The sequence below is a fragment of the Calidris pugnax genome, unplaced genomic scaffold, assembly GCF_001431845.1.
Source record: "Calidris pugnax isolate Ruff unplaced genomic scaffold, ASM143184v1 scaffold225, whole genome shotgun sequence".
Taxonomy (NCBI): domain Eukaryota; kingdom Metazoa; phylum Chordata; class Aves; order Charadriiformes; family Scolopacidae; genus Calidris; species Calidris pugnax.
The window spans coordinates 1,013,740-1,302,097 of record NW_015091072.1 but is presented as its reverse complement, the minus strand read 5'-3'; the positions used below and the strand labels follow the sequence as shown (position 1 = coordinate 1,302,097).

Here is a 288,358-nt window from a genome sequence, read left to right as displayed (position 1 = left end):
TACAGCCAGGGGCACAAAGGTCAGGCCAGTGTGCCAATAACCCCAAGAACAGCTCTGAATGCTCACAGACTGGAAGCAGGGAGGTTGTGCCGACACAGCCTTCCTAGCAATTAACTGGCTGTGGACTACCAGCCCCAGCGTTTCTCTTCAGACCCAGTCTGCTTTTGCATCCTGTGGTTTCACCGTGCCCTGTTGACACGGGTTTAGCACGTCTTTGCTTTGCTGGGTGCTCCCCAGAGCATCCTACTTAAACCTCATCTGCTTCAGACCCTCTCTCTCTGATGCTGATGCAGATGTCAAAGTGAGATGCAGCTCCCTTATGGGAAAACTCATAGCTAGGTGACGTAGGAGGACATTAGGTAAGCCAGAAAGAAAGGCCCAGAAATGGCATTTTACCACATGTGACTGTACAGGGGAGACGTGGGACTTTATGTGGTTGGACCTCCAGACACACAGCACAGAGCCCTGCCACATGAGCTAATGGCGTCATCTGCTAGCGGGAAACACTTTTCCTTTTTGAGAATCTAGCACTGGGGGTAGATGAGACGCATTTTCCCAAAGGGATCTGTAGCTATTTGTTGTTCTACAGAGCAATGCTAAGAATAAATCAAGCTCTCTTTTGGGTTTTGGAGACAGAGGTGGTTACAGAAAGAACAGCCAAATATTTGGTAGTCTCCTAGAACTCTTTCTGCCTGGTGTGTCCCAGACTGTCCTCTTCTGCCTCTTCCCCAGATTTGTCCCATTCTCTTGATTCTTCTGTCCCCCTGAAGTCGTGTCATCCTGGCATGTCCCTGTTCTGTTTTAGTCCCATCTGCTCTGCCTCTGACCTTGTTGTCTCTGCCCCTTCCCACCCTGCCTGTCCCTAGGTACTGTCCTGCAGCTCCTCTTTTGAGCCATTATTTCACTCTTTCCTTTCCCCTCCAGGCCTGTTTAAGGCTGAATCAAGCACGGGTGGCAGGGGGGCAGGAGAGTGAGGGGTAGCCAGCTCTCTGCCCTCTGCTCATATTTGGGGCTTTCTGAGTTCCTTTGGCTGTGGGCAGAAGCATGCTCTGCGCTAGGCAGGTCTTTAGTAAAGCTAACATCTGGAATTCAGACAAGCTCTGCTGAGCATGTGCAAGTACAGAGCAGTGATTTACAGCTAGGTCAGATCTGGATGGATTTTCATATGGCCAGCAAGTACAGGCTGATGCCCCCAGGGATCAGCCCCTGCTAATTTCAAGCCCCTTCATGAAGCACTGAACTGCAGTGAAACCACTGTAAGACATTTTCAGCATGGGCCAACCACCATAGTTTTCACTAACCTCATTCTTGGAAGTCGCTGACCGGCTTTCAGTGAAATGTTCCCAAAAAAATTCAGCCCTACACAGAGACCAAGGATGGAAAATTTCAGCCTAGAATGATTAAAATATGACAAAATTAAAAGCAACGGAAAACTGGATCTTATAATTGAGAGTGTTAGGCAATGTTAAATATAAGATTTGTTGCCATCTCCACCTATAATAGAGGGATGGCTACTTAAATATTTAATTTTGGGAAAACTTTCTTGCATGACTGACATGCAAGGAAAAAGCGTTTTCCTTCCAAACATAGGGCCTATGCCCAAGAAAGACATCTGATAAGGAAAAGCAGTGGTGACTGTACGCAAACTGTTATGTGATCTGAGTTATTTACATTGCTTGGAGTTCACCAGATTCTTCACTGGAGTGTTGTAAAGTCCGAAGGCTGAACCCACCACTGGTGGATGCAGCAAGTGAGATAGATGTCAACTTGACCCATGGCGATTTGCCATCTGTGAAAAGCAAACAAATATAACCCAACTGGAGTAACGAGCATCATGATTGTGATAGGAATTTGAGCACAGATTTACACAGGATCTTTGTGTTTGGACTCACGAGCCTTTGACTATGTTACTATTGAAAAGTAATCAACTGCAAAACCCCAGCTGTGCAGATCTGTACAAAAATCAGGCTTTGTGTGTTGACTGCTTGACACTTTACCTGCAAGGCTGGACCAGATGTGTGAGTATTTCCTATATTATTTTCTTCCAGTAAAGTTTTTAGAGAGTCTTTTTAAGTCTTTTATTGTACTCCAGTGAAAGAGCTCCAGAACTTTAAAACTTGGGTTCCTTTGGTTCCTTAGAACTTCCCAGCTAAATCAGAAGTCTAACTAGGATTAGAAAAAATATAGCTTATGGGATAAGAAATCATTGCTGCTTCGAATTGAGTCCATTGCTGAGGGAAGACAATCTAGATGCAGAGTACAGTCTCTTAAAAGCCACAGCACAAAAGCAGAGATTTTTCCTCTCTCCTGATCCAAAATACAGTAGTCACAGAGTATTTCTAATTCATGTAAAATTATGATAACCATGAAACCATAAACTTTATGGTTTGGTGAGTTGGCTGCGATGTGCATCCCTGAAGTCGGGGAGTACTGAGATCAGCATAATGAGGAATATGACAGACGACCCTGCAGATAAGTTGGAGCCTGAAACGAAGATCGGGCCAGACCAGATGTAGCTACATTTATTGCTATGCTGTGCACCAGAAAATGTTAAGAATAAAAGACAGGGAATGAAGATTTCCAAACATATTAGCAGGCGCTCTTGTGATCATATCAGTTTTAAGGCCATAGTGCCTGGCAGTCCATCAAGGACTGATTATTTTTTTTGGGTGTTGCTATTACTACCATAGATCAATATATATGACCCAAAGCTGACATCTAGCGGAGGGATAACGAGCACAGGATTTTCCTTCCCTTCCCAGAGATGCACTCCCTTCTCTGCAGACAGAGATGGCACTTTAAGCTTCTCTTCAAGAAGTGATCTGAAGGCTGGTTGCTGCGTGGCTTGTTCCTGGGCAGGAAAGCAAAGCAAGGAGCCCACGGGCACACTTGCTAAGCGTACACACCTTGTCCCACTCGTGACACGTGTATCCATAGCCAGATGCCAGAAGCTTCCCAGTGCTATCGGCAGATAACAAGCTCTGAAGGCTGAATTTAAAAAAGTTTGAAAAGGTGTTGCTAGAGGTGATCATTCCTGGTAGAGTTTGGGCAGGGTCTCATGAATACATGTAAGAGAAGATGTTCACTACAGCTGAAAAGAAGTTGTCAGTGGCCTCAGATTTCTGCTGTCAGAAATTTCAGATCTGCAGTCCTGGATCAGACCAGACTCTTGGACACCAGGTCCTGAGGCTGCAGCTCTGTTCAGCTTCCAACTCTTCCCCGGTCCTTCAGCTCACTCCCTGCCCCAGCTGCACGTTTCTGCCTCACCCTCTGCACCTGGTACCACATGTTTGTGAGAAAAATAGCTCAATTTTTAGTTGGTAAAAATCAAAGTTTCAATCTCTCTTGCTTGCATGGACAAATTGAAAACATGAACCCTAAAGGCTTAAAAAAACCAAAGGACAAATTAAACTGTCCAGTGTTTACTTTTCATATCTCACAAATTTAAGTCAATATCATAAATCTGTTGGCACCTCAGTCCTGGTTTGTAATGCTTAGCAGGGGAAAGAGAGGGAAGCATAGAGAAGTTTCACCAGCTCTAGGCACAGGAAAAGGAGAGGAACCATGGTCCATCTGGGACAAGGATGGGTGGGGAGACAGAGGAGGGAATCTGCAAGCCCAGTGGGAGAGCAACCAGATCATGAGAGCACTCATAGCCCTCCAAAAATGGCAGAAGACACAAAGTCCTTTGCTTGTTCATACATGATAGGAAGCAAAAAAATAATTTCCCATGTGTGGTGGTAAAGATTTAAGGCTCTGTAGCTTTGTGACAAATCACCCTGTCTGTGGATCATCATTTTGGTGGAATTCGTAGCACATTCAGCAGCAAGTTACCAAAGTTTAGAGATTCAGTCAAACCCCCCGAAATACTGTTGCTTCCCTAAATGAATGCACAGCCTTCAGCCACCGCTGAAGAGCACAGCTCCCATGCTGTGTCCCAGGCAATCGTGCTGCTGACGAAGTGACGCTTGCTTTTGGAAGGAACTTCTAATCACCTGATAGCAAAACAAAGTTACTGTTATACAAACAGTACAAAGTTTACTGCAGGATTGAGCTTTAATCGCTGGTAGTTGCTTATTGACTCCAGAAAAAACAGCAGCTACTCAGTGAAAAGACCACCTCTACATCCTGTTTGCAGGTGATCTTAAAGGAGAGGATCTCACCTCCTGCCGCTCTCCCTGAAACTCCAAGTAAGTCTGAACTGAGGTCTGAATTGGGAGACAATGAGGACCTGGCCTGGATTGTTTAAAATTCCCATTTATTTTGTCAAGAGAGGACTTGGTTTATGTTTTAGTTCTTGCTTTGGCCTTTCTAACAGTTGGAGAAGCAGAAGTCATGATAAGCAGTTTGCGGTTTATCACAATGTACAATGTATGAAGGCTTGTGCTAGCAGCAGCATTTGGTGTCTTGAAGGCACAGAGAGAGAGCATAGAGAGAACGCCTGTCAGAGGAGACAAAACAATACCGAAGAAATCAGTCACATTTCTTCTTTATCCTCCAGTGAGTCCCTCGTCTTGGGCTCTTTCCTAGCAGAGAACTGTGAGTCCTAATTTTCAAGTGCATACACAGGCCCCTCAGTCAGTGAGACATGTCCAGGTCTGCAGTTTGATAGCTTGGGTCTGTGTCCATAACCTGGGTGTTTATCTCTGTCAGAAACCTACAACATGGGACGCACAGGACTGGTTTTAGTGAAGCTTACAACCTCTGCTGATCTGCTGTGGGAGGCTAATCCTGAAACATCCTAGGATATTTGCTTCTTCCTGTACGTTTTTAGAAAAATTAGACCCCAAACCATAGCTGGTTGAAAAGTTCATGTTTTCATATACCTTGGAAAATGCCTATTATAATCAGAGCTGTGGAAGTAATTGTAACAAACGATTTAGCAAATTGATTTTGTCTGTGTTTTCTACATGTTTCCTCGTGCAAGATGTTAGGTCCTGGTCCCGTTATTGGTCCAGGAGGGGTTTAACTTCGCACACACATGGTTTGCTAAAACATTAATTTGCATAGTTTTTAGCCCTGGCTGGTTCAAAAGCATGTAAGTGCAGACATTTGCTAGGCAGCATTTATGTTGGTTTGATTAGACATCTGGGTCACACAACGTCACTTCTGTTCCCTGAAAGATCGAGGGTAGTTCTTAGAATCATGTTTCACTTGGTGGAATTTGCTTTTTGCCAGTGTTTTCTCGTAGTTTGTCCAAATTTTGTATCCTCTTTTTTTTTTAGCATGTATCGGTGCTGCAGTAACAGCAAATGCACAGAAGATATTTGTTACAAAATGGAAATGAAGATCTGTAGAATATACTTTGTTTTTCTGCAGTGCTGGCCTTGACAGTGGCTTGCACTCAGAGTCTGGACATAGTTTTACGATGCGTTCATGCTGGAGCAGGTTAGATGTAGGCTCCGTGTTTACTTGCTTCCAGATTTTATGAGCTTGTATTTAGTCACTGCACTCCGTAACTAATTGTTCAGTCAGGGAGCCATCCTAAGGGGTAATCCAGCAAATGATGTTTTGGGAGAAACTTTGAGGAGAATTACTGGAACAAAAAACCCCAGCTAGTTTTAAGATGGAATTTATGACAGAATTACACAATTGCTCTGTCTTAAAATAGCAGGGGACCTAAAATGTCCTCTTCAGGCTTCTGTTTAAGACAGAATAAAGAGAGGCACAGAGGTGCAAGCTTCTTCCTATTCTTATGGCTGCAAGTTTTCCTCATACAAGGAGAGAGGATAAATGGCAAGATAGGCTGGGACAACCTCTCAGCAACTCTTTACAAGACAGATGGGTCCAAGGTTTGCCTTAAGTGACTTTAGAACCCCTGGAAGAGAGAATGACAGTTCAGGGATTTAATTTCTTCTCCCTGTTATTCTTTTCTTCAAGGTTCCCAGGGCCTCTCTCAGCAATGGCTATGGTGTGTCTTTCAGACTTCGAAGCTTATGCTAAAAAGTATTTACCCAAGATTGCTTGGGATTTTTTTGCAGCTGGAGCAGATGACTGTAACACTCGAGATGAAAACATCCTGGCATATAAAAGGTAATGCAAGGAGGAAATGAGGGTTGTTGTACTGGAAGATTTTAAACTATGTTTTTGTGCAAGTGTTTGGACTTCACAAGCAAATGCTCCTTCCACCTTGCCCTTTTTAGGTGGTCCCCAAGCAAAATGCACTTACATGAATGACATATGCTGTGTGCTCTGATGCTGGCCTAACATGACACAGATTTTATGAGGCATAAGGGGTGCTGGGGGTCCAGGCAAGTGGAGTGGTATGGTATGGTATGGTGTGGTGTGATATGGTATGGTATGACAGGAAAAGGGATGAGCAGCTATAACAGAATGAGATGTGAAGGGGAGCATGTGGTGACCAGCAGGAAGCCTATGTGTAAGTAGTGTGGGATTTGGGGAACATGCTGCAGACAGCCAGGGCAGGCACGATGTACAGTGAGGACAGACTCATGAATGGTGGAGAGGAAGGCAGCAACCTGGGACTGGGCTGCGAGTAGAAGGAATCTGTGGGATCAACAGAGGGGAGAACAAGAGATGGTGAGATGAAGTGGGGAATGCAGAAATGATGTACTGTGGCCAGTGAGCAGGAGTATGAGATTAATGAAAAGTGGAAGTGGCTGAACTGCTGGCTGGATTGACCTCTAAAAGTGAAAAGAAAGGACAAAAATGCTATTATGTGCTGGTTTACTTATTGGCTCAGGTTCCTGCATTGCAATAGGCAAGTGAAGACCTAGTTTCCATGAAACTTCAGAAAAAGCCACCGGGCAGCTACAATCCTGAGGGGGTTTTATTGCCTTACAGAATTCGTTTCCGGCCACGTATGTTGCGGGATGTGTCTGTGATGGACATTAGGACTAAGCTCCTGGGGACTGAAATCAGCTTTCCTGTAGGAATTGCCCCTACTGGCTTCCACCAGCTAGCATGGCCTGACGGAGAGAAAAGCACAGCCAGAGGTACTCTTCTACTCTGTTGCTCTGTAGCAAAAAGAGGCTTGTGGGAAAACCTCAAGAAACTGTTAGGATGACTTGAAGTGTGACTGAGCAAAATCTTCAGGCTTGAAGAGGAAAACTCCTTTCCCACTTTCTGACAACCCCTTTTTGTGGATCACCCACTTGGGTCTGGTGATACAGAGTGTGTGGGGAGCTTTATAGACATTGCTGTGTTTCTCCAGCTACCACTATTATGAGATCAGCCCTGGGAGGGCTGCTGCAAACTTCAGATAGATGCATTTCTGGGGTACACCAAGGACCACATAGGTCATCAGTGCTGTTGGCTCTAGATAGGACAGAAAAGTGGTGGATGGGACTCAGCCTGTAAATTCCTTGTTACTGGGAAGAACTCCGTCTCCCTTGGAGAAAAGCATAACCTCTCCTCCCAAATTTTGTGGTGGGTTTGGAGAGCTGACCTTTGTGTGTGTTTCTGTGTACACTGAGTGCATTTGACAGTGTATTCCTGTAAGGACATAGTCATAAATTTCACGCTTTTTAAAAAAAATAGTAGCAAAATGAAAGCACCAGTTGGTTAATTGCCTCTCTTTTTGCTGCTTTCTTAGCCATGATGCTACAACAGTGCAAGGTAAATAAAGCCACTTTTAACCCTGAGGGTGTATTTGTCATTTGATGGAGCGCTGTTTTTGGTAGGATAGAAGTAAAACAAGAGTTCAGGTGTTCTCTGCAAACTGTATGTAAAAAAAAACCACTTTTGTACCCGGTGTCTGGCAGGGACCGTTGAAATGACCTTGATTCTGATTATTTTCCAATACCTTCCGAAGCGGCCAAAGCAATGAACACCTGCTACATCGCCAGCACGTACTCCACTTGCTCGCTGGAGGAGATCTCCGTGGCAGCCCCCGGCGGCCTCCGGTGGTTCCAGCTCTACATCCACCGCAACAGGGCGGTTTCCCAGCAGCTGGTCCAACGGGCGGAGGCCTTGGGTTTCCAGGCCCTCGTCCTCACCGCGGATCTGCCCTACACGGGCAAAAGACGCGACGATGTCCGCAATGGTTTCCGCCTTCCTCCCCACATGAAACTGAAGAACTTGGAAGGAGCCTTTGAGGTTTGTAAAATGAGCCTGTCCTTTCATTCACGGCGCTGGTGTGTACCACATGAGACAAAACCACCGGGTAACTGCTGCTTTGGCATCTGCTGTACCCAGGGCGTATCTTCTCCCTTTCTGGTTCTGCAGCGTCCTGGCTTGACCTCCTGCCAGCCTGGGTTCTGGCTTCAAACTGCCAGTCCAGCTTCCTTAGAGACAGTGATCTCCATCCCCATTGTAATTATTCTCCTCCAGAGACAGATGGTTTCCAGAGCTGATGAACATATCTGTTGGCAAGTTTAATTAATCTGTTCTAGAGCAGGGAAAGACCTCAAGGAGCCTTTGTATTGTTACAACTCAGATGAGGTCTCCTTCTGTCCTATGGCTGTAGGGAGATGACTGTTCTGAGTACGGACTGCCACCCAACAGCTTGGATCCTTCAGTCACCTGGAATGATATCTACTGGCTGCGGAGCCTGACCCACCTGCCCATCGTCGTCAAAGGCATCTTGACGAAAGAAGATGCAGAGCTGGCAGTGAGACATGGAGTTCAGGGAATTATTGTGTCCAATCACGGTGGAAGGCAACTGGATGGAGGACCTGCTACTGTAAGTGGGAAAACGGGTGTCCCACGAGTGTTTATTGTATGCAAATTTTGCCTGGGTATCTCTAAGCTCGTCTTTGTCTATATGCTTCCTGTGGACTAGTGAGTTTGTGGCGTGGCTGTGGATGTGTGTAGCTGCCCTTTAGCTTTTAACTGATAAGATGCATGCCTTGGCATGGGCTACCCACTGACGTATTTTCTCAGCTTCTCGGGAGGTTTTCTGTAAGCAGTGCTGAACCCACAGAACTGCAAATAAACTACTGGCCTAAGCGAGTAGAAGTTTTCTGCCAGTGTTTTCGTTAGCTGATGCAGTGCACACGTACTCTTTGCGCACTGCAGCAAAAATAAAATGAAGCTCTGGAACCAAAAATGTACAAATGAGAGCATAATGTATTCTCATTGTTCACATCTGCCAAAGCATGCACAAACAATGCAGCTAGATTTAGTGTGAAGTCTGCTTGCGTATTTACAGACACAAAGCTAAATGGGAATTTATTGACTTTCATGAGCCAGAAAAAGGATAATTTATCTGGAGAAAAATTCTCTCGCTTTTTAATCTGTACAAAGAAATTGTGGGTTGTTTGGGCGTATGTGTATTTCACTGGTTTAATTTGGCTTCTGTCAGTTTTTCAAACTGTTCTTCTTTTACACTTCTGCATTGCATAGTATCTTATGGACTTTCTTTTCTCTGTCTTCCTCTGTAAAATGCAAATAGGCACCAGGGAATCCTCTTCTATTGTATGTCAAGGCTGACAATAATGATTAAAAAAGTATATCTAAATGCTAAATAACACAATAATGGAAATGGCATCCATGTTAAACTGCTCTTCTACCTTAAAAGAATCTTTACGTGCACAGACAAACCAGTAGATACGTAGTTCAGCTCTGTTAGCTGTCTGGTACCAAGCCTGGCAGCAGAAGCTATTGTCCCTGCTCTTGTTGGGCTACTCCTGGAAAATTTCAGCCTGAATGTTTTCAGGCTGAAATTTTGAAAAAAATTATGACCAATTGGAAAAATCTACTTAGTAATCTTAGTTATAGCTGCTCTACTTAAAAAAAAAAAGATGAAGAGAAGGCAAAAGAGTATCAGAGACTGTAGAAAAAGAGACCTTTGGGTTTGCTGTGAAGGAGAGTTAATTAGGTCTAGTGCAATGTCCTGCCACTGGATATACTCCCTTTGAAACCAGAGGCAGCATCTCTGCGTGGTACTGCCCTGCATTGCCAGCCTGGCACTGCACTGTGCTCTACAGAAAAGACCTTAGTGAGTCAGGAGATTTATCCTGGAGAAGATGATACATTGCCTGAGAAAGCTTTCGACAGGTGGTCACCAGGATTAGGTTGAAATGTAAGGCTAGGCAAATTGGACAGTAGCAGGGAAAAGTTTAACATCAGCCTTTTTTACAAACATTTATAACATTGATCATTGTCTCAAATGAAAGTAGGATATTAACAATAATTATTTCCATTGAAATTTATTTTTAAAACCTTTCAGAAAGCAAGTGAAAGTGTTACTTTCTCACTTATCAGAAGTGCTAGCAAAGGACGTCAGTATAAGCAAAGCACCAGAAAACAGAATTAACTCCCTAGCAAAGAGGAAAGGGAGCTGCACTTTATTCTGCAGCTTTTTGTGCTGAGCTATTTGTGATGCATTGTCCTGTTTCATTTCAAGAAGGTATGCTGTTAAAGCATCGCATCCCTTCCTGTCTCTTTGGAATATCTTCTCTCTCTCTGGGACTCAAAAGTTGACCTCAAGGTGTGCTTCAAGAGTGGCTGCTTCTTTGCAGATTGATGCTCTGGTTGAGGTTGTGGAAGCAGTACAAGGCAGAGTCGAAGTGTATTTAGACGGTGGAATACGAAAAGGAAGCGATGTGTTAAAGGCACTGGCACTAGGAGCAAAATGCGTCTTTATTGGAAGACCAGCTTTATGGGGTCTGGCTTACAAGGTGAGTAAGGAGCTCTGAGTTTGTGTTTTTACTTCTCATACTCTCCAACACTCTGTTGTTGTTATTTAAAAGTCATAGAGACAGTTTTCAGCAGTGAAGAATCTTACCGTATTTTTTTTGTTGTTGTTTTTTTGCTGAATTTTAAGTGGAAAAACCCCAAACTGAATCAAAACCAGACTTTTTCTGTGATGTAAAAATACTACTGAATTTTACAATTTCAAATATGGCTTTGTAGCCGATAAAACTGTATTGTGGGACCTGATTTCTTGGTGTTGCAGTTTGGTGCTAAAATACCATAGGACTCAGGACCATCGGTGCTTCTGAAAACTGAAGGCAGGCTTATTTGCTACAAAGATGAACCCGACAATTTTATTTACTGTCAGCTTACTTGGCAAAAATACACGGGTTTGGTACATCAGTTTCATAGTGATGTTATAAATTCTTCGGAAATACGAATAGAACTCTAGCCCACTGGTGTTTGTAACATTTTGGACAAGACTGAGCACAACCATGTCCTGTAGGAGCCTGAGTGTGCCACTGCTATCTCAGTTCCAGCTTTGTTGCTTCTTAATGACTAGAATATTTCTATGAGCCAGTCATGAATGAGGTCTCTGAGGCAGAAGGTTAACATAATATAATTAAAATTACAATGTAATTATACCAGTTGTTTGCTTTGCTAGATTTTTGCTTTTTAGCCTCTGGGTTGGAGCTTTCAAGCTTTTCTCTAGAACAAAAAATATATTTTTTTTATGATCTACAAACATTTCCTATCTTTTGAATGAGACTGCTATCCAGTGGTGTTATTGCTGTGGATTCCAGTAGCTAGACTTTCAGCAAGAAAACACCTGAATCTTCTGAGAAACCTGGAAGAGGTGGCAGCACTGTTTCTGCTGCCAGTAAAGAGAGAAAAAGGGTCTAACATGAAAAGAGTGTTGCTGTGAGTTGCCTGCATTTTTATTCTGCAATGCAATCAGAAAGGAGATGATTGGATTTTTTGAGTTCAACTGTGCTTTGGTATTATATCCCATAGAGTATTCCTAAAGCTGTATCTCAATCCTTACCCTAGCATACAAGAGAGGAAGGGCATGAACAAACACTGACATTGTCTGCACTCAAAGCATTCTTTATTGCAAGAAATAAAAATAAAATTTAAGAGAAAAAAAAAAAAGAAAAATCATCTAAAAATCATCTACTACTTTACAATAAGATCAAAATCATATGTACATTTTATTGGATTTTGAACTTCTTGGTGTTACTTGCTCCGAGGAAAACACAGAGGGTACTATTTTTAAAGATTCAGTCTGGTATCTCAGTAAACAAAAGTTTTTAAAGCTGTACCATATATAAAACTCTCATTACTTCATAAAATACTGTCAGCATTGTAAAGCTTGACATTTTAAAACAAGCCCATTGGTTGAGGTTAACTGAAAGCTAAGAAAAAAAAAAAAACAGCTAGAAAATGTCAGAAGTGAAAAACAGCTTTGTTTTCTTTCCCTGTTCAGATGTATCACAAAAGGAAAAGCATCTAAATTAATCTGTGATGAACTGAGCACATCCATCATATCGTTTTAATCATTCATCCGTATGAGGGACTGGAATTGGCACGGAGTTAAGGGACTGTCCCAGCTCTCACAGCGCAAGCATCCTGCAGCCTCGCTCCGTGCCAGTGCTCCTTTTACCCTGACTGCTTTCTTTGTTGGAGCAGGGTGAAGAAGGTCTTCAGGACGTTTTGAGAATTCTGCAGGATGAGTTTCGCTTGTCGATGGCCTTAGCTGGTAAGCATTTTTCAGGTTGTTTCCAATTGGTGTTACAGAGGTTTCTGCGTGCAAGCCATCTAATGTCAGAAGTCTGATGGACGGGTCACAAAAAGGGAATCCGTGTGGGCTCTGCTGGTTCTAGGTACTATATTTAAGGTGATCCTTTGCTTCCTGTGAAATCACTTGGCATTTCAGGTGCCATAGCAATGAAGCCTGCAAGGAAGAAGTAGGTTAAAGTGGTTTTCTGACCCAATTAAAGAGATACAAACCTGCTAAGTAGACCTGAGCAAAACTTGGAATTTCTGTTCTTCTGGGAATTGCAGCATATGTTTTTCAGTATCTAATTTAATGCTTACCAGGGTAAAATGCAACCAATTTTTTTGCTGCATGCAAAGTTTGGATGCAGAATTTTTCTCTTTGTATTGCAGAATACACTCTGTTGGTGCAGGTTCCAATCTCCACATCGGACGTGCTTTAAGAGCCTCCATGTCTCCTCCAAGCTTTTACTCTTGTTCCTCATTCTGTGTTTCTCACTTTAGCTCCCACTTGTAGCTGCCACGTTTGACCCCCCCCCTGACGGAACAGCAAATTTGCGCAGCCCAAGTGCAAACTCCAGTTTCACACATGAACGAGTACGACGTGCAGATCTAGCGCAGAAGTATTCACACATCAGTAAAAGGTCTTATCCCACTTCAAATCACGTTTTAAAGATTTTCATGCTCCAGCAACTGTGAACTCAATTGGACAGCAATGCTGACTGGGAAACTGGAACTGAAATCCCGTTGGGCATTGCCTAACAGGCTGGCTTTTTGGATTACTTTTTCAAATAGTAAGGATTCCTACAAGTTTGGGTTTTTTTTTTTCCAGGAGGCTCTCACTCTTCGCTACATGCAAAAGGGCACTGAACTCAGCAAGAGTAGCAACTTGCAACCTTTTCGGCAGGGCTGTGAAATGCCACCCAGATTTGACCAAACAAAATGGCAATGCAAATCTCCACCTCCAGTCACTTGACACATGGCAATTACTGTGTCTTTTCTGTCCACCTTTCACTTCTGGCTGGGTCAGATGCCTCCCTGCTCAGCTTGTTATAAGAATCCTTTTCTTTTTTTTCATGTTTCTGTGTCTTCTTGTGCAGGAAGCCCAGAGCCTAACCTCAAGGCTGAAGATGCCATTGAGGAGTAGGGCTCCTATGAATGAGCTGTTGAAGTACCATCTCCACATGGCTCATACAAGACTAGACTGTGATTCAGAGAGGGAGCCTTCCAGTTTTCATCCACAAACAGAATCACAGAATCATCATGGTTGGAAAGGATCTCTAGATCACCAAGTCCAACTACATGCACACAAAAACCCCCTACAATCTCCGCCACTAGAGCATGCCCTGAAGTGCACATCTACACATTTCTTAAGTACTTCCAGGGGTGGTGACTCAACCACCTCCCTAGGCAGGCTGTTCCAGTGCCTGACCACTCTTTCAGTAAAGTAATTCTTCCTCTCTCTCTTACCAACCTGTTTCATTTCTCTATTTATTTCAGGCTGTGCCAGTGTCTCAGAGATTGGCCAACACCTCGTTCAGTTCTCCAAGCTGTGAACAACCTCCTGCAACGCCCACCAAACAGAGGCAGCTCACACTGAGGTCCCAACCGGACTGAAGAGAGAAAAAGGGGTGCAAATGTTGAAAGTGCAATAAGCAGTTGATAAGGCCTTCAGGAAACTTCAGAGGAGATGAGGAAAAGCTCCATTTTAGCAAAGGCCGTTCTCTGCTTTTATTGAGACCAGTTAGTTCTTTAACACTTTGGGTAATTGTGACTTGCTAAAATACATTTACTTTAAACTGGCTGTTCTGTGGTATTACCTGTGTTGAGCCTTACTCCCAAGCTCTGTTTCATCAGGCAGGCAGATATAGAAAACTACGTCCCTTGTTTCTTCCACTTGGTTGTCTTACAAAGTCTGGCTGCAACTCAAGCTACACACCTTTCTTGCTCTGGGTCAGTAAGTGTTGTGGCTGATATCTTCCATAGCTTGGGCTTTCCTGGATGTGTATTCACAGCAGATACAGAAACAAGATGCATCAGCTAACAGGCACCCCAGCTACCTTTTGGAGGTGGAGGCAGTTTTTGCCTACCCTTTCTAAATTCAGAGCAATGAAATCACTAGTAACCAAAGCATCACCCCGTGCTCACTGCCGAGAAAGGCTCTTCCTTCACTACATAGTTAATTTGCACAGCAAATTCATCCAAGCAGCCAACAGGACCTATGCATGCTCAGAGCACAGCACAAGTCTATTACAATGCATATATAAGTCACCCAGTGCCCTGGTCTCTGCCATCAGATGAGTGTGGCCAGCACAGGCTGGCAGAAAGGAAAGGAACTGCTGCCACCACCCAAGCAGCACATGGCCTTTGATTTCAGAAGATGGTGCAGAGGCAGTGGTGAGCCTGCTGACAGCATAGAGTAGCATAAACCCTTGCTCAATCCTTCCTAAGGGTCTTCCTAAATTGTTTCGTGAGATGTGGGTCTTGCCTTCTCACGATGAAGCACAACCTTGGCCATGCCACCCACCTGCCATCACCCACCGGTGACGGGTACTTAGTAAAAACTAGGAGCTCGCCCTCCCTTCCTCCCTTCCTCCCTTCCTCCCTTCCTCCCTTCCTTCCTTCCTCTCTCTCTTTCTTTCTTTCTTCCTCATTCCATCTCCTTGCATCATCTCTCTGTTCCACACCAGCCCCCTTTCCCCATTGTTTTTTTCTTCAGAAAAATTTTGGTCCTCATCTAGGCTATAATTTATATATATTGCTGACTAACATGAGCCTCCTGGTGTCATGGACCATTGGTGGGAATGCCAGAGATGCCATCTTGCTACCTGGAGAGGAAGCCTTCTGCTGCCCAGAGCTGAGGGAGCTACTGAGGAGCAGAAGTGAGGCAGGGTGGGGGCATATAAGGTCCTGCAGGCAGGGCAGATATCTGTTAATGTTGTATTATTTGGAGCTGATGGGGTTTTTCTCTATCAATAGGCTGCAGCATGAGTATTTACTCTGAACTATTCTCCCTAGGAGGAGTTTAACAATACTTTGTTTTTAATCTTTACATAATGCCATTCAAGTAAAGGTGTAAAGAGAATTCATCTATTTGAAATGGTTAAAACTCCTGTGTGCACCTTTGGTCTTTGTTATAAATGTGGTGTGTGAACCAGTGGGGAATTGGGCCAGTGTGACTGGAAATAAGCTGAATCTCCATAAAGAGTTTAACTGATTTAACTACTCAGGCTTAATAAGGCCTTTCAAATGAAGCTAGGTAAGCTAGGACTGTACACACATGAAAACTGCTAACGTACCTATTTTTTAAAAATGTAATGTGATTTCAAAAATATCTAGTAAGACACCTAACCTCATTTCCTTATAAATAGCTTTTAAGGTCAGACTCACTGGCGCAGCCACTGCTTTTATGGCACTTTAGGGCAGCACAAATGGCTGAGGGATGCTGGGCAGCAATGAGATGCCAAATGTCATTTTCTGCCAAAGAAGTTCCAGCTCGCTGGGCATTTCTCAGTCTTCCCATGCACACAAGGCTCCCTTTCTTGTACACTCACAGCTATTTTCTTCTTTCTCCTTTCTGCTAATCCCCTGGTTCTGCAAAAATGGGAAGCACCAAGTCATGCAAAGCAGCGCTGAGCTGGAGTGAAGACACCCAAATCCAGAACTGTTGTCCTCGGCTGGCTCCTCACCCTGCAGGATCCAAAAAAACCAGACATGGGTCTCCCCCTACCCTGTTCTTTGACATAAATAGAAGTACTAGAGGTGGTTCGACTGCACCTTCTCCGATCAGCTCATGTCCTTCTGTGTAAGTAAATTACGCTCAAGAAGCCAGGTATTCTGCCTGGGTGGAGTACCTTGAATACCTGGCAGAAGGCAACCTTGGATGGTGGGCTCCTGCAAACCACACTGCTCCGGGCACCAGGCATGGGCATCCCTAAGTGGGACCTCTCTATCTCCCCCTTGAAGCTCTGGCACTGTTCAGTAAAAGCACCAAGAGGAAGGGGCTGCAGGCAGGGAAGAGTGACACTTTGTAGGCTAATGATTGAGATTGTCCTGTGTATGAGGGCAACGGTGTGAATGTGAGGTCATTACTTCACCCAATAATTACTTGTAGGAAAATGCTATAGGAGTTGCTGCTCTGCGGGGCCGCATGGTTACCTGACCCTGGTTTGGTGGATCTGGAGTACTATGTGACCAAGTTTCAACACGAAAGTGCCAGCTTTCCTCCCATGAAACCAGGGTTTCTGGTCAAGGCTCTCTCTTGGCCAACAAGAGGTGCTGCTTTTTCTGAGGAGGAGAAGACGTGTCCACTGAGCATGTTGCCCACTGGCTCCTGGTGTACAAAGGAAAAGGGGGCAGCAGCAGCACCTCTTTTGCACGTATCTTAGAAGAACCAAATGATGCTCATTAGGTCCTAACTTGCTAGAAGAGAGGCTTCCAGCTTATGCAAATGGCAGTGGCTGAAGGTGCCTGCTGGCAGACCTGAGTCATCTGGCTAAGCTCTGCAGAGGAGCAGGATTTCCAGCATGCTGCTTCTGTTACCTCTCAGCAGCTTTCCCACTGAGCATTTAGGTTTTTTTAGATCTGTTTCTGGATACTGTGGAAGACCTGGATGTCAGGTTTTAGGAGCTGTGGGGGAGGGAAGAGGAAAAAAAAGTCACCAAAAAAATGAATCATTGCCAGTGACCAGCTTGAGGCAGTGAAGCATTTTCATGACTCAGGACATTCATCCTTTTCCATGGGGCAGCCAGCAGCTTCTGTTGCCACCAGCAGGCAGTGGGAGGGAGCAGGTGCCTGAATGCACCTGTGCGTGAGGGTGCCTGAATGTCTTCTGGAGCTGATGCTGTGAAATGGGAAAGTAGATGCTGAGAGGCTGGTACAACTGAAAAATTATCCATTTCTCACCTGCATTTTGCTTCAATACTTTTCACTTGCAGACAGATTCTCTCAGTGCTCCATGCATGGCATGGCTGGCCTGCTCCTGCCCCTCTTCACAGCACTCTGCGCTCCTTGGAGCAGAGGTACTGCTCAAAGCTGCTCTGCTGAAGCAGAAAAACCTCTCATTTCAGACTCCAGGGTCTCACCTTTCATATAAAGCCAGCAAAAAAAGTTGCTGGAAAGAATGTGATTGTTAAAATTGTAAAGGAAATCTTTCAAGAAGGAAAGCCATCTTAAGAAACTCAGAGATATCTGCTGGACCTGAAACAATCATGATGGAAATTATCTCCAGAGCTGAGCTGGCTTGTGGTGGCTTCATTAACGCCATTGTTGAGTACCATGAGATTGAATCTGTTTTGAAGGAGAGGTAATGCCACATCAATGGCACATCAAGTTGCGCCAGGGTAGGTTTAGACTGGACATTAGGAAACAATTCTTCACAGAGAGAGTGGTCGGGCATTGGAACAGGCTGCCCAGGGAGGTGGTTGAGTCACCATCCCTGGCTGTGTTTAAGAACCGTTTAGATGTGGTGTTGGGGGATATGGTGTAGGGGAGAACTTTAGAGTAGGGTAGATGGTTGGACTTGATGATCCTGAGGGTCTCTTCCAGCCTAGATGATTCTGTGATTCTATGATTCTGTGATCATGAAAATAAGCAGAATCGTTTATTTTACGATTTGGGAAAAAAGAGCTTGTACCTCACCTTCTCTTTTTTTCCCATGGCCCTGTAGCTGGGGAATGGAGGGTAGGAGGGCAAGTAGAGCTGAAGGACATGTGAACCCTTCTAAAAGTAGCCAAACCAATTGCAGCCTTAGATCAAGCTGTTCTATAGGTTTGTTGTACAAGATAGCATCAACGTCTTAAACCAGAAATATTTGCAGAGGCCACTAATTTGCACTCTCCATGATCTGGAGGTCTACTGCAGTGCACCTGCAGCCAGATTTGAAGAGGCATGGAGCCCTTACAAGTGAAATGAAGGTCAATAGGAGTCTGGGACTGCAGGCATTGGAAATAAGGAGCAACACAGAGCTGAAATATCTCATTCTCCAATCCTGTCTCTTGCTGTTGGTCCTTTCAGCCATACATTTTCCTGCCTGATTTTTCAAACTACACAATGGTATAGAATATCCTCCTGGCCCTTTCTCCCCTTTCAGATCAGCGTGTATTCCAAATGGAGGCAATGCCTGTACTCTTGGCTAGTTCTGCATGCCCCCTGGCAGTAAGGGGAAGGGAAGATTCTGCTGGTCAGGTTTCTGCAGGTATCATGCCACAGGGATCAGTACCAAAAGGGAACTGCTACAGAATTGGGCATCTGCATCTTGGGGGCAAACAATAAAGCCACTCTTCACATGAGGCTTCAAGAGCCACTACCTGTGACAGAATACCACCTCTGGGGAAAAGAGCCAGCTCACAGAGCAGACCCCCTTTGACAGCCTGCTTGGCAACTGGCAGATGCCCTGGTGCCCACTTCCCTGGTGTGCATGGGAGGAGTCACGCTATCAAGAAGTGACCTTCTGCATAAGCCCTACTTTAAATCAGCCTTAAGGAGGCAGAAGAGAGAAGCTAGCCCTGTTCGCTCGCTCTGTTTAGACCTGAATTTCTCGCAGAGATAACAGTGTCTGCAGTGATCTTCCAGAGGCCTTCACATGGAGGCCTTCCTCTCTGTTCCAGTAATAATAAACCTTGCCAGGAGACTGACAGCTCGGCAGATAAGGCTGAGGAATACCACTACATTGCACAGTTTGATGGAGTTCAAGGATGTACAAGAAGCAGCTGAGACAACTGGGTGTGCTTGGTTCTGAGAAGTCTAAAGCTAGGAGGAAGGTGGATCTTATTGTTACTTTTTTCTACTTAGTTGGAGGGAAGAGAGAAGATGCAGCCCAACTTCTCTGATGTGCACAGTACAGGGTGAAAGGCAATGGGCACAAGTTGCAATGAGGAAAGCTCCAGCTAAAGATTAGTGGAAAAAAAAAATCACCAGGAGGGTGGTCAGACACTGCAAACAGAGGGTTTGCAAAATCTCCATCCTTAGATATGGAGACAGTCCTGAGCAACCTTGTCTAGTCTGATGCTGCTTTGAGAAGAGGTGGATCAGAGACCTCCAGAGGCTCCTTTCAATCTAAATTGTTGAGGTACATCACAGAATCATAAAGTAAGAGCCACACATCAGATCTGTACCCTGCTGAACTGGTGCGTTGCCATGATGGAGCCACCATGGAGCTGCAGAGGCAGCACCTATATCTCTGAAAGAGGCTTCAGAAAGCATTTTCTGCTGGAAGAAGAAGGTTATTTGGTGAGTGAGCTTAAAAGAGGAGCTCACAGGGTTTGAACAGACTGACAGTCTATTGAACAAGCCCATCCTATAACTTTTCCAAGACTTTTTCAAGTATTTTTACGATCTGGATTAAGCTTTTGTCCATGTGTACCAAAGTCTCATGCCACCTTGTCTACACACTGTCCCGCTTTCTGTATTTGATTCTTGTGAATATCTCCAATCCAAATTCAAGTAAGGTCAAATCTTTCAAAAGAACTGCTCAAAGAGATTGTAAACATGTGGGTTAAGGACTAATCAAACCCTGCTGCCTCCCAACATCCCTGGGGGATGTAGCAGGGACAGGGAATCAGACTATTTACAAAGGTAGTTTATCTACAAAATCGATCCAAATATAAACATTTTCCTTTGGCATATGGTGCAAATTTCTATGGCCTTTAAATATATAATTTACTCATCAATTTCGGTTTAGGAAACATAGTTCTGCTGAACTACAGGGAAAATGAAACTAAGCGTTTGTTTCTAGCTAATTGCCTGACTGGTACTGTCTAATATAGCAAAGAATACTACAACTAAGCCTTGAAGATCATGTAATGAACGTTCACAATCGCTTTCTCCCTTCTACCAAAAGAATTTTGATACTACTGACATGGAATATATTTTCTTTTTCAGGTTCGAATACACAGAAACATTGAGGCCTCTTGAGGTGGTTATCTTCATACTGTGGTTAAAGTGTCTTAAAACTGTTCCCCACTGTGAGAAATTGTATTTATTCAGAGTTTGATTCAGCACAGCTGTCCAAAAGTTAATTATTTAAGTTTTGTTGCCTCTTCTCAATGTGTAACCAGAAGAAAGAGGAAAATGTTTCAAGGAGGGAACAGTGCCTCCCACCCTGAAGGGGAGAAGCTTTCCTGGAGTAAATCTACATCTCAAAGTACACCCTCTTTCCCAGAGCTGCCAGCACGTAGGCATTTTGAGCTTATGGCTATATGATGGTAAGAGAAACATGTGAGAACACATGAGAAGCACATGAATTTTTTATCGCTTTTTGGTCACAATTGCTCTATGTTTAGACAGCAAAAGGTCCAGTTAAATAACGAGCCTGCCTTCGCTTTTCACTACTTCAGCTCTCATCAGTCTGGACAGAAATTGCTTTCCTAAACCAGATTTCTTTTCTGGATAAAAGGATCTGTCCTTCTTTCTTAATCTTGCATCGTTTCTATTGCCTGATTGCACAGCTAAACAGCATTGCCCTCTGTAAAAGCATAATATTTTATCCTACCTAAAACTTCTGTGCTTTGCAATGTTATTGCATTTATTCACTCCAGTACTATGATCCAGTTTGTTCTCAATGTTACTGGGAATTTTCCCTTCACTGTTTCTCTCTTGCAGTCTTTTCAGCCCAAACCCTTTTTCTCATTGTGCCAAGGCTAAGAAAACATGTTCTTTTAGCAGCAGCTCACCATTGCCCCAAAGTAACTCTGTCACAGTAACCACCAGTAAAGCTGGAGGATCAACATTGTTCCTGGACCAGTGGATTAGGGGCATGGATGTGATGGGACATAATGGATTGCATACCTACTAAGCTATGCACTTTGTCCACGTATAGCAATTCTACAACACAAGCCAAAATCTGCAAGCTCTGATTTTCTAAAATGGTACTCTCAGACATGCAACCCATTCTGCCGTCCACCTCTGTGTACATCAGCAAAATATCGTGAAGGCCTTGTTTTACGTTAAACTCAAGGAGGAGAAGACAACATTGTTAAAAAAATGGCTAAGCCTTGACATAGAATGCAGAGCTGGCAAACTTTTTAGATGTTGCTGAATTGTGTTTTAGTCTGCAAATCCCAGACCCGTGTAACAGCTCTGAATTTCACAGAATCACAGAATCACAGAATTATCTAGGCTGGAAGAGACCCTCGGGATCATCGAGTCCAACCATCTACCCTACTCTAAAGTTCTCCCCTACACCATATCCCCCAACACCACATCTAAACGGTTCTTAAACACAGCCAGGGATGGTGACTCAACCACCTCCCTGGGCAGCCTATTCCAATGCCCTACCACTCTCTCTGTGAAGAATTGTTTCCTAATTTCTTCAAGTTGTTCCTGTTGGTCAGGGCTCTGGTGGGCTCTGACCTCATTGCTCATTGATACCGTTCTGGGGCGTACAGTGCATTCCAGCATCTGCCTCTGGGTCCTTCTGGGAACAGCAGAGCCAGCCTTGCTTGCAGCACAGAGAGGCTGTTGTGCCACCCAGCACTTCCCAGAAGAAAGAGTGGATGAAGACGTTGTCTCCAGGTGAGATTGCAGGAAGCACCGGCAGGTCCGTGCTTGAACGGAGCAAACTGCTGCCGACTGATCCCTGCCATTCACAAGTGGCAGTTGAAATGAAGGCTGCTATGTAGCAATGTAGAAAATTCCCTCAAACTATGCCAAGCATTTGGCCCAGCAGTAGCTAAGAGGACAAAAGCACCGCAGCAATAAATCTCCCTGCGGTCAGTCCCCTGTGCAGCGCACATATTCTCATATAAAGCACTATCCCTGCTAAACATGGTTTAGGAGGCTGTGTGTTGTGTCACCTTTTTTTGTAATGCCTCTTCAAAGCATTTTATTTCCATTTTAAAAGTAAAAAGGAATGACTCTTTCAGAGAACGCTGGTTGCAGCAGCAGGCTTCGGTCAGTTATTTTTCCTTGCAAAACGCATGCACTGCACAAAAATAATTTGCAGCAGCTTCTGATAAGAACATACAATGTCAAGGTCCTGATTGAGAGAAGCCAAGGAAAGAAGCACTGATAATTTTTTAAAAGCTTTGCTGGGGTAAGGGAAGGATTTTCAAGGACGCTGTGATCGAAACAGTTGCCAAAACTTTCTCATCTGTGTCAGCTAGAAACTGTTTTCTCCTCCAACACAAAGGCTTTTGCTTTCCTGCTGCCACTTGCAGGCCCAGTTTTGCTCTAAAAAAGCAACAGTGTGGGGGTGCTGCTTCTTCTATAGGTTTTCTCCAGGGCTGTATTTAATGGGTGAACAAAATTCATGACCACAAAGTAAAAAAGGGAGTTCAGGAGTTAGTCGCACAAACGCAAGTGAAGCATTTTTAGAGATTCATTCCAACTGCCCCTGAAATCAGTGATCCCCTTTCCAGTGATAGCTGCGTTGCTGGGCTTCTCTGTAACATCCTGTAGCAGGACTCCTTGCTTAAGCTTTTCTCTTAAGCTGTAAGAGAAATACAGCCCCAGTCAGTGTGTCCTGACTCCACAACAAGAGTTGGTGGTATAACATAATACCATACCAGTGCAGGTACTATGAGCTAAAGACCTAAGCCCGGTCCTGGCCTCACACTGGAAAAGAGTTTTGCTCAAACTGGAATGAAACCCTGGGGAGAAATACCTGGGCATTTTCCCTGTATTTTGGAGATGTATAAAGTAATGACACAGTTCACTGCAAAGGCACAAACAGACAGATACACCCTTATTTTAACTAGGTGCTCTCACACTAGACATTTCAGAGGTGAAACTATTTCTCTGGCAGCTTTAATTTAAGCAGTCTGTACATTAGATCATCACTTCAAATGCCTCGAGGATACTGAGCAAATACAAAATCCCAGAAGTTATTTTTCTGCCTTGCACAGAGAGAGAAACCCACGCTATAATGGGGAGCCCAGTATGCAAAAAAACCTATAGCAGTAAAGTCTACCTCTCAAACAGTTATAAACAGCTACTCCTGTTATTTCAATTTAATTTTAATGCTCTGTCCCTTCATATCAACACTGTATTACACAAGCAAGCACAGCTACAGAGAATTATCAGTATGAGGGATTACACTCCGAGGTTTTCTGTGTGCAGGACCACGTCTAGGCAGGCGCTCAGACCTTGCCACATCCAGAGCCTTCCTCTTTGAGAGGGGGAGGAGGGGTGGGAGCACCCCATTCGTTTGCAGCAGAGGAGGCATGTGAGAGGGAGGGAAAGCAAAATGACCGAGGTGATGCTCTGGGGTATATAAATACAGGCAGATCTCCCCCACAGTCTTTTGAGTCCTAGAGAGGTAGAACCAAGGATCGAGGCAGGCTTTTGTGGGGTTGGTTTGGCATTGCAGTTGATTTTAAGCATTTTCAGGTTTCTTAATTTCTTTAGTTTGTAGTAGTTTACAAATAGCCTTTTTCTTCAGGTGGAAAAAACGTGTAGGCTACTTCTGAATAGGAATAGCTAGCAAAAGTAAGACATGCTTTAAAAAATGTTGCTTAAAGTAAGGCTTAGAGTTTGTTTTCCAGTAGTCTCTCTCTCTGTAACAACCTTTGAATTGTAAAGACTCCAGAGGTTGATGTCGTATGTTCTTTTCCTCAGGCAGGAGGTGAACCAGCTGGTCTAAGCTCAAGAGATAGCCCGTTCACCACCACAGAGCAGCACAAAGCAATGTCCCTGGCTGGTGTAAGCTGTCTGGTGACAGGAGCAGGAGGGTTTCTTGGCCAGAGGATTGTCCGCTTGCTGTTGGAGGAAGAGGAGCCGCTGGCTGAGATCCGACTGCTGGACAAAGCCTTTAGCAATGAAGCCCTCGGGAGATTTGGAAGTAAGTACCGCCTCGCGAGGTCTATGTGTTGTGGGCATATCTGCTGTTGTCTCAGGTGGATAGCATGGAAGTCTTCACCTCCCACCCAAACCCAGATTTGCAAATAGAGGTTTTATTTCAAGGAAGCCTTGCTTTATCCCTCCCTCTCCCTCTAGCACAGAAATCAGATGTAAAATGTAAGGACAAGAGTTTTCTTTGCCATACCTGAGACTTCCCTAGATCGGAAGAGACACCGATGTACTGTTAATGCAGTAAAGAGGTTGCCTTCAACCTGACTATTACATTAAAGCCCACTGAGCAAAATTAGTGCAAAAATCTCACACTTCTGCTGTGAGGAAGGGAAATGTAAGCATTGCTATACCTGGGGGGGACGAAGGGAGCTGTGTAACCCAGAGCATACTGTCCTGGGCTCTGACGTGCTAGGCTAGAAGGCGGTGGCAAAGTCGTGGGCACAAGTGCTAATGGTTTTCTTCAACCTGTGATTAGTTTGGTTAATAGTGACCTGCTGACTGAGAGTTGTGATGAGGTGTCTTAAAAACTTGTTGTTATTATCGTTATCAAACCCTTTTATGCTATGCACAGAACATACAGGACCCATTTGCAAAGGGCAAGTCAGGACTGTGGCTTCTTGAATGGACTGGAGACAGCACAAATGAGTGATATCCCCAGTGTCAGAAACAACCTGTGGCGGGGAAATCAGCTCAGAGTATTATATTTTAAATGTCCCTTTTCCTGGGATATTGAGCACATCTATAAAAAGGCATGTAGGAACATAAGTTCAATCATGTTCTTAAGTGCCAACAACACAGATATTTACTTGGCAATACTTTGCTCTGTCACATCTTAACCTCAAGATGATTCTTCCTCTATACAGGTTACTATATGGGAATTCCCATGGAATATCCCCATACAATTTGCTAAAGACCCACAATCTCTCTAGGCGTTTAATTTTCATCAAAGAAGAGTAACAGTGCACCATAAATCTCATTCAGTGTTTCAATGAGGATTTGCTGTATGTCCTTGAGCCTTGCAGCAGACCTTCCTGCTCTCATTTCCAGGCAGTTCCCACAGTAACAAAACCTGGGGCTGCAGTAGAGGCTGAAGCTCTTGCAGCAGCAGGAGCCTGTGTGGTTTAGCACTGGTCCAGCAGGGTTAACCGAAGCATCTGTGCTGCTTCAGGCCAGGAGAGCTCTGGGGGGATAATGGAGCTTCCTGGGGAGTGAAAATGACTGTGAGCACAATCTTGGTTGGGCTGCAGTAAAGGTTTTGCTGTTCCTTTTTTTTTTTAATAGGAAAGCTCTATGCCCTCTTTCCTTATCCTCCCCCCTTCCTCCACTGAATGCTGCCCAGACTCTCCCTCTCCAATTCTTGAAACATTCCCTTTCAAGCTCTTCTCTAGCACAGTGACTTCTATTCCAAACACAGGTCTACTGTAAAAACCTGGGGGCTGGAGCCTTCTGACTTGCATTATTTTTACTGCAGGGACTTTTACTTGCTGGCACATGTTGCTTGTACATTTTGAATAGCCAGGAGCAGAGCTCAGTGGTTTTTTTACTCACTAAGCTCTTGAGCACCTTTTGCTTGCAATGTCTTTGCAGAGTCAGGGCTGCGGGTAGTAAGACACAAGAGTATGTTCAAGTTACAGCTCTTTGTGCCAGGAGACACTCAGGGACACTTCTCTCTTGTCCAAGCAAGTTTCCTGCTGAGACCTTGACCGTTGCACTCAGACTGCAAAAAAACAGTGGCATTTGTGGTGTTCCACAGCCCTAGGGAGTCCAGGATGACCCAATCAATGTCAAGTGCTGTGAGCTGGAGTCTACCCAGTTACACTGTGTGGTCGAGAATGAATGTCAGGTTCAACATGGTAGTTTGGTGCCTTGGGTTTCCTACATCCCATCTCCATTTTTCTCCACAAACTTATCTTTCTGCCTTTTTTGTGCTTTCACTTACGCAATTCCTTTTTTTTGCTCGCTTTTGCACTGGCACTTCTGGAAAAGCTGGAAACTCCCACATTGTTCTTAAGAGGATTTCTCACTATTTCAAATCCTTGACTCTCTTTTGTCTCATCCCTCTCCCCCTGAACCCTCATTTCATGTCATTCTTCACAGACAGACTTTTATAGATTGTGTGATGCTTGAGCATTGAGTGGTTTCGCACGGCTCCAAAATAGAAGGAAAGTAGAGGCAGGAGGAATGAGTGTTTTTCCAGGACTTTTGCTAAAGGGAAGTTCCTGCTCTGGGAAACTTCCTCACGGCTTTTTGCAGACATTCATTTGCCTTTATGACTCCATTCAAGGGCAGAACAGCAACAGGACATCCCAGCAGTTGAAATGGGAACGGAATAAACATTGCAAATTCCCTAGGTAAAGAAGCGAACAAATTGCTTTACCCTTTACCAATGAAAATAAGGTGTATTTTTTAATTTTATCCTATGAATACACAAAGTAGGCCATTTTAACAAACCATCTAGTTAACCAGGGAAGTAGAGATCTCTCATGAGGAGTACCTTTCCCCATCATCCACCCCACAGCCTTTAGGACCTCTATAAAAGAGCATTAAGTAATTCAATATACTAAAGTCTTACAGACATTACAGTTTATTTGAATTTCAAACAACACATAGGAAAGGAACAGGCAGTTTAGGGCAAATAGTCCAACTGTATAGCTGAGTCAGACACTGCTCACAGCAGTAGATTCAATTTTATCAAGTTATCGTTGCATTTCCAAGCAAAAACTACCCGAAGCAAGCAGGGAGCACTACTTGCAGATCAGAGGACACAGAAACCATTGGTGAAGTAGAAAAAGGTTTCCCAGTGGTTAGATACTTTCTCATAACCACTGTATGCAAAAACAGTGAGCAGGGTTAAATTTATTCTCTCCTCCCCCTGCCCCACACCCCTCCCCACGATACGCACATGCTTTTTTGACACCAGGACAATTATTTGTCCAGATGCAAACCAGGTTTTTTCTCTGCTGTCCATCTCAGAGTGAAACCACTGTCTGTCAGTCATTCCTTCTTTCCTCTCTGTGCTTCCAAGCTCACCTGTAGTTCTCCTCTTCCGCCAGAGCAACACAAGATCAATCTGCTGATTCCTGACATCTAGCTAGTGCTGGTAAAGTGAACAAGGCTGATACTGTACTTACCAGGGCAACTTCTGCTGGGTAAAGTGGAATGGAGGAGCAGCTTTCCTGCCTTATATCAAACACACAACTTAAATTGCAAGCCCAAACAAGGCACAAAGCAGTCAGTCAGCAGCTTTCCAGTGACTGATACCAACTTTCCCTGTCATCAGCTGTAAAAGGGACAGGTTTCTTTTGTATTTTTCCTGAAAGCTTTGATTTGCATGTGTGAAAACTTCCATTTTCCGAGCTCCTGCCCAGGCACAGCAACCACTCCGAAGGGGCCACATATTAGAATTTACATTGTGAAAACCATGTATTTCAACCCTTTAGATTACTGCAACCCCATAAAGCATAACTCGTGGAGAACATCAGCTGTACAAAGACTAATATTTTTTAGGGCAAACCTAACTACCAGGTGCTTAATAAGAGGCCTAGTCCCATAGTCTGACACTTTTGCATCCATACAAGTAGAGGTCAGTGTAAACCTTCTGGAAAGGGAGCCCTAGGAAATGAACACACTCTGTAAAATAAAAAAGCATAAGAGAGCATGTGGCAGTGACTGTGCTGGGAGGGCAGTAACTCCAGATTTAGCAACAGTTCTGTAAATGTTGAGCATATGGGCTCCCATTTCACATCTCCGACCAACTGATGAAAAAAAAAGACCCTCAAGCCTGTTGCATCTGAATAATCATTAAATTAATACAGGATTACATTCTAGCGTGCTACAGAGATAATGAGATAAAACCATTTTAAAAGATAGTCCCTCTCTGTTCCAGACCTCAGCAGCTGTCTCTCCCAGTGTTTCTCCATTAAAGACAGGGGATGAAATACTGCCTGCTTTGGAGCCGGTGACAAATCACTAGGATACAGGGGATTTCACTCAGGGCTGAGGCTAAAAGCTGTATAAATTAATCAGATTCTTCTCTTATCTAAAATGGGCATTTGATTATGCTGGAAGAAGACAGAGCATCTGCCTGTGCTGCAGAGTCCCTTCCCAGTAGCTGTGCTTGGGGAGCCCTCTAGCGCAGCCACAGCAGAGGCTCATGAGAGGACTTGCTGTAATGACATGGCATCCTAAAAAGCTGTAAATCATGATAAGAAAGTCCCCTCCCACGGCATAACTGCAGCCAGGCCAGCAGACTTCCCAGGACAGCAGCATGGCCTCGAACTATAAATTTCTCCAGGTGACCAGCCTGCGCTGGTACAATTTGGTTAGTGCAGTTCTGGGCTGTATATAAGGGTGCTTCTGCCCAGCAAAACTTAGAAGAAGGATGGCTCTGAGACCTAGGTTTGCACCAGGGTCACAGGCATTAGCTGCTGAAGAGGGAAGGGGCTTATAAAGCAGGAGTTAAAGCAAATCAGGGCTGAGGTAGCTCAGGAGAGCAGCCTTGAGAGCTCAGATTTGGACCAGAAAGATGTACATGCTAAAAATGACCCCACAGCACAGATGCTGAAATGGAGCCAGAGCTGGAGGTAGAAGAGGCATAGTAAGTCCTGGATGAGGTGCATAAAAAGGATGAGTCAGAACAGTAAGTAATGTATTAGAAGAGATGCAATATGGGCAAGGTCAAGGCGCAGAAAATAGGTGTGAACACAGGTCTGTGCACACACGCTGTGGGTGGAGAGAGATCATCCATCACCTTGAAGGCAGGAGCATGTAGTGCCTGGCTGTTCAGTATATTTAGGTTAACACTTTTATAAATAGCTGGTCACCAAAAAAAAAAACGTAGCTAAAGCTCCCCCTGTGAACTTGAAAACAGTCACACCTGAAGGAAGCTTCAGACCACAGCTAGCACTGGGAAATATTTCTCTTTAAATAAAAAAAAAGAAAGAACCATGTTGAATAGTGGGTCCAAAAATACTGTCAGTAATGCAAGATACACCTCCATAGCACTGTAATCAGCACCTGACAGCACAGCCATTGGAAGACACTTTCTGGTGGTGGAGAGCATCTGTCATTTTTTGCAGTGGCCAGTCTGGCCCAAACCACAACAGCCAGGAGCAGTGTCAGCATTCACACCCTCCTTTCAGTGCTCTTAGGATGTCCATAAGGTCTTCTGCTTTGTTTTCTGCTGCCCTTGCAGAGTTCCAGGGTAAGACTGAGGTGAAAATCCTGGAAGGGGACATCCGAGATGTGACGTTCCTGCACCATGCCTGTCAGGGGGTCTCCCTCGTCATCCACACGGCTTCCATCATTGACACCATTGGCCTCATAGAGAAGCAGCTGCTCTGGGAAGTGAATGTGACAGGTGAGTGGGTCAAGCACCTGTCTCAAACCCATGTCTATTATGCGCTAATCATCATCTGTCCAGGAAAGGGAACACCTGACCTGTTTTTTTGAGCCAGATTAACTGGGTTTTCTGCATCTTGTACAGACATACGAGTGAGTGCAATGCATGTATATGTGCAGCCCTATGCAGCTACATTGCTCTCTGCACCCAGAGTGGACTGATCTTCTACTGCAGGGCACTGCAGGATCACTCAGTCTTGTCAGCAGTCACACATGCCCATCCTGACATCTGCAAAGGCTTTGCCTTCAGTGGGGATAGCCATGATCCCATCGTCAGTGGAGCTTTTTGGAGGCAATTCACCTCTGAAATCCTAATATGCATCTGAGAAAAACTTGTTCTTATTCTCCCTCCCCATTTTTGAATGACATTTTTGAATTTTTACAAACACTTGCAGGCTTTGGCTGCAGTTGCCAGCAAACTTGCACTGCTGATACCCCAGACCCTGTGGCTTTCTGCTTCCTAGTCTTTTTCTTCCTCCTTTTCTGCTTTTCCTCCCATTTGCCATTACATCTGTATGTGCATGGATGTAGTTTAGAGGAGCAGGTGCTCTCACACCAGGAGCTTATAATTAAAAATCCCCAACAAACTCAAGGCTATGGGAGGGAGGGGTTTCGGTCACTTCTCACTCAGGGGTAGGATCTCCCTTTCTCCTAAGAAGCCCCTGTTCTTCATGAAAAGATCAGATGAAAGGGGAAGTTTTTTGTCTTAGGAATGGCCTGTGTGGCATCAGTTGTCAGGAAATTTAAATATATTTCCTTAAAGAACAACAAAACCCTCTATGCTTTTCACGCTGATCTCCATGGCTGTGTTATTTCAGCTCCCAGGTGAAGATTTGGGGAAGATGTTCTTATTTACATGGATAGTTTTCCTGGTTCTTTGGCTTCTCTGCCACAAATACAGGGCTGCTTCACAGAAAAATAAGGAACACATTTCTACAGGCACCACTCTTACAAATATTGGCCACTCATCAGTGTTCAGAGCAAGAGAGCGTGCTTTGTAGTCAAGTTGTCTCTTACATGCACCTTAAAACCAGTGCATTTTGCCTGTTTTTGCCTGGCTCATTGCCTGTACATTCAGCTTCCAGACCCTTTCATTTCTGCTCAGTCAAAGCCACAAATTGCCAGTGATGACAAATTTGAGGCCAGCGGGCAGCTTCTTAGGTCTCTGCCAGGAGGGAAGAGCAGAAAGGCAAGTTCCTGTAAGCCTGTGCATTGGGTAGTATGAAAAATAAATATACAGGAGTGATAGTTCAGAAACAGGATTTGTAAATCTCTCTCTTTATGATCATACTCCTGCTACAATCTGTTTTTCACAGCAGAATGTGTTGCCATGGGGGGAAAAGCAACAAAACCCCTAACAAATATTAAAATGTCCCAGAAGCAGAAAGCTCTCAAGCTGTGAGCTGGAGTCAGAGCTAGAAAGTTTATTAAGTCTGCCCCATCGTTCCTTTTGGTGGGTTTAGACGTCAGCACAAAGTATCTAGGCTTTCATAAATCTTTCAGATGCCCCCTCAGCAGAGTCTGCCCATGTGTAAAATAAGCCCACTGGGCCAGTGAGGGTTCACTGATAACATTTGGTGTAATAAAAGCACACACCAGACCTGCTCCCAGAGCAAACTGACCCTGAGGTCAGTCAGCAAATACTGCAGTCCTGTTTACCTCCATTTCCATTCTGATGCTCTTCTGCCTTTCTGACCAGCAAAGACGTTGCTACATAGTTAGATTTGCAGGATAAAAGTTTTGTTTCTCCTAGAAAACAGAACTTTTATAATACAAACATGTCAAGGTATCAGATGTGGATGTTCACAAACCAGAACAGAAGAAAACACGTTAAACTTGCCATGATGCAGGGTTTTCCTCTGTGTCACATGCCACACAATGTCAGAGGGAAAATATCTTTTTAGGAAGGGGAGCAAATTTTTAGAAGGAAGGGAATTAAGAAAATAGTTAAATATAATCCAAACAAAAGTACTCACTGTGAATCAGCCAGAAGGGCTTTGTGTGCAAGCAAAACTTACAGACCAGCTCCACAGAAGATTTACTTTATTTAAATGCTATGTGAAATTCCCATTACTGTAAGACCCTTTTCATGTTTTACTATGAAAGGGATGGCTTCTGAAGGTTCTCTGCCTTAAGCCAAGTCAATCCAACCAACAGGCACAAGACCCTGAATCTGTGGTCAGTATCCATGCTAATCTAAGCAAGAGCAAAATTTGACTCTTGACATCAAAAAACCCCACAACATGCAATTAAGACCAAGTGTATATCCTTGTCTAACTCCAACTGACACCACTTCAATACAGATGCAGAACAGGTTCAGTTTCATTGAACGCTCTGCCCAGTTCAGGACAGGATCCTTCCAGCTGCTGAGAGGGGACACCTGGCCAAGCTCAAGACAGAGATTCTGTTTCTGATCTAAAAAGCTCACTTTTCACTGCTTGGTGAGATCTAGACTGACTTGCATGTTTCTCTTTTGAAGGTACTAAGCTACTGCTGGAGGCATGTGTCCACTGTAACGTCCAGCACTTCATATATACCAGTACCTTAGAAGTGGCAGGCCCAAACTGCAAAGGTGACCCGATTTTCAATGGTGATGAAGATACAGCTTATGATGGTGAATCAAAATCTCCTTACGCCCAGAGCAAGAGACTGGCAGAGGATTCTGTGCTGAAAGCAGATGGCCAGGTGTTAAAGGATGGTGGCACGCTGATGACTTGTGCCTTGAGACCCATGTACATCTTTGGAGAAGGATGCCAATTTCTTCAAGGTCACCTGGACAAGTGTCTTTTGAACAAAAATATCTACCTGCGCTTCTCCAGGAAGGAGGCTTTGGTGAACCCCGTGTATGTGGGGAACATTGCCTGGGCACACGTGCAGGCAGCCAAAGCCCTGAGGGTCCCACAGAAAGCTAAGCACATCAGGGGGCAGTTCTACTACATCTCAGATGACACTCCTCATGTGAGCTATGCAGATCTAAATTACGAGCTGACCAAGGACCTGGGGTTTGGAATCGAGCCCCGGCTCCCCATGCCTCTGACAATGCTGTATTACTTCTCGCTGTTGCTGGAGATCATGAGCTTCTTGCTCAGGCCCTTTATCAGATACATCCCCTCCACCAACCGTCACCTGGTCACTCTCCTGAACACCCCGTTCTCTTTCTCTTATAGAAAGGCCCAGAAGGATTTTGGCTACATGCCCCGCTACACATGGGAAGAGGCCAAGCAGTGCACCGCACAGTGGATTGCCTCCATAGTTCCACAGAGAAGGCTCTACTTGAAAAGCAAGGCTGCCTAAGTCTTAAGATGAGCTGAGACCTGGCTAAACAAGTAGGGCCAGGAGCCAGAGGAGAGCGGGGTGGACAGCAGCAGCAGGCAACTACAACACATTTAAATGAAGACTTCATGTAACAGCCCCCTCACCTCCCCATCCCCCCAGCCATCACCACTACCCAGAATAAATAAAAGAGAAATGTTCATTTGTTTGCTGAGTACAGTATGATCAGGGTAGCTTGACTGTGTACTCCACATCCACTTCTACATCGTGTGCAGCATGAAGACACTATTCTACTAAGACTCCACACAGTCCCTGGTGTGAACACATCAGCCTTTCTTTTCACTCCATGCCATCTTTAGGGCTTTTGTCAAACACAGTTTGTCCTAGAACTATGATTATACTTTACAAATACATACTACTGAGCCATACCCTACTCACTCAGCTCTTGCCAGACTTAGGAAACACACAGCAAGTAGAAGCCATCTGATTGCAAAAGCCAAATCTTGTTCACTTTTTCAAGAGTGTTGCCCAGTTTCGCATGCCATTCACCTGACAGTCAACCTGGAGAGCAAATTTGGACACTGTAAGCATTGTGAGGCCAAAAGCACAATGTAAGTGCAACATAGTTTTATTTAGGACGGTTTGTGAGAGAAGGGGGAGATTTGGTCAGGTGAATTCCTCATCCATTCCCATTTTCCTAGTTACCAACTTTGCGACAAATCTGATGGCTGCCCAGCAGAACAACAGCTTCAACAAGATAAAACGGAGAAAAATATTGCAGGAGAGCCTTGGTCACTGAAGGGTTTCCATTGCAAAGGCAAGACATTTGTGAATACAGAGGAAAAATAAACAGTGCTAAAAAAAATCATGCTATTTCCAGGTTTCAGCTGGGAACAAAGGGAACTTTAGCTGATAGATGTACATGTGTTGTCCCTGTGCTTTTCTGATGGCCATACAAGTTTATGCAGAATGTGTAACTTGACTTTTGGGCCAAAAATGTAGAACTTGTCTGAACAAATAGATGTCATCCAGTGTTTGCTTCTTAAACATACAGCTCACTTGCTGAAAACAGCTTTAAAAGATGGGAATTTCTCTCTTCTGTTCAGGATGATGTGAACAGACACATATTACCTAACTCAGTACTAATGTAAATAAATCACATTTCCAGAGATGCTGGCAGCTTGAAGTCTGTGTTGAGTTTAATTATTCAGTGCCCTAGACATTTCATACTCCTAGTGCAAATATTATCATTTTCTTCATGTAAATATTATCATGTTCCTTCAGTAACATCTTAGGTTAAGTATGTAAGATCCAAAGCAGCCAAATCCCAGCCACCAGAACTTCCAGTCATATTCTGGGGATGGAGAAATAAGGTTTCCAGGCTCCCACTGAAGGCTTTGTAAACACTCAGCAAACTAGTACTGTGGAAGTTATTTGAATGCTATCACTTCACAGATAATGATGTCAATGCCTCCACTCTTCTCCACTTCGCAAGCAATACTCTTAACACCTCCATCAGAGTTCCTCCTTTATTAGTGAACACACAGATCTAGCCCATCTAGCTGTGTCCTAGCACACAGCACATCAGCATGAGGACTGCTAACCAGCTGTATAATCCCTACAAGGAGACTCTCATGCCTTACCATCACATTAAAAAAATAAACATAGTTTTAATAAATAGATTAACTCCCCAGAGAGGCCATGATTTGGAAGCAAGCTGCTAACAGTGACCAAAGGACCATGGAACCTCGGTGGCATGGAACCACTTGAGGCACAAATCTTGCATGCATCACACACAAATGGAGGGTAATTTGGGGAGCCCTCTCAACATGTCTTTAGTAGTTGCTGTGGTCTGGACACAATTTGGCCAACCTTGTTTTTAAACAAAATATTTTATAAGGTGGGTGATTGTCCTATCCAGTAAGGGAGCCATGCATCTTTCACCACCTCACAAGCTAAGGAACCAACCCAATGTCTTGCTGTCCAAAAAATGTGGGCCAGCTCAGGGACAGAGGGAAACCAGGAACATAGAAGTGTGGGGTTTGCTCTATCCCTAAGGCCCAACTGCCTTCCCTGGACACACGGGTGTACATCCCCCTCATTTTCTCTCATCTTCTTTCTTACCCTAACACCACCAGAACTCAAAATTCCAGGATATTGCACCCCTGCTCTAGCTTCTGTACTGCCCTTCTTGGGCTTCAGGAACGCAGGTGTCCAGGATCTCCCCACTCTTTGAACAAGGTGAGGAGGGAGGGAGCAGGCAGGGAGATGGGTGACTCAGTGTGATCCACCCCAAAAAGCTTTGTTATCCCAGTTAGCCTGGGCTCTGGGGCCACAGATGGGCCAATGGAGAGAGCAAAAGCCCTCTAGATGTCTAGAGGGCAGGCAGAGCAGTGGACAGCTAGGACCTCAGAAGCTCAGGTGTGCCATTTGTCTGGTTGTGGAGAACTGAGGAGTTTGCAGCCAGTGAACTGCTGTGGAAAGTTAGGTATGAGGATCTGCAAAACTGTCCGAGGACAGACAAGACCTCTTGTGGTTAGAGACACGATGCACAGGAAAGGGCTTGGGTTTTCATGTTGTCATTCTGTCTAGGCCTCTCTGGTGAAAATACATTTAACTACAGCCCCTCTGTTCACGCCTTCTTCCCCTTTAGCCTCACCATTCATGGTCTTTTCTCCTCCACTCTCCTGTATGTTGGCTTCTTTCTCACCAGATGGCTCCTTTCCACTCCCTTCTGTATGTACTCTGTTGCCTTCCAGTTCCTTGCAGTTCTGTTTCCACTTCCATTCTCCTCCGGGCCCCGTTTGCAGACTGGGGCTCTCCAGTCACCACCATTTATAGTCTACTCCCAGTTGCCCACTTGCACTCTCCTCCTTGGCAGAAGGCACTGACTTGGTTATCAAACCCTGCTGAGAAAAGCAAAAAGGTGTTCAACAGACAGTAACATCCATTATTTTTCTAGGCTAGTGAGATTTCATCCTAATGTCTAATGAGGCTGATGATGGGAGCAGTCATGGCTGCTCTGTCACTGAAGTAGTAGAAAGAACAATCCAGGCACACGGAAATAGAACAGGAAAGGAAGGCGGAGAAAACAGAAGCAGAGCTGCTACTTAAATAGGGGAAGACATTAACAGATCAAAGAGCTAGAATATCACAACATGTACCAGAAAACCAGGACATCTTTATCCAGGTTTAACACAGCTCCTAAAATACCTACAGACGCTGCCAGAGAGAATAAAGAACAACTTTTCTTCCACAGTTCAATAAGTGACTCATTTTCCGAATGCAGGCTCCCATCGCCAGAGCCTGCTTTATAATTTTTGCTTTCTCAGTAAGACAGTGGGATCTTTTCATCTCTCCAAGGGCGGTGCTCCTGACAATCAGATTTCTAAGCACCAAATTCCCCCTTTGCTGAACTTCCTCTCTCTTTCTTGTTACCACATCCCTTCCTTCAAATCCCCAGGACAAGCTGCTCTGGCTGACAGGAAGCTAATTCCCACTTCTACTTTCTATCGTGCCACCCAGCTCCCACCTCATCAGCAACCAACTTGTACTGTGACAGAGACCCCTTCCTCCCTTTGTTGATTTCTTCCTTCTTTCAATCACACCATAAAATTTATAATTGAATCTATTTTTTTTAAAGGCAAGGCACCGACGCTCATAGACCCAAAGGAAATGCTGTCCTGCTGTCTATTTCAGATGAAATTTATAGTGCTGCTTGAGATGAGTCTTGTTTTGGAAGCAGTTCCCACGCTCAGCACTCATAAAGGGCGTTTTTCTTGTGTGGACTCACTGGTGTCTGTTGGTGTGAGCACTCTGTTTGAAGCACTTCTCACATCAGGAACACACATAGGGCTTCTCACCCGTGTGGGTTCGCTGGTGCTGGATGAGTGTTGAGAAATCACTAAAGCCTTTTCCACACTGCATACATTTGAAGGGCCTCTTGCCAGTGTAGACTCTCTGGTGATCTCGAAGGTGAGAGTTTTGGCTGAAGCTTTTCCTATAGAGACAAGGGTAGGGCTTTTCTCCTGTGTGCATTCTTCTGTGAGAGATAAGGTGGGACCTCACCCTGAAGTTTTCCCACACTCACTGCACATGAAGGGCTTCTCACTTGTCTGGGTTCTCTGGTGTTTAATTAAATTAAAGCACCACCTGAAGCCCGTGTAACATTTGGGACATTTGTGGGCTTTCTCGTTCTGGGATGCCTCATGTTGCTGAAGATTTGATGTCTCACTGACATCTTCTTCACATTCACTGCATCCACACTGATTGTCACCCACAGCATCTAGGTGGAGAAGATTGCTGTGGCCCTCAACGGCCTTTTCTAGATTAATGCCATCATCCTGTATCTCCTCAAGGAGGTCCCTCTGATGCATTTCTGAGTATTCGCTCTCATTCTGTCTTGCTACATCTCTGGAAAGCATTATCTTCAAATGCCTCCAGTAATGTCTCACACTGTTTTACATTCTTGGGATCCTCTGCCAGGGAACTGTCATCTTCATTCCCACTGTCAGCCTCATAATCTTAATGAAAGACAATGAACGCTGAGCAAGAAAGCAAGATAAGGAGAGGGACTTAGAGACTGTAAGCCTTTACTAAACCCTAATTTAAGCTTGGACTTGGAGGGCAACACCCCCTTCTTTACTCACGGATTCAGGATTATTCCTATCCTCAATCCCTGATGACTAATGATGATCTCAACACTTGGTTGTAAACTCAACACAGAATTGACTTTATTGGCTTTACGTTATAGAGGTATTAAATTTATTTGGTGTATTCTTCACCTTTGGTGATGTCTGTGGGGAGATCCCATCCTGCGATCTCCTTGAAAATGGCCACGCACACCTCCATCTCTCCTTCCATCTGGAGACCATTCGTGAATGGACTCTGAACGAGACTGCAGAGCAAAGTAACTACCACGTGGGCTGTCACTCTGTAGTGATTCTCTTGGCCCTACAAGCTATCCCAGAGGATCGCTTTTTAGCACAAATGCTACCCCATCCCTCATTCTGCCACCTTGTAAATTTGAGCTGAGAGTCTCCCCTCCACGGCACACACAGCCCCCGTGCTCCCCAGGGGTTGGAGGGCAGGGAAGGGGGGAAACTTTGCCCCAGCACCTGAGCAGGGAAAAACCTGCCCCATGGCAGCAGGGTGGGAGAACGTCCTGAGAACATCCTCCTGGGCCGACAGGGTGGGGAAGGTATTTAGGAGAAGGCCCAGCCTCAGGCCCAGGCAGGGAGAGGGTGGCTGCTGCCTCCCTGACAGGAGCTGGGCTGGAGAGGCCCCAGCTGGGCCCGCTCACCACCTCCTCCTCATGGCTGCCCACCAGAGGAAGGCCAAGTGGGAAAGAAGGTGCGAGGCAGGAAGCCCTTCCCGCCACTGCCTGGCCTGGTCCTGGGCCTTGGTGACGGCCTGAGGGAGTACGGGTGGGCCTGGGGCCGGGGGTCACCCTTGTCCCGGCGGTGGGGTTGAGGGGGGCCCAGCGCCGCCAGCAGCCGCCCGCTTTGGCCTGCTGAGCCAGACAGTGACTCTTCATCCCTCATGAGTAAAGATGTGGGGGTGAAGGTGAAACCTAAAATGTGGCAAAGATCCTTAAATTTGCAGAAAGGGTCCCCTGCGCTGAGCTTCTCACAGCCCCCTGCCCTGTGGAGCTGCACCCGTCTCCCTGGAGCGACTGTTGGTGGAAAAACTGCCCGGCAGCAGAAAAGGCGGTAAAAAATCAGGCCTACGTTATTTATTTTTAGTCATTTTTTTCACAGCATGGTGGGGATTTTTACACCTCTTATTCTTTCTTTGTCTCTGTTGGTGCCAGGGCACAGGGAGGGCTGGCAGAGAGAAGGTGAGGAGAAGAGATGGACCCAGGCAGCCATTGTCCCCACAGACCCTCCGGTTTGCATCTGTGTTGTCTCCCACTTCAGGTATCTGCCCAAAATACCTGAAAGCCCAAGGGGATGGGTACCCAAACATAGAATCATAGAATTGTCTAGGTTGGAAGGGACCTTTAAGATCATCTAGTCTAACCATCAACATAACTCTGATAAAAAAAAAAACAAACCACCAACAAAACCCCCCACGTGTTCCTAAACCATGTCTCTAAGCACTATATCAAGCCGTCTTTTGAATACTTCCAGGGATGGTGCCTCAACCACCTCTCTGGGCAGCCCATTCCAATGCTTAATAATCATCTAGTCCAACTCCCCTGCTAAAGCAGGATTGCCTAGAGCACATCACTCAGGACTGCATCCAGTGTAAATATTTTTCCTAATATCCAATCTGAACCTCCCCTCACACAACTCGAGGCATTTCCTCTTGTCCTATCACCTGTGAGTTGGAAGAAGAGACCAATCCCAGTTAACGAGTGAGTCTGTGCAAGTTGTTACCCATTAACAAAGGTGCTAATTAAGCTATTTCAAGGGATACCAAGTGGAAGAACAAGCACACACTGCAAAGCAGCTGAATTGCTGCAAGTCTACTTCACAGTAACTTTTTTATAACACTTTTATGCTTGGTAGGCTAGCAAAGTGGCTACAAAATGTACTTGATCAACAAAAGCCTTATTATTTTTTAAGATAGCTGAGCAGTACAATTCATCTAATTTAATTAGTTTGTTGGCAATCAGTAAAGCAAACTATTGGTTACCAATGAAACTCCACTGACAACAAGATCACATCAGCAAGAAGAATTTTACTTCTGTATACACACTGGAAAAGAGAAAAATGTTAAGGCTGTTTTGCTGGAAAGGTGTTTGTTTACCTTTCAGGCATGCAGCAAACGGGTAAGTAGCAAAGACATGTCAGCAATACATGCATGCTAGAGGCAAATTAATTACTTCTGGTTCCAGCAGGTGTAGACCACCTTTTATTATTAAATATTTTGTTGCCAGAGAGGAACAGATTTTTGCTTGCCAAAATGGACTGGAAATCTAAGCTATTAATTTACATTTTTAATAAATTCAAGAATACTGAAGAAGCTCCAGAGGAACAGAAGCAAAAGTGCCTGTTGTGTCAACACTGGATATACATGTCTGGCACTGGTATCATTAATATAGGATACCATCAATGGAGGACAGTTGGATAGTAAATGCCAATGAGCATGATTTTATGAAGAATCCATATTGTCAGACAAGTGTGACGTTGGTATTTTGAGTGCATTGCAGATTTCCTATTACGCTAGAAATTTTGATTTATTATCGAAGTTTGATTTACAAGTTGTCATTTTACACTGACGTTAAAGAAATTAATACAGACTAAGTGATAAAAATCACAAAATAAATGTTAACTTTCTCAATTACAATCTTTAAGTCAAAACTGCATTTTAAAAAAAAAGAAAAAGCTTTGGCTCAGTTCATAGGGTTGGTGCAGAATCAAAATGTGAAACTTTATGTCTGCTATGTGGGAAACCAGAGTAACAATGGTCTCTTAACCTGAAAAATCTGTCACTTATACAGTTTCAATATAATAGATTATAGCCACTGTAAAGCTAATTTGGGAAGTGGGAGTACAGTCAGATGCATTTCAAAAGACATCTTCATTTCACCAGTTCTCGTCATGACCCCTGTAGTCCCATGTAATGCTTTGCTCCCTCTCTATAGCTCTCCATCTGAATCTCCATCTAAGTTCAAAAACCACTGGATAGATGGAATTCATGTCTGGCTGTGCCATGGATTTCTTTCTCATACCAATGCTTGTCATTTTTAGAGGTTCCTCGTTCACATAACTTAACTTCTCACATTTCTTAAAGTGTGCCTTTCCAGTGCTAGCAGCAAGCAATTGAAGATCAGTTTTAGAAAGCAAGAAGAACAGTAACCAAAAATAAAGAATCATAGAATACCAGATTGGAAGGGACCTCAGGGATCATCTGGTCTAACCTTTCTTGGCAAAAGCATGGTCTAGACAAGATGGCCCAGCACCTTGTCCAGCTGAATCTTAAAAGTGTCCAATGTTGGGGAATCCACCACGTCCCTGGGGAGATTATTGCAATGGCTGATTGTTCTCATTGTGAAAAATTTTCCTCTTGTGTCCAGTCAGAGTCTCCCCAGGAGTAACTTGTATCCATTACCCTTCCTCTTTTCCATGTGACTCCTTGTAAAAAGGGAGTCTCCATCTTCTCTGTAGCCACCCTTTAAATACTAGAACGTGCTGATAAGCTCTCTCCTAAACCTTCTTTCTCAAGGCCGAATAAACCCTATTCTCTCAGCCTTGCCTCATATGATGGGCTTCCCAGTCCTTGGATCACCTTGGTGGCCCTCCTCTGGACCCTCTCTAGCCTGTCCACATCTTTTTTGTATAGTGGGGACCAAAATTGAACACAGTATTCCAGGTGTGGCCTGACAAAGGCTGAGTAGAGTGGGATAATAATTTCTTTGTGCTGGTGATGCCCTTGTTGATCCAGCCCAGCATCCTGCTGGCTTCCTTAGCCACAGCAGCACACTGTTCAGTCATATTGAGCTGTTTGCCCACCAGGACCCACAGGTCCCTTTCCAGAGAGCTGCTCCCCAGCCAGGTAGATCCTAGTTTGTGCTGCACTCCTGGATTATGTTCTCCCAGGTGCAAGACTTTGCCCACTCTTCAAGCCTATCCAGGTCTTGCTGCAGGGTGGCTCTCCCTTCTGAAGTACCACTTCCTCACTCAGTCTGGTGTCATCAGCAAACTTTGTCAAGGTACAGTTGATCCCACCATCCAGATCACTTATAAAAGTATTAAGCAGCGTTGGGCCCAGTATTGATCCCATTGCACAGACCACTTGTCTAGACCATAGACAAAATTGGTGCTGAGAGGCATTTCTTCATCAAGTTCTTTCAGTCCAAAAGAGTCTTTACTATCTAATAGAGAACAGCTATAATATATCTGCCTTTATGAGTCTTTGTAGGTATTTCCTTTGTAAAAGATAACATGATTAAAGAGCTTTAAGGTGTGAGTACACAGGAGAGTTTACCTGCCTTGTTAACCAGCTATTAAATTCCAAACTCAGTGTCTCACCCATATCCCTTCTCAAGGACTTTCTCCTTCAGTAAGGCTCAGCCTGGTTTGAAGATCCTTTCTTCAAAGTGATGCTGTAACACTCTCCTCAGCTTAATTACCAAGTGATACTCTTCAGAAAGTCATCCAAGCCTTTTTAAGATTATTGCAACAGTTCTCAAGGCTAAAAGGGACAATTGCACGATCTGTTCTTACTGCCTGAATAATGTAGTCCATAGACTTACAGCCCCTTATGTCCACTGAGCCTAATAACTTGGGCCTGACTGAAACGTGTAATACAGAAAAGCATCCAGACCTCATCCATAGGTGTCAAGGGAAGAAGAATGTATCACTTGGTAATTAAGCCTTTTCACTGTTAAAAATGTAGACCTTATTTTTCAGTCCGGATTTGTCAAGTTCAGTTTCTGGTTTCCGGATTTGTTGAGTTTCTGGCTTTTGATTTCTCGTTATGCTTTCTCTACTCGAATAAAAAGCTTTTGAGAATTCTGAAGTTCCTCCTAGTGAAGGTACTTATATACTCTGCAATCCTTTCATCCCTTCCTATGTTTTTGTAAAATATTAAATGAATGGAGCTTCTTCAGTTTCTTTTTACATGCCATTCCAACTATTCTTCCTTCTCAATTTTTTTCAACGCCGTGATTTCATCAAGAGCTAGATATACATTTTTCTGATAATCCCACATGCAGCTTTAGATATGTAAGCTTTTTAATTAATGTAGACCAAAAGCACACCAGATTTTTATATGTACTTGGGCTTTCTACACAATTGACTTCTAAATGCTGGTAAGATAAAGAAGAGTGCACACTCACCGCTAAGTTCAGGACAGTCACTCTCACGGCAGGCTTCTTTTGGTCTGTCTTGCAATTGATGTCTCTTGTCTATGAGAGTCTTGAAATAAACTCTGGCACAGAGGTATTGCTAGAGCATCATCATTATCTTTCTGTCCAGCCACAAGGAACAATCAAGACATGAAAACTGTTCAATGCTGAGCACAGCACGGTAGGTTGTGCCTGTAAGAAGTGGTCAAGGCAGCTGTTTTTCAGTGGCCAAGTCTTCTTACTTCTAGGGACTTTTCCTCAGCCCTCTTGAATTTACTAGTTATATATTGACAGCGAGAAAGTAGTTCCTTTTACAAGAATTTACTCATTTATCTTGTACTCTCTGTGCACAGCGTTCCTATAAATGAGGGATGGAAGTAAGAAAATGTCACACCGGGTTAGATCTTGTAACATGCACTGCAATAGATTGCAAACTGACCAGGTGCCACCCCAGGGCATAGACCCCAGCTGGGATCTCCTCCACCCTGTTGTGCTATTGGTGTCTCTGGGCTGGGGCTTAGGCTGTGGGAACAGCAGGGAGCGGGCAGATGCTCAGTGCTCTGAAACGTGTCATGGACACCAGGGCCCAGGCTGCTGCTGGCAGAGGTGCCGAAGGCAAAGCTGTAGTGGAAAGGCAGCTGGAAAGTGGCCACCGGGCAGATCCGGGTGACATCCCACTGTAAGGGCCAGGTCGGCATTCTGATTTCATCTTCTTTTCACAGGGGAAGGTGTTTTGGGCAAGGAACATCACAGACTGACCGCTGGGTGGGGTGAGTGCCGTATAAACCTGTGCTTTTTCTTGTGTCCCCTCCCTGCAGCTCCTGGAATAGGACACGTCGGGCAGAGTGAGATATGAGCTTAGTACTTACCCCTCGGTGGCATCCTTTGCTTGGAAAGGAAGTAGTTTACGATCAGCTGTTCGATAGGATTGATGCTTGTTTCACATTGTTTAAACCTGCTGCCTCTGTTAGCCTGTGCCTCTTACTACCACAAGATGGTATCTTTAGTGATCGTTTCCCCTCACTTGCTCTGTGAAGTCCAATGTACTATTCTCACTGATGAGTTTCTGTAATCACAAAGCCTGCAGTTTTATCACAAATAACAGTGTACAAGGTTGCTGGTGGAGGCTGCCTACCACTGGGTACGGTAGATTCAGAAAAACAGAGCAAAGGATTAAGTCTGATATATCTTGTCAGGTATTCATCCAATTATTCGTCTCACCTCCTGCCCTGCTAACATGCTTGGGTGCTTTGCAACCTCTCCAACAAGTCAAAATTTCACAACGTAGCTTTAGGGGAATGGCTTGATGCATCTATTTAAAGACTCTGCAAGGCCTCTGGTTCATTCTCTAAAGATTGCTCAAGTGGGAGCGATGCCATCTTCAGCTGCGATAGCAGAACAACCAAAACGCAACCTAGGTAGTGTCTGAAAGAACCTCCCAAACCCAGAGTCCCACTGTTAATCTTTGAATTCCTGTCTAAGGACAAATTGGTTAATACACTAGAAGTCTGCACAGGCCTTTCTGTGCAGACAGATATGAAATACAGTGTTTAAAAAACCCCCAAGTTTCTCCCTTCCCTTCTCTCTCCAGCACTCCTGCAGCAAGTGGTAGAACTACACGTGACAGACTTAAGTCTGAGTGTATGAATCCTGTTCATTATACCCTTTGGAGAGGAAAAATAAACCCACCTGTATAAAGACCAGTGCAAGAACCCAGAAGTGATTGTGGGACTCAAATTTATATCACAGAACATTTTACTTGGATGTTGCATTATTCCGCGTTGTGTTTTGTACTTGGTTACTGTGAGCTGTCTCGCTAACTGCAGGATGTTGTTAATTGTATGTGTTTGAACCAGAGCAGTCAACAGGAGAAATTGCCTGGTATGTGTGGGGAATTAAGATCCTTGTCTGTATCAGATGTAAGTTTAAAAAGATTTGCTTTCCAAAAAGCAAGTCACCCTTACTTTAGCATTTGTAGCAGTTCTCAGGGTAAGCTTAATGCTGCAGGGCCTACTCTTGATTTTTTTCATGGTGCTGGTATACAGTGCTGGAACCTCTGCCAGGTTGGGAGATATGCCAAAGGTTCTTTTTCTTTTCTTTTTAAGGGTGTTTTTCATCATTCTGAAAGAAAAGGGAAGGGAAGTGCTTGGAAGTACTAAAATATGAGTGACCCAAAGGCTCAAGATAAAAAAAACCACCCTGAAGTCATAGAAAAAGATCCACAAACGTATTATTTAGTAGCAATCTCATCATTCCTGCAGCCTGACTCAGAGCTTTTGAAAAATTGGGGTTGTCAGGAAGGTTAAAACTAAGATATTGTCTTTTCTCAACAGGAGTCAGTTGAAATCCCACAGTGTCCACAGAGGTTACTGTGGGCAGCCTCCTGTGGCAGGAGGAGGTGTGTTTGCTCCTCTCCAGGGAGAAGGTTCCTCACAGCCATGATTCACGTTCTAGACCACAAACTTACCACCATCCTTTGTGCTGATTTCCTGACCCGTTCAGGGCAGATGGCTGTCCCCCCTGCACTTGGCCAGGTCTGCTGAGCCTTCCTGGCTGCTGAAGCAGGGGACTTCTCACACCCTGGTGAGTCAGCTGCATCTGGCGTTGTTACACACACAGAGGTGGGCAAAGGATATTCAGCATTTGGAAGACAGACAACAAGCATCTGACATTTGAACCTAATGTTCAAATGTCACCATTTTGGAAGTTAGTCTCATACTATTGAAACTGAATCATAACTTTCAAATGCGGGGCTGACTAGCCAGGATATGCCTTGAACACAGAACACAGCAGCAAGCAGAGAGGTGAGCAAGGTGATACCAGCACCAGAGTACAGCCAGCAACATCAGAGCCCTTTTCCGACAGCTCAAGCTGACACAAAAATTTCTGCTGCAAGAATAAAATATGGATGCAGGCAGAGCATCTTTCTGATACAGCTAACAAGCATCTGGCACTGAACATAACCTGCTCAGAGGGAACATCTCCAGGGCTACACACTGTGCTCTGTGAAGGGGTTGATGTGTTTTCCCCACAGACTTCTGCTCTATTAAGAAAAAGCATGAGCAGGAACTGGAGGAACTCAGGGGCAGTATATAGAAAGATTTACTTAGACTACACACCTGGAGAAGCAGCATTTGTGGATTATTTAAGCTAATTAAAAAAAATAAAAATCAATGTAATGATGTTTCCTGGATGTGGCAGTAAATTTTTCCCTTTTGTCACTGAACTCCTCAAAGTCTGCTTCACAGGAAAGCAATACCCCAAGTTGATGGCTGGTGGGTATGCAAAGATTTTGGGGATTCTTTTCCTGGGGGAAATTTCTACTTCAGCTGAAAAAAATCTAATGAGAACCTGAAGACCTAACCTTGCTGTGACACAAGTAGGAATACAGTGTCTGAGTTTACAGAAGCTTGGCATAAGATTTTAGCAGGCTATAGATTTTAGTTTGATATACATGGTTGCCCAAGTAACAGTTGTTCTAAGATTTGAGCATACTAACAGCAATAACGTATGGATTCTTTGAAATTATTTGCCTCGCTAAAGTGTATAAAATGCATAACTATGTATCAGTGCAAATCTGAGAGTATACTGGCAAAAATGCCAGAGAAGTGTCAGGGAAATCCCTTGATACAAACATTAATTAGTATAGGAATAACCCACCGACATAAAGTACCTCAAGTAATAATGGGAAATGTACCCAAATAAAGGATAAGATGAGCTTATGGCAGAAATCTGCATATACAAAGATGGGCAAAACAGAATGTAAGTCCATGCAACAGATGGTATCTTCAGAGATTCTCTCTCTGAGGGTACCAATGATCTTTATGTATTTTGCTGTGTAAGAATCATTGCACAAAGGACTTTATTTGTGGACTGTACAACTCTTTTCTATTTTAGTATCATATTCCTTGTTCCTTGGTCAATAACGGATCTTTTACATAGAAGAAATTGGTGTCCTATGCTGATAGCACTGTGCTTCAACACATCGTAGTGTGTTTCTGATTCAGCCATAGCAAATCCAACGGTGAAAGCTAAACAGATAACCATGTTAGAAAACTTAATAGCAAGTACTTTGATATTTTCTATTCATAACTCAACCACATGGCAAACATGAACCAAGTGCACCCGTCCATGTAGACAAGAAAAGGTTTTTTTCTGATCTAATGGCATTTTACTCTTGCCCTGCACCAGAAACAGGTAACAGCACAAAGGAAAATGTAAATTCAGCCCTAGATATAGAGCTCCCATAGGAGTTCTGGAATGTAGGACAGGAAGATACCTCTTATATCCTTGATTCATGCACCTGAAATTGCAGGCAAGCACACATCATCATCCTTTTCTTCAGTAGATCAACATATTTTCAACTTCTAGCACCTCATTGTCAGAAATTATTCAGATACTGCATGTATCAATTTGTGTGGGCTTTCCAACCCGCCCCTCTCCAGGTTTGTCCTCCAGGAAGAACAGCTCTTTTTCTCTCCCAGGATGATCAACCACTTGATGTGTTGTGGACAGCAGTTATCCTCTCTGTCAGTCTTCCATTTTGCCCGGCTAAAACTCCTCTTCTCACCTCTCTTGGCACAAAGGCTCCATTCCCTGATAAGCCTGTCTTGTACCTGTTCCACTGAGACAAGCCCTCCTAAGTATGGGTGACGAGAACCACACACTGTATCTCAGAAGTGCTCGTCCCACTTTGTACAACACTGACACTTTAGTTTCATCAGAAACACCTTTTCAATGCGTGCACGCTTTGCCAACACCGTGAGGCTCTTTGGCAGCGCTTGCTCTGCACACTGACAGTCTCTATTGACTCGGGAAGCGACTGGGCTAATTCCTAAGAACATCCCTCCCTCCCTGTATGTCAAGAGCTATTCAATACAAAGATACCACCTATAGCTCAGGAACCTGCAGATCATTTCAGGGCGCATTTGTGAAGTATTTATTCATACTTATTTTTCTACTCTTCTGTGGGAATCTGGTCACTGTTGAGCCAAGATGCGAGGTTAGACCAACCCTAGTTTTGACCCAGCACAGCCATTCTTTTATTTTCACTGAATTTCACTGAATTTCACTGAATTTTAGAGTTGGAAGGGACCATAGGGATCATCTAGTCCAACTCCCCTCCTGAAGCAGGATTGCCCAGAGCTAGAGCATGTTACTCAGGACGGCATCCAGGCGGGTCTTGAAAATCTCCAAGGAAGGGGACTCCACACCCTCCCTGGGCAGCCTGTTCCAGGGCTCTGTCACCCTCACCGTGAAGAAATTTCTCCTCATATTTGAGTGGAACCTCTTATGTTCCAACTTGTGGCTGTTGCCCGTTTTCACTTGCTTTTTTTCACGTTGCATTGGTGATCTGCGTCATTATGGCTGACTATACATGCAGGTCTTTCTTAATGCTAACGAATTCAGACTGACAACATCCCAAACAATTATAGCAAACAGTTTTGCTTCTAGGTCCTGGAGGAACAAGTTTGACTTTTTACATTTCTTCTGTTGTTTCAGGCCTCAGGGTTATCTGATCCTTCATTCTCTTTATTGACAATTCTTTCCAGCTTTCTTCTGCTGCAAACAAATTCCTCTTGCTGTTACAGAAGATTTGTCCTAGTACCAAGATTTCATTCACTAGTACCGGTGATTTGACATTCACTAAAACACCTAGAAGTTTCCTTCTCCATTTTATACTTTGTTGTTTCTTTATCTGCTATGCAGCTCTTGTGTTCAACTTCATATTTCCCAGATAAATTAATCAAGACGCAGTATTGCATACGCTACTGAAGTTCAGTTTCATGAGATGTACCATCTACTGTTCCTCTGTAGAATGATATACCTCATAAAAAGTAGTATCTGTTACCCCGAAAGATTTTGTCTTGGTATCCCAAGTAATTCTGCATCTTCAGTGACTCTTCAAAACACATTCTGTGGCCTCACAGGTGGTTAAAATTAGCCAGAAGCTCTGTGGAGGGACTCAAAGGAATGCTGGGCATGACCTGGATACCAGTCATGATCCAGTCTACCTGTCCACGTGAGTAAATCCACATGGGAATTCTTCCTGCACCTCACCTCCTGGAACCTGTGCACAGGCCTCTGTTGCAGGTGGTGTAGCAGACTGCTGGCATCCACTCCTATGCTTTGGGGCTTCCTCCAGGGATTTCCTTGCTGAAGCTTCAGCATGGATTGGTGAAGAGATGGGTACACAGACATACGCACCACCAGCTTGCGGAAGAAATGCCTGAGGGACAGTCTTCCTTTTTGTAGCTCTACCAGTAATGCAGCTCACCTGGGACTTCTCTGTGATCCCAGCCCAACACATGGTGATGTTGTTTTCTCAGTCACGTAGCAGCTCATCCTGTCTGGTTTATACGGTAACAGACATCATACCTGTTGCCTAGAACTACTTGTACAATGGAAATCACATAAGAAAGAAAACAGCAAAACTGTTGGTACACATGGTACACATGGATACACAGTGCTTTTTTCTTCCTCCCCAAATCCTTGCCTGAATTTTCACCTGGAAGCAGTTTGGCTGTATGAGTGACTGCTCTTCTCAACCCTTCACATGGGAGTTTGCTCAGCCTGAAATATTGCTGTCAAAAAGACACTTGCTCTTCACGTTTAAAAAAAAAATAGCACATCACCACCAACCTTCACACATCCCACATGTGAACTGGCACAAATAGAGTAATGTTTCCTTTCCACAGCCTACAGGATGCCTATGGTTTTGCAGTGAGAGAAGCCAACTCCCAGAGCTACAAGATGAGGGTTAAAAATAGCCCATTAAGGATTAATTTCAGGATTTTTAAACATAGCTAATTAATATGCATAGGAAAGCCACATGGTCTCCGGGAAGGAGCACACACAATCACAGAGCCTACAAGGGAAGGGGGGGGTGTGTGTGTGACATGCAGGCAGAGTGTCAGAAGAAAAATAAAAGAGGATATTGGCTATATATCCTCAGAGAGAGGACATGCAAAGAGTGCTTCAGAAGAGGTAAAAGCAGAGGTGTGAAACTGTTTCTGTTGAAGAGGCAGAGACAACGCAGGGCAACCACAAAGGACAGGATCCTGTTTGAAGAGCAGGGAGGACAGGAATGAAGCCTTTGGTATTGACCAAAATGGACAATGGACAAAGAGCTTGATGGTACTACAGCAGGAGGCAAGGTCTGGTGCGTGAGGGCTCAGCGGCTGAGGTGGTGTGACACATGGACAGCCACGACAAACATGCTTTGAGGCAAGCAGTGAATTTCAATGAGGTGGCCTAAGGGCTGAGCACACCACAGGAAGATCAAGTGGTGCAAAAGACAGCTTTGGCAGTGGCACTGCAGTAGGAAGATGGGTGCATCATAGAATGGTTAGAGTTGGAAGGCACCTTGAAGATCGCCGAGTTCCAACCTCCACCTCCCACGAGACCAGGTGAATACGCAGCACTTCTGGGGAACACCAGGGAGCAACAGCTGAATGCTTAACTGGATCTCAAGATGGATGGCACATCAGGACAGCAGGCGTGTACCTGATGTCATGTGTTGCACTGAATTAAGGCACTTTGGAAGCAATTTTCTCTTATGAAGCAATATTGAAGGAGGTCACCGGGTCTTGAGGCAGAAGCACCCCTAGGTGCACTGAAACAGGACGCACAGGATGGCAGTCATGGCACACCATGAAAACAAGGTACCACGTATGAGCAATATGGGTGATGTCAGACAGCAAGGATTATCTACAGTTAATTACCAGAAAGCAAATCTGGTTATTCACCTGCTGTCCTGCAAAAAAGAGAGCTATAGCAGCAATTCCAGTAAATTCAAAGGTGCAGGGAGAAAACAGGCTCACTCGAAGCAATTTCCTCATACCAATTTTCCTGTGAACAACATTTAAGCAATTACAAACGTCTTCCTTTTCACTGAGGACAGAGCAATGGGTGGACAGACTTAATTGCCCAATTCACCAGCTATTTGGCATCAAGAAAACCTGGGGTTTTAACCTGGTCTTTTAAGAAAATTAAGTTTATTTAGTAGCACTGCTTGTCTGCCTGCCCCCTTTAGCCTCATCACTAGGAATCTTTGACCATTTTAGCCACTTTCACACAAAGTTAACAAAAGGGTAGAAATTTTAAAATTCTGTGAGGTTTGGTGGCTTTCACAACGGCAGATAGAAACAGCCTCAAACTGCTGTACATTTAGCTGCATCTTGAGAAAAATTTGAGCGCTACATCGACCTGTTAAATCAAGCAAGGGATTTAATTTTACAATAGGGGGTCTTGATACATGTTTAAGTTGACAAAATCCCTTGTAAAGGTGCAGGGGAAAGAAAAGCTGCAGCACCACCAAACCTAAGAAACATGATCAGCGTCACAGACCAATCCTACAGGAGGTTCCTACTGGAGGCAAAGGACACAAAATACACCTTTTTCACTTAAAGACATTCTTTATTCAATCTTTTTTATATACAATATTATTTTTTAATCTGTAAAAAGTACATATGCAGGATTCCAGGTCAGAGGCAGAAGGTTTCCACATCAGAAGATAAGACTTTTGCCCTTTTATTATTTTGGAGGAAAAATAATCTGTGAATTTTAGACAAAGCAAGAATAAAGGCAGAATGCAAATCCAACTCCCACCAAGCGATTAGGATTAAAAAGGCAACAATTCACCGTAACAAGTCAGGCTGTCTCCTTCCACTTCGGTGGTTCCCCACTTTTCTGGGCAGTTACAGAAGGAGCTGTAGTAGTTTGTTAGAAGGAGCTGACAGCCGGAGCAGGTAGTGCTTATCATCTCTGCTACAGTTGTATGCACATAACTTGCAATAGAGCTTGGGTTTCCTCTTTGTATGGCAACCCAAACTCTTGAGTCAAAGACTGTTTCTCAAAATTCAAGGAGCGAAAGAGGGATGTCTTATCAGGGTGAACAGATCTCCAAAATACGGTGCGGATCAAGAGCTTGCTTTCGCTTTTCTCTATTAACAAGAAGTCTCTTTCTTATTTGTCCCCTTAAAAACCTGAACTAGACTTATTAATGTATGTAACAGGCTCAATTTGCTAAAAGCCTGTTACTACAGCCCTGAGATGTAAATTGTCTCACCATTTTCTGTGGGTGCCAGGTTACTTTGTTGATCCTTTCAATGTTAGTGCTATTAACCACTTCTCCATTCAAACTAGGGAGAGTGATACGATGAAGGTTTGTAATATCATTTCCTGAGGGACAGGAAGAGGGGATCATAAAAGACAGCATGATAGGGCTTTGCTTAGCTGTAAACCAGCACAGAGCAGACCTTTAACCTTAAAGGATGGTATTATAGGGAATATGTAATTATTTTCACTTTTTAGAACCTGGACACTCAACATTCAGATCTTGTAAAATACTGAGTGGGAATATGTCGGTGATTGGGAGGTAGAAGACAGGGATGCACAAATTTGAGCAGGGAGCTAAAGAAGCCTCAGAGTTGTGACTGGCACAGGGAACTACCTGCTTTTCCCTTTACTCAGCATACTTACTATTTTCCATACTTTCCTTAAGCATATAGTTTTAAGGACCATATTATGCAGAAAAATGAATACCCAAAGTATCACTCAGGATTTGTTTTTCTTTAGAGGACAAAGCTAAGAAGTTGACTTCTTGACTGCAGGACACACAGAGCTGCAGAATGGTCAACGGATGCTACAGAAATCTGGCTTCTTTGAAAAGTCAGGCTGTTAAGTTAGGAAAAAAAAAAAAGTCCTGCTAGCAGATCCGGACCAACAGGCAAGCTTGAGGCTTGGATTAGGAAAAGAACTGAATATCCTTGTTTTGACTTCATGCAAACAGGAAATAGACAATTCTGAGATTTCCAGGCTCTTGCCCAAATCCAATGCACCAAAAAACCATGATTTTCTGTTCATTTCATCCTGTAAGAGGAGAGGGTATTGTAGAAATTGATAAAATCGGACACCTACCTAAAGAAAACGGGGATAGTTTTGTTAGAGAATACAGTGCAAGACTCGGAAACAACTAGGACTAAAAAGTCATTTTGTGCTTTAAATTTACACTCTATCTTCATGAAAGTATGTCAGACAGCAGCAACAGAATGAAAATGGAAATATTCTACTGTACCTTAGGGAAAAGAGTCTGAACTTTGGGTTGCACGTAACGTCATTCTGCAGACCAGAACCTACTTCTCTGCGAAGTGCTCAGAATGAGGGCACATTATTTCAGTCAGAAGTTTCAATACCCATGGTGCTTGGTTATTAAGCACCTACCTTTCTCAGAACCCATTACCTCCAAACTCAGCTTGCTCTAAGAAATCTCAGGATGGAGAGATTCATGAGTGACACAGCAATTAGTCCATAAAATGCATTCTTTTTGATAGACTATGCACATCGGTAGCTTCTGGAGGAAAAGGAGTTTGCATTTTTAAGAGTGATAGTGTAGAAACTGACAGCCAGTGGGGTAACTGGAAAACAAGAAACAAGTGTCCTTTATTTGGTACCTGCTGCTTGTCTACACAAAGAAGAAACAGCAATACTGTACATCTGCTTTGAGAAAAATACCATCCCCTAACACGAAATGGCGTAGGTCCTCAATTCAAGCATTCTCGTGGCAGTGAGTTAACCCATTGGGATTCGTGGAGGAATTAATCTGAAGGGCTGCTCGTTAATTCACAAGAGGGGGGTGGAAGAGCAGCAAACAATGGTAAGAAGTTTGCCGTTTCTGAGACTCCAGAATTCTGTCCTTGACCGTTCTCTGAACAGACTGGCAGCCATTCTACATCTGCATTTATCAGGAGGTGTATGGGGATGAGTGTATGGGGCCGAAAATGTCTTTTTTCCCCTTTTCTTTTTCCTTTTTTAAATTTATTTTTTATAAGCAGAAGGGTCTGCTTTTCCTCTTTCTCCTTTGTACCCAGAGAGATTTAGGAGAACAAGGCAATCAAGTACAGTCTTAAACTAATAACAGTTCTCATAGGATGGAAAAAACTCAATCTGAAAACACAAGATATCTGAACTTTGGAAAATGAAAAATGACTAGCTCTTCAGTAAGTCACTGAATACTAATTAGAAAAATAAATTAATGTGGGATCGGTAAGAAGAATACATTTATTAAGGTACTTTTCGTTTTAAATAAACAATTACTTGAATTAGTATTATTTACTATACCAATTACTTTATCAGTTCTCAAATTATATTTAAGATACTGCTGCAAATTACAGTAACTAGGCAACTGCTATTAAGGTAAAAACATTGAGATTGGAGATTTTTCCAAGCTCTATGTCTTTCTTCCCTTGAACTGAAGTAACTGTCTTTTTTCTGACATCACATGATGATGATTTCTGTGTCTAAGTGTCAAGGATGAGTGAAGAAAAATTCTATGGGGGAAATTCTACTATAATGTACATTCAGATAAATTATAATATGATGAAGACATAAGCTTTTATATATAAAACTTCTTATATATAAAACTTCATATATAAATATTTTTGAGGGGGAGAAATAGCACTCCCTCCCTTTAGATCTGATGCTGTACTGCTGTAGCTCACTGACGAGTTCATCCACTCACTTTAGTATGAAAACACAATCAAGATTATTTTTTTTTTGAAGACTCAACCTGTGCACTAATTAGGAGGAAAAGGAGCTCCTCACAGCTCTTTTTCTGCAAAGGGGCCAGTCACCATGGCAAAAGGACTTGAGAGCTATAAAGGGGGCTACAAAGAACAATTGGAGCTTTAAGGATTCTGGAACAACAGTTTAAAAAAAAAGATTTAAATACACTTGAAAAGACAAAACTCTTTAGTAAGTAAGTGAAGACTGAGACTCCATTTAAGTGATGCTGTCCTGCCCAGCCCAGGAGTACTCATGGGAAAAAAACCATCCAGGTACCAGCATCTCATTTCTCATAAACTGATGGAAAAAGGTACTCTTCAGTTTCTTTTTCCACTCAGTGTATGTAAGAAATGTTACGTTGTTTCCAAAGAAAATCACGTTGGCTTTGTACTGGAGCACCAAGAAGAAAAGGAGTTTTGTAAACTAAATCAAAGGCAGTTTGGGGCTTCTCATACACATACCTGCAAAGAAGGGCCCATGAATAGTATCCAAACAATGAAATTTAACTTTTAGGAAAAAATTTAATTGTGTGGAAAAATACAAAGCAACAAACTCTGCTTAGCTCCAGGGGAGCATTTTTAAGTGCCATATACTCTATCCTGCTACATAAATCATGAGAGACTGTCTTTCTCATGTTGTCATCTCTGTTTATTTAGCTAAAAGAACCAGGACTAATAAGAGAATTTTTTTTCCACGTGACAGGATTTGTGAGGAAGGGAAACTTAGGCTTCTTCCTACCCCTGCGATATGCTCCACGCTCTGTGACTGCAGCTTGCCAAATGAACTAAGCCCACGTTGCTGACAGTGAACTACAAACCAAATGCTTACTAAATGTTTTTTTCTGGATGTAAGCGTACAGCACAGATCTTTCAGAATTCTTTTGAAAAGAGGAACTGAGGAGGCGATATTTTTTTATAGTTTGGAGTTGAGTTTTAATGGCTTAGAGGCCCCTGAGAATGGCTGCCAGTCTGGACAAACAGATGCTCCTTAGAAAACTCAGACAGGTACAGAAAAAAATCCAAATCCTGATGCTGCTGGTGCAGTGATGTTGCTTTTTTTTGTCGCTTTGTTCATGCCATCATCAAACACAAAAAAAAAGAAAAATAAAATCTAGGTATTTGGAACCCACCCGATCTGAAGAGGTGACTGGTCTGCTGTTCTTCGCAACAGCCAACAGCAGCAAGGTCCTCTCCCTGGATGGGAAAGCCTCTTCTTCCTCACGCTGCTGTGTTCATATTAAACAGTAGATTCCATGTCTTGCTAGGGTTCAAAGCGCATGAAGTCTCTGTCCTGCAAATACCACACTAATGTGTTTTGGTCATGTATAAAACAGAACTTCTTTCAGTTTTAACTTATCTATATGTTGAAGAGCTTTGTTTCTCACGCCAGTATTTGCTTGACTCAGAAGTCTAGTTTTATCAAGTGTCCGTCTCCTCTCCTGCTTAAAAGTCTCAAGTGGTCCATGTAAACAAATCAGAGCTGAAAACAGTCTCTTTTCCTCTTCATAGAGCTGTTTTTATCGATATGCAGGATTTCCTGACAGTGTGGTGTTGGCTAAATGTAAAACAGGCAGAGGATGAGCTTCTGTGTTAAAAACCCAGTTGTCTAATGGTAGAAGGTCATCATTGGAGAAAAGCAGATACAAATACCTGGATATCAAGACAGAGAGGAAAAATGGTGGGTATTAAAACAGAGCAACAGAGAGGAAGGGGCAACACAGCAGCTTCAGGCCCCCCAGTCAGCAGCTAAAGTTATAAACAAATTACTTGCTTTCAGTCTTTATATAGCATCCACACATCCTGCCCTATTATGATGATCTGAAAAGTCATTTTTATCATATCAAGCCCTTCAATGAAATATTGTTATAAAGACAGCATTTTAATCTCTCCAAGTAACGTTTTTCAAGACTCCTTTCAAAGACCAGCAACATAAAACAAACATCCAGACACCGAGCACAAGGATTTTGGGGACAGGGGAGCAGAGAAGTTGGAAAAAAAATCTTCTTATCAGACTAAACCTGCTTGGAAATGACTAATCCTCTTTAATCCAAATGAAAGATTTTGAGGAAGCACAAGAGAAGCTACTAAGCCATGCCAGATACCTGACTAGTCATCACCATGTTGGAAGGTGTTTCGGCTTCTTGAGGGAAGAAATATATTGTGCAGAAGGGATTCATAAACGTTGTATATTGTAAAGCAATGCAGAGCAAATGAAGCATGTAACGAAGTTAAGGTTTCTGGACATACATGGAAGAAGAGCATTACTTGGTTCTTTTTTCTTACTACACACTTTTGAACATGGCTGTGCTATACTCTGTAGGAGATATTGGTGGTAGGGATCATTGTCAAGGCTTCCAAACTCCATTGCTAAAATTCAAAAGGCATTTCCCTTCTTCCAGAAAGCCTGACTGTGCAAGTGCAAGCATAAAGGACAGGACAAGGGGTAACAGTTACAAACTGGAATACTGGAAATTCCACCTCAACATGAGGAAAAACTTCTTTACTTTGAGAGTGCCAGAGCACTGGAACAAGCTGTGCAGAGAGGTTGTGGAGTCTCCTTCTCTGGAGATATTCAAACCCCACCTAGATGTGTTCCTGTCCAGCCTGTTTCAGGCACTACATAAATCATGAGAGACTGTCTTTCTCATGTTGTCATCTCTGTTTATTTAGCTAAAAGAACCAGGACTAATAAGAGAATTTTTTTTCCACGTGACAGGATTTGTGAGGAAGGGAAACTTAGGCTTCTTCCTACCCCTGCGATATGCTCCACGCTCTGTGACTGCAGCTTGCCAAATGAACTAAGCCCACGTTGCTGACAGTGAACTACAAACCAAATGCTTACTAAATGTTTTTTTCTGGATGTAAGCGTACAGCACAGATCTTTCAGAATTCTTTTGAAAAGAGGAACTGAGGAGGCGATATTTTTTTATAGTTTGGAGTTGAGTTTTAATGGCTTAGAGGCCCCTGAGAATGGCTGCCAGTCTGGACAAACAGATGCTCCTTAGAAAACTCAGACAGGTACAGAAAAAAATCCAAATCCTGATGCTGCTGGTGCAGTGATGTTGCTTTTTTTTGTCGCTTTGTTCATGCCATCATCAAACACAAAAAAAAAGAAAAATAAAATCTAGGTATTTGGAACCCACCCGATCTGAAGAGGTGACTGGTCTGCTGTTCTTCGCAACAGCCAACAGCAGCAAGGTCCTCTCCCTGGATGGGAAAGCCTCTTCTTCCTCACGCTGCTGTGTTCATATTAAACAGTAGATTCCATGTCTTGCTAGGGTTCAAAGCGCATGAAGTCTCTGTCCTGCAAATACCACACTAATGTGTTTTGGTCATGTATAAAACAGAACTTCTTTCAGTTTTAACTTATCTATATGTTGAAGAGCTTTGTTTCTCACGCCAGTATTTGCTTGACTCAGAAGTCTAGTTTTATCAAGTGTCCGTCTCCTCTCCTGCTTAAAAGTCTCAAGTGGTCCATGTAAACAAATCAGAGCTGAAAACAGTCTCTTTTCCTCTTCATAGAGCTGTTTTTATCGATATGCAGGATTTCCTGACAGTGTGGTGTTGGCTAAATGTAAAACAGGCAGAGGATGAGCTTCTGTGTTAAAAACCCAGTTGTCTAATGGTAGAAGGTCATCATTGGAGAAAAGCAGATACAAATACCTGGATATCAAGACAGAGAGGAAAAATGGTGGGTATTAAAACAGAGCAACAGAGAGGAAGGGGCAACACAGCAGCTTCAGGCCCCCCAGTCAGCAGCTAAAGTTATAAACAAATTACTTGCTTTCAGTCTTTATATAGCATCCACACATCCTGCCCTATTATGATGATCTGAAAAGTCATTTTTATCATATCAAGCCCTTCAATGAAATATTGTTATAAAGACAGCATTTTAATCTCTCCAAGTAACGTTTTTCAAGACTCCTTTCAAAGACCAGCAACATAAAACAAACATCCAGACACCGAGCACAAGGATTTTGGGGACAGGGGAGCAGAGAAGTTGGAAAAAAAATCTTCTTATCAGACTAAACCTGCTTGGAAATGACTAATCCTCTTTAATCCAAATGAAAGATTTTGAGGAAGCACAAGAGAAGCTACTAAGCCATGCCAGATACCTGACTAGTCATCACCATGTTGGAAGGTGTTTCGGCTTCTTGAGGGAAGAAATATATTGTGCAGAAGGGATTCATAAACGTTGTATATTGTAAAGCAATGCAGAGCAAATGAAGCATGTAACGAAGTTAAGGTTTCTGGACATACATGGAAGAAGAGCATTACTTGGTTCTTTTTTCTTACTACACACTTTTGAACATGGCTGTGCTATACTCTGTAGGAGATATTGGTGGTAGGGATCATTGTCAAGGCTTCCAAACTCCATTGCTAAAATTCAAAAGGCATTTCCCTTCTTCCAGAAAGCCTGACTGTGCAAGTGCAAGCATAAAGGACAGGACAAGGGGTAACAGTTACAAACTGGAATACTGGAAATTCCACCTCAACATGAGGAAAAACTTCTTTACTTTGAGAGTGCCAGAGCACTGGAACAAGCTGTGCAGAGAGGTTGTGGAGTCTCCTTCTCTGGAGATATTCAAACCCCACCTAGATGTGTTCCTGTCCAGCCTGTTTCAGGCAAACCTGCTTTGGCAGGGTGGTTGGACTAGAAGATCTCCAGAGGTCCCTTCCAACCCCCACCATTCTGTGATTCTGTGATAACATCATGGGTGTACAGGACCTCTCAGCTTCTCCTTCAGCCTGGTTTCTTGTCATCCAGAAAATGACAGGTCTTGCAGCACGTGACAAGGAAGGGGCATCATTCCTGGTGTTGGTCTCTGTCACATCCAGACTGCAGACACACATTGTTCTGCTGAGGCTGCTGTTACTTTGCTCTCTCTCAGACTACTGTCTACAGCTGTGTGCCATGGCCTGATCATCCCATTGCCTTTATTTGCTGGTTGTATCCACAGCACAAACCAGTCAGTGAAACTCTGCTTTTTCTTCACTACCTCACCAATTAACTGTTTAAAGACATAAAATCATTGCTGAGATGATTCAGTTTTGTCCTGCAAGTTTAGTCTCTTCCTCTACATTTTTATCTTTAAAGCATCATGTCTTTCCTCCTTAATCCTTCCTTGCTTTCTCTCTCTGCAGCTCTCCAAACTTTTTCACCACCGCAGCAATGTTTCATAGAATCACAGAATCACAGAATCTTCTAGGTTGGAAGGGACCTTAAAGATCATCTTGTCCAACCGTGAACCTAACTGACAAAAATAGACACCCACACAACAAACAAGGAGCATCATCACTAAACCATACCTCCCAGCACTACATCAACCCGTCTTTTGAACACCTCCAGGGATGGTGCCTCAACCACCTCCCTGGGCAGCCCATTCCAATGCCTGATAACCCTTTCAGTGAAAAAATTTTTCCTAATATCCAGCCTGAACCTCCCCTGGCGCAACTTGAGGCCATTTCCTCTTGTCCTTCATCTTACTCAAATTCACCTTCCTCATTTGATTCAAGCTTTTCCTTTGGATAACTTAAGCTACCTATTTCTACGTCTTGGTCCTTCCCACTCAACAACTATCTCCATAGTGCCCAAAAACTCACAATTTGGCAAGGATCTTTGATGCGCCAAAGTATCTGAGCAGCAACAACGCATGTTTGGGAGATGTATACATTTTGAATTTGAGGGGAATAAAGTTGCAGAAGTTATCATCAATAGCAGAGAAGATCACAGCAGGCATTCCATTACACACATTTTACGTCTCTCTTCTGAGGGACATCTTCATTTTTCTCATGGCATAACACCCAACTATTCTGTCTTTATTTTTATAGCTATTTGAGCTATCCTGATCTTATGTTGTTTTATTTCAAGGTGATCCCAGTTCCTGGTTTGGCTATGCTGATAGCATCTAAGTCAAATATCTAATATCCAGCTTTCCAGTAAAACTCCGTTTTGTCTCAAAAGTGGGAAATGATCCAAACCAAAAGCCAATAAGCCTTTCTCAGTTCCTCCCCAGAAGTGCCTTCTTTTGCAATGCTTGCACTATAGTACATCCAGTTATTGAGTGATACATCAGTGAATTTTTGGATCTCTTTGTGATTATTTAAGATGCAGACAGGATTCTGGCAATACTTCAAAGGTCAGCCTTGTCACCACAGAAGTCCCTTAGGAACAGATTTCATTCTCTGATTTGGCTTTTATAGGCAGATCAATCATCCTAAGATCACCTCCAGGGGAGGTATTGCTTCTCTGACCGGACCTGCTTGAAACTGCACCCTCTCTCTTTGGTATTATAGCTTTTAGGCTCCAGAAAATGAACTCAAAGGAGTGAAATAAAACAGAGGAGGTAGCAGTGGCTGACTTTATTTTTATAATCATAACATGGGGAAACAAAGCATTGTGGCTATGTAGAGGAAGATGGTAAGGAGCCAGCAGAAAGACAGAATAGCCAGATTCCCTTTATATGTGATGAACTCAGAGCCCCTTCTTGCCAATGAAACACTTTGTGGTGCCTGAAGTAGGCACCAGTACTGCCACTTTGAGGACCTGCTTTCTCTCTGCTGCATTTTGAGCTCCCAATACCCAAAATCAATTTTCACATACATCAGCTGCAGCTAAAGCCTGAAAATCTGATACTGTCAATACTGTAAACTCTGCTGCTGTATAGAAACCCTGTTTATTCTGCAAAGACTGCATGCCATGCTAGACTGCCAAATGATTACAATTGTTTTCTCATCAAATCACTGGGTTGTAAAGACAGAAAGGGCACCTTAATGAGTCTTCGTTGCTGACAGGTTTGTGCAACAACATATGTATCATCCCTTCCATCACATGTTGGCAGAAAGTGGCTATATAACCAGAGACAACAACTAAGTCTCCTAACAGCAGCTCTGGTCTCATTCACATTACCATAAGTGGCTTCTGTCTATGAATTTAACCAAGTAAAACATTCTCCAAACTGCTAGACAGGAGGGAAGAAAACAGGGGTAAGGAATATAGCCAACTTGGACACTTTTTTCTTCCAAAAGTATACAATACAGAAGATTTCAGGGAGATAACCCATGCAGGAATCTTGGCAGATTTCAATGCCAGAACTGTATTACCAAATTTGCTGCTGTAACTTGAGTATCAAGAAAACCACCACACAACAGAAGACACTGCTTCACAGGCATAACCCCAGAGCGATCACAACCGTGTGGTAAGAGTGCTCTTGATACCTGGTTTGTGCCGATGATGAAGGAGATAAGTAACCATGACACTAGCTCAGTTTTAAAAATGGATGTCTTAATAAAATCTCCATAACATATTCCAATCTTTATACTAGTTTTTCATATTGTTATGGCATATTTCAGTATAGCACTTTTTGTTATTAATTTAAAAGAAACATGGGGGAAGACCAGTGACTTTGAGCATTTTACCTTGAACCAAACAGGCAACAGAGTGCATTAGCTTCTGCAGGATGGACTACAGGTGTCCTACTGATTTCACTGAACACATATCTAAGTATGTAAGAGATTATAAAATACGCCTGATATTCTTGCTCACAACAAAAAGCATTCTAGAAAAATATGCTGTGGGATAAATACAGAAAAATCATCCAAGGCCATGAAGGACTTTTGTTCCAAGCGTTTACTCCCTTCCAGTAACATACACAGGAGAAACAAGTTCTACAATATCACAGCATCACACATAGAATCATAGAATCATAGAATGGTTTGGGTTGGAAGGGACCTCAAAGATCATCTAGTTCCAACCCCCCTGCCCTGGGCAGGGACACCTCCCACCAGACCAGGTTGCTCAAGGCCACATCCAGCCTGGCCTTGAACACCTCCAGGGATGGTGCAGCCACAACTTCCCTGGGCAACCTGTTCCAGTGTCTCACCACCCTCATAGTAAAAAATTTCTTCCTGAGATCTAATCTGAATCTTTTTTCTTCCAATTTAAAACCGTTTCCCCTTGTCCTATCATTACCTTAAGACATGTCAAGTCAGTATACCTTAAAAAAAAAGTCTTTTGCAAAGGGAATTTCTTAAAAAGAGATAACCCCTCCTCTGCTATGATGCCAGAAATCAATTAGAAGTCTTAAAACCTAAAGCTCTCTAAGCATAAGCTTCTTGTATGGGAAATTCCACTTGTCTTTTCTGCTGGTAAAACGGGCTCATCTGAGACCTTAAGGCTGGGAAAAAAGAAACTCCAAACCATAAAACCACCCTGACAAGACAACAGATTATTTGCTGTGTTGTTCTAGAATGTAGATGCTAGCTTTTACAGGAAGATGCAAGAGTGAAGAGAACTTACTTCAAAGTTTCAGCAAGGAAAAAGCTCTGCTGTACGTCATCGTAAGTAGGAGACGAGGAATAGACATCCTTGACACCAGAAAAGCCACCGCTGACTCGGCAATACTTGTCAATTGCCTGCAAAGAGGAAGGGAAAAGAAAAGGAGAATTTAATTGTAGAGCAATATTTGGAAACATTAAAGGATCAGGCTTCATCAACAAAGGAGGTAGCTCTTTTCATGCTGCATTACTCTGTTGCGAATCTCCTTGTCAGAGGATGCTGTGAATGTTAACAGTTGATGCTGACCAACAAAAATGAAAAGGTACTGCACACATAGAGAAGTAAAATCCCTCCAGGGCTACAACACCACATTTGGAAAACTGCTAGATACTAACGAAGTATTCTGGGGAAGAATACTTTCTTTCCTGGGTATTTACTATTGACTGATACTGATGATGGGACATGGGCTCAGCAGACTTTTGCTCTGAGCTGGTGTGGCTCCTCATAGATAACACTTAGCAGAACACCCATCAGCCAATCAACGCAAAATGTGCTATGAAGTGCATAGGAAGATGACAAATGTCCTGGATTTTGCAGCTGGAAGAGTCTGAAGATTTACAGGAGCTCTATGACTATTAGCTAAGTCACAGAATCATAGAATCGTCTAGGTTGGAAGGGACCTTTAAGATCATCTAGTCCAACCATCAGCCTAAATCTGATAAAAAACCCAAAAGAAAACCATACAAAAAAACCCCCCACATCACTAAACCATGTCTCTAAGCACTATGTCAACTCATTTTTTGAAAACCTCCAGGGATAGTGCCTCAACCACCTCCCTGGGCAGCCCGTTCCAATGCTTAATAACTTACTGAAAATAGGAATAAAATACTGTACTCATCTCTAGGGACTGTTGATTTAATCTTATAAATTCTTCCAGCTACTGCTTTCTCTCCTCACATTTCCACCTGCTACATGTGCTCTTTTCTGTCTCCCCTTTACACAGTTGAAACTCAAGTCAACTCATGCGCTGGACTGCAAAAAAGCTCTTAATCTTTAAAGCATGAAGTTTAAATCCTGGGCCAATGGACCCAGGATTCCCAAATCACCCAGCTAGTCAGCTCCAACACAGTACTGCAAAAAACACAATGGAAGAGGAGGAGACTGGAAAGAACGAGTTAGTAGCTCAGAGCACCTCTCGCCTACACTTTCATTATTCCACTCACATGCACGACCTCGCAGCACACAAGGATATCAGCCATTAAAACCGGCCTCAAAGAAACGACTCTGAAATGATTCACAGGTTATTTGTGCTTCCCCGCTGCTTCGGCACTGCTTCCTCAGCAGACACCAACTCTTTTAATAGATTCATGCAGGGACAGAAAAGGCACAGTGATGAAGGAAAATGTTTGGCTCAGGGTGTCTGTCATTACCAGCTCCTGAACGTAGCTACCTGTCGTTCAGCAATCTATGATTCAGCCCGTTAGCCTGTGCGGAGTTTCTCTCCCCAGGGTGCTTTAGACCCAGATTTTTGTTAATTCTGATTTTTGCTAGTTATACTCAACAGAAGCTGAGGGGAGTCAAGGCAGGGGAGCAAACAAATTTTGAATGATGTCCCTTTTTATGCAGAGAAAACAAATTCAATGCAAATTAACTCTTCAAGGTCTTTACTACAGCCTTTACACACTAGAAATACTGGGGAACAAAGGAGAGTTCTCCATTGGACATGAAGTGCGCTGGCAGATGCCATCACTGAAATCAGGAAGAAAAGTCAAAAGTCAAATGAGCAAGGTACCTAGGACATTAAGTCATAGCACATCAGGTGCTACAGCTAACCTCCTCCCAGCATACACTCTTACCCTGTGGAAATGTGAGGCTGTTCATGGATCAAAGAATAATCCAGACTGTACTAAGTCCTTTCAAATTTCTGAAGACCAAGATTTTTAAAGAAGCAAGAGGAGAGACTGGCAAAAGGATGTTACAGGAATGGCTGTGGATCTGGAGACTGAGCTTATGTCAAGAAGGGTACTATCTTTCCTGGGAAAATTTAATTCCTTCTGTAATTCCTTATCTCAAGCGGAGCCTTCTCCAAGTTTGGATGGAAACGCTCCCTTTTTTGTTGGGACTTGAGCACATAAGGAGCAAGTTCAGATCTGGTTACTGGCACAGGCTAGGGCTACACTGAGACTATTCATACGTTGGGATTTGGGTTGACCAGGTTTTCTCTACAGTCTGGAGAGAAAGATGCCTGTGACGCATCTAGCCCAACAGCATCACACCATGACAATCTCTTTGTTTGCATGCTCTTGCACACCACAAGTGATGCTAGCTATCACATGGCAGCCAAATAGGAAAAAAAGGAAAAGGAAAAAAAAATTATTTGCTTGGCCAACTTCTGAAGAAATAATACATCCACTGTTTATGGAACCATTTGCACGTTTGTCCCCACAAGTCTGACAGCTGCCAGGCAGGTGTGATGTGAATAAGCAAGAGCCAAAGCACTTTTGCTCTCTAGGCAGGAAATGAAGTGCCTCCTCTTGCCACTATCCCCTTTTTTATGATACTGCAGAACATGACCCTGTCTCTGCTCTGGAGAATGGCAAAACTTGGAGGAGGGGAAGCTCCAATAGTTACCATCCTGCCAGAATTTCTACCATGTGGAGTCTGACCTTGCAGGTGTTCCTCTGGTCAACGATTCAGCAACCCTGTGTTCCACAGCTCAGACAGGAGAAACTTGCTAGTGATTGTAGCAAAATGAAAAGGAGGAACCAAAAATACCACTGTTAGGACATTGTATCCTTCCTCCTCCAGAATTAAATCCCCAAGCCAGCCTAAGAGTCACAACTCATTTATTCTGGAGACTGCAGATGATAGATAGCACTGAGATCCTGCTCTGTGCTGCAGAGGTCTCATGCTTGGATAACCAAGTGCAACACTGGTGAAGCTGGCAGGCCTAGAAGTCTGAAGAATGAAAATGTGTGATTTATATTAATACCAAGTAGTCTTGTATCTTCAGAAACTTCTCCTTGGGGAGACAGACTCTGGCTAGACTGGAGTTCAGGATAGGCAGAGGATTTATCCTAGTTCATCAGCGATCTGGACGCTGCAGGTAGTAATGAACTGGAGAGGAAAAATTCCTCTGAAAGACTGCTATGCACCTATTCCTCCAAATATGGATAAACACATTGTCCTTGATTCAGAGGTGTACAGAATTTCATGAACTAGCTGAAAAGTTTGGTGCTGTAGACAAGCTGCTTAAAATGCACTTGAAATTTGCAGTGATCTGCCTTCAGACAGATCTCAGAGTACTCGGTGTAGAGGCAGCTGATTCGCCACCTGGATGCTCTTGCTCAAGAGCTGAAGAACAGTTTCCTCAATAAAATTATGTTAAATTTATCGCACTCTAGAATACAGGGAAGTCCTAGATGACTGGAAGGATATCAAGGCAATGCTACTATTACGAGGTATTGGCAGGCTGACAACAATTTTAGGACGGCATACCTGATGTTAGACCCAAATACTTATGGGAACACATGAAAAAAATTTAGAAGAACAAGTGTCATAATTGACACTGATCAGCATGGTTTTATAAAAATCTACCTTGCTCACACGCTTGATGTCATTCTTTGATGTCTATAAATTGGCAAAGAAAGGTAACTGCAGAGGTGTAATAAACTTAAAAGTTTCTGAAGCAACTGACACGATACCATGCCAATATAAAACAAAACAGTGCTATATCACATCAACATTATGGTCTTAATTTAAAACCAACTGACAGTGCTCTAAGAACAAACTAGCAATGTACAATCATCGCCAAATAGAGTTGCTTCTAACAGAGATCCACAAGGAATGGTCTGAAGTTTTATCAATCACTGCAACAGATACTTACACAAGTAAATAACTGCAGACAGTATAATCTGGCAGTAACTGGGGCCCAAACAAAATGAGTTTCATATAACCAGGTACATAATCCTAAATCTAGACATAAAGGCTGTGTAAGTGCAGAACCGGATTATGCTGAAAAGTAGAGACACTTAAAAGAATTCAGTGGCCATATGAGACAATCCAGTATGGGTTCTGCTAGGATGTTGTGGCAGGTGCACACACAGGGATAGTAAACAGTAGCAGGGATATAATTTTACCATTGCACAGGGCTGTGGGTAAACCTGAAACTGGAACATGCAATTCTAGAATTCATTTTTAAAAAAGGATGATGAACTGATGTTCACTGATGGCGCAGACATTTGGAGAAAATGCTTTACAATGGGAAATGAAACAATTTGTTTAGCATGACTTTGTAGAGTAGGGTAGATGGTTGGACTCGATGATCCCAAGGGTCTCTTCCAACCTAGACAATTCTATGATTCTATGATCTTAAGTATACAGTAGTGAGCTTATTACAATCTATAAAAACTCTTTGGAAAGAAAACGTGGGGGAATGGAAGACATTTTAATTGTATAGGAAGTCATAGGAAAATCCAGTGATTAGCAGTTGAAACTAGACAAACTTAAATAGGAAACAAAGCATATCTTTTTAACAGCACAAGTAATTAAATAATGGAACAGAAGAATATGCAATAACGTACTCTTGCCAAGAACATGTAACCCGCCTCAAAAATGACGCAAAGCAAAATTTCAGGGCCTGTGATACACAGGGAGGTCAGAGTTCCTCTAAGTTCTTTGGAACTAAAATCAGAGGTGCCTCTAGATTTGATCCCAGCTCCCTTAGTTCCTTTGAGAGTGTTTTTGTGGTTGCATGTGTGACTCTTGTTGACTATGCCAACAATATGCTCTTAAAAACCGTGCCAGTTTCTTTACCCGCTTACCTCCCAAAACATCTCTCTTTGGTACTCACGGCTTCCAACCTGTGAACTCCGAACCCTTGTTTCTTTCACCCCCAACCTATGCCTGGCTCTTTTCTTTCCACTCCATCTGAGTGTCAATCCTCAATTTGCCTGAAGTTAGCCTGAACTTGAAGTCTCATATATTACTTTCACTGTAAGTAGAAACTCTGAGTGAACTCTGCAGCTTCCCTGGTGCAATCCTGCTTGATCAGACATACAAGTCCCCAACAAACAGTTGAACCCTTCATTCAAACAGCTTAGATCAGTAATTGGCTTTACATTCTTATTGTGAGGTGGTGGCTCTTATTGCTTTCAAATAATTAGCCTAAAAAGGATTTTAGTAATTTTCTGTATTTACCCTGACATATCTTGCATGTATATTTCTGGAATACTTCAGCCAGCCCCCCAGAGTACCATCATCCAGTTTGGCTGGCCCAGTACAATTGAGATTGATGCTGTCTCTATTGCTAAGTATAGTCTTAGGGAGAATTAGCCTTTTTTTTATTAGGAAAGAGATAAAGACCCTGTCACAGGGATTTATGATCACTGAGGAAATATAAGATTCAGCTTCCTGGTTTTTCCCCACACACAGCGGATTTGGAGAGATGTGACAAAGCAGGCTTTAGTCGAAGCACAACATCTGCACTCAAATGCCCAAGTTTTATCCAAAAATCTAGATAATAAGGCCCAAAAAGCAGCTGCTAATGGCAAAAAAAGATAAAGAAACTACAGTACAAAGATCTGCATGCACACACAATCTAGCCCACTGTGCAAATTCCCATTGATAAAAGGCAGAGAGAGATCTCAGCTTGGAGTGCTAAAGAAATGTAAGTAATGTGATGTAACTAAAAGCCACGTGGTTCTGCAATGTATCCCAGATCATCCCTGAAGAGTTCTTAAAATGACAGAAGCAGACTTCTGAAATATCAGTGAACTAGCCCAACCCGTTTGGGTAGGGATGTATTTGTGCACTCAAAGAAGCAAACAAGTGAGAGCACTAAGAACTCAGTCATCAAACACCAGGTAACACCAGGTTCAGTGTAGAAAAATAAGACCACTTAGAACTCAGAAACAAAACTCAGCTTCCCCAAAACTTTAAAAGAACTACTAGACTTCTGAGGAAGAAAATATCATTCACCACAAGAAGTCTGTAATACAGATTAAAAAGTATATGCTTCAGTTGAAAGGCAAATGGAAAGCGAATACAGACAGTGGTGTACACGAGCAGCCAGCCAACTGCTCTGTGTGCCATACCAGCTTCTTCTTCATTTATAAATGGAAGAACAAACACAACCAGAGCTGCGTCAGGTAGAAGAAGGGAAAGTAGTGAGTAGGTGTGAGAAGTAAACACAAGAACTTATTATCTGTATGCAGGGAACAGAAAACAATGGGGAACAAAAAGCTTCCTGAGCTTCTGTGTTAGTATGACAGTAGAGGAAAGAAACTCTGGATTTGTGGGAGGGGTATGCAAAACCATTTATGAGGAGTTAAGAAGTATTTTAAGGCTACATTGGATAAAGCAACTCTTTATTGAGAAATCAAGCGAAAAAAGGCACTCTGTAAGGACAGAGGCAGTTAAACATGTGGGCTGCTTGATTTACACAACTTCCGTGCAGGTTGACAGAAGGATAAAATAAAATCCTACCCTGCACACAGAGAAAACTGGAGGCAGGGGAGGAGGAAGGGAGGGTTTGGGTTTGAAAGCATTCATGGGGAGCAAGATATGAAGGCAAATGGAGAAAATGAAACAAAATGCAATTCAAAAGACACGCTTTGCAGTGTGCTCAAGAGACAGAACTTGGTCTGAAAAATTTACGTTTATAAATTTTTTAACCTAGTATAAAGGACCCAATCTCAGCTTGGATCAGCCAGCCATAGCTTCTGACAGAAGCGGGGCTTGGATCAGCCAGCCATAGCTTCTGACAGGAACTATGTTAGATCAGCAAGCATTTGTAGCACACACAGTGGCAAGGAGCAGCTTACTAAATCCGTTTCTTTGTCACATTAGAAACATGCATAGTTTGGGCAGGAGGGATGGTGTGACGCAGTGTTTGATGTTTGGGAGAGCGTAGCAATGCATTCTAGAATAAAAATGTGACAAAGGTAGAACCTCTCTCCAGAGTAACATAATGTTGGTTATAACAAAACTGTCTACAAGGCAAAACCTAACGAAGACCAAGACACAATCTTAAAATACTTGGACTTTTCTACATGACTGCAACTGCACTGGGGGAAGCGTAAGGATGAGCTCAGCTAAATATTCTGAACCTGCCTTAACTATCTTCCACCTGATGAATACAGACTTCTTAACAGATCTCTTGCTTCAAGTACTGTTTCTGGGTCTCTTGCCTGGGGAGCAAAACTGGCTTTCACCCGCAGAATAAAGTTTCTCCAGGCTCTTGGTTCATCTCTTCCTTTGCTCTTCCCTGATCTCCCTTGGCTGTACTCAAAATATTTCATTAGTGTCTTGTTATCCTTAATGTTTGTTCACCTGTCTGAAACTGGCTTTGAGCTGTGTTTCCAAAGACTGCAGGAGCTGTAGCAGGGAAGCGGAGGAGCTGTAATAATCCACAGATCTTGAAAACAACCAGAAAACTGCTTGGCCAGCAAATTAGCTTTGCACAACCTCAGTAGAGACTATTAGGTGGAAGCAGGGAGAAACAGGAGACCAAAAAAAGTCTCACAAGTTCAGCCCCAGGAGGCATGTAAAAGGAGAACTCTTTTGGGGGATTACAAATAATTATTACAACTAGAATATTATACTGTCATGTGAAAATGAAACCTAGTTGTTCATATAGCCCATAATCTATGACTATTAGACAAAGGAATTATCCATCTATCTACAAAGGATGAATGAGGGAAGGGCTATGCGAAACAGACCTTCTGTAGAACATCACAAGCATTTCCAATGAGAAAGGCTCAGATGCATTTTCACACTTGGAAGTTTGATTAAAACAAGCAACAACTAGATTTAAACCCAGGAAAGCAGCTATTCAAAAAAAGCAACAATCTCTAAAATATCTTAGCAACAATTTTTAAGTTCTGCCTTATGTGCCATTACTTATTCACTTCCCCTTCTGGTCTACTTCTAGTGATGTAATTTTTTGTTATAATTGAGTAAATTTAAACTGTCTGGCAAATTTCCTTCCTTCCAGTCAGACAACTAAGAAAAGAAAGAGCCATGATACCAACCCACATACACGTTATGCTCTCTAGTCTGCACACTGTCTGAGAACAGTTGTCCTACCACTTGTGTTTTAATAGCTGACCAAGAAGAAACCCTAAGAATAGCTTTGTCTTTTAATCTAATCGAGTGCTAACACATGCTTAACAAAGTTATTTATAATGCCCTTTCATTTCCCAGCATAAATTACTTCTCTTGGGGGCTGTGGACTACTGATAACAGTAGAAGTCCTGACCAGTGGAATCTGTTTCCATCCCTAAAACTCATCAGCTGTATAATGCTGAACACGTCTCTCATGGGTGCATCTGTTCTAGCAGTTGCAAAACAGGAATAACTGCACACACACCCCTAAGTTTACAGGGACCTAAAAAAATCAATTACCATTTGAAGTGTTTCAGTACCTCGGGATGCAAGTGGCTACCAAAGGAAAATTACGTAGAATTAATTTACTGACAGATAATTAATACATTTACCTGTGTTGCCTCCCAGCCCCACTGCCTGTACTTGGGATCGTGGGTGAATCTCCACATATACCAGTAGGTCTCAATCACCTCTGGTCTTAGGATGTAATACTTCTCATTCTGCCGTACTGCCACCGCCTCTACACCACCATCAAATTTGAATGCTTCTGGACCCAGCTTTAATGCTGCAGAGGAAAAAAAAAAAAAAAGAGAGAGAGAAAAAAATAATTTATTCCTTACCAATCTTTGCAGGAAGGGTGGCTAGAAGATGGCCATATCCCAAGTATGTGAGAAAAGCAGAAACTAGCTCATCTTTAAGCAGTCTCATAAATATTTCCTATTGTTGAGGCCTATAATTTTTCTTATGAATAATTTATTCAATTCCTGTGAGAAAACTACCTATCTTGACAAGAATACAGTAATCCTCTTGAAAATTAATGAAACACTAAGAATATAAACACATTAACACATTCAATCATAGTATAAAATTAAAGTGACCGCCATCAGTTCTTTACAAGCAAAAGAAAAGAAGTAGGGTCAGTAAATGTCTGGATGCCCTTTGATCCCACCCAACACAGTAGCAAAATATCTTTTTTTGTATTTATAAAATATCTATTTTTGTTTTTTGAGGCGGTATCACCGCCTCAAATAACCTGCATCTTCATCCAAACTCTCTTGGTTTAGGGAAGTGCTGTCAGGCCACCATAACTGATGCGCTTTATAATGTACCTGAAGAAAAACTCTCTATATTATGAAAATGCAATTACATGTACTTTTTTATTATACAGCTACACATTATTCCTCAAATTTGACACAAATAATGCGCTCTTATCTGCAGCTGCCCCCCGCCCTTTGCTTTGGCAGAGAATTTTTGAGGCACTGAACTCTGAAGCTGCACTTGAGCTCTAAAAATTATCAAAGAGATTAATCACGTAATTCCTAAGGGCTAGAGGCTCAAATTAACCAGTCTCATGAGTTTGAAAGGGGAACCTTAGAATACTACATATGAACACCTCCCCGTGTGTGCCCCAGCGGAAAAACTCCAAAAAATGTTCCTTAATATTTTTGTTTCAAGGGAGTATGGCTCTGGATGCAAACACAAAAAAGCACCATGCTTTTGTTCAGCCACACACATGATAAGGAAAATGCCATCAAGAAATATTTAGGATAGCTCTTTCAAAATGGTCATTTTACCTGTTTCAGTAAAAAAAACCCCAATAATTTCTACTCCAAAATAAATGAGATTAGATACAGACTTCTACCTATCCAAAATTAAGCAGGATGGCCATACTGCACCAGATGAAAGTTCGTCTGGTCCAGTATCACCTCTGCAACAGAGGTCAAAATCAGACAAATATGGGGAAGTGGAAGAACTGCCCAAGTATATATGATACCTTTTCCAGCTTCTCTGCCAGTCTCCAATTTTTTTTGAGCTCAAGGCTTCTCCCAAACTAGACATACTTTTTTATGTTGTCAAGTAATTCTTCATAGATTTATTTCTCAAGTACTTATCTGGTGTTTCCTTAAACCTATGTACGCCTTAAGCATCCAAAACAACCTCTAGTGAAGAGTTCCACATCGCCACTCTCCTGTGTAGAACCACTTTTTTTGTTCTTTTCCATTTTCAGCTTGGTTCCTACTAGACTCATTCGATAGTCCCTAGGTCTTCTCTTGCTGAGGAGAGTGAACAACTGATTCCTAGTTACTCCCTCCAGTGCCCTGATGATTTTTGGATTTGTGTTGTATCCTACCTAAACCATCCTTCTTCCACACTGAAGAATACATCTGATTCAGTCATTCCTTGAATGAAAACTATTCCCTACCTTTAGTTTTCCTTTTAGCAACTCTGCAACTCTTTCAGCTCCACTAAATCCTTTGTGAAATGCAAGGGCCGGCCTGAATACAGCACGAAAAGTGTGGACAAGATTAATATGGTGACATAATGACATCTTCTATTTTGTTCTTTCTCACTTTGTTTTTCCTAACTGCTACTGAGCTGACATTTTCATAATCTCAAGAGCAATTTCCTGAGTTGTAATGGTCAGTTAAGAGCTCATAATTTTATGTGTGAGGTTAGGAATAATTTTTTCATAGGTGCTTCACTTTACATTTAACTACACTGAATTTAATTTTGTAATTTATTATGCAATTACTCAACCTCATAGGGTCCTTGTGCAATTTTTCAGCTTTCTTTCATCCTTGCTGAGTAGCTTTTTTAAAAAAAGTTATTATTAGCAGCACACTCACCTTACTTTTCTACCCTTTTCCTGATATATATCTATGTATGTATAGATAAATTTATGGTAGATATATTTTATTTGTATATACATAGATACACATGTTAAAATATAAAATGTAAATAGAATATACATTTATACATATAGATACACATATGTGCATAAATACATATCAAATATATCAGAGTACCACTGAGTAACCACTATTTGTCCACTGCAAGAACTGACTATTTATCTCTGCTCTATTTGTTACACTACTAACATTTTTTTTTTTTTTTCTCAATGCAGGTACTTACTACTTATGCTGTAGCTCCTTAAAAGGCCTTAGTAGAAAACTTTTGAAAAAGCCTTTTGGAAATCAGGTAAACCATGTCAGCTGTATTACTTTGATCCACCAAAGAAGCTAGATTTCAGGCAGTTCTGGTGATGCATCACCTACAGAAACTGTGACACCTTCTCTTGCTTTGTACCCTGCTGGTGCATTAAATCTTTAATAATTTACTCATATCTACTTCTAATGTTGTTGGGCACTCCAAGAAATGATACCACCCAGAGGATGGGTGACCTTGCAGATTGTGACAATCTCACTGAATTTTTATCTTAACCCAAGGATGCAAAATTAATCACTTTAGTAGTTGGCTAAAGAAGCTACTATGAACATAGTACCTTTCGGGGGAACATTCTTCTAAGAAAAGGACCATCTAAGGCCATTTTACAATGCTAGGTCACTGTTTAATGCAGTTATTTTATCATTAATGGGGCTGATAGCCTGTATTTCTAGTCAGGCAGAGCAGATGAGAAACAATTTCATACCATAGTGCAAAATTTCAGACCTAAACCAGTACCATTTTAAAAAGAGATTTTAAATGATTTAAAGTTGACTTCAAAGAGAGCTGTATTTAGCACTGCTGAAAATAAGGGCAAATCCTCAGATTTCTAGATAAACATCTATATATCTGGTTTTAGAAATAATTTTGAAAACATCAATTCATTTTTTTGTGGGTTCCTTTAAGACTTCAGTCAATCTAGCAACAAATTTCCTGAAGGTAAGAAAGGATTCGTAATTATAATAATACTTTCTAGGTTCTAACTGTCATAAAATTTGAGGAAGACACCCTCCAAGATACTTTTGTTTGAGACTCTCTGAACCGTTCCATCAGCGCGCATTGTTATTTTACACTTCTCGCAAACACAAGTAATTATTCTTATCATCTTTGCTTGTTTAGCTGAGTCTTGGGACAGAGATAGCACCTACTCATACCCTGACAATGTCTCAGCTGAAATCTTAGTCATCTGGCATATTCTGCATTGGAATTGTCACATGTGAAAACAAGCAAATGCTGTACCCAGATTCTGAGGACAGTTCCTGTCAGAAACTTTAAAGAAATGCAAAAAACTTTATCCTAAAATGATCTGCCTGTAGTCAGTCAATACTTTACATATTACCAGCTAATGTCTGGGAAAATTCTTATGTATAAGGAATAATATTTTACTAAAAATACTTTGTGCTGTAAATCAGCACATGCTGCCAACCTGTATAAGAAATAGTGTGAGCAGCAGGACTAGGGAAGCCATCATCCCCCTGTACTGGGCACTGATGAGGCTGTACCTCGAGTGTTGTGTCCAGTTTTGGGCCCCCTACCATAAAAAAGACATTGAGGTGCTGGAATGTGTCCAGAGAAGGGCAGTGAAGCTGGGAGGGGTCTGGAGCACAAGTCTTGTGAGGAGCAGCTGAGGGAGCTGGGGTTGTTCAGCCTGGAGAAAAGGAGGCTGAGGGGAGACCTTATTGCTCTCTGCAACTACCTGCAAGGAGGCTGTAATGAGGTCAGGATCAATCTCTTCTCCCAAGTGATAGGATGAGAGGAAACAGCCTCAAGGTGTGCCAGAGGAGGTTTTGACTGGATTTTAAGAAAAAATTTCTTCACTAAAAGGGTGAAAGAAGTAGTGCATTTCTTCTGTGAAATTCTGTTTTGATTTTGCTGAGACCGGTCCCTGAAATAGCTTTTTATTGTGTCATTCTCAGCCATTATGGAAATTTAGGTCGCTTAATAAAGTAGTATTTTTACACTAATATATTATAAAACCAGGCATATACTGCAGTTTATTATGAGCAATAGTGGGAAGACATAGGAATGGACAGTTCTGGATGGTTTATATGAAGAAAAGAGCTCTCCGTCCTCAGTGCCTTGCTGTCTCCTCTGGGGACACCAAATTGGACAAGAATTCTCCCAACTCTACAGAAGAGAGAGATCAGGCTCTTCCCTTCGCTGACTGAAACACAAATCTATCAGCTATCCAACTATCTGGCTGCTCTCTGAAAGACAGTCTTTCTGCAAATAGCTAGTCCTGTTATTAAAGTGTACAATTATTTCTCTAATATTGCTGTTAAAGCATAATTAAGAAGTTGCAATTGTGCACATAATGGATCTTTGTTTTCTTTGAAAAATTATTTCAGGCAAAAAAAACAACTAATGAAACAAACAAATACACATTACTTAGATTGCAAGACTGAACAAAGGAAAACTAGGACATTGCAAATTCATAGCTGTCTGTACAACTTTCAGTCTGTTTCCTTCATATGTATGTTCTTATATAGTCATTAAATATGTAACCAAAACTTTTATCCCCCTGTCTTTTGACTTATTTAGGGTACAGAATAAACATCTGAAGGAATAAAATTAGGACTGCTGCACAAACAACTGTAAATTCAGTATTGTTTGTTTTTAAGTGTCAAACATTCAAATGTTTAATTTCAATGTTCAATTTTTCAGAATGCAATAATAGTTATTATGTCCTACCTTTTTCCTTAATCATCCTCTTTTTTTTTTCTTTCCTTTTCTTGTTTTTTAAATGTTGTTGCTACCCAGGAAAAGTATCGCTCACAACTATCAAATCAAATTCTTTAAAATTACAGGCAACTATACAATACTATGTAGTCCTGTGAATAAATAAGTGAATTCTTATCTTAAAACTGCTTTTGAGTTTTAGTTACCATTACTTCCACTAGGAAGTTATTTCAGAAGCTCACTTCTCTGATGGCTACACAAAACCATTTCCAGTTTCCAACCCACATTTATTCACCGTGCGCTTACAAATCTTGCTCTTGGTACAACTGTGTTGTTTATATATTAAAATAACTCTATTTCTTTTCAGTGTTTACCCCTTGAGATGACAATAAAATTAATTCACTTCTTTGACATTATTTTACTAGTCTGAGCAGGCCAACCTCTCTTACTTTCCCACTGTAAGATAGAAGCTCTGTTGCTCTAATCATTCTGTTGGCCCTTCTCTGCATTTACTCTGCTTGAAATTCAGATTTGCAAAGTGTATTCTGGATGACAAATTATACGTGTCTTCTAAGGCAGCATTAATATTCTCTAATCTTTGCTGAAAATTCTTCACCTAATACAGACTAGGACTGCACTGGCATTTCTCAACTCCCCATTTGGAAGAAAGAGCTCCGGCCTTTTTTCTGGTGAACTTTTTGTTTCTGACAGTCCAGTCCTCAAGATCTCCCTGTTTACTGTTCTGAGACTCTTCTGTTTTAATTGTGTCTTATGACCTCATGACCCCTGTAAGTGTAACCAGCACACTCTGACTTCATGCATCAACATCACTATTAAAGATGTAAAATAAACCTGGTCCAAAAGACTGAACTTGAGAAACTTCCTGTCCAACAGTGAAGTCTGATATTGCCTCTTCACCGTTCAGGTCTTTGGCCATCGCACAGTTTGCATACAAAGCTTCATCCTCTCTAGTTTAATTGTACTTACCCAGAATGTACTAGTACTAAAAACAGTGAAAGGTGCATTTACAAATTTTTCACTTTACATATCTGTAAGAACAGTATACATGAAATGAAAAACTGCCCTATCTATCTGGGAGGACAAGAGTTCACACGCACTCCCTCCTCCCTGCGCCCGTATAACCTATCTTAGCTGACTGATCCAAAAATAGGGATAAACATGCAGCAAGGAACCATATAAAGTCTGGTATTACATTTACTCACTGGGATGCAGATCAGAAGCAAATACATGGATGTTAAAAAAGTTACACTGGTATAAAACCAATGCACGTTAGAGAAAGCATACAACCATAACAAATCTTAAAAATAGTTATGACAACTTCTGTATTTTGACTACTGAAATGCTTAGATTAGCAATGTATCTTACTTGTCCTGTCATATGACTCATGACACGTATGTGCAATTTCAGCTCCAAGCTGCAAATAATGTCCAGCTTTATCATCTCTGGAACCATCCGCTCCAAGGGCAAACATTCCCCCCGCAAAACAGGTCAAATGGCCCATCTTTCTTTCAAGGTGCCCATTCTTCCACTCCCCGATGAAGGTCAGTCCTCCATTGGACTTTCTGATGAGATGTTTTTCTATGGCCTACAAAAAGATTAAAAGAACTTTCAAATACTGTTTCACGAGCAAGTTTTACAAACTAATCTTTTTCAAATAATAGAATGCTGTTTTCAAAACAAAAAGAATTTTCTTCTTCTGCCAAATTCACTTCTGAGCACTACAGGAATGAGCAGCTATAAGAATATGCTTTCAATGGATGCAAAAAGATACCCTAATTGCTAAATGATGCTAATGAGATCAATCATAGGAAAATAATATTGCACTTTTAGCTGAGAATTCAACATATATTTTATGGCTCAAACAATGTTTGGCTACCTGTTAACTCTAAGAAAGGTCTATTTGTTCTGCTGTACAGTCTGTGTGTATGCAGAAAATAGATCCGTTTTGCATACTTTTGGTCAGCAACATATGTAAAGACAGCACCTGTACTGTCAGTCAACCTTTAATAGAAAGACACAAAAATGCTCCAGCCACCTTCTAGTTACTTCTCCATAGCAACTTTCTGATTGCACATTGTCAAAGGATGGGTGAGGGTTAGAACAGCTGTTCAGAAAAAACATTATTATTTTATAGGCGAGGTAACTGCTGCTTTTTGTTTGCACATTTGTACCAATATGTCTTTTTGCTGGTGATTTACAAATGGTATTCCTCTGGTAATAGGAAGGAGAATAGCTGACCTAACTTTCCAAAGTTTGCAAACTACAGGGAACAGCACACTTACTCATTTCTCTTTCAGAGAGGTTCAGAATCCCCACCAATCTACTGCAGTACCTACTATCTTTAGCGTTAGACAGTTTTTCTTGTAACTAGAATCTTGTTACAATTTGAGTCTTATAATTATAAAGACAATTATCTTCTTCGCCATGTAGACGTTATGCCTATCTTCTTTTCAGAAATGTCTCTTGTATTTCCACCCGTAACACTCTGATGGGTTTACAACTTCCTACAAAGTGCATGACCTGTGATTGGTCAGAGTACTGCAAGTCTGATCAGAACTGAAGGATTAAAGTGCCATTAAAAAGGTATTTACTACTCTCCTTGCCATCCACAAGATCTATTACAGAAATGAATTGCTTCATTACTCCATTACCTTTCTGGTACCTACAACAAATTACACCCCAAATGTCCATAACTGTGTTTATGGCAGAGGATCCCATATATAACTAAACCTGTTATGGAAGTCGAGGTCACATCTGCTGCACGCAGTTGTCTCTCTGCTATCTACACGGTGCAAACTGTGCAGTTCACTACAATACAGATTCAAGCAATAAACACATAATCAGCTTGCAACTGGTAATTCAGGTTTGAAAGTGGCCACTGAAATAGCTTTTCCCTCTAAATAAAAAGCGAGGCTGCCTTTTGTTTTCAACAAATGGACAAACAAAAAGCTTCAAGCTCTTCCGTGACTGTAGTAGGTATTTCAAGTTAACTTTCTTATTTTAAGCTTGACGCTTAAATGGCTAAGGATTGTTAAAGCAGCTGCACTGAATCCAGCAGTATTTGATAACATGCAAGTCCTCCATTCAGGTACTGAAATAACCCCTGACAGCCTTCCAAAGTTTTCTTCAACAAAAAGCTTTTCTAAAATTAAAATTATTGAAATTACAATTAGACAAGGCAGTTTTTTAGGATTAGGAGCCTCATGTGGGGAAGACGGCAGTTTTTTAGGATTAGGAGCCTCATGTGAGGAAGACAATAGAATCATAGAATCGTCTAGGTTGGAAGAGACCCTTGGGATCATCGAGTCCAACCATCTACCCTACTCTACAAAGTCCTCCCCTACACCATGTCCCTTAGCACTGCATCTAAACGGCCCTTAAACACAGCCAGGGATGGTGACTCCACCCCCTCCCTGGGCAGCCTGTTCCAATGCCCGACCACTCTTTCAGTGAAAAATTCTTTCCTAATGTTCAGTCTAAACCTACCCTGTTGGAGCTTGAAGCCGTTCCCTCTCGTTCTGTCACTAATTACCTGTGAGAAGAGACCAGCACCAACCTCTCTACAGTGTCCTTTCACGCAATTGTAGAGAGTGATGAGGTCTCCCCTCAGCCTCCTCTTCCTCATACTAAACAGTCTGTTTCTGAATATGTACGGGTTTCTGTGCAGTTTTCTGAGATGCTGCAGTGCTTGCAGCAGCTTTTCTAGACGGTTACAGTCATGTGAACCTACATCTCAGCCATGTAGTTAGTGAAGACCTGGCAGTCCCCATATGGCCAAGGTGGATGTACTAGCTAAAAGCCAGTGCGGTGGATTACAGGGAGAAGACTGCATTAGTGTCAGCAGGGCCCTGCTCCTTACTCGCACTGTGGACTGAGCTGTCATCTGGATGCTGGAATTTCTCCACCGTCCTCTCCTGAGCCTGTGTGTTCTGAAGGGGGTGAGAGAGAAGCACTGGTCTGCACTCCTGCTGGGCTAGTTTCTTCACTAATACCACTGACAGATCTGAAGTTTCTGCTTACAGCAGGATGTAGTGAGAAGAACGCTGAAATAACTGACAGAGCAGAAACTAGGAAGTCTCTGACAGCTGCCAGACTGGTTGTCTAACCATCATGCAAATTGGCACTGAGGATTGGTATGATACCGGGGCTTCTGGCCTGGACCATTCTACGATTCTGCTGCTGGGGAGCCTGATGTGGTTAACCACCCACACCTCATTTCACAACAAAAGTGTTCTGAAAGTACCTGTACAGGAAAGGTTAGATCTGCTGAAAATTCTGCACCTGAAGATAATACTAAGATTTCTAGCACTAGCTCTGTTGATTCAATTATCCTAGACTGTGACAAAACTGACATTATGATTCATCATTTCATTTATTTATGACCATAGGATTTTTTGGACCATATGGTACATAAAAGTTGAAGAGTCCTTTTTAGAGGAAAGCCACTTTTACTACGTGGAGCAAGAAGACTTAAAAGTGTTTGGACTGTTTATTTCCTGGAGGAAAACTTTTTTTTTTCCCCCAAATGTTCTGTGGAATTCCCTTCTGAATTGTATCTTTTTGTAATTTCATAACTGTTGCTTTTTTTTTTTTCCCCCAAATGTTGTGTAATTCCCTTCTGAATTGTATCATTTTGTAATTTCATAACTGTCGAGGAGTAAATGTTTCAGAAGCATTTCCAAGGGGACAAAAAGTGCTGCGGTTGGCATCAGGAGAGCTAGCAAAGGCCAAATTTATACACTTCTCCACGAGATACTCCTTCACGCTGGACTTGCTTTCAGAGTTTGTCTGAAGAACATCATCTAGATGCAATGTATTCTCTGTTCACAAGAGGGGCACATCTTCTGAACTTGAACATCACTGTCCTGTATATAGTTTTTGAAATCTGAAAATCAAGTTCTGTCAGCAACTTAATTATTAAGTTCCATCTTAACAGCTGCAAAGGAAGCATCCCCCAAAAGAAAATAAATGCAACCTTCTCAACATACTTTATCGTTCAACAACCCAGTGCTTGCTAACTGTATAAGAAGGACAATTAATATTTACAGTAATTAACAAGGAACAGCTGGGCATTGAAATGAAGTGTCCTGTACAGTGGAAGACTACAGTAATGTTATATAGCATGTAGAGGTCATGGATACAGATTTCATACTCTTATCATGAATGTATGTGGTAACCTGGGTAAGGCTTCATATGCCACAGACTGGAACTCATGACATCTGAAGAACAGATGCTGTCATCTTTCTTTCTCTTAATACCTCCGAGCATGGGGGTAACACTGCCTACTGCAAGACTTGAGAGTGAGGGTATGATTGTCTATCTTCCACTCTCCCCCCTGCAGCAAGCTAAGGGAGTGAATTGTGGCTGGACACATATCTTCTTTTAGACTGGTGGGTGCTGAGAACATTTCTAACTCTGTGCCGTGAGTGGGAAGAATGTATTTTACACTTTTCCCCTTCTGTTTGCATAAATGACACAAAGAGGTTTTGCTCCAAGTTTTGAAAAGCAGAGAGAAAGTAGTGTCAGCTATGGAGGAAGACCTACGTTATGGGCAACAGCAAAAGAATGGTAAAGCTCTTAAAAATATTTTGAGATTTCAAATAAAAACTCAAAATGCAATTATATATTGCAAATCCTACCCATTAACTTTTTGCCCATGTCTTTCAATGTTAAGTAGGATCTGGGCTAAACACAAACCCTGAAGCAGAAGGATGTTCCCCAATGCATAAACCACTATGGTTCATGCAGATTCAAATGTACACGGGTGAGGAAACCATCTGATGCTTACAATGGAGGTCATAGCACACATGAAGCAGGAGCAGCTCAGCTCTTTGTCCTTCCTAGCCACAGTGTGTTTTCATCTGGTCCCAAATTTGCTTTGCTTGTCTCCATTCAGAGACAGAGAATTGCCCATACAAAATGTTTGCAAGACTGGGCTCACAGTGAAGAGAATGAAAGGGAAAGTTAATTTCCTCTAATTTTAATGCGCTCACAGTTTAGGAATCAAAATAAAATATTTCAACAGTAACCACAATGGATGTTAAACATCAACTGCTAAACATTTTTAAACCATGGGACCCAATAAACTGTATTTTAAACTATTAAAGGTACTCAACTAACATTTTCAACTACTAATGTTGACTTTTAACAAAGCCTGGATAGTTAAGGAAGTTTGAAAGGACTGAGAAATAGCTGAAGCTTTACCCATATTTCAAAAGGATAATAGAACAATCATATAAAATTAATTATGTGGTTTCAAAAGTAAACGTCTGACTGACAAGGGCATGATGATATTATGAATATTAGGAATTTCAGGAATTTTTGTGGTATTGTACAAAATATTAGTCCTAAACAAATTCAAGACAGCACGTGTGGAGTAGATTAAAAATTGGTTTGCTAGAACAGTTCAAACTGAAATAAAAAATTGTGAAAAATCCTCCTCCCATGAAGATTCTGCAAAGATATTTTTATTCAATGTTAGGCAGCATTTCTACCAATAATCTGCAAGAAATAAATGCTAAAAAAAAAATTTGCAGATGACACAAAAATTGATGGAGCTATAGATAGTGATAAAGGAAAAAGTCAGTCCTGTAAAATCTTTCAGAACAGGTGACAAAATGGGTTTTGCCTGAACAATTGTGTTTTAATAGAGTTAAGCATAAGGTCACACATCGAGGAATTTGGAATGTAAATCACAGTAGCAGGAAAGCAGTAAATCAAAAGGATTATAACCAACTTCAGAGTAAAACCAACTGGGAAGTGGATGACAGCGCAAGGCAAAGGTACAAACCCAGGTCTTGGCTAGATGAAGAGGAGAATACTGATAAGAAATCAGGCAATGACATATTAGAAGAAACATTACATTCTTGTCTCCATACTGAAGACACTGGAAAACACTTAGAAAAAAGCTTATGAAAGAATTCAAAGCCTAGAAACATTACATTCTTGTCTCCATACTGAAGACACTGGAAAACACTTAGAAAAAAGCTTATGAAAGAATTTTATATTGTGAAAGAAAGAAAGAAAGTTTTATATTGTGAGACTGAAGAAAAATCATGCATTTCTCCTTCAAGAGAAGTACCTTTGTTAGTAACCAGCTACATGATGCAAATAACCCCTTAAAACAATGTAGGGAAGGAAAAAGTTCAAGTAGCTGAAAGCCAAAGGTAACCAAATTCAGGGCAGGAATAAGACATATTACAGTTTCAAAGCAGTTTCAGACTAGAACTTTCATTATATATCTCTTAAAATGTGAATTTTGAGAACTCTAAGAACAGGCGCTTTGCTTTAGGAGACTGCACTAAAACTAAGCTTTAAAAGCCTGTGTTGAAAGAAACACAGCATGCACAGAGCATGGAACAACTTCGGCACCAAGTACCTAAGACTTAGAAATAACAACACAGTCCCTGCTGCTGTTGGCACCACGGCTGACTTGACTAAAACTAGCTTGGTTACTAGTCTCTACAGGTCTTAACCGTAGCACAGGCATGTTGGCATATATGAGCACAAGTGAGCCTGATGAAATAAAGATGCCTGTATATGGGGAAACTTAAAAAGTAAGACCTGGGCAGCATAAAGCTCAGAGCCACCACAAAAAGCCCCCCAACCCCAAATCTCACTGAACCACCCTGCAGCATTGCTCTGTTTGGTCAAGCACTATTTGATCTGTGAGAGGGAGCAAGATCATATCACAAAATAACTGTAGCATAAGGAAGAGGCATGAACTACATTTTACAAGATAAATATGGAATATAACATTTAAATGTTTTAGGAAATAATTTTAAGAATAAAACAATTCAGGACTTCATATCCTTGAACAATTCCGAACACTGGATAAAAAAGACTTGGTAGTTCTGCACACATCTTAGAGGTTTTAGATCTCTTTCTAATAAACTATAGCTTGGGCTTTTACATCATACCATTTCGGACAAGCTGATTATTTTTAGCACAATAATCTGCATCAGATGTATTCCACAATAATACTTTTTAAACTACTCAGAGTGAAAGCTAGTATTATTCATCACTTGATTTCTTAAAACTTACATAATCAAAAGCTGGCCTGTGATTTGGTGTCTTTGTTTTTTTTTTTAATTATTAAAGATAGTTTTTAAGTTCCATTCTATTGGAAAACTCAATGAATTATAATCACCTCAATTGCATCGTCGTACATTTTCCTTGCTTCCGTGTCCGTCTTGTCTGACATAAGCCAGGCTTTCAATAAATATTCATAAAAACTGTCTCCCAGCCCGCCCACGGATGTGTGATCTGTAGGAGGGAAAGAGGAAAAAAAAAAAAAAAAGTTGAAGTTGTTACATAATAGCACCTTAAATTTATTCAAAACATAAACTTAAGTTTTTAAGGTCTACTGTCATAGAATTATGAATATTTTAAGCCTGTTTAGCAGAACAAACTGCACTGTATCCCCTGTCCCCTCTGAACTTAAACTCATAGGTGTGGAACCCGCTGTATGTGTTCACTATTTGTGACCCCACATAGGCTATCCCTCATATCAAAAATGTAGTTTAACCTCTTCCACAGAACCTAATTGTTTTGCTGCTAGGGTTTGGGATTTTTAATTTTTTTTTTTTTAATATATCTATAAAAAGTATATATAAAAAACCTGTAAGATCTCTGTATCTAGGATGTAATCAGGTCACGTGTGCAGCTCTAAACTGCCATGAACTACACAGGATCCAATCAATGGAAGTAGTTACTGAACAGACTAATGAATTCCTCAAAGTAAATGTCCTTATTTAAATTCTTTCAGTCAAAAAGGAGGCAAATTGCCTTTGTCATGTTATAACACAAGCCCGGAATTATTCCACCCTGCCTGAGCAGCCATGCAGAGCCTGGCCACGTGCTGGCTACAGGGTAAGGCTGCTTGACTATTAGAATCCACAACCACATAAACTGGACCTTCTAACATGCAGATTTCTTTTTTGATGCCTTTTTTTTCCTTGCAGAGGTTGCCTTTCACAAGCAGCATCATTGCCATTCTGTGCTGATAGGCCACATGAGAACTACCTACAATTTCTCTTTGGTGGAGCTATCATACATCCCCGCAAAAAGCCTACTGGTCTGACTCGGTCTTGAAGCTCCTGTTGCAACCGTGGTAAGAACTCCCTCAGCACACCCTTCATTCAAAAAGCAGTACGGTCTAGGAGATTTCATAAGAACCACAACAGCATATAACCTTTTCTTTCCCAACGTTACAGCCCCCAAAACGCCAGCACCAGAACAGTCCTTTTCTGCCGAAGGTAGGTGAAGGAAATGTTTAAGATCAACCTTGTCACCATGCCAGAAATTCACTGCCTGAAGCATGGCTGTTATAGTCATGCAAGTTCCCTTTCACCGAGTGGAAGAAAGAAAAGATATACTTCCTTTCCCAAAGTACCTCAAAAAAGCGGTATTATTCACGGTCTTTCTAGGGTAAAGGTGCAAAAGAGAGGTTGGGGCTCTCCTTCTGTTCCTTTTTCCTCCAAGCACCGTCCTGACCCAGCATGTCTGCTTGTCTCTGAAGATGTGACCAGGGGGTTGGAGCTGGTAGGTGCTTCCATCCTAATTCTTCTAGCTGCCTCTTGACTCCTCTGCTACTGACCAATGGATTTCTAGGCAAAGGAAGGAGCAAGTGGAAAGCCTGTAGCGTTCCCATTTGGTTTCAAGTTGTGAATTTGGAGCAAATTACTTCAAGCCCCTCTCTGATATCTCAGTATCTCCTAGACAGCCTTTTCACACCCAGCTACTCAAGGATTTAACTACAAACAATGAGTTTTCCTAAGTTTTCTAGCTCTGAGTTGTAAGAAGGCATGTGGGTCACGAGTCACTTTCCTCCACAAATGCAAGGGCTAGAAATTACTCCTTCAACGCACAACTACACTCTCAAGTAGACACGAGCACTGAGGGCCAATGGTTTTCAGAAAAAAAACCAAACCATCCCAAGACTTCAAAGTGACAACAACTCATGTCAGCATTACTCAGGGGCTGTCTTCACAAGAAATACAGTTTAAAACTACTCCTGTTAAGCTGCTGCCTCCTCCCCAGCCGAGCTGTGTCACTTGGGTCAACGCTGCTCCTCTGCTCGCTTTCTATCACAGGTCTGCTCAGTCCCCAGCCAGGACAGGATTGCTGAGTGTCCCTCAGCAGCCTTCATCTCGTAGCAGTTCAGTTCGGGGGAAGAAAAAGCAGGAAGATAAGTGGAAAATGTTTATTTCCTAAACAGAGAAATCCACCTTCCAGGTGAGTTTCCAAAGTCAATTATCAGAAAACACACCCCGTTTCACATCTACTCCTTCAAGCAGTCATTGGAGAACTGTCTTTCTCTCCTGCCAGCAGCTCTTCTCCTCCTCCACATTGCTTCTCATCTTAGATGAAAGTGCAGGGAACGCAGGAACCAGTAGCACTGGGACACACAGGACTCGGTGCCATCCCCCAAGGCAGCCTTTACTGCACCTTCTTCATATGTTCAGAGAACAGAGCTGCACAAGATACAGATCCTCCTCCCACTCAGCAAGTAAGAAGCAAACTTGATAAGGGTAAGGGCTTCTGAGGGCCTCACAGCCAGCAGCAGCAATGTTTTCTCTATTCCCATTTTGCATACCTCACTCAAACTCTGAACTACTAGGAGTTTTCAAGGCTCCTCTCTCATTAAACACTGGGGTCCACCACTTCCCAGTGAATGCCCTTCACAGATGGACCAGAGGGTGGACCTGTCCGAAAGGGCAAACTGGTTCTGTTCCTTCTTTTCAGCAGCAGGAGAAGGAGAGATGAAATATTTTTGGTGGTCACACATGATAAGACATCACGGACAGAGATGCTTCACCCAGGAGGGAGCAGTATTTCAAGGGAGCTGACTGCACTGAGATAACAGCCATCTTTATTTTCCTGACCCTTCCCCATCTGTAAAAAATACCAGAGAGAGGGTGGGATGAAAGGAAGTCATCACAGCACCTGAGCTGATTGTTTTCCAACTTCCACAGCTGCACTAACTGCACTCCCTGGCAAGATCTTCAGGTCTTCTGCTAGTGTCAGAAGGTGTTGCTAAAGCAGAATTTGCTGCGTTTTGTGTAAGGACTGTAACTAGAAATAGTTAGAAATAACTAGACTGAAAATTAAAACACTTCCTGTGATGCCTGCAGGACTTTTGACAACTCACTCTCACCTTTTGGAAATGCAAAAGAAATATTTTTCAAGATTCCTTAGCAAATATATAGCTTGTGAAAACTGCAGATTTGAGTCATCACACACCATTCTTCTCCTACAAACAAAGCTCCTGACACAAACTTATCATCAGAAGATTCACGGTGGTTTTCACCACCCTCTCCTGCTGTTTGAGCTACAGATCAGATGGATTCAGAGATTTCATTCCGCTCAACTCAAAATGTTTTGCTCATCAAAATGTTTTGCACGTAAAATATTTTGAAGTTTTTCAATCAGCCCTAACTTTGCATGTCAATCCAGAGTACCTAAAAGAACAACTCATGATTTGAATAATTGAGTTTACAATAGTGTCTGGGCACTGGGTACTCTTCAGTAGACAGATGCAAAGGTAAGTATTGTGTTTAAAGTGTTTGTAAGTATTCTGAAAATTTAAAAATTGATTTAATTTTTCACATATTTGATCTACAGGTACCATTTAATTAGCTCTATGTCATTTAAAGGTTTTTACTGTGAAGATGTATTTCACAGCGAATTCCTGAAGTAAAATTCTTTCCAGATAGAGACAAATATAGCAAAGAGAACAGAAGTATGAGGGCATATCAAATATGGCAGAAGGCACATATTTTGTTCATTGACATGTATACATTTTTAGAACAGTCATTTCTTCCAATTGAGACAAATTAAGACATTTTTCATTCCCCATTTTTTCAAATGTAGGCACCAGATGACCGGGCAAACATGAAAGGATTACAGTCAAGGATTCCTAGGGAGTCTTATTTTCAATTAAAAGGCACGGTAGCTACAGTTGCAAAGAATACCTTCAGCTATTGCAACCAAAAGCAATTAGAAAAAGCACTGCATTTTTTCTGGTTTGTCACACAGTTGGAAGCATGTTGTGTGCAAACCTGTGCAGTTCTGTTTGTAGGCTTCCTCCTTGCCAGAAAGAGACAAAATCTCAATAGAAAGACAAAGATATTTACAGTTTATAGCAACATTTTTGCTGAGAGGCTTCAAGAGATTTACATCTTGGGAAATACTGGCATTTTTCTTCTTAATAAGCAGCAGGCAACTGAAAAAAACCCAATCCATTTCATAGCAATATTTTAATGAGTTTTTAATTTATTGATAAAAGAAGATCTATATTTAGCCAAATATTATGTCTCTGCTAATATTAAAAAAATCCCATCAATCTTTCCCACAGACTGAGTGGAAGGGCCTTCTTTTAAATTCTCACACCACCATTACCTAAAATTTCTAAAGCTAGTTTGACTCCAAATTAATTTATTCGTATCAGCAATCCCCTAGCTGCTGAAACAGCCTCCCCTGACAAGAACCAGAACAATTATTTCACAGCAAACTGCAGGAACACACAGGAGGTCAGAAAGGAGCCTCCGTGCTATCTCTAACTGAAATGACAATGAATCTCAGCTTGAGATAAGAGGGAGAGCCTGTGGCGCTCCGGCGATTTGTTCTCTGCGAGTGAAATTGCTTCTTTACAAATGTGGGGAGACAAATAAACTTGTTTTTCCTCCGCTAGCTCTTCAGGGCGTAGGCAGCAGGGTTCCCCCTCCTCAATTACAGCTGAGGCACTGTGATGGGTCTGACTGTTCGTCCTCTCCAGGACTAATTTTTCGAGCGATGGTAGTAGGTAATACAGATACTAGGCATTCACATAGTTCATTCTCCATTCTCATACCCAGATCTACCTAACGGCTGTAAATAACTTCCTCCACAGCAAGCCAGTTTCTAAATGAATGGCAGTGGTTCCCAAGAATGCAGTTATGGCAGCAGACTGCACGTTACAAACACGTGCCACCCCTTTTGTTTACAGGGAAAGTTTGGTTCAGTGAGCGGGAACATATTTTCCACAACAACTGAAAGCCCCATAAAGATAACATTAATAACAAAACCTGCTCTAATGAAGGTCTACCTGCTCTCCAGGGCGAACTTAAGATGCGTAAATTATTTTTAAGCAGATGGCTTTAAGTAGTTAACAGCAACTTAACGAGGCAAATTAAAAACAGTTCATGATTTGCTAAACCCTCTCTGCTTTGTGCCTTAATTGTTCAATTGTCATTTCTTGGAAATGAGCAGGAGTCAAGAAGCCAGGCGTTGTTTTAAATCCAGCAGGTTATGCCAGAACTGATGCAGCAGATGCAACACCTGGGGGTGAGGCTTGATGTTCCCCAAGAGCGGGTGGGCAGTGACCCACTGCCCCTTCCTGACCACAGGGCATGTCCTCCTGTCCTTCCTTTGTGTCCATCGAGCTTCTGCGTCATTTACTGCACACGGAATGAAAAAGATGAAATAAAACGAGGACATTCATCATGCACAGGCTGCTGTGCTGAAGAGCAGTGTGGTGAGACAACGTTCTAGCAGTACCTAAGCACCAGCAGGAGATGAGAATCAGCTGTGCTGATAGTAGTTTTCATTCACGAATTTGCAACTATAACACTGATTAAATATTTTGAAGTACAGACAGCTAGATAACAACCAAGCAAAGAATTTGGAGCTGGACTCTTTTCAGTTGTTCGCAGTGACAGGATGAGGGGCAACAGGCACAAGCTGGAACATGGGAAGTTCCACTCAAATATGACGAAAAACTTCTTTACAGTGAGGGTGCCAGAGCCCTGGAACAGGCTGCCCAGGGAGGTCGTGGAGTCCTCTTCTCTGGAGATCTTCAAGACCCACCTGGATGCAGTCCTGAGTGATGTGCTCTGGGCAACCCTGCTTTAGCAGGGGAGTTGGACCAGATGATCTCCAGAGGTCCACTCCAACTGACAAATTCCGTGATGAGAAATCTGGCGAGATGTAAAAAAACCTCAAGTCTTAGAACTGGAATTGTAAACTGTGACTCTGAAGTAAAGGGAAACTGAATTAAACCTGCCTACAGTGCTATATCCAATAAACTGGAAACAGCCAGATGAACAAACCACCGACTCATCTCAACCAAAAGAAGAGTAGCACACAACTACTTTGCAACAAAAGGACAATGTAGTAAAAGGGGAGACTGATTGTCCTTAAGGATCACAAACACTGTACCTTAGACAAAGTGCTGTTGTAATATGCCAGGAAAGGAGTTCAAGAGTGGAAAAGACAAGTGAGTGGAAGGGAGTGGTGAAGTGATTAAGCCAATATTAAATTTCATTAAGAAATCCACACACCCCATCACCACTAGTTGTTCTGGGTACCAACTGGACTTACACTGCAGAAGCCCTCTTCCCTTGCATAGGAAACTTTTAAAGAATTGCTTTTCTGTTTGTCTTCCGAATAGCTCTGATTAAATTTCAGTTCAATCTTTACTTCATGTAGTTGGGCTTAGTGCCCCTCAGCTGCTCTAAATAGGTGCAAGCTCCCTTTCTAATCCTTTAATCCAGAAAGCTGAGGCCCTGGAAATTGCAGCTGCTGCAATTCGCAGTGGAAATTCAACCTAAGGATGCCATAAGCCATAGTGGATAGCTTAAAAGTGCAAACACTTGTAAATTAACTGCAGCAGAGGCAGCCCTGATAAAAGGAGGTGGAGGTGCAATTTTTTAGTCAGCCATGAATCATTTATCACTAAGGAACACGTTACCAGCATGAGAATTTTTCTGAAAACATGCAGGTTGTCACACACCAGAACTATGTACAAAGAACAGTTATGGTTGCAAAGCCAAGCATTTCTAAGTTAGGAGATAGCTGAACAGACATTGCTTTCTCCTTCTACTGTCTGGTGCCACAACAGCTTCAAGCAACAAGAGAAAACTAGCTCAGCTCCTCCCAACCTGGGGATGTGTGATCACGCCTGCTCGGCGCACACAACTCCGGAGAACGCAGCAGCTCAATACTCCACATGGAGAAAGCAGACATGACTATTTCCCAAAGGCCTAAAATAATATGGATGGTTTTCTTCTTAAGCAGTCTTGAAACAATATTTCAGATCCAAATATATATCCAGAATATTTCCCACAATATTTCCGATCCAAAACATAATGGTTCTTGAGCTTCTTAACTGTACGCTTAGAAAAAAACAGACTTTAATCTGGGTAGAATCACATTCCACCTCTAGCTTCATTTAGAAATGGCTGAGGCATATTTGTCAAAGCTGTTTAAAAAAACAAAACAGCTTGAGGAAGACGGAATATTTCAGTTGGAAGAGTTGAGGTTTTGCAGCTATAAGAAACTGAAAACACAATCACTTAATGGAAAGTGTTGAGCAATCTTAACTGTAAGTTATACCACTTTCTTGTACAATAAAATTAAGCAAAATTACTTCCTAGAACTGTAGTGATTATCAAACTACAGATTAAAATTCTTATATTTGCACAATTCAAGTGTGTGCAAAGACAACACAAATAATTTGAATCAGAACAGCAAGTACAACTAGCCCAACATTTAGGTAACTCATGTTGTTAGAACCAAAATGCATTCAAATTGAATGTAGTTTATGATTCTGTAATGTCCAAAGGAGTATCCTAATTTGATATCTTACAATAGGCTCTCCTTTCACACTCAGGAATTCACAGCTGGAAGAAATATTTTCCTTTTTGTATTCAAACTTCCCTAAAACTTCAAAACATTCCAGCTATTATTTATAATTCTGGAAAGATTTAAGTCATCTCTCCAAAGACACATTCACAAATTAAAGATCCATCAACTAAAAATACATCAAGTCCACGTGCGAAAATTAAAAACACATTAGACCATTACATCGGTGCTTTTACTGAAAATTCAAGTTGCCTTTTATGACCTGAAGTTGTCTTTTCCAGATTATTACGCTCGCCAATAGAGCCACCCAAATGAAGCACATCTGCCTCTCTGCCAAGCTTGGAGTCAGCGCGAATCCCACCTCCACTGGAAGCTTTAAGCAAACTGCTGGAATTTGCAATGGGTTGATGGGAACTCAGGTACGTGTTTACCTTTGATAACTTTTTTTAACCTGACAAGGTGGTTGTGAAAAAACAGTTGAGAGGTGGTAACACCTTCTGCTACAACCAATACTGCTGTAGATATATGTCCAGAATCCAGACAGTCCCTTTTGAATAAGAGTTTCTACACAGAGGGAGTGACAAGCTCTTAATGTCATTTCAACCTTTACTTTATTCACCTTAGTCTTCCCATAAGATCTCAACTCCCTTATTACAGATTAAAGACAAGAAAATGGGAGAGAGAAAGCCTTTTGTTAGATTAAATCTAGCCCAACATCCATTTATGCAAAATTAGCTGGCAAAACCACTGTCAACAACTTCGCCCTCTCCCTTCAAGCTGTATCAAGACCAGAGCAGTTTATATATGTATATATGCCGTGTATATCTGTCTGTAACACATGAATGCTGACAGCCAAAAGAGATTCAAAGCAGCAATGAAAGGCACTCCCTGTTTTTGATGTTCTTATGGATTATACCACATGCAATATAAATCCAGGCTACTCTGCATGTTTCTTTCTCCTAGACTTGTAGCTATGGATCTCTTATTTTTCTTCTTATGACATATGCCTGAAGTTGTGCACACAGGGAGGTGAAGTTTTGGTCACTCTGTAGGTGCTAGGAAATTGTGCTGATTTGTAAGACTTACTCAGTCTGTGCTCTATGACTGAGACCGAGTTACCACACCCTACATTTGGGCTGCATTCAGCACCATCCCTCTCTTATTTTTGACCACATAGGCCAAAAAATGCTACAGTGTGATCTGCAATCAAAGATCAGCTCTGTCTTCACGTAGATCTCCAAAACAAGATGGTATTTTACCTTGCTGCTACAGGACAGTCCAGCTCCCACTGGAACTTCATGATTAAATCACCCCATCAGGAAAATACATTCAACATCTGCTGAACAAAACTATCAACCCTCTCCCCTCCATGTCACCAAACTGGAAATCTTTCTCACGTGACCACCAAAGGGTACATCTCCACACATAGTGCAGAGTATGAAGTCCCACATACTGAAGACAGAATGGAAATTAAATAGGCTATTATATGTCACCTGAAATCTACTAGTGGTCTAAAGAATGTCAATATAAACAGCTTGGTGCACAGCCTCCAACAAATAAGTGATATAGAAGGAATAAAATAAAAACAAGTAATGTAATAAGGCTGTAAAAGGTTTGTAATTGGACTTTGATAGGAAATAAGTCAAGAACAGTTAAAAAATACAGTTTAGGTATATAAAGACCTTAATACAAAGATCAATTATTAATAAAATAACAAGATTCCACAGGAGCTCAAACTATAGAAGCTCACAGAGCATGTGTCAAAGGATATCTTTTTAGTCCCCAATCATTTTAAGTTAGCTATCTTCAAAGCCAACAATTTAAACTTTCAGGATTATCAGATGGTACCCTAAGACCTGTTGGGCTCTGTTAATACAGATTAATTTACTGAATTTACAGTGAGGAAAATAACCGTTAAAGCTGTTGTGGGACAGATTTCAAATTCTAGATATTGACACATTCCCCACTAAGATCATGCCCTAAAAGTACAGTTTGGTGGTACAGCAAAATAGAATTTCCATTTCTTTCTACAACAAAGCATGCAAGCACTTTCAAAACCCAGCTACACCATATCCAAATCCTGTCTTTAGGAATTATTTATAGACATTCCCTTTCAAATGAATAATTCATATACGTGTTTAACCTTCAATAAACCAGAATCTTTAACACACTTAACAAAGCTTTTGTTTGCTTAGCTTTTTCAGCATCCTGCTCAACAGACCAGCAAAACATCTTAACCTTATAGACTTATAAAAGTGTATTTCCTGTAACGCACAGCTTTGCTGCATTTCATGAAAACAAAGTTTTAACAGATTAACTTGCTCTTCGTTTCTAATGAATATCAAATTTGAATGCAGCCTTTTCTTGGAACACAGATAATTACATTTGTACACGGTTACAAAGCAAAAGGGCAAGGGGAATTCCCCATCAGAGATTACATAGATCATTTTATATTCAAAACACATGCATGCTCCTAAATACAGAACAAGACAGAATATTTTGGAAAGAAAAATTAAGGGCATCTGCCAAGATAGCAAAGAAAATTAAACAGCAGAGAACCACCCCCACCTCCTCCATCTGCATCTGATACACGCATGCCTACTGCTGGAAGTCTAGAAATCATGTTGTATTTTTATTTGTTCATAACGTACTCAACTGAAAGCAGATTTGAAATAATAAAAAAAACCCACCTCTACCACAATAAATGTTTGCATTAATCTCCAAACTAACCAGCACATAGATCGCATATCTAAAGTTCTATAACTGATGTTCCTACCACAAATCAAGAAAGAAATTTAGTTCCTAAATCAAATAAATGTGCAAAGATGAAGTCAGGCAGGGAACTACTTCTACGAGAGATAAAATTAATTATTTTAATCCTGCACTATTTCTATTTAAGAGAGAGAAAAATCTTTTCCTTATGCCAAAGGGGAAAAAAATCACTCAAGAATTAAAGCATTAGAAACTCTTATCCACAAGTCCAAATTGAAGGCAATTATCTTAAAAGTTTTGTAAAAGACTTTTTGGAAAAATACAGGCTTACTTGCCACAATTCCCTTCACTTTCTTTTAGGTTATGGATGTTTTGCCACAACTTGACATTACATTTCACAATTTGATTTTTAATGACCCTTGGCGTTTCTGGTTTCTTGGTGTTGTCTAGAGCATGTAGGGCATGATAACAGATATCATTTAAGGGACTATTTCTGCTAAACATGGCATCTAGTAAATAAACAATGTAGGGGAGAGGGAGGGGATGCTAATTACCTTCACAGCTAAAGGAGAACACTGGCAGCTTCAGCTGGCAAAGAGGAATTTTCCAACACTAGCATCTTTCTCACTACCTGTAACCAGACTAGCAACCTGTTAAATTATGCTACATTTATATTTTAATCTGAAATATTTATCTGCAATATTTCTTTAATCTTTTGAAAGACCACTTCATTCCTCAGCATTATTCCCTTCACCTTGCAGCGCGCAAGGGTTTTAATCTCCCAGAGGTAGATGTAAAAACTGAGAGAAAGGGTTTGTTGCTTAATTTTAACAATGAAAGTCCCGATAATAGAAATCCCTATAGTGATTTATTTATCAATCACTGCGGCACCTTTGAAAGTTTGCATTCAAGAGAGCTCCTCTTCCTATATATTATATAGATCTCACACTGCCAGGGCAGTATCCTTCAGCTGACACGATGATTATTCTCAGTATTAGCACTCCAACACATTGGGGTACGCAGAACGTGAGAGCACCTTCATCAAGCTATCTGGTTAAGGACTATTCAGTAGAAAAGAAATAACAAATGACAAAGAAATCAGTAAATTAAACACACAGACACTAATGAACAGGTGGCAACAGACAATAACACAGACCAGAACTCTTCAGCTACTGATTGATGGGCCATTACTACTTGGGTACCTGAACTCTGTCACTGATAAGAAGAGCCGTCATGAGCACTACAAAATATTTGAGGGAACTTGCAGGTCTGTGGAAGTTGTATTTATGGAAGAGCAGAAGAGGCTTCGCCTGTGGCTTCAGATAAAACTTACTATGGGTTGTTTAGGGGAAGGGCAAAAGGGAAGGATCAGCGTGGACTGAGGAGGAAGGAGCAAGAGAAAAATGGAGAGGAGGTGGGTTTAAAAGGGCCTGGTTGCAGGTAAACAGGCTGCTGACCAACACGATTGTCTGGGTCCCACACCCCACCAGCAGAGTCTGCCTTATCTTCATATTACATCCTGTATGTGTTTGCACATCATCCCACTCACTATCCTTTGTGTTTAAACAAGGTGTAAACATCAGCAGGTGGAGAAGAGGCCATGGGTCAAAGAGCCTGCAGGTCTTGGTGCCAGAACCTGGAGAGACTGGCATGGAAGAGAGGTCTGGGTGCCACTAACTGGAGGGACTGGGGATGCGTGTGGCAAGGTCAGAGTGCCAGCAGCTGGAGAGAGGGGCTGCAGGTCACAGGGCCCCAGGTCTGTGTGACAGCAACTAGAAAGACCCACGTGTGTTTGTTTTTTCCCAGTGCTTGTGTGTATGTAGAATTCATTAGCGAACTTCAAGCTGGATGGGCTGGTGAGTAGGAGGAGACCTGCATCTGAAAAGACCCAGGCTCTGAGCTGATGGCTGCAGAAGGTGTCCAGGGTCTGAGCACGGGTATTAGGCAGACTGGGAGCCTTTGCTAATACTTGAAGGATCCCTGAGTGTGAGGGTGCTTGTGAAGAGCGTGTGAGCGCCTGCATCTATTTGACAGTGAACATCAGGAGGAGGAGCAAGACCTGGCTACCTGTACATATATTTTATGTAAGTTGCGACAGCAGAGGCTGTTGGTGACAGTCTGTGTGGTCACCCGCGTCACTGTCCTTTTAGTGTATCTATGCACTTCTCTAGGATATGTCCTCGCTTTTCAGTGGTTTCCAGCAATAGTACAAGGGGCAACGGGCACAAGCTGGAACATGGGAAGTTCCATTCAAATATGAGAAAAAACTTCTTTCCAGTGAGGGTGCCAGAGCCCTGGAACAGGCTGCCCAGGGAGGTCGTGGAGTCCCCTTCTCTGGAGATCTTCAAGACCCCCCGGCTGCCGTCCTGAGTGATGTGCTCTGGGCAACCCTGCTTTGGCAGGGGAGTTGGACCAGATGATCTCTAGAGGTCCCTTCCAACTCTGACAATTCTGTGATTCCTCAGCCTCACTACTGCCCAAAGCCGCAAATGGGAACAGCAGCAATGACACCCATCAGACTGGAGACACCTCTACCTGGTTGGGCTTTAATAGCTGGGAAGGAGGATTTCCCAGGGCTCAGAATCTGCTGGATGCAGTGGCTTTCTTAACATCTTTAACAAAGTGCCTTACAAACATTTAGATCAAATTTATTTTCCATGTTCCTTTAGATACTGACAAATAAATACAGACAGATGGTGTTATGTACTTAATGAAATGTCATATCACAAATGAAAATAGATAGGGTGTATTACTCATGGTTTATCTATTACCTGCAAAAGTTAAAACGAAGCAGTTCGGTTAATTACCTAGCTCAGCCCAAGAGCATTAGACTAAAACCAGCTGTACAGGCAGGCATAAAAATTTAGGAGTATTCACCCAATATTTGCGCTGATTTAATGACAGTAATTTAAAATTGTTTTTATTGCTTTTCCTACCTGTGAAAATTGCACCATTTTAACGGAAGTGTAATCAAATTAAATTAAATCCACGGAAGCCTTCTCTAAATAGTATTTTAAAATTAAAAGTGCTTGGTTTGGTTTAATTTAAGCATTTAGTGTTGAAAATGAAAGACCACCTGAAGAAACTTGAAATATGCATATCCACAAGAAAATATGCTTTGGTTTACTTAAAGGCTAGTCTACAGTACAAACAATCAGGAAAAAGAAGATATAAATTTCTCCCATTCAGCCACCTTGGTTGCACCTCTACTTACTCTGTAGTAACAGGTGCAGGGAATTGCAAAAAAGTGAGAACATCACCTTAAGGTCCTAAGGCAGCGTGTGTAACAAGGCAGGCTAAATACCTGTGTGAGTTCTTTTATTTGTCTTTAGAGGATAGTCCTCACTTTGTACAAAACGGACATAATTTCAATTTAGGGCATTAAATACACATATGTGACCGATGTCACATTGCTGGTGAGTCCTTGTAAAGGTGCTGACAGACTAACCCTCATGGGGCTTTTAACTTAGTCCACTTGCCAATCTGAGTAAAGAGGCTTGCTTTTGGTAAGGAGACACAAACAAAGCACTGTAGAACAGACTGCAGCCTGAACGTTCATCACATCAGCATTAAGCGATGGTAATTGCAGTATCTGCTATTACATTGCTAATAGTAATGCTCAGCTCATGCACCATAAATTCACAGAGTAGCTTACTTTACAGTAACTTGTTAATGTGCTCACATATCGCTAAGCATATAGCATATCACTGTAATAAACACAGGAGGCTAGCACAGAATAGACACCTCTGCTTATTTTCTTGCATATAGAAGCCATATATAGACTAAAACACAATTTCAGTTAAACTGACACAACTTTCTTATGTACCCACCCAGGTAATTCCATAGGTAACCCAACTGCGGGAAGCGAGAAGTGAAACCAGAGCGGTTTGAGTTCCCCTTCAGTAATATTATTACTTGCAGGAGATGTTGGAACCAGACAAAATGCAGTAATTTGTTCTTGGTATTGAAAAGCAGAAGGGAAGAACGTGCAATTTACAGAAATGTGCAGTATGTCCTGACTTGGCAACAACATGCAGATTAGCATTTTCTTTGTTACTGCGTTCTAGCTGGTACTCTCACCTAACCCGTTTGCAAAGGTGAATTGCAATTCAATTTTCTCACCATATTTTCATTTTTTTAAAAACAACTTTTCTTCAGTACAACTTAATTTCCATCATTCTGAAATCTCTTGCTTTTAATCAAAATTCCAGATGTTACATCTCTTAGCAGGCTTCTCTAGAAAGCACAGTGACTGGTTTTGAAAATAATCTAAATTGAACGTTCTGATGCGAACATCAAACCAACTACTCACCAAGTGAAATGAAAAGCTAACAAAGTTAACTGTAGGTTCATGTAAGAGGTCAGAATATGGTTCTTGCCAGCTGTTTTCCTTTCAGTCTTAGAGAAACTGAAACCCCAAGGCAGAGGTATTGTAAATCACTTGTTCCTACTGGACCGTCACCTTAGTCCATAAATAAAAATTGAATCTGTCAAGATTCCTATGGGCATTATAGCTCTGCCTTCCAGCAAAAGCCTCAGTGAGATGACAAATCCTGAGCTCAACCCATTAAAAAGCTGTCTGTCATGCCACTCATGCTGTAAGAATACCTGCACATTACAAGCTTAAACACAAATATTTAGCCTACAGATGACATCATTTTCCTCCTCCTGGGTATAACAAACTCAATTCTTGCTACACAGCAGCAGGGGCACAGTCATGTACAGCTGTATTATGAAGCATTTCCACTGGAAAGCACAGAGATTTAGCAGTGACTAGTAAGCCATTCACCCGGCAGTTTTTAGGACTGGGTTTTATGGCAGTCAAATGGAAAAAAAATCGATGGGATGGAACAGGAGTCCCTGTGCAGCCCTGCCCGCTGCGGCTCCTGACCCTGGTTGCTGCTGCTTCATGAGGCAGGAAGGAAAAAAAAAAGAAAGTGATCTGTCACCAGAACATTTCAAGTGCTACATCAAACGCATGGACATTTATATTCATAAAAGTGTAAACAATACAAAGACTTGGCTACAGATTAGATTTATGTGACGCTATATGACTACTCATCTCTCCATCTTGTTAATAACCTGAAAGGCACTGTCACGTCCTCCTTGATGAAACCATAATTACCAATCGCCTGGTAAGTTACTTTATTGATATTCTTAACAGAAACATTGTCTTGTTTGAATGAAAACATTCTTTGTAAGCACCAGCAGAACAATGAGCGAAAAGGAGGGTCTGTATGTCATGGGACGCTGTCCCCAGAACATCATTTCCCAGCAGTGAAATTGCAGAACACGCTGTTGATACCAAGACCCAAAGGCCTGCACTCTGATAAACCAAACCACAGCAGAAATGACTCATCAGCAGAAGACCCTGCAGCCTAACATCAGAAGAATGGCACCAAGATTGCAGCATATCACATACCCCATTCTCCTTACTCCAACCCAAGACGCAAATCAATGATGGGCATGTATTTTAAACATATATTAAAATGAGGAAAAACAGTCAAGACACAGCAACATGGCCTAAGATCTATGGAGGTTTAAGACAGAAGTATTCTGAGGCATAGAAAAACCCTAGAACAATTGCTGATCTAGGATCAGCCTAAAAGATCTGCCCAAAAACTAGAACATTTTAGTCACTCCTTAGATACATGAAGAAGACTGGGTAGCCAGTGTCCCCTTTTCCATACAACTTGGATGTATTTTGGTACCTGTGAGTATGAGTAAATTAAACTTACGAGAAAATGAGAGTAGGTAAAAATCCTCTGGCCTGATCACTCTGTAAACAAATAAGTATCACCTTCCACTTCCATAAGACGTAGCACTGAATTCTATTACTCTAATTTTCCAATTTCCAACACCAGCAGATGAAATATAAACTTCATATTTGTGAGTTATATCCACTTCATACAAAGTTCTGACAGACAACCTGACATTTAGATTGTGCAAAATCCGAGATTCGAAAAAAAGAGAAAGAAAGGCAACATGTTGTGAGACCTTACATGTGCTAAGAGGTTACTTATATGGCAGCATAAATTACTGAACAGATCTCTGGAGCAAAGAGGAAAAAGTAAGGAAAGATTTCTAAATGGAGTATTTCAAAGGCACATGTAATATTTGGGATTGCAAGTCAAAGTAGATGCAATACTTGTGGATTTTTTTTTTTTTTTTGCTAAAAAGACAAAATGAGAACATGCCTAGGTTCCTTGTGCAAATACCTCTAACAAGGTATCAAAATAGTGGATCAAGTATCAAAATACAAGGTATCAAGAATTTTCCATAGAGTTCTTGTTGCAAGTAGAGATAAGTCGTATGAGGAGAGGCTGAGGGAGCTGGGGTTGTTCAGTCTGGAGAAGAGGAGGCTGAGGGGAGACCTTATTGCTCTCTACAACTCCCTGAAAGGAGGGTGTAGAGAGGCGGGGGTTGGTCTCTTCTCCCAAGTCACAGGCGACAGGACAAGAGGAAATGGCTTCAAGTGGTGCCCGAGGAGGTTCAGGTTGGATATTAGGAAAAAGTTCTTCACTGAAAGGGTTAGCAAGTGTTGGAATGGGCTGCCCAGGGAGGGGGTTGAGGCACCATCCCTGGAGATATTCAAAAGATGAGTTGACATGGTCCTCGGGAATATGGTTCAGTGTTGGGGTTTTTTGGGGTATTTTTACGGTTGGACTAGATGATCTTAAAGGTCCTTTCTAACCTAGGCAATTCTGTGATTCTGTGATATATCCAGCTTACAGTCCTATGGGGCCACACCAAAGCCACAGAAAATGTTTAAGACCTCTCTTTTCCTTCACAAATCTGTCTTCCAATAGGAATTGTCTTTAAGTATTTGAGTTATCAACGGGTTAAACCAAAATTAAACAGAAAAACCAACACAGAAGTGTATTTTTTTCCTTATTCTATTCAAATCATAGAACTTTCTTCTTTTAATAAAATTGAATTAAAAAGTAAAAAAGCCCCGTAACTGCTAAGAAAACTTGACCTAAATGGACTCTTCCATTATATATTTTAATACTCTCTAGATAATCAACTGGTAGTAACAACATTAATTAGTCTGACTGCTACGTGCACATCACTGATATTTTTATTACTTTGAATAAATGTACCCAACACTAGAATATATACACGGCGAGAATGATGGGTATAGAAACAGAAAATAAAGCCACCATTAGAATGATGTTATGTTGCAGCTAAAGCCCATATTTCTTCAACAGTGTACTTATGTAAGTATTTTTGTAGATTTATTTTACCCATTTCCCACCCTTCATGATTTAGTTGGAACACTGCACAGATTAACAGAAAACCTAACTAGAACTGAGCCAAAAAAAGTCTGAGGAGGAGAAAAAAAATTTTTAAAGGAAGAAAAAAAAAAAAGAAAGAAAACCCAGAAAGGTCAGATTCAAGAGTTACAGGTATCTAGGCAAATAGAGTTCTGAAATAATTCTCAGAAACTATCTGGAGAAAGTACTTCGTACAAGATAAGATGCATCAAACTAAAGGTCACAGCAAAGACGAAAAGGGCAGCTTTCCCAGAAGCTGAAAGAAGAAAAGTTATGCTTTGGTGCTCTTTCCAGTGTCTCAGTTTTTTCAGCACTAAAGTATATAACAAGCCAAACACAATGCTCTTTGAAATTACCTTCCGAGGAGGACATAAAAGCCTTACCTTAATACCAACAATGCCCTTAACACCAACAATGCAACTCAAGTCAGTAACGGTATTGTGGGCTCTGACATGAGTGAACTGAGATGTAGTGTGTGAAGGCATCACCCTCACTTAACTGACTTTCACGATGCAGGATACAATCTCTGCAGGAAAATCAGAAGAAAAATTCCTGTCTAAGCCTCAGCTTTTCCAGCTCATAAATCCAGTGTTTCGGTACCTGTGTACCTTCACTGTAACTTCTTAAATTTCTGCAAACAGATTCACTGAATAGTGATCTATCAGGGATACAGCACAGACAGTCTCTCATCATTCCACCCTGCTTTGTGGCAGAAAAAATGGAATTAGGGATTCTTACTCCCTTGCTCCCACAAAACTTTTCAAGATATGTTTACAAATGCCTGTTGCATTGGAGATATCTTAGAAACACTACCGGAATACCTGTATCTGCTCTTGGAAACTTATTTGCTCTAAACATCAAACAAAACAACCATCAAATTCCACGAAATAAGTTTGTGGCTAATAAACAGCACGGAAATATTAAAGGCTCTATAAAGTTGCATTTACTTTTATCCTAAGATCTTAAATCTCAGCCTGTAATCCTTAACTTTAGTCCCAAATGTATTATCTTTCAAAATTCATTTAAATAGTATGTTTGACCTCTATCACACTTCTGCAAAGTTAAAATTTTCACTGTATGTTTATTCTCAGTGACCAGGATTCTTCCCAAGAACTGCTAATTCTGAGCATTATTTTTACAAGCGACAAAAAGCCCCTAAGGAATCATGGTGATACGGCACATTTGACGGCTGCTGACAAAAGTACCAGGAGCAATTGGTTAGGAATACAAAAAAAGCAATAGAAAAAAAATAGTTCAGATCAACAATGTAAAATTATCTTTTGAATAAACAACAGGTGAATATTTGTATTTGCTCACTTTCTTTTTTCTGAATGCATCGTTAAACCTAAATTTGTCTCTAATGTGAGACACGTGTTTGTCTCAGAAGGTATCACTATTCGCTCCAAGATATTAGACTCTGGAGAGAATTTTGGCCTGAATGATCAGATTTAGCCAACTCTCTTCACAGCCCCTGCGATGACAGCTGCATTCATTTCCCTCATATACCAGTCTTAAAGTCGGAAGGAAATTCTCAGTTTGCAAGCCAGAACACGTTCTGCTGGATATTTACAGCCAACTGTTGAAATCCCCGAAACCTGTCAATGATGTCAAAGAGGACAGAAATAGATAATCTCGCTTGTTTTTCCTAAAGAAGCTTGCATTCATAAAAGAAACAGGAACAGAAACCTTGAAGAAAAAGAATTCTCTTATTGCACTCACTATGAAAGCACTCAACTTTTCTTGGAAGAACCACTTGAAGAAAAGGAATCGTGTTTGCGTCTTACTTCATGTTTTAATCTCTAAAAATGTTTTATCTCTCCACTTACATTGTCAGCAACAAAATGATTTTTTTTTCCATTCCAAAGCCTTTATTTATTTATTTTCAAATGAGAGACACATTGATAACAGCAGGATCTATTGGGAGGCTCATCAAGCCATTTCAAATGCCACTAAGTAGAAGAATGATGTTTGTAAATGTCAGTCCCTAATACCAGCTCAAATTTAACCCCCACATTACTTATACATTACCTTACAGTAACCCACTAACCAGGTGATTGGCAGAACAAAACCAGGAACAAAATCAAAACGAGGAAACCATTTGCAGCCTCATTCTGTATTACTGAAGATTTTATTGACCGATAAAAGTTCGGATAGGAATCAGATTTAGTAGGATGCTGCTTCAGAAAGTACCATAAAAATCGAGCTGTGTAACTTCAGAGAGAGCCAGGCAAAAAATTGGTTTCAGGAGATCTCAACTCTAAGTAATCCTTCTACATTGCTGTTCTCAAGGAATGCTGTTAATGTTCTGCAGAATAATTTTTCTGATCTCCAACTCAGCAACAAAACAGGAGTAGAGCTTTAATTAGGAATGAATAAAATAAAAATACTTACGCTGACCCCACCGGCCTGTTCTTGGATTCAAATAATTTGGATAAAGTCCATTAGGACGATCCATTTTTTGAAGTAACTTCCGAATGTGCATGACCTAAATTAAATCAAGAATCAGGATCACCACTAATAACATTCATTTAATATTTTTTTTTTAAAATAGTAAATTTTCTTAGTCTGAACCCAGAAGCTTTCTTGAGGGCTTCCTGAGGATTAGGACATTTTTGTCATAAAGGACTGCTCACACAAATATGTTTAAAATTTTAAGTTTTAGATGTATGCTGAAACAAATAAGAAAACTTGTGTTGTTGTAAATTTCTACTTGAAAAAGTCACCTATTTGGTGACAGAAATACAAGTATTAAAAAATTTACCTGCTACCAAGAATGCAATATAGAACGCAGTATGGAAAGTACTTTCCCTTTTATGCAATTTATGATGAAACAGTGTAAAAGATACTTGTACGATTAAAAACTGAATCTGAGACTCACCTTGTTGTAGTATACGGGGTCCCCTGTCAAATAGCTGAGGTGGACAAATTCCATGTGCAAAGTACCAAACTCAGCGAGGATGCTGCTGCCCGCAGAAGCCCAGCCCCAGTTTCGACCCACACCACTGAATCCAATCAAGTATGCAGAAAAAAGGGAGAAAACAACAAGAAATTCAGAATTACTGTGCACAGCACTAGTAACAATCACTGCATGAAATTAAGCAAGTAACAGCAAAATACTGACCCATATTTAAGATCACAGGAGTTGTGGTTTGATTGATCTGTTGGTTCATTGGTTGGGTCTTTTTGGAAAAAAGAGACCCTAAGCTCATCAACAAAAAGTCCTGTGATTAAAATACATAATATCTTGATGTCCCAGAAATATCATGACTTAGCACTGGCCCAGTCTCGATTGTTGTTTATTCACTCTATGTTCCCAAGAGTAAGAATCAAAAGCAACCATCAGAGGAGGCGCGTGCACTTCTCAAGGTGGCAGCATTCGCTGCCTTGTTCTGCCAAACATCTGCCACGTTCCCTTTACTCGTGTGGGATGTGTTTCAGGTCAGTGTTAGATACTCCAGCACGATGGGACTGGGCCCTATTTGTATCTACATAGGAAAACTCTATGTTTACTGTAGGCAGAATATTATGAATTCCTCAGACTCACAAAGAATCAACAGAGAACAGAATCACAGAATCTTCTAGGTTGGAAGGGACCTTAAAGATCATCTTGTCCAACCGTCAACCTAACTGACAAAAATAGACACCCGCACAACAAACAAAACAAACATCATATACCTTGCATCTTTTGTGCTTTATCTTGCTAACTCATAACTCCTGAACAACCTCTGGTTTAACCTAATTTGAGAGTTTTCACCTTTCAGAATTGAGTCTTTTAATTTCTGAAGTTAACTTCATTTTTCTAGAGATCACTTCTAATTCCTTTCATAAAACATTTTAGTTATCAGTAAGACGAGAATCAGTTAGGAATGCCTTCTTACTTTTTTAAATTATAAATTAGAAAGAGAAAATGTAAAGGAAAAACATTGGCAACAGAGCAGTATTTGTAGCTCTGACAAGACAGAACAACACCTTTTAAAAAACAGTAACCACTGTTTACAGAGTGTAGAGAGACAGAATCAGAGCTTGTCTCAGGGTTATTTTAGTACAGGTCTCATAGAAAGAGAAATTAAGTGTTAAATTATGAATGCAAAAGCTAATAAAACACAAGTTGAAAAATCTTCTGAATCTTTCTTTCAGGGCTTGTCTTTTACTGCAGGTCAGCCTCATGGTAAGTGTTCTTCTGCACCCCTGCTACGGTCACTGCCCCCCGGCCTGCCAGCCACTATTTTCTGTCACCACTGTGATGCTGGCATGTCCTGTACATTACCAAGAGGCTGACACAGCAAATGCATAAACAATACCAGCACACAGGAAATTTCTGGCACTCCAATCCTTTCCCCTCCGCCTACTGCAAACCCTCCTCCCCGGTCCTGCCTTCCTGACTGCGCTCTGACGCCCAACCTACGTGTTTTACTGATAAGTATCCATGTATCTACTGCCTACAGTTTCTTAAACCATCTCTGTTACTCTAGCCAGTGAACCAGCCACCTGTGCTGCCCGAGAAGTACACACAATCTGGACATGCAGCTCAATTCAGCCACTATTTAAGAACATAATAAAAATTTTAAAAGCGGCTCGCGTCAAAAACATTCTCGCAAACTCTGAGGGAAATCCCAGCATTGAATAAGAAATACAAGGTAAATGAGACAAGGCAAATCTCTTCCACGAGGCAATACAAACAATCTAATTTAGTGTCTGACCTGAATATCTAAATTAGCCTCTCCATCTCCGTGGACCATAGCAGACTTCAGCACACTAGCCCTTATACCTAAGCCGAACTGTAAAATGAACTAAAATCTTCAGAGTCCCATAATTTTCTCAAACATTGTGAGTCTTCTAAAGGTAACAATCAGCTCACACAGCACATAAACCCCAGCACATTCAACCAAGGCCTGCAAACAATTTTGGTTTTTAATGGGTCTTTAATGACTAAAGAACCAATAATTAAGCTCTAGGGCAACACATGGCATAATAGAGTGGGTATGTTCCAAATGTCATGTCGAATCAGCAGAAAAAAAATCATGGTCACAATTTATTGCAGTTAATGATGTAGAATGCTCTGAACTCTATTAAACTTATACTGAAGTGCCAGGAATGCCAATTTGTCTGCATTTTCTACAGTTCCACTATGAAAAAAACCTGACATACACCTTTACTAATTTTAAGTTGGAGGGAGGGGGAGTAACATGCTTCCCCACAAAAAATAATTCATTACCTTTTCAGATTCACCATTGCCCATGGTATACCCGTAGGTGTGTTGAAGGCTGGAAGAAGTTTTCCTGCCAGTTGCACAGCTTTGATCTTGAAAACCTAAGATAGTAGGATCAATTGCAAATAGTTACAAATTCTGATTTATCTCCAAGAACTATAAAGACTGAAATTTCCTTGCCCCACCCACCTCTTTTGTATTAGAAAAGCTTTACATTGTAAAAAATATATTAACTTATCATGTATTTTTTACTTGTTCACTTTATAAATTTCATTAAGATTTGAACATAATAAGAAAACTTGTAATTTTCCTTTCTTTCCTTCCATGCTCTCCAGCAGTAGTGCTTAGGTTCCTATGAAAGGAGAATATCAATTCTCCTCCCACCTCCCTCCACCAATATTAGGAATTTCAAGTGCTTTCTAAAGAAGACTTTAAAGCATACTTGATATTTTGTAGCTGAAAATCAAGAGATAACTCCCCCACACAAGTGTACTTTTACAAACTTCCAATATCTTTTTAATGATATATGTTTATAGTGCAGATAGAGTTCCTATTCTTTTACGAACATTTTCTATGCAAAACTATATATACACAGTATCCTGTAGCTTTTCCTTCATTGATAATGCATAAAAAAAATAATTATAGGCATAATCTTCCCTCTCAAGTCTGATTACTCGTAGAAATTACTGACAGGACAAAATCTCTTTCATTTCTACTGTTGTTCCTACTTATTTTTGGAATATAAATGTGTTCAGAGCCCGATGTTTATTAGTTAAATGAGCAACTGGGAAAAAAAGCCTTCTAAGACTATAGAAACCATCTTTTCCAAGAAGGCATATTCTGTAGATCCCCAGGCCATAAAACCGTTTCTATAGTTGCTGGAATACATTTTAATTAACTCATTGTCAGTATTCACCACGTCTGCAAAAGTGTCTTCTTAATTTGGAGATAACATTATTCATCAGTTTGAAGCACTGCACAAACATGTACCAAAAAGAGCTACCATGCCCCAAAATAACTTATGCAACATGGACATGCTACACAAACATTATCAACTACCTGACCAATACGCTGTAATTGAGAAAGAGTTTTAAGAAGGACGACAAGACAGCTCTGGTAGCTTTACAAAAAGGATTTTTCCCTTTTGTGAAGGTTATGAGAGGAAAACGGAAGAGATGCTCACTGGAGAAGCAAACTGAAAAGTAGCTGAAAAATCAGCAATAAAGAACATCCTTATTTTTCACATGAAGGTGGAAAAAGATCGATATCTTAATATTTGAGGAGATGACTAGTGAGACATGAAATAAACCAGAAAAGAATATTAAAGATGACATCTAATTGTATTTGATGCAGTGGAGTATGGAGAGACGGAGGTGGATCTGGGAGCAATGAGCCAGGAAAAAGAACTTTTACAGAGGTACTCTAAATGAATTTTAAGATGGGATAAGTCTAAACTGAAAAAGAGGATATGTCAGAATATGATTTGATAGAATTGTGAAGTAACAGAGGCGATATGGCTTGAATAATTTTTAGTAAAGGTACCGACAAGAAACAGTCTTTGAGAAAATGTGCAGAAAATTAGCAGTAAAATTCAGGTAACACACTGACCTTGAATAAAGGGGCAAGTCAAAATAAGAAGGTATAGTATAAGTAAGAGGTATAACACAGGTGAAGTCTATGGTAACTGGGGAAAAAGAAAGTCTGAAGAGAACTAAAAGCTCTATCTTGGCCCAGTTACATATATGCTACCTGATTTGCATCTATAAATACATGTCAAAAATTCATGCTGAACTTTAAGATTTTAAAGTAGTCGATGGGTCAAGACCAAAGAGAAGTATCTATAGAGAGTCATCTAATGGGAGTTCCTCTGCAGTACAGACAAGCTTCATCACCTAATCCAGAACAGAATGATGACATCCAGTTAAATGGTATATAGTTTGGAAAGACATTTATAGCATGAATTTGTTTCGATTCAGCTTTTGGATCCTGCACATCCCTCTGAAAGTGCTATGCATTATTATCTTATTCATTAATAAAAGATATTGAAACATTAGAGTAGGAATATTCAATGGGAGAACATCCCTAGAAACATCCTCAACTAGATGAATATTCTTAATGGTTAACTACTTGTGTACCACTATCCGGCTTTTAATAAGTTTGAAATGTACTACGATGATTTGGGGAACAAACCATACTATTTGGATGCAGTTCTTAGAGTGTATAAAGTAAAGATTAAGCTGATCTAAACGTGCAGGAATCTAAACAAGGGAGGTTACAGCAAGGCAATCGCTGTGCCAGCCATTTCAGCAGGTGAGCAAAGCAGAGCATCAGGGCAGCAGCAATAACTGGTAGACCAGACCACTGTGTTTGCAGGTTTGTCACCTCTGTTGGGTTGAGGACTCTACATACCACCAATTCAGCATCAGAAGGTAAAACTCCAGCTCTATTTAACCCTCTCATCCAAGACTGAATCCAAGGAAACACTTAAAAAGTTGGCCGAAGACATGCCTTTACTTCCCATTACTGCCATCTCCGTCCCATCACGCTGCTGCTTCTGGATAACAAAACCACCTAGTGCTTGATACAGCGTTTAGCTCTGCAAACCAGAGTGAGAACTGACAGACAACTGCATAGCTTTTTATCAAAGTGATCAGAAGAGCATGTTTGGAGAGATGCAGGGAAAAGAAAGAAACGTAGCAAGCAGTGGTGAATGAGATGCCTTTTATCGGAGCCTGCAGATGTGACCGGAGCGCTCTGCTGAGCTCATTGAAGTGACTTCTTTTACTAAGTTTCAGACTTACCATAACAGCAACAGTAAATGCATCAGCCTCTAGCTTTTAAATAACGTGCTGGCATCAGACAACAATGTTATTTATCACGAAGTTTTGTTTGTTTTTTTTTTTAAATAGGTCGACCTGATTGATACTATTTCAACCTTGGCAGCTCCCTGTTGACAGACAACGCGTTTCAAGAAACACGTAGGCAAGAACAGAGAAGAACAAAAGAAAAATGAATGGATGCCTTGAAAATAAAGCTCATTAGGAAACAGTACAAGAGTGAGGGTTGTTTAGTCCAGAGAAAAGATGTTCAAGAGGGACAAGATAATGACTTTTCAGTATATAAAAAGAAAAGTAAATAATAATTTTTTTCTGTGGACATGGAAAATGCAAAATAACACCAAAATGGAGCAAGGAAAAAGCTGGTGATAACTAATAATGAAACACGACTGTGACTGCTGTAGAGTCATCACTGTACGACATCTGCAACTATGAAGACTGACATGATTTGACTCTGCCAGGGAACAGAAGAATAACTGAGAACTATGCAGCTTCCTTACCACTCCTTCCAGCTATATTCCCAATTAATCAAACAGCTTGTGCACGTGCCATACATGTAAGAGGAAAGCTTTTTGTCTCAGGGCCTCGTACCTACTCTGTGGACCCACTAGCACCTTTGCAACTGGTGCACAAATCATGGAGACCATCCCCCCCCCAAGTTTCTTTTCTAGCACAAGTTCCAAAGTATAGGACCCTATAACAGAGGGGGAGTCACAGAAACCACAAAGACAACAGGTCTCAAAGAAGTGCTGTTCCTGCAGGATAACTGTCAGGGTTTAAGCCCAGCTGGCAGTCAGGACCATGCAGCCACTTGCTCACTCCCCCTGGCTGGGATGTGGGAGAGAATCAGAAGAGCAAAAGTGAGGAAAAACTCATGGGTTGAGATAAAGACAGTTTAATAAGTAAAGCAAAAACCACGTATGTAAGTAAAGTGAACCAAGGAATTCAGTCACCACTCCCCACTGGCAGGCTGATGTTCAGCCATCTCCAGGAAAGCAGGGCTCCATCACGTAACGGTTACTTGGGATGACAAATGCCATCACTTTGAAAATTCCCCCCCTTCCTCCTTCTTCCTCCAGCTTTATATGCTGAGCATGTTGTCACACGGCATGGAATATCCCTTTGGCCAGTTGGGATCAGCTGTCCTGGCCATGTCTCTGCCCAACTTTTTGTGCACTCCCAGCCGACTCGCTGGCGGGGTGGTGTGCGAGCAAAAAAGGCCCTGAGAGCTTGGCAACATCCAAAACCACCAGTATGCTATCAACACCGTGTCTCATCCCAAATCCAAAATACAGCACTGCACCATCTGCTAGAAAAAAGAGTTAAGCCCATCCCAGCTGAAACAATGACAATAACTCAATCTTTTCTCAAATGTGCATTCACAATTGCATTAATTACAGAACTTGGCATGTAGCGGCCTTAAGATGTGAAGGTAACTGATCAGAGTCTTCTTAAAGACCCCGTAACAGCTCTAGCAAGACACCCTGTTTTGAAGACACAAAAATACTGTTCTAGGTAAACGTGTGTATTAATCCCAGGGTAGCTGTTGTGTCCACTCACAAAATACAGACATTTTTTCAGAAAAATTTCAGAAGCTGCCATAGACTTAGAGAAGTATTTCCACTCTACAGGGCAAAACCTAATACTTTAAATCCATCAGTTCATATGGCCTTTAATAGGCTAATGCTTCTTTCTGCAAATGCTGTAAAGCAACAGAAGGATTTTTTTCCCCCTCTATTAAATACAAATCAAGCTGTTTACAACTAGAAGGAGAGGGAGTGAAAACTAGCAGAAAAAGCAAAACTTAAACCCCAAATCAGATAAGCGGATCCTTCATTAAGATAAAAATCAATCAGTATCTACAAACTAGTGTGTAGAGCAGACCAGCTGTTAGGGCCTGAATCATTTTCATCCACTGAATTGATGCTTAACATATCGAACCTGCCACCCACCCCACAAAATGAAAGCTTACTCGTGAGCCTGTAAGGTCAACACATTCAGCAGAAAAGGCCTTAAAGATTTAGATGATTCTTCAAAAGCTTTATTGATGTATCCAGCGACTGCCAAGACGCATGCCTGCAACTCTTAGGAGACTATATTATGCTAATACTGTTGTGAGGTGTTCCCTTCCAGCGCTATAGCCTCAAATGGCTTCTGTTCCTAATTCTGAGGAGGATTATTAGATGTTTTATGCAAATAAAGCATCTCTTTCATTTACACACATAGATCAGTCTTTGAGTCATTCCTCTTAAACAGTAATAAATGCCAGACTTCTACTTATTCTAATAGTTATTAACCAGTGAGTATCCATGGTCATGCAATGTGGCTGGTTCTGGAGGTTTGACAACCTTTGATCTCAAAAAAACATCAGACAAAAAAGATATACTGCACAAGTTCACAAAAATGTATTCTCTCAACGTCAGTACTACTATTATTACCAAATCCTCCGCACGTTTCATTTGAGCACTAAGCATGAAGGTGATGAAGCAGACTTAATTACTAAATGCAGATTAAAAAACCCCAGAGTATCTGACAGCAATACAAGACTCAGACCCTTCAGGTAAATATTTAGCATTTTTTGGCCCAGTCTAGAATAGTTATTTTTCTGCCTTCAGAATTCAGTGCGCAGTAGTGAACTCTTCGCCACCCTTTTGTGGCTAACCACCCATTTAAAGCTCAACTTGTCAGCTGGGACTTTCTGCATGAGCAGAGATAGAAGCTCGTGGTATGTTTTACCACTGGAAATCAAGATAAGCAGCATTGTCACACCCCCCCCCAAAAAAAAAAAAAAAGAAAAAAAGGATAACTAGCTGAACAAGCATTGCTGTTTTGTTGCCTATGTATATATATAATTTACTGCATATAATAATAAGATGTCTGTATGCCAGATAAACAACTCTTCAAGTTTCAACACACTTTCCTACTTCAAGATTAGGAACTCCTGGGTTTTACAGTGTTCCTAGGGCATTCCCCATTGCAAGTGGGGGCCATCCTGCTACCAAGAAATGAAGAAATGAGTCCCTCTTTACATATTTGCTTCTAATAGATTCCACAGATTTAATTACAGAGGCATCTTGTGACATGAGGGAGATGCAATAAGATTCTGGTAACATTTCAGCTATCACAGCATGAACTGAGAGTGGGAGAACACTTCAGCTATGCTTTAAAGATGTCTGTGAGTGATGACTGAAGAGGTATGTCACATCTAGAATTTGTCCTGGAGAATGTAAATCCATGTTCATGTGAGATTTAGCAAGGCAGCTACAAACTACAACCCCTGTAGCGATGAGATGATGTATAATTACATAATTCCAACAGCACCTCTTCAGCACTGTAGGTCTATTGAGTCAGAGCAGATGTACAAGGAAAGAATATTTGCAGATTCAGTAAAGACAGTGCCATAGCTAAGGTATTTTTGCTGTCTTTGGTGAACTTTAATGATTACCAAAGTACCTGATGAACAAGACTTCGCATTTCTAAAAAACTGAAAGTCTTTAAGCAAGAGAAGACTTATCATAGAATGGCTTGGGCTGGAAAGGAGCTTGAAGATCACCTAGTTCCCACTCCTCTGCCATGCACAGAGACACCTTCCACTAGAGCAGGTTGCTCAAAGCCCCATCTGGCCTAGCCTTGAACACTTCCAGGCAAGAGGCATCCACAACTTCTCTAGCAACCTGTTCCAGTGTCTCAACACTCTCACCTTCTTAATATCTGATCTAAACCTCCCCTCTTTCAAGTTTAAAACCGTTACCCCTCATCCTGTCGCTACACTCCCTGATAACGAGTCCCTCCCCATCTCTCCTGTAGGCCCCCTTTAGGTACTGAGAGGCTGCTATACAGTCTCCCTGGAGCCTTCTCTTCTCCAGGCTGAACAACCACAGCTCTCAACTTGCCTTCACAGGGAGACATGCTCCAGCCTTCTGATCATCTTCATGGCCTATAGAGCTTGGTGACATGGTTTTGTGATTTTTTTTATCAGGGTTAGGTTGACGGTTGGACTAGATAATCTTAAAGGTCCCCTCCAACCCAGACAATGCTATGATTCTATGACCCTGCTCTGGACCTATTCCAACAGGTCCATGTCCTTCCTGCAAAGGGATGCTCTATGAATTTATATTATCTTCTCTATAACAGAAAAAAAATGTAATATGGAAGTGAAAAATCTAAATCCATCTCAGCAGTCTAAGATCAGGGGCAAAAAAACAGGAAACAACCTGAAGCTGAACCATGGTGCCAACTTAAAATGGTAATGGCGTCAGTTTGCTCTGCTTTCTTTACTTCCTCCTTTCAGATATTCGTACACATTGATGAGATTCCCCCAAGCTTTCTCTTCTCCAGGGTGAACAGTCCCAGCTCTTTAAGCCTTTCCTCAGATGAGAGATGCTCCCTTAACTGTCCCTGCGGTCCTTTGCAGGACTCTCTCCAGTATGTCCACGTGTCTTGTACTGGGGATCCCAGAACTGGACACAGCACTCCATGCATGGCCACGTGAGGACTAAATAAAAGGGAAGGGTCACCTCCCTCATCCTGCTGACAATATTCCACCTAAAGCAGCCCAGGATACCATTCAGTTCCTTTGCAGCAAGGGCAGGTTACTGGCTCACGGTCAACTTGGTGTCCACCAGTTTTCTGCAAAGCTGCTTTCCAGTTGGTTGGCCTCCAGCATATATTGGTGCATGGGGTTGTTCCTCCTCAGGTGCAGGACTTTGCACTTGCCCTCATTGAACTGCATGAGGTTCATGTCAGCCCATTTCTCCAGCCTCTGGGTAGCAGCACCATGCTCTGGCATATCAACCACTCTCCTCTCCCCCCGCCATTTTGTGTCATCAGCAAACTTGCTGAGGGTATACTCTGTTCCATCATCCAGATTATTAATGATGATATTGAACAGGATTGACTCCTGGGGTACACCCTAGTTACTGGCCTCCCACTACATTTTGCACCATTGATCATCACCACCTTCTGGGCCAAGCCATCCAGCCAGTTTTCAGACCACCTCACTATCTGCTCATCCAGCCCATTCTTTACCACATTCTTTGTGAGGATCTTATGGGAGACAGTGCCAAAAGCACTACTAGGTTAGTAGTGTTGGTTGAGCCCTTTGTGAATCCATGCTGCCTCCCCGCAATGACCTTACGGTTCATAGGCCAGAGAATAGTTTCCAGGATTAGTTGCTCCATCCCTGGGTCCTCCTTCTTGCCCTTTTTGAAGGTAAGAGTGATCTAAGAGTGATGCCATTCATCTCATGCATTAGCTTTAGTGTCCAACGATACTCATTTAAACCGTAACCTTTTAGGCTACTCCACTTCTGTAAGGCATGCAGCTCTTTCACACAGAAGATTTATACAGGCAGAGAGAAAGAAACAGGACTTAGTTCCTTAATTCTAGCAGTCTCCAAAATTTTAAAATGCTGCCAAATTCCCCGTGAGGGAAGTGCAGGACCAGTTCATGCAACTGTTGCCGGAGAACCCTCCTGTACTATGAGAATTCTGGTCTCTCAAGAACAACAGGATAAAGTAGATAGTCCTTCATCCATAAATGTTACATAATTTACTGATTTACACGTTTCATGGCCCAATAAATGCTTCCTTCTTTCAAAAAAACAAAACCTAACCCCAAAACCAAAACCACAAACTCCATACCAAAACAAAAAAACCCCCCACTTATAAGCAATACAGCAAACTCAGAAAATCAACATTTATGATTCCTCCTCCTGCACCCATTCTGATACAGGCCTCTCTCTTCCCTTTAAAGTTTCTAAAGTCTTTTTTTTGCACTAAAAGAAAAATGCCTTTGTAAAGAGATTTTCTGAAACTCCCTTAGTTTTCAAAACATGCAGACTAGGCTGACATTTTCTTTGGCCAGTAACACTGCACATGAGACTTCTACAAATACTTTTATAAAAAGAAAATCAAACTGGATACCTCCCCGAAAGATATGCCTTTGTTGACAATTTGAAAGAATGGTAGGAAGGCAAGAAAGGCTGTCCAGTTTCAGATGATGCATGAAATTAGGTGATATAGCAGTTGCTTCTGATCTAAATATCATTGCTACACAAGCCTAGCTACCCTTAGTATCTCCGTCTAAAGATTCAGAGATTCAGCTTGTAAGAAAATTTTAATGCAGTGTATCAGAATGATCCTAACTTCAAGGAAAAAGCTGTAACTGCTCTCTGCATTCTACTTCTGAAACCAAAAGCTCAGTAAAGCCCACAGGGCTGCACAGATCCATTAACATACTTAAGTCTCCTCTTTCCTTGAGGCTCTGGACTGTTCTGAGATAAAAATAAAGGTGAGGTTTTTTTGAATATTGAATACAGGGACAGATAAAGCACTGGCAAAAGAGATGGCAAGAAATTACCCCATCCTATCAACTGATCTGGATGGACTAGACAACCTAAGAAAACTACCCTAGTGGAAGTTCCTCAGCTAAGAGTTTTACTGAAAAGCATTGATCCCTATCTGATCATACTGTTCAACTACAATCTCCAGTCTACAAATGAGCAGAAAAATAAACACAGAAAAATAATTAAATTGCATCAGTTAAATGCAGATAAAACAGATATTACCTGGTTGGCTACAACTTTCCCTATTTACATTTTATAAATTAGCAATTATATGTTCAAATGCTGCTTCTTAGATATAGGATAACAAATACTATGATGGTTTTCTACCATCAGCAGGGAAAGATTTGCAAGCAGAATTCTTAAGTGATACTATCTTTATCTGTTACTAAAGTTTTCCAAAGCTGCTTTCCTGGACAACAGACGTGAGGAATCTAGTTACTGTTGATTGAGGCATCTTAGGATCTAATGAAATATTCATTGGTTTCGCACTACCGGTATTTTTGAAAAATCCACATGAGAAAGTTTGTGCATATATTAGCTTATTAAAAATATTTAAATTTTTTGTTGTAGAAGATCTAAACATAGTCATTTGGCATGCACTGGACAACCAGCTAATCGCATTTAAACTACCTGGCACTGGTTAATAACACCTCAATTAAACTGCATAATTTCCATTCACTTCAATAGTCGTATCAGCTTCCTTGGCATGGGTTTCGTGCACGTCTGAGTAGAAAAGTTACACATTCTCCATTTTTAAAGGGCCTTCAAATCTGAGGCACTTTTCACCAGTCAGCCAACATCACAGATCACTTACAATTCAGAATAAATGCGATGAAAATCTGGCATATAAATGCCTCCTTGATCTGATCATTCCAGGGAGATAAAACGCACTGTTTCTCATCCTCACTGAGCCAAAACCCATGACAGTTTTGAGTTCATTTTCTCTTCTATTATTATTAGAAAGTTGCTTTCAGCCCAGATAATTTTTGTGCTTTATCCTTCCTTCTTTTCGTGTCTCTGATCCTACACTGTAGGTTTCCCTGCACGAGCAGTATTAACCTGCCAGATTAGTTACCTTTGTAAATAAACTGTCACAGGACTAGACACGACAACCTTGAATTTGCACAACACACTAAACACAATCACTCATGCCTAAGCATGCTCCAAGGGTGTAAGTGGGCTTTTAAAAGACTCTGCTTTCATGGGATTTCTTCTTTCTGCAGGAGCTACAGCAGCACAGGGATCCAGATGGGAGAGCACAGACAATGTCTGGCATCCGGCTTAAACGTTCTCCCACTAACAGCTGGCAGCAAGGAACACTGATTTAAAGAGTGTGGAAAAAGGGAGTGGAGAAAGATGGATCTGAATGGCCATCATGAAAACAGATTAAAGTGCCATTGAGGGTATGGAGTTGGGCCAATAAAAGATAGGGCTTCCAGTCCCCCACCTCATAGAAGGTAAAGCGCCAAGGAGAAGTTGTTAAATGAAGAGAGCACCAATAGGAGCTGAAGGCAAGAAACAGAATCACAGAATCTTCTAGGTTGGAAGGGACCTTAAAGATCATCTTGTCCAACCATCAACCTAACTGACAAAAATAGACACCCACACAACAAACAAGGAGCATCATCACTAAACCATACCTCCCAGCACTACATCAACCTGTCTTTTGAACACCTCCAGGGATGGTGCCTCAAACAAACAGTATCAGCAGAAGGAAGGACAGGGAATGAATGGAAAGCTAAAGATGTCAAGACATAACCAGGGACCATGGATGGAGTACCAAGAGTGTAGTTGTAAGGAACAAGAATATGAGGAACATCTTGGGTAACCTGACAAGGGAAGAACGCCTTCTCATCTCCAGAAAATATTCTTCAGTCCTAGAATTGACCCTAATACATCAGCCTCTTAACATGCCTTTGCAGTCAAACACACTCAGGCAAAGCAAATAGTAAAAAAAAATATTTTATTTTATTAATCACTGATTCTTAGCATTTTGCCAGTACCAGTTGTTCTACTGAGTTGAGTAAGACTGTGTTATGTTGTTGAAGGTCCCAACCCAACTGATGATCCAGTCTTTCTGTGGTTTTTACGAGGAAAAATGTGCATTAGGAACCCTAAGAAATGGTTCTGAAGTCAAGTAATTAAGCTGTTTGTGCAATACTTACAAGTCTTAGGAGAATCCTTTTCATGCAATATGAATTACCTACCCTCTCTGATTATTAATCTCTCAACACTGGCTTTTTTGGTTAACACCTGCTCCTGCATTCTCCACTCATGTCAAATGTCTCCTTAAGTCCCCATATATTTTTCCCTGCCATGTCATCTTTTTTGTCCTTCAGCTCTGTGCTTACACTGTATCAATTCCTACTTTCTTTCTCAGTTATTTCTCTGTCTTGTGTTTCTCTTGAATATGCTGCCAAGTTTTCCATTTTAAATTAATCTTGATTTCCCCCTTTAGACTTTGCCAGAAATTACTCAGTCCCCTTTAGAGTGTATTTGCCTTTACAAAAAAAAGTTAAACAGAGATGAAATTACATATTGTTTCACACTATGTGCACTCATTACACACACAGCCTCCCTCCTCCCATTGGTATGATGTAACAGATTACAATGCAAAAATCAGAGAGTCTAGAAAAAATAATTTTTAAAAAATCACAGAGCTTTTACATCTTCAAAAATGTATGTTTTACACAATGTCAGACGCAAAGTATGTTTTGTTACGTTGTACCTGATGAAAGTTACTAATGTTTTGTGGGTTTTTTTTGTTTCGGTTTTTGGTGGTTTTTTTTTTTTTTAAATGGACGAACTGGCTTATTTTCACAGATTTACAGACACATTCAGCTTATCTACAGCTAAAATATATTAGGACCAAGTTCTGACAGAAAATGACTTGGCAAACAAAAGCTATGAGCAATAAATTAGTAAGCACCAAATCTTCATAGTTGCATAAATTCTGCAAGGCACTTGAAAAACCAGACATTTATTCCTGAAAAATGGTAAGATAAATACCCTAAACTCCTGCAGCGTAATTTATAGATCCTAGGGCCAGAAATAAGACAAAATTTCCTTATTTTATGCCATACAAACAAAAAATCTAAAAGGCACAGACAACCATTTGAGCTTCTGTATAAAATAAAGCAAAATTACCAAGCCACCTTTGTGTTTCTGTTAATAAGTAGTATTTAAGCAAAACGTTTCTTCCAGAGACATATCTGGACTGAGTCACATACAACATACCGACTATTCACGTGTCCAGGCAGCATAACTATCAGTTCTCTGACTTTTTTTGTGATTCTTCTACATTTCTGCTGGTTTTATCCATACTTTTAAGCACATAATTACCAAGATGTTTACAGCATACCAACAGTGACCCTTTATTAATGACTTAAACAGAAATACATTCCTCCCCATATTCAAAACTCCTATTTATAAATCCAAATGTTCATAGGTCTTTCACCACAGGATTTCATACCAAAAGTTCAATCTGAGCTGCTTGCCTTTTGTTCCACGTACTCTTGAAGCCACAGCTACTCAAAACATATTCCCTTGTTCCATTCCCTTGTTGGTCTGGCCAAAAGGGGTTGTTGGCTTTTTCTTGTAACTTAAAGCCTGCACCTCTGAGAACATTAAAATGAACTTCATTTATACAGGCCACGTTGACCAATTGATTTAATTTCCCCAGAGTTTCCTATTCACTTGTCATTTCAACATGAGCAAATCTAGAGTCAGCTATAAATTCTTACAAAAACTCTTTTATTGTCAAATCCCTACTCTACTGATGATCTCTTACTTTCCATTAACTGAATTAATTTCTGGGATGGGGAGGAGAAGTGAAATCAGACTAACTGGCTCACAGACACCTAGGTCACCTTACACGACCTTTTCTGAACATGGACATAGTTGTGTTCTTTTGGTTTAGGCACTTCTCTGCAATTTTATATTTTTAATTAAAAAATTAGTGTTAATAGGCTAGACAGCTTCTTGGTCATTTCTTCAAAGATTTGTCAGCTGATTATCCAATTCATAAATGTTAATACATTACTACTGCAGACATCTTAGCATCCTCTTGATTCCTTACAGGCTAGAAGAGTTCACCATCTTTATCATGGGATAGATGAACGTATCATTAGAGGGTGTCTTTTGCTAGTATTTTTGCATTTATTTCATTTTTCTCTCACAGTACCTGTTCTTGTCTAAACAGTTTGTAATATTCAAACTCCTTTTTAAGAGCATAATAGCACTGAATGAAAACATTTGCCCTCTAAAAGGCAAAACCAGCCAAAGATGCCTGGTTTTAAAGTGCTATCATGGCTGGAGTTATATTTTTATTTTGGTTTAAAATGAAAAAAAAAATCCTACTGGAAGAACTGTGTTTTCATCTGATGAAAAAAGAATGCTATACTTCCTCTCTGGATCAGATCAAGCATGAAAACCCTCGGTGCAGACACTAATGTAGGAGGAAAGAACATAGGAAAACTCAGTGGGTAGAAATTAGTATGTTACTGTGTCAACAGTAATAGCAATAAATGAATGTCTGGAAAAATAACAGGTAAGATACTGTGCTTGCTGTCATTGCTGCCCATCAGCATCAGTATGACTGTTACGCTACTCAAGAGGGAGCCAAAAAACTAATAGACATGGCATGCGAGTAGTTACAAATGATGTATTCTTTCTTAGCTTTTATAGCCCTCTACACAAACACAACCGAAGAGTGAGTTTTAAGAGTGGCTATTACTGCATAGCTATTGTACTTTCTGTTGCTGAAACAGCTTGTCCTTTATTTCCACCAGTTTAAAACACGTTATACCAACAGGCAAACATTCCCCATCTGGCCTAGAGGAAACAGAATTGCAATGAAGTCTGTTTTCCCCTCCTTTCTTCCTCTTCAGGTGCTGTGGGGTACAAATATGCAGCAATAAATTGGGCTAAGTGTCATTTGCCACTCAAGAAAACATTTAGTACAAGCCCAGTAAACAGTAAAATTACAATCTGCACTGCAGCAAGCAGTGGCAATGCCCGCTACATGACAGTGCTTTACAACTCAAGAAAAAAAATATAAAAATTTCAGGCTGTGTCCTGTTAAGGGACCAGTGAGCTGTCATGACCACTTATGAATAAGCAGCTCATCTCCTGGCAACAAACTGAAATCTCATCTTTATTGGATAAGACCTACACAATGCTGTTATCTCTTCCAAGATTTTAAAGCCTTGGAAACTTAATTTAGATAAGCCCCTTTGGAGGTACAGCCAAGACTTCTGCAAAACCAGTTCACAAAATATGTTGTCTTGCTTACTGAAGACCTATATTTTATATACTTAGGTCAGTTATTGGGGATATCCATTGGCATATATAACATAGTTTTGTTAAGGAGTCTTCCTGAACAGAAAAGATGCTGCTTGTCAGTTTCCTGGAAAGGATTAGTTTGATTATCTGTTAATGGAGTATCAAGTACTTAACACCCCTCGCTATTTCAAATGACAGATTTCAGGTTGGATTTACCCATGCGAATTATATTATTATCTTGCCCAGAAAGATATGTCATGTTGATGGTGTTTATAAAGATGAGAAACACAATCATGTAAAGGAACTGCTTTATATCTAAGGCTGACAAAGGCAAACAGTGAATCATTAGTCTTTTTTTATATTGCAAATACCATAAATAGCTTTGTTCAACAAAAATAAAACTATCCTTTTTATTAATAAATCAGCAGCAGACAAGAACACTTTGTCATAATGGTGTAAGTGTCCTCCTGCCACTATCACACAACAGTGAATAATATTCACTTTGTTTTCCTTACTTAATGTTGTTTCTCAAGCACAGCCATGTACTCCAGACAACTGACCCTCTATCCATCTCTGGGCTTCTATCATCCCACCCATTACTGCTAGAAGGAATATTTTATTTGCCACTACCAGTCATACTGGGAGTTTCAATGATTTGTGAAGCTGTAGTTCATGAAAAAAAGCAAGCGGTCAATGGGTACCTTGTGCACTCTCTCCACAGACAAATGCTCTTCACACCAGATAAGGTGCTTAGTTACCCTAAAGGCAAAATGGGGTTACTCCTACACACCTTACAAATCTCTTTATGGACTGCTAGCAAATGAGCTCTACACAAAGCATTTAAGTATCACTTGCTAATCCTAATTCTCAGTCACTTGGCTTTCTTTACAACCCAGAACATACTCAAGAACTGGGTCCTGCAAAATGCTCTAGGAACCTCCACCTGCTTTTATGAGCCCAAAGAAGTTCACATAGCCAATATGAAGCACCACAGCTTGTTTCTGCTGACATAGAATCATAGAATGCTTCGGGTTGGAAGGGACCTCAAAGATCATCTAGTTCCAACCCCCCGGCCATGGGCAGGGACACCTCCCACTAGACCAGGTTGCTCAAAGCCCCATCCAGCCTGGCCTTGAACACCTCCAGGGATGGGGCATCCACAACTTCCCTGGGCAACCTGTTCCAGTGTCTCACCACCCTCATAGTAAAAAATTTCTTCCTAAGATCTAATCTGAATCTTTTTTCTTCCAATTTAAAACCGTTTCCCCTTGTCCTATCATTACCCTTCCTGGCAAAGAGTCCCTCCCCAGCTCTTCTATAGGCACCCTTGAGGTATTGAAAGGCCACTATAAGGTCTCCCCGGAGCCTTCTCTTATCCAGGTTAAACAATCCCAGCTCCTTCAGCCTGTCTTCATAGGAGAGGTGCTCCATCCCTCTGATCATCTTCATGGCCCTCCGCTGCACCTGTTCCAGCCGGTCCATGTCCTTTCTGTATTGAGGACTCCAAAGCTGGACACAGTATTCCAGGTGGGGTCTCACAAGTGCAGAGTAGATATTTGGTCTACGATGCCCTCCTTGTACTTATTGCCCTTGGTCTACGATGCCCTCCTTGTACTTATTGCCCTTGGTCTACGATGCCCTCCTTGTACTTATTACTTCTTCACTAACCGGGTGCGGGGGCAGCATAACAGAAAATTTAGCCAGCACACCACAAGAAAATCCCATTTCTGTTGAAGATTCCGGTGTGGTACCCTACATCAGATTCTGACAGACCTAGGCCTTGAGGACATTGTAATTCCTGGTCTCCTGGTAGCCTGGTTTGACATTCATGCACACTCATTACGCATCTATTTTGTAACTCCTACTGCAGCTTATAGCTGCGATCTGTTGGCAAGCTTTGCTGTTCCAGCATTAGCGCAGAAAGATCAGCCAGCTCTTTTCTACTTGATGCCATCCATTCTTACTGCTTGCCCGGTTGTTGGGTTTTTTTTGCTCCAGGAGTTGAAAATGTTTTGGACAAGCAGTGATTTTACAGAGCAGCCCTCCTGTCTTCCCTCAGAAATCAGTATCAGCTACCTTGATACCCAAAAACACCCACATCCATAAATGTGACTGAAAGGAAGTGACCATATAATCAAACATATACCAAATAAAGGTAAATTAAATAATTTGTTTTGACAAAAAGAATTTACCAATACCAACATACATAGCAAAGAGAAAACCACGTTAACCAGAGAAAAAGCAAGCACCAAACATGACTGATCTTGAACAAACTCTTAAAATCAGAGAACTGGATAGATACCATGCAAGATGAAAGAATTCCAGATCCCCATCCTGAGAAACCAGCTATACAAAATGTTTCCTGATTTCCAGGAAACAGAGGAACCTCCCTGGAAAGAGACTTTAAAAGCCTGTACGAACAGACAGCTCCAATCTCATAATAAAAGTGTAACTTGGAATAGAATCCTTTTTTTGTGAAATACAAATGCTTTATCTTGTTCTGATCTCTGTGTATACATTATACTCTTTCATTAAGCATTTCTATTCTGATGCTATTACATACAAGAGCCATATTTTACTTTATTAGTGTTCGATAAGAAGTTAAAGATAACCATAAAGAGCACAAAACATTCTTATACAGTAAGTCTGCGGAATTAACTTGCATAAACATAAAGGAACCTACTGTTCTATGGAAAATGCTAAATAATGCCTTAATAGGCATCATTGAAAACTATAAGAAACAGGGATTCATAACTAAAACAAAATTTACATTTGCACCAGGATGATGCATTAGAGAAAACAAATCCCTTGATGCAGCCCACACACAAAAAATTGTTGCTTTGGGGGGGGACATTTTTTTGGTTTGGATTTTTTTGTTGTTTGTTTTTGTTTGGGCTTTTAGGGGTTTTTTTGTTTGTTTGTTGGGGTTTTCTTAATTCATAAATCATTTGTTTGTTTGTTGGGGTTTTCTTAATTCATGTAAGGCTGATTTTCATCCTAACTTACCATACTCAATGTTTACTCCAAAGAAGGCATATGGAACATTTCATTTCTGCTATATTACCAATTGTATCACAGTGTCCCCCCCAAGCATAATGACCACCATGTCTAGTTCCTACAGAAGTTAAAGGATTGTTGCAGGGATTACTGAGAAAGTCTGGTTCAATTTAGATAAGAAGTCATTATATATTTTATCGTCAGTATGTTAATTTGGCCTGTTAAATCCATCCAACAGATGGAAAAGGGGGAGCACAGTGGTGCCTGTGACCTCAGAAGGTGGAAAACTTGTAGTTCACACACCGTAACTACAAGATCATGCTTCCTTTTTGATCTAAATGCAAAATATTTTATCCATTCTATCATAACCTGGGGTGAAGAAAAGAAGTGCCTAATTCTCACAGAACGGCCCCCAGCCATTTTCTAATAAGGAACTCTCCTAAACCCTGTACCTCCAAAAATGTTTAATTAGCGGCTCCTGACCGAGTGCAGGCACAATGCCTGCACTTTCTATTTAGAGATTTAGGTACTTAGAGATCATGCCTATAAATGTACAGCTTAATAAGGAATAACTAGGAGCGCACACTTTGTATTGGTTGCTTGGTGGAAGCTGGGAAGAAACCTCTGGCATACAGCAAAATACAGGAGAGCCTGCCCAGACATACTGCACCCCCAGGAGAGATCTCATGCCTTTCCCCCCCCCCTCCTGCTTTTTATCAAGTCTCTTTTCCTTTGGTTTGACAGCATAATTTCAACAAAAACCAGGAAACAGTATACCCATTTATACTGGGGTCCCCAGTATGAAACAGAAATGAACCCATTGGAGTAGGTCCAGAAGAGAGCCAGAAAAATGATGAGAAGGCTGCGAAGGCTGAGAGAGTTGGGGTTGTTCAGCCTGGAGAAGAGAAGGCTCTGGGGAAACCTTATACAGAGGGCTTATAAGAAAGATGGAGAGAGACTTTTTACCATGGTCTGTAGTGACAGGAGAAGAGGAAACGGTTTTGAAACTGAAAGAGGCTAGGTTTAGACTGGATATAAGGGAGAAATTTTTTTTTATGAGGATGGTGAGACACTGGAGCAGGTTGCCCAGAGAAGTTGTGGATGCCCCATCCTTGGAAGTGTTCGAAGTCGGGTTGGATGCAGCTTTGAGCAATCTGATCTATTGAAAAATGCCCCTGCCCATGGCAGGGGGGTTGGAACTAGATGATCTTTAAAGGTCCTTCCAACTCGAACCATTCTATGATTCTATATTCCACTATTTTTGCATTTATTAATTATATATTTCATTAAAGTACTTTGGAAAAAAGCCACAGGCTCAAAGCTTCAAAGAAAACCCCAAGAATCTCAAAAGCAACGACAGATTGGGACCTCATTCCTACATAAGAGCTGAGACACAGAAGGCACACTCTTAGATCTGATAATATACACCTAGTCAGACACCAGATGGCCTGTCCAAAATCAGCCAGAAAAAACTTATGGTGCAGAGGATTTAAACACGGGCCTCCCAGATTGCAGTCCTACTATCCCTGCCTCCAGATAAACCCTCAGTGCTGTTCCAAGGTGAGAAGGTTGAAACAGAATGCATGGGTAGATTTTTCACTGTATCAACCTTCACAGGCATATCTTGATTTCCCTCTATTCAAATTGACATGGAAAAATGGAGAAAGATGGTGATTCTCCCCAAATCAGAACTGTTAGAGAAACATTTTTTTTCTCTCTACAACAACAGAAAGGTATAGGGAGGCAAGACAACCACAACATTTGGCCAGAGGGACATGGAATACATCTTCCTCAAACTTCACGTGCTCATCAGCCAAGGAAGTCCAGCAGAAATTTCCACATATAAAAGGTTGAGCTATTAAAAAATTCACAAGTGTCATGTTTCACAAAGAAAGCCTTGTGACTCAACACCGGACAGGAAAAGCCTATAGCATTTTAAGCCAAGTTGTCAGTTGCTAAAAAGAGCAGCTTTTTTTTTTAGTTGTAAAGGAGATATGTTACTCCTCCACCCACACCAGTGAACAAGAGGGAATTGTCACTGAAAAAAGGGACAGCAATACACCCAATCTTAATATGAAAAGTTTAGAATTTTACCATCAGCTGTAAGCAGCCTCATTAAAACCATGACCACAGTTGATGCTCCTTCTAAGCAATACCAGTAACATGACAGCTAAAATGGAGACCACAGTCATGCCACTAGTCACGCTAAATAATTTTTTTAAATTAGCACGTTTGTAATAAAAACTGTGAGCAGAACAATTCTATCTAAATTAACAGCCATACTTACTTAAAAACTATGATCAGTATCTAGCATTATGACTCATAATCAGATAAAATCCTATCAAGCACAATTACTTTCTCCATACAAAAGGGCAAAAGCATATAGATAAACCATGCTGACTATTAAATTCTCCAAATTCCGCCACTTAAAAATGACTGAACCTCCACAGCTGATGCTGACTCTTGGGTACTTTCTATTACAGTGCTGTTAAAGATGCTCTAGTGACAGCTAAGTGATAGGAGTCAAAACGAAGTAAGAATAATTTATGTAACTTTCACCAAACAGCAGTAACTTGTGTTGCTGACCTAAGCAGAATTTATATAAAAGGGAAAAAACTGAATTAATTCCAAGCAGCCCCGTTCCTTGTATTGGACCTATTTTTCAATACATCAAACAAGACATGCAAAACTATGGAAATTAGTATGATAACCTTCTAAACCAGTATTTAGCAACAGCCTTACAGAAGTGGAGGCTGGGAGGAAGGGAGATAGGGAATGGATTATCAAGAAGGTGTGGGAAAGCAATATAAGCAAGTAAATGATAGCATGAAAGGAAGGATACCCACCAGTAGATAGAGACTCCCTTAGAGGCATAAACCCACGTGCACATTCACTACCTGATCAGGCAAAACATCTAAACACTCGGGATCTGCCTTGCCTGCCTAAGCAGTGGCTAAGAAGTGTCTCACATGTCTGAATGCAGTAAAAAAACCAAAAAGGCAATTAAGCATGCCCCAATCCTGAGCCAAGTAATACCTTCCCTTCTTGGGAACAGAAGAGATTGGAAATCACATCTCAAAACAAACCTGTTTCCAATTCCAAGGAGTTCTCATACGAGGCAGGGGTGTTTCTCCTGGGCTCAATAACTGAAAAGCCTCAAGTTCCCTTGCTTGTCTTACCCACACTGACAAATTGCAGAGAAACCAACCTAGCAAATGAAGTAGTCTCTCAGGTAGCAGAAGCAGTCCTATCTGTCACAGTACTTTGAAAGAAATGCAGTCTGAATGCTTTTAGGCATTCTCCTTTTGGAAAATAAAGATAATACATATGAACACGTAACAGGAATAAACTTCTGCCACAAGTTATGAAGTGTTTAAAATCCATTGGAGAGTCCAACGCCACAAAAATATTTTTAGAACAAAAGAGTCAGCCCAATGACCAAAATTCAGGAAACACAGAGGGTAAAAAGCTTTCTAAGAAGGAAAGAAATAAAACGTGTTGATGAAAACTCTTTAAGCAAAGGAGCTTGTTCTGACTCTACCAAATTGTTAGAAGCATCTGAAAGGAAAAGGAATACTCAACTCTACAAACGCAGGCATAGCATGTGTGTTGGCAGCATTCAGCGGCATCTGTCTGCATATTGAGGCAAAAAAGTTCCTGTAAGGCACTTGTGCACAGTTGTGGTATTGATTTATACAAACAATCCAGCCACCAATGAATGATCGTTGCTCTTTCTCTTTTTCATATTCACAATAGATGACTCCTCGAAGCACGCTCCAGTTTCAGTTATCCAGAGAAAGGATCAACATTCCTAGCTGAAAAGATGATGTGGGACTGCTCTACTCAATGCTTGAAGGCTTCAGTGATCACATAGTACTTAATGTGATCTGAGCTCCAAGCAACAGAACTACAGATTTCTGGAAAGGAAGCATCCTTCAACGTGCTGCTGAGGTCTCTTGCACTACAGCAGGAACTACTGTGACTACTGCTAATGGTTCCAGCTTAGCTACTGCACCTGCTCCTTGGCACAAGTCAAAAAGCACACACGGCTCAGACTGCTCTCCATGAAACCCCGTTTCTGCAGAAATAAAAACATAAGCAGTTTTCCTTGCTTATGTTTGACAGCAGAAGAAAGCTTCTGTTCTGGGGGGCTTCAAAGAGAACTGGTAGATTAACAATGCTGACCTAGATGAAATCCAGAAGTTGCCTCAAATTAGTATCTGGGCTCATCATTCAGGGATTTTTATGCCATCTTTTGTTACACAAAAGTGTAAACTAACAGGGCTTGAATTTCAGCACTACTCTAAGACAAGTGATAGCTGCTACAAAGGCTGTCTTCCTGAAGAGGTACCATGGCATAGGGTCACTCCCTGAGGGTAAAATCCTTACTGAGCCGTGAGGAAACTCTGATGGAAGACCTAAGCCAGACAAAGGCTCCCTGCCACGAAAGCAAGCTCAGCTCTTCAGTTGCTACAAGGGAAAGAGGGGCAAAATTCTGTGATTCTCCTTTCCTTTGGCCTCCTATAACAGACCACGTAAATCAGTGCAGCAGGAAGGGCTGCTTGCAGCTGAACCCTCCACAGACAGGGCGCTTGGAGAGTATGGACAGTAAAGAAGGTGAAGCAGTAGTACTTGATGAAAAATAAAACTAGCAATTTCTTTCAAGATATACACTAAACTTGTGCTTTGCCACTAAGCTCTTCTTCCAAAGAGAAGACACAACTAAAAGAGAAAATTCACAGATCCCAGGTCAAAGACCTAAAGAGCCAATAAATACAGGGTTTCTCCTGGCTAATTTTAGGGCTGAGGGCTTAAAATCCCTGATAACTCATTGATACCTATGTGGTGCTCCCCTAAACAGGAATAAGATATATATGAACACCTATCAAACCTTAAGCCATGAAATATGGCTGGAAGTCTAATGTTTGTGGTAGCAGACTACAGAAGGGCCATTTAAAAAATAAAAATAAAGGATAAAAGCAAACAAATCAAAGACACAGGCAACAGATCAAAAGATAGCTAGCTGGTAAGACATGAAAAGAGCTATGACTTAATCTGTAGGTTGGGTCAGGCTCCAGTCTTGCTAAATTACGTGAAGTAAGAGGTCACAGAACTGTTACTGCTAGACGAAAGAAGTCCATGGTCACGAGTCTTTGGGTATATGCATCCTTTCAATCTAAGCACGCCTTCAGATAAGTGCTCAGAAGTATAAGTCTCATATTATTTTTTTTTAATAGAAGTTTCAGAAGTGGGATGAAATTGGCTTGGTATTTCTCAGCTTGTAACTGAGAAAATCGTTAGAAGATTGCATAGTGCTTTTGCAAAGCAAACCTACAGCCTTGTAGGACAAGTGACAAAACCATTACTTCTGCCTTCATGGAGTTACAGAATATCAAAGACAGTTATTGTTGGCATGAGAAGCTAGTGACTTGACATTTCAGGCTGATGTTTACTTGAATGGGTATCTACTGAAAACATCTTGATAAAAGCAGCACTTCAAAGCTCTAACAAAGGGTCCTAAATTGACTGAGACCTGCACAGAAACAAGCTTTAAAGACTCCATACTCTAAGAATTTGGTTACTTTGTACAACTTACCGCTGTAAAATTAGTTTGCAAACGACTGAGAAACCAAGTTTCTAGAAAATTCTTTAAGTGCAGTATTTGATAGAATACATTAAATTTCACAGACACCTTCCAATCTCCTTACCTCTTGTCCTGAAAGGTAGTATGCTGCTAGAAGACCACCAATGAAGCGAATATTGACCTCAAAAACAGACACCTCGGAATTCTAGAACAGGAAGAAAAGAGTAAATGATTAACCAAGTCTGTGATCAAAGAAGAAAAACAATCATCCAAGCAGGGGCAAGTACATATTCTAAACCAATATGCATGTAAGGGTTTGTACTCCTTCAGTATCTAGATCAATACCGAAATTCCTGTGCACATCTTCACGACACCAAGTGATAATTCAAGTTACAGCTTCAACTGATTTTTAAAAATTAAATTAGCTTTTCTCCTACTGTCTATTCATATTACCACCACAAAGTGCAATTAAAGTTGTCTGTGGATGGTGGGAATGAAGACAAAGACTGTACATTTCCATGATTTTCCATTTTTTCCTCTTACATTTAAGTATCACTCTGAATCTCCTGGGTTTACAGGATAAAGTGGAATAATAATTAGAGAATTCCTGTAATTGGAATTCAGGTTAAGAAAGCCTAAGTGCAATCTCAAATTCAGAGCTCCATTTTCACACAGTGTCTGTCTAGCAATAGCCTTTATGTATTTAATGTTATGACAACGAGTACTACAAGACCACTGAGAAACTCAAGATAATAAACCATTTTAATGCCTTCCTCCACCTTAATATCCTTGGCCTAAATTCACCAGTACGTTTTGACTCATTTAACCCACCAGAAAATTAAGAGGAACTAGCTAGTTTTAGCATCTTTCTGCCTCCCTTTGTGCCCCATTCACTCCTTTGCCTGCATGCACCCCCTTTTGTCTCCCCCACAAGCTTCTATCCATTCAGTCCATTAGAAACAGAAAATAAGTTTTATTAAAACATTTTGAGATAAGGCAGCCTTTCCTTTTATCCTGAAAAGTCAGCAGAATGTACACTATACAAGTTGACCCACTAATTAGCGCACAGTTGAAATTATATTTATAGGTATATCTTTCCTTTCATACCATTTCTATGGCACCTGAGGTTCTACCATGCATTTTGTTTGTATCCAAAATAAATGCATTTTGCACGTATTAGGTATTTCAGAAAGATTACATGAATACTTTAATGATTTCCTCAAATAGCACTGATGACTAAAAGGCTAAAGTTTGAGATACTCCCAATTACAAGTTTTTAGTAAAAGATGTATTTTTATTCACAGAGAGGTGACATAAGAAAGATAACACCACCACAGTGTACGATTCCACTCAATTCCTGGGAGAGTAATGAATCACACACGCAATGGCACAGTGTAGAGTGAAGCCAAGGACTTCTATTTCCCAGTAAAAGAATCCAAGAGGAACATATTTATGTGTTTCTTTATTTATTAACTTCAAACTACATAAGGAAATCACTCAAGTCTGGTAGATTTAAGAAAACTCATTAATGTTCAGAAGTGTTTTTTGATACACAGGAAGCTGTAATTGAACCTCTGTGGGTTGTGTAAATGTCTTCCACCCAAACTCCAGATTAAATCTGCAAATTTGTATTGAGAATGCCTCAGATCAGACAAAAGTTATGGAAGTAATTTAGTTCAACCTCATGATGGTACCATTACGTTTATACTGTCTCTGAAATATTTAGGGTCTTTTAGGGACAGAATAATTATCTTGCACTAACTGTAAAAAGGAAAGTAGAATTTCTTTAATGTTTGCCAGTATAAAATGAGAGGAAAAAAACTCAGTTTCTGAAATGTAGGATATAATATATATAATACACATTATATATAAAATAAAAACAACAATAAGCATCTGCTCAATTCTGACTGTATAATTACATTTTATTTTGTGCATTACTGAATGAAGTTTTTGTTTTTGAACCACAGGGCAAGTCCAGGGATTGAAATACAAATTCTGCCACAGCCTGTGACAGTTGCAAAATTAGTAATAAGAACACTAATCAAGGAGGATAAAATAGAGCCCTTTCTTCCATTTAACGCTTCCAAACTCTAAGCACACAAAAAAGGCCTAGATGTCATACTGTATAGGAAGCTGGGACATTCTTCTGATAGATGTAGAACCTGTAGGCAAACTAAGATGTTTTAACACAAGGAATGCCACTTGAATCATCTTAAGGACACAGGAGAAGAAGAGATTGTATTGTTAAGTAATTTATACACCATGGTTTTGGGGGAAAATTGTCTTTCACAGCTCAGTTATTTCCAGCTACTATTAGACAGTAAAGCCTCTTTTTTCTGCATTCATTCATTTCTGAGGCCCTGTTGGGTCTCACTGACCGCTTTCCCTTTCTTCCATTATCCCATTACAATTTGTACTTTGAAAACACCATATATATAGATGTATCTTTACTTGCAATTAAAGTGCAAAGGGGTTGGAGTGGGTTTTTTTTCAAAATACATAGCGTTACAGACACAGAAAAGTGCACTAAAGCTTACATCTGAACTTCTGAAAATTTGAATCGTAAGCTTTTTAAGTTCCAGCTGAAAGACCTTCTTCTGTCTGACCCCAAGAGGAACACTGTGAAAAGGACTAGAGAAATATTAGGGCAAGCTCTACTCACCACACTGAAATCAAGATTTTTGTCAATCCATTCTTGTCCTTCTCTGAATTCATCGTGAAGCCCCATGATATAAAGAGTATCCAATGCATCTACTATGGTAGCACCCATTTGTGAGTTTCCTGCACATAAAAAGAAAGATTTCTATTACAGGTGATTATTTCATTACTTTTCTTAAACATCACAAGTATGAAAAAATAACTCAAGCAGTAGCAAAGCAAAGTTACTACAAAGATGACAGTACAAAGAATAATCAAAATGAGCGAGGAATTAGCAGCTACTTAAAAGGATGACACTTCTCTTTCAAACCATCAGTCCTCTGGCACAGTTTGGCTTCTGGGGAGAAAAGAAAACTAAAGATAGAAAAAAATAAAAAAGCTTCTCATCTGCTTTCCTAACTTGAACATAAGCAACTGTACTTTGACACGAAAAAGGACAGAACAACGTTCAGCTTCAAAAAGCTATTAGGAATTCTAGGACAGAAATGTTAAAAAAAAGCATAGGCAAGATAAAGCAATCCGTACTTGGAGCAATGTCTTGCATTTCCCAGCATATATTGGTGAAACGTTCAAAGTTCTGCAATTATGGAAGCTTCCTAGTCATTGAAAGCATGGATTGATGAAGAGGGATGCCCTGGCTTGGCTTGAGTAATAAAGCCCCGGCCCCAAGATGTTCAAGTCTCTGCCTGCAGGGACCTACACTATGAGGTGCTAATGGATTCCTAAATTGTCACCATTTAGGAGTGGAGCATTTAGAGCCAAATAAAAATCAATGGTGCTTTACCCTAAAATGCCATTCACTTGAAACAGCAGCAATTTAGAGTTGATTGATGAGTGACTCATCGGTTTGTACAGGAAGACAGGTTGAAGATGTGGCCAGCCACTGACCATGTCAACCATGTCAGCCTTGACCTCCTTAGGCCATCCCAACCTAAGCTCTTGCTCTCATAAGGCAGAGGTCTTTGTTTCTAGAGGAAAGCAAGAATTACCATGGGTTGGTTTATTTTCATGTAGCGTATGAAACTTCCTATGCCCTAAGAAAATAGCTGAATTTCACTGTTCATACCAGTATTCTATAAAACAGTACATAACTATGTGATTAGCAATTTAATGGCGATAGTCTCCTAACAAGTTAAGCCAATTTCGTTTTTTTTAACATCCTATTTATCCTTAATGGAATTTCTACAGTGCACTGTTCCTGCTTAGTTGTTTCTATTCATTCATTTCTGATTTTCACATGTTTAGAGATATTTTTTCCCCTCAAGCATAACAATAACTGAATGAAGCCATCACCACCATTGTATTTCTTTTACACACCTAAATAGCTGGTATTTACATGCAAGCTTAATTGCGTTTTCAGAGATTTCTTTCCCCAAATAATAAAAATTAAACACAGTCTCTGACAAAGTAATCACCAATTAATTTCTTCAAAAATAGCTGTGCATCTGTTTTAATTAATTTAAACTCGGTCTGGAAAGCCTTTAGTCAGTGGCATTATATTCATATTCAAGTACAAATGGGGACAGGCTACCTTTCTTAAGATTAATTAAAAGATATATCCTTTGACAAATTGGCCACCAAGCACACCTATAACTCTCAGGAAATGAATTCATCATGGTGTGTAAGTACCAGAAGGCTTTAACACCTTCAGCCAAGTGACAAATTCCATTGCTCATGCTGAAGGGAGGTCCCTTTGAGCAGACCTACAGCACTGGCTTAACTTCGCACCTTTTCATAAGCATAAGGTGACAGTTATCTAATTTATCACTTCAAAATTATGCAAACCAGACCATGACACAAGATCTAACTTCAGTATTAGCTGGCAAAGTATTTCTGACAAAATTGAAATGTGTTATATTGCTGTGGCACTCAAAGTAATTTGTTCCTTTATTTAAACCGCATTGATATAATTTAAAAATACACAATGTATTTCAATAAACAGGGATACATAGCCTTAGGAAATCCTGAAAGCTGCTCTTGTAGTAGTTTTAAAAAATAAAAACCTTTTAACTTAAACACAGCAATAACCACATCAGTAAGCTCTCATGTTCTATAGCTGGCATGGGGCTGGAGAATAAATTGCATGGGGATGGGTTGGTGTGTCATTTCTGGGGCGGGTTGTCCCCCACCTCAGAAAAAAATTCAGATACCACTGTACTATCATCCAGTTTTCTAGATCTCAGAAGCGCATTCAAGTGTCCACAGGGGGAGAGGGAAGGATGAAGGGGGTGAGACAGCAATATGCTGGACACAAGCATATCTACTTTCTAGCCCTGTAGAAAATCTTCAAAAATACTAATTCAAACTTTTTTCATATGAGTTTTCTACACAGAACCACGAAAGGAGGACCATGGAAATGCAAAAGCCCATGATTATTTTTGCCACCTCACCAATCCATCCAGACAGGGACTGAGAGTGGCAAGGCCAGAACTGCTGGAACAGAGCTCTCCCCAGAGTCAACCAAGCGTCCGTGGTTTCCTAACACATCCATTGTGATTGAATAATACAATTTCACCAAGCACAGACAAAAAAATTTGCTTTCCTCCTCACAGTGTTAAAAGTTGAGCCCTCAACCCCATACACAGAACTCTCGCCTAAACCAGTAGATTTCAATAGGGACTGACGGGCAACCTGTTTCACACAAGACCCTCCAGCATCGTTTGCAGCCACGGAAATAAATGCAGCCCAATAGAGCAAACCAGAATTGCTCAGCATTTTTTGAATCAATTAAAGGTTCACGCTCTAAGCTTTTGTCTGGGCCACACTCCAACAGTTTGTACAAGCTCTCCCTCCTGCTGTTGCCTTTTTGCCCCTTTCGCTCATCTTCTACGTCTACCTTTCCTAGACCCACAAGTGTCCAATGGAACATGACTGAGCAAAGCCCCTTCTGCTCACACATTCCTCCTCCCTGAGCAGTGATGCACGTCTGCTCCTGACACACAGCTCAGTATGGTTACTGCTTCTAGACTCCACCTGAGAGCTTAACCAGTTCTCATCACAGTTTCCTAAGCATAGCATTTACATCCTAACCTATAATAATGTATTCGTTTTCCTTCTTGCTTAGGAGTAAGTAGGGTATTTCAACCAAATTTGGTTCATTTCTCTTTCTTCTTCTTAAACATATGGTAACTAACCCTAACTGCACACCAGCTCTTCTTTCTTGAGGAAGACTCAGAAAAGCAACCTTTGTTTTTTAAACCTTTTGACTGAACACATTTCCGAAAGGTCAAGAGAAGACAGTCAATATTTTGCAACAGATTGTCCACCCAGTCTTCTTCCTTTAACGTCAATCAGGCAGCACAAAACAAGCTGATTTCCTCCTCCTGCCTATTGAGGGGGAAGAGTCCAAAATGCAGAGCTCATACCCAGAAGTCTTGTGCCTACAAGGCTAGAGGGCAGAGCTGGACATAAGGCAACACAGAGGGCAATAGACATAACACAACACCTTGGCTGCCCCATGTTGCAAGGTAGTTACAAATTAAAACCATTCATGGGCTACGCTAGGTGGGCTAGAGATTAAATTAGTTAATTGCTCTCAGCTTTTTTCCTAGAGGATTATGTGGAGGGTATGTTGGGATTGCTCAACCTGGGGAAGTCAAGTCTCTGGAGAGACCTTAGAGAAGCCTTCCAGTATCTGAAAAGCACCTACAAGGAAGCCGGAGAGGGATTTTTTCCAAGGGTATGTGGTGATAGTGTTACCTGAAACAAAAGCTCTGGAAACCAGAAGCAGTTTAGAGAGGAGATGTTGCTTCATTCCATGTCACATGTTAGGTGGAAATCCACAAATCTAGCACACCTTATCAGGGACATTCATCCATTATTTATACACAAAAGAGTCTCATTATTCCATCTACTTAATACATAACTCAACATAGCCTTATATATTCATTAGGATGACAGAATAGCCCTTTTGCACATTCATACCAAATTTTGCAGCATCTGCAAAACCCTTCTGCACAGGCGTGAGCTCCTCATTATTTATACACAAAAGAGTCTCATTATTCCATCTACTTAATACATAACTCAACATAGCCTTATATATTCATTAGGATGACAGAATAGCCCTTTTGCACATTCATACCAAATTTTGCAGCATCTGCAAAACCCTTCTGCACAGGCGTGAGCTCCTCAGTGGTCATTTGGGTAAGGATACCCTTCCTCACATTATCCTTTTAAGATACTGAGTCATCTCAGGACAGTAAAAGTTTACTGTAAGTTTGCCAGCTTCTTGAGGATGATAAGGGTGTCCTTTGAAGTAGCCACAGAACTGTACTAATTGGTATTAGAGTACATACTTTGAAAATAAGAGAACAGTGAAGTGATTAACTACTTCTTATTATCCCATCCTTATCACTACCAGCTTGATGACCAACTATTTTCTCACCCAGTAAGAAGCTCACTAATTAACTCATTTTAGTTAGCACATGGTTATAAACAAAGCAGAAGCCTGCCTTTGGTAACAACTGAACAAGGGGTAATAGCTTCAAAGTAGAAGAGGGTTGATTTAGATGAGATATCAGGAAGAAATTTTTCACTCTGCGGGTGGTGAGACACTGGAACAGGTTGCCCAGGGAAGCTATGGATGCCCCATCCCTGGAGGTGTTCAAGGCCAGGCTGGATGGGGCTTTGAGCAACCTGGTCTAGTGAGAGGTGTCCCTGCCCATGGCAGGGGGGTTGGAACTAGATGATCTTTAAGGTCCCTTCCAAGCCACACTATTCTATGATTCTATGTCATTCTTAACTTGTCCCTAAACAACAGCTTCCACTGACTTCTTCTGTAACTGCTGAGGCCCACAACCTACCCAGAACAGTCAATGATGTTGTCATAGCAGTCCTCCTTCACCTAAAAACGCAGTGCACTACCAGCAAGGCAGCAGCTGAAATCTGATGCAGGAAGAACCAGCGAATGTTCAAAGCTCACCAGCCTGCATTAGAGTCCCACGTGGTGCTACAGGGGACACAGACTACAGTGGACGGGCAGCTGTACTTCCCTCTCCTGATGCTGATACAAACCACTCAGCCTAAAGTCACAAAGAGAAATAATTTTCCATTCACAGGAGTGTGTTTTTTTTCCTTTCATAGCCATGCTAAGATCCATAAATTTTGCCTCGAAAGACAAGAGGATAGCCCTCCTGGACTTAAATTGCAGAAGATGTCATTTGAAAAGTAATATAGTAACTCTAAACAATGAGATAATAGTTTAGAGGAGGATACACTGCTTACTACCACCTCAACCAGTCTGATCTATTATTGCTCAGGATACAGAGAGAGCAGATGTCTCATTGTGGTGAAAAAGGCTATAAAACAATTAAATTATAATAGAAAATAACACTTCTCCTAGCTGAAGGCACTCCTCCCAAGGTCTGCCTCTGTACAATACAAAGGCTCAGTTGGTCATGTTGCATAAGATAATAACTGATTCCAAAAGGGCTCAGTTTTAGAAGTGTCAGATTAGGAAGTTTCCTTTCCATTTAATTATAGTTCTAGTTGATTAAGCTCCAAATTTAATGAAGTTTGGCTAATGAATACAATGCTCATTTTTCTAAATAAAACAGAACATCCATCATGAGCTAATGAAGAAATTTAGCAGTGAAATAGCTCGACTATTAACAAAAATGCGCACAGTCTCCTTAAGCAAGAGTATTATTCCAAAGGACGACAAAGTAATAAATCAGATTTATATTTAGGTAGGCTTCACTTTCCTGAGATTAGACAAATAATTCCTTCACTTGATAGCACATAAATCTGCAGTCTGAAATATCTAGCAACTCGTATGACTAAGTGTAAACAGCAGGGCCATTTAAAGAAAAATGGTCTTCCTATCTCAAATTCTTTCAGTATGCCAAAGCGTTCGATGAAGAACTGGTTTATTTATACCATTTTAAAGTCTCACAAGAGACTATCAAAGCACAGGGAGACAGATCGTTGTCATGTGTTCCGTGACAAAAGGAATATGAAGAAAATAAATAGCCCATTTTCATTATACCGTAAGTACAGAGATTTAGAGAGTCTGATAGCAGCTTCAGGGTTGCTTAGTGTATTTATTATGTGGAAGCAGAAAAGACTATAAGCAGTGACGTATTAGAGAAAATACACGAACAAGCACAGATAAATCACGATCAGAGAAGACTCTGAAAATCTGAGACACAGTCACATTATGTAAATAAGGAACAAGGTGACAAATTAAAACTCTATGCCAGCAAACTGAAGTCATGTAGTCCAAGTTGAAAAGTAATCATCAAATTGGTGCTTCACAGAAACTATGATTATTTGGCATGTCACCCATACCTGCTCCTTTCTTCAACAGGAATATACCACACACGAATCTCATTTCTTCTGAAAAACTTCCATTGGGGCTTTCACTAGCCCAGGTTGGGGGCCGAGCAGGTGTACTGGGTCTGGCTGAGATGGAGTTATATTTCTCCACAGCAGCCTCTATGGTGCTACATTCTGGATTTGTGACTGAAATAGTGTTGATAACACACCAGAGTTTTGGCTATTCCAGAGCAGTGCTTTTACAGCATCAAGGCTCTCTTTTTTTCCCCCCTCCACAGTGAATAAGCCAGGGGTGGACAAGAGGCTGGGAGGGGACACAGCCATGACAGCTGACCCAAACTGACCAAAGAGATAGTCCATACCATATAACATCACACTCAAGGATAAAAGCTGAGTGGGGGGGGGGTTAGTCTGGCAGGTAGCCATCCCTTGAAGACCAGCTGGGCTTCAGTCTGCTTGTGGGAGGTGGCAAGTGATTGTCTTTGCATTACTTCCCCCTTCACACCCCTTTCTTTCACTTATCTTTATCGCAACCCATGGGTTTTCTTGCTTTTGCCCTTTCTATTCGCTTCCTTCCCTTTCAACCTCTGTCTGTGTCCTATCACTTTTGTGTTACAAGTGTGTTAGTGTATTACAACACACTTAGCATCTATCCAGAGATCAGTTACAGGAGTAACCTGAAGAAAATACAATCTATCCAAATGGATCATCAAGATGCACGCTAGGTCAGAGCAGGGCTACAACAAAGTCAAGGAAACCAGCCTAAGTGGAAAAATTACCATGAGGCCATTCTGCCTCCAAGGAAAGTGATCTACAATAGGCACAGGGAACTATTCTTACCCTTCTGCATTACACAGTGATTGAAAAAGGCATAATTTATTATGAAGCAGAAAAGATAGCAGATCAAAGACCCAAAAGTGGGATGCTCATCAGTTCCTTTACAATCAAGGTAGGGTTTTAATATTTCCTAAGCCAGAGAAAAAACCATAAAGGAATCTAATACAGACTCATTCTTGTTTACATGGACTGCCTGCAGATAGCACCACCAGCTATGCTTTGATGAAAACTAAAGGAATTGGCAAGACTGCTTGAGGAAAAACAAGCAGTTGGGTATGGTAAAAGTATTTGGGCTATTATTGAAGACAACTGCCTCTATATCACACAAATAGCAAGTATCTCTGGGTCAAGACATCCCTGCTATAGAAATAAGATATTTTATACTCCAGAAACCCAACTTCTTAAGCATTAGAAAGCTGGAATCTATAGTTAGTTATGTGTAGAGACTAGAGATCTGGATGAAATTAAATGGCTTTCACTCTCAAAATAGCATAGCCAGCAGGATGATCCTACTGATGGACAAAACCATAAGATTCAAACCTTGAGTGCCAAAAAAGTATTGGTCTCATAGCCACCTGTATCCAGTTCTTGATTTTTTAAGAGCCCTACACAGACATCATCTGCTAGAAACAGAACTTGTACTGGTACAGAATGTCTTTGATTAGTGGTGTGCTTAACAGGGGATGGGAGGAGGATCAACTTGTGAAAGGAACCTAAGAGGACCAAAGTCTCAAGGGGATATTTTATTTAATTCCCAAGTTAAATTTCTGCTCTGGCCAGTGACCTGAACTTCAGAGCGGTCCGGCACTACTGGCAGAGTAACCCGACAACTGGGATGTGCCCAAGCATAGAACAGATCCTTCCTATTCCATCACAGGGATTCCAGAAACAAAAGAAGAGATGTAAAGCCTCCTCAAGGAAGTATATCCTGGCACACTTTGAACCTGAAAGATTAGTTATTTTTCACATAGGCAGGTGTTTTAAACCCTAGCAACAGAGGGAAAACGCTTCCTTGATAAACTCAGCCTGACATTAAACACAGAGTTATTATGGTCTAAAAAAAATAAATAAATATTCTTGTTATTGATATTCCTGCCTGCCCAGCTTCAGAGCAGCTGAAAAATGCAGACTGGGCAAGACTGTACTGATGTAGGGGAAGTACAGCAATTTCTACGCTGAAAAATTCAAAGAATTCAAGTTTTCAGACTGTAGCAACAGGATTTCTTAGTGAGTTAGACAATTACAAATGTGGCAGAAAAAATATGTAACATGAAAATTAAAAGCAAACAATTATCAACTCAGTTTTTTGTATCTCTAATGAGGCTTTGGCAATAAAGCTGCCACTACTGAAGCATACCGCTTGTAAAATATCTTAATGACTCACAAGGAACAAGATAACACTTAAGAAAATGAATTAAACTTTTGAACAACAGAGTTTAATTCCACCATGAAAACAAGTGTCTCAAAATTAGTCAATGAAACCATGCATTTCATACAAAACTACAACATATGACTTCACCTCAGCCATAAAATGCAATGAATAAGCCTTTAAGTATCCATGAAGAAAACAATTGCCTTTAACATTTTAGGCTAATTAAGAGAGCAGAACAAAAAACTAAGCATGTTGATTGCTTAGTTCTGTTAAATTGCTGATAATAGACAACATGAAAAGGAGTTCCTAATCTTTTGTACCAGACAGTGAAGTATTTTAGCATATAAATAACATTAAATAATCAATTGTAATGCCTTCCTTAATTTTATAAATGAAGAAGTCGTGGGAGTGAAGCACCGAAGTGTATGCTAGTCTTTGAATCTGTTAACAAGTGGACCTGCAGATAGATGTTATTAACAAACTGCTGCTTAAATAGCTACTTCCTTAAGAACCAAATTTAGAAACTTTGTCTAAGAATTTACACTACACTAAACCTCCCTCTTCTCTGCACTTCCCTTGATTGCTTCACTTTGCTCTCCAACTAAATCCTACACAGGCCTTCAGCTTAATACAGAATTCACACAAGCACGAGTTGAATGCAGTCCCTCTAGTACAAAGCCTGAATGTCCTCAAAACTAAATTTGAAAAGGGCTTAGCATATTAATACCAGACTGTTTCGATTTTCTATGTTTCTTTCCAGTCCTCTCCTCCTTTTTTGTTATTTTGTTTTTAAGCACAAACACAAAACTGAATTACTGTAGGCAGCAGGAGGAAAGAGCAGACTGTGTGCAGACCATAATTAAGATGAATACTGGAATTATGATCTGAGTTAGTGGAAGCTTAAGACCTAGCGGTAAATGAAAGGCCCTAATGTGAGGAGAGAAAGATTAGGATGAGCTTCAGAGTAGAAAAGGAATGAGGGAGAGAAGATGGCATTAAATTGAGCACAAAGAAGGGGACAGAAGTGTTATCAGATGGGAGGCAATAACAATGGGTGAGAAGTGATTGGTGATGACAATCAACTACACACATGAAGCAGTCCACCAAAACTAAGGAAAAATACAGAGATCTGGAGTAACTCCACTTTGAGAAATCAGGAAGACTGAAGGGAAGAGCCCGTATGAACAACAGCTCAGAATGCAGAGCCTGTAGACAGGCTTCAGCTAAACCCAGCAGCGAGAAAAGCAAGATTAATACTTGACAGTAAAGAAGAGAGCAAGATGTTATCTGGATTGGAGTACGGTTCTGTGACCTGAGCGCAGAAATCTTATACATGAAGCAAGCAAAGTACTGATCTTCTGAGATGGCGAAGATACAATTATCTGTAAGAAATTGTAAGTTAAACTTCTTTCTTTGCCATCTAGGCAGTAGGAAAAGACTCCCCAAAAAAACGTACCTCTACCTGCTATCACGTCATATAAGCTTTTCCATCTTTAGATAATCAAAAGCTTGGGCTGCTTCCATACATTTTGGTCCAAACTACATTCTAAATTGTCTTTAAGACAGCCGAAGAGGAGCTAATTGCAGTTTGGTAGCCCTAAAACTTCATCAGCACGGTGTAAAATTGGAGTGAACAATATTCAATAGAAGACAAAGAGTATTAGGCACACACACACGGTGCTGCACTCGTGTGACTGAACTCCTCCTGAATTACAGCTGCCTCATACATCTGCTGGCTTCAGATGACAACAAAATGTACTTACTTCTGCCTCCCATTTGGTACACAGGTCCGTGTTGTTGTCCTTACCACATTCAGCTTGAGAGCTCAGTATGCTAATCCTTCTCTAGTTGTCACGCTCACTCACTTAATATTTTAACACACTCCAAAATATACTGCATAGCCTTAATTTCATTTCCTTGTTACACCTTCTGCTATTAATTCTAAATGTTAGGAAACAGATTTAAATTCAGGAATAGTATTCCCAAAATTTAAATAATTCCCAAAGCAAAACAAGCATAAATCCAAAGATTCCCAACGAGAAACAAATAATGTTTTTTTCCTCAGAGCAAACCATCTGGTTTATAAGAGAAAACCAGAATATGATGCTGTTAATGAGAATAAAAATTCTCAATTTGAGCCTGAGCCCTGAACTCTAATGACTTAATCTCTTCATTACCATTAGATGTAGATATTTACCTCACTATTCCATAAGGCAGGTTACAGGAATAAGGTGTGCTTATGTAATTCCACTTTGAAAATTCTGCCTTTAAAACAAAAGAGATACAGAGCTGCAATCTACTGAATAATGCCATAGGATTTAACAACAACAATTCAGAAACATGTAAAAAAGCCACTGAGAACAACTGCCCTAAATGTGTTGTACACAAGCTAATACAAACTGGGTGAGAAGAATTCAGTGGGAATACTGTATTATTAAAAAGGAGAGGAGACGACAACAGCTGCTCATGGTGAATCTTCCCGATAGGCATAGACACACTTGTGACAGTTGGATGAAATAGCTATAACATTCAAAAATATTCTTAGCTAACCACAGTTGTCTTTATCTATGGCACCAGTACTGTAAAATAGTTAAGAGAGAATGTACGGCCAGATTGCTTCCTGCCTGCACACATTTACAAGTTTTAGAGAACAACCATACTCTGAATAAACACCCCGTCTATTGCAGCGAAGCAAAATAGTGTTTACAAAACACTGTTTGCCCAATTAGGGCATCAGAGCCCAGCTTTAAATTAGATGAACTAAGGAAAAGTCAGAGATTTTGTAAAAGGAAGTCTTCTCTTAACATTAGTGTTACAGTCGAAGAAGTGAACTTCCATATGGACAGAGAATATATACAGAAGGTATGGCAGAACATCTCTTAACAAATGCGTAAGTTTTCTTAAACTAACTTGCCATAGGATAAGAGAAAATTGTTCTCACACAGATGAATACTTGTTTAAAAGCTAGGAAATGGGATAAGCAAAATCAACCAATTGTCACTGTTAGGGGAACCATCAGTGGGACCCTACAGAGATGAATGCTTGGACATGTGCTTATTTATAAAATCATTTGGAAATATTTATAAATCATCATCATAGAAAGGTTTGGGTTGGAAGGGACTTTAAAGATCATCTAGTTCCTATTCCCCTGCCATGGCAGGGACACCTCCCACTAGACCAGGTTGCTCAAAGCACCATCCAGCCTGGCCTTGAACACTTCCCAGAGAAGGGGACATCCACATAGGGGCATTCACACTTATAAATCATTTAAAAATACTGGATGAAGATTTTGAAAAGGAATGCTACTGCAGAAAATCCATCCTATAGTGAGGTTCTAGACTCCATAAGGAGCCTAAAAGATGCAAAATACAATTAGTAGGAAATGAACAGTGAATTAAATGGAAAACAGAACAAAGTTTTAGTCATCCTCTCTCAAAAAAACCCCAAAAACTTCAAAAGAAGCTAAGAAAGGAGATAATGTATAGAATATGAAAAAACTTGCATATGAGAAATCACTTAACAGACCAAGAGTCTCCGTGAAAGGCACAAACCTAAGGGCATATATGGTTCTACAAACTCATGAACGGCAAGGAAAATATGAATAATGGGTTGGTGCTTTCAAAACCAGAACTAATCACCTGGGACAGTGAGCAGACTTCAAAAGCCACACAGCTTTCTAAAGAATACGGAACTAAACTACAGAACCAAACTAGGGAACCACTCATGAGTGGTGCTCACCTATAATAAGTGGACGCTCTTAAGTTTGCATAGACTCAAAAACATGGAAAAATACACTACAAGTGATTAAATAAAACTTGCTGCCTCTGACTGCAAAAGTACTAACACTGCACAAACTTTTATAAGCCCGGAGAGTACTCTGAGAAACACTCACTCACCACAGGCTTTTCCTGCTCTTACATTTCTTCCCTAGGTACCTGCTGTGAGTAATTTTTGGAGGATGAGTAATGATCATGTTTGATCTTTCATCTGACCTGAAGGAACTTTTCTTGCCTTACCAGAACACTCTTCTAATTCCAAATTTGGCCAGCAACTCTTGGGAGTTTACTTTCTTAAAATTTTATCTTTCCGAAATCTGTGTTACTGGAAGAAAAAAAATTGTTCAATATACACATAATATTCAACTTTGCTGCAGTGTAGTCACTCATTACTGATTTGTAGAGGACACAGCTGCATAGGCCTGTCCTAAGGCCAGATTCATTTACTTTAAAATTGAATAGAACTTGAAATAAAGATTGGTCTGAAATTTGCATCATGAAATTACCTCTTTCCTAGTTAGCGTGAATGGATTTTCTTTCCCCTTTCATTTGCCACAGAAAAAAAGGCAACAACAGGCAGATTACTTGTACACGTATTTGTGCATGTAGTTAAGATAAAAACTACTACTCATCAAGTATTTTTTTTTTCTTTATCCTCCACATGGATTCAGAGGCTGAAAACATGCACAGAAAAAGGATATTGAGCAGAAGTTGTTTCTGCTGTCTGAATCTTCATTAGGATTTTACAATGAGAAGACACCAGGAGTTTTTAGCCGTATTTTCAAAAGGTCATCCCTCAGTCTTTACTTTAGGGGATATCATCTAGTTTCTTCCCAGTAAAAGTGTTTGTCTCCGTAATGTTTATAAGCTTATAGGCTATTTGGCAGCTAAAAAAGAATATAAAAAAAACAAAAGGCCCATGAAAGCTGACACCCCTGACTCTCAGCTACATGAACTTCAAAAGTAAACAACTAATCAGATGACAGCAGATAATACTGTCAGAACAACTCCGGGAGCTCAGTAACTGTTGCGATGACAGATGAAAAAAACATCTACTCAATTAATGATTACTTCCCAGGGTAATTAAAAAAAATAATCTGTTAATAATCTGTAGTGCTTACAAGAAACATTCCACTTCTTTTTTTTCTAGACCACAAAGAAATGGCATTATTCTCCCAAACTATACTGTACTTGCCAAAGGTATTGGAAAACCAGACTCCTTTGCCTGACTCAGCTCCTTCCCACAACAGCCTCATGCCCTTGCAGGCTGACAAATGCATTTGCTCTGCGGGGTTTGGGAGCATCCCTGCTCCTGCTCTCGGGCAGGGTGGAGAAATGCACTGTCAGATCTCCATTGCTTAGCAACACACAGAGCTGCAGCCAGCAGCTTCCCACGCTGCGGCAGTGGGCAGTGGGCAGCTGGCTCAGCAACTTCCTCAGGGACCACGGGAGGTTATGGGTGATGCTGGTGGCAGGAGGGGGAGACGGGCTGTGAAGGCAACTAGCCAACAGGACACAGTCAACAAGGCGGTAGAAACAGAATCACAGAATCACAGAATCTTCTAGGTTGGAAGGGACCTTAAAGATCATCTTGTCCAACCGTCAACCTAACTGACAAAAATAGACACCCACACAACAAACAAGGAGCATCATCACTAAACCATACCCCCCAGCACTACATCAACCCGTCTTTTGAACACCTCCAGGGATGGTGCCTCAACCACCTCCCTGGGCAGCCCATTCCAATGCCTGATAACCCTTTCAGTGAAAAAATTTTTCCTAATATCCAGCCTGAACCTCCCCTGGTGTAACTTGAGGCCATTTCCTCTTGTCCTGTCGCCTGTGACTTGAGAAAAGAGACCGACCCCCACCTCTCTACACCCTCCTTTCAGGTAGTTGTAGAGAGCAATAAGGTCTCCCCTCAGCCTCCTCTTCTCCAGGCTGAATAACCCCAGCTCCCTCAGCCTCTCCTCGTAAGACTTGTGCTCCAGACCCCTCACCATCTTTGTCGCCCTTCTCTGGACCCGCTCCAGCACCTCAATGTCTTTTTTATGGTAGGGGCCCCAAAACTGGACACAGTACTCAAGGTGAGGCCTCACCAGTGCCAAGTACAGGGGGACAATCACCTCTCGGGCCCTACTCGCCACACTGTTCCTGATACAGGCCAGGATGCTGTTGGCTTTCTTGGCCACCTGGGCACACTGCTGGCTCATGTTCAGCCGACAGTCGACCAACACCCCCAGGTCCTTTTCTGCCAGGCAGCTCCAGCCACTCTGCCCCCAGCCTGTAGCGCTGCCTGGGGTTGTTGTGACCGAAGTGCAGGACCTGGCACTTGGCCTTGTTGAAACTCATCCTGTTGATCTCAGCCCATCGATCCAGCCTGTCCAGATCCATCTGCAGAGCCTCTCTACCCTCCAGCAGATCAACACTGACACCAAGCTTGGTGTCGTCTGCGAACTGACTGAGGGTGCACTCAATCCCCTCGTCCAGATCATTGATAAAGAGAATTGGCCCCAGTACTGAGCCCTGTGGGACACCACTCGTGACTGGACGCCAGCTGGATTTAACTCCGTTCACCACCACTCTCTGGGTCCGTCCCTCCAGCCAGTTTTTAACCCAGCAGAGGGTATTCCCATCCAAGCCATGGGCAGCCAGTAGCCCGTTGGCAAGTTAGAATTCAGCTCACTAAAGCGTCCCAACTGAATCCTTGAATTGTTCCTTTAGGCATATCTTGCTTGTTAACCAACACACAGAGCAAAATTTCATTCTTCTGTACATATGAAGCAGCAGTATATTACGTTATATGACGTATAACATTTTATTTCAGTAAAATGCCAGACAAAAATCCCTCATAGAAGAGACAACAGCTGTATTTGGTCACGTGTTAGGGAAGAGATATGGCCCTGCATTGCAGCCTTGAGGCTCTACTAGGTAATAAACACAACCACAATGTGACTTCATTGACAATTTTCTCTTCTTCCCAGCATACAACATCCCAAAACAGAGCCTGCAGACATCACAGATTAAAATTGACCATTTGCATGGCATGGGAGATAAGAGAACAGAAGAGGCATGAAAGCCCTACAGATGCACGAGACAATTCTAGTGTGAAAAACTACACGGTAAAAGTTTCATTACACCTTTGTGCACAAGAATGGGCATGCCTGTATGCAAGCACCTACAACTTTAAAACTCCACATCATTACGCCTTAGGAAAGATCTTTTCACACCCTTGAAAACATACCTAGACATATATCTTTTTATGGATGTATACATTATCAGATCATCTTCACGTAATGCAACTCATCCCTAGACAGAATGCATCCAAATGCAAGGTTTAAAAATAAACTGTTAATAGTACGGTATGTTTACAATTTTTCAAGTTTTCATATCATTATTTTATCATGTACTTACTATCTGACAAACTGCACATCTTTATTTCATCCTCAGTTAACATTACCAAAAAAATCCCAAACACACCACAAATTTCAGAACTCACATTTCAGAAAGCATCAGGCAAGATGACAGCTTTTGATGGATAAGATGACAGATTTCTAGTTTTGCTGAGTTCTGAGTTGCACAAGGATTGTGGTCTTTTTTCTTTTTTTGCCTTAAAGTAATTCCAGTTCTCAAATAAACGTTGTTTCAGAAAAATAAGGGTTGATACAAACCCACTAGTACAAACTACTCAATTTATCTCACAATGAAGTGTCCTCAAAGCTTGTGCTACGTTAATTAGTTCATAAGATACTGAAGTAAAAGATGCCACAAATACGCATAGTTTAAAACTCTGAAGCATACCTGGACTGAGTGATTTTAATGGTGTTTCCCTAAGATGTTCACCTAGGGGTCACCAAACAAATTCAAGGACAAATTATCTTGTAAGAGCATGTTTCAGATGGTGACTGATGCTCAGAAGCAAAGCAAAGCAGATTTCACTACAGCAAGAGACTCCGACAATACCATCAACGACTCAGGTTTTAGCTAAGCCCAGAAAACCTTCTGAGGTAAGGCTCAGCGTTTGTCATGCTTGCTCATTATCTTACATGCATCATTTTCCATCAGCCTTTCCTCTTCACCCTTTGTGTTCTAATGAGAACTTGACCCAGATCCCATACAACCCCACCTCTGCAATAATGCCCTGTGGCTGTCATCAAATTATTCCAGCAATTTAAGCAGCCCGAAAAGTAGTTAGCTTTCTTTAGCTTAGCTGCTGCAACCACCAGCAGAGCTGCAAATAAAAATTTGAACTGGAAAGAGAAATTACACTTCTCTGCTTTACTTTCTCCTTGACTTTTATGCTTTCTCTTATAGGGTAGGAATAAATAATAAATCTTGAGATTACCAGACCCTTCAAAAACAGCCAACTTTCACAAAATAGGAGCAAGTTATCACCCTTTTTCACCAACTTAGAACCTATAATGGTTTGTTTCATATGTCGCCTAAATGTAAATATCTTTAAAAGCCCACCAATTCCCAGTCATGCTTTGCCAAAACAGCACCACACTACTCATGCTGTGCCACAGCTGTTGAAGAGGTACTAGTCAAGATTTTAACTACTGACTGACTACACAGTTCGACATGCAACGCTTTTGCAGGCTCTGCTTTAGAATTTGCATTTGTGAGGTCAAACATCTCAAAAAGACTGGTAAGGGCTTGTAGTTGCAGGTGAACTAAAGCAACCCCAGCAGGTTTGGTTCTAAAAGTCAAACTAATAACTGGGGCAGCCCACAAATGTTCTTGCTGGCATGCTTCAGTGAGGTACAGAGCATCTTGCTTTAAAGTTTATCACTTTTCCTTAGTTTTTTTAATGACTTAAAACTAAGAGTTATGAGAGGAGAGCAGGCCACCTCCTCTCCCCTTCTCTGACCCCAGCTTGAACCCTGCTAGATCTTGCAATGCTGGGAACACCAATGTTCCTCTTGGCGTAGATACAGAAATACACTGCTTCAGAGGGGAAGGGGAGTCCAACAGGGAAGATTAATGCCTTATTTCCCTTCTAAATTGAATCACGTTCACCTCACTTGAGTGTTATCAGTAAACCTGATTTCCCAGAGATTCAAGCAAAGGGCTGCGGTGTCAACCAGCGACAGATACCATCTCCTCGCTGAATCTCACAGACATGCTGTGAATTGAAATGGAAGTACAACAGACTGCAGTAATGGCAGAAAATAGTTTGGGTCAAATCATCTTTGAGATGAATAATAAAACCAGGCTTTTCTGAAGCAGCTTTGTATTAAAAATAGCATCAGATTTCAAAAAGAATTACGTAATGCTTCTATAAAGGCAAATACCACTGGGAATGGTCTCATTATGGGTAAGAGATTGTTAAAGTACTAACAATAACACTACAGCCTAGACAGCCCTTGGTACAAGGAGCATTTTTTTTTCCCCCTTCCCATCAACCACCCATCAAATCAACAATAGCTGATTCTATTTTAGACTTGGTATATACTGAAGACTAAATATTTCAGAAAAGTTCATCATATGAAATAGCTTCAAACAGCAATCGTAACATGATATAGCTAAAAATTAAATGGCACTAATAGCATCTGGATTTTAAAATGAGAAGCACTTTGGGAATCAGCTGCTAGAGGTGGCTGGAATAAGAGGATCAGAAACTTGAATGTGGAGAAAGCCTGCAATTTCTTTCAAACAACAATGCAAAATTCCAAAGAATAAGCATTCCAAGGAGAAAAATGGAGTCATCCTCCAGACTCATTAGGAGACATCTTAGAAGCAAGCAAAGGAGGGATGAAAAGAAAATATAAGACTAGAGTATAACTAAAATTCAAAAATGCTTCAAAATATTGTGTCGGTCACATTAAAAACAAACACTCACTTCACAGAGAGTCTGAGTTACAAACCAAGGCTAGTCTAAAATTATACTTGGCAAATTAAGCAACAAAATTGCATGTAAATTCAAGAGCAAAGACTACATGATCATACAGGTGAACATTTTCACAAATATCTTCATTGTCACACCCAACTTCATCAGTCAGAAAAAATACAAGAAAGCCATGAATTAGAGATAACATGTAACTAAATGACAGGAAGAGATTCTTCAGTAGAGATTTTTCTAGTAAAAATTAAAGCAATGTCAATGTACAAGACAGCAAAGAGAAATTATCTAAGAATACTACACAATACTCTCTGGGAACCTAAGAAATGTCCTTCTGTTGGTCAGAGCAGAAGCCTGTTGCTCCAGTCTTCAGCTTCACACTCTCTTCCTTGCACTCTGCTCAGTTCTGGCTGTGTCTTGGACTCTTGCATTTCTGTCTTTAAACTCCTCAACCAGTCCAGATAATTTTTTTTTCTCCTGAGGATGCTAACTTGTTCGCCTTCCCCTCTCCTTAGACAACTCCACCTGACACAGTCATTTTCTTTACAAAGGAATACTGTCACAGAATTGTTGGAGTTGGAAGTGACTTCTAGAGATCTGGTCCAACTCCCCTGCCAAAGCAGGATCACCTAGAGCACATCACTCAGGACTGCATCCAGGTGGGTCTTGAAGATCTCCAGAGAAGGGGACTCCACGACCTCCCTGGGCAGCCTGTTCCAGGGCTCCGACACCCTCACTGGAAAGAAGTTCTTTCTCATTTTTGAGTGGAACTTCCCATGTTCCAGCTTGTGCCCGTTGCCCCTCGCCCCTCATCCTGTCACTGGGAACCACTGAAAAGAGTCTGGCTCCATCCTCGAATATAAAATAGTAAATCAGCCTTCACACCACACCGAAGGGCAAGGAACCAGGTTCCAGTGTGTGGCCAAAAGCCATCAATGTCAGGCTCCAAGAGGTTTGCTTGCAGTGAATGGTCCTTATTGCACAAAGGGCTTGTACAGAAGCTTGAAATTATTCCCCTATGGATTTAAACAGGCTTCTATGCACTACAGGTTTGGGGAGAGAGGGGTTATTTGCGTGCAGGGTTTTTTTTGTTTGTTTTTATTTATTTTAAATATTGCGGAAAATTTAACTCAGAGGTCCTCCTTCCTTTGCTGGGAGCTGGGGAAAGGAGCAGCGTACCTAGCTAAAGTTCTCTTCCTTCCTCCATGTCCAGCACTTTATTTAAGGTTGAAGTTCATAATGCAAACAGATTTGATAAAAACCAGTTTGGATATAAAGAAAATAACCTGTTTATTTGGTAAGATATAAGAACGGTTTCAAGATAAAATTTAAGGAGATCAAGGGAAGGGACAGAGAAAAAAAAAAGAAAAATCCCTTTAAGCATTACAATACTTTTGAAACAAGTCCTTTGACTCTTCTTTTTGGAATGAGTTTCCTCATGGAGTGTACTTTTTCCCTATAAATGACAACAAAAAGCTAACCAAATTTTGATTTAAGTCAAAATAATTTATTCTGAGTTCAGGCACTAAACACAGAAAACCAATTACACTATCCTAATCTGCATTTCTGTCATCCACAAAAAAGAAATTCAAGGTTTACAGCCAGATAAATAAAACAAATATCAATTACAATGAGAACCAGCCTCGCACAGAGGCATTAGGCCAATTGCCTCACAATAAAACCCAACAAAATCTTGATTTCAAACAAACTATTATAACCAATACTAGCATACTTGAGGTATACACAGTATATATACACTCATTCTTTATGTAAAAAGTGGTTACGATAAATTTATACCTTTCTCAGATACTGGAGAGTGGATGAACACAGCATGAAATCCTGAACGTAATTCTAAAAACCCTATCCTGTGTGGGTTTCAAAACAAATGCATGAACTTGGTGGCTCAGTCATCTTGGATGCTGTGCATTCTGGACCAATCCAGGCTTAACCTTAATCACTAACGTCAAGGTTATGTGTTTTGCTCTACCACAGGATGAATCGAGAGAACCTTCAGGGCTCAGTCTTTCCTGGTTGGTGTATCAATAAAATGCTTGCTGCCTTCAGATCACTATTCTACTTATTCTATCCCAGTGCATTCACACCGAAAAAGCAGTACTGCTGCAGACCATCGACGTTTTGAGGAAGAAGAGCCATCTAGTCTGATCACATGTATGCAACAGAAGTCTATTCCATTTCTTGATCTTTACCTTCCTCATGTTTCGTACTATTCTAAATGCCATTTATAACACATATTCATACTACATTGCCCAAATATTTTCACTCCATCCCTTGAATTTCTTCAAAACTTGCCCCTACCCTCAAACTCCTGTATTTTAAATTGGTTTTTTCTTTCTTTCATTCTGGTCTACAGGTTCAGGACACACAAGTCACACATGAAGTAACAGTGTCACTTTTGCTTTAATCCAGATATTTTTAAAAAGTTACTTTAAATTTCATCTTGGTACTAGCAGTATTTCAGCATCTTGCATGTGTTTTTTGTCTTGTATCACATTTTCACAGAATTAAATACAAAGATGTAGACAAGATGAGCTTGTTCCCTTTAAAAACAAATTTATATTCATTCCATCCCAAATATATCATCACTGTAAATTTTATTTTTATAAATATACACGTACCCAAAGTAACAGTGCACATAGACACAGCTTAGCTTTTGCAACAATAACAACACACTACTCTCTCAAAAAGATAGTTTAGTAAAGTAATTCATTGAAGTACCATTGAAATAATCAATACACTTCTGTCATCCATACTTAGGAAAATTTATATTAAAACAGAATTTGCTAGGAAGCTTGGGCAGACTTTCAAGGAGAATAGCATGGATAGAAATATTAAAAAAAAAAAAGAAAAGAAAAACCAGAAAATATAGCCTACCAAATATGTTGGTGGAATGTCCTTTCCGGGCAATTGGTTTGAGCTCATTATGTCCCCATCCATATTGCCTATAATTGTCCCAGGCATGCTTCATCATCTAAGAGATGGAAAAAATAGGATTCGATTACAATATAAAACTACTTTGTACGAATAAAATATTTTACTTCTTATTTGAGACTTCATCTTTCACAGTCATTCCAGCATACTTATAATTACTTTGCCACTATCTCCTGTTACCAAAATCAGATTATACAGCATGAATAAATTTGGAAACAACTTCAAGTCTATTTGACTTGAGCTATAGAGTCTAATGCTCTGCATTAGGTTGTTTTCTTGTTTTATCCTTTTTTCTTTAAATATATGCACAGACATTTAAGAGGTTAAGCATAAGGAATTGGTGCAGAATACTGGCTTATGTCTAAGACACTACCCAAAAGAAAAAAAAATAAAATCTACTGGTATCTGAAGCATAAGAGGGATTTATTTACACTGCTACATCCAAGTATGACTAAACAATTTTGCAAAAGGGATAATAAATTTTTTATTAGCATCGCCTAATTGACCAAGATATACTGTCACACAGCCTCTACCAAAAGAAATGCCAAACGCTTTGCTCTTTAGAAAGCATAAAGAACAAAACAGTATAAAATTATTCGTATTTGCTCCACAAAACATTCTCAATTTTTTAATATATGTTCCCACCACCCGCTGTAGCAAACTACATCACAAAAGGTCTTGCTGACCCACAAGTATGAATTTGCATCAGCCACTAAGCACTGATTTTATGGATTTGCTAAATTGCTTAAAATCCCTGCTTGTTTGCATACAGTAGAAATTCAACAGCGACCAAACTGCAAAGCAAACGCAGTTAAAAATCAAATACTATTTGTTACCTAAACAGACTGAATCAAAGCAAGTAACAGTAAAGGAACAGAATCCAAAAGACATTGCCCGAGACACAACAGTTAGGAACAAATCTGTTCTAAAACAACAGCCGTGCAGCTGTATCCACAACACTGTATCTATTTTATTTTCCTATTATGTCTTAGAAAGTGGTATTAAAATACTGTTAATATAAACAACCCCCGCCCTTGAAAATTTAGAGGACTTAAATCACGACATCCACAAATTTCAGATATGCTCTCGATGAGGAGAAACTACCCCAGTGTAACTAACAGACTAATACTAATTCCTTAAGAAACTGATTATATCAGGGCAAATAAGGTTTTCGCTATGATTTACAGGACTGTAGCTTTGTTATTTTAAAGAGTCACCATACTCAGAAGGCAGGAGTAAGCAAGCAGATGCTGCCTAAAAGCTAAGGCTCAGCCAGTTGCCTTACCAGCTCTACCTCACATAGAAACAGCTCTCTTCTCTTACTGAGTTCAGGATTTAGTGGAAGTCATATCCAGTAATCCCAAATCTTTCAAACTACATCTAAACTGCCTGCTGAGACATGCAAAACAAAGTCTCTGCCTCGCTAGGACCATCAAGAGATCCCTGTCAAACCTACATGGCTGTAATTCCTTTGAACATAAACTCCCTCCAAATTTCCCATGGCTCGATTAACTCCTTCCCAGACAATAAATTTGAACCACAGCAAAGGTATTTGCCCAGGCCCAGAAGCTGGGAAGCGCTCCTGTCTTAAACTAACATCAACCCTGTTATGTCCCTCTCAAGATGCCAGAGATCCCGCTCCAACTGCTTGTCCTTCAAAGTCAGCTCACACCTGGCTTTTGGTATTTGCACTAAGATTTTGACACCTGATTAGGCAATAATGCAGTTTCTTTTAGTGTCATCAACCTGTAATTAAGAAAAAGAGGATGCAAATATTATACTAAAAGAGAGAAAAGCTGTATCGTTAGCATTCACGAATTCCTTAGTGTTTACAAAGCACTTATCAAATTGACCAATTAATAGCTATTAGAACCTCAAGGTGACTCAGGTAAAGTGATCATCTCTTGACAGGTAAGATAACTACAGCATGACAAACACAATAAAAGCCTGATCACAGGCCATATAGAATTGCCTCTGAGACCTCTTATTTTATCCAGAATCAACCTACAAATTTTTATATAAAATAGTTCATTAACTTAAGATGATAGAATCGAGAACCAAAGCATCATTCACGCAGGAAGGGACCTCAGGATGTCTCTACTTCAACCTCCTGCTCAAAGCGGGATCAGTGATAGGACCAGACTGGACTACTAAAGGTTTTATGCAGTCAGGATAGATTGAAGGCTTTCTCCAGTCAGAACGGGGCAATCAAGGCCTCCATGAAGTGTCCTGCTTTAACTCACAGCTTGCCAGTCCACCTTTAAAACCTAAAAACTCTACCTGGCAAAACACAGATGTATAGCTTCAGAAGCTATACTAGAGGATGAAACTAAAGAACTGCTGACAGTGAGCTCTATGTGAGTTTGATAACAAATGAATGTCTAAGGAACAAGGTGACGATGACATGGCAGATCCAACCAACTTGCTTCCACGTAAGGGGGACTGGGCTTTGAATTCAAATATATGAACTCATATATTCCTGTAGTTTGGAAAACACATTTAAGATCATCAAGTTCAACTGTAAACCTAGCACTGCCAAATTCACCACTAAACCATGTCCCCAAGCGCCACATCTACACGTAAACAGATGCATCGATTAAATATTTCATGAAGGAGAATCAAATGACCATTGACATTTTAGCTTTGTAAAAATCTCAAAGTGTAGGCAATGCCGCTATAGATCAAAACTAGCTAATGCCAAAAGAAGAACAACTTGTTTCCTCACAGCAGAATGTTAATTGTGGAGTATTTCACTATCCAAATCTGCTATGCTTCTTGGGGGAAGGTACAGATTTTGTTACAGACTATTTAGTTCTGAGGAAACCCAAGAAAATTACAGAAATCACAAAGGGCTAAAACAGAATACATCACAACAAAAGATGTTCCTATATCCATAAGATCAGAAGATAAAATTTATTCTAAGATAAAATTTCAGCATGAGAGAAACTGTAAAGGAATCAATTCCACCAGATTCATGAATTAATGCAGAAGTAACTTAAGAAAACACTACTGAGACCAGAAACTCTGTCAAACACAAGAGACTAAGGCACAGTTGACTGCATCATCTAAGGTTCTGAGATAGGAAATCATATTTTGATGAGACTAAGCTACTTTCATAAACATATGTTTGTCCCGGCCCCTCCACCTCCCCCAAGCAGTGTACAAAGAATATCGTGTCGTAACTCCCTGAAAATCTTTCGACTTTATTACACTAACTAGTCAACTGATTGTTTCCAGATGAACCCTGAACATTACTCTCACACACAGCTCATTACTCTCCTCTACCACAAAGTGATACCATGATAGCAGATAACTGCACATTACGTGCAAGTGAGAAACCCCACAGCTCTTGTATACAATATTAAGTTTTGTAAGGAAATATGCCAAGAGATCTTAAAACAACATGGAGATTTCTGTTACTGTCAGAACTGGTAGCATGACATACTATAGAAACAACACCTATACTACTGGGAGCAGTTGTGCACTAGGAAGCTTTTGAGAGACAGGAGAAGACAGATGCCTCCACCAGCTGAAAATTTACCAAAGGATGCTGCTTTAGCTCAGGAAGTACAAGCAATGTGAAGCCCTGATCTGAAAAACAATATTATCTCTACAGTTATGCCACCTGGTATTTGCATAGTAAAAGGTGGAAATGCTGAAGAATAGCTGCAGGTATAGATAGGCTTTCATTAAAAAGAAAAAAAAAAAAAAAGCCAGAAACTTGTCTTTAAGAGGAGAGGGAAGTTTCAGACACTGACTGGAACATCAGCACTAATGATAATAGAAAGCAAGTGAAAACACTTGCAAAAAAACCAACCCAAACCTTAAAGAACCCATAACAGAAGCATCTTAAGTTCAGGTAGAGTGAAAATAACAAGCAGGCATGCATAATTGCAAAAAAAAGGTGAGGGGTAGATTTCTATAGCTGAAATTTCCATACCTAATAGCACTTTGCCAAAGTAAATGCTTGGAACTTGATGGCATATCATATAAATATCTTGCAGTCTGTCCACCAGAAAACAAATGGGTTTAGTGATGGGCTTTTGACTGACTATTAATGCCAGACTTTGCTTTCGAAGGCAAAATCATTCATAGACGTCCATTGAATACCAGTCTCGAACATGTTTATTATGGGATGCAACAGATAAAACAGCCAGCAAGATGCTGTTGCATGTACAGCTTGCTAATTCTACAAAAAGATGAACTTGGACTTTGCTGCAACAGAGCCAAAATGCCAAGAAGCAGGACATATCTAAATTAAATTGCTTTTGTAGGTACACTCTAATTTAGATGCTTTTACTGACTTTCGAGTATGTTCATGGGCTCTGCTCCTCTGCAGTCACTAGGAAATCAGGTTTTTATAAAGACAGAGTGTTAGAAGGGCAGATGCTTAGCAAACAGAAAATAAGAGTCCTGAGGAATAAGCAAGAGAAACAAATAACTAGCAAATTGCAATATTTATTGGTTGTGGGTAGAAATGAGAAACCTGTCCTCTTCTTGCTATTCATCAGGAATGTGCATTACAGACAGCAGGTTTTGCTTTCAAAGGAACCTATTCTGGTTAAGGGTACGATCTCAAGAGATTTATACAAACCACCTTCAAATTCTGTTTTAAAAATAACCAAGGACTTGCTAGACAAGATTACTGCTCAATTGGCAGATTAAAAATTAATATCCACTTTCCTACTGTCTGCAGAGAATACTTTTTGGAGGTTAAATTAAAGAATGATCTTTTCCTTGTATAGATACTCAGATTTTTGAAGAAACTTAGAAAACTCATATAGATTATTTTATTCTTCTGGGAGCTACAAATCTCTACCTAAAGAGAAATTATTTCACGCACCAGTCTATGCCTCTATTACGTATTTCTGAACAGCGCCACTGAAAAAGTCTGTTAGGAACATGTTCCAAACACACACAGAAAGATGGATTTTCTTCTATTACTAATGAATCTGGTAACAAATCCATTACTAAAAGAAAACTAAAATGTTAATCAAATGTTCGCAAAGTGGGAAGCTTGTCCTTTTTTGTTGGCATGAAATACTTGTAGTCTAAGATGCCCAATGGAACCAAGGGGAAAATATTTCAGACTGGTGAGAAATGGAGTAATAGATGTAAAGGGCCTGAAATTGGAGAGCTTACAGCAGTGAAGCGACTGCTCAAATTTGTACAAGAAAGCCAAAAGCTTTTTTTCCAAGATGATGAATCAGTATTTTTGACATTGTGTGTCCTCGTGCTTTCAAGAGAAACTGATAGTTGTAGGTTTGACTAGTCCTGTGGGGTGTTCAGGAAATTAGAACCTCCCAGATCACTTTTGTAAACAACCAGGACTACATATCAGCCAGCAGAAAGCAGTTCCTTTCTTCCAGTTTTGCCTTCTTCCAAGTCTTGCCTTTGCAGGCTTCAATCTAATTATCTTCATCAACTTATCCCTGCGCCTCCGCCAGTTTTACTGTATCCTCTTTGAAGCTGAGAGACTAGAACTGCATGAAGTGTACAAGATGCAGAGGCACCTTAGCTTCACACACTACCATAAGAACTTTACCTATTTTGTTCTCTTTTCCTAAAATATTGAATATTTGCTTTTTGTCTGCTACTGAGCACTACAGTGACATTTCCCAGGAACTATTATAAATGCAAGTCATTAAAAATATACTGGGAAATCTCAGGTATCTGCGTGCTCAATAATTCTATTCCCTCTCTAGTTTCTGTTAATCTGCACAGTTCATTCACCAGGTACAGGGGTCTGCCATCCTTGGATCTCCCCTCGAACCTCTTTCAAAAACTGGTGTCTTGTTAGTTACCTAGTCCTCTGGTAACAAAGCAGCAAATATGAATGGATCAAGAATCCAAATCTCAGAGCAAACTAAGAGTTAACTGTTTCAGGTTTCAGGTATTACAGTATTGTATGTAGATGGTCTATGTCTTAATGGAACACACCACAAGAGGTTACTCATCAACTCCAAGTCAGTCACATTTTGTATCAATGACAATACCAGTAATTCTGAAATGTAACATTATCAAGCATTAACATAATTTAAAAAACTCTATGTTAAAGAACACACTGGTATTCATTCTACAGAGTTGCTCTGAGAAACACAGAAGGGACTACAGCAAAAATTATGCAAAGATGACTAACAAATAGTAGTTTTACTACATTTATTAAGAGGATGCTCTTCCCTTCCAATCAGTCTTCATAGCTGCAGAATATACACTATCACTTGTACAACAGCTCTTAAATAGAGGTCTCTTCCATTTAGCCATAATTCATAATTTTTGCTACCAAAATTTCCATAGTACAGGAATAAATGGCACATCAAACACAAGATTAAAATAGTAGCAAAGTCAATCACATATCATGGAGCCTTTATATTTATCCAGTTCTGAAGGTAAGTAATTTACCTGGTGTTTTTCTCTTTTCTTGTTTGGCTGATTGTATCAGGGAAGTGAAATATTTCCTTATTTTCTTGATCTGATTTTGCATTTATGAATTTTAAATACTGCAAATGCACTAGTTCATTGTTGAAAGACAAATTGTTCTCACAACAGTCTGGATAAAAAGATTCTTTAATAATGAGGACCTTGAATTTTTAACATGCTTCCAATAACGCACAAGTGCTAGAGAATTCTGTAATTGCTACAAATTGAATAAATTGATTCATTTTTAAAATATTCTCAAACATACAAATTTGCATTCCTCAGCAGCAGCACATTTTAAGTGACCAACCAAAACAACCTATCCAGGACGTGCAGGTGGAATACTGCACCATCCACACTAGGAGCTTTATTTTCATCCTTCTGTCCAAGCAAAATTAATACACCAAACTACAAAGCTTCTCATAAGCATAAATGAAAGATTTACAAATGTAAAATGAGTTCTTTCTACAATCATCCTGACATGCTGGGACACAATTTTGTGCACAGCCACTCCTAACTTGCCTGAACTGGTGAAAGGGCTAATTGCACGATTTTCATTCTAACATATCCATTGAAAATTAGTTTACCAACAGGCTTGATCAAAAGGAGTCCATCCTTACTTCCCACAGATTTCACTCATTAAGTAAAAATGAAATAAGCATTAAAGAAGTGCAGTGAAACTAATTTAAAGCCAACGTAACTGTTCTCAACATGCTGAATTACATTTGAGAATCCAGAACGGAGAATTACAAAGAGCGTGGAAACAAAATTACTTAATAAATGATGTATGTGTACATATATAATCACATTTATATATACACAAACTTACATATAAAATGTCTGTGCATATATCTATATTTTTATACACACACACTGCAGAGTGTTATCTTAAATATCGAATAAGATAGGTCATAATACTTAATTAGATTTCATTTTTATTGGGATCAAAGCCAGGAGCAGGGAGCTACACAATACAGTGCAAAATTCTTAACACAACAGACATTTATTACTAAAAACTGATGCCCTAACCAACTAGAAGTCCAAGTAAATTTGGACAAGAAAACAAATGGAACGTAATGTGTCAGCAATAATGAAATCGTTCTAAACTAGGCTTAGATGCTGAAAAAACAAGAAGTCACACAAAGGCAGACTATTTGGCTAAATCAAAAACACTGCAATTACAAAAAAAATAAATGAGATTAGCATTAGAAGCTTTATGAATAGCAACTATGAAAAGAGGAGTTACGTAGCATGAAAAGACCTCTACATATTTAAGTATTTCTTCTGCACAGCTCTTTTCTCAATAACCACGCAAAATAGAACTCGGGTAAAAGGACACTTACTCACTATTTTTAACTTGATTTCTTAAGAGAAGGCTTATGCAATCTTGCTGTCTGTACACCTGTCATTTGCCACACTCTGAATCCATTCTCTGATTTCAAACCTGATTTTACAGAGTTAGAGTAACCAGATACTTGAGACCTCTACTTTTTGTCGGGGAAAAAAAAAAAAAGAAAAGAAAAAAAAATATCTGTGGCAAGATAAGGTAGACAGACACAAATTAGCATCCCAACTGAGAGGAAAACAGTTATAATCCAATCCTTTATTCATGCAGAGGGGCAGCATTTAGGATGCAGGTAGCTCCAAACTAGGCACAGAACATTGCAACTCATGCAGTCAAAAAGGAAGATAAGAGGGCATCAACAGCAACATGTGCATGAGGAGCAGAGGGTGGTGTAAGGGGATTTAGGTCAAAAATCCACAGGAAACCATTAGTTTTGCTGCTTATAAAACAACCTCTTACTTTTCAACATTATTAACAGCCTCTTGAGAATCATCCAGAGATCATGATGAAAATACATTTTAATCACTTCTCTTGACACATTTCTAAATGTGTTGCCAAAATTGCCTCCACTAATATTAAATACATTACCTTCCTACCTCTCCTTATAAGAGGCAACACAATAGAAGTCACATTTTAAAAGAGGACACACTGGAAGTTTTGCTGAAAGCCACAGTAAGTTTTCTGGCGAAAGAACTCATCAGGATGTCCCCAGCTTCCCAACTAGGACCTTGTTACTCACTTGTGCAAACCAGCTAAACTTCACAGCAACTCGTTTTGCAGGTGTCAGATGGAGCAAGTGATCTTTAACTGTGGTCTCTATGCTCCCTGGATGCCCATTGCACAGCAACTTTTGTTTAAATGGCTTTGTCCACTTTTTCATTTTAACCAGAAAGCCATGACAAGCAGGAACAGAAACAAAATTTTGCTGTGTCAAAAACAGCTTATCAGAAAGTAGGAAGACACCTCTTTGCTATCCTGTCTCATTAAACATAACAGCTTTTAAACTGCACAAGAAGTAGGCAAGCAGCTTCAGTCACTTCATGACTGAACCTTATTTGTGTGAACACCAAACCTCCGTTGAGCTGAATTAAGTATATGTACAACCAGCACTGTCTAATTACATGACTCTATCACAGCAAACACACAACAAGTAGTAGATCAAAAGCCTCAGAGAACCCAGATTTTCCAGTCTATCTTTGAAGCCTAGAACATAAAAACTATTTCACTCTTAAGTTTACTCCACTGTAGTGCATATCACTCTGGAAAAGCTCTCTTCCAGCTCAAAGGCTTAGTCAACAAACATCATCCTATCACAGAATGGCTGAGGTTGGAAGGGACCTCTGGAGGTCATCTGGTCCAACCAGATGTACCCTGGTACCAACCAGGGTAATCTGGAGCAGGTTGCCCAGGACCCTGTCATCTTAGAAATATCTCCAAGGAGAGAGACTCCACAACCTATCTGGGCTGCAGTGTTTGGTCACCCCCAGAGTAAACAAGGGTTTTCAATGTTTAGATGGAGCCTCATATGTTCCAGTTGTGCCCATTGTCTCTTGTCCTGTCACTAGGCACTACTGACAAGAGTTTGGCTGCCTCCTCTTTGCACCCTCCCTTCAGGTGTTTATTATGCATTGGCAAGATCCCCCCTTGTCCAAGGCAAACAGTCCCAGCTCTCTCAACCTTTCCTCAGATGAGAGATGCTCCAGTCCCCTAACCACCTTTGAGGGACTCTCTCCAATATGTCCACGTCTCTCGCAGTGGAGAGACCAGAAATGGACACAGCATTCCAGGTGTGGCCTCAACAGTGCTGAGTAGAGGGAAGGTATCATCTCCTTCAACCTGCTACCAATACTTCATCTAACCCAGCCCAGGATGCAATTTGTCTTGTCAGCTGCAAGGACACACTGCTGACTCATGTTCAACTTGGTGTTCACCAGGACAGGACTTCCAAGTCCTTTTCTGCCAAGCAGCTTTCCAGATGGTTGACCTCCAGCATCCATTGGCGCATGGGGTTGTTGCTCCCCAGGTGTAGGACTTCGCACTTCCGCTTCTGATGAAGTTCCTGTCAGCCCATTTCTCCAGCCTGTCATCCCTCTGGGTGGAAGCACAATTCTCGGCCAGATCAGCCACTCCTCCCAGTTTTGCTGTCAGCAAACTTGCCGAGGGTATATTCTGTTCCATCATCCAGATCATTAATGAGAATGTTGAACAGAATCGGACCCAGTAGTAATCCCTGGGGTACATCATTAGTTACGTGCCTCCAAACAGACATCAAGCAACTGATCACAACCCTCTGGGCCTAGCCATTCAGCCCATTTTCAACCCACCTCACTGTCTGCTTATCCAGCTGATACTTCATCAGCTTCTCTGTGAGAATTTTATGGGAGACACTGACAAAAGTCTTGGTAGACAGTACCCACTGTTCACCCCTCATCTACTAAGCCAGTCGTTTCATTGTACAAATTTATCAAGCAGGTCAACCATGACTTCCCCTTTTTCCATCCATGCCAGCTACTCCCAATCACCTTCTTATTGTTCGTGGGCCTGGGAATAGTTTCCAGTATTAGCTACTCCATCACCTTCCCAGGGACTGGTGTAAGGCTGACCAGCCTGTACTTCCCTGCATCCTTCTTGAAGACAGGAATGACAATTGCTACCCTCCAGTCTTTGGGCACTTCTCCCAATGACCATGATCATGCAAAGATTATTAACAGGTCTCGCTGTGACATCAGCCAGCTCCACCAGGACTCCTGGGTACATCTTATCAGGGCCCATAGACTTATGTGTTAGTTTGCTTAAGTATTCCTTCACCTGAACCTGTTCCACTAAGGGTAAATCTTTTTTGCTGCAGACTTTCTCAGTGATTACCAGGGCCTAGGAATCCTGAAGGCCAGTCTTACCAGTCCAGAATGAGAGAAAAAAAGAAGATCAGCTTCTTCCATGTCCTCTGTGACCAGGTTCACTGTCTTACTCCGCAGCAGGCCCACATATTCTTTAACCTTCCTTTTGTCACCTGTGTACTTAAAGAAGCCCTTCATGTTGCCTTTGACATCCCTTGCCAGATTCCCTTGAAGTTGGAACAAGTAGTAGATCAAAAGCCTCAGAGAACCCAGATTTTCCAGTCTATCTTTGAAGCCTAGAACATAAAAACTATTTCACTCTTAAGTTTACTCCACTGTAGTGCATATCACTCTGGAAAAGCTCTCTTCCAGCTCAAAGGCTTAGTCAACAAACATCATCCTATCACAGAATGGCTGAGGTTGGAAGGGACCTCTGGAGGTCATCTGGTCCAACCAGATGTACCCTGGTACCAACCAGGGTAATCTGGAGCAGGTTGCCCAGGACCCTGTCATCTTAGAAATATCTCCAAGGAGAGAGACTCCACAACCTATCTGGGCTGCAGTGTTTGGTCACCCCCAGAGTAAACAAGGGTTTTCAATGTTTAGATGGAGCCTCATATGTTCCAGTTGTGCCCATTGTCTCTTGTCCTGTCACTAGGCACTACTGACAAGAGTTTGGCTGCCTCCTCTTTGCACCCTCCCTTCAGGTGTTTATTATGCATTGGCAAGATCCCCCCTTGTCCAAGGCAAACAGTCCCAGCTCTCTCAACCTTTCCTCAGATGAGAGATGCTCCAGTCCCCTAACCACCTTTGAGGGACTCTCTCCAATATGTCCACGTCTCTCGCAGTGGAGAGACCAGAAATGGACACAGCATTCCAGGTGTGGCCTCAACAGTGCTGAGTAGAGGGAAGGTATCATCTCCTTCAACCTGCTACCAATACTTCATCTAACCCAGCCCAGGATGCAATTTGTCTTGTCAGCTGCAAGGACACACTGCTGACTCATGTTCAACTTGGTGTTCACCAGGACAGGACTTCCAAGTCCTTTTCTGCCAAGCAGCTTTCCAGATGGTTGACCTCCAGCATCCATTGGCGCATGGGGTTGTTGCTCCCCAGGTGTAGGACTTCGCACTTCCGCTTCTGATGAAGTTCCTGTCAGCCCATTTCTCCAGCCTGTCATCCCTCTGGGTGGAAGCACAATTCTCGGCCAGATCAGCCACTCCTCCCAGTTTTGCTGTCAGCAAACTTGCCGAGGGTATATTCTGTTCCATCATCCAGATCATTAATGAGAATGTTGAACAGAATCGGACCCAGTAGTAATCCCTGGGGTACATCATTAGTTACGTGCCTCCAAACAGACATCAAGCAACTGATCACAACCCTCTGGGCCTAGCCATTCAGCCCATTTTCAACCCACCTCACTGTCTGCTTATCCAGCTGATACTTCATCAGCTTCTCTGTGAGAATTTTATGGGAGACACTGACAAAAGTCTTGGTAGACAGTACCCACTGTTCACCCCTCATCTACTAAGCCAGTCGTTTCATTGTACAAATTTATCAAGCAGGTCAACCATGACTTCCCCTTTTTCCATCCATGCCAGCTACTCCCAATCACCTTCTTATTGTTCGTGGACCTGTGAATACTACTCCCAATCACCTTCTTATTGTTCGTGGGCCTGGGAATAGTTTCCAGTATTAGCTACTCCATCACCTTCCCAGGGACTGGTGTAAGGATTAGCTGCTCCATCACCTTCCCAGGGACTGGTGTATGGCTGACCAGCCTGTACTTCCCTGCATCCTTCTTGAAGACAGGAATGACAATTGCTACCCTCCAGTCTTTGGGCACTTCTCCCAATCACCATGAACATGCAAAGATTATGAACAGGTCTCGCTATGACATCAGCCAGCTCCACCAGGACTCCTGGGTACATCTTATCATGGCCCATAGACTTACGTGTTAGTTTGCTTAAGTATTCCTTCACCTGAACCTGTTCCACTAAGGGTAAATCTTTTTTGCTGCAGACTTTCTCAGTGATTACCAGGGCCTAGGAGTCCTGAAGGCCAGTCTTACCAGTCCAGAATGAGGGAAAAAAAGAAGATCAGCTTCTTCCATGTCCTCTGTGACCAGGTTCACTGTCTTACTCCGCAGCAGGCCCACATATTCTTTTGTCACCTGTGTACTTAAAGAAGCCCTTCATGTTGCCTTTGACATCCCTTGCCAGATTCCCTTGCAGTTGGGCTTTGGCTTTCCCAATTCTGTCTCTGTAAACTCAGATTGTATCTCTGTATTCCCCCCAGGTTAACAGTCCCTGTTCCCACCTCCTGTACACTTCCTTTTTGTGTTTGAGTTTTGGAAGAGCTCCTGGCATTTTTTGCCTGATTTCCTGATGGTCGCTCTTGAGCTTGGACGCAATCCTTCAGTATTAACTGGCTTTCTTGAGCCCCTCTTCCCTCCAGGGCCTTATCCCAAGGGACTCCACCAAGCAGATTTTTGAAGAGGCCAAAGTCCGCTCTCCTGAAGCAGTTGTGAGCTTGCTAAACTCCACTATCTCATGGCCTCTACAGCCATGGCTGCCTTCAAAATTCACACCACCAAACCCCTCCTTCTTTGTCAATGTAAGTTCTAGCAGAGCACCTCTCCTTGTTGGCTGCACTATCATTTGAAGGATTAAGTTGTCACCATTGCACTGCAGGAAACTCTTGAATTCCTTATACCCTGCCGTGTTGTGCCTCCAACAGATACCAAGTTGGTTGAAGTACCCCATGAAGAACAGGACCTGCAAACGTGATGCTCCTCCAATCTGCCTGTAGAGGGTCTCATTCACTTGTTATGCCTGGTCAGGCAACCTATAGCAGACGGACACTACAATGTCACCCATACCGATCTGCTGTTTAATCCTTACCCATAAGCTCTCAGTTGGTTCATCATCCATCCCCAGGCAGAGCTCCAGACACTCCAGCTGGTCTCACATAAAAGGTAACTTTACCCCTTGTTTTCCTGGCCCATTCTTCTTAAAGAGTCTGTATCCCTCCACTGCAACACTCCAGTCATGCAAGCCATCCCACCCATCCCATCTCCGTGATCCCAAAAAGATCACAGCCTAGCAAATGCACACAGGTCCCTGACTCATGTTTAAGGCCCACGCTGCATCTACTATTGCACAGGCACCTGGGAGAGGTAACCTGGCATGCTGGTTTCCCAGAAAATTTTAGGGATTTCTCCATAATGGTAGCCGTAGGCACTTGCTTATTGCAACTGCTAGACATGACTGTGCTTCAGCCCCGTTTTGCTGATTTTGTGATGCCTGCCACATCATGACAGGCCTTTTGCTCATCCACCATGTCAATCACTCCTTCACAGGGCTGTTGGTCACTCTCTCCCTCCCCCATCATTCCCAGTTCAAAGCCCTCCTGAGGAGATCAGCCATCCTGCTGGCAAAGATGCCTTTGTCCTGCCTTAGTGTAGTGGATCCCATCTCTCTCAGGCAGACCCTGCAACAGGGTCCCATGGCTGTAGAACCCAAAACCCTGTTGCCAACACCAGCTCCACAAACACCTGCTGATGTGCATTGCCAGTGCCCTCCTCCTCCTCACACCCTACCCCAAGCAGACCACTACCCAGACCACCAGGTCCTTGACGGTCATCCCCAGAGCTCTGTGGTCAATACGTAGGCAAAACTGATATTGCATGTAATACACCACCTACTAACTTGTATCTAAACCTTACACATCCATAATTTCAATACTTCTCAGAGCAAACACCTATGGACTTAAACAATCCAAGAACTCAAAGCAAACATTTAAAATGTTTAGAACAAGGTATACGTAGAATATCCTGCATGGGATTAGTACCATTATTTTAACACGTATCCAAAATGAACACTAGCAGTAAGGTAATATTGTGAAATCTTAGGCTGAAATGAAAAACCTGAACCCTGTGTAGGGTGGAAAAGAATAACAGAATTTTCCTTGTTTGACTGGGTAAAATTTAACTTCCCAAGGAAACAAAACTCATTAGAAAAAAAAAAAAAGAGCACTATAATGATTACACTTAAACTGCAGGAAAAAAAAATAATGTTCTGAACACCACTTAAAGGACGTAATAATGGAAATTAAGTGCCAAAAGTTCCAAGTGCTCATGCAATTTATATCTAATTTATCTTGGAAAGGAAGCTAATGACTTCCAAAAGATGAGTTTTGTTCTTAATTTCTTTGCATTAACCACAATAAAAAGACATCTTGTATAATTTTCCAAAAAGTTTTTAAGTTACATCTAATCTCTTATAAGAGCATTTTATCATCTTTTACTTAGTATGAAAAAAAATCACTAAGTATTAATAAAAACTTAAAGTGTAGCATCAAGGATAATTTTCAGAGGCGTTTATTCTTAAAATACCAGTTAATTAAAAACCACAGCATTTTTTTTAAAGCCAGAAGAGCATGCTAATATGCTAGGGAAGTGCTACAAAGCACGTACAGTAAGCAGGTGGAAAATTTTTACTTCTCAAAGTTGTTACTGTGCCTCTAAAATAATCAAGCAAACTCATAAATGGTCCTTACTGAAATAACTGAATTAATAGCTCATTAGAAGAATATAGACAAATTATACAGTTCTGTGAGTTAGTTACAATTGAGACTACAACACTAAATATAACTATCAGAAGTTGCAAAAGAACCATAAAAATGAAGCCAAGAGATGCAGATTCTGCTCCTTGTTTATTCCACAACCTTAAGCTGCCCTCTGTGTGCTCAGCAAACATTCCTATTACATAGAGCTTTCAAATACTTTGCAAAGCTCTCAAGAGCATTATACTTCTACTTTTATACGCACTTTAAAAAAAAAGTATTTTTAAAATATTTAAGTACTGCAAAACCACTTTTTATACAAAGATCTATTAAAAAAGGATTCGTCAAGTTGTTCTTTTGAAAGAAGTTATAAATTTTCTTCAAAAATGACAGAAATGAGATCCCCATATCAAAGTTTTCCAGTTTTTTCCCCACTTGTACATAGCCATTGGCATGTTACACATTAGCCCCAGTCAGCCCAATTCTACATAGTTTTTCACCATTTGATACTAGGTGAAATAGGCTGTATAAATTCTTTAGTATAAGTCAATAAAACAAATTCATTTCATTTAAGCAGTCTAATGCTATTCTGTGAAAGTTCAGTTCCCCAAATATGTATCAGGACACTTCAGAGTAATCCAAGGCACGAGTCAAATGCCTACTTAGGACCACCTGGAATTTTGAAGCCAGCCCCTGAAGAGCTAGGAGCTTCCCTACGCTATTTTTTCAGTCTCAATCCAAGCAACCATAACGTCTGCAAGTCAGAAGTGCTACATAAGCTAGGTGTAGATCTATGTTAGAGATATTGTCTCCTGAAACTTGTTCTTTTATTGCTAAGTCTCTACCTCATCTATGAAAACCATATTTATCAGTCTACACTGGTTGCAAAAAGCAGTAAAAGAATAGGTAGTGATGATCACAGCATATTTCAAAATGCACTGGGCATCTCTGGAATCACTGCAGCCTTCTGTGATACAGATGACATTGTCAAAAACAGGTTTCAGGCAAAATATTATTCATCTGACACTGTCAATACATACATGTTTTATCTCAGGCACATGATATTCATTGCGATACAGCAGATGCCAAACTCCAGTAGACAGAGGCCAAGCAAAAATGACAATGTACCAACAATAGGTTCTACAGCATCACCACTAGCAGACCTTCCACTCCCTTATTCTATGCACCTAGCTGTAGAAGTGATATTCTGCTGTCCTGCAGCAAAGAATTTGAAGATTCTGGAGATCACTTGGCAGCCAACAGTACTAAAAAGACTGACTCCATGAAGGCAGGTCACACAAAGACAGAAAGTACAGTCGTGCTAGTATTGATCCTGGGCTGTTCAAGCACAGCAGTCCCACTGTTGAAGACTGCTCTGTCCAAAGGTATGATTATCCTAACTGAAGTATTGACCAACTTAATATTGAGTCCCATAAAATCTTCGGTCTGGCTGTGAAACGCTACACTTCAGAAATCACAACAGGAGCTGTCAACAAGTTACACAATAAAAAAAAAATATAAAAAAATCAGCCTTTCAGCATGACTCACACGTAGGCTGATCACCAAGAAAATGAGAGAGCCTTTTGCAGCATGAGATTTGTAGCAACTGCAAATAAGGATCACCTGAGCTATTAAACTACCTCAGATTCCTTACCCACAAATTGTTATACCTTCAGGTTCAGAACAGCAAGAATTGTCCAAACTTTACTACTTATTTATGTCACTAAGAAAATTGTCATTCTTTATTAACCTACAGCTTCTCATGGCCTCTCTCTACGTTCTGAGACAACAACCTCAGAAATGCAAATAGTATTTTCAACCCTCCTTCCAATTCCAGGCTTGATCTATAGGAACTTGTGTTGGTTTCTTCCAGCTAGTTCCTCGCTGTTAGCAGTGCTCAGTACTTTCACATTACTTGATCAACTCATTTTTATTCTAGCCATTAAATCCATCAGTGGCAAATTCAAAGGTATTTAAATACAGTAATCTATATTTAAAATTAAGAAGTGTTGACAACTAGATGACCATACCATTCACAGTTCATCTTCACCATGCAGAAGACATTTGAAAAACAAGATTCTCTGTATATTCTCACCAAAAATGTTTGAGGACACAGTTTTAATTTAAAAAGCAGTAGAGCCTTTTGAAATCCACAATTTGGTGCTGTCCTTTGGGCAACAAGCCTAACCAAGCAGAATCAAGGGAGTCCAATATTCCAAACAAAACTTCTGAGTCAGAAGTGCTTCTGCAGTAGTCACGAACAGAACGGGCACACCTTCCAGGGAAGGATTTGCTATTTGAGAGATTCAAATAATGATACCGTTCCATGCTGTATCACTCATGTATCATAAGCAGTTGTTCAACATTTGCTAAGAGTGGATTTCATCTAGTCATCATTAATAGTCACAAGTGAAATACCAAGTTGGGTGAGCCACCCACAGCATGGCACACACTGCAGCTGCAACTCCTCCCTAGTATGAGGACAGGTGTATGACTGACTTATTTTTGTTTGGTTTTATGAGCTAACTAAACTCAGAATACAATTTAAAAGAAGATTTAGCTGCTGTAACTACTAAGTGTTGTGGTCCTGGTTCTTTAATCACAGCTTGTCTACCTCTGGCCTGAACCATTCCTCCTTGCTAACCCAGTTTTTAGGCATAAAACTAATCAGATCGCAAGAAAAAAACCAAAACAAAACACTAAAATGCCATGCTTGTTTAATTTAGCTGCTGTAACTACTAAGTGTTGTGGTCCTGGTTCTTTAATCACAGCTTGTCTACCTCTGGCCTGAACCATTCCTCCTTGCTAACCCAGTTTTTAGGCATAAAACTAATCAGATCGCAAGAAAAAAACTAAAACAAAACACTAAAATGTTTCTGCCATGCTTGTTCGAAGTATAGACTCAGAAAAGTATCTGGCAATAGTAAACCCAGTTTTTAGGCATAAAACTAATCAGATCGCAAGAAAAAAACTAAAACAAAACACTAAAATGTTTCTGCCATGCTTGTTCGAAGTATAGACTCAGAAAAGTATCTGGCAATAGTAATAGAAAACTGGCATCACCAGGGGAAAAAAAGAGGGCAATGAATCTCATGGTAAACCAGGAGCAGAGAGAATAAGACCAGAAACAGCCACAGCACAGACTGCCACAGAACCAAAAGCCTAAGCCAACATCTTAGTTCAAACATAACACAGATAAATGAGGCAATCTACTTAAATGAGCTCCTAGGTTTTTTTACACCCATTTAAAACTTTATTTGAAAAGCATGTGATAACTTTGGTAATTTGTAAATTTTAGCAGCAGGTCATTATTTTTATTTCCTTTTTTACACCCATTTAAAACTTTATTTGAAGAGCATGTGATAGTTTGGTAATTTGTGAACTTTAGCAGCAGGTCATTATTTTTTTTTCCTATCTTTTTAAATAATTTTTTTAAACATTTAAAAAAATCCTATGACATTAACACATTTCAGTCTTTGAATAGAACCTGACAAAGTCGGGCTCTATTTTAAAAATGCACTTGCTGCTGTTCCACGTATTAATGACAAACACATACCCCTAAGTTGAAGAAATCCTTAAAATACTTTTAAAATTCTAATCCAGTGAAATATTAACATTCCAACACCAGGAAAAAAAACCCATGCAATAACGCTGATGTTCACTGATATGTGATATACACTTTTGACTTACTGTTTATTTAGAAGATTTGTAGTTCTGTTTTTCTTTTCAATATAAATCACAACAACAACTAAACGCCATATAATAACTGCTATTAGATACAAGAATGGGTAAGGACCACATCATCATCATCATCTTTACCTCTTTAATTTTGTTCCTCTTCTCTCGGATATCCGGGTCTGCTGGTTCTCCACTGTTTATCCCTATCAGGTTTGGTAAAGGAACAGGGGGCAGTGGCTTGCTGTCTTTCTTTTTCAACTCTTGCACTACTTTGTTCTTTTCTGTCTGTATCTCAGCTTGAATCTCATCACGTGATTTCTTCAATTTCTCCTTAGCCTCTTCCAGAGCCTTTTCATGATCTGCTCGGATCTTATTTCTCAGACGTTCCTCTTCTTCTCTAGAGACACAAATGTTGGTCAGCATCTCATTACTAAAAACACATTGCTTATAAACAAACTGCGGCTTCAAAACAGAAGCCACACACCAAGTTCGTTCACTCTAAGCAATTCTAATGATTCAGACAAGTTTACTGAATTATGTTACTTGACAATCCTACACTATTTTTGCCATCAACACACACATCAGCAACACTACTGTAGAGAAGTATATCATAGGGGTTTTCTAGATTATATCTCAGCACCTTCGCTTTCTACGCAAAACTTTAGAAAGGAAAAGCCCTACACCCTGTACTTCAACTACAGGATGCATGCACAGGCACATCTAGCAATCATTCTGTTTTAAAAAGAACCAAAAAAAAAAACCAAACCAGAAGGGCTCTTCATCACCTTCTGGACAATCATATATCTTATACAACTTGTCAAGATCTGAAGTAACTACTCAAAAAAAAAATCATCACAGGCACTCCTTTTATTAACAATGAGGTGTGGGTTGCAAGAGCTGCAAACTCCAACCCCTGTTTTGTCTTGAATTCAGAACTCATTGTTCCAATCACTATGGTCCATAAACCCCACAAGTTAAATGCAGAGTTAATTATAAAGCCATTTATGAACATAAGAGCTTTTAGTAAAACATGGGTTTAAAACTCACTATCGACAAAATCAACATCATCTTGGTTGTAAGCACAATCTTCCATCATGATCTTCATGATCATCATCAACAATCAGTAAAAGTTTTGACATTCACACACAAAACAAAGAGTGCCATTTTAAAGCCTCGCTTAAACAAGAGGTTATTCTAAAACCAGACAAGAATGGACCATTCCAGTCCTAAAACATCTCAAGGCATCAGAAAGAGACACGTCAAACTCATTATAACACAACCTTTTCAAGCTTCTTTAAAATATAAAGTTGTTGCTCAATGACTAATGTAAGCCAAAATAGTTACAGGGATTTAAAATAAGTCTTAGTTACAAAAAACAACATGCTCCCCCCTATTTTCTCCCAGAGGCAAAAATACTTTTGCCTCTAAGAGCATTAAAGAACAGTGGATAACTGAAAGGAAAGAAGGCAAGCAGCAAGCCATGAAAGAAATATCAAGCTTAGACTAACTGCTTTTAGGAGGAATTGCACTACTCAACCCATGTTATGTGTTTTTTCCAGTATACTGCGAACATACTGATGGAAAGGAGCAACCAATATTTGGTATGTGAGAATTAGAATAGAATAGTTCAGTTGGAAGTGACCTTCAGCGATCATCTAGCCCAACTGCCATTAAAAAACAACCCAGAGTTTACAGAAAAAGTAAACACAACATTGACAGCTTAACAAAACATTGACAAATTACCAAAACATTGACAAAAATACAAATATATCTACATATTTAAATTGGGATATTTTTACTGAAACGGTTATTACAAATATTTGCAAAGACTATGATAAAGTGGTAACTTTTCCAGAAATTCAAACAAATTTCAAGTAACTCACAGGGGTGCTGTGTTGGAATATTTGGGGATACAAATGGATCTTACTGAGCTTTGCAAGTATAACAGAAGTGTTTGTATTAGTCTCCCAGATCAAGATTATGTCGCGTCTACTATTCAGCACTGCTTCACCTTTACAAAAAAAGGTCAAAGAATGAATCTGATCTGAATAACTTGCATAGAGTTGTGATACAATAATATCACAGAATCAATCTTCTAGGTTGGAAGGGACCTTAAAGATCATCTTGTCCAACCGTCAACCCAACTTTGACAAAAATAGACACCCACACAACAAACAAAAAGCAACACCATCACTAGACCATACCTCCCAGCACTACATCAACCCGTCTTTTGAACATCTCCAGGGATGGTGCCTCAACCACCTCCCTGGGCAGCCCATTCCAATGTTTGATAACCCTTTCGGTGAAAAAATTTTTCCTAATATCCAGCCTGAACCTCCCCAGCCTGGTTCATTTTGTGCAAGGTTTATGACTGTTACAGCCCTCTGCCTAAGGAGAGCCGATTCTCCCAGTCAAAGTGCAATAAATCAAGCTTTTTAGCTCCAGAAATTCACAGTTCAAACCCCCAGTGCACTAGCCCTGGCTGCCATCTCATAAACATCCAGTATATTTTTGAGTTAAAATTTATACACCTCTGCTCCATTCTCTAGCTTGGACTCAAAAGCTCAAAGAGATACTTTTTTTTTTAGGCACATATTTTGTTCTTAATTTGACAAAGCCTGACATCACTTCATGTCATCCAGAAACTAGCTTTCCAGTTTACAGGCCAACGTGCATAGCAAGCAGTGGGAAACCATGGCAATATAACAGAAACGCTCTCAGCAAAACACGTTACACAAAGAGTGTTTTATTAGACCTTACATTTTTCTTAAGTGCTATTAGGTTTGCATTTTAAAAAACTTATAGCAGCATTATTATAAGCTTTTGATATTTATATATAATGCAATGTTTTAACAGATGAGCTGACTGAAAGGCATTCAAACTGAAGTTCTTTAGTCACTTTTCCCAATATGACCCATGTCACACGTATTTTCCCCAAACAATAAAAAGGACTGAGCTCTTCACTTTGACTATCAAATCCAAGCTCATTAACACTGTTGAACAGTAACAGTCCCTTCTCTCCTTTGACTGCAGAGCAAATAAACAACTTTGAAAGTGACAAAACACTAGTCTAAACAGAGAAAAAAACAAATAATACCATTTAGGGTAACTTTTCCTTCTACTGTGACCCACTTCTGGTAGAAATAACTTTCTTGTATTCCTGTAAAAGTTACTCATATTTCTATCAACTGAAAAATTTGAAACCATAGATCTGTAGTCTGGAAAGCTTTCCCAAGGCTAGCAGAGGGCTCTGCATAATGTGATAAGATGCAACTAAAGAGAATGAGGTCACCAGAACGAGACATCATTCCCCACAGTCATGTTCTCACCAAGAGACAGCACGCTGTACAGGAGCCAAAGAAATGCCTTACAGACAAATGAGAAATAGGAAGCGTTACTGAATATTTAAGAAACAAAATACTTCAGCGTGGGGTTACTGTATTTTGGGGGTATGTCCCTCATTTTCCAAACTCCGTTTCTGGGGGAAAGTGAAGCCTTTACCTTCTGACTAGATGTACGAACATTTTGTTAATAGATATTTAAGTTCTTTTTGCAAAGGATCAACCGTCACTTAAAACCTGATTTAGAAAAAATGGTGTAACAATGTATCTCAGACCTTAATAAAAAAAAAAAAAGTTCAAGGTGTATTCATATTAACCTAATTCGAAGAGGATGCTTTCTAATGAGTGTGTTTTATTCATAAATAGTAATGGTTTTGGTGAAATGCACAGTTAACATGCACATCCCCAAATACGATCTCCCAGTGTGAAAAAGATGAACGATGACTGCGTAGTTATAGTGAGTCTAACTCACTAAAATGAGTCACTGGTGATGTGCTTTGTGCACCTTCAGGATTTTGCACCATCAAGATCAAGGTCCATGAAGATTTTGCCTTTACCTTTCGTTTAAATTTTCAGTCCCAGGTGCTGTATACAACAGCAATAAGAAATGCTTCATCACTCTACCAACTTCATCTATTTCTAGATTCAAACTGCATGAAACAGCCATAAATTGGAAAACAAGTTTTGAACTCACGTCTGTTTACGCTGCAGGAACCACTATATAAACATACAAAAGCTGTTGATTTCTACAGCTCTATAATCCAATTAGAGTCATTAAGGAGGTTTGAATGACAGTCTACTTGCCTTCAGTCACTCAGCAGAATATCTAAGTGTCTGAAGAACGTACAGAGACTCAATAGAGATGAAAAATTCGAGCACTAACTGTATGATCAGCTCCAAGTCTTCCAGGAAGTGACATTTTCAGACAAACATAAGAAAACAGTAAGATGAAGAGAAAGGTCAACAGGTATTTGAGGAAGTTTACAGGAGATAGTACGAAGCTTCTTCTGCAGACCAATATTCTCCATGCAATTAGGAATGATGGACAGCGTGAGCTACAAGAAATGTCATATTCTACACTTCCAGCTGAAGACGTGTTTTACCAAATATATTCAAGTATATGATCCTAAAGGAAGAAAAAAAAAAAATCACACCCCTAAACACCAATACCATATGTTTCTTCTGAATTCTTAAGCAACAAGTGAAAATACAGAATAAAGTTAAGAGAATGAGAAGACTTGAACTGTGTAAGCAGCCAACAGCCCCCCCAAGTCACACCCAAACCCCAACAAGCTGCCCATCCAAGCATAAGAAAGAGTCAGCAAGTTTAACACATGTAGATATCACTACACTCAACTACTCTGAATTAAAGAGACCTCAGAAAGGATCAATCTAAAAATATAAGATTGGAAAGCATCCCAGCGTAAACACTTACGCCAAAATGTGTCAAACAGTTTCCCTATCCAGCTACCCTCCCCCCACCCGCCAAGCTTGCAGGCAACATAAGCAAACTCTTCAAATACAGACCATTTTGAGTAAAATTTCAAAAACCTTACTTAACAAAAAGCTGCTGCCTCCCTCTTTGTAACCCCGACAGCTTATTCTAAAAATCCTAAGATGGAGATTTTACCATGAAACTACAGCAACAGCTACTTTAAAACAAGTAATATTATTAAAAGAATCTGTGATTAGACTATTTTTGCCAGCAAGAGCCATAAATAGAGCTAATAATTAGTATCTAAAACTAGACAAGTGCAGGCCTAAGACAGGTGCAAGTTTTTTAAACAATCACCATAATTAACTATTGCAGCTGCTTATGCAGGAACACTGTACACACTCAAAAGTGTCCACAGGCTGTCTAAATGTCATTCAGAAAAGACCACAAATTATAACACTTCACAACCAGATCTCCAATCGAAATTTAACGTGCTTTAATTATGCACACAATATTGAGCCTTGTGAACTTACAGCTAAGCTTCACTTGCCAAGACAATGACTTAAGTCTGAGAAACTGAATTAAAAAAAAAAAATAAAAACAACAACAAAAAACCCAAAACAACCAACCAACCCCAAAAATGCTGTCAAACTTGTTCTTAAGATTCAAGATCAAAAATGGAAATCAAAATTAAAAGGGAATCAAGAAAGGAAAACTGGCCACCAGCAACTGTTCTCTCACACTAAAAAGCAAAGTATTAGGTCACCTTAGCAAAAGGACAACCATTTTGTTATCATTTCCAGTGGGATGGACAGACAAGAACTGTTAAAGCACCTAAGTATTTGTGTAAGTCTGTCATCCAGAAACAAACCCCATGTGGAAATTCTGAACTCTTGCCCTTTTGTCAAGTTTAATTTGCAACCAGAGGCTACTTTCAGAGACACTGTGAAACAAACAGGTAGGCATTAATTTAAAAAATAAGTAAATAAATAAGTCTTTTGAGAGCCAGTACCTAGAAAACATTTCACATGTTAACTACAAAAGTTGCTTTTCCTTCCAATCTTTCAGCATACGTGATTTTATAACACCACACATATTACAAACCCATCACATTTGCCTAGTACATGGAGAAAATACATTCATGACACACTAGGATACTGGATATATATCTACTGCCCCTCATTGCCCAAAAATTAACCCAAATTGCATAAGATCCCTTGAGTTGTTTCTTTCAGACAGAGGTGACAGTAGAATTTATTTCTAGCAAGTCGTTAGATTTGATGATGACATGAGTACTGCTCCTCAAACACAAGGAGCACGAGACAGAGTCCTAATGGAAGTCCCCTTATGCCTCTCCATCAGTTTCAGAAGTTCTTCCTCTTGCCAATATGCTTCTCCTTGACCTTTTCAATGTTCCTATTTCCTGACTTCCCTTACTATTATTTGTACACCCATCTAGGCTTCGCTACCTTCTTTAGTCTTCTACAAAGGCTTGGCCACCACTCTGAACACCAGTCCTCTCACTTTCATCATTCAACTTCTTTGGACCATGCCAAGGAGAGGAGAGCAGAGAATTAACACAGGCACCCTCCTTTAATCCTCTCAAATTCCATTCCAACTTCCTTCCACTTCTGTGCAATAAATGACATCCCTAACTGATCTCTTTTGCAGCCAAATCTTAGACCAAGAATATGGGCCTTCAGCCACCATCATCACTTCTTTCAAAAACTCTCACCTCTACACTGGTAGTTCACAGATCCTATTCCAGATCTGCTCTCTCATCTAAACCAAAACCTCACTCTGACATTTCTTTGTAGATCACCGGGTATCACCTTCCAGTGAAACGAACTGTAACTTAACTTTTAATCTTCCTCCCACATCTTTTGTTCAGCAGTGGAAACTTCTCCATTCCCCAGACTCGCAGTGTCTGGGCATTCTTCCCATTTCCTAGAACTTGAATACACCAAAGTTTTTCTGCTTAGTTTCCATGTATTTTAAATGCAGTCTTTCTTAACCTGTATAGTTATAAGCCTTTAGAGCTTGTTCTTGCTCTGTTCATCCAGTAATTCTGTTATGAAGACAATCCACTTAACTACTTGCATCTTTACATTGCCTTTCTGTACTTTTTTCCCTGCAAAATCTATAATTCATTCTATGTATTTTTTAGGGACAGCAAAAAGAAAACATGGCCACTTCTAGATGTCTGATACATTAAATTCACAGATTTCCATGCAGGTCATTAAAGGCCACTGCTGATTCTTACTCCTCAGTCTGTCTCCATCCAATTGTTTTCCTTTGTCTTGTAATTTAGGCAGGGCCTTTGGAATGATGACAAACAAAACCCTTGGGGAATATATTTAGAGAGAATTTCAGAAACACATTGAATGGGCACAAAGAATTGCAGAAAGGAGGGGAGAGTTAAAGCACATCAGTTATGCATGAAGAGCAAGCCCTCTGCAAAACTGAAAGCCAAAAAAAAAATCCTTATTATTGCTAGATAACTTTTTATAAGACTTTGGAACATAGCCAGAATCCTCATCATAAGGTAATACACCCAACTAAACACTTCATTAATAAAGTGCATTAGCATATAAGACATCTCTTGTTTTCTTTCACAATGATAGTAACAAGTACAACACATATCTTCCACAATCAAATGTGGAACATGTATAACCTCTGAATGAGAAAAAAAGACGTGCTGGCAAAGGGTCATCCTTAGGGAATTATTTGCTTCCTATGTTGTGAATGTTAACATCAACAGAATTGGGGAAGTTTTCTATCCTGAGATTCTGTCAAGGGCTGTGACCATTAGCAAAGGCATTTGTTCCTGGTTTCTCTCTACAGCAGCTGCGTAATCCCAAGCGTCAACTCAAAAAAAGGGGGAGGACGCCGAGCTCAAGCTGATGGCTTTCTTGGGACCTGAAAGCACTGTCACAGCCGGTACAGGCAGCTTAAGCTTTACTAGTGAAGAAGGAAGAACATTTTCTACAAATACTGCAACAGTTGTATTCATCTCAGCAGCCAGGCATTCGTCAGCGCTAAGAAGGGTCACTAGAGACCGTGTAAGCATTTCAAGCTTACATGAATTTTCTTAGTTTTGTAGTTACAGTATCAGCTGAAACAGATTTTCAGACAAATCAGATCAACTATTTCAGGAATAATTATGGTACATTTTCTCTTTTTAAGACTACAACAGCAACAAGTGCAACTTTCTTTAGTAAGGAACAAATACAAAAATACAAACCGGAAGATTTACATAAGTTTTCAACTAGAGCAAACTCATTCAGTTTTTAGTGTCTTAGTGTCATTCAGGTACGAAAATACTTTGTTAGGAAAAAGCCATAGATGCATAAAGAATGTAGAGTTTTAAATCACTACGGCTCTATCAAACACATCTCATTTAGATCCTTTTTGCTTATACGACGTAAAAGAGAATACAATTAGATTTGCCTCAAGGCACTAACATATAATCAAAAGTAGGCATTATTTCAGAAATTTTGCTGATTAAAGAAATTTCGTTTAACAGCTGCAGCTAATTACTCTTGTGCAGAATATTAGGCCTCTGCAGAAAAAGGTCTTAAATCTGATTGTCAAAGGACTTACAACACTACTAGAGAGGAAGAAGTTTATTTTATTATTTAGGAATCAATCTTACTTCAAAAAAGAGAAACTGAAAAGTCTGTCTTACTAAAACTTTATGAAATTTAGGATCTCTTCATGTTTTATTAAGAAATCCGAATGAGAAGAATGTTGCTACCCGCCCTGTGTAAAAGTATTTTAAATAGCTTCCTGTCTCTAACACCATACTGACTGGAGCATTAGATCTTCCTTTCCAATTAGTACCCTGATGAGACAGATATTTATTTTTTTAAGTAATAAAGATGGAAGGACTTTACAGGAAGCAGGAGTGAAAAATACATACAGACTACAGGAGTAAGAAACAGAAAAAGAAATCAGTATTGAACAAGGGAATGCAGTAGGATAAAGTTAGAAACGAGCAAAACAGAACGAACATCTGGAAGCAGAGAGTTTATTTTGATGCAGAATTTGAACAGCACCAAAAATACTAGGATAATTTTAATTCAAAACTGCAGAAGCCTATTTGAATTAACAGTGTCAAACCACAGAATTTTCTACTCTAAACCACTGCAGGTAGTTGGAAACACTGCTGTTGTACAATTTTAGATACATTGCTTATATATATATGTATCTGGGTATTTACACTTTACTAACCACATTCAAGTCTAAGACATTATGGTCAAATATCTTGCATGCTATATTATTTTATTGATATAAAAGACAGTTTTATCAAGGCAGAATAAAACATAGCTGGTCCTGTGATACTGAGAAAGCAATTACACAGAACTGGGTTGTCAGGTAAGAGCAGTGTGTCATCTCTGCTTTTTATTAAAGAAGGCATTTTACAAATAAGCACATTACAAAGCATATGACAAAGCAGTCCCATTGACATTGATGGCACAGATCAGATACAGAAGCATATGCTCAAGCAGAAATAAAAGGAATAAGAGCACTCCCCATTACACAGCATCAAGCTCTTAAATACTATTTTACATCCAGTCTACTATTACTGCCAAAAACGAAGTTTCCAATAGGAAGGAAAAAAAAAACAACCACAACAATAAGCCAGAGACAAAGCCAACGACACAAGTCAGGAAGGAAAATAAAACTCGTGCATTCTATGATTCAGCATATCTCACAAAAGTTGCTGCAGAGTCTAAAGCATTACTGTATTTTTTCATACCACTCCAAACGCATTTTTCTCAGAAGTCATCATGCCACCATCTTTACAGGAGTTGTTTACTTTTCTTTATTCTACACAAAATTAAATATATACACTCGTTTTTCACAGTAATAAAAACAAACCAGCTTTGATGGCAGCTTTTTCCCAGAAATCACAGTCCTACTGAAGTGCCCAATATTAAACAGAATCCTAAAATTAGCCAGACTTAGATGGCTAATTTTTGATTAAAAAAACAGATTCAAACACCTGAAAACCAACATTATTACAGGTTTCCACTACACCTCAATTCTCACCCTTCTGAACACTTGAACAACTACATTAAAGTCACACATGCAGAACTAGCACTTCCTACACTATTTAACATTTTAACAATCTCTGGAGTGAATATTTTTGGGTTTTGTTTTTAAATATTATTCTTACATCATTTTTTACCGAAAGAAAATGAATCATGAGTCCCTCTCTGTACAACACCAGCAACAGTTCCAGTCTATGCTCTGTGGAAGCTGTCACTACAGCACTGATTTGCTACCTCTTCACCCTCTGTACTAGTTACATTGACGGAGAGCTGTGCCAAGATCGGATGCTGGGTTCATAACCTCCACTACACCTCAATTCTCACCCTTCTGAACACTTGAACAACTACATTAAAGTCACACATGCAGAACTAGCACTTCCTACACTATTTAACATTTTAACAATCTCTGGAGTGAATATTTTTGGGTTTTGTTTTTAAATATTATTCTTACATCATTTTTTACCGAAAGAAAATGAATCATGAGTCCCTCTCTGTACAACACCAGCAACAGTTCCAGTCTATGCTCTGTGGAAGCTGTCACTACAGCACTGATTTGCTACCTCTTCACCCTCTGTACTAGTTACATTGACGGAGAGCTGTGCCAAGATAGGATGCTGGGTTCATAACCTTAGATCTGTACAGGAATTTTGGGAGGAGATGGGCATAGAAACAAGGACAAAAAGACAACAAAGGAACTCCAGTCCTATGTACATTACACAACATCCTTGCTCTCCCTTCTTTCCTGATCTTCTTTGCTTCCAGAGTTACAAATTCCCCCTTTCGCACATGATATCCCCGGAGGAGGAAAAGTTCTGGAGGTGTGCAGAAAATCTTCAGCAGTGATTGAATGGACCCAAATAGTCTCCAGAAATTGAGCAAGTTCTAAGTAGGAACCTTAACCAGCTGAGGCTATTCCCACAGAGTAAAGAAAAGGAATTTCTTAGCACATCTGTTGATTACAGCATGCTCTTGTTCAGGAATTTTAACCCAGTAATAGAATATGTGATATTAGTTTGATTAATAAGCCATGAAGAATTTCCAAACATTGCACCTGAGATACAGAAACAGCAACACAGGAGAGACCATTTAAGCAAGAAAGAAACAGGATTTTACCCGTGTACCTTCACAAGATATAGCTTGAAAACCCTCCTCCAGCAGATATCAAAGACTTGCTGAAATCACAATGTAAGAATGTCACAGAGAAAGATGCATTAATTCCTTGTAATGCCTTGAAGTGCTAAATATAAACATATTAAATACTTAATATACCAGGATCACCTCACTCTCCATATGTGGTAGGACAGATGACACTTCTGTGACATTCCATATAAATATTATAAGCTTGTTCTAAAATGAACAAATGAGAAGGGGCATAGGTAAAAAGAATTTGCCCAAAAAACTTACCAAAAAAAAACCCCAACCCATACTAAACATGTGCGTCTACAGCAGTAGAAACAGGATAACTCCTTGTCTACTCTTGTTTTGGGTGGGAGGGTCAAAAGCAAAAAAAACCCCAAGAATACCATAAAACAGACTGAGAAAACTTTTGAAGCAACACAGCAAACAAGCAAACACCTCTATTAACCCACTTTTATTTTGTTAAGAATAGATTTATTTAGTTTAAAATAACAATCAGAAAAAATTAAACACCCCAACTGTGAGCACTAATTTTTGTCTGACTTTTGAAAGTGTGAAATAAGTAACCTTAAGAACAGAGCTTGGGACACCAGAAAGGAAAAACAGGGTGACAAAAGACATTTGCTGCATAGAATTGTGTTTGGGGGTAACAGGGTGCTTTTTAAGGAAACATCACTAAAAATTATGACAATCATTTTAATATCCCAGTGATTCAAAATGGTAACGTTGGAGATTTACATCCATAAGAGACTCCACCGTTTGAGCTAATGGAGAATGGCAGCCTCCTGCTATCAGTTACTATGTAGGTCAACAACAGAGGAAGAGAAAAATACCTTGACAGAGTTTCACACATATCAGCTTGCAGCAAGAAAAAAAAAAAAAAAAAGAAAGAAAAAAGAAAGAAAGACTCCAGCTACAGTTTCACACTATATTTCAGCTGATTAATACCTAGCTACTGCCAAGTGAAAGGTCCCACTCAGCCTTGCATCAGCTCTGGCACTTGACAGTGACTGGTGAACTGATTGAGGGTCTTAACACAGGAGACTATCTGGAGGCTTGGTAGAGCTCTCCTGAATATTTGTTTGCTCTGAGGTTTTCTGCATGGGATTAGCTCCCTGAGTTGCTGAAGGTGGAATCCGAGGACAACCAAAGCTAATGTTTGAAGAAAGAATACTCTTTCCTCTACAGATGAGTCCACACAGCCTTCCCTTAACAGAGGCTGCCGGAGACAAATGTGCAAATTGTGGCTGTAAGGTGACCAGTATAACAAGAAATGAAACTAACTGCAAAGCCTAGAAGTAAACAGTCAACGCCAACAGTAGTAAGTCAAAGATCTGCTGGAAACTGAGCACTATTGGATAAAATCATGGTGAGATAACGGAACTGAATGGACAACCCACACAACACCTAGATCAGAGATCACCAGTGCAAGAACAAGCCATAACAAGTGGCTTTGGGAAGACTTTGGGAAGTTCTTCTGACAACCTCAGAGGGGACCCATCTCCAGAGCCACTCAGAGAGAAGATGGCACAGCCTTCACTGTATGCCCACGGTAAGGAAGCCACATGTGCACACTGGTAAGAGAATATCCCTGGATGAGTAAGAGATGCCCACCAGCATGGGTCCCCTCTCCTGATCACCAGCCAGACAGTGCAGGAGAACACAGCTTCTCTCGTGGTGTTGCAGTGAGTCAGTGATGCCTAGAAAATTAGTGGTTCTGTTGCAAACAGTCAAATAGCCTGCGAATTATACTTTATGTTCACATATGCTGCCGATTCATTGGGCTACGGATTGGCTGTGTATAATAGTATGATCAACAATAATAGCTGGAGTACTGCTTTGTGTAATGAAGGATATTGTAACTCTATAGTCCTTGTATTGGTCACCACCCTCTGTGCAAATAATTCTGTAAGTTTCAGGGCTTTAGTCGCACTACAAAAACAAGCTCCCTTTCTCCTTATGCTGGTACTCAGGAGAGCAGGCAGCAGGCCAGTCAGCCAGCGTGAGCTGAGCCAGCTGAAAAATCACCAATCATTTCAGGCCAAATCAGGTCTCCTAACTGGCCAACTGCCCAAACACTGTTGTTGGGGCAAGAATATAGGCAAGATTAAATGGCTGAGGCTCCTGTAAGGAGCATGTTTTCTGCACACAAACTCATGGCTGTTAACCCCAGTCATTCCCACCATCACCTCTAGGCCCTCACTCAGCCATATGGTTTCCTGTCGCCTAGTTTATCCCAATGATATTGCTGCTTCTGTCGGATAAGAGCCACTCGCTACCACCCTGAATTTTATTTATGCCTTATTGAGCACCATCTTGCTTCAAATGTCTCCTCTCCCCACTGCCACTCTGATTAGTCTTTGATATCTTGCACAGCCAACAGCCTCCTCTTCTTATGCCTCAGAAAACGTCAATTTTCTACATAGGGAAAAAGGGGCAGAAAGCAAAAGGCACTGTTTCACAGTCAACCCATCCATCCCCTTTTATTTTGCTCTGTGTGCAGTTCTCATCTCCACCTTTCAAAGAAAGAAAATAATCATTTCTTCTCACTACCACCTCAGCCCTCTGCTAGCCCTGAAATACTTTCCCCCTCCAGGTTCCTGTTCCTAATCAGGTATTTATTTCCCTTTTCCCACCCCTAGTCTGGAAAAATGCAACTTATGTAAGCTGAAGCAATGCCTCCTGATGCCTGTGTTCAAAAGGAGTACCATAGTAAGGATGGTAGCTCCTTCCTTTTACACCATGAGTCTTCTCAGCAGCCTCATCTCCAGCAGTAAACCCAAAGACTCTCATCAAGTGAAGAAGCCATGGTATGAGTATGGTCTTAGTCTAAAAATTCTCAACTGTTCAAATTTAAAATTAGTTAGAGCAAAAATACACACAGACAAAGGCTATTGCAAAGTGAAAGCAGCAAATAGTGCATAATGTAGGCTCAGAGATGGCAAACTTTCAGGTAAGCAGATGGTACTAGACTTCCCTGCACGGGAAACCCTCTGGCAGGTTCTACAGAGCTCTAAGGAAGCGACTACCCTCACACAGATGTTCTGTCAACATAAGCCACCACATTTCCATAGTGCTATTTTACTCACCCAGCCAGAGTTGCTTTGCACATCCCAGAAGCAACAATGCTTTAAATAACCTACTGGAAGTTCACACTACTGCTCAGATTCATCCTCATCCTCCGTTTACAACTGTTACCATAGAGCTATATGGTAAATTGATTTTAAAATTTATATCAAATGCATTTTAAAATCACAACTCATTACAAGGGGACAACATTCCTAGGGATGTGCAGCTTAGTCCAAATAGGGAAAAAAATACAGGTCTACAACAATTTCTCTTGACTTGCTCCTCTCGCCACCAGGCAACAGCTACACACAATGCTCCTAACTAATACAGCATCAGGACTAGTCAATTAGCACAAGAGCAGCGTTTGATTAGTCTGAATGACACAGACCAGCTCCTTGCACCATAGGACTGGGAGGATCACACCAGTCAACAGCATTCCCTTCCCTCTGTGTTGGCAGCAGTTTAAAAAGTAGTCCTGCGTCACAGAAACTGGCAACAATAGGAAAAAAAATTCATTTTAACTCAGTCTCACAATACCAATAGCCTTCAGAAGGTATTTTGTGACATGTCATAACAAAAACTCAAACAGGACAGGAGCTGCAGGTAACGTTCTGTTGTTAAACACAGTCCTTATTTCAGGGGAAAAAAAATAAAAAATATATAGCACTTGTACTGTGATTCAAAAGGATTTCATATAAGAGGACACGGACTGCAGTGTAGATATACTTTTAACAGTAATATTGGATTAGTTAAGATGGAAATCCTCCAGAAAAGTTCTTCTCCCATATAGCACGTCTGGGACTGGTTAGAAGGAAAGAACAACAAAGCTTTTTACCTCCCTACTTGGCAAATCAGCCAAAACAGTAACTAAAGACAGAGCAACGAAATACCTGGAAATCATGACGTACTGGCTAATCTGCACTGCTCCACAGAGCAAGACGGTAAAAACCATTACTCACAAAGTTCTTTAATCTTGTCAATAAAGCAGAGGATGAAAGACAACTGTGTGACAAATTATTGAGCCTTCCAGGTGCTTTTTAATACGTTTCCGCATTAAAATAATCCATCCTGCTAATAAATTACAAAATTTTATTTGAGACACATATAATTGTGTTCTGGGGTTTTCATCCTTTTAAAAAAGGCCAGAAAAGCAACACTAGATCAGTAACTCCCCACCCCAAAAAAATGTAACAATGCAAAGCTCACACTACTCAGTACATTTATAAATATGGAAAGCAGCTTTTCACATGTCAGAGGCAAATACAGTCCCCATCACAGAAAAGTTGAGGTGGGAATGGACCCCTGGAGGTCATCTTGTCCAACCTCCTCCCTGAGCAAACCAGCACCACCTAGAGCCGGTTGCCCAGGACCATGTCCAAACAGCTTCTGAGTATCTTCAAGGATGTAGATATCATTAAATTATAAATCATGCAGCGGACTTTCCTCATGGATGAGCAAACTGCAGAGTGATACCTCCCAATTGCAATGTTTTCCCAAGTGAGTAACCAATCTTGCTGACAGCCAACTGGGTTAGCAATATCCAGACTGTAGCCCAGAACATGCATCTAAAACAACAGAAGAGCTGGGGAATATCAAATTTGGTCTTTGAATTGTCTTCATAAATAGATTATCAGATTTTTCAGATAGCCTTATAAACACTACATATTACACACTCTTATCTTCGTCTGTTAATTTGCTTAGTCCACATATACACCCAGCATGTAAAGTCAAATTTCTTCCTTCTCCACCACCACTGTAGTCTAATTCCTAAATCCCCAGCAACAAAATGCAGCTTACAGACAGTTGTAGTTGTATGTTTGATTCCTCTGTGATTAAATTAAAATCTCTTTCATTAGCTCAAATGATTAGGGCGACTTCCTTACTTCTTTCACGAAGAAGAGATCATTTCCCTAACAAGTATACAATCCATAATAGAATAGTAGATAATTAAGAAAGAGAACAGAGTAACATTGTTGATTTGACTCATGGAAACTCTGGAACTAGAAACAACTCACAACTCTTTCCTTCACTAGCTGTAGACAACAAAATCATGTTTATTTAGAGAAATTCAGATGCAAAAGTTTCAAACATACTGCTCCAGAGTAAACAAGCTTGCAGTTCCAAGAACGCCAAGAGAATCAACTCTTTACAACCCAAAGTGCAGTGTGAGCTTGGCCTGAGCTCTACCAAAACCAAACCAGTACATTATGAGAGGATACTCTCATGGCTGTAAGCCACAAAGGGTAGGAAAAACAGGAAAACTGCTGAGACATTTAACTTCATCCAAGGGAAAAATACTGACTCAAAAAGGCATAAAGTCTGGGGAAAAAATAAAATAATGGAGTTGGAATACACTGACTCAGCAGGATCAAGAATCAAGCCACCCCAAGAATCAAAGGAGGCTGATATTTTCCTACCTTACACCTTCCAGGCCAGCAGGGACTCATTGAGCCAGTAAGCACATTAATCCTCAGTAAATAGCCTAACTGGCTAGGCTCTCTGCACAAGCCAACAAATAACTGGTGCGTATCTCCTGCTTGAAGCACCTCTGTTTATGCTAGAAAATGCCTAACACTTACCCATGACAATTGTATAGAGAAAGACTCTTATTTCTGAAGGTTAATGCTGTGCAAAAGGTCACATCCTTGCAGCCACTGTCATGTATGGAAGTTTAATATTACAGTTGGAAGTTCTTTCCAACTCTAAAGAAAAGATGCTGCAAAATTGAGCACTCTGACTAAGAAATGGAAGTTTAATTCCCTCCCCTGCATCATCTTCATCCCACCCCATTATTTCACTTTAGGTCATTAGCATTTTGTATTCCAGAGAAAAGGGGTGGGAGAAAAAATAACAGAAAACATGGTATTTCAGATGACTCTCAAAGCCTAATGTAACTTTCCTGTCTGAGGACTTCTTAGATTTTATGGAGACTTTTATTTACTTTTGCTTCCCAGAGGTTAAAGTTTAGTCATTTTTAATAGTTTAAAAAGAAGATGAGGCATTATTAGCCACCTGTCACCACAATGTGTTTCAGGACCACACCTAGCTTTTGTAGGAGAAAGGTTGGAGTAAACTATATCCCTCATTTCAAAAACAGCACAGCATAAAGGCATGTATGAACAACTTCTGGGTTATGCTTCCATCCAACTCCTCTTACCCTTCCTTCCCCTCCCAGCTTTCCCATCTCCACATAGCAGAGAAGATGGTGATGCTGTTTTAGATGTCTTCTGACTACACAACCACAGGATAGCACTTGCCACATTTACAGCCTTGTTTTATTTCAGCTGTTGAGCGCTGAACTGAAAACAGTAGGGTCAAATTGCTAAAAATAAGTGACAGATTCTATAGAAAGGAGAGGTAGAGCAGAAACTGAAAATAAAATATAAACCCAAAAACCATCTGCCATAAATATTTTTGAAGAGTTTGATGTAAATATAAGGCTTTCTAAATCTCAAAAGGCATTCTATTTTAAGCATTACTGAACCCACCTGAAAGCTGGTGAGACAAGGTTATGGCTGACACAGTTTAAGCCAATTTTTTAAGGCAACTTGGAAGAACTCTTTACAGTCTGCACAGGCTCCAGAATTTTTCCTTATTAATGGAAGTCAGATAGATAGAGAAAAGGAATTTAAATATCAAATTTAAGGAATATTTTAACTTCTTTATGCTTCCACATGTTTTTCTAGTTACTAGAACACTAGGCAATATAACGTTGTTTGCTTTTTTCTGAAGATCCATACTATCTACCCATGAAGGTTCAAAGCAAATTTGCTAGGGAAGCACAGAACACCAAGTAATTATGACTTACTCAAAAATTATACACACTGCTTTGGAGTTCCGGCTGGTTGTTGGTTTGTTTGCTTCTTACTGTATGAAAGGAAGATCCATAGATATTTCCTTGAGTATTTTCCTCCTAAACTCAAAAGGTACTTCAAACCTTGCCAGGATCACCACCAGCAAATTCTAGAGTACGAAAAATTTTGAATAAAATTACATACCTTAATGGACTGAATCTTGTGCTGGGGATTGATCAGGTGACCTGTGTCAGTATCTGAACCTCCCAAACAAAGTAAAGGTGGCATTTTCTTTGCAGTGCCTTAAATTCCTCCTGCAAGCATCCCTGCAGGTTACATTACCACTTGAAACGTCACATATTTCATTGAGCATAATGATTCAGGCATCTTGCCAAATTGACACGAATATGTCAAGCCTCATTTTTCTTTGTAATAGCAGTAGACTGGATGATCTAGTCCCACTGTAGTGTGACGGCTAGATGCTATTCTGAGAAAATTATGTCTAAAGAGGGGAGAGGGGGGTGTCAAGAAAATCACTATGCATAAACTGCAGTAGCATATCCATCCAAATAAAATTAGTGCTCAAGTGATTTATAGAAACCAAAATAAACATACAAAAACCCCCTACAGATCTACAAGAACCTAGGGAAACCAAGGACCTGGGGTTTACATGTACTATTAGTAACACAATCTCCAAAATTCTGTTGGCTCACAAACACATTTATAGAAACCAAAATAAACATACAAAAAAACCCTACAGATCTACAAAAACCTAAGCAAACCAAGGACCTGGGGTTTACATGTACTGTTAGTAACACAATCTCCAAAATTCTGTTGTCTCACAAACACAGGAACAAAGTCATCATTAGGCATTTGACTTTGAGTCAATAAACTGTTCCCATCACCTACCTGGCCAGCAAGCAGCTATCATATGTTGTATTGCCAAGACAGGACCGGACAAAATCCAGCCAGAAAGACTGCAGGTTCACTGTGGGTTATTTTGTTGTTGTTCTTCACATCAAGTAATACCAAGAATGATGGGGTGACATGGGGGATTTTTATATGGGTTTGGGTCAGGCTTTTTTTTTTGCAGGGTTTGATGTTTGCTTTTTTAATAAATAAATAAATAAAAAAAAACCAACAAAAAGCCACAACAGCAAACCAACAACACTTCTTTTGGTTATCAATACAACTTTGAGTGATTCCCAATCATTCTGTTGAGCAATATCACTACAAGAAAAAGCTGCAACAAGTCTATAACTGAAGTTCTTTGTAAAAACTTCCAGTAGAATATCAGGCACCTCATTACCCATTTGTTTTAAAGTTTCATATGTAATATTGAAATGACAGCACTGACAATTGATTATACACTTCACAAAGCAGTTTACAGATAACACATATATAGATACCTTGGTATCCTTCCACAATCATCAATCCCTCAAGATGAGAAAGTTCCCAGACAAGACACAACCCCCCCCCCAAAAAAGTTATCAGGGTGACAGTTATTGCACTTCCATTATCTGGGATGTGAATTAGTATTTCATTCCACATACTAATAGGCAAAACATTCATACTGTATGAACTTTTCACCACACCGATGTGGACCAACTTAAGAAGTATATCAGTTCGTAGAGTCAACTTGACTGGTTTTTAGTACCTAAATCAGTATTTTTAACAGTTCAGATTAACAACTAGTTAAAATGGAGTAATGTGTTAGATACAGCAATAAAATCGAAGTTAAAAAGCTGTTATATTCTTAGGAATATTTTTCATTTGTTTTTATTTTCCTACTTACTGGAAAATAGCTCTTTCAAAGACCCGTTGGTATTTCAATTGCCATGGATTCCACTGCCTCTAGAAGGTGGATTTAGTTGCAAAAATAGAAATTGAAAGTCCTTATATGAAACATTCCCTTTATCACATTAGAACTCCATGATGCAGAAGAGCCCACTTGCCCCTCTGCAGTATTTTCTTCTCTGGAACACTGTGCGTTGCAATTCAGAATTCAATACATGCGTTACTTAATAATTTGGAGAATACTTTCCACTCAAATAGAAACCAACAACAGCAGAACAGATGCCTTTAGGAAACTAAGGATGTGTGATTATAGCACTGGGAAAACAGACACATGCTTGCATCATCTGCAGTTATTAAGTTTAGAATTAAACACTCTTCACTGTTTCCAAGATAAACTTGATTAACAAGAGATTTAAAAGTTCACTAGAAATATGGTTCCAAGTCAAATTACTTCACATGATCATTTTTTCAGGACTGAATTTTCTCTTTCTCTGTGAATAAAAAAAGGGGGGGGGAGAATATTATATCTTATCCAGGAAAATAACTCCCCTCTTCTCTAAGAAGCATCTTTCCTACTACTTTTGAGATCTCAAACAAGCCCAGAGAGTGATGGGTGGTTTTTTGAGTTCTGTTTTTAAAGCATAGAGCAAATTTGATTTCATGAAATAATGAAAACAAGCAGACAGTTTGTAGTCCAGAAAGTCAGACCTGGATGATGATACACTACAGAAAGGATGCACATATTCTGGAACAAGACCAGATCCCCTAACTTGCATGGGGAAAATAGAAAATAGCACTCAAAATGCAACAGATTTGTAAAGATAGCAACATATCCAGAAAAATCTGCTGAGGAACAGCACATGCTGTAAGTTATTTTTACTAGCTAACAAGCCTAAACCATGAGTACAACTGAACCCAGTGTACTCAGCAGAAGTTTACTTATCTGGCAGGATATTCAGAGCAAGAACGTGGCAGATGTGACCTTCCGCTTCCCACTACAGGATTTAAGGGCTCTGCCACTCCCCCAGACGAGATGTTTTTCTTACCTTTTGTGAGCACATTCAGTTTGATCCAATAGAAAGCAAAATGGATTAGTTTGATTTACCACCGACGGTCACTTGCTCATAAGCGGCCTGGCTGTACACTTCAGCAGTTAAAACACGTCAGCAGCTCCCAAAGCAGAACCATAACAAATTACTGAGAGGGAGAAACTACTTATGCAGCTTGCCTGTGCAAACTTCAGATGCCTTGCTGGCCTAAATCTCAGCTGAGATGAATGTCATCTTGCAAAAGTCTTCCAGCACACATTAAACATGAAAATTGACATTTTGGCGTGCTGGTGCTAATAGACACAAAGGAATTTCATTTAACAGCTCTTAAATCTTTACACAGCAAGAAGATACTTTCATCATATTGACTCCCTTAAAGCTGTAATTTTCCTCATGTCATACCGACCAGATTACCTAATTTTAAACCAAGGGAAAAGCTCAAACTTTCTCTCTCAAATAGAATCCTAGAGAACAGTTACCTGTCCGTTGTAAAGCCTCAGTGGCAGCATTATGGTAAGGAGTTGGGAAAGTGTTTACAAAATCCTCTAGTGGTTTAAGAGGTGACTAACAAGTAAGAAAGCACATAAAACATTAATGAAGCTAAAGTCGAATACCATATGCATGGTAATCCAGTTCATGGGTTTGCATTGTAAGAAGAGTTGAAAAACTTAAGGCAGCAAGATGGAATAATAAATGTGATTTAATGCCTACGCAAACAAATCCTGTAAAGAGCAGAACTAACATAGCCCAGTATTTCATAGAAACACTTAGATTGGTAAAGACCTTCAAGATCATCAAGTCCAACCACTAACCCAGCACTGCCAAGTTCACCACTAAACCACGTCCCTAAATGCCACATCTACATGTCTTTTAAAACCTCCAGGAATGGCAACTCAACCAGTTCCTTGGGGCAGACTGTTCCAATGCTTAATAACCCTTTTGGTGAAGAATTTTTCCCTCGTATCCAATCTAAACCTCCCCTGATGCAACTCGAGGCCATTTCCTCTCATCATATCGCTTTTCACTTGGGAGAAGACACCGACCCCCACCTCGCTACAACCTCCTTTCAGGTAGCTGTAAAGAGCAATAAAGTCTTCCACGAGCTTCCTTTCCTCCAGACTAAACAACTCCAGTTCCCTCAGCTGGTCCTTATATATCAGTGTCCTTTAGCTTTCTCTCCCAACGCCTCCTGTCACCTCGGTAACACATCCCATAGCTACTGGCATCCCATAAAACCTGGCTCTTTCCTACCACAGCATTAATTTCCAACCACCCTTCTCCAGCAATCGGTGAAGAACCGAGGGCAGGTACCATTCCTGCTTCAGAGTTACACTTGTGTAGACTGACCAGCAGCAGAACAAGTATCACAGATGACGCTTGGGCTCCCAGCTGTGATTCTTCCTTCAGCACTGTCCCTAATTAAGGTCTCTCTCTTTCACCCAGCAATGAGATATGCACAAGATACAGAATCGTACTTCTTTTGACAGGTCACTCTTTGCTGCTATAGACCCTGTGGAGGAGAAAAGGGGAACAGAGAACAGAACAGGACCAGCAAGCACTACAGGTGATCATACGGCACAGCCACACAAACTTTGTGTGCTTAGAAGACAACGGTAAGGATGCCTTTGAAGAGTAGTCTTGAGCTCAGAAGATTAATAAATAACCTACAGCATATCTTCTCGAAGTTGTTTGTTTGTTTTTAATTTTAGAAACAACAGTGGACCTGGTTGGGTACTCAAAAAATAAGAATGGAAGTTACTCGGGAAAGCAATCTTTTTTTTTCTTTTTTTTTTTTGAGATCGTCAAATACCAAATAATATAGAACCTCCAGATCTTTGAGTGAATGGATGGAGCTACATCCATCCTGTGCTCTGCACAGGGCAATAGATCAGACAACAACAGAAAGCAAAAGGAATCAAAAGCCTACACATTTTATGAGCAAGCGTGTATTACAAAAACTTAGCAGTTCTCAAAGCTTTTCCCAACTTTTCCCTGCCATGAATAAGTGTATTTGCTCTCAATACAGTAAGATAATGAAGTAAACCTTCTTTGTTGAATTTGAAGATGAATAGCACAAGCCACATAGATCAGTTTAGAGGTAAATAACCGCACTGCAAATTCAGGTAATTTGAAAAAGTTACAATCATAGAGGACATTTAGAACCCTCTGAATTTTTATTTCAAGGTTTGGGGCAGCAGGGGAAAGGTACTTATTTTTCCCCTTTCTTGGCCTTACTACCTTTATTTAGCCTCTTTAATGCTCCTCTCCCCACAAACAGTTGACCCGCAACACAACTCTGATTTTTAGGAATAAAGTGACAATCTAGTTACTGAATTAAGACAGACAATAGCACTCAATTCAGTTTGCAACTGAGAACGAAGGGAAAAAGAACAAATCCCACAAGCTATATCCAAACACATCCCCTCAAGTTCCCACTTTGTTGGCCTAAATACCTACTGTGAGAAACAGCTGCCTACCCATCAGCCCAGACTTTCCTCAACATTGAGAGCTACAATAATGAAAGTACAGGACGGTGGAATAAAAGTAATGACCGTGTTTTGGACATTATGGGCTTCTTCAGGAAGGACCTAAGAAGAAAGGCATTTCAAAAATTTTTCCCCTTTGCTCGTATTCAGTCTCAGTTCAATTGTTATGAGAACGGGGACACATACAACACATGTTGTCATCAAACTTGTAATTAGTTTTCCATACGTTTGTTGTAAGGAAGCAAACACCCATAACTCAGAACTAGCTGAGTAGGATCAAGATGTCTGTATTTACTACAGGAAACTGAGAGGATCAGAAGATGGGAGAACTCTTTAGTGCAATATGCCCACAACTAGCCATGCTGCTTACTATTGCCTACACTGCTACCATCATCAAGCAACCCACGTTTTATGCTAAAGTTCTTTTGAGATTTTCATCTCCAAAACTCCGAATGAACCAAAGTGCTACTGCCTCCCACCCACTGGCTGGCCTAAATCCAGCCAGCAGACTTGCTGCAGTTTTCCCATGCCTGATTGTTTTCCAGCATGCAGACAAAGTGTAGATCATGCAGAAAACCAACAAGTTACAGTTCTCGGGTTTTGTTTTGGTTTGGGGTTTTTAACTGGAAAGGAGAAGAACCGGAGAACACCATCTCTTGACTCCTCTCTTTCATAGTACAGGAAATACTTTGACAGCAAGACAGATCACTTGAAGAAAGCAGCACTCTACATACGATGGAGGCTGTTCAGCAGATGGGGGGGAAGGAGGGAGGACAGCTAAACAGATGGTCTAGAATTTGCATTTTGTAATTCGAAGATAAAAGCATTTCTCAGCCTATAACATAATGCTCTAATTTGGGCAGAACCTTCGAAATAATACGAGGGTACCTCTTCCCCAGCCCAGCACAACTTCAGAAGAAATTCAAATTGAGTTTAAGAGTGTAACGTGGGGACTCCAGAAGACATCAAACTCCCATAAATCTTCAAGTACAAGCATTTGAAGCCTCTTCTCAAAACAGAGTCCAGAATAGACAATGACATGCAGCTTCTAAAAACTCGAGAAAAGTCTCCAGCTAAAGATGGGCAGTGCTCTTGCAATAGCTTCAACAGTCAAAGACTGACACCAGACAGAATTCTTTGCCAAAGACATAGCAGATGTTTCTGAACCCTGACTTGGAATATACTACTCCTGCCCTCTTCAACTCCATAGGTGTCACCACGAGGACCTGCATCTCCTGAGTGTTACATCCTAAAATCCCCTTGCTTCTAGATCAAGCACCTCAGCTTAAACTCAGTGCCCACATTTCAGAGAGACCATAGAATCACTCAGGTTGGAAAAGACCCTTGGGATCATCGAGTCCAACCATCAGCCCTACTCTACAAAGTTCTCCCCTACACCATATCCCCCAACACCACATCCAAATGACTCTTAAACACATTCAGGGATGGTGACTCAACCGTGGAGTCTACCCTGAAGACAGGCTCAATTTCATGCAACAAAAAATTGGACAGAGTAAGAGTTGGGGCCCAGACACCACAGCGGCTCCTGATTTTTCAGAGGGAAAAAACAGGTTGTCTGAATCACAACAAATACTCTTAATTGCACTAATGAGCTGTGCCTCAAGTAAAGGTGGGAAAGGAAGAGCAAAAAGTTTTATGCACTTTTATACTTGATGGCATGGCAGAGGACGACAGCAGACACTGATCCCACTGAGTAATGGAGGTTAAATTATCTCCTCTGCCTACTTCTGCTATGGCTAATTAAGTCATAGAGACCACAGAAGATAAAGGTATTCAAAAGAAGCATATTAAGCCTTTCATGTTTCTTTAAAAAGAAAAAAATATGCAGGATTTAATAGAAGAAACTAAGACTAAAAGCTCTTTGAAATCATTTTTTGTTACTTTCACCTCCTGAGAGTAGAGACAGCAGCTGCTACTGCCGTAGACACAACCATATACTGAACAACAGAAGGAGGAACACTTTTAGACTATTGCCATAGAGCTGCTGACCCACAACTGGTCGTATCAGACTGCTGAGCTTATATCTTTGCCTAAAGTCAATATTCCCTAGCTTCACAGACATAAAGACAAAGGCATGATTTACACTGATCTACACCCACTCACATGCAGAAGCCACCATGGCCCTTGAGGTGGTTGGTTGTATGAGCAGCACCTGCTATCAATCTGATGACATGAGGGTTGGTGGTGCTTTTTTTTTTTTAAGCACAGGCAGGAATTGTGACAGAAGTAGCACACACAGGATTTTAGCAGCTGAAGATCCAACTCTGCAAATTCTGAAGGACTGAATTGTTGGCACAACAGTAGCCAAATGCTGTTACAAAGTGGCTTAGCAGCTTCCAGCTCACAAAATTACATTTTTCCTTGCCTCGAAGATAAATGTACTTTTACCACAGAAATCATCTTAACTTTTGTCAAGTAATATAAAGAGCAGCTGCTTGACACATCGTTAGAGAAACAAGTCTGCTCAATTTTCATATTTTAGATAATCTTATTTAAAAAAAATAAATCTGATAAATCAAAGAGATTACAGGGCAACTGCATTCTCACTCATTTACATTAGATGGCAAGAAACCATAAGAATGTTTTGTTTTGGTTCCAAAGCTATCTTTCAGAGCTGGTACTGAAGAATAAAATACCTAAGATAGCTGGAAAGTCACCACGTAGTGAGAAACATCAGAAGCGGTTTTGTGTGGCAGGTGAGATGCAGAAGTTTGGGAGAAGTAACAGTTATCTAAAACCATGTAACAAATTTTGAGCCACACACAAGTTTGTTTGGCAAGATGTGTGTTCAAAAACCAGGCAGCTTCTACTCCAGAATCTCTGCAATACCCTATTTGAAATGGAGAGTAATTAATCTTTGGGAAGTTAAACTGATTTTTAGAAAGCAAGTGTATGCATGTATCTTCACAAGTCCTGGAATGGTCTTTCCCACTCTCCCTCCTTCCAGAGGCAAAATTTTATGGTGCACCTTCCCAACGTTACTAGTCCATTCCCTATGCATTATCCTGCAAGTGCACATGAAGAGCTTACCCATAAAATGAACAACTAAAAATGAGTGTTAACTCACACTACAGTCTGTCCATTTCCCAAAATATAAACTGCAGCTTTATTCCAGATTTTAACCATCTTCTTACAATAAAGCTGTTTGACTCTGTCCTTGCCTGTCATCCAGAGAAATTCTTGAACAAATCATACAATGGTTAGATTTGGAAGGGACCTTGAAGATCATTTAGCTCCAACCCCCCTGCCATGGGCAGGGACACCTCCCACCAGACCAGGTTGCTCCAAGCCCCATCCAGCCTGGCCTTGAACCCCTCCAGGGATGGGGCACCCACAACCTCCCGGGGCAACCTGTTCCAGTGCCTCACCATCCTCACAGGAAAGAATTTCTTTCTTAATACCATCAGAAAGGGGGGGGGTTCCCCCCCTTTTTCTGCCTGGAGGTGGAAAGGGGAAGAGGGGCAGAAGCAAAAAAACCACACCAAAACAGACAAACAGGTTAATGGAAGAAGTTAATGCCACCAAGGGGTAACTGCTGTAACAGATAATAATAAAACCACTCAAGAATGTCAAGAGGGGTGAGGGGGACAAGGGAAGAGGTGGGAAAGCAAAGCGAGGAATACAGAGAAGGTCTAGTGAGAACCACTGTTTGTACACCCAATGCTAAAGCATGGCTGCATGACCCCACATCATTGCTCTACTTTCCTAGAAGACAGAAATATGAATATCCTACCAATAGCCTACAAAGCTCAAAATGTAAGAGGTAGGGGAAAATGAGAATTGAAATATTACAGCCTGTATACCAAGGGAGCAGCATAATAATGCTATGTGGGTTTTATCATTTGACAGAGGTCAATACCAGCATTCACAGAAGAAACTTTCATTTATTCACTAAAACAACACACTTCTCATTTCATGTTCAAGTATATACTTCCTATGAATGACCTTTGACTTGACTCTTCTGAAGTCCCATAATTCTTGGAAATACAGTTTGTCAATCCATCATCACACTTGATATCTTAGACTGCATCCTCCTTTGTATTACTAGCAGGTTAATTTCTCTCAATCTTTTGTACCGTAACTCCTCAGTGCCATCCAAGAAACAACACTTACACAGCAGTTGACTTGACTGCTCCCTGACAGCAAGCTGAACAAAGGTACCCATCCTAAACTGAGATAACAAGTAATCTAGAATGCACTACTGAAGACCCTACACGTTTTCAAGGTACCATCTGTCAATGTCCCCGCAATCCAGGAGCGGGTAATCAGCAATGGAAGTGGCAACAGGTGTTTTCCTTTACGGAAAACAGTCACCACATCAGCTCCGAGCTAGCAAATAGCCTCTTGACAGGACTACGTGGTAATAAGCAAAAAGAGTTGCTCCAAAAGTAAAGCATATAACCTTGCTTTGCAAAGCTTATTGTGTCATTCACATAAGTGTTTTACAAGCAGGCAGGCTTTTTTAGTAGTTAAGGCATGCTTGGAGTGATCCAATGGTTTGCAGGGCTAAAATATCTATTCTTGCTCAAATAACAACTCAAAAGGCAGCCGTAAAAAAAACCACCTGTACACGACAGGGATAATTTTGGGTGAGGGGCAGGGGGAGGTACACAGATTCATAGCTCATGGAGGAACTATAAGAGGGTTAACTGATGACAGAATAACCACTTCATTTAAGAACAGACCCCAAACAAGCAAAACTCATTTAGCTCTGACAGTTATAAGTTATTGCTTATCTACACATGACAGGCAAAACCAGTACACGCTTCATTACTAAAGCTGTAGCCTCAGTAATTACACTTAAAGAGGAAACCTGAAAAGGATCCATGTAAGTAGGTTAATCAAGAGCATCACTCCAGAATTATCAGTACCAACAATTTTTTTTTTTTTTTTACAGCTCATATTCTGGGCAGCACAGAGTACAACAGTCACAGCTGCAGGTTTGAAAATTTGTGAACTCTTCCTTTTGTTTCATCTGTCTTCTGTTTTAGAACCTGATTTTGATTGCATGTACCACAGTGACTGGGGAAGATAACAAATAAGATCACAAAAAAAAAATAAAGTGAAAGATGAGAACTTCAAAGGCATGTTAGAGCATCTAAACCTATGTTTTGTGCACCATTTAACTGCACCAGCACTTAATGTGACAGACAAAAGAAGTCCTTGTTAAATATTAAGCATCCGTGCCCTTTCAGTTAGGGAGTAAGAGATCATGGTAAGTGCCCCAAGATATCCAACAGCAAAGATGCCTTAAGGAAAAAACACCATAGTATTCAGGTAATCTTTATAACTCATAACAGATGAATAAAAAGAGGCAATTAAACCCTCTCCTTTTAATATAGCACAAATAACCTTTAAATAATTCTTGTATCATGTCAATTGAATATATTTTAAACTGTTCTCAAAGGAACACTATCGGCATAAGTAACCCTTCGTTAAATTTCACTGTATTACTAATTTGAGTATGGAAGAGCCTATATTTTATGACCCATCATCATATTTTACACATCTTTGACAGTGAAGAGAGATCAGTCAGCTTCATTATAATCCAGGCACTATGATAGCATTTAAGCAAATAAAGTATGTTAGAAGCAAACATACTGTATAACCCACATTTCAGGTTTTTTTAATCTGTTTTGAAGGCTTCACATGACCCAGTCTTGGAACATTTAGAGGCTTGCACTGCACAAAGCTTTAGGTGGCCCCAAAAAGCTATCAACAGCATGACATTTACCCTTGTTACCCTTAAATACTATTTTATCTCGAATTTCTTTACACTGGCAAACACAATCAAGGAAACTTAGCTACCGGCACCTCCAACTGCCCGGAATAACATTAGAACAAGTGATTTTAAAGGCCAGAAAAGGCAATTATGCCCTCTACACTAGTTCTGTGTCCCTGCACGTCACAGGCTGACAGCCCCTGGGTCACAGCGTGAAGTCTTCATCAGATTAAAGTTCTCGCTACCCTACTCAGCAACAAGCAGCCGTTTCGAGTGAGCACTGTAGAAAAGATGCAGCAGTTTTTCAGTCGCTCATAGTCTCCCCAAGCGCCATAACGTAACATCCAATTTTTGCAGGGCTGACCCAGGGAATTGGTGAGGGCAAGAAACCGCAGGAGAGCTCCTATTTATCCTCCCAGCCCTGGCTGGTGGGAAGGCTAAATTCAGGCTGGAAAAGAAAATACGGAGACATGGCCACGTAGGGCAGCCGGAGGGCAGAAGGCTAGCACTCCGAAGTTGACACACGTTGGGAAGACACGAGGATGCCAGGGACAGGAGCGACAGCAGTTGGTTGGAAAAGGACCTGTTCTAATGGCTCTAACCCCTTCCAACCCAGTCCCGCTCCCCTTACCGGCGAGCAGGGCACCTACCTGTGCCGGTGCTCGTCGTGCCCCTGCCCGTGGATGAGGAAGCCGCCGAGGTTTTTGCCCCCTTTGCTGGTGTCCACATGAGGAATGAGCACATCCTCCAAGCCCAGGTCGAAGCGCTTGTGCTTCGAGGAGTCGGGGAGGAAGAAGAACGCCCCGAAGCACAGGGTGATGAAGGCACTAAGAATAAGGAGCAGGATAAATTTTTCGGAGAGTCTCAAGGTAGCCCTGTGGTGGGGGAAGGCGGAGGCCCCCAGGTTCAGGGGGGGCAGCCTCCGCCCGGAGAGCGGCAGCAGGGCGGGAGTGGTCATCCTTCCGTTAGCGACCACCCGGCGGGGCACGGCTCAGCCCCCTCAGCCCCACCGGAGGGCTGACCGGGCCCGGCTCGGCTCCTCCGCCGCCGCCTCCCGGCCCGCCGCGGGGGTTGGGGGCGGCTTCACCATTCTCCCCGCGGGTGCCGGGCCGCGTCCCGTCCCGTCCCCCCCCTCCCTCACCCGCCGAACCACCGCCTGAGGGGAAAGAGGGAGGGACGGAGGGGAGGGAGGGAAATGCCGGTCCCCGCCGTGGGCAAGGGGGCACTTAAACGAGGGCAGGGTGACCGGGAAAGGACTGGTTGTGCCGCTGCTGTTTAACCGTGGCTGAGAGCTTCCTTCTCCTCGGTGTCCCTTTCCTCAGGAGCGAGCAGGATGGACGAAGCCGCCGGGGATTTGAAGCAAGCGCTGCCGAATGTGTGTGACAACGTGCAGATACACGTGGAGGTCCATCAGAAATCGAGCAGGTCTCTCCGATCAGGGCTTTTACTCGCCGCATCTCGGCGGGAGAGGAGGCGGGGCTGGGGGCCAGGCCTCGCTGAGGCGCTCCCGGCGGCAGGGGGCGGCCTGGCCCTGACGGGACGGGACGGGACGGGAGGGAAAAGCAGGGCCTCCGCCGCCTTGTGGTGTCCCCGGTGCTGGTCGGAGGAGCAGAGCACGGCCCCCGGGGCGGCTGTTCCTGGGACAGGCGGGAGCTGAGGACCCCCCAAGGAATACCGCCCCGTCCCGCCCCCCGAGGGAACGTTAAGGCAGGAGCGTGAAGAAGGGGCGTTAGGGCACGGATCTGAATTACCCTTTTAAATAAGATTAAAAGTGGCCGTTTCACCCCGCTCAGCCGAGGTTTTTGCTGTTTGCAGGCAGGCACCAGGCAAAGTCCCCCCGGCTGGAAAGGATTTGATGCGAAAAGGAAAAGGCAAAGTACGGGCCTGGGCGAGGCGGCGGCAGGAACCAGCCTCGGAGGAGTTAAAAGAATAAAAGTAGGTCCATAAAGTCTGGGGGATGAGTTGCAGCTCTTTTCAAAGTTGGATGTTTTTCAGTTTTTTAAAGATTTAACAAGAGCCTTGAGTACACCCAGATTATGGAGAACTGAGTGTGTTTAACGAACCTGGCAGACGAGGCTCAATCCCCAGCCAAGGATACAAAAAGGCTGGGGAGAGGACGGGTCAGTGCTGAAGTGAAGCTGGCTGGGCTGGAGAGGATTTTGAGGTGGAAGTCTCAGACTGTGGTAGGACTGACACGAGGAGAACTGAAGGGAAGCGGCAAGGAACTCCCAGCCCACCTCCAGATGGGTAAGGAATACAGTTTACAGGTGTAAGAACACAAAGAAAATGAGAGAGAAAGCATTGAGGCGTGTGTCCTGCAGGCAGGTGGAGCAGGCGTAGAGCCAGGAGTTGCCTTCCACTGCCACTAATGCTGCTGGTGCTCATAGCTGGGGTGCCCTTGGTCCCAGTCACAGCAGCTACTGGTATCGGAACAAAGCAGGTTTGATAACAGTAATACCATTTAGGTCTGTTATCAGTCTTATACGTTGCATGAAATGTTTTGAATCTTCGGGCAGTTTCACTGAATTTTTTTCACTGAATTTTTAGAGTTGGAAGGGACCATAGAGATCATCTAGTCCAACTCCCCTGCCAAAGCAGGACCACCCAGAGCTTGTCAGAGCATGTCACTCAGGACTGCATCCAGGCGGGTCTTGAAAATCTCCAAAGAAGGGGACTCCACACCCTCCCTGGGCAGCCTGTTCCAGGGCTCTGTCACCCTCACCGTGAAAAAGTTCTTCCTCATATTCAAGTGGCACCCTTTATGTTCCAACTTGTGCCCATTGCCCCTTGTCCTCTCACTGGGAACCACTGAAAAGAGTCTGGTTCCCTCCTCCCTCAGCCCGCCCTTGAGATACTTGTAGGCATTAATAAGGTCTCCCCTCAGCCTTCTCTTTTCCAGACTAAAGAGTCCCAGCTCTTTCAGCCTCTCCTCATAAGGGAGATGCTCCAGTCCTTGAATCATCTTTGTAGCCCTACGCTGGACTCTTTCTAGTAGTTCCCTGTCCCTCTTGAACTGGGGAGCCCAGAACTGGACACAGTATTCCAGTTGTGGCCTCACCAGTGCAGAGTAGAGGGGCAGAATGACCTCTCTTGACCTGCTGGCCACACTCTTCCCTATGCAGCCCAGGATTCCGTTGGCCCTCCTGGCCACAAGAGCACACTGTTTGCTCATTGTCATTTTGTTGTCCACCAGGACCCCCAGATCCTTTTCCTCAGAGCTTATCTCCAGCAGGTCCATGCCTAACCTGTATTGATGCCTAACATTCTTCTTCCCTAGGTGCAGGATCCTGCACTTTTCCTTGTTGAACCTCATGAGGTTCTTCCTTGCCCAGTTCTCCAGCCTGTCCAGATCTCGCTGGATGGCAGCACGGCCCTCTGGGGTGTCAGCCACCCCTCCCAGTTTGGTATCATCAGCAAACTTGCTGAGGTTACACTCTGTCCCCTCATCCAGGTCACTGATGAATATATTGAACAGTTGTGCTGGCCTGTGAAATAAACACTCCAAGTCCAGCTGGACGTGCTGAATTAATGAAGGTTAGTGCTTAGCTTCTGGCCCGAGTGTGGCGTAGTATGGAAATTAAGCCCTGGAGAGAGGGGTTAACCTGGGAGGATTCCAGGGAAGGAAAGCAGCTGAGCTAATAAAAAACTCTGATGGTCAATGTCGTGGCACAGGTGTGAGTGGGTCAAAAAAATCCAGATTAATAAACACTTAGGTGCAGTCGGGTTATCTGAATTAACTGATCAAGGCAAAGGAGACCATCTTCTACATGAGACTTAACTCTTCCATTCTAATCACTCCCTATGTCCTCACATCCAAGCTATGAATCACACCTTGCTTTTTGCGTAACCTGTGAGGGATAATGGCCTTTCCCATCTGTCTACCCGGCTAAACTTTTCCATCAGCTTATATTTTTGCTTCCTTTTCTCTGTTTTTCAGAGAGGACCCACGGCAATGCCTTGCAGAGCCAGTTGGACCCTGCTCACTAGTTTTGCCCTAGTGAAAAAAAAGGATAAAGTGAGAAACTCTGCCATGAGTTGATAAAAGCCAAAGAGCCAATGGGGGACAGAGGTACTGAAGAGAGGCCATACACAAAAGGAGCTGCATTATCAATGATACTACAATGCACTCCAACCAGCAGAGCAACTAAAACAAACATTTTGTGTTGTTACTACAGGATCAACAGGCTTCAACGGGTCTGTTGGCCATTTCAGCTGTCTTCTAGTTTTGATCTGGTAAAGCAAAGTATCTTCAAATATGTTCAAGTCTTCACTTGTTAAATTGCTTTCACACACAGTATGAAAAAAAAAGATCAGTCCATGAAGACTTTTGTTCTTCAGTATTTTGCCCTTTGCTTCACTCTTCTCTGCCAACTGCTAGTTTTCCTTTTGCTATAAAAGGCTGAGAAGCTTCCAATTTCTTTTTAGAATGTTTCTTTGTGTCTAGCTCATTGCAAGGAAGTGACATTTCTGTAGGTTTTGTAGTTTATGATGACCTTTCCAAATTCTAAAGTATCTGTGTCTAAACCATGATGAAGTTCTGTATTTCTACAATTTTGTGCTTGTTTTGACTTCCCTACTCTTTACCAAAGTCTAAGAGTAATTTTTCATCCTTTGGTTCTGTCATATTGGGTAATATGCATATCCCTGTAAGTCTGCCAGTGATTTTCCACGCTGCAGTGGTGTTGCTTTGTAGCTGAACAACATTAAATATAGAACTATATTGAATTAGTTGTTTTTGTGAGCCTGTGCTACACTATATAGATTCTGCATCTATTAGTGTTTTCTCAGAGATGCCCAGAACATTCTCAGAAGTGTCTTGCTCTGAAACCTAAAGGTTTTCACAAGAACCAGGAATTTCCTGTACTCGCTGCCTTGTCTTTGATCAATTACTAATGTAACTGGGAGCTTGAGGTGCAAAAGTGCTTGATCATCAGCACTAAAGTCACTGTATTTCCACATGCCAGCATTTCTGGAAAGTTATTAGAGTAGTTCACATTTTTCAAAGGTAGACAAAGTAAGTCCTGTGGAAGTACAGATCCATATCCATGTTATTATTTTTTTCTTTTTGAAATGACTGCAGTGATCACAATCTGGGCACACTGTTTGCAGTCATTATTTGCAAAGCCTCTTCTTCAGTTTTCTCCCAAATGCTTTCCTGTCTTTCCTTTGGCCCCCAGATTCCATGGAAAGTCTGACACAGCTCAAAATGGTTTTCGCATTCTCTTGAACCCAATGGTGACTGGGGTCCTGTAAGCACGTTCTTTGTGAAATCTGGTGTCACAAAGTGGCTCCTGCGACTCTCTCTTCATGTTTCTCATCCTATCCCTCCAATCATTACTTAATTGGAAGAGACTTTTTACCCACAGCCAAGCTTTTCCAGAAGACAAATGGTCTTTGGCCCATTTCCCCGTTCTCCCTGTGTTGCGAAATATATGTATACATTTTACTACTATGTCTGGGGATGACTCAAAAACCAACCTTTCCCATTCAGAGCCCATTTGGTTTCTAACACCCTTTCCCCTTAGATCTTTAAGACCAGCCCTTGCTCATCCTCAGTGTGGCTACAGCAGGATGATACTGCCCTAATCTCATTCTCCTACCTCCTTTCTTGATTGAGCTGGAGAACACAATCTTCTTGTAATTCAGACCCATAACCCATGCGTGGTCTTCTGCTCTGAATTCTCCCTACATCCTCACATCCAAGTTCTGAATCACACCCTGTTGAGGTTTTTTCTGTGTAACATATCAAAGATACAGACTTTCCCATCCATCACCTCAGCGAACTGTTCCACCTAGGCATTGTCTTGCTTCCTTGTCTCTGCTTCTTACAAAGTCTTGCACATTTCAGATCCGTTCAAAGTGCTTCTTTTTTTAAATTTTTGTGTGTGTGATTGCCCTTGTGTCACTTCAAGCTGTGCATCCTCCCAGTCTTTCCTGACATGCCTTCCCCCCCGCCCTAGCATTTCTGATTCATCACTAAGACACCAGCTCCTCCTACACCTAGTTGGCCTATAATATCAGCCTCCAGCACCTATTTATTAATGTTTCAAGTACTTCCATACTTTCTTCCGTGCTTCCTTAAGGCATGAAAAGACTTGCACATCAAAAAAGAATTTGGGAACCATGAAAGAGTATTAGACTATACCAGTAAATTTGCAGCTATGAAAACTGAACTTACTCATGGCAACTTCTGCACAGAGACACAAAATTGGGATAAGTATTAGATTGTACAGTAAAATGTGAGGTCTACAAGTGTGTATAGGGATAAGCAGCAGCGCTGCCATTCTTTGGCTGAGAAGGTGAAAATAAGCTTTCCAAAGATACTCAGAAACAAGGGCCAGGAGCTTCATGGTTTCAGGAACTTGAGACCAAACAGCTGCCTGTAGCGTGCGCTGGGAAGACCATGCCTAAATTACTGGAGCTTGTTAAACGTGTGGAAGAGACTGTGTAACAAGTTAAATATATCATCTGCATGATGGTCTGGGTTTGCACATGATGGGACTTGATGACTAAGGTTGTCCCTGGAAATAAAAAACAAGCTGATCGTTCAGATGGACACAAATCTCACACATTTGATGTTTTACATCCAAGCACAATCTGCTTTAAAAGAAAAAGAGGATTTATGCCCCATTTGTGCAATCCTAAAAATAGAATTGCTAAGACATCTTTACGATAATGGAGATGAGAAATTTCTGAGTAAATAAATCATAGCTTCCCGTTGCCAAAAGTTTATTACAGAAATGTGTCAAGATAAAGATTTTCAACATTATAAAAAACAAGTCAGAGTCCTCTTAGAAACATAATTAAAAAACCTGTCACCCATTGCCACGGGAATACTGAGATGGACAACACTTAACGGTGGCAGATCAATCAATGTTTGAAAGGCTCAGTTTTTTCTTAAAATTCTAGCCCCCGTCTGGTAACAACTACAGGCGAGCATGAAAATCAGCTTCATATTTTATAGTGAAGTATTCTTCCGTTTTGGAGAGAGCAGATTAAAATTTGGCTAGAAAAGAGAGAGATTCACTTCCTTACAGCTATGTTTTGGAATATCTGCATGTCCCTATTCCTCTACATGGATCTTCATGCCTGTCTCAATGAGCCTCCCTGCAGGCATATGGGCCTAACTGCACTGATTACTTTGCAGAACTGGGGGTTAGAAATTGCAAAGCCACATGCTTTATAATTGCAAACTCAGTAACTTATCCCAGTCTTGTTCAATGATCTTCTCCTTCCCAGCAGGGCCCATCTGTCACCATTTTACTGACTCCATGTTTTAATGAGATCCAATTTCACTCTTTGCTTTCAAGTAATTTTATTCTATATCTGTACATTGAAAGCAAAAAATTATGTTTTCTATTAAAAGAAAGTCAGTCATAAATATGTAGAAAACTGAAGGGCTCCTGCATATTTTGCCATTTTACATTTTATCATTGTGTTGTTGAAAGTTCTGCATTATCTTTATTCCATGCTAAAAAAAGTAATTAAAAGACATTTCTCTTTAGAAAGAAAAAAAAAACACATGAAAGAAAGCTGAACATTCAAATACAAACTGCCTTAGAACTACAACAAGTTAATAAGCTGGTCCTTTGGAAGCCTAATCTTCAGGTAAAATGTCCTCGTTCAGCTCATGCTACTGAATCCCATGAGCTGGGATTGTTCAGCCTGGAGAAGAGAAGGCTCCGGGGAGACCTTATAGCGGCCTTTCAATATCTGAAGGGTGCCTATAGAAGAGCTGGGGAGGGACTCTTTGCCAGGAAGGGTAATGATAGGACAAGGGGAAACGGTTTTAAATTGGAAGAAAAAAGATTCAGATTAGATCTCAGGAAGAAATTTTTTACTATGAGGGTGGTGAGACACTGGAACAGGTTGCCCAGGGAAGCTGTGGATGCCTCATCCCTGGAGGGGTTCAAGGCCAGGCTGGATGTGGCCTTGAGCAACCTGCTCTGGTGGGAGGTGTCCCTGCCCAGGGCAGGGGGGTTGGAACTAGATGATCTTTGAGGTCCCTTCCAACCCAAACCATTCTATGATTCTATGATTCTATGAATTAGACTTGGTCCATGGACAGTCAGCGAAGAATTCTGCTGTTAAAGGGGGATGTATCACTTGATGTAAAAGTAACAGAGCTCTCTCATTAGCAGCTCCCTTCATTAGCCCAGCCACAGGCCTGGAGGGAAGAAAGCCTCTACACAAACAGAAGCTCTCCCAGGCCATACCTACATTACCTTTGTAGCTGGGATCTGCTAGGCTAGCTCAAGCCTGGGGGTAGAATTGAAGGCATTGAGGCAAAATGACATAGTGGCTGTCATTTAGCATGATACGCCATGGACTACATGAGTTTCATGTACCAATGCGCCCTTGTTCCAAATGGGTCAAAAAAAATGCCAGATCACAGGCACTGTCATCAGCTTCCAGTGGGCAAATGCATGGATTTGTTGCATGGATGTTATGCTCAGCCAAAGAATTCCTGGCAGACTGTTGTCCAGCCTGCATTTATCTAACTGCAGACTGACGTGTGCTGCAGGCAAAGCTGCATTGCCATGTCCCAAACATTGTGCTCGTCCTTGCTACCTTGTGAAGCCACCAAGGTGCCTATTAGGACTGGCAACAGTAAGACAGGGACTTCCCATCCACCTCTGCAAGGCTGAAAGTCAAGCAAATGGAACTACTTTCCATGAAAGATTATATTCATTACCCAAACACTCTTGACTTGTCAGGCTGCCCATTATGCTTTTCAATAATCCCCCCCGCCTCACTTAGTGAATACTTTCTCCCTCTCCTCCATCATTTCTTCCAAGTTGTCTAAAGCCACCCAGCCCTCAGATGGCCACCGTTCTTCCTTCCCACAGTCTCTGAGCTCAGTTTCACGGAATCATGGAATTGTCAGAGTTGGAAGGGACCTCTAGAGATCATCTGGTCCAACTCCCCTGCCAAAGCAGGGTTGCCCAGAGCTCAGGACTGCATCCAGGCGGGGCTTGAAGATCTCCAGAGAAGGGGACTCCACAACCTCCCTGGGCAGCCTGTCCCAGGGCTCCGTCACCCTCACCGTAAAGAAGTTTTTCGTCATATTTGACTGGAACTTCCCATGTTCCAGCTTGAGCCCATTGCCCCTTGTCCTATCGCTGGAAACCACTGAAAAGAGTCCGGCTCCAACATCCTTCAACTCGCCCTTTAGATACTTATAAACATAAATAAGGTTTCCCCTCAGCCTTCACTTGTCCAGGCTAAAGAGTCCCAGATCCTTGAGCCTTTCCTCATAAGTTTATTCTTGTAATTATACATACCCAAACATCAAGCTAGTGCTGCAGGGCTTCCCTGCAAAAACTGCAATAGAAATTTATCCAGAAAAGGCCCTACATTGTGTCTCCAAAGTGCCTCAAGCCAGCAGCTAGGATATGCCTTATGTGCCTTCTAGTACTTTTCCTGCTTCCATGCATGAGGCTTTCTAGCCATAAATCCCAGTGGATTCCTGCCTGTATTCCAGCTGTGCCATGTGAGGCTGAGTGGCCTCCCACTGCTGGTCTGGGATTTCCCAGCTGTACATTGGTGTGTGTGAGCAGTGAGCCTGAGCTTTTGGATCCTACTGCATTTATTAAGGCATGAATCAAAGTCACACATATGCAATTAACCCAGCATTTTCTGGAAATGTCGGTCAGGCTCAATTGACTGAATAGCAGCCAGATGGTAACGGAGTCCAGGGCATCCTCATGGTGTCAAGCTCTACTTGGCAGCAAGTGTGCGAGGTGTGTGTTTGAAACCATTGTGACTTCCAGACATACAGCCACACAGCTGGAACAGCTATGGAAGAGAGTTGCAGCCACTTGGATCTACTAGATCATAGAATCGTCTAGGTTGGAAGAGACCCTTGGGATCATCGAGTCCAACCATCTACCCTACTCTACAAAGTCCTCCCCTACACCATGTCCCTTAGCACTGCATCTAAACGGCCCTTAAACACAGCCAGGGATGGTGCCTCCCCCCCCTCCCTGGGCAGCCTGTTCCAATGCCCTGTCTCTCTTTCGGTGAAAAATTCCTTCCTAATGTTCAATCTAAACCTACCCTGTTGGAGCTTGAACCCATTCCCTCTCGTTCTGTCACTAATTACCTGCGAGAAGAGACCAGCACCAACCTCTCTACGGTGTCCTTTCAAGTAGTTATAGAGAGTGATGAGGTCTCCCCTCAGCCTCCTCTTCCTCATACTAAACAGTCCCAACTCCCTCAGCCGCTCCTCATACGATTTGTTTTCCAGCCCCCTCACCAGCTTCGTCGCCCTCCTCTGCACTCGCTCCAGCACCTCGATATCTCTCTTGTATTGAGGTGCCCAAAACTGGACACAATACTCGAGGTGTGGCCTCACCAGTGCTGAGTACAGGGGCAGATGTGCTTAAAAGTCCTCCAGTTCCAGCAGGTTTGAAATTCTGGATACCAAAACAGAGCTTCTCTGGGGAAATCTAGGCATCTGACAACATGTGAAGAAAAAAGGTATTTCTGCTGCTGCCTTTAGTGGTTGTGGGGACCAGTGTTGGCACTATTGATGGAAATGCCCACAAAGTTTACACTGGGAACTTCTGCTTTATTATATATATGAGTATATACCTTCACCGCCATTATACATCCTCTTTCTTTTGCCTTACAGAAGTACACACACGTGTGCACACACTGTCACAACTAAGAACACTGAGCCATCTCCCCTCAGGAAGAATGACGCCCTTCTGTTCCTTCTCTTTCAGGTATGAATAAAAATCTGCTGATCTTACCTGAACATCTTCAGAGCTCTGCAGCTAGTCCTTTCATGCCTCAGAGAGCCTATCCAGCCTCCCTATAAATGCTGCAATGGAAGTTTATGTTCCATCCCATAATTAAATAACCGCTGGCAGGTTATTGTGTTGTACCATCGCTAGATTTTCACATATTCCTTCATGGGTAGAGGCAGAGACTGCAGTCAGGCTGAAAGATATCAGCATGAGCGCTGTGCTTACTGTTTATGGGGTTTTTTTTCATTACCTAAAATTTGCATTTAATAGGACTGCAATGGAGTCCTTAAAGTGGAAATCACAAGTCTCAGTAAATATACAAAAAAGAACAAGGCAGTGGAAGATGATCTTGGGTCTGCCCTTGGGTTACAACAGCCCCACGCAGCACTACAGGCTGGGGGAATTATGGCTGGAAAGCTGCCTGGCAGAAAAGGACCTGGGGGTGTTGGGTGGGAGCTGGCTGGAGATGAGCCAGCAGTGTGCCCAGGTGGCCAAGAAGGCTGATAGCATCCTGGCTTGTATTAGAAATAATGTGGCCAACAGAGCTGGGGAAGTGATTGTCTCCCTGTACTCGGTACTGGTGAGGCCACACCTTGAGTACTGTGTTCAGTTTTGGGCCCCTCACTACAAGAAAGACATGGAGGTGCTGGAGCACCTCAGAGAACGGCAACGAAGCTGGTGAGGGGTCTGGAGCACAAGTCTTATGAGGAGAGGCTGAGGGAGCTGGGGTTGTTTAGCCTGGAGAAAAGGAGGCTGAGGGGAGACATTATTGCTCTACGACTACCTGAAAGGAGGTTGTAGAGAGGTGGGGGTTGACCTCTTGTCCCAAATAACAAATGGTAGGACAAGAAGAAACAGCCTCAAGTAGCACCAGGGGAAGTTTGAATTAGATACAAGGAAAAATTTCTGCTCCGAAAGGCTTATGAAACATTGGAACAGGCTGCCCAGGGAAATGGAGTCACCATCCTTGAAGGTATTTAAAAGACATGTAGATGTGGTTTAGTGGTGGACTTGGCAGTGTAAGGTTAATGGTTGGACTTGATGATTTTAAAAGTCCTTTCCAACCTAAACGATTCTATGATTCTAAGATGTTGGATAAAAACTACTGACCTCGGTACAGAAAAATCACAATAAAAACAAATTTCCAAAGGTGGGAAGCTTTAAAAATTATGAGATACTGATGAAAACTTGCAAAGGTTCAGATTTAAGCAGCACTTTCTGTTGTACGTGAAAATCATTAAGGCTACTAAAATGGATGACAATTAAAGCAGTGGCACTGGTTTGGGGAGTATCGGTTGCATTTTGTCTAGGGAAAGAAAGAGGAAGATTGTTTTGAAATGCTAATGCAAAGGTAGGGAGAATATTGTGTCCATAGAAAGAAATGCTACCCATTTTCTCAAGAAGAGTTCAGAAAAAAAGAGGAAGCAGGATATTTTTGCCCACCCTGAAGAGTTTTGTTGTTTGTTGTGGGGTTTTGGGGATTTTTTTGTCGTGTTTCTCTGTTTTGGTTTGTTTGGTTTTTTTTAATCAGGACTATTCATTAATAATTAGAAAACTTGTGATTCATTAAAGAAAGGAATATCTGAAAGACCACTGAATCAAAATCCCAAAGGCTTGAAAAGGCACTGCTTACATGATACTAAGCAACCCATTTTAAACTATTTCAGTAAAGACTAGAGGAAATTAAATAGCAAAGGAAATAAACATGCCAAACAATGTCAGCAAAACAGCAGCTGTCAGGTACAACAGAAAATATTCAGATGCCAAGCAAAAGCCCAGCAATTGTAGTGATGAGCCCAACTATTTCACAAAGATGTACAGACAAGGTAGGAAAACATTTGGTTTAAAGATGGAATGACAGGAAATAAGCTCCTCCTAAACAGGAGAAAGGAAGAATGCACAATTTCTGAGAATACCTAATAATAACAGGCACAAGTGGTTTATAGCCTAACATATAAAAAAAATCAGAACACCATCAGGGAAAGCGAAAGCAGAAACAGAAATAACTGAAATAAAATTATTTGCACACAGAACAAGCTTGAAATGTCAAAAGAGTAAAATGACACACTGGGGGAGAAATTCCAGGCCTGTGTAACCACAGAGCATCAATTTGGAGAAAAGGCCAGCCGGTGAAATAAGGGTGAAGGGGTATACCCAGGCAACCGATGAGTTTCCATCGAAATCTCAGGGGGAGCCTATGTGTTTGGTGTAAAAGAAGGTGTAGGCAACTAGAAAATCAGCTTCCTTAACAAACCTGACCCAGATCTGAGCGAGACAGCTGCATCACACAGAGTTGTACTCGCAGGAAAGAGGTGTCTCTCAGAGAAAAAAGAGTATAGAAGGCCATAGAGATCCCTGTAACTTGCAGATTTTTTACAATACTAAACCATACAATACTGAAGACTTGTTCTTCTGTTGTGTTTGGTTATGAAACTCTTCCATAGTGTGCTCTGCAGCTGTAACATTTCTGTGCAGACACAAAGACCTGTCTCGCTATTTCCAGTCCTGGTTCCTACCTGCTGCATGCTCCAACTCTGCCTGCTTTTGCCTAGAGGAACAATTCTGGCAGAAAGCCTACAGCTAAACTGACACCCTCCCCAGCCCGTCGTTCTACTGTCACAGGGTTTATCAGCTTCTCAATTTATCAGCGACATTTTTATGCCACCCATGCCCACGTTTTCTGCCTCCTTTGTGCTACGTTTGACTCAACCTGGGTTACATATACATCTCAGTGTGCAAGGATGTTACAGAAATTCATTCTTCAGTCATTAAAGTCTTCTCGCATCTGTTTTAAAATTGGACTAATTTATAGCCGTTAATTTTTGCTGAAATGCTACTGTTAAAGTACCAGCATTATCATTCAGGTTTTATTAACTTCTTTTTAGGAAGACTTTGAAATTTAGTTTTGGCTGAATTTTTCTCATGGTAGAGATTCGGAGATTGTTCATGGATATCCCATAATAAATAATGCAAATGCCTGTAGATCTGGATCTGGAATAGTTCTACTGATGCCGTTTCAGGGGTTTTTTTATGGCTATTTACCTAATTACCAACTGGTAGAAGAAATGTGCTATTTATACCAGAATGCCCTTAAGTACAGTTTATAGCGTTAAACTTCATGTACAGTTGGTGACAGCACATAAATCTTAGATGTTCTCTGTCATCAGCTACACTTTATATTCCTCACAGGCATTGTTTAAGAATGGAAATGTATTAGGAAACTAATTTGATGCACTCTTTAAACCATTTTAAGGTACACAGGTACATAATAGTCTTGGCACGGACCCTGGGAAGCAAAGGAGTGAAGAGCTAGGGCAAGCAACCTACTTCCACGTTCCACACCTCTCCCAAAGGCATGTGCATTGTGAATGTTACCCTCAGAATTAGCAGCTCACCTTCTCATCTTCAGTTGCCTGGGGGCCTCCACTACCTGTGTCACGAGCCCACTCTGGCTCCAGGACACAGCACCAAGTAGCCACACGGCCAGTGAGAGCCAATCCTTTAGTCCCGCTTCCCTTTTTGTCAGCTCCTTCTTTTCTTAGGAAAGTGCTGGCACCGCTACACTCCTCACTCCCTGCCACGAGGTATGATTAATGACAGTTCTTAAAAACTACAAATGCCTTTTTTTGTCAGCATGGCCAACAACTAGCATTTCATATGCTAGCAGCTTCATCAGTCTTCAGGCAGGAAACAAATCATGACACATTCCCCACAGGTCAGAATAAATGTTCCACTGCGGGACTTCTTTATCATTACTAAAAGAAAAATGCACCTAGAGAGAAAGCACCCAAGATTCATTCTGAAAAATCCTTCAAAAATACCCTTTAGTCTGCCTTTGCTCAGTGCTCCAGGACACAGGTTGTGGGAAGCAGAGAAATATGTGCCTACACTAAGGCCTTTTTGGAAAACAAGAAAAAAAGGTTGAAAAGTTGAGATTAAACGAAAGATACATCATCTCCAATATAGTTTCATTGAATCAATAATGCTCATTTTAGTTAGGCTGCATAGGGTTTAAATTCTAATCCCTTGTTTGCAATTGCCCATAATTGTCTTCTAACAAAAAATTCCCAGGCCTGGTTTATACAGTTGCTGAATTTTCTTCTGTTAAGCAAAAACAGTTTCGACCTCTTTCATCAGGAAAGCAGGGGGAATTCCTCTTTTGTTACAGTCTTATCTCCAAAGCATCTCAAACTTGAACAATGAATTGGAAAAGGAAAGTTCTGACTTAATTAAGCAACAAGACTGAAAATGTCTTACTAGATGCATGCAAGTCAGGGCACTCGTGGCACAGCCAGGGAGGATCCAAGACAGCTTTCCCATCCAAGAAAAGCCAGCCCATGGTTACCAGACCCTCTGTCCTGATTTGCACTGAGTTGCCCTGGGCTACTTATTGTGAAGCATGGACTATCAGCCAAAATCTTCTCTTCTTGAGCACAAACCCACCTCCTGGCATGTGCTGAGTCACCCCCTGGCAGCCCAAAAGTAGATTCAAAGGAACCCACACCATACACCACCTGATGAGCCCACTGCCAGCTGATACTCACTTCTGAGTAATGAAACAGGATTGCTCAGCGACAGCTTCTGCTTTGCAAACAGATACCGGGAGCCATCACTTACCCAGTTATTAATCCAGTTAATACAGGCTCTCTCATTACACTGTGCAATTTTTTTGATTGGTGTAATGAGGTACTAAATCAACTGCCTTATAAACGTCCACGTATACTATATCAATGTTGTTGTCTTTATCAGTGTAACTTGCCATCTTCCCAGCACAACTGTTTGATCTGACTAATTTCCCTAAAAGTATGCTAACTTAATTATAATCTTACCCTTCAGATCTTTCTCAGCTAATCCCTTAACTACTTTTCCCGTATTTTACTATGACTGAATCGGGCTAACGAACTCGCAATGAGCAGTATCATTCTCATTCTTTTTGAATATTGACAAAATATTATCACTAAGACTTGATTTTCTGGTGTTTTCCCGTCATTCCAAGATTTGTTAAAAATTAACAGAGGTGAGAAGTCACCTCTGCCAATTCTTTCATGGCTGTTAGGAGCAAATAATTTGAGTTTGCAGATTTAACAATAGAAGTCACCTCTGCCAATTCTTTCATGGCTGAAATATTTGATTTGAAAAATAATAATTTGAATGATTTGAAAAAATAATTTGAGTTTGCAGATTTAACAATGTTAGCAGATGTTACTTCACATGTCAATAATTAGTGGGTCAGAAATTAGATCATCACTCTAACTTGACACATACATATATCAAATAATTAGTGGGTCAGAAATTAGATCATCAGTCTAGCTATAAGTATATATACATATATCTTACTGCTTTGTTCCAAATATAATAAAAAAATTATTATTAGCTCTTTGCTTCATGATTAGTGGCAATTTTAACAGTTGTGTCTACTTGTGGCCAAACATTTCTGGGTTTATTTTTTTTTAATGCTACTGTTCTTAAATAAATTGATATTCTCCTCAGACCTTCCAGCCAGAAACCTCCTTCTTTGGCAGTCTTATCCTCCCGTATCAATTTCTCAAGGTGACTCGTCATTCCGTTTTTCCACTTCCAATTTTTCCATTTGTTAGAAGTAGTTTATTTGTTTCTAATCACGGCTTTTCCTTAGCAACAGAAAACAAAAAATGTTCTTTTCCTTGATGGTGACTTTTGGACTGCTAATAAACACTGCTCAAGAGCCACCATCTTCTATGTACATTGTTCTGCACAGATATATTTCCCCAACTGATTCTGCTCATAACTTCCTTGAGATTTGATAAATTAATAAAGCTTTTGAAAATGTCCTTGTTTAGGACTCACCTGTGGTTGGCCATGCAAAATATAATCAGGCTGTGAACACTGGTCTCTTGGCAACTCCCAACATCCAATTCAGCAGCTTTCTAGATTAAAGTATTCCTTGTAGTGAAGTCCAAAATATTTACCTTGTGCTGGCTGGCTTTAAGTTATGTAAGTGGCATTTTACCAACTTTTCACAGAAAGTGGTTAGGTCACCATCCTTTGAACACTGAAGACAATATTAGATTTCTTTTTAAAAGGTGTTCTTTGATCTAGTTCTCAAAAAACATTATCCAGCCACTGCACAGGGAGGGTCAGGCTAAGTAAAGAGGGAGGTGCCTTCTTGCCAGAGAGTCTGAAAGTCTCTGGAAAAAAAAAAAACCAACCTCTATTGATGCTTTTGAAGAGGGAGGTGCCTTCTGGCCAGAGAGTCTGAAAGTCTCTGGAAAAAAAAAACCTCTATTGATGCTTAATTGGCAACTGCAAATCTTCCAGTTTTGAATTTCTCCATAACAGTGCAGGTTTGAATTCTGCCCATTGTAGAAACCTGCTTAGGTGTAACTCATCAATGTAACTGCTAGTTTTCTAACCCTTCCAAGTTAAAGGGTTGGCCTTTTTCATATTCCTCTTATTCTCTCCTTCCACCGTGCTACCTCAGTTGCATTTTCCTAGACAGTGGTAGCTGGTCCACAGGCATTTAGGAAGTTTCACTTCTGATTTATCTCTTCTTGCAAGTGCACAGTGATAACATGAGGAGCAAAAGACACAAGTTGGAACATGAGAAATTCCAATTATACATCAGATTTTTTTATTTGGTTTGAGTTTTTATGTGGTTTTTTGGGTTTTTTTGTTGGTTTTTTTTTAGCTTGATGGTGGCCAGATACTGGAAGAGGTAGCCCATAGAGGTTACAGGATCTCCTTCCCAGGAGGTGTTCAAGACTCAACTGGATATGACCCTTGGCAACCTGATCTAATTAGATCTGCTTTGAGCTGGGAGGTTCCCCTAGATGATCCCCAGAGGTTCCATCCAACCTAAATTATTCATGGTTCTATGATTTACAGGCCTAAAACAACGTAAATGTATCTTCCCTGTGTAGTTTTGCCTCTGAAACTCTTTTTTCCTCTCTGTCCTTCTTAATCACATCATAACCAGAGGTGTTAACATTCAAGTCATTAACATTTGAGCAGGTCAATGTCATTGATAATGTCAGTGAAATTAAAATGTCTTTTTATTAAGGTTGTTCTATTTCTTCAGGTCTTGTCCTCACCAAACTGCAACCCAATGCTTCCTAAAAACAAAGTCTTTCAAAGTGTGTCTTATTTCAAATGTTAGTGTGCCATACTGCTGAAGTATTCTAATGCTGCTCATGACTTTTTGTTGGATAAAAATAGTATTTAACAGAAATAATGCATTGAAGTAGGTGTTTGAATGGTACTACACACAGGCAGATACATCTGTCTTGATTAAAGAGATTTCAACCATACCATTCTGGCACAATACTAGTTTTGGTACGTTTCTCCTTCAGGCCTATATAAATGAATGCACTGGGCAAAGCAGGTGTAGTGGTATAATGTATGCAGAGATTCCTGAGCTTTGGAGAGCTTGCTTTTGCAATATAAATGTAAATCTACAATGTATAAAAAAAATACAAATATATTTGTGGATTATATAATCCTTTTTGGCACATTCTGATGGACTGAATATTCAGAGCATTGCTAATAAACTCCACAGCTTTTCACTTGAGTTTGCCAGAACTGGAATGAGATAACAGAAGTACATTAAATAACCTTGAAGAATAATTCAAGATCCATCGACTGTTCTATATAGTGCAATTTCAAGGTGAAGTACTTGGAGTTCTAGAAATTACAGTAGTTCAAAGAGTAGAACCTAATGATGAAGGATGGCAAAATACAATGGGAACCGCAGTGTGGACCAAATAAATTTTTAGGAGACCATAACTACACAAATAGTCCATCAAATCTCCTGAAGTTATATATAATTAGAAACAACTGATGGTTTTTTTTACCTGGTTCATAAACTGCTCTCATAGTATAGAGTATGCACTCATACACAAGTATATAGGTGTCTAATGTAATGGTCTTAAAAGATAAGGTAAGCAAGCGTCTTACACAGAAGTGTATAATGTACTATGAAAAACAGTGGTACACATCAAGAGATAGAGACAGATATTTACCAGCAGAGTGATTGTTGCTTTTATAAACTTACTGCATTTCTGAAAGGAAAAACCCTACCCCTGTGAGCCTTTTACAAAGCTGATTACCTATTCACAAACAAACAAGCTTAAAACGCATTCATATCCTAATAAAACAGTATTTTCAACCAAGCTCGCTAAAATCAAGCAAGATAATGCTCAAATTAACGTTACAACTGGAATAAAGTGAATTAGTATATATTTAAGATATAGTATGGAGTCAACAACTGCACTTCAGATGAGCACAAGTGGCATTCAGAATGTGAAATTACCTTTCTGAGCCTTAAAAATGCATAATAATGGTAATATAACAAACATAACCTTCTTTCAGTCTCTTTGAGGCAGCTGCTAGACACACCAAAATTGTTGTTTACTGAGCAACTTACACAATTTTCCATTATTCAACATAATTGCTCGTTTCATTCAAAACAGCTAAAGGCCTCTGTTTCCCATTTTGGCAAGCTAATACTCTACAAACACAGTTTTCAACCCTCAACAATGCAAGATAATTTAAGATAGCAATTTCTACACTTTGGGATGTGTGCGAGCTCTCATGCACACACACTTATTCACAGTTTCTAAAGGTTATAAAAAACGCTCACCAGTCAGCAAGGGATCTGGCGACTAGTTTGGAGAGTCTTGAGGTGTCATCTGCTTTGGATTAACCTCAGGACAGCAACAGTCTGCATCTTGCTGTCCAAGAGGAAGCTACCTATGCTGCTCACCTTTATAGGTGGGATCCTCATTTCTCTGTAACTGCAATGTAGTGAGGGATGTCACCTCTGGCACCTCTGAAATAGGCTGTTTCCTCCCCTTTTGCTGTCCCCTTTGACTTCAGGGGATTATCTTCAATTTGTTTTGTCACCCCCTTTCAAAGCAATGACAGAAGAATCTCAAAATAAGAAGCTTTCAGGATAAGGAGGAGATTACTGCACAGCTTTTTTATCAAATCCCATATAGGGTAAGAGATGAGTTGATGATGATGATGCCAGTTTCTCTCATTTCCTTTGACAGCTCAATTTTATTGATGACCTAATTCACCAATATTTCCTCTGACTTCATTGGTACTCCCACTGCACCTGTTAATATTTTGCACTCTCTCAACAATTCTTCAACCATCCTTGGTCTTACTAGTAGTGAAGGGTTGAGGAAATAAAGTAAGTTTGTTCACCCTAGCTAGAGGAAGGTGACCACTGGCAAAATAATTGTTTGTAGCTACATTAATAAGAAATGTAGTTAAGCAACAAAAAACAGCATTAGCAGAGTATGGGATAGGAAAGTATGGAAATAAAGGTTTAAATACCCAGGCTTTGTTCAAAGGGGCTTATTTATTTTCCCTGCTGCCTCTCAGTGATGGTGTCAAAGAGAAACTAGTTACTCTCAAAACTTAACTAAAAAAACCACTCAAAAGGGATTGCAGTTTGTCAGTTTAACCACTTTCACATATATTTCTATTTTTCAGTACTGAGCTTAATTTATTTTAAGTTACATATAAAAAGCAAACCATTTAGAGCAAAATCTTCTGTTTCACATGTCAGTTTTCTTTTGATAACATTTCCACACAGTGGACTTGAACTGCAGAACAGACTACCATCATGTGCTTCCATTTTCAGCCAGTTTTTATTTTTTACTAGGAGGAGAGACAGAATATCTTATGCTCTGGGAGGATTTGTGTTTAAAAGGATGTGCCCTTTGCTCTGGTCTCAAATTTTTTTAGTTAGCATAATAGAGAAAAAAAGTAGGTGAGTCTATAGGATGCACGGGCAGGAGCACTTTGGTACATCAGCATATATACAGGGTTAAGTGTTTGTAACCTCATTGCCTGAATTTAAATCTGATATATTTAATTCCCTTGTAGGTTACCATCACTTCCACATCAAAGAATCACATTTTGCTTAAACAACTTGCTAAACCAGAAGCCATGAGAAAGAAATCCTCTCCAAATGCACCGGATACTTTAATCTTCTCACAAAACTCAGGCTTTGTATATGAAATAAACCTTGTTCCTAGTTTAACTGGAACATCCCGTAGGACACAGCCAATTAAGTAAGTTTAAGGACTGAAGTTTTAAATGTCGTTTCCCTTGCCCCATAGAAGAAACTGCTTCTTTGTCTGAATCAAAGCTAAACAGGGTGTGCCTCAGAGATCTGATGCAGGTCACATTCCTGGACAACTGTTAGGACATGCCAAAATGGGCCCTGGGACCAGGAGAATTTTAAATCCCAGTCTTTCCTGAGGGCCGGAGTGTTTTCCCAGGCACTGATGGCTATTGCTCCTAGGAACTACAGTAGGTACCTTCTATGAGATTTCCTTTAATCTCCAGAAGTTCTTGCCATACTATGAGATGAGAAGATGTGGGATGTTATTTTCAGGAGTCATTGGTAATCATTCTGCTCCTTCTCCATCTCTGACCCAGAGACTTTGTAATTCTTTTGTGCTACGTGGAACTGGTTCAGAAGTGATTTGGTCCTACTCCATGTGTGCCTTTAGCCTGGTACATGGTGACGTTCTGCACTGTGAAAAAGTAAGTCAGAATCTTCTCGTGAGGACCATGAACAGGGCCTCGTGTGTCCTGAGTGAGTGGCCTGGCTCCTAAAGAACAGAAAGGGGATTTGCTTGCACTCTTCTGATAGCGATGCATCCTTCTTTTAAAAAAGAGGTGATGAAGGTGCCTATCAGCAGAAGAAGCTTCTAGACTGTGAATCCTGAGGGAAAGGAGGTACCTGTTAGCACAGAATAAGAAAGCCACATCCTAGAAAGTGGTCAAATTGAAGAGATATTTATGCTGACTTTTCCCATAGACTCATGTAGGTGGCTCCCTCCTCAATGTGCTAATTGTCACAATTCTGAAGCATTGCATTCTCCTTGTGAACTGTGCATACTCTATGATTAGCATCTCTTGTTTTCTGGATGTGGGAAGCAAAGCACTAATTATAATAGGAGTCTTGTTGTAGCCAGGATAGCGTAAGTGAAGCAAGATTTGTAGAGAGATGATGTTTTCTATTGGAGCAACTCATCTAACAGGAAAAAGAAAGCAGGCTGTTAGCATGATAAGCAAGACAATTTGGTTTCTCAATATTTTTGTACTTTGTATTCTCAGGCCACTTAGTGGAGGTTTTGGCCTCAGTGGTACCCTAAGATTCTAGAGGGACTATTCTGAAACATAGTAATAGTACCTCCAGAGTTTCCAGATACCTCAAACAATACCTTGGATACTTCCCTGTTTACTGTACCACACCTTTGTCTGGAACTCATCTTACTTTTTAATCAGTCAAGAATCATTTCTGCATCAGCATTTGATATTCTGTGGCTAACAAAGAATGTCTTTGCATTCTTTATGCCTTTAATGGAAAACTGAGATCCTACACAACAGGGTTCTGTTACTGTAAACTGTGGTGTTCTCTTGCCATCAACCCAGATTTGGGCTTCTTGCAGTTTCTCCCCTGCCTCCCTCATGGCTACTTCAGCCTTAGGCAATGGATCACACAGTTCCTCTGGAAGCTTGCTGGGGTTCCCAAGGAAGGCAGTGCATACTCACTGGCAGGTCACATCATTTCCTAGGGCTCTAAGATCCTTTCCTTCAGGATGTACTTTACCTCCCTCCTGGTAAAGCCCAAGGTCAGCTTTCTTAGGAAACCTCTCCACAGCCTCACGTGATTCAGTACACCAGATTTGCTTGCCTTTGACCATTTTATCCCATCCTTTTCCCACTCTGGCAAGTACCTACAAAACATCTGCCTTCCATAAATAAAATCTACTTATAACACCTGTGTGTACAATAATCAAGATTTCAGCCATCTGCACTTTGGCCTTCTGGCAGCTTGGAGCATCTGCTGAGTATGGGGGATGCAGTCTGAGCTGCTCACAGCCTTTGCACCCATGCTGTGGGTGGCAGGTATACATCCAGTTCATCTCTTCCACATCACTTTATCATAACCTAAGTGTCTTGCAGTATCACAAGCAGCTTCACATTGGCAAATGTACCCCCTGCTGCACAGCTGTGAATTTCAGTGAGGCTCTGTGCAGTCCATACCATCCTGTCCTTGCTGCTCTGTATCTCCAGGGGAAGTCTCTACAGAGCTGGAATCTAGGCTGCATGGAAACATCTTTCCAGATACCTATCAGCTTTTAGGTTTGTGCTGTATTAGAAATAGACACAATATTTAGTGTGATCTGCTTCATAGAATCGTAGAATGGTTAGAGTTGGAAGGGACCTTAAATATCATCTAGTTCCAACCCCCCTGCCATGGGCAGGGACACCTCCCACCAGAGCAGGTTGCTCCAAGCCCCATCCAGCCTGGCCTTGAACACCTCCAGGGATGGGGCATCCACAGCTTCTCTGGGCAACCTGTTCCAGTGTCTCACCACCCTCACAGTAAAGAATTTCTTCCTAATATCTAATCTAAGTCTACCTTCTTCCAGTTTAAAACCATTAGCCCTTGTCCTATCCCTATATTCCCTGATAAAGGGTCCCTCCCCATCTTTCCTGTAGCCCCCTTCAGGTACTGGAAGGCTGCTATAAGGTCGCCCCGGAGCCTTCTCTTCTCCAGGCTGAACAACCCCAACTCTTTCAGCCTGTCTTCATAGGGGAGGTGCTGCAGCCCTCTGATCATCTTCATGGCCCTCCTCTGAACCCGCTGCAACAGGTCCATGTACTCCCTGTGGTGGGGACTCCAAAGGTGGACACAGTACTTCCAGTGGAGTCTCACCAGAGCAGAGTAGAGGGGCAGAATCACCTCCCTCGACCTGCTGGCCACAATTCAAAGCTTCATTTCAATAAAGAACATGTTTCCTCTTTCTATGTATGCTAACTTGGAGACCTATTTTCAATCCTTACTTTATATCTTCATATTGTTTCTCCAATTTCAAGGTTTTTCTTTCGTCAGCAGTCAAAAACATGGATAAATAGTTGCTGAAAAATCAGTCTTAAACCTGGGCTTTCAAGTTCACTCTGTCTTGTTGAATAATTGCTTAGTTTTTCTTTATGATCTGCCATCAAATATTTTTTCTTCCCCCTAACGCTCTTAGGGTGTTCTCACTAACCTCTTCTTAAAAACCTTTTTATCTGCTGCTAACTCCTAATTCTATTCTACAAAATCCCTGTCTCTCTGTGGTCTTCTTAAGTTATTTTTATGTGTTTCAATTAAAGCTTAATCTAGTTTCTCTTTCCTTGCCTACGCACTGCCTCTGTCTCACTCTGAACCGTTCGGATTCTCTTCTGATTTAACCACATTGGTTTCCTACTTCAGATGCTACTCCACAAGTTTTTAAGAGAGAATCACAGGCCATACATTGCAAACTGAGCTATAAGCATCAAATATCTATTATTACTAATAATAGTTTAGGCAAACCTAACCTATAAATGCATAGCAAAACTTTCACCATGAGCAACGAACCAAATCCCACCACATCAAAAGTCACTCAAGCTTATACAAAGGGCACTATCTCCTCATCCAACTGAAACCAGCCTGGCTGACTGGTGATTTGACTCAGATGGAAACTGAACTCAACAAATTGGTGTGATATTCAGTATAAATGGTGAAACTCAGTAAGGAGAAAGACAAAGAATATTTAACATTTCAGATTTGATTACTTCCAGTACAATGTTTAGGTCTCATCGATCATTACTTTTAGTGACATCTTAGAGTGGGGGTAAGGTACTCCATCATCTCTGAAAATCCTACACACCTCTCCTGTTTTTTTTGTTAACTACAAGCTAAGTTGCAAATTAAAGAACTGAAGCCTGTAAAAGCTCCTAGGTTTTAGATTTTTGCTGAACTTGTTTGGAAAACATTTAAATTAAACCCAATTAGTTTTTAATCAATCCAGTTGAAGAAATTATTCTTTTGGCTGCTTGCACAGGAAACTTGAGTTAAAAGCAAATTATAGCTTTCTGATTGCTACAGACTGGAGAAAAAAACTTCCCCTTTTTCACTCATAGCAGCCTGCTTCTCTATTTTTAGTTGAGAAGTTTGTCCTGGGCAAAGAAAGACACACATAGAGAAACTGGTTTGGGATACATTTCTAATAATGCTTAATAGGCAATAGATACAGGATAGATTTTTCTCCCCAGAGAGCTCCTTTATGAATGTCAGGTATAAACTGTGATTCAGACAAAAAAGACTCAGGTGTGAATAATGTTTGAACTACAGCTGGCAAGCACAACTGCAGTCATTAAGCTGGGCTTTTATGAGGCTCACTGTAAGCTTATACACCAACTTAAAACAAATCTTAATGGATGATAAAGTTACAAGTTTTACTAAGCTGGCAGAATCAAAATGAGGTTACAGGAGAAATCGAATTCCATGTAAATAAATTGGCAGTACAGAAAAAAGAAGTCATCAGTTTATCAAAGAATTATACATACAAATGGTCAAACACATCAGCACTTTATGCAGTCATATAGAAAAATCAATTAGAACATGGCAAGCATGGCGTCTGTGGTAAAGGTGTGGTCTTAAATGTCTCTCATTTACCATAAATGTTATGGAATCAGTCCTGATATCACTGTTCTTATATAACAATTCATTCAGCTATATTTTTATTGTGTCATCAGATCTTAAATTAACTTGGTGATTTTCAGCAGCAGGGTATTGGGGAAGGCCAGACAGTTTTATCTAATCTCATTGGAGAAACTTCAGTCCTTGCCAAAAAATCTATTTCCTATTCTATTAAAATAAGACCTATTTGAGCAAACAAAAGTGAATGGAATTTGCCAGCCATGAAAACTGAGCCTTATTCAGAAAGAGTTCTTTCCTTCAGGCAAAATCCAAGCAAAGGTTTTCTTGAAGACCAGAGCTACACAGCAGCTCAGGGACACCGAATAATACTGACTCTTGTGAGAGAATTAAATGTGCTTTTGAAAGAAGGGGAATTTCAACTCAAAAAGAGGAAGCTTCTTTTGGACAGAGGGTGCTTGCCGTAAGAAGCACGTATGTATTCGTGATAGGAAAGGGTTGATTGGCTGTGATCTGGGCTTTCTGCATATGGTGGAGGACAGGCACTGAGGACAGAACGCACATTTCTGTTGTCAAGATCCGTACTGGAGTATTTTGCTGCCTCTGAGACAGGAATCCTGGAGCAAGAAATAAGGTACTCCCTCGTATTGTAATAATGCTTTCAACTGAGCGGGTTTGCTTTTTTATTTATCTGATAACGATTTGAGCGATTCCTGAGGCAAGCCTTTGTAATGCTTCTATAAACAAGTAGAAGCATACATTTGTAAAAATGTAATTGCTATTAGTAAAGTGACTCCACAGCTGCTCTCTATTTCATTTGAGTCACAGCTGCTAATCGCAGCAGCTTCACACATATCCCTTGTTCCCCGGAGCAAGCTGACCAATTTATAGCAGAATGAGCCAGAGCCCATTCTATAGTGGTATCAGTACAATTATTTCCTGAATTTCTGGAGCAGGACATTTATAATCAGAAACTGGGCAAAAGGACCAAAGCAGATCTGACAGTGCATTTTCTGATTATGCTTGTTATAAGGATAGTGGTCTTAATTTACACCAGTAGATAGGAGAATCCGGTCCTTTCTTCCTATCTACTGTAATTCTGGTGGTTGAAGGGAGGCACCCAAAACCAAAAGGCAAAACCTCTTCCTTTAGCTTTGTAAATCAGTTAATGTGCTAAGAGAAGCACCGTGAGAAAATCAGTTATGTGTCCCCAGAGAGATTTTTGCACTAGAACTGAGAGCAGGAGGGTTTGGCTCATTTAACTGCACTTCTGAGTATCACATCTTCATTTAATAATTGTAATTAATTTATTGCAAGAACAAGTAGCCTCTGATCGGTGATCCTTCTGGTTAAGAAGCAGTATGAGGTTTGTGTCACATGCCCAGCTGGTCTGGAAAGACACTTATTGAAAATAAAGAATGTAATACCTGAGGGCTAAACATAGAAGATATTGTACAGCTGCTAATCCCTGTTAGAAGTGTTTGGGTATAGGTTAGGAATCAACTACAGATTCATCCTTTTGTGTACAGTACGTATCTTGCCATCAGAGGTGCCCTGCAAGCTGCTGTTTGAGGTTATGCCTGTACTGCAGTGTGTAGCCGTGCTGCCGTTTCCAGGCAGTGTCCTGTGCAGAAGCAGGAGGCTCAGAAGTGGGCAGTGGGCATTTGAATTCCCTCTTCTGTGCCATGACTCTTGAAGGAGCTGCAGCAACTACATGCCTACAAGTATCTCAAGGGCGGGCTGAGGGAGGAGGGAACCAGACTCTTTTCAGTGGTTCCCAGTGAGAGGACAAGGGGCAACGGGCACAAGTTGGAACATAAGAGGTTCCACTCAAATATGAGGAGAAACTTCTTCACGGTGAGGGTGACAGAGCCCTGGAACAGGCTGCCCAGGGAGGGTGTGGAGTCCCCTTCTTTGGAGATTTTCAAGACCCACCTGGATGCAGTCCTGAGTAACATGCTCTGACAAGCTCTGGGTGGTCCTGCTTTGGCAGGGGAGTTGGATTAGATGATCTCTATGGTCCCTTCCAACTCTAAAAATTCAGTGAAAAAAATTCAGTGAAACTGACTGGTCTGTTAATCAGCTGGCATCTCTTAATTGTCACCTGTGTGGGAACAGGGGTGTCCTCCTTCTCTGTTTCATTCCAAAATCAAACAGGTTATTAGTGTGATGAGGTGAGAAGTGAATCCAGCAATTGTTACTTCCCAGCTGACAAGTTTGCTCACCCAACCTCGAGGCAAGAGCGAGGGGTGGGAAAGGAGGGCAGGCATCACCTGATGTGGTACCTGTGATGCAGAAGTGGTTCAACCAACTTGCCCTTTTTGTGGCCGGGTGCATCTTAAGATGGTGGAAAAATCTGTCAACCTCAGCTGTCCTTTAGGTGAAACTCAGAATAAACACCACAGCTAATCCCAACAAATGTCTCACTCTGGTCGATGACGTTCTTCCCCCCTGAATTTCCCCCCCCAGTTTCACTTGTGTGGAGTACACGCTCCTGTCCTCTGATTTGTGCTGTGGGACTGCGTGGCGTTAGGCAGCTGCTGTGCTCCCTTCCAGAGATACCCACCCTTTAGTTGTGGATGAAGAATTCTGCTTGCAGAGGCAGTGGAATGCTCCGTGATCTTTGGACCAAAGGTATTATTTAAATAATTCGTGTTATCTAATTGCTATTAAAAGAGCGGTTTCTGGATGTCACAGCAAAGTGATCCCAGAATCATACAGAAAGTTATAGCTCTCCTGAATATCTTAGACATAATAAAAGGGTGTTACTGAAAGAGGGGATAGTGTGAAGGAATACAAGATGCATTCAGACATAAAAAATGTGGGAGACAGAGGGGTTTTTTAATGTAATAACAACATAATTAAACATCAAGCCCCAAATTTTTAAATGTAACTTGGAGCAAAAGATTGTTCCAAAAGAATGAGCAATAGAAAAAGTTTAGCAATTGATTAAAATAGTCCCACTTTCTAATTGGAGAAATAGATAGATAACAGAAGTTGCCTGGGCAATGCTGTGGTTTTAAAATGTGTCCCTTGTTGTATGGCTTAGAATTTGGGTGGAGGGCATCCTAGAATTTTCTGACCTGGCCAGAAGAAGGGAATTTTCTAAGTTCTGATTTCCTTTGATATAATTTATTCAAATCAACCAGTGTTTACAACATGGAAGAAGGCTGGTAAATGTATTTTAGCACAATTTCATTGAGAAGTCTCTAGGATAGCCTTCAAGTCAGCCGTGGAAAGTCTTAGTCACACATGTCCTGTCTCCAGGAGGCTCATAGCACTGCTCATGGAGCTACTCAGTGTTGCACAGCATGGAAATTTTAGAAAAATTCCCTACACTAGAAAAGTCAAAAGAGTAGGTTACTAGTTCAGTGGCCAGTTTTGTTTTGAATCCATCATGAAACATGGGGGAGGAGAGTCTTCCCATAGAAGATACGTACCTGATACAAGAAAATCAACTAATTACATGTAAGAACATGTAAGAAAGGAATATTTTGAATGGAGCTGGAGGGCAGTGAAGGAAATTAGGAATCAAAGAGCACAGATTTGACAGTATCTTTCAAAAGATAATGATTACATCTAAAAATGGAAACAGGAAAAAAGAGAGCAAATGAAAACCCAGGCAAGCATACCAGGATTACTCCAAGCCTTTCGTGCTTCACTGTGCATATTGGGTTTTCACATGCTGGAATTGGAGGAACGAGAGACAGAAAGCACAAGCCAATCTCAAAGTAAGTCACATAGGGCTTTCTGGCACCTGCCCTCAGATGTAAACGGAGTGAAGTTGCCTCTTTTTCCTCAACATCGATCTTATAGTTCTTCAGGGAAGGAATTCCCCTGTACTCAGCCAAGTGGGAACTGCCTCATGACTTTTCTTAGACTGTTTTTTGCCAAACCAAAGCAGTCATGAATAGGGCCAGTAAAGTGCATGTACTCTTATGGTTTCTTCTCCTTTCAGTGATTGGGCTACAGAGATAGTAAATAAAGGGCTCAGTGTGACTACTGACTGCATGCTGACATAATTTCAATTAATATACTTCTCCATTTTTCATCTCTGACTTCCACACGATTTGTAATTGTGAGTCACGGGGACGTCTCCACGAATGGCTGACAAAGCCTCAAAAGGCAAGAAAGACACATAGTCCTAGCGTTATTTAGGAAGGGGAAATGGTTGCCTCCCCGTGGACTGACCTCACATAATTCTGAATGTCAGAGATAATTTTTAAGCCCTGGGTCTTCAAACCACTCCCATCTCATCAGTTATCACTGGCGTCGTGAAAAAGTACCACTTCCACAGCTGGATGCAGCCAGCATGTGAACAGAAAAACTGCACATCCATAGACAGACCCTCTGAAGCTGAGCAGAATGCTCATGTACTGGGCCATGGCCATGAAGAGGGCAGTTTGGTCTGCACCATTTTCTAGCAACAGGCCATACTTTGAAGCAAAGTCTATCTTTCCCCTCTTACCTAGTCCACTTTGTGAAACAATTCTGGGACATATCCAGACTTTCAATGGCCTGCAGAGACAAAAGAGAATTGAACACAGATTTTGTGTTGAATATGCCAAAGAAATGGTGTAAGCAGCCAACAAAGAGACCGTGTAATTTTCCTTCCTCCCCTTGGTTCCATGGATTTTCACTTGCTGGTTAAAGGCATCCTGTAAAAAAGGGGAAGAGAAGCTGCTTGCAGCACTGAAGTTTTAATGGCCCGATTCATGATTCAGCAACTCTCTGTAAAGCAGCTCATGTAAGAGAAGCAGCTTGACACGATCAGTGACCTTCTTCTGCAGGAAATGTGGGTGGGCACCCCTCTGCAGACTCACGGGATTCTTCCTCACACAGCCATCCCCAGCAACGTGCCTTTTCCTGGAAGGCAACAGCCTGGAAACCATGTAGGATCTTTGAGATTTCTGTCCTCACAGCTCCAAATCCAACCCATAAAGAAAAGCAAGCAGTGTTATCTGGTATTTTTGCTTGGGTTTTATTTATCTCTCACACTCTTATTTTCAGTTCCGGTTTTGGTCTTTGCTGCTATGAGACAGTCAATGCAAAACATGCGTAGCTACACCAGTACGTTCTCTCCACTTCACTTCTGTTTCCAGTTGCCAAATTGTTTTAATTTCTCCTCTTACGCACCTGCACTGGATCCAAAATATAGGGCTATCCTTTTTCCTTTACTTGACTGGAAGGAAAAATTCTTATTCACAGGAGGGAAATACGACTACTGAGAAGGAGTTTCTGTCATTTTTCAGTGGCTTGGCACAGGGCATTTTATTTAGGCTGTCAGTTGTGTGGTTTAATTCAGCGGGGCCCAGCTTAGGAGGAAAAACCTTTGATAAAAGTTCACCATGTGTAGGGTGGCTGGAGCAGAAAAAGAATGACCTCTGTCTACAACAATGGATTCTGCACAAGCCTTCCCTCCTTTTCAGCTACAACAGGTGGGTCACAAAGGAAATTATCTATATCCTCTGAGACATTTAGGCTGTTTTCTCCCCTTTCCAAAGGAAAGGCAGGATGAATCTGGTCTGGAAAAAAATATCATTCACACTTCTGTACATTACAATATATACACAAAAATCATGTCAGCAGACGGAGGGGAATTCTGTATTAAACAGAAGAGTCTCTCGCTGCCAGAGACCTGGGGTAAAGGTAAAGCCCAAAGTCTACCAGCTTAAAATAAAACATGATGAAAAATGGGAAACCATCAGGAAGCTGCACTACCATCATGACAGCAGACAGCAATTTCATTGGATTTAAGTAATATGAGAGCTGAAGAGCTTTTACATCTGCTCCAGCAAGAGGATTCTTTGGAGCTGTTTATAGGAGGAGAGTGAAAGACCTTGGCAGGAATGATGTGAAGGTTTCTCCCAAATATATGGACAAAGCATAGGAAAAGGCACTGCAAAAATGCAAACCAACAACAACAGGCTGGTCAGTTGCAGGTGCTGTTCTCTCACTGGTGGGTGGGAATGACATTGGGCTGTTTACCAGGATTACAGGCCCTTACACCACATGAACCCAAGCAACCTTAGAGAAGTGTTTTCTTATGAGATGAGTCACAGGTTTTTTTCTTCTTTTTTCTAAGCAGATACCAGTTTTTCATGACCGCAAATTTTGTGCGCTTTAGCCTCAACTCTTTAAACAACATAGGATTTCTCTCAGTTACCTTTTACTGTCATGAAGGACAGGTTCCTGGTACAAAACTGAAGGTCACACACTTCATCACTTCTGGCTGCTGACATCATTGCGCCGTCTCCCCCACCTCCTCCTTCTGTGTCACCCTTTCCTCCGCCTCTACTTTCAATTCCCCCATCTTCTTCCCCACCCTGCCAGGCCAAGCGTGCTCCCCATTCCTCTTTCCTCCGCGTCAGGCCTCTTGGGTACTCGCTCTGCCCTTTGCCCCCAGGAGCCTCTGTGTCTCTCCCATGGCATACCTCATCTGCAGCAATCTTGGGCCACATCACCTCCTCTGTAAACTAGAGATCTGTCATGGCAAGCTTCTTGTTGCTAAGGGCTCTGAAGCACATAGAAGTCCTTGCACCAGCCCATGGGAAGAGGTGAGATAAACTTTCTCAATAGTCTCTCTCTTGCTAAAAACTTCTCGGTGAGATAAACTTTCTCAATAGTCTCTCTCTTGGTAAAACTTTTTGTTTCACCACTTCTTTGGGAGTACTGGAGAAGGTACTGGAATGTTTTCAACCTCTAACGTATTTCTTACATTCTTCCTTCTTACAGCATCATGGAGGTCTGCATATTCTTCCTTTATGCTATGATACTTCTCCCAGGTAAAAGGCGCCTTGTTAATTGTAAAAACTTTTTGATTATTTGTGCCTTGCTATGTGAGACTTTACTTTCTCATCCAGTAAGAAGCTCATTCCTTAGTAGTAATTAATCATTTCTGTTGCACAATCAAGGTCATATAGCCCATGTGACGTGTATTTAAATTGTGTGCAGGGACCCCATAAAATATATAGTAAGTACTTTCTCTCTTCAACTTTACATCTTTACATTACACTTATTTTATGTTGCTCTTAAAATTTCAATTTAAATCTATCTTTAAAATGTGTGTATATCACCTCCGTATATCATAGAGGAGAGCAGCATTAAACTGAAAACTGACAGTTTGATATGGGACAACTGGAGTTTTAGGCAGCCACGGAGATCATTTTGCAGTCTGATGCTCTGGAGAAGCAGTCAAAACTTTGCACCAGGAGACTGTAAATCTTCTCCTTCTTTTGAACACAGCAGAGGTGTTTGTATCTTCTGGGACAGAGGACCACATTTCTCATTCCAACAAAAGCCTGTCCTCCCCGGCCATTGCCACCCATAATAATGCATACATGCACTGGTGAAAGCCAGAGAAAAATCATCCCCTGTGTAATACAGTTCATGCTTTCTTTGCATGAAGGAATAATTGTGTTTATTGACTATTTCTGTTAACAAGATCAGCAACAGAACAGTTAAATCTGACATTTAATCTGTCATTAAACTCTAGATTAATTGCAGAACAGTTAAATCTGACATTTAATTTGTCATTAAACTTTAGATTAATTCTTCAGTGAGACTGAAAGCGTTCACCTGTTTCTGACCTTCTGGTCATATACTCCCTAGACACCAACGTTTACCACATGGAGTGCACTTTACATTTTCTTCAAAACTGCAATGCTGTGCTATTTTATTAGGAAAATGAACTTTTTTAAAAAAGAAATTGTGCAACTATCTCCTTTGTGGCAGAGTCTCATTATAATGAGACTACTACATACCAGAATGGTTTGGAACTTTTGCCTGTATATGGGTTTTCTAAAACATAGATGCTCACACCCTCTGTGTGGTAAGCCTTACTTGGAAAGTAAAATATAGGAAGCAAGATAAGAAACAGTTTTATGACCTGAACTCCACAAGACTAAGTGACTCAGTTTGAAGAACGATGTGTCCTGTCATATCTAGTGGGAGAATTTGTGTCTAAATGCTGGTGTTTTTATAGCTACTGTCGTTAAACGTTGCCTCTGCGAGTGCAAATACTTGGTGTTCTTTTGTAGCTGATGGAAATCTTAATTTCTTCTCTCTGTCTAAGGTATTGCTGCCAGTGTGCATCAGGTGAAGTCATTTCTCAATCACACCGCATACCTATCCTGCTTTTTTACAAACTCTCAGAAAACTGACCTAGAGGATTTAAGAGTTTTTTGGCAGAAAGGCACTGATGAAGTGGTGCACGAAGTATACCACGGCCAAGAAAAACATGATAACCTTAGTCCTAAATATATAAATCGCACCAAGATGGATATGGACAAATGGACCTTGCACTTGTTCAATGCAGGAATTGTGGATGAGGGACAGTATACATGTATTATACAGCACAGAATTAAAGGATCGCCACAGGTCATACACAAATCTGAGTGCTTTCTGCACATCGTTGGTAAGTAAACTCTTCTAATTGTCACCTGGCCTGGGTTTTTTTGTGGGGTTCTCTGTCCCTTTGTTCAGTCCAGAAATGTGTGGTACTGGCCCCAAGCCACTGAAGACGTAACTGCACTGGAACAGAATTTCTGAAGATGGGTAAGAGTATTCTCAATAGAAGAATCCTCAGCTCTGAATGAAAAATACACAGGTGGAAGCAATCAGAAAAAGTAGAAAATGAGGCAATAATTTGCTCAATATTGCATCATCATTCCTGATTCCCACTCTGTCATACTTTATAGTGAAATCCATTCTGTCTTCTTCCTCTCGCCTCCTGAAAGTTTTATGGCTTTTAGGGCTCTGGAAAATCCACCTCTTTATTTGCATCTGATGCACTACTTTCTATTAAAAGCAGCAGTAGTTAACATCATTGGTGGTAAATTACAATTGAAACATAACAAGATTTCTGCAAACACCCAGCTATTTTATGATCATATAAATCGCAGGGAAAATAAAGAAAAGAACAGCTCATATGTGGAGGAGTAGAAATTCATATGTTCAGTTAGGGAAGACTGAAAATATCTTTGAAGAAAAAATGCACACGTTGATGAAATTTAACTTGATTTCTTGCATGGGAATGGAAGTGAGGAAGTGATCTTTTCCTAATGTTTCTAATATTTTGAATAATACCTAATATATTTTCCAAATGTTTTTCTATTTTAAACTGTTCTGTTAGTAACCCTTGTCTGTATGCCTGTGTTCTTCCTTTCACTATGATAGTGCTAGTCATTAATAATAACAGCTTCTAATTTCCACTGGTGTTTTCAGGCTTCAGCATACTGCTTCAAAAGAGAACAAGCCATGTGTAATAGCAGTCAAAAATGGAGTACTAGAACATCTGAGCCTATTTAGCTTTGTGCTACCAGCAAGTGTTCTCTCAATCCACAGATAGAAAACCTAGATTGATAATTTTGATTCTCCAAGAATCTACCTGACAAGTCTTTTCAGCAAAGCTTTAGAACTTAGAAACTCATGTGTATTCAGTATCAAGGCCTCCAATTTAGAGATGCTTAGCATCAACTGTGCAGTTAATTCAAGCTGTTAAATCCATTATCACCTTAGCCAACATCTGAGCAACATGTTATAGAATCATAGAATCATAGAATTGTCTGTGTTGAAAGGGAGTTAAGAACATCTAGGCCAACCATCAACCTAACTCTGATAAAAAACCATCACTAAACCATATCACTAAGCACTATGTCTTTTAAATACCTCCAGGGATGGTGCCTCAACCACTTCCCTGGGCAGCCCATGCCAATGCTTGATAGCCCTTCCAGCGTAAAAATTTTTCCTAATATCCAATCTGAACCTCCCCTGGAGCAACTTGAGGTCATTTCCTCTTGTCCTGTCGCCTGTGACTTGGGAGAAGAGACCGACCCCCACCTCTCTACACCCTCCTTTCAGGTAGTTGTAGAGAGTGAGGTCTCCTGTCAGCCTCCTCTTCCGCAGGCTGAACAACCCCAGCTCCCTCAGCCTCTCCTCATAAGACTTACTCTCCAGACCCCTCATCAGCTTCGTTGCCTTTCTCTGGACCCGCTCCAGCACCTCAATGTCTCTTATGTGGTCAGGGGCCGAAAACTGGACACAGTACTCGAGGTGGGGCCTCACCAGTGCTGAGTACAGGGGGACAATCACCTCCAGAGTTCTATTCAGTGCTGTTCCTGATACAGGCCAGGATGCTGTTGGCCTTCTTGGCCACCTGGGCACACTGCTGGCTCATGTTCAGCCAACAGTCGACCAACACCCCCAGGTCCTTTTCTGCCAGGCAGCTCTCCAGCCACAATTCCCGAAGCCTGTAGCACTGCCTGGGGTTGTTGTGACCCAGAAAACTCATACTCTGGCACTAAAGCTTTCCCAGAGTTTTAAGGTTCTTCTAAGGTTTAACTATTGAAACTACTTGCTGCTATATTCCTTCCAAATGACCCTTTGTTCAATAAGTTACCAAAGGAAGGAGCAGTATAAAATCATATTTTGAAAAAACCTTAAAAATAATAATAAGAAAAATGCAAATGTTGAAATGTACTTGTGCTTAGCTACTGTTTTGTAACTAGAATCTCATATCATATGTGGAGGGCTTTTTGTAGTATAGCATGTCACACTTAAAATGGACATAGGAAAGAGTGAGTGCTACACAAGAATGACAGGGCAGTCACACAAAGCTATCTACATCACTTGGTGTCCAAGCCTATTCAGAAATACCAAAGTACCTTCTAATACAATTTACATTTGTCATTTATATGTATTACATTAGGAAAAAATACATATAGATATATTTATATTATTTGTATTGTGTACAGCCAGGGTGATTTATATAAGAACAATGAACACAGATCATTCTCCAGAAAGAAGGGAGGGCTTCACATTGGAAAGCTTTTGCTCTTAAAACAGGCAACGTAGGGACCATGATAACAAGCAGCTTAACTAGAAATTCTGCTGCTATAGCATGGCTTTACTGCTTCCTTTGGATTGATCAATAAGGGAAGTAGGTGAGGCTAGGAAAGCTATTACAAAATATGTGCTATTCAAAGAGTTGGGAGTGAAACTGATATCAGAATAGAGACTTAAGAGTTTGTGTCCTCATTTTAAAGCAGACGTTGAAAATCTTTAAAGCATGAAGAAAAGCTCTACTAGAGTTATCTGAAGGCTGGATAAATACAGCCCAACTGGAGACATTAAAAGATCGACCTGATTACCTTTTAATGCACAAGACAGAGAAGAGTCTTGTTTGCAGTGTGTGAACCTGAAATACACATAAAATACTGGATATTAAGAAAAGGAAAAAAAAAAAGGACTAATTAATTCAGTGATGATATAACCAGTCAGTGGATGGAAGCAAGTGAGAAGTAGGGCACATTGCCACGTTAGAAAAAAGAACAAAACCAGGTAATGTGATTAAGACATTATAAAAAATATCAAGGGCTTGATAGATCTGCTGTCTCTTGAGGTATTTAAATCTAAGCTCATAGCCTTTTTGGAAGACAGGTTATCTTTAAATAGAAAAGACTTCCTGAAACATGCTTTTCTGTTAACAATCCCAAGCTCACATATATGTAGCCTACACCCTGCATACAATTAACATCACTTTTCAGTAAATTAAGGTTCCAGAAGCCATAAAAACAGAAGTGCTTCAATCAGGGTATATTCTACTATTTTCACTTGTTTACTGTCAACAAGATTGAAACTCTTAAATCACTTAATGATTTGGCAAGTTTCACAGCCATGGATTACACTCCTGCCCTCCCTATAAAATGCCAAGGAGAGAATAAATACTCCAGACCAGAGCGAGCAGTCAGCTAAGCAAGTCAGACCTTGAGGAGAAAGAGGAAACTTAAGTTTCCTGATGGAAAACTTCACTAAATTTGGGGGGGTAAAAAAGGTGGGGCTTTTTCCATTTTGAATTCACAGCCACGGATTCTCGTGGGGATTTAAGTGACTAAGCTAAACCCTTCTCTCTGTGTGTTGGCATACAGCAAATAAAAGCAACATCATATTTCCTCATCCATCTACATTAAGAATTCACTGGAGCAATGATTAGAGCCTAGATCCAGCACATTGAGTGTGTGTGCAGAAGAGTCAGACGCTCTAGGCTCATATTTTTCTAAGAATCCTTTTCCCCTTCTCCAAATATTTTTTCCATATAGTCTTTCATTCTATTGGCACTGAAATAATGAAGTATTTTCAATGAAATCTTGAGTTTTGGGTTTTATTGCTGGTTGGGTTGGGGGGGGGGGTGGTTTTTTTGACTTGCTGTATGCCAACATGCAGTCAGTATTATGTCTACATTCTCTTCTTCTCCTTTTCCATTATAGTCTACTATTTCAACTATGTTCTTTTAACCAAACAAATCCGGGTTGAGAATACTTTTGAGATTATTTAATAGTGAGTATTTGTTAAAAGCTTCCATTTATCATTCATATTTTATGTTTAAATAATTCTTTCCAACCCTGTTTCACTATTTATTGCCTTTGAAACTTGACTTTTTAAAGCAACTGGCATGTTTTTCATTGAATGGGATGAGTATCCAATGACATAAAGAACTTGTACTGTAGTCACTTCCACTTATAAAGCTGAGCTAAGGGAGGCCTTCTCTCAAGTTGAGTGAATTACTTTATATGCTGCAAAATGATTACTCATAATATTGACAGGCACCAAGGATATTTCTACCTATGACAGCACTGGACCTCCAACTCACCCCATCTGAAGTCCCTCAGATGATTTCTTTCTCTATATTTTAGAGTTAGAAGTTTGTGGTTTTCCCTTACCGAATGAGGAAGTCAAGAGTAGGCAGCACTGTGTCCCACTCCCATTTTGTGGGTAAGCACTGACCTGTGAGCAGGCCAGGTGTGGTTATTCTCAGGTGTCAATGGATCCAAAGGAGGTGGGAGAGACAGAGGCCCATTGGCTGATCAGACTTACGTCCTTGAGACACCCCGTGAGGACAAGGAGCAGCAAGTCAGCCTTGCTTCTGCCTGAAAATCACCAACTGGCAGGAACTGTCATGAGATGTTGTATGTCTTAATCACGATGCTTTCTCTTTGGTCTGTTTCAGCCAACTATAGTCAACCTGAGATACACCCCGGGGGAGGAATGCCTGAACACCAGCACAGCAAACACTTGAATCTTTCCTGTTCTTCTAGCGGAGGTTATCCAGAGCCCAAGCAGATGATTTGGCTAATTTCACACGAAAACACAACACGCAGGCTGACGGGTCACACAGATGTCTCACAGGATGCTGTAACGAAGCTGTACAATGTTACTAGCAAGCTGAATATCCCCGTTCCTACAAACACCTTCACTAACATTAGCTGCTTGCTTCACCTTGGAGAGCAGCTGGGGAGCCTCGTCTCAGCGCCACTAGGCATAGGTGAGTCTCCATTTGCCCAGTCTGATTTTTGCATGGGTGGGAGCAGGGCACATTGCGGTACAGCTGATCACAGATGGCAGCACAGTTAAGGTAGGGTGTGTTCTCCATCCTGTTCACCAACAGCCATGGCCACCAAATCTCCTCTCCTTTCCATATGAGAAGCCTTATTACAGCAAGGAGAGGGCACAGAGAAGGAAGGCTATTGTTACACAATGCAGAACACAGCACTGTTCATCCCTTCGCTAGATTTCACTGAATTTTAGAGTTGGAAGGGACCATAGAGATCATCTAGTCCAACTCCCCTGCTGAAGCAGGATTGCCCAGAGCTAGAGCATGTTACTCAGGACGGCATCCAGGCGGGTCTTGAAAATCTCCAAGGAAGGGGACTCCACAACCTCCCTGGGCAGCCTGTTCCAGGGCTCTGGCACCCTCACCGTGAAGAAGTTTCTCCTCATATTTGAGTGGAACCTCTTATGTTCCAACTGCTACTGCAGTAGCAACAAAGCAACCAGGATGTCTGGATTAGGTGGCCACCAGTCTCTGGAGATGACATTTAGCTCTTAAGAGAGGTTGCCACTTCACAGAATCAGAGAACTATTGAGGTTGGAAGAGGCATCTGAAGATCATCACTCAGCTCAAAGCAGGGTCAACAGGTACTTCAGGACCTTACCCAGTTGAGTTTTAAATGTCCCAGGATGGAGACTGCCCAACCACTCTCAGCAAACTGTTCCAGTGTTTGACCATCCTGACAGTACAAAAAGTTTTTTTTTCTGATATTTAGGTGCTTGAGCTGCTATTCTTAAATCATCCTCTAGAGAGAGGCAGAAGAGGCCCTTGGACCAGATTTGGCTCACAAACTGCCAAATAGACTGTGCTGAGATTAAGTGTAAAGGCCATGAAACTTTGATTAGTCTTAGAAGCATTCCTAGTGGTTTTCATAACACTTGGCAAAATGAAGTGCACATTCCAAAATGATTATTTGGGGATTATTTTTTTTAGTCTGGGATTGTGTCTTTTTTCAGACACCTCTTGCAAGAAGCAGCTGGGGACATGAGTTCCAATAAGACCTCACTGCTGGATTATCTCAGGGTTCCACATGAGTGATCTTTTCTTTAAACTAAAACTGTATTTTATTTATCTCCTGGGACAGGGAAACATTCTTTGACATATTTTTGTTCATAAGATATGGCACAAACGCATCAAAATCAAGACAATTCCCACATGGCTTGCACATGTCTCGTTTAAACCAAGTGGAAGCTGTGCTTCAACTGACAGGAACAGGGAACCAAGATGGAAATGCAGCATTGCAGGAAAGCCTACCAGGGTACTACAGGCATGTGCCTTACTACTGCAGATGTAAAAGAAGCTTACCCCTCATTCTGAAAAAAGTTCCGCAGTACAGTTGTTTTCATATAAATTTAGCTAAAGGGTTAAGTCTTCAATGCTAGACATGGCAAACCGCCTCTGATGTCCTTACATTCTAGGATTTTTAAATAACTTTAAAATACAATACCAAAGTTTCTCAAGTTTGCACAGTTCTACAAACTGCTCTTGAGTGTCAGCCTGGCTATTTTAGCTACATTAAATATAGTGCTACATCCTCCTCTTCCCGATTCGGTTCTTCTCTCTTCCCCGGCTTTATGAAAGTAGCCACCTGATCAGTGGTGGGTAAGATGGTGGGTAAGAAACTAAGAACTCCACATAAACAAAAGCTTTGTTTGGCAATAACTGAAGCTGTATCAGTTGCTAATCCTAGCAACCAAAACCTCAAAAGCACAATAACCAGAATAGAGGGAAACTCCTTTGCATTCCCTGCTACTTTCACATCCCTTAGGGCATTTCATTAGGCTTTGACCATCATTTCCAACAAATACCAAGAAGTAACATATCCCAGGTTCTTCAAACTTGCACAGTAGCACAGAGTAACAGTAGCATAGTTGCAGCCTCATAGACTCTTGCATTAATCAAGTTAGGGTTCTCTTAAATGTTACCCAAACTTCAGAAAGAGTACTTTGCCTTACTGTCATTGAAGTGGCCGATAAGACTCGGTAGTTGCACTAGTTATTGGAAATGGAAATAAAGCAATGTGGATAGTGATTTACTGAAACTATTAAAGCACTGTAAAAGCAAAGGATGCTGAAGACATTCACCTAAACTTCTAATTCACATAACTTTGGGATAGATTGTTTAAGCTAATTGTCACCAAATTGAATCTTTGCTGTACCTCCTCTGTTTTCCCATTCAGAGATACAGGGGGAAGAAATGGAGCAAGTGAAGATAAATTTCTTTGGCCCACTTATAGCTGTGATTATACTGATCACAGTTCTTGTGGGTTTTGTGATATTGAAGAAGAACAGAAATAGCTTATCTACCAACCAGAGTAAGTTATTACTTCTCATTCAGCTCTACTGTCCCTCAAGTCTCAGGCTTCACTCTTTATAATCATCCCTTTAACTACATTCAAGCTGCTGACAGAAAGTTAGGTTTCATGTTTAGCTTAAGCTAAACTTCCCTGGACAATTTAGTTCCACAACAACTTAGTCCATCTAGCAGTAAGACACAACATCTTTCTCCTGTTTTGTCCTGGGATCCGCTTCTCCCTCTTCTCTGTGCTCTGTGAGACTGCCATGGAACCAGCTTACCGCTTTTTCCTGCAGTTTCTCATCTTTTTTCTTCTGGTTTATTGGTAGCTTTGACCCCTAAGGTCATTGAACTGTATAAGCCTTTCTTGTCGATCACCATTTATAAAAAAAAGGTGGAGCTGAGGGAAGGATGAGATGAGGTTTCTGTCAAGTGCGAGTATCTCTGTCATCGTAGAGCTGAAGGACCCAACGCATTGCTCCACCACAGGCTGCCCAACACTGGACTGGTAAAATCACCTTGTACTAGGAACAGAATTAGATCTTTGCATTGCATTTCTCTATTTTGTTCCAAGACTAGGTCTCAGCAGTCCAGGTTTTATTCTGCACTGAAAGGATCCTCATGCTGACATCAGGGTCTGTCCTTCCTTATAGCAAGAAGGAAATGCATTCCTCACAGTCAGTCCTGTTTCCTCACACAGCCAAGGGTCCTGAGCTCACCTCATTCTTTCTCCAAACCCTAGGATAACTGGACATTTAATATTAACTATTACTATTACATATTACTATAAACTCTTTTCCAGCTCCTACTTCTCACGTTTCTGTAAATCACATATTCATCTGTTTTAGGTGTCAGTCTAGCAGTCTAGAAGGTATCAAGCTTGAAATGGAGGTCATCAGCCAGACTGCTGAATGGGAACCAACTCTACACATAGCAAGGCCTGGGGTCTCCCATATTCTTAAGTGCCCTGCCCTGCTCAGACAAGGATCCACCCCAGATCCTTACAGAACCACGTTCCCTTACAGAACAACATGCAACACTTTTGTCCGACGGCTGAAATCTACTGTCCAGTGTTCTCTGCTTTTTATTTTTGCTCCAGAATGGTAGTAAATATGATGCTCTTCCTTGTCTGCATTACAATCTTTTTGCTGTATCCTTCGTTACATGCTGTGAGATTGTAAAATCCCGAGAGTCAATGAAGAAAGCAGAGCTGCACGGGTTACAGAAGGGAATGTCTCAGAAACAGAAAGAGTTGGGCCACAATCTGTGAATCATAACCATCACTGGAAACATGATCGGAGGCAGGCTATTAATCATGAGCCATAAATGTTATTGGCAGAGCCAGTGTGGCTTTGTACGAGTAGCTTTCTTGTAAAGCTCCATAGCAGAAAGAGGAACTTCAGGGCACTTCCCCACCCTCTGAGAAAAGTTGTGCAATTCCTATCAGGCATTTGAAACTAGAAATCACCTGAAGGAAAGACTTGCTTTAAACATAATATCTGGTTATCTTTTTTTTTTACCACCATCCAAGCTTATTATGCTCAGACAGCCTGTACCTCCACGCTTTGTTCCTCTGTATTCTGCCAGGATGCTGTACTAGTTGTTAGGTGGATGCAGGGATAGAAAATGAAAGCATGAGGTATTGTTCATATGTGTATAAATCTAAACATATAAAATTAAGCTCAGCAGATAACAAAAAAATATTATAGAAGTAGGTCATGTTTTAAGTTGGTTGACTGTGTTCTCCCTTTATTAATTTTGCTTCAAACCTGGAAGACAGAGCAATCTGTATGCTATAGTATGCTCAGATATAGGAAGTAGTTTTACCTTCAGAAAAGATTCTCCATGTCACTCAGAATGTGCCAGTTCTCCAATCCTGAATGATCTCTGCACTTTATATTCTTCAACAGCGTCAACATTTTTCAGGAGGAAGAATGCAACAGAATTGAGACAAAATTCTTCTGAGGTCTTGATTGTGTTTGTAGGTCTGACATTTTCAGCAAGAGCAGGCACATTAGCATCACATTCTCAAGACAAATTTCAGCTCAGAGTTGCAGTCTGGGGACATAAATTCTCTCCAGTTTCTGCTGGGTAGAAATATTCTTTTCTGTTAAATGATGTTGTGAGTTGCTAGATTCCACCACTATTTATACTCAATTTTCAAGTGTGTGAAGGAATGTGCATGTCCTTTTGAGTTAGCCAAACCATTTGGGAGTCAGTTTATTAAGCTATTACACTAACATTCTAAATATTTTCATTCAGATTAGTATAATTCAAATGTTATTAAAAGTTAAAGGTTTTATTTTTATGTAAAAGTTCATATTTGCTAGCAAACTTATTTAATGACTTATTAAAATATACGTCTTTTTCTGTGTTGGTGTCTTATTCTTTTGCCATTAAAGAGTATATTGGGGAATATTAAAAGTATATTGGGGAATACCCACATTTGGTGTTCTCAGGGAGCAAACACTCCCAGAATTATTTCTTGGAAGCAAATGCATAAAAAAGGTATTGCTAGAATGACCTAGAATGGCACAACTGAAGGTTTCATACACTCATACATGGAGCTGGATATATGTGCATATGTACTCTGTGTATGCATACCTCCTTGATTCATGCATGTACACATACACTCCTGAACTCCCAGTCTCAGAACTCTCTTACTAATCCCTAAATCCTGATGTGCTACTTATCTGGCCAGCTTTATGCACCGAGGAAAAAAACCATCACCTGCCTTTCATGTTGGTCCATAGCAGAAAAACAATAACCAGTTCCTTCCCAATGGATAAGGTATCTGGAAATCTGTGCTAGGACTCAGGACTCCTTCTCTAGCACATTCACTTACCATCAAAAAATACTGCTAGCACTAGGAAATGCAACAGTTTTTGCAACATGTCTTAGTACCTCTGAAGGGGCTTTTCACCCTGGTACACTGCCTACTATCACTATCGGCAGCTGTAACTACTGGGAAAAGACACATGGCAGGTTAGGTTTATCTTTCCACAACTCCCTTCCATCCTTAATTTGTTCCTAATTAGTGAAGTTGTCTGTTTTCTCCCCTTGCTGTCCTACTTTAGGCTGCCAACCTCTTTCTATAACTGATGAATTTCTCTACCTCCTCTTTTCTTGCTCTTAAAATCAACTCTAATTCCCTCCTGCATCTAAAGACAGTTAAGGGGAAAAAAAGCAGATGGGCTTCAAGGAAAATCTTAGCTTGTCTCTGTCTGTTCAAATGCATTCGTTCTCTGCGTTAGCAGATAGAACAAGTACATTAGCAAGGCACGAGATGTTTCAGTCATTTACTGACTCTATAAACACAGCAAGCAAACAAATGAGCATACGCCCACTGCATAGCACAGCTTGCAACAGCTTCACTTGAAAACATCTTCCTTTGTTTTTAGCTGTAACATTATGAATTTCAGAAAATGCTAACGAAGAAATGTTAACGCTGTGTTAAACCAGTATCCAATACCCAAAGGTAAAATCCCGTCATCAGACTTCCAGTTGTGCTAGATCGTTTCAGGCTCACTGATTAACCAGCACTGAATCACAGAACAGTTGAGGTTGGAATGGACCTAAGGAGATTGTCTGGTTCAACGCCTCGGCTCAAGCAGAGTCACCTGCAGCAAGTTGCCGACGTCCATGTCCAGACAACTTCTGAATATCTCCAAGGAAGGAGACTCTACAACCTATCTGAGCAACCTGCTCTAGGGCTTCATCACCCTTCACAGTAAAAAAAGGGTTTCCTTGCATTCAGAGGCAACATCCTGGGTTTCAGTTCATGCCCATTACCTCTGGTCCTGTCACTGGGCACCACTGAAAAGAGCCTGACTCTGTCTTTTGCACCCTCCCTTTAGGCATTTATACACACAGATGAGATCTCCCTGAGGCTTCTCTTCTCCAGGCTGAACAGTTCCAGCTCACTCAACCTGTCCTCAGACAAGAGATGCTCCAGTCTTTTATTCATCTTTGTGGTCCTTTGCTGGACTCTCTCCGGTAAGTTGAGGTCTCTCTTGTACTGGGAACCCAAAACCAGACACAGGACTCCAGGTGTGGCCTCACCAGTGATAAGGGGAAGGATGACCTCCCTCAGCCTGCCAGCAATGCTTTCCCTGATGCAGCCCAGATACCGTTGGCCTTCTTTGCCACGAGGGCGCACTGCTGCCTCATCTTCAACTTGTCCATTAGGCCATCCATGTCCTTTTCTGCAAAGCTGCTTTCCAGATGGTTTGCCCCAGACCGTACCGGTGCATGGGATTATTCCTCCCAAGGTGTTGGACTTAGAATTTCCCTTTGTTGAGGTTCCTTTCTGCCCATTTCTCCAGCATCTCAAGATCCCTCTGGATGGCAGCGCAACCTTCTGGTGTGCCAGTCCTCCCAGTTTTTTACCGTCTTTAAGCTTGCTGAGGATACACTTGCTCCCATCATCCAGGTCATTAATGAAGACTAAAGTCAATTAGTTTTACTGCAGATTTCTTAATGTCAGCTAGTGCCACTGCAACAAGCAATATATTCCTATGGTTAACAAGTGAGGGGACAGTGAAGTGTTGCATTTCCAGAATATTCCACAGTCACTTCCAAGGTGTTTGTCATTAACAAAGCATCTAATGGCAAACATCCCTTAGTGGACTTTTTCCGCTTCAGGTGAATTATTTCTTACTGGAGGTTACATTTGACCACAGAATTACAGCAATTTTTCTAAAGGAATCTAGTTCTTGTGTGTATTATCTCTAAGTTTGGGGTTCGAATTCTCTTTCTCCCTCCTTTCCAAACTCAAAAGAAAAAAGCAAAAAAAACTGTATATGAAATATTTATCTACACTGGAATGCTGGGCTGTCATAATTCATAACTGGTCTCTCTTTGCTTTCCCTCTTCTGCATTGGAAGAGCCAAAATGCAGGAAGACACGTTTCCATCTCAGGATGGGCTACCAGAAGGTTCTCAAGAGAAAAAATACAATCAGGCAGGAAAGCTGATGAAAGAAGAGAAAGAGGAGGGAGATGGATGAGGGCTGAAAAAGTGTAAGGAAACAGTGACACAGCGGGGCTGCCTCGCAACAGGAAGCACACATGCATCAAGTGCAGAGGTACAAGCCCCTGCTTCAGAGATCCTAGGAAATAAAAGGTTCTGGCAGCTGTCTGCCTGTTACCTTCTGGGGAAGGCTACTATCCAGCCAGCAGAGGTGCCACCAGCAAGGAGAGCTTCTGCACAGAAGTCCTGACATCCAGAATATTCTCTCAGTCCTTGACTTGCCATACCTCTTTACATACTTGAGAATTTTATGGCAGATATGCAAGATCAAATTTTCCTGCACTCGTGCGCTTGCTGCTGACTGGATGGACACATACAGACTGCATACCCTTCGTCCACTGCTTTTGTTGATACAGTTCTTTAAACAAAAGCTCATGAGAAGCATAAAAATTATGCCTAACCACCAATTCCTAATATGCAGTGCTGATTATTTCAGAAGGACACAGACCTAGGAAAAAATGGAAAGATGAGGTGATAATAACTCAAATTGCAGTTATATACATACATGCACAGCCAATGAGCTGTGCATATTGCCCACCCTCTTCTGAAACATACAAGTTAAATCAAAAGCATATCTAGTTTGTTTCAAAATAATTTTCTAAAGCTTTCCTCAGCCTAGTTCTATTGCTGTTAGCAAGAGAAATTGCTCCCTTTTTAGTGTGTTCAAAACTGAGAAACTCTCTACCACCTCAACAGCTTTCTTTTACACACTTTTTCACCTTTGCCTTCCTCTCTCCTACAAATATTACAGAATCCACAATCTCAGAGAGACTTTTCTCAAGGGACGCAAGATACAGCATGAAAACAGCTTTCACTTGCCTTTCAGTTTGCCAGAACTACAGCCTGTTTCACAGCTGAGAGGGCTAATGCAGTCCCTGCAGGTATGAAAATAGGACTATGACACAGAAGCAGAGATCTTACTTCTTTACCTTGCACTGTTAAGTGCACTACTGTATCCAGAACTGTAAGTCATATTTCAAAAAGATGTTAAAAATTGAGAAAATGGACAAAGGACCTGATGAATCTGTCCAGCATTCCAACACTTGGAATGGCTGCATAGATAAGGAAGATACGAAAGATCATTCCTACCAAGTGACTCTTGTATTGGGAAGCCCAGAATTGGACACAGGACTCCAGGTGTGGCCTCACTAGTGCTGAGTAGACAGGAATCATAGAATCATAGAATCACAGAATCATAGAATGGTTAGAGTTGGAAGGGACCTCAAAGATCATCTAGTTCCACCCCCCTGCCCTGGGCAGGGACACCTCCCACTAGAGCAGGTTGCTCAAAGCCCCATCCAGCCTGGCCTTGAACACCTCCAGGGATGGGGCATCCACGACTTCCCTGGACAACCTGTTCCAGTGTCTCTCCACCCTCACTGTAAAGAATTTCTTTCTAGTATCTAATCTAAATCTCCCCTCTTCCAGTTTAAAACCGTTATCCCTTGTCCTGTCCCTACAATTCCTGACAAACAGTCCCTCCCCAGCTCTCCTGTAGCTCCCTTCAGATATTGGAAGGCTGCTATGAGGTCTCCCCGGAGCCTTCTCTTCTCCAGGCTGAACAACCCCAGCTCTCTCAGCCTGTCCTCATAGAAGAGGTGCTCCATCCCTCTGATCATCTTCATGGCCCTCCTCTGGACCCGTTCCAGCAGATCCATGTCCTTCCATGTAATTAGATCGTGCCAATGAAAAAAAGACTATGAAAACATGACTCAAAAGGATGGACTCAATACTAAACATCTAATTTAATGCAAGACAAAATTGCACATTAAAAAAACATTTCATAGCCAGACATGATCAGCTGTTTTCATGTAATGGCATAGAAAAAGAAGTAACAATTTTTCTAGGAAGTATGGATTTCCGAGGAAGGATCACATCCCTTGGCCTGCTAGCAACACCCCTCCTAATGCAGCCAAGGACACCATTAGCCTTATTTCCCACAACAATATGTTCCTGGCTCATGTTCATCTTGGTGTCCACCAGGAACCTCAAGTCTTTTTCTGCAGAGCTGCTTTCCAGCTTGTCAGTTCCCTGCACGTGCTGCTGCATGGAACGGAGACAAAGAGGCAGAGTAAGCAGGCTTCTGGAATGTATCTGAAAGAACCAGCACATAATGAAGGTTTATACTGTAGAATAGAAAGGGATTGAGTTAAAAAAATATCAGAGGGAAAAAAATTATGACACCTAGCAAGAGACTCTATGTGAGAATAAAAGCCAAGACAAATCCAAGGAAAGAAAAGATGCTCAGTAGCATATTCCCTCATCACTAGATAGCTTCGTGACAGAATTATCAGTGGTCGCAGCTTCCACTACTCAAGTTGCCTATGGCAGCACAGCTTATTGCAAGTGAGGTAGAAATCAAGCTTTTCCTATCAGATCAGATATCTGGCAGACTCAAAAACTCCAAGATCGTTGTTCTTCAGAGATTTTAGTTTCTATGTCTGGGATATTTTACTGTTTGGAGTGTCTCAGATGAGGTTTGGTCAGACTGGATTGTCTGAAACTGGCAGAATGATGCTGATGGATAACAACAGATCATGCGGCCAGAAAACTTTGTCCAGATGCATAGGAAAAGATCATTTAAAATAATGAACTTCTCAATAGCAGCTAATTATTCTTCTGCTTTAGTTCAACTACAGTTAGAGCTGCTCGTTATACTTAAAAGGTAAAGGTATTGCTTAACATCTTTGAAATCATGGGGAAGCAAGTTAGAAATGCTCAGGAGTGAAAACTAGATTGCAGACCTGAATTTCAATAGAAATCCAATTAGACTATAAGCACTAGGAAGGGGTTTTTTTGAGTCAGTGGTTAAGTCCTTCAATATTATGTATGCATCCAAAGCAGAAAATGTATAAAAACAACTGCAGTACAGAACAGAGTAGGTTTTATCAAGCAAAATACCAAAATACCAAAATCAGCATAACACACATACATCAAAACCCAGCTTCCCCTAAAGTAATGCAAAGCAGTTGTTTGAACCCAGAAACCAAAGCTAGGAACCATGGCACATACTTGTCTTTTCATATCAGTTTTTAGCTTCCTCTCACTACAAAAAGTGAGCAGAAAAGTGGATTCAAGGGTATCACATCCAGACGTTCATCTGCAGGGGAATTTTGTGAGGCTGAGTGTAACCAGCTTTGCTAAAGCCCGACATGAACACCCACAGCAGCAATGCAACACCAAGGAACACGTAGTCATGTCTTACAATGACGTTCCCCAGTCAGGCCACTGGGCTTGGCTCTTTATTTCCTCTTTTTTCTCCTTTGATTTCTTGGAACTTTCGACCAGCAGCTTGACAAGCTCCCAGCCAAACCTGGGAGCCTCCTCCCACCAGCCAAGCCTCCCTGAGGCGGGGTACACCTCCAGGTGGCCCGAGCTGCGGCCTTTCACAGAATCACTGAATTGCCTAGGTTGGAAGGGACCTTTAAGATCATCTACGCCAACCATCAACCTAACTCTGACAAAAAAATAAATGAGAAATAAGCAATGAAAAAAAACCCCCTAAACCATATTCCCCAGTACCATGTCAACCCATCTTTTGAACACCTCCAGGGATGGTGCCTCAACCACTTCCCTGGGCAGCCCATGCCAATGCTTGATAACCCTTCCAGTGAAGAAATTTTTCCTAATTTCCAACCTGAACCTCCCCTGGCACCACTTGAGGCCATTTCCTCTTGTCCTGTCACCTGTGACTTGGGAGAAGAGACCGACCCCCACCTCTCTACAACCTCCTTGCAGGTAGTTGTAGAGAGCAATAAGGTCTCCTTCCAGCCTCCTCTTCTCCAGGCTGAACACCCCCAGCTCCATCAGCCTCTCCTCATAAGACTTATTCTCCAGACCCCTCACCGGCTTCGTTGCCTTCCTTTGTCAGGGGAAAGGCTGCCCGCGTTCACCGGTTGCGCTGACGCCCCAGTGCCATTTTGATTCCACATTAATTATTTTTTTTCCTCAAAAAAAGTAATAAAAAGTCGCGGGTCGGTTGTGAGAGCCCCCACGGTGCCCTCCCGGGCCGCGGCAAGGGCCCGAAGCCGCCGCCTGGGGCGACCGTCGCCCGGGCCCGTTGGGGATGTTGGAGGGAGGGGGGGGCGCCTCCCGCCCCGCGGCCCTGGGGCGGCCGTGCGCGCGCCACGCCTGCCCTCTGGCGGCTCCCCGCCCTCCCGCCTGAGGCGGCCCGGCGGCGGCGGCTCACCTTACCGCGGCCTGGCAGGGGAAGAAGTCGTCCGACCGCCTTTTGCAGGCGGCTCTGAGGAGATGGCGGCTGTCAGAGGGTGTTTGTGGAGAGACGTGGGGCCACAGGCTGCAAGCAGCGTCAGGAGGTCTCAGGTCCACCCTTCAGCTCCAAACGGGGTCAGTCAGCTTTGTCCAGTCAGGTCTTGAAAACCTCCAAGGATGGAAACCGCACAGCCTCGTGGCGAGGACTTGGTCTACTGCTTGACTCTCCTTTCAAAGAAAAAATTTTCCCTTACACCCAGCCTGAACTGCTCTACTTCGCTTTCATCATCTCTCGTCCTCACAGCCTGGCTCCATCTTAAAATGATAGAATCGCCTAGGTCGGAAGGGACCTTTAAGATCATGGAGTCCAACCATCAACCCAATACTAGGTGCTGAAAAGATGCATTTCGATGTCTCTTCTCTAGGCCAAACAGAGGGAGCTCCCTCAGCCTCTCCTCACAGTGCGAGTGCTCCAGGCTCGTCACCAGCTGAGTGGTGTCCCACCAAACTTGCTCTAATTTATCCAGATCTTTCTTGTGCTGGGGAGCCCAGGAATGTACACACTATTCTAGATGTGGTCTAAGAAGTGCTGAGTAAAAATGGGTAGCATCACTCCCCTCACTCGATATACTGGCAATGCTGCTGTCGATACAGCACCAGATACTATCAGCCTTTTTTGCTGCCAAGGCACCCTTCTATCATGAGCTACATGGACAGAAATCATCTCACCAGCATCTTCCTCCCTGCTGATGGGACTATTTTCGTCTTTTCCTCAGCAGCAGTTAGCACTTTTGGAGATGAGGTATTGAGAATCTGTGCATTAATTCTGTCAGTCTTTAATGTTGCATTGTAGTTTTCTTGTCATTTCTCCTCCTCTTCTCAGGCCTGCCTCATGACCAATCCCCCAAGTCTAGCCCACTCTCAACAAATTCTTTGCAATTTATTCCACTCACATTTTGGGAACGTTTCATGTAAAACTAGAAAGCAGCCAGAAGATACAGAGAAAAGGAGAGCTATTCACATGGACAGAACTGTAAGGCAGTTTGGGCAGAAAAGAAGCCATGGGACAAGACACCTGAGTTTTAGAAAAGTGGGGAAGTGAATTGTAAGGTGTGCTTCAAACAACGGAATGCAACAGGGAGAATGGAGTTTATACACACCATTGAGCATCTGGACACATCAGAGACAGGGACAGAGGCTCTATAAGGGGAAAAGTTCCTTTTTCATGAAATTTATAAACCCTGCAGGTGAAAATTGTAATTGATAGGAAGCAGTTTTCCTCTCAGGGAAAATGTAAATAATTCAAAGTATACCCTTACTCTTAAAAGAGAAATCATGAAAAAAAAGTATTTGTAAAAACTGGGGGAAAAAATCTAGTCAAAGCATTTAATTTCAATAGTGTCAGTACTATGCAATCCAAACAATTAAGATCACAATGAGAACATATAAAATATCAAAATAATCCTTTTTGAGTTTTAATTATTTCCCTCTTGCCCCCAGCTTCTAAAGACAATTTTTGCAATTGTTTTCAGCATTTTCAGGAGGAATAAGAAATCTGTTGAAATTGTCTTTTAAATACCTAAAGGCTTCTCTGCACTGAATTTTCTTCATGGGCTGATTTCAACTGACCTAATGTTGTGGTTTAACATCAGCCAGCAAGTAGGACCATGCAGCTGCTTGCTCACTCCCATTTCATCCCTCAGAAGGGTAGGGAGAAGAGGGAGAAAAGGATAGAAGAAAACTTCTGGGTTGAGATAAAGACAGTTTAACAGAACAATAATGGAAAAGGATGTTAATAATAATAATAATAATAATAATAATAATAATAATAATAATAGTAGTAAAAGAATATACAAGACACAAGTCACTCTCACCACCCGGTGAATTGGTTGCCCAGCCTGAGTGCTAATTGCAGATTCCCCATTTATATACTGAGCCAACCCCCATTTATATACTGAGCATGACATCTATGGTATGGAATATTGCATTGGCCATTCCGCTGTTCTGTCTATGCTCCTTGAATACTATAAACATCACCTAGCAACAGCTAAAACAATATGCACTATTGACATTCCTTTCATACTAAATCTGAAACGTAGCAGCCACTGGAACGAAAATTAACTCTATCCCAGCTGAAAGCAGGACACCTAAAGAGAAACACTGGGAGACTGATCTAACAGTGAATAAAGAGGCCTGATAGTTTTGATTAGATAGATTCCACTAGCTAACGTGTCATTAGACATGTATCAATATAAGTACAGTGTTTTTTAAGCTACATAGTACAGTACAAGTCCAATGTGTATACTCTTCTCCATCTTTTATTGGTGTGATTAAGTACAGTTTCAAAAATAAATAACAATATGAAAAGAATGGAATTCAGTAATACTGCTAGGCTCAAGAGAGTCAGACAAGAATAGGCCCTCTAAAGAGTCTTCCTGTGACAGAACTGAAAAAACAAGAAGCCTAATACTAAATCCTTTCAGTGCACTAGCATGCCATACAATAGAACATCAGCCATTTGAGACATGAAAATCTCTTCTCTTACATGCCTCTATGGCAATTTCCAAGCATTTAGGTAGGGTGGATAGGAACCTGTAGGGGAAGGCTCCTGCATCACTTTTATTACACACGCATAATGACTCCCACTGTGCAATGTAAAGTAGTATTGATAAAAGTGTGAAGCTTGGTAGGGGTGTCACAGCGACATTTTGCAAAGCACTCTTTTGCCACATTCCCTGGCAACCTGGACATCTTGAGGAAAGATAGTATTATCATGTCCTTATGGCATTACCTAAGGCAGCAAGCAAAGATGTAAGGCTCTGTCAGAATGAAGCAATTATTCCTGTGATTATGGATTTTTAGAAGCCAGCTTTTGCTTTCCCTGGACATTTTAGGAGGTAAACTGAAGAGCACAGGGGTCTTAAAGTCTTGGAGACATTACCATAATTATTTATTGGCTTTATATAAAAATGTTACTTACTTATTACTGATCTTCTCAGGGATACCTTGTCTTTGTGTAGATTCCTAATCTGGCTATACAAGCAATATTAACTGAAGTTTTTGCCTTGGCATTATCTGAAAAGTACTTTAAAACCCCACTCATTTTTCTTCCCTTTCTCCCTCTCACACGTGCAGGAAAGAAAGAAAAAAAAATAATAGGGAATGCCCCACCCTTCCAGTCCTGGCAGCAGCTCTGCATGTTCTAAGAATACAAAATATTCTGGAAGAAAGCCATCAATATCACTTGAGCTGTTGCAGTTGACACTTTGATTGTAGTAGGAGCATCTTTTTTCTACCTTTCACTGTACATGTCTCAGAAATTTGAAGTAAAATAACAGTCTCTGCGCTGATCTCACCAGCCATCAGGTCTCTTTGGGTCAGAAACAAAAGTCACTGGAACCTCCATCGACTTAACCCTGCTAATATGAGAAGAAAAAGTTGCCTGAAGGCCGAATTGCACAAGAAACTTCAAAAATATATGCAGGAACAACATCCAGAGAAGTAAATTTCCTGATTCAAGTGCACTTCTTGAACAACCTCTAAGTATGTCAACAAATACAATGTATTGGATGGCAGGCAGCTGCAGTGGGTCTTTGCCTTCCCAGCATTTCCAGGTGAAGTAAATACAACCAAAGTGCTGTTTATGTGAAAAAATGAAGGCAGGAGATCACCAGAGGCTTAAGTGACTTCTCCACAAAGATTCTCAGTGAAAAAAATTGAGATCCTCTGTAGCTACTGATTAAAATTTTCTGAGCATTAGGTGGGTAAATCTAGATCTTGGTGCATCGGGACTTTCACAATAGCTCAGTGAGAGAAAAACACAAAAAAATGCATCCCTTTTAGTGTATTATGGCAATACTGCTACTGAATGCATACTCAGCATTCAGTGGGAAAATCCATTGCTTTTATTTTAAGCCAGTAGTCCAATAGAGCTGGTAGAAATGCAGTGTCAGGAAAAAGTGAGTTAGAGAAAGCAGATTGTCCTAACATGTTTGCCTGTTGGTCTTCTCCCGCTGATTAGCAAAAATGTCTATTATTGAAGAGGAACAAACTTACTCTATTCCTCATTCTGAGAGCTGGAACCAGCTGATGTGATTAAGCAGCTGAGAGATAAAGCCACCATTAACTGATCTTAAGAAGATCTGTGATAAGGAGCAAAATTCTGAAACTTTGTACTAGAAAATAACAGGCCCTGGAACGAATTCCGCATGAACCATACTGAGAACTAGTAGAAACATCACAGCCTCATTCCTTATCTTTCTGATAAGTGCACACAAACCAGCCCCAGGATGAGAACTTACCTGTGTGAGTTTGCATATTTGGAGATGTGGGTGTTTCCGGCTTCTTTACATGGGAAAGAGTAAAGATATTTGCCTGAAGTTCCATTCTGTTCAGAAACTTCTGCAGCAGTGCAAGGTAGAATTTATTCTCAGTGAGAGAAATGTGGTTGCCTGTTGTTCCTCCAGCCTAATGTATAACTAAATATCTTGTGTGATGTCTCGTGAGGCAAAAATCATTAAGATGCATTTTGTTTGGGATTTTTTTTTAAGCTAAGTAAAATTTCTTGATTCACAGACCAAAGGAGGAATCTGCCACCTTTAACTCAAAGGCAAAAAAAAAAGTCAGGGTCCTCTGCAATGTCCCTGGTGAGAGTGAAAACCAAGTCACTGGTGTTGTGGACCCTTTTCCTTAACAACTTCCCTCCTGCAGCCTGACCCCCACATGAAAATATAGAGCTGAGATCTGGCCCAGAGTTATTTCCTACTGATTTTCTGGGAGACTCTGCTATGGAAACACATCCCAAGAATGACAATGGAGTCTCAGCCCCAAGGAAATGCCTCTGAGAGATTAAGTTACCTTCAGTGAGGGGGACATGTGAAAGCCTGTCTAATTCTGTGTGTGTCATATTCATTCTGTGTAGTAACAGCTCATTACTGATATATCTAAGATGAACCACAGCTATTGTTTAACATTGTCTACAGACAAATGGTTCAAAGGAAATGAGAAGGATGGCTGACTAGCTAAAAATTCCAAGGAGCTTATTTCCTGTATTTGAAAGTAGATAGGAAAAAAATTAAATGGCTGTTGCCATTAGCTGTGATCTGATTTATAATCTGGCATAAATGAAACCTTTTAGCAATAGGGAAAGCCTGGAATTAAAACAATGGAGCTAAACAGCTCCAAAGAAGGGCTGAGGAAGCACTTAGGAGACTAAATTTAAGAGAAGGCATCTGTGAAGTCCCTGGTGTCTTTATAGCACTGAGTTGTATGTCAGGGTAGACACAGAAATTGGCATTGGAACTCTCTAGTCATTTAGGTGCTCAATTTGTCAGCATCACTATAATATGCAAGGAATTCCTAAGAAAAGTAGTCAAGTACTGTCATGTTGTGCCATGGGAGAACTAAAACACAGCGTTAAGCAATTTGACTGAAGCCATACAGGAAGGCTTTGAAAGAGCAAGGTACAGAATCTGATCTCCTGAGAATCACTCCACTGTCTGATCCATGAGGCCGTTCTTCCTTGTTGAGCCAACTGCTCTACAGCTGATCTCAGTCACTGCAGACCACTTTTCCGACAGGAAATCCACATTCTGGGCTTTGCTTGGACCAGGTTACCAAAGAATGTAGACGTTTCTGAATGGCAAATGGATAACAAGCAGGTTTAGAATCTGGGCAGACTTTGATCTGCAAGAGAAAAAGAGCACAGTGGAGGAAACATGTCAAGTCAGAGGCTTGAAAGTTTGGCAAATGTGGATTAAGGAAGCATTGGTTTATTGGTTTAAGTATCCTATATTCTTATTGGAATATGCATGTGCACTATCTAGAGCAAATATTCCTGTTTGTCGTTCATCCAAATTAAGTATTCTTAATCTTTTATTAATAACTGCATTTCTTAAATCAGCTATTGGCATTTCCATGGCTCCTGGATCCTAGACCATTGTACGCGTGCAGCGTAGATTTTCTGTAGTAATCCTTCTGTAGTTGCTCACTTCCCAGACACCTAAGGAAATGAATCACATCAGCAGTACAGTGCAGATATAGCTAGTGGGAAGTGCCAGGAAGCTGTCAATAGGCAGTAGGGACCAGTTTACTAATCTGATCAGGAACTTTTGAACTTTACCATGTTGGGGACAAAATAGAAATAGCCTTTCTCATTTGCAGCCATAGAGAACATGCTTCCCTGTGTGCGTATCTATGTAGCTAATTGATGCCTCCAGTAATTCCAGCTCCTGTAAAAAAAAAAAACAACTTCTTGTTATCGTCTCCTCATCTTTCATGGTCAGGCCTCCTAGCCAGGATAGCTGCATCAGCACCTTTTTGCCTGTGCTGGTGTTGCTGACCTGTACCTTTTGACAACTGTTGACAAAAAGCTAGTCACCACCGTGTGATGATATGTTTGTTACCGGCAAGCAGCATGGAGTCCCAGGCCCCCATGTGAGGAGATTTGCATTGCTTTTAAACACAGTCCTTAAAACTGGCTCTGGGTTTTCTGAAGTAGCATCGTTCATTAGGAAAAGCTAATTCTTTGAAACCAGCCCTTGCTAGTGAGAAGGAGCAGTTTTTCATAAATTGACTCAGTAAAAGTCTGGTGAAAAAATTATGTGGTTATGACATCTGAATTTAATGTTTTCAAAATGGAGCTTTCTTTTTCAACTGGAAAATATTTTTGTTTCCAATATTTATGTTTTTAAAGGTTTAAAATGTTCAGACGTTCAAATGGAAAAAGTGGTTTTCAAAATCAGCCTATCAATATTTCATATCTCCCCATTCTTTTATTCCCCGCAGATTATTTCCCACAGAACTTCCATTTGCTTTGTTCGATAAGCTTAGGGTTTTCGTGCCACTTCAGAAAGAAGAGATACTTCAAAATCAGACCTTCACAGAAACAAAAAGCTGCTTGAGATTCCTCTGTAAACTTTCCCTGGTTTTTTCACATCACTGATGCCTATCCAGATATTGCAAATCAGGCACTTCTCTGAAGCGGTTCCTATTAGGGCCTTTGCCAATAACTTTGCCTGTTTTCCAAACATCTGCTTGCATTTAGTGGGGTTCATTTAAAATCACAGACATTGGCAAAATGAATACATTCCATCATGCCCATTACCGTAGATCACTTTGGTACTCTAGGTGTTATTCAGACTTTCTAGATCAAAGAAACAATCACTTCATATTTCTGTTCTAGGGTCTGAAATGCTGCAAGAACAATCTGATCTATCTGTACAGTACTATTTCTAGTTTCATTCCTGGCTGATGAGAGCAAGTGAAGAGATATTCAAGCAATTAAGAGCATAAATTGAATTTGAACTTTGAGCACGGATGTTTAATACCTCGGACAAAACATGCCTAGCCTTGCTGTAGTCAAGCTCTGTAACCAGTAAATAACTTATTTTATACTGACTGCATCAGCACTGCAATGTACAAGGTTCTCCCAGGCAGAGACTTGATACTTAGGGCTTAGGGACTCAGTCGGAGCCTGCAGTAAGTCTAAGATTTAAAGGAAAGCATGACTGCATTGTCTAACTGCATGTGTGTCAGTATGGGTGCTCTTACAAAGGTGGACAGAGTGTGTATATACACACAAAAATTGTTGCAAACATCATTCATTCATTAGAACACAAGAATAATACTACTTCCTTGCCTGGACGGGCATCAGTCTCTTCTTTCTGTAGGTATTTCACTACAAAGTCACATTTTGGTGGTCTTTTTGGCTATAGGAAGGGTCAGTTAATAATTACCCTACTAAAAAAGTGTCTGGCCCTTTTAAAAATTATATCCTTGATGCTGTAAGAGCAAGGTCCACACAGAAAGTTCCTGCTGTTGCCAGCCCTTACTTTCTGGTTGCGTGACTAGACTTTGCACCTCAACTCTCTGCACATTAGTGTCCCTGGTTTTTAGATAAGGTAATGGTCCCCCAAGCTACAAAAACGCGTTAGCATCCCTAGACAAAAGGCACTGTGGAAGCACAAAAGAACTGTTTACATGAGTTAAAAAATAACTTTTAACCTTTGATCTTTAAGATCTATTTCATGGGTGCACCATATGCTCAAAAGCCTGACAGCTTCAGCTTCACCTTTTTCCTGTGGATGCACTCTTCAACTTCACGGCCCTTATGCTTTCAGCTTGATGGCATCCAAGATGTTTCTTAGCAATCATATTCTGCCAGCAACACACATTCCTTGCTCCTCAAGATCTGGGAAATTTGCTGCATTCCTTTCTTTTCCACACTGCTCTTTGGAGAAGTTAACCTCTGAAGAAACTCAAGCAAACAAACAAGAAATCCCACAAGCATAAGGGATTTGCAGCATGTTGAAAATGCATAGGGGTGGAAAAACAACTCTGTAGTTGTCAGCTGAACCTGATCCAAACAATCTGATCAAAGATGATAACTCGACTTTGTTTTGTGAAAAGAGACCTTTGTTTATACATCGGGTGCACAACAAGGGGAAACCATTAGCAACATTAAAGTAGCTGGAATAAGAAATATGATGGCTAGAAGAGAGGAGCAGCAGCCTGCAGAATTCTGCTTTTATAGGGCTTCTGGTGACAAAGAAAATGGTATGGAATATGGAAGGTTCAGTAAGGAAACTGGTATCTTGCTTCGGATATTTGATTAGGGAATGTTGTGGGGCTATGTGGGGCAGGAATAGAACAGAGATGGCCATGAACACCTTACATATGCACCTGTATGGTGATCATGTTGAAAGATTTAAAAAAAGAAGGAGGCTGCTTGGCCAAGCCAAGGGGTCACAAAGAGAATGAAAATGCGAGAAAGACAGGAGATCAAACAGCAGCCTCACACTGAAAACTGCAAACTGGGTCACTTGAAAGTACAGGACAAGGAGAGGAAAAGGCAGATTCTTTCCCTGCTCTCCTCATCTCTGCATTTCCCATCTAGCAGTCAACTAACAATCACATTGCCCAGCACTTTCTCACTGATGACTTGTCAACGCTCCGCTATATCTCTCTCTCTGTCCCTGGTCCCAACCTTTCTAAGCACATAAGAACAGCCATCCTCAGTTGTAGTAAAGGTCCACTTAAGAAGGTAGAATATCACCTCTGTAGGCCAGTGGCAAATGCTGAGGGAAGGAGTATAAGAACCATCCAAATGTGGTTCACTTCTTTCCCAGGTTCTAGAAATCCACCAGTTCAAGCCAGAACAATCCTGGGTGGAGCTTTCTTTCATGAGATTTTCAAATGCCATTTTGAACCCATTCATACTTTTGGCCTTAATGACATCCCTTGCCACTAAACTCCATGATCTGTGTGGAAAAGACATTCCATCCTTTTGTTTGTTCAACACTTCTCCATATTATTTCACTTGCCTCCCAATCCACTTCTTGTGTTCTGAGAAATGTCAAATTCCTTTTTTTCTTTTTCCAGACCATTCATGATTTTGCAGACCTCTATTATAACTTACCTCAGCTGCGGTACCTCCAAGCTGAACAGCCTTTGTAGTCTCTCCCTGTACCTAAGTCATTCCTGTCCACTGATTATTCTTACTCCTTTACTTTGTGACTCTTCTAGTATATCCCATTTTCAGTGGGAAAGACCAGACCTGAGGACACCATTCCAGATGTGGACATGTCAGAGTTTTGGTCTTTCCATGGCATCTCCAAGTCTACTGAATTCAACAAAAAGCTGAAAGGCAAACAGCTGGTAGTTGAATTGCAACCGGTTGTAATCAGTGTAAAAGTCCTCTTACACAAGCACTTCTAAAAAACAAAGAATAAAATAAACAAAATTAACAATCACCAAGAAAAAAAAGAAAAAATTCCAATGACTGCAAAATGACAAAATTTTTGCCATCACCCAAAACAAACCAGCAGCAGAAAAATAAATTTGAAAAATAGTAACACCAAGCTACTGTGCCAAATGTTGCCTTCTGCCTTATATGATGATGGATGATCATTTTATTTCAAAATCCAAGCAAAATAAATTGGATTCTGGGACAGTTAAAAAAATAATGAGTACAATACTTTCGGAGGGTGGCAAATGCTAGTTCGAAAAGCAAAGAACACAAAGCAAGTGTAATGACTAAAAGAGAAGGCAAATGGTGAAAGCAGTAAATATGGCAACTACTGGTGAAGGACTATGGAATGATCAACATAAAGAAAAAGGTAGAATACTAATATTTAGACTAGAATACTACGTTAGATATCATCTCTGAGCACTGTCATTCAGTCATCCTAGGTTGGAAAACTGTGAAGGGATGATACTGATTGTTGAATCTTTGTTATAACAAGTAAGTTATGTTTAAAGTGCATCCTGTAGTTTCAGAGTTGAAAATGTGTAATGATGCAAGTGACTAGATTCTAATTGTACTTATATCAATCTTTTGTCAAATTCCTAGAAATTTGAAATGAGTGCTGAGAGGTAAAAACTTGCCTCTAATGGAAGCTTGATTATACTAAGAGTCAGGGACTTTCAACCTGAGGAGTGACTTTAGCTTACAAAAGCATTTTGAGAACCTCTAAGCAAGGGCTAGCCCTTTGGAAGAATCATCCTCAGACTAATTAATGTTTTATGGGTTATTTCTCAGGATAGTTTCAGGAACCTTCAAGGAATAGAGGCATTGTTTTAGGCCACTTTTTATAGCTATTTCTCCTGATTCAGGCAGGTCTCCTTTCTGTTTCCATCTGGCCTCCTTAGTTATGTTGATACCAATGATTGTGGGGCTGTACAGGGAACAGGACCAAATAAAAAACTTATGTATTTTTAATTTTGATTCTTTAATCAGATCAGTTCCTCAGTTTCCTGTCCATCTCCACAGTCAACCACACACAACAGAGAGGGGTAAGTGACTGTTTGGGGCCAAGGGAGACAAGTAGGAATTCCTTAACCTTCTGGCTCTGCTAGGAGGATTTTCTTGAAGCCGTAGCCTCAGACATAGACAAGTGATACATGATATTCATCTGTGTATCTTGTTATGCCCTTTCTTTTGACTAAAAATCCAGAATTATCTGTGTCATGATAATAGGTTCATTTGTTTTATTTCAATATTGACCTAGTTGTCGAATCAGCTACCAGGTAGAGCAGTGGATGTGACCATGGAATCAGTTAGTTAAACTGGCCAGTCACTGACAGATAATGAGGTAAACAAGATCGTAGAAAGATTTGTTACAAACAATTAAACCAAGTCACAGCTGGTAAGGTGGAGAAATTATTTTCAAATACCCAGCACTACAGGTCTATGTAATAAATCACTGCCTGTTTGTTTGCAGAGTTCCCCATTCTTGTAACTATCTGAAACTAATCTCTGCAATACTGAATATGGATATTAATTCAAGTGAGTTGCTTCCTATTTGCGAAGGAGGGGCAAGTGTGTCTTCGGAGCAAAGAACTTTCCAAGAAGCAAGATACTTCCTTAATTGAGACATTTTGTCATAGAAACTATTAAGACTGATGTAGAAAAATAATGTAGTAAGATATATAGCTAAACATCATAAATAACACCTCTTCCCTTGCCCTTCAAACGCAATGTCAATATTGACCAATAACTGAGTATTTAAAAGCCACTCAGAAAATTCTCATTTTCTAGAAAAGCCTGAAGACTCACTCTGCCCTAGAAGATGTTCTAAGGCATGGTAAGTGTGGAAAAGGGTATGACAAAAAGTAGGTGCAGTACAATAGCAACATTTTTAAATTACTTTTTATGTTTTCACAAGGAAACAGAATGTACTTTCTGATGTACATTATAGATATCATATCATCCCATTAGCAGCTGTAACAGAAGACAAGAGGAGATTAATTATTTCCTTTCTTTAATGACTAGATTTATTCAGTAATGGCTGAACAGTACATGTGACCATTTCACAGGAAAGCAGAGGTGGTTAATGAGAGCTTCATTAGGACTGATGATCAAACAATACTGCAATAAAGGCATACATTCAGAGGCTGGGATGCTATAAAGACAGGAGAAAGCATTGTGAACGTGTAGTCTGACCTCTTGTAACAGAGACCATTGCATTTGGAATTAATGTCCTGACTATTAAAACAAACAGTTTTGAATTGAAAAGTTTTCCATTGCAGGAGATTGTACCAGATATTGTTGGTAATTTTTCTGTCAGCTATTTGTCAACAATATTACAAAATTTAATTGATTTCAAGTCTGATTTTGCTTAAATTGAAATTCCAATAAACGTCTCTTGCCCTGCTAGGTGTCTGGGTGTAAATGCAAGCAGATGGGTGTCTGTCCGTTTCTGAGAAGTTGAGGGCTGACCCATCTCTTTCTGCCTACCTTGGAACACCAAACAGGTAAGGTTATATACTTTTTGCTTTACTAACATAATACTGTCTTTGGCTTTGAAACTGAAGAGCTCCCTATTACCACTTTCCCCCCCCGCCATGTTGATACTTGATGGCTGTGATAATCTCCTACATTCACCTTCCTTTTCATAAACTAAACAAATCTGTCTCTCTCACATTTTCATTGAGGCATTTTTTCCAAATCTTTAATAATTCTTATGTCCTTTTTCCTGCTCATCTCCAGTTTTAAGGCCATCTGTCTCAAAGTGAGAACACTTGCACTTGATACACCATTCCATCTGTTGCCACAGCAGTGCAAATCAGATCTCCAGTTTATAAATTAACACTTTTCTGTGCAGCATTGTTCAGGTGAACCTGATGTTCATCTACATGTCCATTGAGATGTCCAACAGCTTTCATAGCAGTTGAGGGCTAAGCCATAGAGAATACATGCACAAGTGTCAATATGTGTGGGTTTCTCAACACGAATAATCCAACAACACCTGAAGAGATTAGATAGATTGTTGGCTAAGCCATAGAGAATACATGCACAAGTGTCAATATGTGTGGGTTTCTCAACATGAATAACCCAACAACACCTGAAAAGATTAGATAGATTGTTGTGAATTACTGAGTAAAAGTGCTGAGGGACTGAAAGGATTATCAGGCATTGGAATGGGCTGCCCAGGGAGGTGGTTGAGGCACCATCCCTGGAGGTGTTCAAAAGACGGGTTGATGTAGTGCTGGGAGGTATGGTTTAGTGATGATGTTCCTTGTTTGTTGTGTGGGTGTCTATTTTTGTCAGTTAGGTTGATGTTTGGACAAGATGATCTTTAAGGTCCCTTCCAACCTAGAAGATTCTGTGATTCTGTGAATTACTGAGTAAAAGTGCTGAGGTAAGTCTGATGGCATTTTGTGTGAATCTGAAAAGATACCGAGAGCTACATTCATTCTGGTTTTAAGATTTATTTTTTTTTTAACCCAAATGTTAAGGTCCTGACTGAAATATCTGTTCAGATCTTTTGATGCGGCCTCTTTCACCTTCTGTCATGTTTTATGTAGTAAGTATCCGAATGGATCTGCATTACAGATCACTGCTCACACTGCCAGTTGTTCCTCTGTCTATTGTTATTAGAGAACAACAGGACACATCAGCTCATTTTTAGACATGCAGATCCCTGTAATGTTTATGAAGGAGTGCACTAGGATTCAGCCTTTACTACAGTAAAAACTTTCACTTACAAAGATCTTACGGAAAAGTATCTATAAACCTTCATCATCGTGAATGATTAACCACAACAGCAGCTGAATTTGAGATTCATCTCTCAGTTAATGTTTATCCAGACAGATAATACCTGAACTGACCAAAGCCAAACACAAACTCCACATCACACCCAGTCAATCTGTCAAAATCTACTCACGCCTGTGATCGCATGAAACAGAATAGACTCTTTAAATAAGTCGCAGTTTAAAAGTATTTTTAGTGTGCTAGCTAATTAAGATCATTCTGTTCTTAGTAGGCTGTTTATTATTCAAAGCATAAATTCTCTGGGAAGGCTACAATTTTGGGACAGATCCTATATGCAACTCAAAAGTGGAACAGAAATTACAAGAGAAAGGGATTGGCAGAAGAAGCCAGTAAACTAAGCTTATGTGCATATGGCTAGTAATCCAGCTAAAATGCAGCTCTTCTGTGACATGCTCTCTTCATGCATCATCGCAGCAGGAGATGAGGAAGGACAGGAGTTAAGGAGATGTGGGAAACGTGAGGGAAGATCAAGAGGCTTCCCAAGAGTAAATGAGCACTTAAAGTTCAGTTTTGATCTTGAAATTTTTGAAGACATACCTATAGGTCCTCCAAAAGTACTTCTAAATGGGGGAAGGAGGAGGAGGGCGAACTTTCTTAAGCTATCCAGCTGTAACTTCAAAGTCTTCTGATTTCAATGTAGTTCTGTGGTTGCTATTAATCCTATAGTACAACTTTTCCTTGGGTTGTCAGTGCTGAAGGGATATTTGGAAGCCTCCTTTGAGGTCAGATTTGATGGTTCTCCATCCCAGTACTTCACTTGCACTAACTGCAGACTAACATAAAGGGAATAACATTTACGGACCTACAGACAAAGCAGTGTGCACAAGTTTTTTCTGTACCTTTTCCAAACCAAATTTTGGAACTATAGAGAAGAAATAAAAGTGCAAAAGCGAGAGAAGACAGCAAGAGAACCAGTATCAGAAGGAAAAAAGAAAAAAAAAAAAAGCAAACAACAAAACTGTCTGAGGAAAGAAGATCAGAGAATACAGGACAAGCCTGTCTGGAAGAAGCAGGCAGCCAGAGACTAGTAAAATTTGCCTTTAGTTCAGTTATTGTGCTAACGTTGGAAAGCTTCATCCTCAGTGGCCTGTTTTTTCATTCTAGTTGTCTCTTTTCATTTATGAACAAACAGAGACACTGTTCACCACACTGATTTTTAAATAGCTGTTAACAGGCTCTGGAGCTGAAACGTGGAGCAAGTCCTACCTCTCAGAATCATTTTCTGAAGCTGGCAGCCTTCTGGTGCAGATATCAGTACATCCATTTTGTCTGGCTCACATCTGCAAAGTTTTCTTTGCAATCATAAAATGTGGGCATGAAACTGTTATTTTATCCATGACTAGCTCCTGAAGCACAAGACAATTCTGTCATGAGGGAAAACAGCCAACTCACTAAGCTGCCCCAAGCAGGCCATATGGGACCTATAGATCAAACAAATGCAGGGCCTGAATAATAAAGAAAGGAGCTACAATAGTTATAAATAACATTTTTAACAGAAAATCTGTTGCTGAGAAGTTGTGGCAAAATAGGATTTTAAGAAGAGTGTGCTTGGCTGTGATTAATAGAAGGACAATGATCTCTGTGTGCTTCTGCTTTGGTATTCAGCAAATACCTTGGAGCTTTTGTTTTGGTTTTTCATACTCCCCAGGGCAGGATATTCCAGGGTTGCTCAACAAATAACTGCTCAAATGATATTGCTTAGGCTGCTTGTATCTGCCAGAGTAGCCCTGCCCAACTGTGCAGATCCTTTAAAAAAGCTAAGGAGGGAGAAGAAACGCTTAAGGATAACCAAATAAGAAGTGCCTGTGTCTGAAAAAGGAATTTGAGAACAAAGAAGATGAAGAGAGAAGGGAATGCAGAAAAGGTGAGAATGGACATCACCAGCTATTTCCAGATCTGCACACGAGGAACACAGACCCTCGCCAAGAAAGTAGAATATTTTAAAATGAGTTTGGAGGTGGTCCTGGAAAATGTACATGCAGAACGATTCTGCAATGGCAGCAGGGGGGATGGACTGGATGTGAACTTACTGGGTCTCTTCCATCTCCAGTTTCTATGAAAACAGTCACCATTCTTTAGCAATATGATAAATATTTAAAAAATCATAGATACAAACTAAATAAAACATATTAAATAACAAGTTCAGCCAATTTAATCATGACTTTTCAACTTTTTAAACCAAGACAGCAGGGAGGAAGAAGGAACAGGCTTGAGATTTTTAGTCCTCTTTGTTTAAGGCTAATTCACATAGGACACACCTTCATGAGACTTGTTCAATAACATTTGTGGAGCTGGGCTGGAGTTGTTGTTGGATTGTCCTCAGTCCACAGGGCTGCTGGTTTTATCAAATGCACACTGGGTGCTGTCTCTCTTTAGCAGCCTTTAATTCAGATTTTGCCTTGTGTATGTTTCACTCCTAGCTGGACCAGTAGACTTCATTTTGTGCAGTGTAATACCAGTCTGATCCTTTCAGCATTTAGTCACCAAAAGCTGATTCCTTTCTTCATTCCTGCACTGACCGAAACAACATCAACTGCCCTTCAAGAGCAAATTGCTCCTCTGTAAGAGATCCATGTGTTGCAGACACGCAGACTTCATGGTCCTCAGCAGGGGCAGAAGAATTTTTGGCTTGAGAAACACAGAATTCATTATTAGAGCACGTGGTGTATCCATAAACTCTAGCTGCAGTGAGGGGACTTGTGTTCCATGGGACAGCCACTAGACAGTGATATAGCCACATCTACACAGCCAAAGTGTGTGTCAGCTTCACACCCCTGTAATAGCCCCAGCCTCTCTCTAGCATTTCCTTCAGAGCTCAAATTTTCTCTGAATCCCAGTCAAAACTCAGCTTGCATATGTTGCTTCTGAGTACTTACGTTCAGTCTCAGCAGAGGGGAAGGCTGAATAAAGTCTTTTCTCCTCTAAAAGCCAAACATGAGGAACATTCTGGGACAGAGGGAGCCAGGGACATGCCTTGCCTGAGGTCCTCAGCCAGCCTAATGGAAAGACATCCTTCTGGGTTGTCAGTCTTCAAGCCAATAGTCTAGCCTTCTTTAATTAGCAATAACAGTAGTTTAAGAAGTTGAGGCAGACATAGACATTCTCCCTATCACATACTTCCTGCAATTTATGTAACAGAACAAAACAATGGAGAGCCTGGTGTAGGCTTTATCAGTATAATCCTCTTCAGCATATCAGGCCCTGGCACCAAGACTCAGCCATTGGTCACCTGGCTCAAATTTGGGCTTTGTCTTCCCATGCAACTGGCTCCAGCCACTTACATCGGCACTCGTCGTATTAAGCACATCTCTGGCAATCACCAGCTGTGATCTCAGAAAGCAATATCAGAACAAATACCAGACTTTCCAGTTGTCCCATCTGACTTTGCATCTTGCCATCTAGCCTTTACATCTTCTTCCAGACCCTTTCTTCTACCCCAACCACATGCATACCCTGGATGAGGAACACAGATGAGCTGGAAGAGGCTAAGTTACAGGAAAAGCAAGCCTGTCCTAGCACCAATCCACCCTCCTGATGAGGGCCAGGTGAACTGCACAGCTTTCCAAGACCTTTTGGAGAGCTGAGTGACTGCTGCACTTGAGAGCTGCAAGAGTTCTGTTTGGGAGGTTATTTACATCTTTGTCCAGATGATGAACAAAGAGCTTGCTATTTAGAGATACAATTGTGACTGTCCTCTTAACCCTCTGCAGAGTTTCTGCAGGAAGATGCTTCTGTGGGATTGTTTTGTCCTTCACACGTAGAGGGGACCAGCATTGGTTGAACAAACTACCTGTATGCAAAGAGCAACCTTCAATACTCTGCCTTAAAAGCTGACTTCTGCCCTGTTTGCATCAACACACGTCCTCACCACTCCCCATACCTTGTGAGACTCCATCACCTCCTGGCATCTGCACATTCCCTGTTATAGCTACTGACGAGGAGATTAACTTGGAGAGGAGTAAGTCATCCACACAGCAAGTGTAAGATGGGTGTGCAATGCCATCCAACAGAGCCATTATCCATGACCAGGGATCATCAAAGGCATCATCAAAAGCATCAGCAGCCAAACATAACTTGTCCAGCTGTGCCCTAAAGGACAGTCCTCGAGACCCTATTTGCCTTAATACTGCACAATGAGATGTGTTACATACATAAATTCTTCAGTATGTCCAACCGACTACAGATCCCACTCCAATCAATAGTCTCCTTCAAGAGTCCTTCACAGAAGTTGTCCATTTCTCTCTCAATCGACTTTTGCCTCTGAGTTGCTAACATGCCTGGGCACCTGATGATATACAGTTGGAAACCATGCTAGCCCTGCAATCAAACAAAATCCTTGCAAGAGGAAGCTAGCTGTTTCTGAGGGTCCTTCTGTCCTTCTGAATTCTCCTTGTTCCGTGACACACCCCTTGTTGATCCCTGAAGAATCTCCCCACTGACACCACAGGTGTCTTTCCATCACAAGGGACCTGCTGCAGCTTGACAAACTTGCTTGACAATGCAGCCTTTGATCCTTTGAAGGCCACCTCTACAGTCAAGTAGAGGTGACCACACTACTGTGGAAATCAGAGGAGCCTCTTGTCACCTCGGCTTTTCTCTTCTTTAGCCTTAAGTCTGGTGTTTCAGCTCAGTCCTTCCTGGCTTTTCCTTGTTTAAGTGCTTGTGGTATTTCCAGGAAATATTCAAAGGTGGTTTTGACTTGTAGTTTTAAAGGAACAAACAGCTGCAAGTTCTCTGTAGTTCTGTGTATTCCTTTGCTTTTTACTCTCATGTGCCTCTGAAGCAGAAGTGATTCTCAGTGTTTGTTGCTTTGCTTCTTTCACACGCACTGTATTACTGAACTGTTTAGTATTACAGTATTACAGTAAAATGGTGGTTAGTGTTACAATACATACAATAAAAATAATATATTTAGCTTTTACTTATTATTTATATGCGGTATTTTAAGAATGCATTACATATGGCAAAGGCAGAGAGAATCTGGAATACAAGAACTAGCTCCCAGATCAAGTCACCACTGAAGGTGGCTTAGATCCAGAGTCGCTACTAAAAATGATGGCTTCATCTGCAAAGAGAGTGATAAGAGTTAAAATCGCAATTAACTGTCATTAGCACAGGACTCAAAATGTTAGTGTTCTCCTGCTGCAAGGAACCTACTCTTTCTTTTTCCTCCCACCTAATTCAAAATAAAATGAGGCCATTTGAAACAAAATCAAGGACAGAGTGGGTTTCAAAAATACAGCATGGGTAATTTTTCCTCTGGGATGCTCTGTGGCCAGTTGTTTAGGCTATTTCCTTGCTAAGTAAGAGATGTGGGTTCAAATTTGCTTAGACACAGGAGGAGCTGAGCCTTCTGCATCCTGGCTGAGCTCTCCAAACATTGGGATTTGAGGGTGCCCTGACAAAGTGCATTCTGGTAGGGTCTGCTGGATCTCTGTAGGTGAGATTGAGGAAGAATGCCTGCCATGTTGCTCAGGCTTAAATACAAGGGCCCTGAATGGGTGTAACTTTACCACCTTGACTTGTGTAGCTTAAGCACTAGGAAGCAACGAGTTGTCCAGCAAGAATACAGGAAGTCCCTAAGGGCTTGTCCTGCTGCCTCTCCATTGTCCCATTTTTATCAGTGGAAACAGATTTTGTTCTGTTGCTACTGTGTCCAGTTGTATTGTGTCCAGTTTTGGGCACCTCAATACAAGAGAGATATCGAGGTGCTGGAGCGAGTGCAGAGGAGGGCAACGAAGCTGGTGAGGGGGCTGGAAAACAAATCGTATGAGGAGCGGCTGAGGGAGTTGGGACTGTTTAGTATGAGGAAGAGGAGGCTTAGGGGAGACCTCATCACTCTCTACAACTTCGTGAAAGGCCACTATACAGAGGTTGGTGCTGGTCTCTTCTTGCAGGTAATTAGTGACAGAACGAGAGGGAATGGCTTCAAGCTCCAACAGGGTAGGTTTAGATTGACCATTAGGAAAGAATTTTTCACCGAAAGAGTGGTCGGGCATTGGAACAGGCTGCCCAGGGAGGTGGTGGAGTCACCATCCCTGGCTGTGTTTAAGGGCCGTTTAGATGCAGTGCTAAGGGACATGGTGTAGGGGAGGACTTTGTAGAGTAGGGTAGATGGTTGGACTCGATGATCCCAAGGGTCTCTTCCAACCTGAACGATTCTATGATTCTATGATTCTACTGTCATGGTGAACGAAGCAACCACAAAGTGATGAAATGACAGATAATGGGGAGCTACAAGTAATATCAAGACAAATAAATAAAAAAACCCCTTCTGTTACATTGTTTCCTATTTGATACAACAATGCCTCAAATACTGCACCACACAAAACCTACGGCATAAATTCCATGGTTGGCTAATTGGGGGTAGTGCAGCAATTAACACAGCAATATCTGACTTACAGATTTTGTGGAAGAAGTTTGCAAAGGTACGGCAATCTGACATCCCATTTTAAAAGTTTTGTTTTCTCCCATCTTTTCTTCCTCTGCCCCATAGCCATAGCGAGGTGATTACTTAAAATAACCGACTTCCTCTTTTCCTTCAGTTTCTGTACAATCAGAGAATAGCCTTAAAAAAAAAGTTTAGTTTTGTTGCCATGCTGCAGTGTAGCCTTGAAAAAACTGACTCCAAATACTTGCTGTACAAAGAAATCTCTAATGTTTCTTCAAACAAGAGTTTATTTTTATTTGGGATTCAAAACATTAACACTTTTGACTCCTGCATGGAAATGTTAGGTTTGCTTGAGTCCCTAAATGAATGTTTAGTTTAACCTTAATAAGGGATTTTCTGAATTTGTAGAGCTTTTATTTGGAACCATCTCCAATTAAGCATGATTAAGAATTTAGGAAGATATTATTCACCTTTGCAATCAGTTTTGGTTTGGTTTTGGTTTTTGTTTCTTTTTTATCAGGAAAGTGTTTGGTCATAAAGGTCATTCCATTATGATTGTGCAATTATACTGTAATAAGTATTATAAGGATGATGATCTATTTCTTAAAAAGTTAGTGTACTGCAGTAGAAGTGGGAAAATAAATATAATTATTTATCAAAATTAACAGCATCTTAATACATGAGAAGCTCTCTGAGGACCTGGGTGACTTTAATAACTTTAATAACAATAACTCTGGAATAATAAGGACATTAGGAAAGAATTTTTCACCGAAAGAGTGGTTGGGCATTGGAACAGGCTGCCCAGGGAGGTGGTTGAGTCACCATCCCTGGATGTGTTTAAGAGTCGTTTACATGTGGAGTTGGGAGAAGTGGTTTAGGGGAGAACTTCGAAGATTAGGGTGGATGGCTGGACTTGATGATCCCAAGGGTCTCTTCCAACCTAGACAATTCTATGATTCTATGATAATACATGGACTAGTCCCGTACTAAAGTTACATCTCATGGACCTCCTTCAGAGGAAAGGTTTCACCTCTTCAGGGTGAAAAATACAACACACTTTTACTACATAGTAAGTATCACTCCCATCAGTACATTGCAACTCCAACAACACCTTTGTTGTTATTATTTGGGGAATGCAAACTAGACTCTCGGGACAGATCCAGACCACTAGGACTGGGCACTAGAATAGCACCAGAATCTGAGTATAGGGCTAGGTGCTACTTTGCCTTAAAATAAATAAAAATGGAAAAAATTTATGAGGTTAAGAGATTTCAGATATAAACTGTACAGTGATCCCAAAAGACAGTGTTGCTCTGAACCAACGTTGCCAGACCTTTGGATGTGAGCAGCAGTGCAAACACTGCTGAAAACATTTCATTCTCTGCATTTCAGTTCTAAAGATCCAAATGAAGTGGTGAATGTAGCGAATCTGGAGCTGTAGGTATCCGTACAGCCACACAACAGTTCAACTGTCCAGAGTGATCTGAGGAACTTCTGCTTCAAGAGACACAGGTGTCTGGTGTCGTTCCTTGGGCTACTGCTCCCAGCGAAGAGCAGCAAACAGAAGGCCAGACTTTTGTTGGTGTGAAGGGGAAGAAGACCCCAGTCTTGAAAAGCAAAACTGGGGGAGGGATGCTTTCCCTCCGGGCTGCAGTGTCCCCACAGCCGCGGGGTTAAGAACTGGGGTCCAGCCTCTCCGGGGGGATCCGCCGGAGCCCGGGCGGCAGCGCCCGCACCGCGGCCGTACCCCCCGCACCGTGCCGTGCCGTGCCGGGGAAGCGGCAGGCCGGGCAGCCCAGCTGCAGGAAGGTTCACGCCGAGGTATCCGACGTTCCTGCACCTCCTGGGGCGGTATCCGCGATGCCCTGTCCGGGGACGCCGTGCCCGGGAGCAGCGGGGCGGGCGCGGAGCGGGGCGCGCCCGGGCGGGGTCCCCCGCGGTGGCCGCCGCCGCCGCCCGCCCGCCCCTCCTTGCGTGGCCCGTGGGAGCGGGCCCGGGTGCCGGAGGCGGCGAGAAGGGCTGGGACGGGGCCGGGGCCTCGGCCAGGGGTTTCTCTCTCTCCCCCCACCCCCTCCTCCCCTCGCCGCCGGTTCCCGTGAGGCTGCAAGTGCCGCCGCGGCAGCTGGGGGGCCGGCGGGGGATGCTGCTGCCGCCGCCCTGCCCAGTACCGGAGTAAGGGCGGGAGCTGGTGGCGGCAGGAGCAGCCCCGGCGGCGGGACGAGGTGAGCGGGGCGCGGGCCCGCGGGGCAAGTGGGTGCGCGCCCGGGAGCGGGGCCGGGGCGGGCAGGGATCCATCCCGTCGGGGTCAGCCCGCCCGTCCGTCCTGGGGGCGCACGGGGAAGGGACGGGGCGCAGCCCTGCGGGGTTTGCACCGGCGGCGAGGCGGGAAGGGACACAACCCGCGGGGAAACGGCGGGGTCCGGCTTTGGGGGTGCAGAAACCCCCAGAGAGAAGCAGAGCCCCCGGCGAGACGGGATGGCGGGGGGGGGGTGAGGGGGACAAGGCGCCGGGGAGCCGGGGGCATTTCAGGCTGAGCCCCGCCGGCCGTGCAGACGTAATTCCACGGAGGGACCCCTCCGCCTCCCCTCCCCAAATCTTGGGCAGGGTGGCTTCTGATATATGTAGGATCGGGCAAAAGGAGAAGTTTCCATAGAGCTCAGAGGTGTTTTCTCTGGCTGAAGTTGTCTAGAAATAATATTGAGGGGAAGAAGAGTAATTCGTAACAAAACTTTGAAGAGCAACAGGTTGTTCTACTGAAATCACACGCACTGGGGAAAAAAATCACTTCAAGTGGTCCTGATAGAAAACGGCTAATAGCATATCCTGCAAACTGATTTATAACACAGGAGTTCTGGGAGCTCCTAGAACGACTCAGAATGAATTTCACCATATTCTAAACACTGATGAGTCCGTAAAATCTTCGTTTTCACTTCTGTGGATAAAGGACATGATCCTTAAAATTGCTTTTGTATGTTTGTTTGAAGTGTTTCCCTTTTGACTGATGTTTTCCCTACTTCAAACGGGTGGTCCATCATGCACAGCCCTCTTGCTCGCTGTCACCCTCTGTCCCCCAAACCCGCCTCTGTGTGACTTTCTGTGCAGCTCTGGTGCTAACTAGAATTAACTCTGCTGGACACCCTGGGTTGGATTTAGAGGAGCAGGGGAGAGTAATGGGCTAGTAGCCCTGCATCTGCCAGCCGTGCCCAGTGTGGTGTTTGGTCATGTGTGCGGGGGAGAGTGGCTTTGCAGGCTTTTCCTGATTTCCCCTTGCGAGTACTGTCTTTATCACAGACAGGACTTTTTCTGCCTCCTACTCGAGTTTCACCACCTGGTGTAAACGCACAGAGGATGTGCTGGGAGGGGCAAGGTCAGGGGAGTATTTGTGAGGCGTTGCTAAGGCTATTTCCCAGGCAGTGTAGTGTCCCTGAAAGTGTTTATGCTAATTGTGGAAATTAGAGCCCTTAACTCTTGGTCTTGATTTAGGCTGGGGCTGAGCAACTGTGAACTCTTTTCACTTACCGCCCTACTCTTCTTGCCTCACCACGCTGCAGGATTCAGCTCTCATCTCAATGAGAAACACAACTTCCAGCCCTGGGGACAGGATCCAGTTCTGTTCCCTATGCATTTGCCGGGGTTTGGTCACTGATCCCCGTGTTGTGAAGTCTGGATCCGTACATCTCTTCTAGTTGTGAGAGTGGAAAGAATTAGTACGATGATTATTAGGAATATTTTTGCTGAGGTTTACTGAGTGGTGGTGAAGGGATCCGATGGCTGTTCAAATGAAACACAATTTGAATTACTAGCTTACATTTAATTAATGTAAGTCATTGAAAAGTAGATAGTTTTAAAGCAGATTTACTATGGCAGGTTGGTGATGAGAAGGCAAACAGAAATCTCAAAGGAGTTTCTTTTATTCTAGGTCATGAAACAGCTGACGTTTGGGGTCATCTATAAAATTATTAGGGTGATCCCAAGTCTATGCCCAAGTGTGTTTCAAATCTCACCACAGTATTTGACACCAGACTGTCCTCCCTGTAACCTCTCAGAGAGGTGAGGGGGACAAGGCGCCGGAGAGCCGGGGGCATTTCAGGCTGAGCCCCGCCGGCCGTGCCGGATGCAGACGTAATTCCACGGAGGGACCCCTCCGCCTCCCCTCCCCAAATCTTGGGCAGGGTGGCTTCTGATATATGTAGGATCGGGCAAAAGGAGAAGTTTCCATAGAGCTCAGAGGTGTTTTCTCTGGCTGAAGTTGTCTAGAAATAATATTGAGGGGAAGAAGAGTAATTCGTAACAAAACTTTGAAGAGCAACAGGTTGTTCTACTGAAATCACACGCACTGGGGAAAAAAATCACTTCAAGTGGTCCTGATAGAAAACGGCTAATAGCATATCCTGCAAACTGATTTATAACACAGGAGTTCTGGGAGCTCCTAGAACGACTCAGAATGAATTTCACCATATTCTAAACACTGATGAGTCCGTAAAATCTTCGTTTTCACTTCTGTGGATAAAGGACATGATCCTTAAAATTGCTTTTGTATGTTTGTTTGAAGTGTTTCCCTTTTGACTGATGTTTTCCCTACTTCAAACGGGTGGTCCATCATGCACAGCCCTCTTGCTCGCTGTCACCCTCTGTCCCCCAAACCCGCCTCTGTGTGACTTTCTGTGCAGCTCTGGTGCTAACTAGAATTAACTCTGCTGGACACCCTGGGTTGGATTTAGAGGAGCAGGGGAGGTAATGGGCTAGTAGCCCTGCATCTGCCAGCCGTGCCCAGTGTGGTGCTACTGTTCGGTCATGTGTGCGGGGGAGAGTGGCTTTGCAGGCTTTTCCTGATTTCCCCTTGCGAGTACTGTCTTTATCACAGACAGGACTTTTTCTGCCTCCTACTCGAGTTTCACCACCTGGTGTAAACGCACAGAGGATGTGCTGGGAGGGGCAAGGTCAGGGGAGTATTTGTGAGGCGTTGCTAAGGCTATTTCCCAGGCAGTGTAGTGTCCCTGAAAGTGTTTATGCTAATTGTGGAAATTAGAGCCCTTAACTCTTGGTCTTGATTTAGGCTGGGGCTGAGCAACTGTGAACTCTTTTCACTTACCGCCCTACTCTTCTTGCCTCACCACGCTGCAGGATTCAGCTCTCATCTCAATGAGAAACACAACTTCCAGCCCTGGGGACAGGATCCAGTTCTGTTCCCTATGCATTTGCCGGGGTTTGGTCACTGATCCCTGTGTTGTGAAGTCTGGATCCGTACATCTCTTCTAGTTGTGAGAGTGGAAAGAATTAGTACGATGATTATTAGGAATATTTTTGCTGAGGTTTACTGAGTGGTGGTGAAGGGATCCGATGGCTGTTCAAATGAAACACAATTTGAATTACTAGCTTACATTTAATTAATGTAAGTCATTGAAAAGTAGATAGTTTTAAAGCAGATTTACTATGGCAGGTTGGTGATGAGAAGGCAAACAGAAATCTCAAAGGAGTTTCTTTTATTCTAGGTCATGAAACAGCTGACGTTTGGGGTCATCTATAAAATTATTAGGGTGATCCCAAGTCTATGCCCAAGTGTGTTTCAAATCTCACCACAGTATTTGACACCAGACTGTCCTCCCTGTAACCTCTCAGAGAGGCTAGTGATGGAGTGGATGGCATGCTGGCAAAATTTTGACATCATCTCAAAGTAGCAGTAGAGCGGAAGGTTGTACAGTTACCTCCTGTGCTAAACTTTATGGCTCAATAAAAGAATTCAGGTTCCCCATCTGTCAGTGTGATACCCTTTGTTCCATTCTCAAGCCTCAGTACTTTGTTGATATTTGATAAGCTTGTTAGAATTACCTTCTGAAACACAAGCAAAAATATCAAGTGAGACAGTAGGAGCTTTTTCAATCTGTTCCCATTCAATCTGCTTGTTGGTTGCAAACTGTTGCGTCTGCTGTTGGCTGCAAACAACCTCTTCTGCATAAGTTGATGGGCTTTCTCAGTCACTTATTAACTGCAAGAGTGAGGAATGCTTTACCTGCACTAATTTGTGCCAACGATTGTAAGAACATTATAGACACTCAAGTAGACTGAGGAGGACATTGACAGAGTGGTAGCTTCGCTCTTGGTGTATCAGGGCTAATTCTGTACAAGCACATTTTTGGTTCAGCTTAGAAAGTTAGGGTAGGTGAACTGCTCAGCTCACCAAGTATGAGAGATTGTAATCTATTCTTGTGTGCGTGAAAAGCTAGTGAAGGCAACATGATTGAGTGACTTAATTGTGAAGATGATTCCAGAACCTGTTCTGGGCTTGGACATAATTTTTTTTCACTTTTACAGTTTCAAAAGTGGGGATAAGAACCGTGCCTCACAGACTCTTGTTAGAAATGTCTTGTTTAGAAACAGGGGTTTCTAAAGCACACTGGAATTCCCACGCAAAAAGTTCTCTATTGTTCTGAGTTGTGGTTACCTTACATGCCTACGGTTATGGGAACAGGCAAAGCACAGGGGTTCAGAAGTTTCTGATTCCAGTTCCTGCCATTTTCAGAAAGGTTTAGCTGACTGGTGCATAGAGTCAGGCGACCACTTCTCTTTTCTGCAGTCTTCAGGTGGACCTTATAACTAGATTCCCTGTGCCTGAAACTAACTTTACTGATCTAAGTCCATTTTGGAGCAGGAGAGAAAACTTCCTGCTACTGAACTTGCTAAATTCTATTTATTAATAGTTAGTTTGCAGCACTTGGGGCTGGCATATTAACCTGTCTCTGCCTAAAGTGCTTGGCAGAGACTACCTGCTGCCGAGTGCTTTGGTGGACGAGATACTGAACACCTGGGTGAGTGTCTGATATGGGTATGAGAGTTAGTAAGTGCCTGGGTTCTGATTTTTGCCTATTGAAACATGTGTGTATGCGAGGAGGGGAGGGAGTTAAACACAGCTGTGACATTGCAGATGTAGATAAGCAATATTCTCTTGTGCAGAAAGTGAGGGCCATCGTGCTGTGTCTTAGAGTCTGGCGATATATTTGAACCCTTACTCCTTGGCAAGCACTCATGGTGAATGGTGGCACTTTGCATGCTAACAGTGACCATTCCAACACGTTGCACAGGGAATGGGAATTGGTGATGACAGATACAAAGAGAAGAAAAAGAAGACAGAGAAAAGAAAGAAGGATGAGGAAAGAAAAAGGAGCAAGGGTGGCAGTAATCCTAGCAGAGAGAACATTTTCCAGTAAGCAGTTCTGAATGTGATGTAAAAAATAACAACTGAAAGTTTTATTTTACTACACAGAGCCCAGATTCTTCCTTTGATCTCTGTACAAGCTTCCTTTTGGCATCTGTGGGAGATCAGTGAAGAGTGGGGAGTGTGTAGTCTTGAATTTATGATGCAGCCCGTGGACAGTCATGAAACAGAATTCAGTCCTCTCCAAAAATGAATACGTGGCTGTGTGTCAACCAGACAGGTAGACTCATGGTCCTGAAATAAATTATAAAAATCAGTCTGTTCACAGACATCTCACAAGCAAAATCATAGGTGAGTTATCTGAATACTCTGTTCTTTGCAGCTAGACTGTTGCCATCTATTTTAAAAGATTAACTCAATGTCCATGCTGCTGTCTCCAGGAATTTCTTAATAGACTTGGTTTGTGTAATGGTTTACACAAATACACTATTTTTGAGACTTTTACCAGTATTCAGCATCTAGAAACAGTTTTCAGCTTAATAAGTAAGGAACACATTAAGTGATCTCTAATGTGTAACAATAAATTCTCTACAGCATTTTCTAAAATTATGGGATTGGTTTAATAAATTTTGCTAACTACACTTACTACTTGAAAATAGCAATATGTGACCTTTAAAAGATACAACAACCTCTCTGAGCAAACCAAATACACAAGAATTCATAGAATTTAAGACAGTTGATTTCAGGATTTTTTTCAAATGCCTATCGTGAATAATCAACGTGCATGTCTACTCATCTAGAGAAAGCTTGCTTTAGTTTGATAGAATTTCACATCTGATGCTTCTGTTTGCTCATTGTGCTGATGCTACACTTGGACCCTTGGTATCTTGAATTAAAACATTGGGAAACCAGAGGCTTTGGGTTCCTTTACAGACATCTTAGGAGAAGCAGAACATTTAGGAGCAACCCAAAGCAAAGTTGAACATCAAAGTGTCATCATAAATCTTCCCAGGTATAAGAAGCTCTGTCTGCTTTCTACCTTCAGTCAGCAAGTCCTCTGAGCACCGTGACACTGCTCAGGGCTTTGCAAGCAGTAAGGGCTGCTGACCTGTTACCATTACTTGTCTCCACTTAGGAGGACATCTCATAAACCAGAATAACGGTCTACAGTATGCTCTGCAAACAGAAAAGAATGCTGCTACCTACCATAAAGTGCTGAAGTTGCTTCAGGCAGATTAGGTTAAAAGATGGAAGACATTCCATCTTTCCATTTCCTGTCACCATCTCCTCAAGGCAGAGCTTAGCAGATGTAGTCTTTTTCTCCAAGAAGTACCATCTAACCTGTAGTTTCTCTTTTCTGTTCTGCGTGCTTTCTTTTTATCTTGTAACCTTAATCTTCTTCAAAAGGGGACATACATTCCCCATTCCTGTTTTTCCACCCTCTGGCTCGCCAGTGGTGTGGCACCATTAATCTAAGCATTTGCTTGTGAAGTTTCTTTGTTTGAGAATTGCCTGTGCTAAAGGAGGACCGTTGAAGACAAGCTGTTGGAGGAATGTAAAATTATGGGGAGATTTCCTCCAGTCCCATTACTCCTGGTCCTCTAGTACTAATTGGAAGCATCAGGAGTTGATAGCAATGGGAGCAGGCTGACTGTTTCAGTGAGTGTGCAACAGATCTGTGTCTCTTATACTGGCTGTTATTATTGAAGTGTTCAGCAAACTCATGGCTAGTTCACATGGTCCATTGCACAAAACTTTCCACAGAGGCAAGGCAGAAAGGGAAGTTGAGATCTGGTGGTGATGGGGTACACCAGTGAAGTTACAGATTAGAGACTGAAATAGTGTATGGGTTGTTCATCCAGCCTTCTATTAAATTCTTCTTTGAGAAGCCTGAGCTGATCTAGACATTGAGACAGTTTTGTTGGCACCCTTCCCTCTTCCCAGAAAGGTTCAGGTACTTTTGAAATACACAGTGAGTGCAGTTTCAGGTTTCAGGTACTTTTGAAATACACAGTGAGTGCCGTTTCAGGCGCACAGCATTATTCACAGAATCTTAGTGGTTGGAAGGGACCTCTGAGATCATTGAGTCCAACCACAAAAAAAACCAAAAAAACCCCCAAAAAAACCAAAAAACCACACCACACCAAACGCCCACCAAAAACACCGCACCCACCAACTAAACCCCACACTCAACACCTCGCCATAAACCAATAACCTTGGGCACTAGAGCATGCCCTGAAGAGCCATGTCTATACGTTTCTTAAATCCCTCCAGCGATGGTGACTCCACCACCTCCCTGGGCAGGCTGTTCCAGTGCCTGACCACTCTCTCAGTAAAGTAATTCTTTCTAATATCTAATCTAAATCTCCCCTGCTGCAACTTCAGACCATTTCCTCTGGTCTTGTCGTTCGTCCTTTGGGAGAAGAGGCCAACACCTGCCTCTCTACACCCTCCTTTCAGGTAGTTGTAGAGGGCAATGAGGTCTCCCCTCAGCCTCCTCTTCTCCAAACTAAACATGCCCAGTTCCCTCAGCCTCTCCTCATAGGACTTGTTCTCCAGACCCCTCACCAGCTTGGTGGCTCTCCTTATGGTGCCCAGCTCACAGTTGCTGTGCCTCAGAAGGGCAAGGATCTTTTGTAGGTCCTGTGTCAGGTCTGCCAGAGCGATGCAGTTATCTCTGATATTCTAGCAAAGCATGATTTAAATGTCTGCACTGGTGCCTTAATAGCTGGTGTTTGTGGCAGAGATTGCCTCCTTATTGCCATCTCCTTCCACCTTTCACCTCATGGCTGTCTTCAGCACCTGCAATCCACGTTTCTGCACGTTTCTTTGACCCAACTTGAAACTCTCTTGTGGGATGCCGTGACTGAATGGCATCACACAGTCTGCTGTGGTATCTGCTTTCAAGATGACCTCTTTAGCTGTATGTGTTTTTAAATATTTTGAACATATCACAATTGGTACTTGTTAGGAACTTCAGACTAATCCTGAGCAAGTCAACTCTCCAAGCCCTGAAACAGCAATCCAGTTTTCAGATCTCTCTCTTTGTTTACATTCTAGAACATGTTTTACATTTAGCCTTTGAGAAAGAATTTAACGAAGCTGTACCCAGTCTACACAAAGCAGCACACTCTACACCATGCAGTGTTGCAGCTGTTCAGATGCCATTCTTTCTACACAAGTGTTTTGAAAGTAATTTGAATTGTGGAGGCAGTTCCTTCCAGGAGACTTTGTACTGGAAAGACGACAGTCTGCTCAAAGGTCAACCAATCCTATACCATATTTAAGTCCCATGGATTTTTTATGTCTTTTGCATAGCCATATATTTTGCAAGACTCTCATATTCTTGCTCAAATGATAAAATGTCAAACCCTGCTGATGAGTTTCCTCCATTCAGTGGCCTTCAGTCTAGGGAAAATGCACAGATTTATAAACTGAGCTGTAATGCTAAATCTTCTGCTGCTGTCTTTATTATTTCAGGGAACCTGCTTACAGCCCTTATCTTACCTTAGGGAGGCAAATGTAATTCTCCTGTTAACATATTAGTGATTGAAGGGCCTGGATCCAGTCAGTGAATGACAAACGGGATATGAAAGTCTGGTTTCTAAACCACAGAAATAGGTTCCAATTGTTGCACCACAATGTCCTTCAAATACATTACTCCATATGATACCCTTGTCTAAAGCATTGTAACGATGATACAAACATTGATATCAACAGTGGTGTGTGCATGTATATATGAATGTATAAGCATGAATTCTTGATGTGATTTAGACTTCTGTCTTTAACAAATATACTGATAGCAGATTATGCTTCTTGTACCTCCCAGGGTAGTTTTAGGTTGAGTGATTGTAGCAGCTAGCTAAGGTACAATTGCTGCTGCTTCCATCTCTCAGGAAGCAGTGTTTGCACAGTTAATGGTCTCTGATACGTTATGTCCATTTTCATGGACATTTGCATACCTAAGCCTTTGAAAGCAGCCGTCAATCAGAAAGCTTGGCTTAATCTTATGGAGAAGCCTTTTCTCTCCTGCTTCCACAGTTAGATCAGAGCACGTACTCTGAATGTGCTGTCTGGGAGCTTTCAGTTGAGAGCTTTGAGCAGTGTCTCCCTCTGAAGTGGTGCAGGAGGCCCTGTGCCAATGTGCTGGCTTGCAGAGATGAGATCTTAGCCCCCTAGGCTTAAGCAGCAGCTGGATTACACTTTCGAGGGTGGAAAAATCCTTGTGCCTAAAGCGCGTGATGAATATCTCAAGAACCTTTGAGGATCTGAATTTTAGTTCCTTAGTGTCAATAACTGTAATCCCCCTTCCTCTTCTGGAGTGTCTGTAACATTTACTGTATTTGTTTCACTCTCCTTAAGCACTGAAGTTTTGATTCACAGCCATGAGAGCTAGAAGAGTTTAGTTTTAATTGAAAACTGAGGTTCAAATGAAACGACACGGTCCCTGATCACGTCATAGGTACATTCTTACTGAGTTAGTGCTCTGACCATAGATGCATCAGTAACTCCGTGGCTGGAATCTTACACAGACAGGACCTGTCACCATATATTGGAAACAGCCAGAATGAAGCAGATTTAAGTTTGGGAAGTTTTGCTGAGGTTATTTTTTATGTTTTCATAGAGTTTATTTCAGTTTTCAGTTTGGGCTATGAAGTATTTTATGAAGGAAGAACAAAAAAAATTGGCACAAGGCACTCTTAATGGGAAGGACTCACTGCAACCAGAAATATCCATACTGAACATACTGTTCAGTGTCATAGGTGAACAATATGGAGAGAAGAAATGCAGCGGTTGTCCTTGTTGTTGGATGCCACCCGTGCAATGATAGAGCTGAAGGTACTCAGGTAGGGGCCTGGATCTAGTAATTTTTCAGTATTTGTCAAATTGGAATTGCTGTAGCTGAAGTTGGACACGTCTGACGTTGTATCCTCAGCAGTGGTAGCTGGCAGCACAGTGCCATGAGAGATGCTGCAGTGGTAGCACTGAGACCAGCAGTAGTGAGAGGGTCTGGAGCAGATGCAGAGACCTGACAAGAGGCAGTGGTGGGGTGGGAGTTGAGGCCACAGCACTGGCACTATCTGCTCTCTTACAGACCTGCCTAAGTGAAATGTAGGAAGAACTTTGTCCCTTGCGTGGCTGTGGGAGTGAACAGGGTCAACGAGGTGAAATCAGGTGCTCCCCATTTGTTATTTGTACGAGGATGATGTGCTTTTCCAATGTAATGCTTGGTTCCTTTCTCCCCTAATAACCTAGTTATTCCTTGCTTCATACATCAACATGGTATTTGTAGAAATAGGCTTATTGACTGTTAAAGGCACTGAGGCATAGCACTTAGTTTCTGTTATTCTAGGTGGGGGCTATTGCTGGTGATAGATGCATTTGATGATATTTTTAAAGAACTTTTATGTTGGTGACAGTGCGGGGCAAACTGCACTAAAGATCCCAAGACAGAATATACGCAGTCATAGTTTGGGTCTTGACATACATACTGCCCTCTGAACAATGTCCTGTGAGAAGAGACTATTGACAAAGATTACTATTGAGGAACAGATTATTTGAATGCCACTGTAGAAAAATAATTTCAATAACTTATTCTGAAATCACTTCTTTTCCTGAAAGTTTTATAGTTTTGCCAAAATATCTTTTGTATAAGCAATGCTATGATATTGTTAGTGCTTGCAATTTTTAAAGTGAAATCTTATTCTGGGAGGTGATTTGTAGTAGTCCTATTTTCTTATTCAATACATCTGTTGCCATATTTATCAAGGTGATAGCTGCAGTTATTAAAGACTAAAACAAATCTTGGGCATTGTGGTTTCTATTAATATTGCAAAACCAGCAGAGCTGACACAAGGATTTGTATTCTCTCTCTATATGTGCATTGCCTAGAGAATTACTGACTTGTAATTGAGAATTTATGACAGTTGTGCCAACAAACCGGGGGATACAGAAGAGCGTAGGTGACACCGAGGGCTCAGTTTGTTCTGGTTATTTTCTGTTGCTGTTAGCAATTTGCGAACTGGCAGGTAAGTTTGGAGGGATGGCCATTAAAAACAATAACATCTTGTAAATTATAAAGAATATAGTTGCACACAACACATGTGGAGTATTAAGATTTTGTTTTTATAGGCACTTTTTGAAACAGCCCTACATTATATGAGCTTGTTTGAAAGCTCTGCTTGTAGTAAATCACAGCACGTTGAAATAGCTGTCTTAGAAATGAGAAAGGTTGGCGTGATTGAGCCAGGATTCAAACATATAATTCCAGACAGTAAAAACAGTTGACAAAAGCTTGGCATCCAGATACTGTCTTTGGTCCAAAGATCTAAAAGAGCTTTTAAAAATGTCTAATTACAGCATAATGTATCGAGGATTATCAAAGTAGAAAAAATACACAGCTCTAATTTTCAGGTTCAGATTTCCATTGTTGGGTACTTACATTCATATTATACTTCATGTTATTGATCTAAATATGGGCTTAGATGGCAGCTCGCATTCAAGTTTGAAAATGATCTGATTTCCAGGCCCAAAGATGAAAAGGTAGAATTTTTGATGAGCATATAAAACATTTAAAAGCCTAAATTATTTTGTTTCTCCCTGGGATTTGTGCTCGTAAATTTCATTTTTGCTTTTGCTAATTTGTCTCTGATTTCAGTCTGTAGTTGCCAGCTAACACATCTCTCTGATGCTTACACTAATATTATGGAACCTTCTTCAGAAGCAAAGCAACTACAAAAATTATTCAGGGAACATTACAGGAGCAATAACCAGGAAGGAAAAAGAAGTCATAATTCTTAGTTAAGCACGTAACACTGTGGTGTTGGTGTGTACCTAACAATGCACATTTCCTCCTAAATGAAGTATTTCAGGTGAGCAAGAGTTCACATCCTGTTGGGGAAAAGGATTATGAGATATATACCTCTTAATTAAGGGAACACAGTTTCACTACTGCAGCTGGCAGTGGGGTTAGATGACTCATGGCTCTAATCTTTTCCTTTTGATACTGTGGACTGATAGAAATTTAAGATGAACACGGTGATATCTTGCCTATAGGCTTTGTCCAATTTAAATCTAAGTGCTCTCGTGTTAATTTTATGGCATTGTTTCATCCCAAAAGGCCATGGAATACAGTTTTTAATTTTCAATCTTTCTGAAATTCAGAACCCTATTTCCTCAGGACCTGCCAGCTTCCATAATGTTTCCTGTATATGGGGAAAATACCTGTGGGAATTAAAGTTCACCTTCTCCCAATGGTCCTCAGTTATCAAAAACCCTGTTAGAACCACAGGCAAGCGATACACAGAGTGGTCCTATAGCTATAGAGAGGCATGCAGGGCTGGGGCTGGCTTCTGTGTTTGTTACTGGATTTGGGTAACTGCAAAGATGGCATAAAGCTATTTTTGTTTCACCTTCTCTGGTCTTATGCCAAGAACAGCTTGGAGAATCTGGGCATAACTTGTACAGCAACATTTACTTATGCGTAATTGTTCATTGCAGCACATAGTCCCTTCTCAGTTAGATGTTTAAGCTATGGATTGTTACAGATGCCTAGATTCATTGCTTTCTGCTATCTTTAGCTTTGATTAATAAATAAAATCCTTATCTGTGTGGATTGTGCAAATCTTAAAGAGGCAAAAGAGAAATCCCTCTTCCACTGTTTAATTTGTAAAGCCCACTGCAGTCCTGACATCTGTTTAACACAGTGCGCGTTTCCAGTGCAACTTAAATGGTTGAGAGTACTAAATATACATAAAAATATGCAGCTGTTCTCACTTTGAACAAAATCCCTAAGTATATAAAATAGCAAACCTTATCCCAATTCTTACTGTACCTCTAATTTTCCTAAATGCCTGAAGAAATGGAAAGATCTTGTGGTTCCTCTGCTGATTTTTAAATTAACTATCCTATGTACACTATCTTCTTGGACTATTACTTCAGAAATCTTTTGCATGCTCCAAGACTACATTGATACATATACAATTGCAATAACAGCTGCCTGACATGATATATGATATGATAGTACCTGAAGGGAGCCTACAGGAAGGCTGGGGAGAACCTGTTTAGAAAGGCCTGTAGTAACAGGACGAGGGGAAATGGCTTCAAGCTGGAGGGGAGCAGATTTAGATTGGAGATTAGAAGGGGGTTCTTTACTGTGAGGGTGGTGGAGCACTGGAACAGGTTGCCCAGGGAGGTGGTTGAGGCCCCATCCCTGGAGATATTCAAGGAGAGGCTCGACGAGGCCCTGGGCAACCTGGTCTAGTTGGGGGTGTCCCTGCTGACTGCGGGGAGGTCGGACTAGATGACCTTTGGAGGTCCCTTCTGGCCTGGGCAATTCTATGATTCTATGATTCTATATTATGCTAGGAATACTGCATGACTGTGTAAATAAAGATTGCATGATAATGCAAATCTCAGCTAGTTAAAAAATCAAAAGGTCATTCTCGTTCATTCTATACTGAGATGAAAAATGATAAAATGGATGAATAGAGCAGTACAAATTTGAGTTCTTGTTGTGAAGCTGAGCTAGTTAATTCTTCATTTCAGTTCTAGTTCACGTGCTACTGTGACTGAAGTTATTTCAGTTCACTTACATAAAATAGCAAAATAATCATTCAAGTTCAGCTGTGATTTGAGGAAAAGCTCCTGCTCCCTGGTTACAGGATGATTTAGTCATGCATGAGTAATCAGATAATTACCAATGGAATATAGGTAAAATTGATAGCAGGTTCTGAAATTTTAATTAACTTTACAGAGATTTTAATATTTGTTCAGAATTTTGTATCAGGAATTAATTTCCTTTACATTTATTCAAGTATTGTTCATTCCATAGTCTTAAATTATTATTAGTTTAGAAATCAGAGGGTGCATATGCAATTTTTGTATTGTTTTAAGGTCACATGATATCAAGAGAAAGAAACTTTTTCAAGTGTTATTTGTCTGAACAGCTCTTCTGCACTCATAAATTAGAAACTTTGTCCCCCTCTTTTGAGCATTTCAGCTATTGTGAATGCTGTAGTTACCTGATATTAAAAAAAATAAAATAGAAGGGCATTTAAAATATTTGTACATATAATCATCAAATGAATGCATTAATTTGAGCTTGTCCATAATTTAGAGATTATGCTAATTTACACTGAAAAACGTAATCCCTTAGCAAGGTTTGAATTCTGCTTTCAAAAGTGACTTCAGGTCAAGCTTTTCAAATCGTTGGTGAATTTATGCTCTTCAGTGAGCAAAGCAACAGTTAATTTTGACTGGCTTACTGCCTGTCACATTCTCAATCCTGAATTACAGATTTCCTGCAGAGTATATTAAAGATTTGCAGAAAACAGATAAACGGGGAGCCACGTAGACTTCCATGGAGTAAGATGGTAAGAAAGAGGGCTGGGACGCTCTTCCTCTCCCCTGAGATTCAAGCTGTGTCCTCTTTTAATCTACCTCCAGGCTTCTGATACTATGCATTTTTCTCACACTGCGCCTAAATTTCCTATGGTCATACCCTTCCCACATTGGTAAATTTGATTCAGCCTCTTGCTGAGCAGTGGCAGAGTACGTTTGAGCTCTGTAGGTGAGAGTTATGTTCTTCAGTCTCAGTTAAAAGCCAAGCTTCCAAGACCTGAACGAGACCTGGGCTGGGGGTCTGAGCACTCTACCAGCTCATGCGGGTGTGTTCACAAAACATCAACTTCTTGTGGTTCTCTGTGAATAGGGAGGAGGAGACTGGAGATGTTTTGGATGATCCTGCTCTGAAGGAGAAAGGAGGGTAGGA

General features: G+C 41.3%; 5 protein-coding genes and 1 long non-coding RNA gene across 9 annotated transcripts; 3 read left to right on the top strand and 3 right to left on the bottom strand.

The window, feature by feature from the left end:
* The first annotated feature begins 4,079 nt into the window (after positions 1-4,079).
* Positions 4,080-14,110, top strand: HAO2 (hydroxyacid oxidase 2 (long chain)). 2 transcript variants are annotated; one of them, XM_014957126.1, is made up of 8 exons: positions 4,080-4,190; positions 5,881-6,033; positions 6,805-6,956; positions 7,775-8,058; positions 8,429-8,644; positions 10,425-10,583; positions 12,289-12,358; positions 13,876-14,110. In XM_014957126.1, the coding sequence occupies exons 2-8, from the start codon at positions 5,903-5,905 to the stop codon at positions 13,929-13,931; spliced, it is 1,068 nt and encodes a 355-aa protein (XP_014812612.1). In that variant the 5' UTR covers positions 4,080-4,190; positions 5,881-5,902; the 3' UTR covers positions 13,932-14,110. The 2 variants fall into 2 exon arrangements, with proteins under 2 accessions (XP_014812612.1, XP_014812613.1); XM_014957127.1 differs by lacking the exons at positions 12,289-12,358; positions 13,876-14,110 and adding an exon at positions 12,086-12,221.
* Positions 14,111-23,662: 9,552 nt separating this feature from the next.
* LOC106896857 (3 beta-hydroxysteroid dehydrogenase/Delta 5-->4-isomerase-like) lies at positions 23,663-33,386 on the top strand. Of its 2 annotated transcripts, none has more exons than XM_014957124.1 (4): positions 23,663-23,802; positions 23,932-24,154; positions 29,360-29,524; positions 32,045-33,386. In XM_014957124.1, exons 2-4 carry the CDS (start codon positions 24,001-24,003, stop codon positions 32,857-32,859), a joined length of 1,134 nt encoding a protein of 377 aa, XP_014812610.1. In that variant the 5' UTR covers positions 23,663-23,802; positions 23,932-24,000; the 3' UTR covers positions 32,860-33,386. The 2 variants fall into 2 exon arrangements, with proteins under 2 accessions (XP_014812610.1, XP_014812609.1); XM_014957123.1 differs by having other exon boundaries at positions 23,663-23,833.
* Positions 33,387-36,627: 3,241 nt separating this feature from the next.
* On the bottom strand, positions 36,628-37,214 carry ZNF697 (zinc finger protein 697). The gene is given in 2 exon segments (XM_014957086.1): positions 36,628-36,914; positions 36,917-37,214. Coding segments are annotated over 2 exon segments (585 nt in total).
* A 13,817-nt stretch (positions 37,215-51,031) lies between these two features.
* Positions 51,032-55,842, bottom strand: LOC106896880. Its single transcript, XR_001413683.1, has 2 exons — positions 55,329-55,842; positions 51,032-53,052 (listed from the first exon to the last, which is right to left on the bottom strand). It is a non-coding gene; the product is annotated as an uncharacterized LOC106896880 (long non-coding RNA).
* Positions 55,843-56,821: 979 nt separating this feature from the next.
* Positions 56,822-202,465, bottom strand: MAN1A2 (mannosidase, alpha, class 1A, member 2). Its single transcript, XM_014957151.1, has 13 exons — positions 201,987-202,465; positions 172,570-172,825; positions 153,529-153,625; positions 132,538-132,656; positions 130,000-130,080; positions 106,835-106,929; positions 104,498-104,621; positions 104,011-104,104; positions 84,156-84,271; positions 77,372-77,591; positions 70,975-71,147; positions 62,498-62,613; positions 56,822-57,861 (listed from the first exon to the last, which is right to left on the bottom strand). Exons 1-13 carry the CDS (start codon positions 202,292-202,294, stop codon positions 57,729-57,731), a joined length of 1,932 nt encoding a protein of 643 aa, XP_014812637.1. The 5' UTR covers positions 202,295-202,465; the 3' UTR covers positions 56,822-57,728.
* Positions 202,466-229,065: 26,600 nt separating this feature from the next.
* Positions 229,066-244,569, top strand: CD86 (CD86 molecule). Of its 2 annotated transcripts, none has more exons than XM_014957153.1 (6): positions 229,066-229,197; positions 233,299-233,348; positions 234,638-234,979; positions 239,570-239,884; positions 242,130-242,264; positions 243,094-244,569. In XM_014957153.1, exons 2-6 carry the CDS (start codon positions 233,303-233,305, stop codon positions 243,111-243,113), a joined length of 858 nt encoding a protein of 285 aa, XP_014812639.1. In that variant the 5' UTR covers positions 229,066-229,197; positions 233,299-233,302; the 3' UTR covers positions 243,114-244,569. The 2 variants fall into 2 exon arrangements, with proteins under 2 accessions (XP_014812639.1, XP_014812638.1); XM_014957152.1 differs by lacking the exon at positions 229,066-229,197 and adding an exon at positions 232,981-233,120.
* Positions 244,570-288,358: the final 43,789 nt, after the last annotated feature.

What these genes read in the sequence shown, in the direction of transcription:
- CD86 (XM_014957152.1), top strand. Translation starts at nt 233,053, where the DNA reads ATGGCAAGCTTCTTGTTGCTAAGGGCTCTGAAGCACATAGAAGTCCTT. An exon ending in GTGCTTTCTGCACATCGTTG is followed by an intron (nt 234,980 to 239,569) that starts GTAAGTAAACTC and finishes GGTCTGTTTCAG; the next exon opens with CCAACTATAGTCAACCTGAG. An exon ending in TAGCTTATCTACCAACCAGA is followed by an intron (nt 242,265 to 243,093) that starts GTAAGTTATTAC and finishes CATCTGTTTTAG; the next exon opens with GTGTCAGTCTAGCAGTCTAG.
- HAO2 (XM_014957126.1), top strand. Translation starts at nt 5,903, where the DNA reads ATGGCTATGGTGTGTCTTTCAGACTTCGAAGCTTATGCTAAAAAGTAT. An exon ending in AACATCCTGGCATATAAAAG is followed by an intron (nt 6,034 to 6,804) that starts GTAATGCAAGGA and finishes ATTGCCTTACAG; the next exon opens with AATTCGTTTCCGGCCACGTA. An exon ending in AGAGAAAAGCACAGCCAGAG is followed by an intron (nt 6,957 to 7,774) that starts GTACTCTTCTAC and finishes TACCTTCCGAAG; the next exon opens with CGGCCAAAGCAATGAACACC.
- LOC106896857 (XM_014957123.1), top strand. An exon ending in AGCCCTCGGGAGATTTGGAA is followed by an intron (nt 24,155 to 29,359) that starts GTAAGTACCGCC and finishes CTGCCCTTGCAG; the next exon opens with AGTTCCAGGGTAAGACTGAG. An exon ending in CTGGGAAGTGAATGTGACAG is followed by an intron (nt 29,525 to 32,044) that starts GTGAGTGGGTCA and finishes TCTCTTTTGAAG; the next exon opens with GTACTAAGCTACTGCTGGAG.
- MAN1A2 (XM_014957151.1), bottom strand. Translation starts at nt 202,294, where the DNA reads ATGACCACTCCCGCCCTGCTGCCGCTCTCCGGGCGGAGGCTGCCCCCC. An exon ending in AACAGGCCGGTGGGGTCAGC is followed by an intron (nt 84,272 to 104,010) that starts GTAAGTATTTTT and finishes TCCCTCCTACAG; the next exon opens with ATCACACATCCGTGGGCGGG. An exon ending in TGTACGACGATGCAATTGAG is followed by an intron (nt 77,592 to 84,155) that starts GTGATTATAATT and finishes ATCTTTTTGTAG; the next exon opens with GCCATAGAAAAACATCTCAT.